At 49.5% G+C, this 283,353-nt stretch overlaps 7 protein-coding genes across 17 annotated transcripts in view; 5 read left to right on the forward strand and 2 right to left on the reverse strand.

Annotated features, from left to right (window-relative positions):
• The first annotated feature begins 6,760 nt into the window (after window positions 1-6,760).
• On the forward strand, window positions 6,761-171,307 carry CADM4 (cell adhesion molecule 4). Its single transcript, XM_077336785.1, has 9 exons — window positions 6,761-6,939; window positions 146,915-147,061; window positions 147,904-148,056; window positions 150,131-150,265; window positions 154,182-154,343; window positions 156,460-156,550; window positions 158,367-158,539; window positions 161,760-161,888; window positions 168,577-171,307. Exons 1-9 carry the CDS (start codon window positions 6,834-6,836, stop codon window positions 168,684-168,686), a joined length of 1,206 nt encoding a protein of 401 aa, XP_077192900.1. The 5' UTR covers window positions 6,761-6,833; the 3' UTR covers window positions 168,687-171,307.
• Window positions 171,308-186,085: 14,778 nt separating this feature from the next.
• Window positions 186,086-203,628, reverse strand: LOC143837205 (cell surface glycoprotein MUC18-like). Its single transcript, XM_077336786.1, has 8 exons — window positions 203,378-203,628; window positions 201,026-201,153; window positions 197,903-198,104; window positions 196,694-196,836; window positions 194,723-194,888; window positions 191,761-191,896; window positions 189,945-190,051; window positions 186,086-186,627 (listed from the first exon to the last, which is right to left on the reverse strand). Exons 1-7 carry the CDS (start codon window positions 203,448-203,450, stop codon window positions 189,958-189,960), a joined length of 942 nt encoding a protein of 313 aa, XP_077192901.1. The 5' UTR covers window positions 203,451-203,628; the 3' UTR covers window positions 186,086-186,627; window positions 189,945-189,957.
• Window positions 203,629-225,997: 22,369 nt separating this feature from the next.
• On the forward strand, window positions 225,998-232,098 carry LOC143838842 (uncharacterized). Its single transcript, XM_077340751.1, has 4 exons — window positions 225,998-226,146; window positions 226,728-226,966; window positions 229,569-229,664; window positions 230,496-232,098. The coding sequence occupies exons 1-4, from the start codon at window positions 225,998-226,000 to the stop codon at window positions 231,038-231,040; spliced, it is 1,029 nt and encodes a 342-aa protein (XP_077196866.1). The 3' UTR covers window positions 231,041-232,098.
• A 4,320-nt stretch (window positions 232,099-236,418) lies between these two features.
• On the forward strand, window positions 236,419-241,682 carry ZNF576 (zinc finger protein 576). Of its 7 annotated transcripts, none has more exons than XM_077336795.1 (3): window positions 236,419-236,673; window positions 237,867-238,085; window positions 240,145-241,682. In XM_077336795.1, exons 2-3 carry the CDS (start codon window positions 237,872-237,874, stop codon window positions 240,660-240,662), a joined length of 732 nt encoding a protein of 243 aa, XP_077192910.1. In that variant the 5' UTR covers window positions 236,419-236,673; window positions 237,867-237,871; the 3' UTR covers window positions 240,663-241,682. The 7 variants fall into 7 exon arrangements, with proteins under 7 accessions (XP_077192910.1, XP_077192908.1, XP_077192911.1 ...); XM_077336793.1 differs by having other exon boundaries at window positions 236,420-236,753; XM_077336796.1 differs by lacking the exon at window positions 236,419-236,673 and adding an exon at window positions 236,758-236,826.
• A 6,253-nt stretch (window positions 241,683-247,935) lies between these two features.
• On the reverse strand, window positions 247,936-257,769 carry LOC143837206 (interferon-inducible GTPase 5-like). Of its 2 annotated transcripts, XR_013230934.1 has the most exons (4): window positions 257,633-257,769; window positions 255,878-256,577; window positions 248,231-251,950; window positions 247,936-248,113 (listed from the first exon to the last, which is right to left on the reverse strand). XR_013230934.1 is itself a non-coding variant. In XM_077336787.1 (3 exons), the coding sequence occupies exons 2-3, from the start codon at window positions 256,567-256,569 to the stop codon at window positions 250,795-250,797; spliced, it is 1,848 nt and encodes a 615-aa protein (XP_077192902.1). In that variant the 5' UTR covers window positions 256,570-256,577; window positions 257,633-257,769; the 3' UTR covers window positions 247,936-250,794. The 2 variants fall into 2 exon arrangements, 1 of the variants encoding a protein (XP_077192902.1); XM_077336787.1 differs by having other exon boundaries at window positions 247,936-251,950.
• LOC143837207 (interferon-inducible GTPase 5-like) lies at window positions 257,668-272,212 on the forward strand. Of its 4 annotated transcripts, none has more exons than XM_077336789.1 (3): window positions 257,668-257,812; window positions 264,822-265,448; window positions 270,628-272,212. In XM_077336789.1, exons 2-3 carry the CDS (start codon window positions 264,856-264,858, stop codon window positions 271,829-271,831), a joined length of 1,797 nt encoding a protein of 598 aa, XP_077192904.1. In that variant the 5' UTR covers window positions 257,668-257,812; window positions 264,822-264,855; the 3' UTR covers window positions 271,832-272,212. The 4 variants fall into 4 exon arrangements, with proteins under 4 accessions (XP_077192904.1, XP_077192907.1, XP_077192905.1 ...); XM_077336792.1 differs by lacking the exon at window positions 257,668-257,812 and adding an exon at window positions 257,843-258,236; XM_077336790.1 differs by lacking the exon at window positions 257,668-257,812 and adding an exon at window positions 257,843-258,191.
• A 6,373-nt stretch (window positions 272,213-278,585) lies between these two features.
• Window positions 278,586-283,353, forward strand: part of LOC143837209 (urokinase plasminogen activator surface receptor-like) — a 22,621-nt gene continuing 17,853 nt past the window's right edge. Inside the window, exons 1-2 of the mRNA XM_077336802.1 lie at window positions 278,586-278,648; window positions 280,403-280,473. The gene's annotated coding sequence lies outside the window, so the exon portion shown is untranslated. The remainder of the gene's footprint in view (window positions 278,649-280,402; window positions 280,474-283,353) is intronic.

Genomic DNA, 283,353 nt, shown 5'->3' on the forward strand with positions numbered 1-283,353 from the left:
GAGGACCAGTTTGATTCCGCACTTCTCTTGTGGGGAATGTGGCTAAAGTATCATAGCCTCATTTGAGTCATTTCAGTTTCTAGGTCAGGCTTTCTCAACCAGGATTTCATGAAATCCTGGTGTTTCTTGATGGCCCTGGAAGGGTTTCCCAAATGGATGGGAGTTAATTAATTTTGTATATGTTTTTAAAACTTGTTAAACATTTATGGGGTGGTATGACCATATATGGTCACGTTAACCTGCCTTGCCCTCCCCAAATGGCCAATGACGGACCTGGAGGGGGTGGGAAGGGGAGGGGCCCTGGATGGGCCTGTCCACAGCTCTGCTTCTCAACCATATTCCGAATGATTGCACCACCTCTGGGGTTTCTCAAAGCCTAATGAATGTTTTGGGGGTTTCTCAGTGGTAAAAAGGCTGAGAAGCTGCTCTGGTCCTTAGGCTTGATTTGTTTTTGTGGCATCTATCACACTCTCCTCCACCCCACGGTTCAAATGAAAAGCCCTTTTAGCAATATTTATTTTCTTTTAAAAAAAGAAAGAAAGAAAAAAGAGATTGACAGGCTGCCTTTTCATCAAATTATTCCCAAGAGATTTTGCAGGTGATTAAAACAAAGTAGGGCAACATCGCTTCGAAAGGAACCGGGCCCTGACTCATCTCTTCAAAGTGGAGTGGGTGAGCCAGACAGAGAGGATGTGATGGGAAAGTCAGTCTGCAGTTGTCTGATCCTTTCCTTCCCACTGCTTTTGTCATCGCCCTCTTAAGGGACCCACAACAAGCCCCAGGAGGAGGACTGGTTGTCCTATGGATCTTTCTCTCAGAAAGTTGACCAAAGTCTCAACTTACCAAGAGTATTGTCCAATCTTCTTGCCTGGTCTACTGTTTGGTGGGTCGCGTTAACTTTTCAAAACCTGTTAAGTTAGGCTCGCCAACTTCGAGATGGGAAATTCCTGAAGATTTGGGAGGGGTAGGGGTGGGGGCTCCGGGAAGAACCTCAGTGATGTACAACGCCATTGAGTCAATCCTCGAGAGAAGCCGATTTACTCCAGGAGATCTGACCTCGGCAGTCTAGGGCAGCCTTTCTCAACTTTTTTTATCCCCCCGAGTACCCACGAAAACATTCTTCAGGCTTCAAGAAACCCCAGAAGTGGCACAATGGTACAGAATAGGGTCAGGAAGCATACTTGTGTACACACCCACCTGGGGATCCTTTCCTTCCCACCCCACCAGGACCATCATGGGCCATGGGAGGGGCAGGTCAACATGACCATAAAGGTAAAGGTAAAGGTATCCCCTGTGCAAGCACCGAGTCATGTCTGACCCTTGGGGTGACGCCCTCCAGCGTTTTCTTGGCAGACTCAATACGGGGTGGTTTGCCAGTGCCTTCCCCAGTCATTACCGTTTACTCCCCAGCAAGCCGGGTACTCATTTCACCGACCTCGGAAGGATGGAAGGCTGAGTCAACCTTGAGCCGGCTGCTGGGATCGAACTCCCAGCCTCATGGGCAAAGCTGTCAGAAGGCTGCCTTACCACTATATGGTCATAAAAGGTAAAGGTAAAGGTATCCCCTGTGCAAGCACTGGGTCATGTCTGACCCTTGTGGTGATGCCCTCTAGTGTTTTCATGGCTGACTCAATACGGGGTGGTTTGCCAGTGCCTTCCCCAGTCATTACCGTTTACCCCCCAGCAAGCTGGGTACTCATTTTACCAACCTCGCAAGGATGGGAGGCTGAGTCAACCTTGACCCGGCTGCTGGGATTGAACTCCCAGCCTCATGGGTAGACAGCTTCAGACAGCATGTCTGCTGCCTTACCACTCTGCGCCACAAGAGGCTCTTATATATGGTCATATCACCTGATAATTGTTTAACAAATTTTCAAAACATGTTAAAAATTAATTAACTCCCACCCTTCCAGGGCTGTCGAGAAACCCTGGGTTTTCACGAAACGCTGTTGGAGAAAGCCTGGCCTAGGGATCAGTTGCAATTCTGCAAGATCTCCAGGCCCCACCAGGAGGGTGGCAACTCTGCTTTGTGCATTCTCCTCCCGTCCTTTAACTTAGGCCTGTTTTAAGTAGGTAAGTTTTATTTGTAATGGACAGCGGTGGCTATTTTTGTGTGTGCTTCAACAGATGAGTCAGTGGCCCAAGGTCTCTGGCAGCAGGCCAAAGCATGGCATCCGTGGCCAAAGCCCCCCGCGGGACACCCCTCCCCCCTCCCCACGACCCAGCAGAAGGGAAGGCGGTGTCGCCGGACCTTGCCTCTGAGTTCATCGGCGCTTCCCAGGCCACTGTAATAACCGTTTAACAACCAAGAGGAAGCACTTTTACAGCCCGAGCATTAAATGTTTTTTCTGCCTAATGATTGAAAATAGTAAAATCCTAGCCTCTGATGGTTAAGGCCGCATTAAAGCGGGGTGTAATAACGGCGTCCGTTTAGACAGGGCCTCGCATCCCAAGAAGCACTTGCCCACAGGCACAGGCAGCAGGCGGGGGTGGGAGGGAGAAACTGTGGCTCTCCAGACGTCCATGGACTACAATTCCCATGAGCCACTGCAGAATGGCAGTGGCTCATGGGAATTGTAGTCCATGGACGTCTGGAGAGCCATCGTTTGGCCACCTCTGCTTGCTCAGTTGTTTGGACAAAGTACCGGGCCACTAGAGGGAAGCACATAACTGCACAGGAGGAAGGGAAAAGGTCTCTTTTGAGTCTCCTTCGGATTCTGAAAAGCAGGGTATAAGAAGCTAGCTCTTCTTCTTCAGTAAGCTTCTAATATGGCCTTTCTTAACTTTCTTACCGTTGAGAAAGCTCTGAAACATTCTTCAGGCTTCAAGAAACCCCAGAAGTGGCTCGATCATGCAGAATATGGTTGGGAAGCAGAGCTGTGGACACGCCCACCCAGGGCCCCTCTCCTTCCCACCCCCTCCAGGTTCATCATTTTGGGAGGGAGGGGCAGGTCGACATGACTATATATGGTCTCATCCTGCAATAAATGTTTTACGGATTTAAAAAGTTCCTTAGATACCATGTTGTGAAATGGAAGTCATCGGTTCATACTTAGAGACGAAGTGTAACAGTAAATTGACATGCAGCTTAATGAAAATGATTAACCAGTTCCAGAGATAAATAGGAAAAAACAGCAATTTGGATATGTTCGTATTCACGAAAGCTTGTGCTCTCAATAAAACTTTGTTGGTCTTGAAGGTGCCACTGGACTCAAAATTTATTCTGCTGCTTCAGGCCAACACGGCTATCCACATGGCCATGCTGCTTGTTATTCTAATAACCTGCCCTTCCGATGAAGCTCAGGGCCGGTACGTCTAGATAAAATGCAAACAAATATCATTAATAACATTAAAATCACACGTTAAGCTTAAAACATGTTACAATTAGCACAATACGTCCACCAATGAGTTCAAACTCATTCTTGGATGGTATGGCTTCTCTCAATATTTTATGGTATGTCTTCTCCCGGTTTTATGGTTTTATGATTAAGGGGATTTTTGTGACTGTTACTTGGCATGAACCTTCTTGTATGGAAGTGGCAGGCTATAAATAAAATAATAAATAATATTTCAGCAGGTTTTTCCTGCGGGGGGGGGGGGGGGGGGAGATGTTACTAGGTGTTGTGTTCCATGCCTCAACTGTAGGCTTGGTGGAATAGTTGTCTTACAGACCCAGTGAAACTAATTGAGGTCCGACAGGGCCCTGATCTCAGTTGGCAGAACATTCCACCAGGCTTATCTCCCGGAGCAAATTTTGGGATCCTGAGTAGATTTTGTTCCGCCAGCCATAGTGCTTTTTGGGTGACATAGTCCAAGAGGCAGTCCTGCAGATACACTGGTCCCAGACTGTTTAGGGTAGACTTTCTCAGCTTTTCTACCTTTGAGAAACCCCTGACACATTCTCCAGGCTTCGAGAAACCCCAGAAGTGGTGCGATCGTGCAGAATTTAGCTGGGAAGCATAGCTGTGTACATGCCCACCTGGGGCCACTCCCCACTCCCCCCAGGCCCATCACTGGCCATTTTGGGAGAGGGGAGTCAGGTTGACATGGCTATACGTGGATACCTGATAAATGTTTTACACATTTAGAAAATATATTAAAAATTATCTCCCACCCATTTGGGAAAGCCCTTCCAGGGCCACCAAGATGCTCCAGGGTTTCACAAAACCCTGACTGAGTAAGCCTGGTTTAGGGCTTTGAAGGTCAACACCAAACCTTTGAAACTTATCCAGTCTCCGATACTGGAGCTAATGCAGTTGGGTGAGCACTGGGGTCATGTGCGCCCTCCACTGGGTCCCCGTAAGCATGGGTAGTCAACCTGTGGTCCTCCAGATGTCCATGGACTACAATTCCCATGAGCCCCTGCCAGCATTTGCTGGCAGGGGCTCATGGGAATTGTAGTCCATGGACATCTGGAGGACCACAGTTCGACTACTCCTGCCCATAAGGACCCGTGCCTCTGCATTTTGGGCCAGTTGGTGTCTCTGGGCTAGCCTCAAGGGAAGCCCTGTGTAGAGCGAGTTGCAGAAGTTTAACCTGGTGGTGATTGTTTAATGAATCACGCTGGCTAGAATGGGTGCCAAGAGGTAGGGTGTTAGTTGCCATGCCTGGTGTAGGAGGAAGAATGCCAGGCACGTCATATGCGCAATCTGGGTCTCCGTGGACAAGTCCAGAATCATACCCAGGTTCTTGGCAGAAGTCAAAGATGTCAATCAGACCCCATCAAGGCCTGGAAACCTGTTGCCTTTCAACATGCTAGCCTAGTCAGAGGACCTCCACCTTAGCTGGATTCAGCTTCAGCTGACTACATACGAGCCAATCCACCACAGCCTCCAAGACAGACTGTCTGGGGGTGTTGATGGATGGCCATCAACAGAAATGGCTGGGTTTCATCTGCCACATCAGTGACAACCCAGCCTGGAATTCTGGAGCAAGTGGGCGAGGGGGTGCTTGAGGATGTTAAATAATATCATGTATTGTTTCATGTATTGTTGATATGTTTTATGTAACCCCCCCTGAGCCTCCAGGGAGGGCGGTATATAAATATAATAAAATAAATAGATAAATAAATAAATATTGGGGAGAGAATTGCTCCCTGTGGTAGTGGTTAAATATATGGCCAAATATGTTTTAACATATATGGGACACTGTTTGGATTTTCCTTCATAGCCCAACGTGGTTCTCCTGGAGATCAAAACTCTGGAGTTAAAAATTCATGGAGGATGAAACCTGGAAGGACTTTTGCCTCTTGTCAAGAGGCTTCCCAGATTCTCTGGTGGGAACAGGATCCTGGGCTGCTGAGATTTGGGGAGAAGAAGAAGAGTTGGTTCTTATATGCTGCTTTTCTCTATCTGAAGGAATCTCAAAGTGGCTTACATTCGCCTTCCCTTTCCTCTCCCCACAACAGACACCCTGTGCGGGAAGTGAGGCTGAGAGAGCCAAGATATTACTGAAGAAGAAGAAGAAGAAGAAGAAGGGTTGGTTCTTATATGCCTCTTTTCTCTACCTGGAGAGATCTCTGATGTCACTGCTCAGTCAGAACAGCTTTATCAGGGCTGTGGCAAGCCCAAGGTGACCCAGCTGGCTGCATGTGGGGGAGCGGAGAATCAAACCTAGCTCACCAGATTAGAAGTCCATGCTCCTAAGCACCACACCAAGCTGGAAAAAAACTCTTCCTGGATTCTTTTTGGCCGCCCATTGTCTTTTGCACGACTGTACACCCAAACAGGAGCGATTTCCGCTTCCTCTGTAAAGCGAGGAGTATATATAACTTTGCCCAAGCAACAAAGTCCGGGAATTTGATGAGCAAAGGACTGTTGAGAGCCGTGCAGCAAGCAATGCGTTGTGCGTGTGATTAATAGACAAAGAGGTTCTGTGCACAGAAATATACCCGATACATTTTGAATAGTTAGCATACAGCTGTGAGACGAATGCGCAAGAGGGCCATTAGATTCTCACTCTGAAACAAAAATGAATTTTTTCCATAGGTTTTTTTTTCTTTCGTAAAGACAGCTCCCCAAGAATTGCACCTCCTGCAATAATTAAAAGCCGGCGGCCTGAGCCATTTCCCCCGATCGTAATGCACATTTATGATTTTCTTTTTGTCGTGCCGGGTTCTTTCACAGCGCTTTCCAGACGGCAGGCGCGTGTATCTTCCTCGGCAGGCCGTCCATCCCAACCCGAAGTCTTTTGCTTGAGCAGCAACACAGATCACTGTTTTATTCTGATCCCCCCCCGCAATTTTTTTTGGGCTAAGAAATACGGCTGAACCATAGTTTTAAAATCAGAGCCCAGTAGCACCTTTAAGACCCACAAAGATTTATTCAGGGCGTGAGCTTTCGAGTGCAAGCACTCGAAAGCTCACGCCCTGAATAAATCTTTGTGGGTCTTAAAGGTGCCGCTGGGCTCTGATTTGATTGTGCTACTTCGGACCAACACGGCGACCCATTTGAATCCATAGTTTAAAAAGGAAAAAAATCGCAGCAGAGACGTTGGGGGAGGCTGCTGAACCGGGGACCGACCCTGGATTTGGTGGGGGGACAGCTGCAAAAGCCCCATCGCTGCTTTCCCGGGGAGGGGAGTGGGCGTGTCCCGGGGGAGACTCCGCCCCGCGCCTCGAAAGCCCCTCCCCCTCCCTCCCGCATGGGAGTTGTAAACAGCCGCCTCCCCTCGCCTTCCGCCCGCGCCCCGCCCCCTCGCCGCCGCCGGGCCCGCCCCCTTCGCTCGCATCTCATTAGCATCCATTAGCGCTGGGGGAGCTCGAGTGCAGGTGCAGAGCCCGGCGCGAGAGGCAGCGGGCGAGCGGAGAGGAAGCGCCGGAGCCTCAGCTCAGCATGCGGGCGGCGGGGAGCGGCGGGCACTCGCCTCGGGCGGCCGCAGCAGCGGTGGCGACGGCGCTAGCCGCGGCTGGGATCGCGCTGCTGTGCGCGGGCGGCGGAGGTAAGCGCGGCGGTGGTGGCGGCGGCGGTGCCGGCTGGATCCCTTCTTCCCTCCCCGCCTGCCGCTTCTGCTCCGGCAGCGCCCGCTCGTCCTCTACGGGTTGCAAAGGGAGAGAAGGGCGGGGGGCCCTGGAGGGAGGCGAGCCCCCCACTCCGCCTTCCCGCATTGGGTGACCCTAAGCGTCGCGGCGGCGGGGGCTGCAGCAGAGGGGTGTGTGTGTGCTTGTGTGTGTCGGAGGGGGGAACAATGGCCAAGCGCCCGCTCGCCCCGCGTCTTGTCACTGCGGCGACGGGCCCGCGTTCCGAGCTTTGTTCGTGCGGGGTTTTCTCTTCCCTCCCTCACTCCCTCCCTCCTGCTCCCCCACCCCACTTTGTCCTTCGACGGCCGGAGCAGCCTTGATGGGGGGGGGGAGGGAGGATGGGGGGCGTTGAGCTGCTCCTTCAACTCCCAAACTGGAGGGTCGGGCTTGTCCTTTGAGTCCTCCGCTTGATGTCTTTGGATCTGGGGGGGGGGGAGGTATTGCTGTTCCTTTCGCGGCCCCTCCTGGGCCGGCCACTTCGGGGTGCAGCCGGGGTGACAAGGAAGGCTTCCGTGTTTTATGGGGTCGGGTGGGTTTGATTGGGTTTAAGCGGTTTGAGGGCGATCTTACTCCCCCCCCAACCCTATAGTCCCAAAAAGAGAGAGCTTCGGCTCCTCTTTCTTTTCCACCTTCTCCCCCCTCCCCAATTCATCTTTGATCTCAGCTTCTGGGTTCAGTTTCGCAGAACAGCCTTATAAAGCAGCCCTGGTTCTTTTCCCGCCCGCTCTCGGAATCAAATGTGTGAATCCACATTTTTCTCCCGCCCCCCCCCTCTTCTGGATCCAAGGAAGACGGATAACTGGCCTTGTTCTCTCTCCCCCCCCCAATTTTGTTTTGATCAAAGGAGTGGGGGGAAATTATAGGAACAACCAAGTAAAAATGGCGTTCCCAAATTCTCCCTGTCCGGGGTATCCGTCAATTCCCATCTGATGCAGCTAGCTGGGGGGGGGGGGGCGCGATGTGAGCAGAAAGAGAACAAAGCATTGAGAAATATGGTTGGATCTTTGCACACAAATGCACACGTCCCGAACCCCCCCCCCCCCTTTGTTGCTCTCCCTAACTCAGTTCTGCTGGGTTTGAGCACACTGGCATCTCACGGGTTTGACACCGCAGCGTTCCGGCTTAGCTGGGTGGCGAATCCAGCTGCTTTTTTGGGCTTTCAAGGCAATGGGATGAGCTGTCCTCCCTCTCTCCCACCTTGAAAGGGACGCAGTTCCTTCTTTAAAGAAAGGTCAGCCTTCCGAGCCCTTTCCTTCCCTTTATACGCTGTGCATTGAACTTTTTCCTTTGCCGGCTGCCTGGCGTCTCCATCCGTCAGCCTGTCTTTGCAAGAGGTCAGTCCTGGTGCTCAGGCAAAAAAAGTTCCTGGCTGGTTAGGAGCCTGCAGGCCTGTCAGGTGTGTTGTCTTTGGGAGGGGGGGGGGGTTGTTTGCATGAATCTTCCCTCACAAGCTGTCCACCTCTCTGTCCTTCACTGCTCAAGGATGTGGGCATGGAAGCAGGCAGAGCACAGGTTGGAGAGGCGAGGGGTGTACAGGGTGGCGTAGTGCGGAGGACGCTTTTGTGTGTTCCAGTGAGCCTTGCTCTGCCGTTTTCTTCCTGGACTTTTTTTGAGTAGGGAAATGCCTTTTTTCAAAGCAAAGGCTTGATTTTGCTGCGGGGTTAAAAAACTAGCAAGGCAAATGCCGGTGGTGGTGATGACGATGATGATAAATAAATAATGATGAAGAAAGGGGGAGGGATCAAATGGACCCCTCCAGCCATCCTGTGCCCCAAATAACTTTTTCTCCACCGGATGGCCGTTCCTGTATCGGTCCGAAAGGACCCAGAGATGGTAACGTCGGCTAACTTGATTTGATCAACATTGAAGGTTTAGAATTGTGCAGACCTTTCTGGGCAGGTGTTGAACCATTTGGACATGGAACTCAAATCCGTAGGAATGGCAAAGGAGTTTTCTTGCGACTCAAGGAAAATGCCCTCAGGAGCCAGGGAGATGAACGCAGCCCTTTGGAGGAGGCCTAAGGAATGGCTCAGCCCTTGAGTGAGCGGAAGATCTGAGCAGCATGGGGTAAATCCGCCGTCTCAGACACCCGGAGCTCTGGCTTGACTTTTTAAAAATGCTGGTTGTTCTTCCCCGCCTAGTAGAGTTGGGGATTTCCATTCAGCACCAGGATAGTTTTCAGTTTTACTTTTGCTGCTGCCGCTTATTTGTAAGGGAAGTCCAGCCGGGAGCTGGTTTCTTGGCTGCTCTTCCAGAGCTTGCTGGCCAGCTATTTTCGCTTTTTTATTCCGTCCTGAAAAGGGGAAATGAAATTATGCACTTTCTGCTCTCTCTCTCCCTCTCTCTAATCGGATCCACAAAAAAGAAAAAGGATGCCTGAAGTGGGGTGGGGGCTGGGTGGGGGTGGGAACTGCTCTCGCAATAGGAGGAGAAGGAAAACAACTTTTGAGGGATAGAAGGACGTTTGAAAGGCAGACGCTGTGGCTGCTAAATGAAAGGGTTTTGCTCGGGCGAGATGCGTTCAGGGCTGGAAGGGAAAGATCTCGTGGGGTGAGGGGGGGGGGAGGCAGTGTTCCGCCAGCAGCAGGGGGAGGAATCGACAGAACGGATAGTGAGGTGGTTGACAGCTGGGAAGGGGGTCACAGACTGGCTGCCAAAAAAACGGGGGAGAGAAATGTGGGAGCCTGCCCGGACTTGAATTCTGGTGACTTTGCAATGAACTCTCTTCCTTATCAGAGGCAGCAGGTCTCTGCTCCGTGTAATTGCATTCCTCTTGAATCAATAGCTTTGGAGTAAAATCTACTTTCTAGGTCATCAAGGGTGTGTGTGTGTGTGTGTGTGTGTTGTCCCTGGTGCCCCCCTCCACTCATTTCTCTGCGCCTCATCGTGCAAGGGATATCTTGGTGTATGTAGAGGGGGCCAAACTGTGGCTTTCCAGGTGTCCATGGACTACAGTTCCCATGAGGCCCTGCTAGCAGCAGGCAGGGGCTCATATCTCTGCACCTCATCGTGTACGGCAGTGGTTCTCTACCTGGGGGTCAGGACTCCTTTGGGGGGGTCAAACAACCCTTTCACAGGAGTCGCAGCAGGGCAATCAGCTAGGCTGGGGGTGGGGGCGCCATCCACACAACAGCCTTGCGGGGTAGAGCGAGATAGAGCGTTTGTCTGTCTGGAGCAGTGGAAAAGAGCGAGATCGGCATGGTGGGACAGAACTGATCTCAGAAACCCCCAGGGGAAAAACAATTTATATACAATCATGAGCAATGGATCTTCACCCCATTGGTCAGTTTTGGTTTAATTTCTGTGAAAGAGCCCTTGCATAATTTTATGTTTGGGGTCACCCCAACATGAGGAACTGTATTAAAGGGTCGAGGCATTAGGAAGGTTGAGAACCACTGGTGTAAGGGGATACCTTGGCTGGCAGGGGCTCATGGGAATTGTAGTCCACGGACACCTGGAGAGCCACAGTGTGGCCAGCCCTGCATACAGGGCGACAGGCACATGGAATACAGGTTGACAGAAGTCTCAGTCAGGTCTATTAAGCTGCAGTAGAGTGTTTTTGGACAGGGTGGTGAAAGGCAGATGTTTGTCATGGCCTGCCTCTGCATAGAGACCCTGGACTTCCTTGTTGGCCTCCAATCCCAATATTAACCAGGGTTGACCTGGCTTAGATCTGACGAAATCAAGCTAGCCTGGTCAGGGTTGATTCAAAATGTTGCCAAATGTGCCTGGCTTCCATTGAGCTAGCCTAGGCAATGCAGGGCCGGACACAGGCTTTGAAAGAAGAGCTTCATTCAGTGCTTGGCTTCTTAAACAAGATAAGGTGTGCTAGGACACAAGTCCCTGGAAACATTTCCCAAGAAGCCCAGAAATGCGCTTATGAAGCCTCTGTGCACATGCTCAAAAGGTACTCTTTTCTTCTCTAGAAAATTCATATAGATTGGGCCTTGGGCTATGTCCTGGATTTTCACCTTGTTTTACAATCCTGGGATTTTTTTTTTTTTGAGAAACAAGGGGCAGTCATTTAAAATAAAAGCATTCTGCCAGTGTGCCTGTCAGATGAACATGTTTCAAAATAAAAGACCTCCGTGGAATGGTGGTGCTTTTTTGTTGTTGTTTTTGTTTTTAAATCAAAGGCAGCTGTTATTTTCTGTGAAGCTTTGATCTTGGGTCAGGGGGGAGATTAAAGCAACATGGTGCTACGTCACACAGGTGTATCTGGCTTTTGAAGGAAGGGACAGTGGCTTAAAAATGAAGGCGCTCCAGTAACAAAGGCTGATGAATAAGAAATGCTCCAGCTTAGTGGTCTTTTTTGGGGGGAGTCAAAATAATCTGTTTGGTTCTAGGGAGTTCTGAGTGTCCAAGAAGAGATGGGAGCCACCGTTATGCTCAACAGAACTTTGAACTGGCTTCAGGGATCTCTCCAAACCCGGAGGGGACCTGAGGAATCCAGCTTGGTGTAGTGGTTAGGAGTACGAACTTCTAATCTGGCAAGCCGGGTTCAGTGCCCCGCTCCCCCACATGCAACCAGCTGGGTGACCTTGGGCTCACCACAGCACTGATAAAGCTGTTCTGACCAAGCAGGAATATCAGGGCTCTCTCAGCCTCACCTCCCTAACAGGGTGTCTGCTGTGGGGAGAGGAAAGGGGAAGGCGATTGTAAGCCACTTTGAGACTCCTTCGGGTAGAGAAAAGCGACATCTAATTACCAACTCTTCTGCAATATCAGGGCTCTCTCAGCCCCATCTCCCTCACAGGGTGTCTGCTGTGGGAAGAGGAAAGGGAAGGCAAATGTAAGCCATGTTGAGACTCCTTCGGGTAGAGAAAAGTGGCATATAAGAACCAACTCTTCTTCTTTAGACTGTTTCTGAGGTTGAGGGTTATCAGGAAGGACTTAATTGCAGCTCCCTGTTACTGCAAGAGCCATGTGTGTGTAGATCAGGGATTCCCAGCCAGGGGTCCGTGAGGGTCTGCTGACGTTCCGAAGGGAATCCATGGGAACTGTGAAGTGGCATGGTATTGGGGGGGGGGGAGGGTCTGGCCTGTCTTCTCAGCTTCTATTCTTTTTCTAGCCTTAATGAGGCAGAACTGCCATAGTAGTAGCAGGGAGGGTGTAAAAGGAGGTCTAAGGTAGTGATGTTACTTCTGGGGTCATGGCACTCCCTCCAAATGGCTTATGATGAGCCTGGAGGAAGTGGGAAGGGGAGAGGCCTCAGGTGCATGGGGCCATGTTTCCCAACCATACTCTTTGTGATAGCACCGTTTTAAAGCTCTTGGTCATAATTTGGTCTCTCGGGCAGCCAAAACAGGTTGAGGGGTGGAGTCTTTTTGTCGGGAAGTTTTAAGCCATAGGTCCAACAGATGTGATCTGTTTTTAAAAAAAGAAAGGAAAAACGTTAAAACAATAAATTGAGTGTTTTGTACAGTGTTGCCAGGGATCAGTTGACCATATAAACTTCAGTAGCTGAGCAGGACATTAAGGTATGAGCAGACCATCTCATCTCCCCCAAAAGACTTGGCTGCTGTGTAGGATTCCTGACCTCCAGCTCAGGGCCCAGAATTCTGGAATTACAAGGCTGTTGAGATCAGGCCCCTGGAGGAAAAGAGGGTAGGTCTACCAGAGATCAGGGGAAGCCAAATTGTGGCTCTTCAGAATTCCGTGGGCATCTTAAGAGCCATCATTTGGCCACCCTTGTCATAGATTCTGGATGAATCACCTTGCAAACACTCTTCTCTATAGGCACTACCCTGCAAATTTCCCAGAGCTGGAGTTGGGAACCCCTCGTGGTATGTGATGGAGAAGGCTGGGCCCGTTTCCCCAGATTGCTCTTAGTTTGAATTGGTTGCCTCAAGAGGTGGGAAGCTCCCCCTCACTGGTGGTCTTCAAGCAGTGGCTGGACAGATCCTTCTCCTGAATGCTTCAGGCTGATCCTGCACTGAGCAGGGGGTGGGACTAGATGACCTGCAGGTCCCCTTCTAGGATTGGGGACCCCTTCTAGGATTGGGGACCTTCTAGGATTGGGGACCTGCAGGTCCCCTTCTAGGATTGGGGACCTCCCCCTCACTGGCAGTCTTCAAGCAGGGCTGGACAGATCCTTATCCTGGATGCTTTGCTGATCCTGTATTGAGCAGGGGGTGGGATAAGGTGACCTGAATGGCCCCTGTCAACTGTAGGACTCCATCAAGCCTGGCCTCAAATAGGTGCTACAATTTCTAATTGTTCACGTTGTCTAAGCTGCCTGGGAAGTGACAAAATTGTAAGCCAACCAGGGCCTGCCTTACCTAGCTGGGAAAAATCGCCCGTGAAACCTGTGGCTAGGGCCTGGGAGATGGCTTTTCCACCCTGCTCTGCAGATCCTGCCCCGCTGGTCTCCTTTGACCCACTTTGTTCTGGGTCTCTGTGCCGCAGTCCCCCCTGTTGACACCCACAGCGCCGTTCCCCACCCCCCTAGAAACAGGAGGTGCTTCCGATAGACTGGGCACCATTTGTTTAAAATGAATGCAATTGATTTTACTGTCGTTTTATATTATTAATATGTGTGCATTCTTAAAATTTAATAAATAATGATAGTAGACAACCTCGGGAGCTGTCCTGACCTGAGGGGAGGGCGGCATATAAATGAAATAAACAATTATTGTCAAGGTAGTGAAGGAGGGAATGGCAGCCACAAGGAGAGGCTTGTGGGTCCCTGGGGTGCCGCAAATGGTGCTGAGAGGCAAGCAGGATCCACACCTGAAACCCTTTCTGAAGAAGGACGGCCAGGAGAAAAGAACGAGTGGGCCTTTTTAATGGCCTTTTCCTGATCCAGGGCCCAGAATCCAGCCAGCGGCGGGGCTTCCAACATGCTCCCGAAAAACCAGCCGAAAATCGAGCTCTGCTTTTCTGATCCGCGCAGCCCGCCCCTCCGCAGCTCAGTTCAGCCCCGACTGCCCCTGCCTCCCGCCTGCGCCGGGGGGCGTTGGCACCGGCGCTTCAGTAGGGCCTATGGCGCTCAATTCTGCGCCGCGGTCTCCTTCCGCAACCTTGGGACGGCGGGGCGGTAGGACCCAGCGGAAGCGGCGGCGGCGGCACTCCTCTTTCAGCATGCCGCTCACTCCTCGCCTTCCATTCAGAAAAGAATGCCTCCCCTCGGAAGCGGGCGGGAGCCACGCGGGGCGCGGGCTGGTCGCTCGCTGCCGGCGCGGCCCGCTTTCCTCTGCCACTTGGGTGGCCGGCGGGGAAAGTTCGGGGCTTGCTGCAGTGGCTCCGTCCCCACGCGGCACCTCGTTGAAGACCCCCGGCCAGAATGAATCATGCACGTTAATTAAGCTTGTGCACGCGTACTTACCTTTTGCACGCGGGCGCCTCCTTCCCACGTTCTGGTTTTTCTTTAAAAAAAAAAAAAGACCCGTGTTTTGGCAGGGAAGTAATGGAGTTTGTGTGTGTGCGTGCAGAGGAGGGGCTGGTGGACAGGGAGGAGTAACACGGGGTGTGTGGCCTCTGTACGCCTAGGGGTGGGCAAACTGTGGCCCTCCAGATGTCCATGGACTACAATTCCCATGAGCCCCTGTTGGCAGGGGCTCATGGGAATTGTAGTCCATGGACATCTGGAGGGCCACAGTTTGCCCAGGCCCCTCCTTCCGCCTTGAGCTGGGCCTTGGGTTCAGGGCTGGCAACCTGTAGGCTGGAGACAGATCTCCAGGCGATGGGCTTTAGTTAGTTCACCTGGAGGGAATGGCCCCTTTGGCAGGGGGGCTGTGTGGTGCCATGCGCTGTGGGAGTCCTGCCCCTCCCCAAACGTTCCCCCCTCCCCATAACATCTCCAGATATTTCCAAACCCAGTGCTGGCAAACCCAACATAGGTTCCATTTACAATCATCAGGACTGTCAACTTGTGGGGGTGTGGTGGGTCAGTCCTGCCCAGGAGCCGACTGCGGCCTCCGCGTTCCAGAATCTGCATCAGATGCCCATTGTTCCAGCATTAACCTGTGTGCAGTGTGGAAAGGGAACTTGGGAGGGGGACAACAAACAGGCTTTGGCAGTTTGGGGCGAAAGGCCAGAGCCCAAAGTTGTTTGTGGTACAGTCCGCCAAACTGTGTTCCATCTCTCCCAGGAATGTGAGCGTCGTGCTTTCCAGGGAGATGTGATGGAGCTCTTTGAACTCTCCCCACCTGCGATTGAATGGCTTGAAAACCTTGATAATAGTTTGTAGGGGGTTGGCCCAATCTGTCTGCGTAACTGTTGCGCCTACTTGGCTACATATTTTGTATTATTATAATGTCCTAACTGTGTGTAATTCTGCCATACGATAGATAAATAAATAATTGGGCAGAGGGCTCAGTTAATAACAAAACTGAAGGCTACTTTGGCCTTAAACGATTGCGCTGTCCGGGCCTGAGGTTCGGCAGTTATATGATCAGGTTGAAAACTTGGGAGAATGGACTGTAGGCTGCCTTTCTCCAGGGGCTCAAGGTGGATTACACTGAAGCATAGCATAAGTATTCACATGACACATTAAGCGGTACAGAAATTACATAAATAGGATCCAGCCTTCCATAAACCGTGTGCGGCAGTAGAGACCACAAGACCCTCATAATTTAGCTGAGCAAATTTGCAAAAACATTTTGTGCAGTGCAGCCTTGTCATTTCTCCAGAAACTTGTGCAAACTGAGTTGTTGGGCATTACTTCTCCTTGCATGCATGTGCCTTTTTTCCAATTTCTCTCCCCCCTCCCCCTACAGTCTCCATAGCAATTTCATGGATGCTTAGCCATGATCATAGACCATGGGGCTTCTTTTCCTTAAACACAGAACCTGGGATGTTGGTTTCCTTCAAGAATCCGTGACAGCTTTCCTCCAAGAGTTTAAAATGCAGTCCAACCTGAGCGCTTTGATGTAAACCTTGGAGCGTTACCTGCCCCATACCTTCAGTGTAGGGCAGATTGAATGCCTGTCTAAATAAACCTCCTCTCGCCTCCGTTCTGTGATCCCGGACTAGAAGCCAGTTGATTAACGAATGAGGTGTGAGCAGGTGGGCATGCAGCCTCCCTCAAGCAGGGTTCCCCATTTCTTCATCCCTGAGTTGCAGCTCTGCCACCTGCCCCTAGCTGAAGTGTGAAGGTCTTGTGGGCCTTGGCAAGATGTCAGGGAACCAGAATAGCCTGGACTTCCGCTCTTGCTGCTTTGGCAGTTGTTGCCTTACCTGAGTCCCACTTAAAAAGCCAAACGAGTTCCTCTCCTCTTCTTGGTGGGAGGTAACGGGAGCAGGAGTAGAAAGCTTTTAAAATTCTCTCTTTCTGAGTGGTTTTGAAAATTCCTGACTTAGAGGACTGTTTTTGTCTTGATTTGCGAGCCAAGGAGTTCCTGTGTGGTTGCAAAGGGCTTCGGAGCTCTGTGCCTTTTTTGGTTTGCTTGGGGCATCAACCTGCCTATTGTGGTCTGTCTCCTTAGACTTAATGAAGGTGCACTGTACAATGCCTCCACATGGAATTGCACCTGATTGAGAATTGACCCTCCTGGTGGTCAAGCTGCCTTTCCAGGAAGTTGTGTTGTCTGACCTTCTTTTTAATGAAGCCCCTCGTCCTCATTAGATTGTGACCTGGATTGCTCAGGCTAGCCAGATCTCATCAGGTCTTGGAAAATAACTAGATTCAGCCCTGATCAGTATTTGGATGGGACACCAGCAAAGGATAACAGGGGCATGGCACAAAGTTAGTTTATTTCTTACAAGTCTTCGACCAGCATAAACATAATATAATACAATGAAATAAACGTAAGCAGACATAGTGTTTGCAGATGGCCCTTACACCAGATTATTATAGTAATTTTAAAAAGGCAGATGATAAAACAGACATCCCAATTCATAACTATTTGGCCAACTCTTTTTTTCGACATACCATGTTGTTTATTACAGACTTATAAAGCAGGATCTTGACACAAGGCCAGGCAATGGAAGAGGAAGAAGAGTTGGTTCTTACATGCCGCTTTTCTCTACTCAAAGGAGTCTCAAAGTGGCTTGTATTCGCCTTCCCTTTCCTTTACCCACAACAGACACCCTGTGAGGGAGGTGAGGCTGAGAGAGCCCTGAGATTACTGCTTGGTCAGAACAGCTTTTATCAGTGCTGTGGTGAATCAAACCCGGCTCGCCAGATTAGAAGCCGCTGCACTTAACCATGACACCGAGCTCGCTCTCCATCTCCGGCCACCTTCAGGACATCTCTTGCCTTGTCTAAAGCCCGATGGGGTCACCCTGTCAGCTGTGACTTGATGGCAAAGAAATAAATTGCCTTTGGAGGACCCCTAGATGAAGACTGAAAAACACGGTGCTATTTATTTAGATAGTTGTTTCTGCCCTGTTTTTCTTCCTAGCAGAATTTGAAGCATTGCTGCCCATTTTTTTGTTGATTTACTTGGTGGATACCCTATTTCCCCCCCCCCCCCACTGAGGATCCAGATGTTGCTCCTTCACGGGACTCTTACAAAGCCTTGTGAGGTAGGTGATGTTGAAAGATCATGCCTGGTCTGAAGCTACCCAATAAACCAGAGGTAGTCAACCTGTGGTCCTCCAGATGTCCATGGACTACAATTCCCATGAGCCCCTGCCAGCGTTTGCTGGCAGGGGCTCATGGGAATTGTAGTCCATGGACATCTGGAGGACCACAGGTTGACTACCCCTGCAATAAACTACTGTGGCAGAAGGCAGATTCTTTCAGATCCTAGTCGGGCATTCTAATTTTTACATCTCTGTTGGCTCTGAAACCAGTTTCTTCCCCAGCTCTCCTGACTGGATTCTTCATATCATTATTCTGTTATTTATAGTTCCCCCTTTGTCATTTGGGCTCAAGATGGATTACACAGAGTAATCCCTCCTTTCCCTAGTTTCCGTCCGTTCACTGTAATTTTATTTCATTTTAATTTTATGTTGGGATTTCTAAACTGCCCTTCTCCAAAGAAGGATCCTGGGGCGGTGTGCCACAGTATAAAAGAATACAGAGCATAAAATTCCGCAAGTGAAAATACTGCAATTCAATTTAAGACCATATCCTTAGATCTTATTAATTCACTTTGCCTTAGATTCAAGATCAGGGTTACGTAAAACCCTGTTTGTTTGGTTTTTTTCGATGGCCCTGGAAGGGTTTCCCGAATGGGTGGCAATTAATTCATTTAAAATATATTTTTAAAATTTGTTAAACATGGCCATATGGTCATTTCAGCCAGCACCTCCCCCCTTCCAAAATGGCCAATGCTGGGCCTGAAGGGGGTGGGAAGGGGGTGGGGCCCGGGGTAAGCATATACAGGGCTATGCTTCCCAAACATATTCCGCATGATTGCACCATTTCCATGGTTTCTCAAAGTCTGAAGGATGTTTCAGGGGTTTCTCAGTAGTGAAAAAGTTGAGAAAGGCTGTGAACCAGGCTAACACACGGATATGTATTTTATAAGAGGCTGTCTCAAAGGGGGGGGGGGATTATCATCCAACAATAACCTCCCAAATTGGGGTAGGCAGGGGATCCGGATAGATTGTTGAGGTGTGGCCCAGACCCTCAACCAAATGCCTGGTGGAAGAGCGCCATTTTGCAGGTCCCTTCAGAACTTCAAGAACTCAGTAAGGGCCTGTATTTCTGCTGGCAGCTCATTTTACCACGCAGGAGCCAGAGGTAATTTATTCTCCCTCCTCCTGGTAGGACCTGATTGTCCCATTCACCCATCCATTCAGCCATCCACCGGCTACCTGGGATGAGGCTGTGTGATCCAGGCAGAGTCAGAATTTCACAGCGCAAATTAGCTTTTCTCCATATGCTCTTTGTAGTATCCTTTTTTCCGTCTCGTGTACCCCCACCTCTTGGAAGACGCGGCCGTGGAATCCGCAAAAAGCGATTGCGGTCTGGGTTAGCGAGAGCAGCCCCTCTTCTCCTTGAGAGCTTCCTCCAGAGCAGGCTTTCTCAACCCAGGGTTACTTGAAAGCTCTGGAAGATTTTCCTGAATGGGTGGGAGTTAATTTATATATATATATAATTTGTTAAATATTTATCCAGTGATATGACCGAATATCAGGGGTAGTCAAACTGCGGCCCTCCAGATGTCCATGGACTACAATTCCCAGGAGCCCCTGCCAGCATTCGCTGGCAGGGGCTTCTGGGAATTGTAGTCCATGGACATCTGGAGGGCCGCAGTTTGACTACCCCTGCCGTATATGGTCAACCTGCCCACCCAACTCAAAATGGCCAAGGATGAAGGGGGGGGAAAGAGGAGGGGCCCCGGATGGGCGTGTCCACACCTCTGCTTCCCAACCGTATTCTGCACTGTCACACCACTTTCTCAAAGTCTGAAGAATGCTGCCTCAGAGTACGTGGGTGTGATCTTGGAGTGAGCACATCAGAAGAGGAGGTTGCTTGGGGCACAGGGTGGAGGTGGGAAGGTGCGGAGGTGGGAAGGTTGCGGTAAAGGAAGGCAAGGAGCCGGGACGTGGGAAGAGCGCCTGCCATGACATCCGGCATCAATACCTGCCCGAGTTCATCTCTTGCTGGCCTTGCTGGGCCTGCCAATCCATCATCACCCGCATATTAAAGGACAGCGTTAATGAAGGACCAAGCGCCAAAGAGGCTTGTTGGACTTCTGGAAATCTAACAATGTTTCCGATACAGCTCAACTCTGGGCATGGTGCCACCGTTCTGTTTTGGAACTGGAAGGCAGGAACCAAGAAGTTCTAACCTCCTGTCCGCCGCTGTGCTTTGAAGGCCAAATCAAGGCTCTGCAGAGATCTCCTAGGTTTATTTTCCCAAACATGCCAGTCGTTTTAGTGGTCTTGGAGGGCTACAGGGAGAAATTGGGAAGTTTAACCCCTTTTCCTTTGTGCTCTTCTCCGAACACAAATTGCTGCCCTTTCCTGTTGCTGCATAGGTGTAGGTGCTGTCCCTGGGAACAGGAAAGCAATTTGTACAAGTGGTAGATGCTGTCATCGCTTTGAATGCATTGACTGGAAAGCACAAATGTAGTAAATAGGTACGTGCTGCAAATAAAAATATATGTAAGCTACAAACATATGTCTCTTTCAGAGCAAGGTAGCCCTTGTTGCTCTCTTCAATGAACGTGGGAGACATTTCACGTAGTAATGATGCTGAGCACTCTTTTAAGAGACCCATGGCTCTTCTCTGCCCATGTTGGATGGTGCACTTCGAGTGTGCTTTTGCAGCTGGATTTTCCGGTACTTCAGAGTGCATTGAGAGTGCATTATCCGACGGGTATCCAATGGGGATGAAAACAAAACTGAAACCAGATTCAGGTGGGGAGCCATGTTAGTCTGAAGCAGCAGAACAAATTTTGACTCCAGGGGCGCTTTTAAGGCCGACAAAAGTTTTATTCAAAGTCTGAGCTTTTGTGTGTATGCACACATCCTCAGATAGCAATGTATTTTGCCAGTCTTGAGGGTGCCACTGGGTTCAAAATTTGTAAAACTGAAACCAGTTGCACTTTTGGGTGGCAAAATCCTCCCTTTTGAGCATTCCTTTCCTTTTTGTTGATTGTATTAGTTTGAAGATCGGGATTGCCGATCTGTAGGTGGAGCCTGGAGTGTTCCGGAATTACAATTGGATTCCAGGTTACCGAGATTACTTCCCCTAAGAGGAATAGCAGCTTCAGAGGTCAAACTCTATGGTATACCATAGATCCTAGACAAAATCCCTCTCCACACTATCTTCGCTCCATATGCTACCCTGAAAGAGCCTGGAATTTCCCAGTCTGGAGCATTTGGAACAACTTAGTGAGGAGTTCAGGTGAGAGATTTTTGTTAATCGGCTCAAGGTCATCTCTGAAGCCATGCAAGTGAGAGAAGACTCGAACCCATCTCTTCCTCATTGAAGTTCAACATTCAGCAAATTTGGCCTTAACAGAGGGCTCAGGGATGGAGAAGTGATACATGAGCTGTTTCTCCCAGCACCCTGGTGCAGCGTTGAATAAGGCAGAGCGCTTGTTCCAGAGTTCTCACTGTGAAAAGCCAAGACGAAATCCCTAAATTGCACAGTCAAGGTAGAGACTACTCTTCCTGTAGGGCAGGGGTAGTCAAACTGCGGCCCTCCAGATATCCATGGACTACAATTCCCATGAGCCCCTGCCAGCAAATGCTGGCAGGGGCTTCTGGGAATTGTAGTCCATGGACATCTGGAAGGCCGCAGTTTGACTACCCCTGCTGTAGGGATTTGGAAGAGCTTTATCCTTTAGAACCGGGGTAGTCAACGTGTGGTCCTCCAGATGTCTGTGGACTACCATTCCCATGAGCTCCTGCCAGCTGGCAGGGGCTCATGGGTATTGTAGTCCACAGACATCTGGAGGACCATAGGTTGACTACCCCTGCTTTAGAATGCAGACTGAAAACTATGTTACTGAAGGAAGTATCACTTTAGGAGAGGTCTCTATATCATTATAAGATGCTAACGGGAACCCAGCATAAGGCTAGCCTTGCTTCAGGGATGGCCAAACTGTGGCTCTCCAGATGTCCATGAACTACAATTCCCATGATGTGGTTGGGTGGATCCAGGTCAGGTGCTCCCAGGAGGAGTGAGATTATCGGGACTTCGTAGCACAGGGAGAAAAACGCAAGTGAGATCATTCACAGGATATCCTTCCAAGCCAAAAATACCTTAAAGAGCATAAAGAAGGGGGGGGGGATTAAGCTAAGTGCTAAAGATTCCCCAAAGGGTTCATTTTTAAAGCTTAATATAGGTTCCCCCTTCCCCTCCCCAGAGCCACGTAGTCAAAAGAGGTCCCGAGAACCTCCCCACTGAAGTCACCAGAGACACTCCTCTTCTTTCCCTTCATCCTTGTCTGCCTTAGGGAAGTTTATTTTGGGAGTGGGGGTGGGTGGGTTCTGGGGAGAATTTTGAGGCAACCACCCCCCCCCCTTCTCAGAAGCTTCTGACAGGTTCGCCCGCATGTAGAAAGAGATGACTCACACTGATGCCTCAAGGAAGAAATGCTGCTTCTCAGTTCAAAGAAAAGCAGGCAAGGGATAAAGGGGGGAAGGAGCAGGGAGCCTGCAGGGGGTTGTGGCTTGAAGGCCACGCTAGGCTCCGAGAGAGAGCTGGGTTCAAATCCCTGCTCCTCCCACAGAAGCTTGCTGGGGGGCGGGGAGTCCTGGGGCTGATCTCACACTCTCCACCTGATCCGCCTAACAGGAGTGTTGTGAAAGTAAAATGAGAGGTGAGGAGAACAGTCTTGCATTGAGGAGGAAGGTGAGGTGGCAAGGCGGGTCACCAACCTCCAGGGGGTAGTGGACCCCTGACCTCCAGGCAACAGATCATCAGAAAAGTAGATTTTCAGTGACATTATAGAACAGGGGTAGTCAAACTGCGCCCCTCCAGATGTCCATGGACTACAATTCCCATGAGCCCCTGCCAGCATTTGCTGGCAGGGGCTCATGGGAATTGTAGTCCATGGACATCTGGAGGGGCGCAGTTTGACTACCCCAGTTATAGAACATTGAAATACCTCCCCAGACTGTGCCCTGCTCAAACTTACCTCCCCCCCCCCCATTTTTTTTAGATGTTTCTTAGTCCAGAGCTGGCAAGGTAGTGAATAATTTTTTTAAGATCATTTTTTGGCTTTTTGGTTGGGAATGTCTTTAGGCTTTGGCCAGGGTGGCTTTTCCTTGTGGATCTGAAATGTCATTTGTTGTCAAAAGGTAGCACCGTGGGGGATTTCTCTGCATGTGAGGAGGGGAAACTGCGCTCTTGCAAGATCTCTAGGGCAGGGATGGCCAATGTGCGGCTCTCCAGATGTCCGTGGACTACAATTCCCATGAATTGTTGTCTGGAAAACCAGGAGAATTCCAGGCCTCGCCTGGAGGTTGACAACTCTAGGCTCAGTGCTGGTGTGCTGGCTTGCCTCTCTTGAATACTCTTGGTGTAGCGGTTAGGAGTGTGGACTTCTAATCTGGCGAGCTGGATTTGATTCCACGCTCCTCCTCCACATGCAACTAGCTGGGTGACTTTGGGCTCACCGCAGCACTGATAAAGCTGTTCTGACTGAGCAGGAATATCAGCACTCTCTCAGCCTCACCAACCCCACAGGGTGTCTGTTGTGGGGAGAGGAACAGGAAGGCGACTGTAAGCCACTCTGAGACTCCTTTGGGTAGAGAAAACCGGCATATAAGAACCAACTCTTCTTCTTTCATGCTCCTCTTTTTCCTTGCCTCGGTGAAGTGCTCATTCCCTCCCCCTCTTAATTCAATTTCTAATTGTTTCTCCCTTCTCCATTATCTGGACTAAATATTTCCTCCCATAGCTCACGGCCTATTGCTACCTTGATGCTTTCCTCTTGAGATTGCTTTCTTTCCTCTTGGCTACCAGCACACCAAGACAGTGACCCAGGGAGTCTGCCAGGAGAACTAATTACTGTATGTTCAGAGGGTGTTTACGGAGCCCATCCCTATGGATTCTGGTCTAGCTATACACATACACACACACACACACACACAACTTTTCTCTCTCACTCTTTTCCCAGCCTGCAGAGAGCATCTTGAGAGAGAGGAAGCTCCGGATCTAGAGTGACATCGGGTCCCACTGGGGCAGGGTTGTGTCTGCATTTAGCAGTGACAGAACAAGGGTAATTAACAGTAACAAATGCGTCCTTCCTGAAGCAGTCCACTGGCAATTTATGCCAAGAGCTCTCTCCTCTTAGCTAGATTGTGCCAATTTGGCCTCTTAGGAATGGCGACTCCTTTGGACAGAGGATCTTTACTTAGCACTGAGTTGCCTCTGGATTGTTGTAGAGCAGGGGTAGTCAAATTGCGGCCCTCCAGATGTCCGTGGACTACAATTCCCAGAAGCCCCTGCCAGCGAATGCTGGCAGGGGCTCCTGGGAATTGTCATCCACGGACATCTGGAGGGCCGCAGTTTGACTACCCCTGTTGTAGAGTGATCCGGGGGTGGGGTGGCGGTTAAAAAAAAATTTTTGTTTATCTCTGGAATGATGCGGCGTTGGCATGGTGAGATGAAAAATGTACTGTTTCACGTCGTGCCGTGGTTTAGGTGCAACAACCATCTGTGGCTTGTCATTTCTTAAAGGAATCTACAGGGCGTCCTACACCCATCTCTTTTTCCCTTCGAGCACAGAGAGCTAATTGAAGGCTTTTGTAATAAACCGTGGGTGGTTGTCATGTCTGGTGCACAACTATAGTTTACTCTACTTTTTAAAAATTAAGCCCGGGTTTCGAATCCTGTCTTGACGGGGGGGACACTAAACTGTCACTTGTGGACTGAGCACTATGACAAGAAGAACAAGAGTTGGTTCACAGATGCCGCTTTTCTCTACCTGAAGGAATCTCAAAGCGGCTTACGTTTGCCTTCCCTTTCCTCTCCCCACATCAGACACCCTGTGAGGGAGGTGAGGCTGAGGGAGCCCTGATATTACTGAAGAAGAGTTGGTTCTTATATGCCGCTTTTCTCTAACGGAAGGAGTCTCAAAGCGGCTTACATTCGCCTTCCCTTTCCTCTCCCCACAACAGACACCCTGTGAGGTGGGTCACCCAGCTGCTGCCAAGAAAGCCCTGACTGTGTTCAAGGCCAGTTGAATTTTTTAAAATTAGGTTGCAGAGCTTATGTGGGCATGGTACAGTCGCCATTTCTAGTTCAGGAAATTTCAGGTGTCTGTCTCGGTTGGCCCTGTTGAGTAGCAATACTGAGAATCAAAAACAGTTTAAATATCATGGATTCTTTCGTTGAATCATTGGGAATTTTTTTTAAATGGTATTTTTAGGGGCCCATGGCTGTCTCCTAGCATTATAATTTAGGTTTCCAAACATATTCCTTTTGATAGTGCGATGCCCTCAGATTTAGGGGTATTGTTTGATTAAAGGCAAGCCAGTTGATTGATTGGATCCATCTTAATTGAATGTGTGGATTGAATAAAACAATATTTCTGAAGGGAAGTAATGCTCATGGCTTATCGATGATGCATATGTGTTTTTGGATGATGCCCTCAATCAAATTCCCATAAACAGGAACATTTCTGGAGATTTCGGGGGCGGAGCTTGGGGAGGGCAGGGTTGTGGAGGAGAAGACCTCAGTAGGGTTAAAGAAAGATTTTCCAACAGCCAGATGGCAAATGGAGATCTGGGATTACAATTTATTTCTAGGCAACAGTTTGCTCCATTGAAATCCTCCCCCCAACCCACCCCCTCAGGGTCCATCCCCAAAATCTCCAGGTGTTTCTCAACCCAGACTTAGCATCTCTAAGTATAAAGCAATTCAAAGCCGCCATTTTCTCCTGGGCAATTGATCTCTGGAGATTAGTTGCAATTCTGAAAGGTCTCCAGGCTCTACCGCCTAGAGCAGGGGTAATCAAACTGTGGCCTTCCAGATGTCCATGGACCACAATTCCCATGAGCCCCTGCCAGCAAACGCTGGCCTAGAGGGAGGAGAGGCATTGTCTCCAGTTCAAGGCACGGTAAGATTCCTTGGGATGTTGTTTCTGTTATTTAATCGGATACAGACATAGGCCGATGTTATTTGTTTAGAGCTTATTTGTTGTTGTTATTCACACAGATGAAATGTTTCTGAAGAATGGAATATTTCTTGGAAATAGCTTTACCCGATAGCTATTCAAAGCATTATTTTGGGAGGATTCATTAATCTTGAACGTACTTGGAACATTTATGTTGAGGATTTTGGGGTCCAAATAAGCCACCTTCTTCACATTCCTTCTCATTGTTTGTCTCTCACGGGATTTTCTCCAGCTTCTGCCTGGAGGTTGGCTTCCCTCTTCATGAGATGCATTCTCATGAAAGGAGGAACTCTTGTTCTAAAAACGTCCCCTGCTTTCTGCCGATTTGCAAACACTTCCACTTGAAATGAGAACGGGGTGAAAATCCGTTTCCTGTTCAATTGCGCTCCCTTGTTAATCTATCAAACATTTACAATTGATTGATCTGGCTAATGAACTCAGCGCTTCAGTTTATCCTGTTTGGATTTTCACAGACTTCCTCGGGAGGGGGGGGGGAGGTCTGTGTATCCTCCCCTCCCTTGTTTCTCTGGATCTGGATCGGCATCCCCTCCTGCATATTCTACGCGGGAGGTCTGTGCTGGCAGCTGTCCCTGGCTGAGGAGCTGTTTCCGGAGGGAAGGACGGGAGAAAGCGTTTTAGAGAGGTGATGCTAATCTGCGTTAGTGATCTTGAGAAGACTCTGGGTTGATTTTAATCTGTAACGAAAGCTGTGGATTAAGATAGGATTGGCAGACGAGAAGCTCTATAAACATTGCAAACATGTGTGGTGTGTGTGCGGTGGAGGGAGGGAGGAATTCCTTGCAAGTATAAAGGGAGGTTTGGTTGGCGTTTCAGCAGGCCTGAGCTAGATAAAGGGGCAGTAAAAATAACTCCGTGCAGCTGGCCACATGTCGCCCCAGGGAGCGTTTAGCCTGTTGCCAGGTCTCTTTTGCCCTCCTATATTCTCCCATCATTTCCTCCTCCACTTGCCAGGCTGGCCTGGCTCAGTCATGTGAGCAGACTAAATTGCGCATAAACCCTGAGCTCATCAGCATCTTTGGGAGTCACTGGCTCCCTGCGCAAGCTAAGCTCATGCCCTCGGAACCCAGCGTGGCACGGCAAGGAATTCTCGGGGGCGGGGTGTGTGTGCAGTTCTGTGATTCAATGCAAAACCGAAAAGGGAAACCATACCAGAACCTAACCAGAGAAGTTAGGAACCCAAAGGTTGAGCTGTAAAAATAATTTTTTCAAATATTTATTACATAAAGTGCACTGGATATTACATAAAGTGCACATTAAAAACATAGTCATGAGTCCCTTGTGGCACAGAGTGGTAAGGCAGCGGACATGCAGTCTGAAGCTGTCTGTCCATGAGGTTGGGAGTTCGATCCCAGCAGCCGGCTCAAGGTTGACTCAGCCTTCCATCCTTCCAAGGTTGGTAAAATGAGTACCCAGCTTGCTGGGGGGTAAACGGTCATGACTGGGGAAGGCACTGGCAAACCACCCCGTATTGAGTCTGCCATGAAAACGCTAGAGGGCGTCACCCCAAGGGTCAGACATGACTCGGTGCTTGCACAGGGGATACCTTTACCTTTAAAAACATAGTTGTCTTAATTTAAAAATATCACATTTCTAACTACACATGGAATAGACCAACATAGAATGGACCAAAAGCGTTTCGACCCTGAGGGGTCTTCCTCTGGCCAAATTATTGTGAGGAATGCATACATGTATAAAATCTACCTCAAAAGTCTTGCCGCGTGGCAAAGAAAAATCCTGAAAAAAAAAATGTTCAAAACACATTGGAATGAGCATATATTGAAGAAGCATATAAATAAATTATATTTAATTTATATAAACTTGGTGGTAACTTACTGTTAGGTGCTGCTCGAGCTAGTCTTTCTAATGTAAAGGTATCTGATTTGGAGCCCGCCCTCTAAAATGTGCATTTCCAGAGGCCTCCACTCTGTAAATTAGATGGAGATTGAATTATACAATTCAAAGCCAAAATGCCCGTATTTCAATAAAAATTATCTCCATACATACCTCTGGGCAAAAGCAGAATATGGTTGGGAAGCATAGCTGGGGCCCCTCCCCTTCCCATACCCTCCACACCTATCACTGGCCATTTTGGGAGGGGTGGGTTGGCCAACATGACCGTATTTGGTCATATCACCCATTAAATGTTTAACAATTAAAAAAACATATAAAATTAATAACTTTTATTAGATTTTTAGCCCGTGACTCTAGAGCAGGGGTAGTCAAACTGAGGCCCTCCAGATGTCCATGGACTACAATTCCCATGAGCCCCTGCCAGCAAACGCTGGCAGGGGCTCATGGGAATTGTAGTCCATTGACATCTGGAAGGCCAGGGACACCTGTGCTGAGGTAGTAACCTGGGTCCGGCAATGGCATTCTTGATGCAAAATGGACGAGCACACCCTCATGCGATACTGGGAAACCGGCAGAAGCAAAATTAGAGTCACCCTGTTTAAAGGTGTCTGCAAATTTCACCTCTGGATTCATTCATTCATTCATTCATTCATTCATTCATTCATTCATTCATTCATTCATTCATTCATTCATTCATTCACCACTCTTGGACTAGCTTGGCTTGCGGTGGTTTACAATAGATAAAACATGATAAAATACCACCACGTTTCATCTCAGATTAAGACCCCCTGGAGAATGGCAACCATATTTTGGAATCTCCTCTCTGCAGTCCTCCCTGTTCATCTGGGGTTCTTGTTAGGGATGCCGATTCCAGGATGGAAAACAACCGACACACTGCTAGGTAGGTGAGGCTGAGAGAGCTCTGAGAGAGCCTGCTCTGTGAGAACAGCACTATCAGGACAGTGACTGGCCCAAGGTCACCCAACTGGCTGCATGTGGAAGAGCGGGGAATCAAGCCCGGTTCGCCAGATTAGAAGCTGCTGCTCCTAACCACTGCGGCCTTCCAGATGTCCATGGACTACAATTCCCAGGAGCCCCTGCCAGCGTTCGCTGGCAGGGGCTCCTGGGAATTATAGTCCATGGACATCTGGAGGGCCACAGTTTGACTACCCCTGCACTATACAATGCTGGCAAACAAAGGAGACAATGTTTAGAAATGGCCTTAGCACTGGTCTATGAACTGTGTGGCTAGTATAAGACAGGCTTAGTCTTTGTCGTCATTCCTTATAAGTACCAGTTGGGCTGAAGGCACTTCTTGCAACAGTATTTGTGATGGGATGCTGCTCCAAGGGCCTTCTCCAGGGGCCACCCTCCATGGGTAAAATCAGCTATGCCCGTACCACAGACCTCCCCCCCCTTGCGGAGTGTCCTGCCTGCAGGGGTCCGGAAGCTTCCCCTTCTGGCTATCTGCCAACCAGAACAGATTCTGGAGGGTTTTTCTAAGCAGGCGATAGGGTTCGCCCTGTACAAAATGATTCACAAAGTTCCATTGACAAATTATTAGGGACTGTGGCCTCTGCCTCTGTGTTTCACTGGCCGTAAATTGGGTCTTGCTGGGTAATTTTGCATCATTTAATGCTTATGTTTTGCTTCACTTCTCTAGATTTGTGGTTGGTTCTGCAACCAGAGTTTGAAAGGGGTAACTCTGTTTACTTTTGTACCATACCTCCATTACCCTCCGCAGTCCTAAGGATTTCTTGCTTTTTGTGTAACTTTCCCTCCTTGTTATCCATTATGTCTGGATCAACAACCCAGAGCAGCTGTGTGATGCCTTCTGCCCCTCTCTCCCCACCTCCCATGCAAATCTATCCTCAAAACCTCTCTTCTCTATGAACCTTTTTTGGGATAGCTCCTTAGATCTCCACAGGAAGCAAAGATAGAATAAATTGCTTTAATTGCATTTACCCTCTGTAGCCTCTGCTGCCTCTTGACCTGGGTAGCCCAGACTAGCTCCATCTTGTGAGAACTTGGAAGCTAAGGAGACGTCGAGTTGGTTTTTATACCCCGCTTCTCACCGCCTGAAGGAATCTCAAAGCAGCTGACAATCGCCTTCCCTTCCTCTCTCCTCAACAAACACCATGCGTGGTAGCTGGGACGCAGAGAGCTATGAGAGAAACTGCTCTGTGAGAACAGCATTATCAGGACTGTGACTCACCCAAAGTCACCCAGTTGCCAGCATATGGAGGAACGGGGAATCAAACCCAGCTCGCCAGATTAGGAGTCACTGCTGGTAACCACAGCACCAAGCTAAGCAAGGCCATCCCTTGGGAGACCACCAAGGAAACCAAGGTTGTTTTGCAGAGGTAGGCCATGGCAAACTACTTCTGCATATTTCTTGCCCTGAAAACCCTATGGGATCACCATAAATTGGATTTGACTAGATGGCACTTTCCACTACCATCCTCTGCTGTCAGTGTTTTTGATAGTAAGTTATTTGAGAGGTAGGAACCTTCCTTCCTTCCTTCCTTCCTTCCTTCCTTCCTTCCTTCCTTCCTTCCTTCCTTCCTTCCTTCCTTCCTTCCTTCCTTCCTTCCTTCCTTCCTTCCTTCCTTCCTTCCTTCCTTCCTTCCTTCCCTCCCCCCACCTTTGTACTCATTCTTCTAAAGCTCATTTTTGGTACTTCCCCCCCAAATCCTTTCTTAATCCAGATTAAAATGAGCCCAGAGCGTTCTTGAGATCACTAATACAGATTAACAGCAACTCTCCAGAGCAGAGTGTCCTGTCCCGTCCCGTTCCCCCCCCCCCCCACGCACAACGAATGACCATGGCATGCTGCAGAGAATCTCCAGTGGAATAAGAGGAAGAGGGGGATCAGACCCGGCCGAAAGGAGATCCCATTGCCCTCTTTGTTTTCAAAGTCACCCAATTGGAACCAGAAATCCCCAAAGCTATGAGAATCAGGCCTTGGTCTTGGATCAGATCTGGGATAATGGCGGGGCATTATTGTTTTTATTTTAAGATAAGAAAGAAACACTTATTCATTCTGGCCTGGACTCTTCAAAGGGACGGGGAGTCTCCTTGGCTCTTGCCGGCCCTGTTTGCTTTCATGTCATCCTTCTGGTGTCAGATTTCTTCCTCTCTGGATCTGGCCTCTTTGCCTGAACAGTAGGTCCCAAATCCCTCAGCTGTCTGGGAGCGGCTTGGTCCTTCTGTTTATGCAACTCCAGGCGGTGTGCTGTGCCCATCCCAGCTTGGCCGAATCCGTAGCCCGATGCCCTTCTGCTCTGGTTTATTCCGGGTGGGCCCTGGGGGTCTGATGGGTCACGACAGTCATCTTTTAAATGAGCTGCTTCAGTTTGGGAGGCCGGAAGAAGAGAGGCTTGTTATGGGATTCGGAGAGAAAGGTGTTGTACTTCTTGTCACAAAATTTGGGAGGAGTTATCCCAGGCTGTTAGCGGAGCTAATAGTTTAGAACAGGGGATGTTGAGAACCGAGCCTGTGTATGAAAAGAACCACTAACAAGATCAGTCTAATACCCTTTAGCCATGCACTGATTTTCCTGATTGAGGGAAAGGTTGATGATTTAAACATTCCTTTGCAGAGGAGGCCAACTGTGGCTCTCCGGATGCCCATGGACTACAATTCCCATGAGCTCCTGAAAGCGTGATGCCCCTGTCAGCATTTGGCCACCCCTGAGGCAAGTTTATGGATGATGAAGTTACTAAAATGGGACAATAGTTATTCTGAATCAACATGGCATGTTCAGGCAGGGGCTGTGTGCGGGACACAATTCTGCAAAGGCTCAGAAAAATAATGGGAGAAGATTGATTTTCTTTTCCTTTAAGAACTGTCCACCTTAACCCTGTTCTTCTAGATTCTAGACACAGGGATGGCCAAACTGTGGCTCTCCAGATGTCCACTGGAGAGCATACTGCTGGCAGGGGCTCATGGGAATTGTAGTCCATGGACATCTGGAGAAAGGGGCTGGGTTAGATTGAGTGACAGAGTAGAACAGATTATGCTGTGCATAATACAAGAGGTTGCCAGCCATCCACGTGGTTAAACCGTAATGAGTCCGTGCCAGGCAAAAGTGTAAACAGGAAATGTTATAGCTTCACTTTGAAACAAACAAGCAAAAATATATAATTATTAGGGAATGAATCCTCCTTAGTTCTCAAACAGTTTCCGGCAAATAAACGCAGACGTCTGTCGAGAGCATTTGAGCCTGTGACTTTTTGCAGCTCAATAGACACAGTATAAAAACTTAGTTCTCTAGAGATCAGTTGTGATAGTGAAAGATCGCCAGGTGCCACGTAGACCTTGACAGCACTATCAATTCCTCCGGAGAAAATGGCTGATTCGGAAGGTGTACTCTATGGAGTATACCCCACTGAAGTCCCTCCTCTCCTAATCCCAGCCTTTCAAGACTCTACCCCAAGATCTCCATGCATTTCCCAAGGCCATATATGCAGAAGGTTTCCAGGTTCAGTCCCAAGCATCTCCAGCATGAGCAGCCTTTGTGGAAGACAGTCCTCAGACATTTTCTGTAGTGCATGCTTTCTTTTTTCTCTGTGTTGGTTTCTGATGAGAAACTGTGATTTTGCTCAAGTTGTTCCTGCAGCACGGCTTTCTTTCTGCTGTATGCTTTCCGCAGTGTCTCCGAAAGGACCAGCCTCCCATGATGCACCACTCACTGTTTCACTTTAATAGTTTTTCTCCGACGCATGCGTGTTAACGCAGCAATGTAGTTTTAATTGCCTTTAAAATTCACTAAGGCTGGTGAGTAGTGTTATAAATAGCGTTGTAATGTAAAATAGAAGAAGAGTTGGGTTTTGCCCAAAGGAGTCTCAAAGCGGCTTGCAGTGGTCTTCCCTTCCTCTCCCCACAACAGACACCCTTTGAGCTAGGTCAGGAGTAGTCAAACTGCGGACCTCCAGATGTCCGTGGACTACAATTCCCAGGAGCCCCTGCCAGCATTCGCTGGCAGGGGCTCCTGGGAATTGTAGTCCACGGACATCTGGAGGGCTGCAGTTTGAGTACCCCTGAGCTAGGTGAACTGTGACAGGACTAGTCAGTCAGAACATCCCGATCAGGGCTGTGACTGGCCCAAAAGGAATCAAACCCAGCCCAGCAGATTAGAAGCCACCACTCCTAACCACTTCCCTGGCGGGCACATTGCGGAGTAGAGTCTGGCAAAGGCAGAAAGAGGTGGGTGCAGGGACGCAACACTGACAACCCCATAATGGCAGCGTGGCAGAGGGTTGAAAGCAGCCAATTCAGAATTTTTGCACTTGAAAACGGCAAATCGAGACCTGAGGCAAAATTAAAATTGCCGTAGGCTGGCATTTAGAAAACGTGGGGTAAGGGAGGAGGGACTTTGGCTCTACACCTGGAAGGGCTGATTTTGGCGAGGAAACAATATGATTATTCCAGCTTTTAGCATCACTGGGGTTTGCGCGGCTGTGGAAATGCTCTCAGCCAGGGACCACGAGGAGTCTCTGCCGCTCAGGAGAGCGAAGGCTGAAGCATCGATGGGGCAGTGGTCTGAGCCAGTCTGAAGGCCGTGTCGTCGGCGTACGTGCAGCTCGGCCTTGGCAAGGGGGCTGAAGAGGGAATGGACTTCTTCAAGCCCCCTAGCTTCAGTTGTTCTTTGGAGTGTTTCTGAGACAAAGGGGAAGCACATTTGTGGTCCTGCCAGGGGAATGCTGGACTCTCCTACAGATCTTTCCCCTTCCTGTTTGTAGTTACGGGAGGTTGGTACTGAGCTGGTAAGATCTTTATCCTGCACTTGGGCAAAGACATCACCCTCACTGCACTTGGGGTTGGGGGAGGCTGGGCAGATCATCCTGGTAGAACCAGGAAAGTGGAACTCTGCTTCCAATGTGCCTCTTTCTTCCACTCCGTAGCTTCTTTTGCACTTGAACTAACCACATCTGCCTTGGTGTTCTTTGTATTTCTGGCTCTCCCCGCCCCCCCACTGCTCCGGTAACATTTCTCTCTCCCTGCCTCCCTTCACCTACACCCTTTTAAAACGGGGCAGGGGTGGCCAAACTGTGGGTCTCCAGATGTCCCTCAGCTACCATTTCCTTCAGACCCTGCCAGCATTTAGTCCATGGATATCTGGAGAGCCACAGTTTGGCCACGCCTGCATGGAGTGATGCAGACCCAACAACAAGGGGGAAAGATTAAAGCAGGGGTCCCCAACTGGGCACCTGTGGGCCCCATAGTGCCCATTGCCACCCCTCCTGGTACCCACAGAGTGTTTTCAGAAAGCGGGCAAGGCTGGGTGCAGCTTTCGCCCATCAGGGCTACTGATTGGCTGTGCAGATTAAAAGTCCTCCTGTTAAATGGCTTTTAGTTAGGTACTAAAAGAAGAAGAAGAAGAAGAGTTGGCTTTTATATGCCACTTTTCTCTCCCCAAAGGAGTCTCACAGCCTTTCCTTTCCTCTCCCCACAACAGACACCCTGTGGGGTGGGTGAGGCTGAGAGAGCCCTGGTATTCTTGCTTGGTCAGAACAGCTTTATCAGCGCCATGGCGAGCCCAAGGTCACCCAGCTGGCTGCATGTGGTGGAGTGCGGAATCGAACCCGGCTCACCGGATTAGAAGTCGCACTCCTAACCACTACACCAAACTGTGCTGCCTAACATTTTGTTTGGCTCTGCCTTCTTTGAACACCCTGTGCCAGAATCCCAAAGGAGCCTGCAGGCTTAAAAAAGTTGGGAGAGCCTGGGATTAAAGGGTTGAGAAACAGCATGGAGAAACGAGGCATTGAGGTTCCGTTCCCAAGAAATGGGAGGAAGGTGCAGTGGTTACAGGCAGAAGGGCACTGGAGCCAGTGGAGGGAGCGTGTGGTTTGCCCAGGTTCTGTTTTTAGTTTCAGGAGTAGGAAAGGCTCCTGGTTCTATTTTCTGCCTTTTGAGTGGGAAGCTGCGTCTAGTGACTGCAGCCGTTAGCGATGCGTTTGGCAAAACGGGTGGGCGAGGAAGGAGGAGGGTGTTTGTGGAGTGTTTGTGTGCGAGTGTGTCAGAGTTTAAATTCGCAAACAGGGGTAAAGCACCAGGCTGCCTAAAAGAAGAAAACAGAAGCAAACCTTGAATAGAAGGAGGATGTTGAACTGGTCTGTTCTGTAAAGTGGGTAGCCGTGTTGGTTTGAAATAGCGTAACAAAAATACAGTCCAATAGCACCTTTAAGACCAACAAAGATTTATTCAAGGCATGAGCTTTCCAGTGCAAGCACTCGAAAGCTCATGCCTTGAATAAATCTTTGTTGGCCTTAAAGGTGCCATTGGACTGTGTTTTTGTTGTTCTATTGTGTCTGTTCAGGGGACAAGCAGGGAGGAAGGGTGCTCAAAGGAGCAGGAAATCTCCATCCATCCATCCATCTATCCATCCATCCATCCATCCCCCCTCCCATCACTGCTGGATCAGGGCAGCTTCCAACATAAGATAACACAGTACAATAAAGAAGATATAAACAATTGTTAAAATCATTAGAAACATCTTAAAACAATCCAACATAACAGCTGTGTGGATGAACTAGAACAGAGCCTCTTGGCCTTTCCGGGGGGGGGGGGGTATATATGGAGGTCTCAGTGTTTGAAAAATTTCGGGATGTCCATGGCCTCAATATCCTAATTACACATCTCCAATGCCCCCTGCAGGGCATTCCCCATATTCAATTCAATCATGCATGCTAAAGATCTTGCTATAGTTCAACTCCCCATGGAGTGACTTGGCCCCACAGAGGGGAGTTGTGAGGTCTCCTGGGCTTTCTTTCTGGTTCCCCTGGGCCAGCAGAAGAGGTGTAGGTGTTAAGGTATGCCCCTAAAAGAGATAGCTGAGTATCAGGTGAACCTAAGGCTCAGGGGTGACAATGCTCTAACAGCAGGGGAATTGGGCTGCCTCCAGAAGCTACTTGGGTATTTCAAGCAAGAAGGCAGGAATCCTTGAAAGGCACCTTTTCCCCTGCAAGTGATTCCCCCCTCTAACCAAGGGGATGTTGATTGGGTTGAAGGGCCAGTAGCTAAGGGCAGGGGTAGTCAACCTGTGGTCCTCCGGATGTTCATGGACCACAATTCCCATGAGCCCCTGCCAGCAATGCTGGCAGGGGCTCATGGGAATTGTGGTCCATGAACATCCGGAGGACCACAGGTTGACTACCCCTGCATCCCCCCCACCCCCGCCACCTCTGCAGCAACTTCTGCAGCCACCGTTCACTAATCTGCCGTGGGGAGAAGGCAGGGCAAATTTGAGGAGGGGCATCGTCCTTGCCCCTCCTTGTGGCTGCGGCCTAGACAGTTCCGCTAGATAAAATAAAATCAGAGGCCAGTAGCACCTTTAAGACCAACAAAGATCTATTCAGGGTGCGAGCTTTCGAGTGCAAGCACTCTTCCTCAGACTGTGAACTCCTTACATGACAGGGAATATATAGCAAAAACCAATTCTGTGACATCAGCAGACTGTGTCACACAACCAAATGCGGCCAATGATAATTCTTTGTCAAAACAGCCAATCAATCCCCTGGAATTCAGTTGCAGTTTACAAAAACACAAGGAGAAACCAAACTGCCTGTGTCAGTGATCAAAGGCTGTCACCTCACCATATGCTGCTTGCCCCATCTGTCTCCATAGATGAAATGACTGCCTTTGAGGCTTGTATCCCTTGCATTATGCCCCACTGTGGTCCCTCCCCTCCCCAGACCCCTCCCTCTACAGGCTCCACTCCTGGATCTGGTTTGGGAAATTCATAGTGATTTGTGCGTGGAGTGTTGGGTATGCTCTAGAGCAGGGGTAGTCAAACTGCGGCCCTCCAGATGTCCATGGACTACAATTCCCAGGAGCCCTTGCTAGCATTCGCCAGCGAATGCTGGCAAGGGCTCCTGGGAATTGTAGTCCATGGACATCTGGAGGGCCGCAGTTTGACTACCCCTGCTCTAGAGAGGGCTCTGGGTTCATATGGATTAATGACAAGGCCACGCAGACTTGGCCAGCATTGCAGTGAATAAAACACAAGAACCAGTGTGGTGTTGTGGTTAGAAATGGTAGGCTTCTAATCTGGCGAGTTGGCTTTGATTCCCCACTCCTCCACGTGCAGCCTGGAGCTTGTTACAGCCCTGATAGAGCTGTTCTCAAAGAACAATAATGTCAGGGCTCTCTCAGCCCCACCTACCTCACAGAGTACCTGTTGTGGAGAGAGGAAGGGGAGGTGACTGTAAGCTGCTTTGAGACCCCTTCTGGTAGTTAAAAGCATGGTATAAAAAACAACATTCTGTAATGTGACCTAGAGCCCCCTGTAATGCGCCTGGTAAACCAGGCGATCGGAAAAGGTGATCGGCAAACTCCACTGGTCTAGAAAGACTTGTTTTCTTCCTGCCCTCTGATACCTGAATGACTTGCGGGAGACAGTGAAGGGGTCGGTGTCTGGAATGGAAAACAAGGATGTGAGGAAGAGCTTCTCTGATTTCCCTTTGTCTGTGCCCGTTTGCTGTTAAGTCTTGGGGGATACGGCTGCTAGCCTCCAAGCAGGGATGGGAATTCTCCTGGAAATTGCCAACAATCTCAGGACTACAGAGATCGGTTCTCCTGGAGGCAGCAGTGGCTTTGGAGGGCCGAATCTATTATTTTAGGTACCTGTGGATGTTTCTCCTTCCCTTGACTCCGCCCTCCGTAGGAACTGCGCCCAAATCTCCAGGAATTTCCCAAGCTGGAGTTGGTAACTGCAGGGTACAGGCAGGGAGCTTTTGATAAATTCAACACATGATTTCTGTATTTGCTCACTGTTCTTTTCCCTGCTCTCTGAGACCTGATAGGAGTCCAAGTAAACAGACAGTCCCCCTCCCCAAAAAAAAGACAGAGGAGAGGGAACCATCAAGAGACGGCAAGCGATGAGTTGATTACGCTACACCCAATGCCTGACAGAGCAGGGAATCCTTCTTCAGGGGCGACTCTCATATAATTCTTGCGCGGAAGGGTGCCTCTTGTGTTCTCTCCAGGGTCCAAACTAGATATAGCAAGGAAAATAGATATAAGAAAGAAAAATAGCTACACTGAATGCAGCGTGCACGCTTCCTGACTTCACCGTGCAATTCCCCTCCCTCCCAATGCAGTTTTCACGTCCCATCTGGGGTACCGATCAGTTAAGAGGCACAAGTGGAGGCCAATTGTGTGTGATCTCCTTTTATATAATGAGCATCTGGCCCACATGGAAAATAGGATGCTGCGTTAATCCCATTCATAATACGGTCCAGATGCTCTCTATAAAAGGAGATAACATGCAATTGGCACCCACTGATGCCTCCTTGCAGATGTGGCCACACTTGCTCATGCGTTCATCCCCCCACATAGACACACATACAAAGCAGCAGGTAGATTGGGGGGGGGGCTGGTTTCTATGACGCCAGATCATAGGAGATGTGCTCTGCCCATCCCCCCCCCCCATGTTCCATTTCCAAGAATCAGGAGGAGGCATGGTTCAAGTCCCCTTGCCTGCGTGAACCTTGTCTTGCCGAACAACATGCCAATAGGTAGGTAGAATTGTAGATGAGCCATCGGAGAGGCCGAAGCTGGGAGTGAGCTGAGACCGGCCAGGGAAGCCCACTAGAACAAGAAAAGCTTCTTCAGATGTGTTAAGAGTAAACGTAAGGTGAATGAGGCCATAGGCCTCATGTTGGGTGAAGATGGAGAAACTGAGAGAAAGCAGAAAGGCTCAGTAGCTATTTTGCCTCTGTTTTTTCCTGGACGGATATGGACACATCTAGGGATGGTAGTAGGCAGGTTGACATGGATGGAGAGGTTATTGAGAGGCACCTGGCTGCTCTGGATGAGTTGAAATCCCTTTGGCTGGATGGTGTGCATCCAAGAGTGCTCAAAGAGCTTTCTGGAGAACTTGCAGAGCCTTTGTCTATCATCTGTAGGACCTCTTGGAGGACTGGAGATGTGCCAGAAGACAGGAAGAGAGCAAATGCTATTCCGATCTTGAGAAAAGGCAAGAGAGAAGACCTGGGAAACTCCAGGCAGTGATTCTGATCACTGTCAAAGGGAAAATAATGGAGCAGACTTTAAGGGGGGTGATCTGCAAACATCTGAAGGACAATTTGTTAAGCTGGGGAAGTCAGCACAGATTTGTCTTCTGCCAGACCAGTCTGATTTCCTGCTTTGACCTTGTGGTTTACCAGATCATAAAAACTCGGTTGATGTTGTTTACCTGGATTTCAGTAAGGCTTTTGACAAGGTTCCTCAGGATTTTCAGATGGTTAGGTCGATAGGGAATGGGTTAGAAAACCATACCCAAAGAGTCAAGGGTATTTCGTGAGATTGGAAGGAGGTAAACTGGGGGGCGGGGGATACCACAGAGCTCGGTACTGGTTCTGACACTTTTCAACATACTTATCAGTGATCTGGATGAGGGAATGGAAGGACTCCTCGTTAAATTTGCGGATGACACCAAATTGGGAGGAATAGCGAACAGCTCAGAAGATAGAATTTAATAAGATCTGAACATGCTGGAAAAGTGGACAAAGGAGAGCAAGATGCAATTAAGGAGAAGTGCAGAGGTCTACATCTGGGTCACAAAAATGAGAAGCATGCATACTGGATGGGAGATACACTTCTGGGTAGCTGTGTGTGTGAACAAGAACTTCCTGTACTTGTGGACTGTAGCTTGATATGAGCAGGCAGTGATTTGGTGGTAAAGAAGACAAATGCAATCTTGGGCTGAATCAAGAAAAATAATTGGTTCTTATATGCCGCTTTTCCCTACCAGAAGGCGTCTCAAAGAGGCTTCCAATCGCCTTCCCTTCCTCTCCCAAAACCAGACACCCTGTGAGGTAGGTGAGTCTACGAGAGTCCTGATATTACTGCTCTCAAAACTAGCAGTGCTGTGGTCATCCAGTTGGCTGCATGTGGAGGCATCCAACCTGGCTCACCAGATCAGAAGTCCACGCTCCTAACCACTACACCAAGCTGGCTCTCAGCAGAGGCATCACATCAAAATCACAAGATGTCCTAGTCTTGTTGTATATAGTCAGACCCCACCTGGAGTAATGTGTGAAGTTCTGGAGGCCTCAGAGAAGAACAAGGATGATCCAGGGCCTGGGGACCAAATCCTATGAAGATAGGTTGAGGGACTTGGGAATGTTCAGCCTGCAGAAGAGGAGGTTGAGAGGGGACATGATTGCTGCCTTTAAGTATTTGAAAGGTTGTCACCTGGAGGATGGCAGGGAGTGGTCCCTGCTGGTAGCAGAATATAAACCTGCACTAATGGCTTTAAAACTATGTGTAGAATGGTACTGGCTAGATACCAGGGGAATAAATGTTCACAGCCAGAGTAATTCAGCAGCGGAATCAGCTGTGATTGAAGATGGTGAGCTCCCCCTCTCTGGCTGATTTTAAACAGTGGCTGGACAGATACTTATCATGGACTAGAGGCAAAGCACTAGAGGCAACAGGCATTAGCAGCAGCCCTGCCAGTCAGTGGTCCCCGCAGCCCGGTCCGGGACCAGTATCGGTCCGTAGATCAGTCGGTACCGGGCTGCGGTGCCTCCTCGTCCTCCTCCCTGGCTGCTCCTTGGGGGGCTGCCCTGCCACTCTGCTCACTTTTGGTGCTTTCCAGCGGCCAACATGGCTGGGGCTTCCCCTCAGTGTGGCACTGCGCAACTGCTGCTGGCAGCGCCCCCCAGCGGGCAGCGGGAAGTCAGGGGTGCCAGCGGGAAAGCAAGTGGAGCAGGGGCTCAGGCAGCGGCAACGTCCCTTGGCAAAAGACTACCCCCCCTCCGGGCCTCAGTAAAATTGTCCAGCATTGACTGGTCCCCAGTGATAAAAAGGTTGGGGACCAGTGTTGCCAGTGAGCAGGGCCAGCTCCTGTGGTGCCCTGGAGTAGGTCTGACCCTCCTTTCCCCACTCCCTTGGGGGCAGGAGGCCTGGAGCAGAGTGGAGATCTCGGTTGCCGTCGCAGGGCTGGCAAGCAGCTCAGCTCTCTTTTGCTCCAACCCCCTGGTCTTGAGCAGGAGGGCTCACAGATGCCGCACTCGCTACCACGGGGCAGATGAGTGGGCCTAGTCTCCTTCTTCCCCTCTCCAGTTTCAAGTAGGAAGGTGGGAGGCAGAGCACAGAGGCCATGTCCGCCACTGCAGGGTGGGTGAGTGGGCCAGGTACCCCCCCCCCGCCCAGTCTTAGGCAGGGCACAGAGACTGTGTTCGCCATCGTGGGATGGGCTAGTGGGCTGGCTGTCTTTCCTCCCCCCCCATTCTTGGGCAGGAGGAAGGGCTGAGACAGAATGGGGTGGCCTGGCCAGGTGAGCCGGGCTGTCAAGACCATCACAGCACCGTAGAGTGCAGCTGGCCTCCTCCTCCCTCCCAGACTTACCTGCTGCTGTCCCCTCCTTCTCCCAAGTGTCTGCAAGTGGCAGCAAGGAGGAAGAGGATGATTTCCTGCTTTGACCTTGGGCTGGGAAGACCTGTGATTGGCCCTCAGTGGGAGAATGGCCGCTCCTATTTGGGGCAGAACCCCACTGAGCGCCAATCTGGTAGGGTGCGTGTCGTCTGCACATCACCTGACAATTATTATGGCTAAAGTTGCTTTAGGCTGGTCCTGCATTGAGCAGGGGGCTGGATTAGATGGCCTGTGTGGCCCCTACCAACTCTGTGATTCTTTCATAGTCCATCTTTTCTATTCTGACTGATATCAGCCCACCGGTGGCCACAGGCAGTGTTCGGCCAGGAATTGAACTTGGGACCAGTTGCATGCAAAGGGGAGGCTCAGGCTCTTTCACTGAGCCATGGTCCCTTCCTTAAAGATGAGACCCCTGTAGCTCGATTCCTAGCTTAGTTCCTACGTAGCCAGTAAATCATAGAATCATAGACTAATAGAGTTGGAAGGGACCTCCTGGGTCATCTAGTCCAACCCCCCACACTATGCAGGACACTCACAATCCTCTCACTCATCCCCTGTAACCTGCCACCCCCTTAAGCCTTCACAGAATCAGCCTCTCCGTCAGATGGCTATCTAGCCTCTGTTTAAAAATTTCCAAAAATGGAGAACCCACCACCTCCAGAGAAAGCCCGTTCCACTGAGAAACCTCTCTGACTGTAAGGAACTTCTTCCTGATGTTTAGATGGAATTTCTTTTGCATTAATCTCATCCCATTGGTTCTGGTCCGCCCCTCCGGGGCAAGAGTGTTCTGTGCGAGATGCAGCTGCCTCTTCTCCCTAAGGCTTCTTGCAGAGGTGCATGCTCAGAAAACTAGTCCAGGCTGCTGCATGCTTTTCCAAGAGCCTGGGCATGGGGCCGGCCAGCCAACCAGAATCTCCCAGTGCCCAGTTGGCTATTTGTATCCATTAATCTTTAATGATACTTAATCCAGTTCAATTTCTCCTGGGGAGAAACAACGGGGAATGTCCCAGGCTGCGATCTTCTTTGCTCAGTAAAGGGAGGGGGGATTGGATTGCATTCTGGACTCTCTCTCTCCTCTGCCCACGTTCCCCTCTGCCGCCTCTTATCTTCAGATTCAGCTCCTCACACTTCCAGCCCATTGATTTCCCCCTCAATAATTCATCGGGGCTACAGAGTAAAGAAGGGATCCCTTCCCACCGGATGCTAGCTGGGTAGAATTCCGCTCCCGGTCAAAGCAGAGCAGAAAGCGAAATGATGGGAGAGCGTCGGTTTTTTCTCCTCTTTGGATTCCTTCCCTCTTCCCTCTCCCTTTGCAGTGTTCTTTTTTAAACATTGGAATTAATTGCATTTTAGCGCTGAACAATGGAGAGTTTGCGGACGGATCAGGGGGAGCTTGTGGCTTTAAGTAGGGACTTAATTTTTAAGGCCGAGTTCATGCTAAAGCTAAGCCTTGTGGCCTCGGCTCCACATGTCTCCGTGCTGGCATTTAGGAAGCAGGAATACAGGAAAGAGGACCTGTAAACATGTGAAGAGTTCCTTGCTGCTAGGGACGCCAGCTTCTAGGTGGGACCTGGGGAGCTCGTGGAATTGCAGCTCACCACCAGACGATGGAGATTAATTCCCAGGGAGTAAATGGATGCTTTAGCAGGGTGGACTCTGTGGCATTGTACCCCACTGAGGTCTGGGTCCAGCCCCAAATCTCCAGGACTTTCCCAGCTTAGATCTGGTAATCCTGCTGGTCCCATACCCAGCCCATATCCTGTTGTGGCCAGAGGGGTCCTGACAACTCTACATGCTGCGAGTTCTTCTGCTTCCATTCTGTGGTCCCATAGATGGACCAGGATGCCTTAGATGGGGATTGTGGCTTCCTGGCCATGTGGAGATCTGGTCCAGACTGAATAAACGTGCATGGATGGTCTCAGACTGATCTCCCAACCTTTCCTTCTTTGCTGAGAGCCCATAGCTGAGCTTAGAGGTCAGAGCTTCCAGATGAAAGCTCTTCTTGGGCTGCATACAAAGCAAGACTTCTGGTTAGGGTTGCCAGTTCTGGTTTGGGAAATACCTGGAGGTTTGGGGGCTGGAACCTGGGGAGGGCAGGGTTTGGGGGAGAGATACAATGCCAAACAGTGGCTTTCCAAATGTCCTTGGACTACAATTCCCATGAGCCCTGCCAGCAGGGCTCATGGGAATTGTAGTCCATGAACTTCTGGAGTGCTGGTTTGGTCAACCCTGCCATAGACAATATGGATATGATGCCATAGAGTCCGCTGTCCAAAGCAGCCATTTTCCCTAAGTGAATTGATCTCTGTTGCGCTTGTAATCTCAGGAGATCTGCAGCAGCCACCTGGAAGCTTGTTGCCATCCCCCTCCTCCCAGAAAGCCCATAGGACCATAAGACAAACGTATTGGCCAGTGATTCACCCGCGGTTTAGTTGCTTGCTGTGTTTTTCTTTGCCCTGATTCAAGTGGTCTTTAAAAGCACTGTATGTACATTTATTCAATTATTCAATTAAGTCATTTTTTTCTGTTGTCCTCAATTAAAACTCAATCGGTATCAAACTAGGGATTGGGGATGTGTTGGGTTGCTGGGTCAGTCTTTCTCAGCTTTTTTTTGTACCATTAAAAAACGTGTGAAACATTCTTCAGGCTTCAAGAAATCCAAGAAGTGAAGCAATTGTGCGGAATATGGTTGGGAAGCAGAACTGTGGACACGCCCACCCGGGCCCCCACCCCTTCGCACCCCCTCCAGGCCCAGCATTGGCCATTTTGGGAAGTGGGGTGGGTGGGGTCAACATGACCATATATGGTCATATCATGCATTTGGGAAACCCCTCTAGGGCCATCAAGAAACACCAGGGTTTCACGAAACCCTGTTTGCGAAAGCCTGCGCTCGATTCATGAATTCATGATGTCACTGACTCTGACCAATCAGTGCAGTGCACAGCCAACACACCCACCCACCCCTATTCTCCCACTCGGCTTGTTTATTATAACCTGTGTGTCACGTAGTATGAAGTTACATCTTGATAGGATTTACTTCGGGGTTTTGCTTGGGATGCGGGTGCTTGTAATTAGGACCAAAGAGGACTCCCCCCCCCCCAATGGGCTGAGGCATGACCCTATGGATTTTTATTGCTTCTCCTAATCATTTTTGTTTTGGTCTGGCTTGCCTTGCCTACTTAAGCTGAACAGAATGCGGGCAGCTCTTCAAGGGTGCCCACATGCTCGGTATGCGCACAGGGGATTTGGATTGTGGCAGCGGAGCAGGGAGAGAGCGGGCTGGATGAGCCACCCAGTGGGTGGGCTGCTTGCAGGAAGCAGGCTCCATGTGGAAAGATCCTTGTGCCGTAAATATAACTGCACCTCATCCTTGCTCCTATCTGGCCAGGGATACATTCCCAGCCCTTGTATGCCAAGGAGCCTGGTGCAGTGATTAAGAGCGCTGGACCAGGGTTTGAATCCTTAATTGTGCCACTGAAAGCTAACTGGGTGACCTTGGGCCAGTCACATGCCCTCAGCCCAAGCAGTGGTGTGGTGAGACGAAAAAGGAGAAATTATGTAAGTTCTCAACTCTATCAGGCAGAAGAGGAGGGGGTGGGGAGGCGAATGAATGAATTAAATAAATAAATCCTTTCTCCAAATCCCTCCAAACCAATGTTATTTTGACTGACAAATGGCAGAACTTGACTCATTAGCCCATATTTTCTTGCCCAAACTATGAAGCAGAAAAAAATTGTGTCGTGGTTAAGAGCGGCAGCTTCTAAACGGGTGAGCTGGGTTTGATTCCCTGCTCCTCCACACGCAGCCAGCTGGATGTCCTTGGGCTAGTCACAGCCCTGGTAGTTCTGTTCGCATGGAGCAATTTCCCTCAGCCTCACAGCGGGTCTGTTGTGGAGAAAGGAAGGGAAGGCGATTGTGAGCCGCTTCGAGACTCCTTTGGGCAGGGGAAAACGGGGTATAAAGACCAACTCTTCCTCTTCTATTTCTTTTTAAGAAAATGCATGCTGAAATAGTCATCTTTTTCTGATGCTGTAATATTCAGACTGTTTTGAGCCGTTTATGTCATAACAGTGTTGTGGATGTGACAGACTGTTGTTTTACTGTTTTTCTAAATTCCTGAATGTTTAGGTGCACGGCTTAGGAGCTATTTAACCTTGACACATGGGACTAAGTGAATAAACTAACAGTACAAGGCGTTCTCAAGTGCCACTCTGCCTTTTGGTGTGCCGTTCTCCAGCTTGTGGGCCTGGAGATCTCCTGGAATTGCTGCTGATCTCCAGAGATTACAGAGATCAGCTTCCTTGGGAGTAAATGGGCTGCTTTGTAAGGTAGACTCGGTGGCTTCATGCCGGGCTCCACCTGCAAATCTTTACAAATTTCCTAGTCCGGAGCCGACAATCCTACCTCCAGCGCAGAACCATTTAGCGGTTTAATTTGGGATCTCTGGCTGAAGGGAATCCAGTCCATTAAACAAAGTCACGCAGCATGGACTATGGGGAAGTGGGGTGGTCCCAGGTAAGCCAGTAAGAGCTCTTGCATCTTACAGAGAATCTCTCAGGATCTTGCAGTTCTGGTGGCTCGACGACTTGTCCTTTCATTCAGGGGTAGTCAACCTGGGGTCCTCCAGATGTCCATGGACGACAATTCCCATGAGCCCCTGCCAGCGTTGCTGGCAGGGGCTCATGGGAATTGTCGTCCATGGACATCTGGAGGACCCCAGGTTGACTACCCCTGCTTTCATTGCCCTTTGTGGCGTGAAGCAGCGACAACAAGAAAAATCCAGCGCGTTGTGCGTTTGAAAGTTGTAGACATTTTGGGCAGCCGACATGAAAATCACTCGCTGATCGTGAAACTGTTGTTCATCGCCATAGTGGTAGGAAGGGAATATTTTGATTTTTCTTTTCTTTTTTTTGTATTCCTCCCTCCTTGCCTTTCCCCCCCCCACTGCCAAGAGGTGGAATTAAATTTTGCAGGTCTTTCTTCTCTACCCTGTAAGGAATAGAAATTGGAGCATTATGGCTACACTGCTCCCCCTGCAATCTTTCTGCACCCCTCTTGAAACCTACATGAAAGCGGCACTTTGGAGCGTTGCTTCGAACTGCCAAGCCAAAAAAAAAAATCCAGATTCTGACGTTCAATGTTCAAGATCTCTTAACATCAATCCACTGATAACCCTGACTGTGCTTTTAACTATCCTTTTATATGCAAAATCAGGATAGCTGTGGCTTGTTTTTTTGGCAAATGCAGGTGGGGAGGGGGAGGCAAGAACCAAGAGCAGCAGCTATCGGATCCTTGTTTATCACGGTATTTATCCTATGCCTTATCGACCTCTCAGGACCTTATTACTAAAAGTATTTCATGAAATGAAATATTAGGATAGTGAAGAAAGCAAAACAAGCCCCATCAGCACACTGCATCAGCCACACAGATCTGCAGGGAGTCTGTTTCGGCCACGTCTGGATTTTAGCTAAAGGTGAAAGGTCTACCTGGGTGGGGGTGGGGGTCTGGCAGCCTCCTTTGCAAGGAGTGGTGGCTTCCCCAGTGTGGGTGGGTGAGCCTATAAGTGCAGAGTTTCCTGGAGGCAGAGCTGGGTCCAGGTGTCTGGCTGAGAGATAAGAAATTAACCTCCTAGCCAGAGATGCCGCAGCTCAGGGAAAAAGCCTCTGCTTGACAGGCGGAAGGTCCCAGCTTCATCCACCACAACCCCCAGCTCAAAGGTGGTGATGGAAAAGGCCTCGGCCCGAGACCCAAGGGAGCCACTGAAAGTCTTGTGCAATACTGACTATGATAGATCAGTAACTGGATTCAGTATAAGACAGACTCCTGTCTTCATTTGTAAGGGGAGGGCCGTGGCTCAGTGGTGGAGCTGCTGCTTGGCGTTCAGAAAGTCCCAGGTTCAATCCCCGGCATCTGAAGTTCAAAGGAGCAGGTGGTAGTTGATGCAAAAAACCTCAACCTGAGAGCGGCTGGAAATCTGAGTAGACAATACTGACCTTGACTGACCAAGGGTGTTAGGCAGTTTTGTGTGCTCATTTGTTAGGCTTGGCATGCAGAAGGTCCCAGGTTTGTCAGTCCGGGGGAATGGGCCTATCGGCATCCTTCCTTATCCCGGACAGGGCCTGCCTTCGGGGCCCTTACTGTTTTATTGGAGCGGTTAAAGATTAGTAGAACCTCAAACTTAAATAGACAAATCTAGCAGTCTTAGATACAGATAGCTTGAGGAGGGGGAGTGGGTTAGACCAGGAAGCAAAGGAGGGAAGGGGGCCACCGCCAACCATAAGCCTGGCCGAGTAACTCGGTTTTAAAGGCCCTGCAGAACTATAATAAGCCCCACAGGGCCCAGATCTCAGCTGGCACAGTGTTCCCTGCCAGGTTGGGGTCAGGACTGAGAAGGCTGTGGCCCTGGCTGATGAAGGGTGTACTTGTTTTGGACAATAAACCATCAGGAGGTTCTCTGTTTGAGAGTGTAAAGCTCTAATTGGGTGTATTGGGAGTGGCAGTCTCCTGCTATACCCTAGTTAAGTTGGGGAACACCTGGGCCCATTCCGCACACGTTAGATAATGCGCTTTCAGTGCACTTTAGAAGCAGATTTTCCTGTTCTGCACAGGAAAATGTAGCTGCAAAAGCACACTGAAAGTGCATTATCGAACGTGTGCAGAATGGGCCCTGGAGATTTGGGAGTGGAGCCAGGGAGGACAGGGACCTTGATGGGGTCTGCCATAGAGCCCCCCCCCCCCCCCCCGTTTGCCCGCCGAGCATCCATTTCTTCAGGAGAAATTATCTTTATAGTCTGGAGATGAGCTGTAATTCTGGGAGACCCTAGGCCCCTCTGGGAGGCTGGAATCGGCAGCAAAAAACCTGCGGAGGCCCCCAAGAGTGTTCTCCCAGATGCTTGCATAGCAGCGTACTCCATCGAGGGCTTGGCTTCAGCGGGTGCTTCAGATAGCCCTGGCCCTAGCCTTGACCATTTCTGGCTCCGGCCATGAGTGTGAAAGATTAAGCCATGAGTGTGAAAGATTAAGCGGTGGATTTTTCGGCACTAATTCAGCTGCTCCTGATGGATTGGGTGGAGATGTTAATTTGAGCACTTGATGGAAGCTAATGCAATTTCCTGTCCAGCAAACAGGAGCGATCATATTGCTGTCTTGATTCTTCAGGGCCAGGCCGTAAGGAGTGCTGGAGGTGCAGGATTTCAGGCCCCAGAATTTCATATATTAACATTTCAGAATCATCTCCTAGGTCTAGACCAGGGGTAGTCAAACTGCGGCCCTCCAGATGTCCATGGACCACAATTCCCAGAAGCCCCTGCCAGCGAATGCTGGCAGGGGCTTCTGGGAATTGTAGTCCATGGACATCTGGAGGGCCGCAGTTTGACTACCCCTGGTCTAGGATATCCGTCGTTGGCAAGTCACTGTGCTCTAGCCTCACTGACTTTTCAAAGCACTGCACAGTTTTTTTGGGGGGGACGAGGAAGGCATAAATAAATCATGCTCAATGTTGTTGGTTATTTTTTTTTTTTTTGCAAGCAGATCTGCAAACCATGGAACGAAACAGGACATGGAGGGGTTGGTAGCGGTAAGAAAAACCAGTAGACTGCTTAGAAAGAGTGACTCTTGATTCTTCTGTGCTTGGATATTGGGCAGTTGTCGCCAGGTATCTTTGCCCTACTTTAGCTCTGCTCGGAGCTGTGTGCAGAACCCTACCTGGTGCTCTCAGCTGCTCACCTGCATTGCCTCGTTTTCGTGACCTTCCTCCAGAATCGCCGTGCTGCTTTTTGCTTCTGCCGGCAGAGACTTCCTCTGGTTATTAAGAAACCTGCAAATTGAGTTGCCACTCTCCCTGCCCTGATGGACGTGTGGCCTACCTTTACATCTGCATGGTTGGTAGGCCTGCCAAACTCCAGGTGGGAGCTCCTGGAATTAGGAACGGCTGATCTGGAAGGTGGATTCCATGGCTTTTATGCCCCACTGAGGTACCTCCCCTCCCCCAATGCCATCTTCCCAGGATCCATGCCCTAAACCTCCAGAAATTTCCCAGCCTGAATCTGGTAGGCTGAGAGCCAGCTGCGTAGCTTTCCCCTAGCATGGTGATGAGTACAAACTTAACCTGCTGGATTTCTACCTGGCAGGCAGGAGTCAGCAGCACAGGGCTAAAGGGATCTACCATCTTGTTGGCAGAGCCTGAATATGTGGAGAGGGTGAAGCACCGGGCTGCTTAAAGAATAAAACAGTTTTATTTATGAAAAGAAACAACGGTGTATAGAAAGAGAGAGCGAGACCTCACTATTTCGCTACCTGCTGTCATGCTTCTGTTCAGTTGCTGCTCTGGAGGCAATCAGGGAAGGAAGCGTACTCAAAAAAGCCGGAAGAGCCAACCAGGATACTGGAGGAGCCCGTTTGAAAATAATCAGAAAATTCCTAATCTCATTATGCTAAATATATATCTCCTCTGATGCCCCCTGCAGGACACTCTCCATATTCTGCTCAATCGTGCCCAGTGCAGATCTTGCATATTCCCAACCATTTAACGAGCAGACTGGGAGAAGAGCAGGGGCAATGTATTCTTTCTGCATCCCTCGGCAATTCCTTTCCCCTCCATTCTTATTCTGAAGTGCAGTTGTTTGCCGGCTCAATCCCCCTGGGGCAAGCGAGCTTAGCAGAGGGATCTAGGTTTGGGTCCCAGAGACCCTGCCTGCGTCAGGCTGTGGGTTTGATCTGGAAAGAGCGTGAGGAATTGGGATCCCAGAGGGCAGCCTGACGAAAGGGAAGGCCGGACTAGCGCCCGCGGCAAGTGAGCGTAATTCATTCCCGTTTGTCAAGATTTAATGAAACTCTTTCTCTCCCCGGGGATGCGTGCGTGCGGAGAAGCTGGGATTGGCATTTTGTGTTGGAGGATGGAGGGGAGCCCTTGTCTGGCTTTCGCCCAAAAAACCTCCCTAGTGAGAGGGGAGCCAACTGTGGGGCAGAATCCATGGGGCTTTTTGTGTAGATAATCTCCCTGCTGTTTTCCTGCTGTCTAGAAGGGGAGGGCCAGTTTGGTGTAGCGGTTAGGAGTGCGGATTTCTAATCTGGTGAGCCGGGTTTGATTCTGCGCTCCTCCCCCACATGCAGCCAGCTGGGTGACCCTGGGCTCGCCACAGCACTGCTAAAGCTGTTGTGACCGAGCAGGAATATCTGGGCTCTCTCAACCTCACCTCCCTCACAGGGTGTCTGTTGTGGGGAGAGGAATGGGAAGGCGACTGTAAGCCACTTTGAGCCTCCTTCGGGTAGAGAAAAGTGGCATATAAGAACCAATTCTCTTCTTTTTCTTTTTCAGTAATATCAGGGCTCTCTCAGCCTCACCTACATCTCAGGGTATCTGGTGTGAGGAGAGGAAAGGGAAGGCAAATGTAAGCCGCTTTGAGACCCCTTTGTGTAAAGAAAAGCGGCATATAAGAACCAATTCTCTTCTTCAGTAATATCAGAGCTCTCTCAGCCTCGCCTACCTCACAGGGTGTTTGTTGTGGGGAGAGGAAAGGGAAGCCAATGTAAGCCACTTTGAGACTTCTTCGGGTGGAGAAAAGCAGCATCTAAGAACCAACTCTTCTTCCCTCTTCTACCATCAAGCCCTTTCAAATTTTTTCCTGGGGCCCTTTTTGCACATCCTTTGCCAGCTCCACCCTCCATCTAGGGTCCCTCCAAACGAGTTCTGGAGGAAGTAGAAACCCACTATAATTCTTCATGAATGCGGGTTTCCACTGGGTACGGGTCTACAGTAGCAGAACGAAGTTCAAGTCCAACAGAACCTTAGAGGTCAGCAGAATATTTGTCGTGAGCTTTTGTGCTTCAGCGCTCGCTTCGTTAGATGCAAATTGGAATGATGATCTATCCACTCTTTCGTCCAGGTCAGAAAGTGGGAAGGGTGCTACCATGAAGGACCAGTTGGCGTCAGGAGGCTGAGGTACAGTGCAAAAGGTAATTGGCTAGAGTGAGAAGTGCAGAAAAATTAGCACCTGAAATGTGATGAGAATCAAGGGTGTATATGTGTGTGTTTGAGGGGGTTACGTTGTCCTGCATTTCTAAATGCATTCTGCTTCCGCCGTCTCCCATTGTAATCTCTCTTTAAAGCAGGGGTAGTCAAACTGCGGCCCTCCAGATGTCCATGGACTACAATTCCCATGAGCCCCTGCCAGCAAATGCCGCAGTTTGACTACCCTGGTGAAGTGCCACTAATCAGCAATGGAATGCCCCGTAAGATTTCAGTGTTCCCTCCGATTTCTGGACACTGTGATTTTTAACCATAGAGTTATGTGTTGGAGATGCCTATGGCTCTGTGTGGCATGACATTCACCTTTGATTTCTTTTCTTTTTTTTAAAGGTAGTTTCCAGTCTTCAAGGTTGCTGTGATTTCCCTCTCCTTGCTGCCTTTCCTTTACGTTGTTACTGCCCTTACTAAAGAGGCCTGGGTTGGTTGTCTTGTGTTCTCACCCCAGAGTCTTTTGTTCATTCCAGGGGTAGTCAAACTGCGGCCCTCCAGATGTCCATGGACTACAATTCCCATGAGCCCCTGCCAGCATTCGCTGGCAGGGGCTCATGGGAATTCTAGTCCATGGACATCTGGAGGGCCGCAGTTTGACTACCCCTGGTTCATTCTCATGGCCTTTTTCCCGTGTCCCCCTCCTCTGCGAGTACGTCTGCTGCTGAAAGAAAGCCAGGGAAGTCAGCACGGTGCCCCTTGAAACATGTTTGTGCTGTTCAGTTTAATGGAAAGCCAAAGGCAATCTGTCGAGCAGCTCCAGGAAAAACAGCGGCTGCTTCAGAGGCAGAGCAAAATAAGGGTGCAAAAAAGCCCGGAAGCACCTTCAGGTGTGCGATCCCTCCTCTCCTCCCGTCCCTCGACTTCATCGGTTATTTCCTCCGTGCTTGCGGCAAACCATAGTTTGTCCTCGACGTCAGTATCGGCAAACTGCAAAACCCAGGGTTGTAAACTGGGGAAGAAATGAAGGCTTGGCTGTAATGGAGAAACCGCGGGGAGAGCGTCTGCTTCGTGTTACGGATCAGGTCGCGGGTAATGAAAGACCTCGGCCTACGACTCTGCCTGCTGCTAGTCTGAGTAGAAAAATACTTATTTATTTATTGGATTTCGAGCCCGCCCTTCCCTGGAGGCTCAGGGCAGATTACAACGTTTTAAAAATATATAGATTTAAACTAATTTGCAGCAATTTTAAGAACTAGTTCCCCGGTGCCATATCCTTTAATGAGAAGAAAAAAAAAGGGGGGGGGGGAGAGGACAATAGATGAAATATAGTCCCCAAGATGTAAATTGATAAGGTAGCTCGGGGGGGGGGGGGGAAATCGCAAAGCCCATTTATTATATATGTGCTTTCAACCTACTTTATCAATATTGTTCCGGGAACTCAAACTCTGGAACAACACTGTTTTAAAGGCCCTGCAGGGCCCTGATGTCATTGGGCAGAGTGTTCCACCAGAATGGGGCCAAGGCTGAAAAGGTCCCGCCCCTGGTCGAACCAATTTTATTTCTTGGGGGCCAGGGATTGTGAGCAGATTTTGTCCACTCGATCTTGGAGTTCATTGGGGGACCGAGTGGGAGAGGCGGTCCCGTAGATACAATGGTCCCAGACCATTTAGGGCTTTGAAATTCAAAACTAAAACCTTGAAATACCTCTCCTTGAGACCTTGCAAAGCAGCTGCCTGTTTGAGTAGACAATGCTTGATGGACCATGGGCCCCAGTACAGAAACATGGAAACGTAGATTTGGAAGGGACCTCATGGTCATCTAGTCCAACCCCCTGCAAACTGCAGGAAATTCACAACTACCTGCCCACACTCAGTGACCCCAATTCCATGCCCAGGTTATGCCTTCCCTCCCAAAAAAAGAAACAGAATCCCTGGCCAGTCTGACCTGGATGAAATTTGCCTCCCAATCCCAAATTGTGATCAGCATTTTCCTGGGCATGCCAGAAAGGGCCACAAGAGCCAAGCTCAGACACAATCCCTTCTGCTCACCCACTTATAATCTGCCTAAATTCACAGAATCAGCATTTCTGTCAGATGACTCTCTAGCCTCTACTTAAAAGCCTCTAAAGAAGAAGAACCCACCACCTCCCGAGGAAGCCTGTTCCACTGAGGAACTCCTCTAACTGTCCAGAACTTCTTCCGGAGGTTTAGCCGAAAATTCTTTTGAATGAATCCATTGTTTCTGATCCGCCCCTCCGGGGCAACAGAAAACAGCTCTGCTCCATCTTCTCTATGACAGCCCTTCGAGTACTTGAAGATCACGTCTTACTTGTCTTCTCTCCAGGCTAAAAAGTGAGGCAGCTACATATGGAAATGGTGATTGACTTCCTACCAAGATGTTATTACATATTGGGAGAAGTTGTATGAGAAAGTCCGGAATGCCTTCAGAGCTCCTTCTCTGTAATGCTGGTTTCTGATTGATCGAGGCCGTGTTGGAAGGGCACGTGCACAGAGTCGATTTGATGTGGCTCAGGGCTAAAAGGCAGAGTCATCTCGGCTTTCTGACATGGTAGATAATGCACTTTCAGGGCACTTGAGCGACCATTGGTGGGAGAGTTCTCCTGTTTCACGTAGGGAAATCTAGTTGCAAATGATTGCCAAAGGGCATTACTGATGTATTATCCGACACATGTGAAACTGTCCTGCTTGCTGTTGACCTGTGCGATCCAGCCTATAGTCCAGAATCAGTGGATGGCAGGAAACCTTCATTTTCGGGGGGTTCAGGCCAGACATCTGTTCACATACCAAAAGAGAATGCCAAAAAGCTCTTATCTAGTTTTTCTTTCTTTCTTTCTTTCTTTCTTTCTTTCTTTCTTTCTTTCTTTCTTTCTTTCTTTCTTTCTTTCTTTCTTTCTTTCTTTCTTTCTTTCTTTCTTTCTGTCTGTCTGTCTGTCTGTCTGTCTGTCTGTCTGTCTGTCTGTCTGTCTGTCTGTCTGTCTGTCTGTCTGTCTGTCTGTCTGTCTGTCTGTCTGTCTGTCTGTCTGTCTGTCTGTCTCTCCTTCCCTCCCTCCCTCCCTCTCTTTCCCTCTCACCTCCCTTCCTTTTTCACACCTACTTCTGAAGGTCCCAAGGAGGGTGGCAATGATCCAGGATAAAAAGAAGATAGAATAATCTAAAATTGCATAAAACAATTTAAAATATAACCCCCCTCCCTCCCACACTGGTGGGACAGCATCCAGATGAAATGAGATGTCAGAAGCCTGGGTGAAAAGAGATATTTTCACCAGACGTCGAAAACCATATAACGTGGTCACCTTGTGAATCACCAGAGGGAGGCTCGGCCAAAGTTTGGGGCCCACCACTGTTATTATCAGTTAGTAATATTAATATTATAGTTATTTATATATATGGATCGTTTCTGGTATAGTTCTATGGAAACCGCACTGAGCCTTCGGGGAGGGCGGGATATAAATATGAAAAATAAAAACAAATACATAAATAATTTAAAAGGCCCTCCTGCAGTTCTACACCCCTTCCACCCTTGAGTAAAGTGCCCATTTTGGTGCATAAATTAGTGACCATCCTGACATCGCGCATGATCCAAACTCCGCGTTATTTTATTCACATGCCGTGCCTGTTTGTGATGCGCATTGGAGCTCACGACAACCCTGCCCTGGCAGAAGGGAATGTTTCAGACCGAGTGGGAAGGTTCCGACCCCGGAATCTTCCACGGTGGGTCCTCCGTGGGTCCAGTTGGATTCGCTGAACTCTCCTGGTCCGGAAGCGTGCCACAGGTTCCCTCCGGGCCTCGCGTAAAGCCGATTGCTGGCTTCCTCCAGAGGACTCAATTATAAGCTTTAATGAAATAATCCTTGGGCCGGTGCCCAGTGAGTTGCGTGTGCCACCCCTCCACCTGCGTGCCTCCTCCCTCTGTGAGGCGGATCCTTCTTCTCCTGCATCGTTGCCCTCCCTCCGCTGCCCTCCTCTCACGGAACTGGCTGGGAGGAAGTGGGGAGGGGGGAGCCCTTGACTCTCCCCCCCTTGCGTTCCGGATGAATTGTAGCCTTGGAAGGAGGCCTTAATAGACGGCTGGTATTGGTGCCAACTGCCGGGGAGGAGAGGAGGTAGCAAGACTTAATGGTGATAATGTTAGCCGGTCAATCGTGTCCGACTTTTGCCGATCCCGAGGCTCAGCTGTCGCCACAATTTCCGATCTTGCGCCGCTACTTTTAGTTGAATAACATTTTGATCGTATCCAGCCGCCGTACTCTTGGTCGGCCTGGTTTCCCTTAACCACTGACCCATCCCAGCTTAATTGATCTTGCCATTGAGTTGGATTGCGGGATACGGCCAAAGTAAGTGAGCTGATTTTGCCTTCCAGAGATATATGGCTTTACATTCTCTAATATTTCTTTATTCATAACTTTTGCTGTCCACGAAATCCGCAGAAGCTTTTCCTGGCGCCAGCTAGGCTCAGTGGCAATCTTATCTCCCATATCATAGCAAGGGTGTTGGTCAATAGCAGCGGTGGCCAAACTGTGGCTCTCCAGATGTCTACAGCTGGCAAGGGCTCATGGGAATTGTAGTCCATAGACATATGCAGCACTACAGTTTGGCTAGCCCTGCCTCTCTAGACCAGGGGTAGTCAACCTGTGGTCCTCCAGATGTCCATGGACTACAATTCCCATGAGCCCCTGCCAGCAAATGCTGGCAGGGGCTCATGGGAATTGTAGTCCATGGACATCTGGAGGACCATAGGTTGACTACCCCTGCTCTAGATGCTTGATGGGACCTTTAGAATAGGGTCCCCTTGTTGGGAACAGGGATCTAGGAGGGATTAGTGGCCATCCCGGGGTGATTGTGCACCAGTTGCTGTAGATATCACTTTTTTATTGCTGTGGGGAGTTGGATAGGGGTGTCAAGGGCAAAGATGGGAAAGGGGTGGAGTGGGGGCCCTGGTTAGAAAGAGGAATTGCCAGGGATTACCCCAGACCTCGGTTCAAGGCCACAGTCGGTTTGTTGAGATATCGTTTGCTGTTTATTTATATTAGATTTATATCCCGCCCCTCCTAAAAATATCGTCTTGGGGTGGCTTACAGCTAAAATAGGGAACAACCCCATAAAACCACAAAACAGTAAAATCAACAGTCCCATCAAGCCCACTATTTAAAATTAACAATTTAACAACACAACAACAAGATGGCGGTGTCATGGTGAAGAAGAGGAAGAAGAGGAAGAAGAAGAAGAAGAGTTGGTTCTTATATGCGCTTTTCTCTACCTGAAGGAGTCTCAAAGCAGCTTACATTCGCCTTCCCTTTCCTCTCCCCACAACAGACACCCTGTGAGGTGGGTGAGGCTGAGAGAGCCCTGATATCCCTACTCGGTCATAACAGCTTCATCAGTGCTGTGTCTAGCCCAAGGTCACCCAGCTGGATGCATGGGGGGAAGTGCAGAATCCAATCTGGCATGCCAGATTAGAAGTCCACACTCCTAACCACGACACCAAACTGGCTCCAAGGAGTCTCAAAGCGGCTTACAGTCGCCTATTTGGTAGATTGTAGATGGGTGGGCAAGAGACTTCTTATTCAGAAACGTTCGTATGGAAATATGGTTTTCTGAGACTGCCGCGGTGGGCCTGGAGGAGACGAGGGGCGGCATCGAGCCTCTGCAGCAGCAGGACGATGCTCGAGAAACGGGAGACGCAGGGGGTGGCGAAGGAGCAGGCTAGGGTTTCGCCGAGCGGGTCCCATGAGGATCCCTCCTCCTCACCCCACAAAGGCCTCTCCAGTGACTGCAGTGGAGTCAGGAGAGCGGGGTTCTCAGAATGCGGGACCGGCGCAAGGGGCTCTGGTTTTGTGGGCGCACAATAGCCCATTCTCCGCTCCCTGCCCGGGATAAGGGGCCCCCTGTGTGGCCACGGCAAGCGCACAGAGCCGCCTCTCAGCCCTTTGTTCCCATCCTGCAGGCCTGTTTGTTTACCCCTCTGCTCCCTCCACCCCATGGGCTGCCTCTTTGCAACCAGATGAGCCTGCAGCTCTCATCTCCTCCTGGCACTGGATAAATGGGGAGGGGCTGGCCGGACAACCTCGCAGCCAGCAGAAAAGGGTGGCCTGTGGGAAGGGCTTGGCTTATTCATATAGAGCAGGGATCCCCAGCCAAGAGTCCACGGACCTCCAGGGGTCCGGGAGAGCTCCGGAGGGGGCCCACGGCCTTCCCCCTCCTGCCTAAATGGATTTGGCCACAAGCTAGGGAACTGAGCCCCTCTGCCCAGGGGGCTCGGTGGGTAGGCCACGGTGTAAGGGGGGGGGAAAGTCAGTTGTGGCGTGGTATGGGGGGGTCTTTCCAGTGGTGCCACTGTAGTAGTAGTAAAGGCAGGGGGAAGAAGGGAAAGAAGGGCAAAGGGTGTGGGTGGTTATGCCACTTCCAGGGGACGTGGCGGGGAGCCGTGGCCAGCTTACATCACTTGTGGCGATCCTCGAAGCCTGAACATTTATATCAGGGCCAAAAGGTTGAAAAATACTGCTATGGAGGGATCTGTCGGAGAGAGCTTTCCGTGCCGATGGGAGCTATGCCTGAATATTTGGTAGTGGGGAGAAGAGGGAGCCAGCCTGGTGTAGCGGTTACAGTGTTGGACTAGCAGCTGAGAAAGCTGGGTTCGAATCCCCACTCGGCCATGGAAGCTTGCCGAGTCACCTCGGGCCAGTCACCTGCTCTCAGCTTAGCCTACCTAGCAGGGTTGTCACGTGGGCTCAATGGAGGAGGGGAGGATGAGGTAAACTGCTTTGGGTTTGAGGACAAGGGAAGGATATAGAGAAAGAAAATAAGTAAAATAGCTGCTCCTCTCATGGTGTGGTTTCTTTTTATGGTTTGTGGGGTGTTTGGCTGCCCATTATTGGGAACAGAATCCTGGGGGCTGTTTTCCAGGGGTGGCCAAACTGTGGCTCTCCAGATGTCCATGGACTACAATTCCCATGAGCCCCTCCCGGGGCTCATGGGAATTGTAGTCCATGGACATCTGGAGAGCCACAGTTCGGCTAACCCTGCACTACATTGTATTCTTTGTATTTTTTTTCTTTGTATTCTTTCAAGGCACCAAGGTGGTTTCAGAGAGGAGACCGGAGAGAGAATGAGTGGGTGGTGCGTTTTTAAACTCTTATCATCTCACCTTCCCAGAATTCTGGGGGGAGAGGACTCAGGGGTCCATTTTCTTGGGTAGCGCAGGGTTGCAATCGTTGGACCCTTTTGCCAGACGTTAACAATACTCTCCGGTCCCCCAGGTTGGAGCAGGCCGTGCTGCTCCAGAGAACATTTGCCACCCCGCAGTAGTAAACCTAAGAAGAACGTCATTAAAGGCAAGCAGAAAACAGATGGGTTGGAGAAGGGGGAATATGAAACAAAGTCATACAGTGAAACAAAACATAAACGCAGTTCCCAGTTTACATTTGTACTCCCGGCCGGTTGCCTTTCTGCATGGCCAGCTCCGGAAGGGTGGCGGGGGGACGGGAGGACGCTCCCTTTGAGCCCTGCAAGGAAAGTGACGTTTGCTCTTCTTGGCCCGCTGGTTTCCCTCTGGAACCCACTGGTGGTTGCCCAGAGAACTCTGCGGAGAGCAGACTGGAGATCTAATGAGTTGTCCTGGGAAGATCTTGGGGGGGGGGGGGAAACGACACGACACACGTGCTCTCCCTCTCTCTGTCTCCACTCACTGGAAAAGATTATTCGTGCCACTCTCATCAGGTGCACACACAATAGTCTGCCAGGAGCCCGCTGCAAAGGGTTGGCGGTTTGCTTTGCTGCTCGTCTCAAAGGCTCTCTGGAATGCCGTGAGGGGAGGGGTCATGGTGGCGTCATGGCTCAGTGGCAGAGGTGCAGTGGTTAAGAGTGGCAGGTTCTAATCTGACGAGCCAGGTTTGATTCCCCGCTCATCTGCATGCAGCCAGGTGGGTGACCTTGGGCTCGTCACAGCCCTGATAGAGCCTGTCTCACAGAGCAGCGTGTCAGTTTTCTCACCGCCCCACCTACCTCACAGGGTGCCTGTTGTGTGGAAAGGAAGGGAAGGTGATTGTAGGCCACTTTAAGACTCCTTTGGGCAGGGAAAAGCAGGCTATAAAGACCAACTCCTCCTCCTCCTCTTTTTCTTCATCTTCATCATCATTATTATTTGGCGTGCAGAAGGCCCCAGGTTCCAATCCTTGGCATTTTCAGTCAAAAAGGAAGTGAAAGACCTCTGCCTTGGAGCCCCTACCGGTCTCAGTAGACTGGGGGTCCGCTACCATTGGAAGCTAGTGAGCATCTTTGGATTTTTGAGCATTATCGTAAGCGTCAATGCAAAATGGCTGCCACAGGAGGTGGGGCTGAACCCAGAACGGTTGCCGCAGGCAGAGAGCCAAGCAGAAGACATCCTGTCTTCACACCTCCTAAGTGGAAGGAAATCCTGAAGGACTAGAACCACTTAGTGATTATGGCAAGGGTGGCCCAACTGTGGCTCTCCAGGTGTCCATGGACTGCAATTTCCATGAGCCCCCGGGGCTCATGGAAATTGTAGCCCATGGACAACTGGAGAGCCACAGTTGGGCCAAACTTGGGCTACAGGAAACCTATCAGCCCTCCTCATCTTCCACTGGGAAACCCCTGCAGTTGAACGAGGTCAGCCAATAACGGGCCCCACCTGACCTGGCTCCACCCACTTTACTGACAGCTCGGTGGGCACCAGGGGAAGTACTGGCGGGCACTGTGCTGGCAAACCACTGAAGTAGACAGTGCCGACCTCACTAGGCCCACTGCGTGATTCCACGTGAGGCAGCGGCATGGCTTCATGTGGGCGAATCCCCCCACCCATCTCTGTGCCAAGCAGAAAATTGCACGAGGGATGAAGCCATTCAGCAACGGCTTCACCTCCTGTCCAGCTGCACAGCCTCTGTGACCTGCCCGTTGGCTTGCGTGGGCTCGTAACGTGGCTCATTCGGACAACCACCAACCAGGTTATCACGCTGGCCTCGCTTGCAGCTTCAGCGCATCAGTAGCAGCCAGGTTTCAGTCCTAAAAGCTGGAGCTTCCAAGGGAGCCCGTGTATTCTGTTGTAGCTCTGGCGTTTCCCGGAAGCATCTTCTCCAAGAAGATTCCTAGAATCTGCCCGAGAACTGAGAATAGATTGATGTCACCGCATTGTGCAGGCTCCTTCCAAGCGGCCTAGCTTGGCCTTGAAACGTCTCAGAGCAAGGCTTTTTAAATTTCGTTTCCTCCCGGCTTTAAAGCCAGCTCCATCTTCTCTCCCCTGAATCCGAGCCTCCCGAAAGCAGAGAGCCCTGTGTCTTTTTCTGCCTGCTCCCCGTGTTTACCTGACGTTCTGACAAATAAATAACCTCTTTTTAGCATAGGAGGCTGTAAAATGCTGATAATTCCAGATGGAGCAAGAGACATTGTTAAAATATAGCAGGCACTTAAATTTCACTGGAGGGAATATAAAAAAAAAAAACATCTCCCGTTTCCACATTATGGGATTTCGGAGGAAATGGGGAAGTACGCTAGCTCCTTGCATAAGCCGCAGCTCCTCTGCTGGGAGCCGGGATTTCGGGGGCGGAGGAGGTGTTGCTAGGGATGGAGCGGAGAATTTAGGACTGAGCCAGGCACCAGGATCCCTGGGCCCTCTTAAAAACGCTTCTTCGGCAAGGCGTTTCCAAAAGCAGCCTTACGTACACCAGAGGCAGGCATCGTTAAAGGAGTGATGTGGATCGGCCCTGGTTCTTATTTGGATGGGAGAGTCCCAAGGGGTTCCAGGGCCGCTGTGTGGAGGAAGGCAATGGCAAACCATCCCTCTGTCTGTCTCTTGCCTAGTAGACCCTCTGTGGTCGCCAGAAGTGAGCGGCAATGCGATGGTCTTTGGAGAAGAAGATCTGATTTTTTTGTTCCCCGCTTATTACTGCCCCGAGGAGTCTCAAAGCGGCTTACACTCGCCTACTTAGGTAGATTGTAGGTGGGTGGGCAAAGAGACTTCTTATTCAGAAACGTTTGTATAGAAATATGGTTTTCTGAGAATTCAGGAGGCCTCATTCCTCATGCTTCCTAGCATGGCTCTTAGCCCATAAGGCACGGCTGCCCAAACTGTGGCTCTCCAGATGTCCTTGGACTACAGTTCCCATGAGCCCCAGTAGGGGCTCATGGGAACTGTAGTCCATGGACATCTGGAGAGCCACAGTTTGGCCATGTGCTGGCAGGGGCTCATGGGAATTGTAGTCCATGGACATCTGGAGAGCCACAGTTTGGCCACGTGCTGGCAGGGGCTCATGGGAGCTGTAGTCCATGGACATCTGGAGAGCCACAGTTTGGCCAGCCCTGCCTTATGGGCTGGAAACTTGGTTGTTTTTTTTAAAAAAGGAGACGAAACTCGAGATTTTGAAGAAGCAGCGGTCCGATATCTTGTGCCACATGCTTCCCTGTTTCCCCCTGTAGTTCTGCAGCGTCGACTGTCCTGTTTATAGGTCAAAGCCGGCATAATCAGGGGAATCAAAAGGTCTGGAATTAAAGTTGTTGCCAGAGGCTTAGAAAGCCAGCGACAGGACATCTGAGAAGAGAAATTTGCTCAAAACGGAGGACTTTCAAAGCCAGGATTACAGAGGCCTGCGGAATTGCCTCCAGCCCCTAGACTGCGGCTTCTGAGCCAGGTCGAAGAGGGGTTTTAGGCAAATTACGTCCCCATCCTGGGTCCGTTTCCTTTTCTCTTCCGCCTAGTGCTGTACCAGCAAGAATCCCTGATGCCTGCCTCAGCTGCAGCCGGAGATAAGAGGGGGAATTAATCCCGGCTGTGCAGAAGGATGCAACACTGTGATCTGGTAACTAGTTCCCTTGGGATGCACCGGCAGGTTAATCCCTTATCTCAGCCTCTGCAGGCTAGATCTTCCCAGCGGCTGCCACTGATACCTGGGGCCGGCCTCTCTCTGGCTCTCCGTTTAGGATTGGCGCTCGGACGCCTTCCTTCGTCACAAAGGCGGAGTGGACAAGGGGACAAGCAGGGGAGAGAGCGCAGGGCCGGTTTGGCGAGCGGGCCAAACAGTGAAAAATTGGGAGGAGGAGAGAAACGCCGAGCCGGCGGGACCATCTGTCTCCATCCTGCAAGGATCTATCCTCCTTTCTTTTAATTTGCAACCTACCTAATCCTCTGGCGTTTGAGGTAGATTAACAGCCTGAAACTAACCAGATTAGAATCGGGGCTAAACGGTTATATGCTAAACGCCACAATCCCTTTTAAAACCGAGGAGGGTCGTGCAGTTAAGGGAGCTTGCCGGAGACGCAGCCTGGAGAGCCGTCACCAACCCACGGGCGAGTACCCGGAGCCGGCTCCGTCTTCTGAATCTCTCTCGCTGATTCTCTCTAGGCCAACTAATCTACGCCGTTCGTCGCGACAAGATTGGTGATAGCCACAAAGGCTGCGAAAATCCACTGGCAAGAATCCACGATGGTAGAGCCCCCTTGAAGTTTACCTCTGAACATGAAAGGCCAGTCCAAGGAGGGGGGGGGAGCGAGGCAAACAACAGTGGCAGGCCCACATCTTCATCCCCCCCCCCCGGCATGCATGCGTCTCCCAGGCATCTGGCTGCCCGCCGTTGGAAACAGAATGCTGGACGCGATGGACGGTGCTGTGATCCAGCAAGGCAGCGCTCATATTTATCGTTGCGCGTTCGTTGCCTCGTGACAGATGGGCCGTGCAGCGCAATGCCAAGTCTGGCTTTTTCGCTCTTCTAGCGCCAAGCACCGTGGCAGAAGGGGTAGTGTCATTGGTACAGCTTAATTTCTAAAAAGAGAGCGCCAGGCATGGTCCTGAGGGGGGGGAGGTCGGGAGGGGGGCATATTCTCCCGTAACTGATGCCACGTGGCCAAGGTGTGTGGGCGTGCTGGGCGGGGGGGGGGGGGAGGGAGGCTTGAATTCCTCCACTTCTTTGCCAGCATCCTGCTTGCAGAAAGCCTTGCTTGCCCTGAAGGTTTCATTCCTGTCAACTGGGTCCTTGCACATGTACAGAATGTGACTGCGGGTCACACGTGTTGGCGCATGCACAGGGATCTACCCCTGTCCTGTTGGTTCATATTAAGCTTTGCCGGTCGACTTGCTGTGGGGCGTTAACTTAGTCTTTGCGCATGCACAGCATGCGACAGGATTTTGGACACGTTGTTGACTGTTGGCGCATGCACTGAGATCCATCTCTTTTGTATTGGCTCAGGTTGCTGGTTGACTTGCTCTGGGGTGCTGACTGGGTCGTTGTATTTGCATGGCATGTGACCGTTCATCACACGTATTGTTGGAGCATGCACAAGTTAAATCGTGCTAATTGGCCTTTTCCTGACTGTTAACCGATCCTCCAGTATACACAGTATGTGAGCGTCCATTGTGCATGTGGTGGCTGCATGCACAGTGATCTGCCACTTTCCCATTGGCTTGTGTTAAGCTCTGCTGGTTGACCTGCTTCAGGAAACTGGGTTATGGCACATGCGCAGTAGGTGAGCATCTATCACACATGTTGTTGATGCATGCACAGACATCTACTTGTTTTCCTGTTGGCTCACATTTAACTCTGCTGGTTGACCTGGGGTGTTAACTGGGACTTTGCACATGCATGACATTTGAACATTATTGGCGCATGCGCAGGCGATCTATTGCTTTCCTGTTGGCTTGGATTAAACTTTCCAGTTGGCTTGCTCTGGGATGTTAAGTGAGGCTTTGTACATGCTTAGCATGTGACCTTCTCTGGGGTGCTAACCGGATCTTTGCACATGCATAACATGTAACTGTTATTGGCGCATGCACAGAGATATGTGTTGGCTCAGGTTAAGCCTGCTGGTTGGCCTGCTGTGGGATGTTAAATGGGTCTTTGCACATGCATACCATGTGACTCTGATTAGCGCATGAACAGAGATCTATTGCTTTCCTGATGGCTCAGGTTAGCCCTGTTGGTTGACCTGTTTTGGGGCATTGACTGGGTCATTGCATAAGCATGGCATGTGACCACTCATTGCACACATTGTTGTTGCATGCACAGGTTAAATCCTGCCAGTTTACCTATTCCCAGCTGTCAACTGGTCTTTCAATGCGCACAGTATGTGAGCGTCCATTACGCATGTTGTTGGCGCATGCACAGAGAACTTTTGCTTTCCTGCGTGTGACTGTTATTGGCACATGCACAGAGAGCCGTGGCCTTCCTATTGGCTTAAGTTAAGCCCTACGGGTTAACTTCCTTGCATGGATGCGTGACCTCGTGCTGAGGTCTTGGTGCCTCTGGACACAGGGAAGGTGTTGCCGCAGAGATCCCTCAGTAGGGAAAGGAATGTAAGGAAAGGAAAGGAACAGGTAAGATTGGCAAGTGCGTGTGAGAGAAGTCGAGGCCTAGAGAATAAGGTGACCACATTTTAACATTGGTAAAGCGGGACACCATTGACTGGGGGGGGTTCTTGATTAAAAATGTGGTCTATATCAGTGGTCCCCAACCTGCGGGCCGCGGCCCGGTGCTGGGCTGTGAAGGCCATGGCGCCGGGCCGCGGCTCCCTCTCCCCGCCCCCCCCCCCAGTAAAAAACTTCTCAGGCCGCAAGCTTGCGGCCCGGGAAGCTTCTTACTGCGGGAGGGCGGGGAGAGGGAATCAGGGCCGGGCTGCGCGGCCTGTGGGGGCGCGGCCCGATGCGCGGGCGTGGCCCGATGCGCAGGCATGGCCCGCGGGGGCGTGGCCCACGGGCGCGGCTCGATGAGCGGGCGCGGTCCGCGGGGGCGTGGCCCGATGCCCTACCGGTCCCCAGACTCAGAAAGGTTGGGGACCACTGGTCTATATGGAGCAACAAAAAGTTTAATAGAACGCATAAGTACAATTTGCCAGGTGCCCCCAGATGTCACTCCAAAAGTGGGACAATCTTGTCACCTTACTACTTGTCACCCTAGGATGCAGCAAGCAGAGATGTAACTTAATGGTTCCAGCATGTTAAGTTTGCTTCACCAGCAAAGCAGGGAAGGGACAGATCCTGTCCTTCTGCATTGCTCCGAGGAAGCTGGGAATTATGGCTCAGCCTGGTCAAGAGGGGTGAGTCAGCAGCCGAACAAAGAGCCCCCTATCCACGCTCCGTGGGTTGCTTTGACGTTACTAGGCTTGCGGCTCGTGGCCTGCGAAGAATGCCGGGTCATGCTACCCGTCCTGGGGGGTGCCACTGAGTTACTGGCATCTGCTTCCCACTGTCCTTGACTACCCCCCCTCGCCGATTCTTCATCTCGCCACTGAAGAATCTGACCCCCCCTTGCCAAGATGGAAATTCCAGCCTTGCAGGCTTTGTCTCAACAAAGCAAAACTGGAACGTCCCAACGGAGCAGGGATCTCCACCTTCTTTCCTCCCCACAAACCTTGCAAAGAGAAATCTTGGCGTTTGTGTGAGTTTCATCCCTGGTGGCATTAGGATGCAGAGGTGTACAGCTGTGCTGAGCTCCAAAATGCTCCTCCTGGCAGTGACCAGGCCTCCAATCCATGTGTGGAACTGCAGATGCTGCCTGGGTTCGTCTGCCTTCTAAAGGAAGGGGGTGTTGTCCCTGGGGGAAGCTCTGGCGCTTGGTGATGATATCTCATGGCAGCTGTCGTGCTGCCAGGTGGGACAGCTGGTGATTGGCCGAGGGCCGGGAACCGCTATATTACGGGATGGACGGAAATGCTTAACAACACGCAAATTACATTGTCACCTTATTAATCTACTGCTTACAGGGACTGGCAGGCAGAATTGGTGGAGGCCAGAGCAGAGATGGATGGCCTTGCATGGAAGCCTGTCAAAAATGGCCAAAACTTGGCCAAAATCCCTCTTGCCAGCCACTTGCAGAGCTCTGTGGAAGGTCTCCTGTGTGCCACAGTTCCAGAGTGTGGGGCTGGGCTGGGCTGGGGGCTCAGAGGAAGAGTCAGTGCTCAGTATGCATAAGGTTCCTAGTTCGATCCCCAGCATCGCCAGTTAAAAAGGGCCCGGCAGTAGACAATTTGAAAGATCTGAGACACATTGACCGTTTACGCACTGGGAACTTCACTGCCCCAGCTCCCATGGAAGTGCACAAATTGGGGGTGGATGAGGTGCACCAGGCCAAATGCTCCCCTAGGTGGGGCAACCTGCCACGACTAAAACTCCAGCCTGCAGCTCCATATGAAATCTTCAGTGCATAAATGGTCATTGTGAGCCACTGCCATTCAGAGTAGTGACTATGATAGATCAGCCTTCTGATTTAGTATGAGGCAGCTTCATTCATTCATTCATTCATTCATTCATTCATTCATTCATTCATTCATTCATTCATTCATTCATTCATTCATTCATTCAATTTCTATACTGCCCTCCCCGAAGGCTCAGGGTGGTTCACATAAAAATGAAACAATACAGATAACTCAGTTTAACAAAAATACTGTGATAACAGCAACATAGTAGAACAATAAAATAATATGGAGGACATTACATTAACGCCTACTGATAGCCCAGTGGGTTGGGCAGAACTGTAGTGGGTGCTAGAGGAGGGAGGCTCAGGGGGAGGGCCCGTGGGAAGTGTTGGTTCAGGTCGACCTCAACCAAATGCCTGGCAGAGGAGCTCCCTTTTGCAGTCCCTGCGGAACTGTACAGGTTCCATTAGAGCCCTGATCTCCTCTGAGAGCTCGTTCTACCAGGTGGGGGCCAGAACGGAGAAAGCTCTGTCCCTGGTTGAGGTCAAGTGAGCTTCCCTGGGGCCAGGGATCACCAGAAAGTTGGAGGTGATGGACCATAAGGCTCTTTGGGGTTGTAAACAGAGAGGCGATCCCTCAGGTACACTGGGCCCAGACTGCATATAGCCTTAAAGGTGATAACCAGAACCTTGATCCATTCATTTGTTAGGAAGGGGCTGTGGCTTACTGGCAGAGCAGCTTCTCGACATGCAGAGGTCCAGGGTTCAAACCCCAGCACTTCCAGTTTAGAAAGGACGAGGCAGCAGGCGATGTAAAAGACCAATCTGCTTGAGACTGTGGGGTGCTGCGTCCCATCTGGGCCTGCAGCATCGACCCTGGTGGACTGATTCAGTATGACAATATCCTCAAACAACAGGAGCACACAAAGAAGATATCAGTGAAAAACATATATACAATAAGCTGTAAAAAAAAATTCTCTTGTTTATTGTCCAAGGAGGACCAGTAGCACTAGGAAAATACCTCCCAGTTACTCAGTTAAGAGGTGAGACACAAAGTCATGGTCAGCCAGGCGCCACTGATGTCCTGACATTTGGTTAATGCTGCTGAAGAAAGTCATGAAACAGGCTGTGTACCGGAATCCTGTTCAGCATGCAGTATGGAGAATATCTCCTTTGGCTTCCACGGGCTGGCCAATAAACAGAATCTTTGATTGACATATTATTGTATACATCTATGAACACACAAACTATTTTATTTTATTTTATTTTATTTTATTTTATTTTATTTTATTTTATTTTATTTTATTTTATTTTATTTTATTTTATTTTATTTTATTTTATTTTATTTTATTTTATTTTATTTTATTTTATTTTATTTCTAATTCAGTGTAAAGCAGCTGCAAGCGTGTACCCACATCGGGATCATAGAATCATAGAGTTGGAAGGGGCCATACAGGCCATCTAGTCCAACCCCCTGCTCAACGCAGGATCAGCCCTAAGCATCCTAAAGCAATTTTGCTCTGTGAGCCATTTTGGGGTCAAAGTTGACTTTCCTCCTTGTATTCTGGAAACTATGCAGAGAAAGAGGATGAAACCAGCGATGTCAGAACAAAAGAAGTCTGTTAGCATTGCTGTCTGAGACAAGTCCCTTCTTGCCTTGAAACGTAGTCTCCGCCTCTCTCTTTTTCAGTGGCGTTTGCATCTTCATTGGCAAAAAGATTAAGCTGTGCGGGATGAATATCTAGAACTGCCTAGAACTGTTAAGTTCAGTCCTGTCTACTCTCACCGGCCGTGGTTCTGCAGAGCCTCAGAGAGAGGTCTTTGGCTTCACCCAACACCCCCTTTCCACTGGGGCAGGGTTAGTCAACCTGTGGTCCTCCAGATGTCCATGGACTACAATTCCCATGAGCCCTTGCCAGCAACGCTGGCAAGGGCTCATGGGAATTGTAGTCCATGGACATCTGGAGGACCACAGGTTGACTACCCCTGATCTACACAACAGCCTTGCAGGGTAGATTGAGATAGAGTTCGTCTGTCTGGAGCAGCGGAATAGAGCGAGATGGGCATGGTGGGACAAGGGGCAGAACTGAACTGAGAAACCCCAGGAAAAAAAACAATTTATGTACCATCATGAACAATTGATCTTCACGCCACTGGTCAGTTTTGGTTTAATTTCTGTGAAAGAACGCTTGTGTAATTTAATGGTTGGGGGTCACCACAACATGAGGAACTGTATTAAAAGGGTCGCTGCATTAGGAAGGTTGAGAACCCCACTGGCTTAAAACGTCCCCTTGGACTGCACCCACACATCGTAGAGGCAGGGGAAATGCCACCCTTTGACCGCTTCAGCCATACTGAACGAGGCAAGGTGCTGAAAAGAGCATCCGAGGGGCAGCCGGACCCAGCTTCAGGGGCCTTCCGTGCCTCCCGGTTGCCCCACATGGCAGCATTTCGCTCCAGCATCTGGCTTGGCTGCAAGTGACAAAGTGGGCCATTTCCACTGCTTCAGAGGCTCGCCCACCCACGCACTCGCATCCCCTCCTGACTTTTTCAGATCTATGCTCGCTTTGCCTTGCAGATTTTCACACAGGTCCCCCCCCCCCCAACACACACACACACAAACAGCCAAGCTGTTACCTTGACAGCTGAACCGGCGTGAGGTCCGGACACAACCGCCTTCAATATTCTGCCCTATTATCTCGGCAGGGTCTTTTGCTTTCTGAACCAGACACTGGCTGGCCAGGCTCGGGTGTATATATTGTGTGTGTGTGTTGCATGGGGGTGATGCGCTGAGCACAAGGCAGTCCCAATAGAAGCTCTTGCTGTTTTTCTGATGATGCCCAGCCTATTTCCCCCATGTAGCCATTCTACTAATAGTCAGTTGTTGCTTGTTTGCGAAAAAAAAGAAATAACTGAGGTGGAGGAGATGAAACCCAAGATTTCCGCTTCAGTTTTGGAAGGAGGGTGGCTGGGGAAAATGCGAAGCAGCTTCAGAGACTTCTGGAATTGGAGGAGACCAAGAGGACATCTAGTCCAGCCCTGCTCCTCAGAGGGACAGCCGCCCATCTCCAGAGATACCATTTAGGCCGCGGCGCGTGACTAGGGCAGGCAACATGCGCAACGATGGATGGGTTTTAAAAAATAAATCCCTGCGAACATGGATTTGGGTGCAACCTGACCTGGGCAGGTGACTCTTCTTGATCTTCTGGTCGGGCGTTCGACCAGACTAGTCTCTGAACAAATGCACAGTTGTGTGAAGCCGTACCAAGGGGGATTTAATTGACCAGCGGCCCTGTCCGTGTGTTTTAACATGTCACCGCTTTCATTTGTCAGGCAGTGGTGTTGCCCTTTCCTACCACCCCACCCCCACCCCCCGAAGATGATGTATGCAGTTTGCTGAACCCTTCCAGCACTCTGTAGTCTGCTGCGGAGGAATAAGCAAATGAGAATCCGGTGTGTGTAAATTTAGGTTCCCGGCTCTCTCCGGTTCCCTCTCCCTCACCCAAAGCTGCAGAGAGAGAGAGAGAGAGAGAGAGAGAGAGAGAGAGAGAGAGAGAGAGAGAAATTTTTTTATGGTTATGGCATCGCCCCTGCCCTTTGTGGTATTTCATCCTCCCCGTCCCCCCCACCCTCCCCCAGCCATTATGGGACAGTTGCCACCGGTGTTAATCATGCGCGGACTTTGCGGGTTTTATCTTTTTTGTTTGAACCGCTAAGACGTTTTTAATCTTTCCTTCTTCTATCTGGCTTTTTAATCGGCTCTCCTTTTTGTGCGCGCACGCCTGTGAAAGATTGATAGTGTTTTTATTATGTATATGCATTCGGAGGCCTTTGGGCGTCGGTGTGCATTTTTAGAAACCTAAATAATGATGATCTCATTATCAAATTGGGGCAGGCTTGCCGACTGGAATTCATGCAGGGCGAACGGGAGGATCAGAAGGCATTTTGGAATGGGGGTGGGATGGGGGCGAAACGGGGAAGATAAACTCAAGACAAGCATTTTGTACTTTTTTTTTTTTTTAAAGGAACTCTTTTGCTTTGTCAGGTTTCCATAGAAGATCTGGGCAGGGGGGGAAAGGAGAACGAGTGGCTGGAGACTGTGCCTAGCTCGTTGCCAACTCCCACTTGAGAAATATCTGGAGATATGGAAGTGGAGCCCAGAAAGGGCGAGGTTTGGCGCATAATGCTGCAGAGCCCCCCTTCCCAAGCAGCCATTTTCTTTAGGGTAACTGATCCCTGTCATCTGGAGAGCAGGAGTGAGCACGAGAGATCTCCAGCCCCCACCTGGAGGTTGGCCACCTTATTTTCTCCTCCCTTTCTCCTCAATGCAAGACTTTTTATTTAATAAATGCGTCTGAGCAGCTATAGGCAGCGTGGTACAGCAGTTAAAAGCAGGGGATTCTGATCTGGTTCAGTTCCCCGCTCCTCCACATGCAGCCAGCTGGGTGACCCTGGGCCAGTCACAGTTCTCTCAGAGCTCTCTCAGACCCATCTACCTTGCAGGGTGTCTGTTGTGGGGAGAGGAAGGAAAGGCGATTGTAAGCTGTGTGCGGTGGTGTCCGAATCGGCTGTTCATCGGCCTGGAACGGCCGATTCAGATGCTGCCCCGCACAACCCTATTTCAGACTCCTTTGGGTAGTGAAAAGCGAGGTAAACAAACCAGTTCTTCTTGTGCCCCTTTGGGTTTTGGTATCCTATCCAATTGCAGAGTCTGTATGATGAGGATGAAGCGCTCCAAATAAAGACGCATAAGGGAGAATTTCTGCAGATATACTGCCTTTTCTTTGCCTAGCATGACAACTTGCAATTGCCCCAATCCCTCCAGGGTTCCATCTTTTGGACAGGTTCGTATGTGACGGGATGTTGGGCAAGTGGAACACCCTATTTGGAGCAGGCTTAGTTAACAGTAGGGATGCCAGATCCTCCCAGGTCAGCCGCAGGGGCATGAGGGTGAGATAGGGTTGTCATTTCTAAGTGGAGAAACTTCTGGAGATTCGGGGATGGAGCCTGGGGAGGACAGGGACCTCAGAGGGGTATAATGGCCAGCCTCTAAAGCAGCCATTTTATTCAGGGAAACTAATCTCTGTGGTCTCTAGGGGAACTGATCTCTGTTGTCTGGGGATCTGATCTCTGTGGTCTAAGACTCTTAAGGGAACTGATCTCTGTGGTCCGGGGGATCTGATCTCTGAGGTCTGGGGGAACTGGTGTCTGTGGTCCGGGGGAACTGATCTCTGTGGTCAGGGGAACTGGTTTCTAGTCTGAAAATGAACTGTAATTCTGAGAGGTATCTAGTTAAAAGTAACTTCAGACCATTGTGCTACATGCTAGTGCAAGCAGGAATCTGAACCTAGGATGACTGGATTGTGGGGAAGGGATATAGATTACTAAAATGATCCAGGCACCATTTCCCCCCCAATGTAACTAGATGGGGGATGGGGAAGGGAGAATGAAATGAGGCTGATTGACAAAGCGGCCTGGATCCAACCCATGGTAACTGGCTGGATCCTGGGGCAGAGAACGCATTTCCAGCTCTTCTGCTAAAGCAGGTAGGATGGCCAGCTCTAGATTGTGAGCTACCTGGGGATTTCTGGGTGGAGCTTGTGGAGGGTGGAGTTCAGGGAGAGGACGGGCCTTAGTAAGGCATACAGCAGCCATTTTCTCCAGAGGAATTGATCTTGGTCGTCTGGAGATCAGTTCTTTTAGTGGGAGATTTGCAGGCGGGACAATCGTCATTCTGTGACATCACTTCCAGGGCAAAGCCAGATATGACGTCATCATGTTGGCTTGATGCTCTAGGATTAATCCAAAACTCTATGGTCAAAACCACCAAGTTTAGAGTGAATCAGCACACCAACAAGTCTGGCTTTGGCCTGGAAGTTATGTCACTGCATTGTTGAAAAACATGTTCCCCCCCACCCCTAGTCTCGTAGGGCACTCCGGTCTTCTGGTAAAATGTACTCTCCCAGCCCTACTAAAGGCACAGGAACGCTTGCATTTGGTTCTCTTCCTTACTCTATTTCATCCTTCCCTCCATAGCTTGCTGCATTTTTCTGAGGAAGGAGTAGGAGCCGACATGGTGTACTGCAGGGGTAGTCATCCTGTGGTCCTCCCAGATGTTCATGGACTACAGTTCCCATGAGCCCCTGCCAGCATTTGCTGGCAGGGGCTCATGGGAATTGTAGTCCATGAACATCTGGAGGACCACAGGTTGACTACCCCTGGCAATGGGTTTTATTCCCCACTTCCTCCACATGGCTCCACACAGCTGTGTGACCTCAGGCCAATCAAAGTTCTCTTAGAGCTGTTGTTGCAGAGCAGTTCTCTTAGAGCTCTCTATGCCCCACCAATCTCATAGGTTGTCTTCTTTCGGGGAAGGAAGGGAAAGGTGTTTGCAAGCTGTTTTGGGACTCTTTGGGGTAGTGAAAAGCAGGGTATTAAAAATCTTCTTCTTCTTCCACAAGCCACTTTGCCCAGAATGTTATTCTTCAGAAAGCTTCCGCAGGGGATGCTGGGGCAGGGAATGCTGGGATTGGGCCTTTCTTCTGCTGTTCTATTTTGGTGGGGGTCGATGCTAAGAATTCTCAGTTCCCCCACTGCATAACTTCCTGAAGGTGCTTAATGCAGTATAGAAAGCAGTGGCACCATGTTTTAAGAATTGAGCGTGCTTTCTAATCAATGGGACTCTTTCAATTTGCAGGCATGAGAAATTCAAATGCCATTTGCAGCGCCATTTGTGAAAGCGCTCTGTTTATGGAGCGCATATATCTGGACAGACAATGGCGGGTGGGGGGGGCATTTTTTTCCGGCAAAGGGAGCTGAAAGCAGCTTTGAAAGAGCGATCACTGGCATCCCATGGTGTGAACGTTTGTGCATGCCTCGTCCACTTCCGATAAATAGGCAGGACAGCTTTTGTATTCTTTTAAAACAAATCCTTGCACATCCTGTTGGGCAAGAACTGTGGAATCCCCTCCCTGAAGAAGAGCTGTTCTTTTTTGTACCCCACTTTTTACGACCTGAGGGATTCTCAGAGGGGCTTACAATGGCCTTCCCTTCCTCTCTCTGCACATCGGACACCCTGTGAGATAGGTGGGGCTGAGAGAGCTCGGAGAGAACTGTGACTGACCCAAAGTCAAAGCTGGCTGCATGTGGAGAGTGGGGCATCAAACCCAGTTCTCCAGGTGAGGGGCCGCCGCTCTTAACCATGAAACCAAGCTGGCTCTCAACTAACTGTGTTAAAAGCCTTCCGTCCTGGCTTGGGGATGGAGAGGGCTCTGGTCGCCTTCACAGATCATCTCCAAAGGCTCTAGGCGGGTTGGTGGTGATGCTCTTGCTAAACCTGACAGCGGCGTTTGACAGGGCAGACCACGGGCTATTAGCCCAAAGCCTAGCTGATTGAGGCTTATCCTTAAAACGGCGACCGTCTTTCCTCCAAGGTCGTATGGGAGAGAATATCCAGCAGCCAGCCCTAATATGCGGAGTCCCGCAGGGAGCTATCCTCTCCCCAATATTCTTCAATATCTACATGTGCCCCCTTGCCCAACCGGTCTGTGATTTTGGGCTGTATCTGTGGTTGGGTGCTCCCTCCCCCCCCATCAGCACCCCCAGGGCAGAATAGCAGGCTCCTTTGTGAGCACTGAATTGCCAAAGGGTAGAATTGTGCAAGCACTGTCTGGGAAATGCATGGCATCCCGACCTTCCACCTCTCCAGAATTCATAGAGGCAGAGTCTTCCTCCGGGGAAAATTAGATGGTTGACCTTCAGGGCCCCTCCCCGCCCACCGAGCGTGTTTGGGGACCGGTCAGAGAACCAACTCATCTGTTCCCACACAACTCCAAGACTGTATGTTGCTCAGGCCTCGTCAACGTATGGAATGCACCGCCAGGAGATGCGGCGGGGGAGGGAAAGGATTCCAGAACTGTGCTCGGCAGCCATAAGCCGCGATGGTTAAATTGAGCCTCCATGTGCCAAGGCAGTGTGGCACTTAACGACAGGGGCTGGATTTGGCGGGGAGGACTTTTGCCTTCATTTCCTGCTCACAGGTTTATTTTTGTTTTTATTTATTTAGATTTCTATACCGCCCTTCCCTACGGCTCTGGGCGGTTTACATAAAATGTTGTAGAACATTTACATAGAACAATATCAATATAACAAATAACACATCAACTAGGACAGCATTCAACAACAATAACAGTGACAATCCCTAGGTAGGTTCGGCCTCTTAGTCTGAGGGGGGCAGGGACGGGACCTGTAGATGCTATGGGTCAGTCGGCCCCACCAAATGCCTGGTGGAAGAGCTCCCTTTTGCAGGCCCTGCAGAATTGTGGAAGTTCCGGCAGGGCCCTGATCTCATCAGGGAGCTCATTCCACCAGGTGGGGGCCAGGACTAAAAAGGCCCTGGCCCTTATTGAGGTCCGACTTGCCTCTTTCGCTTCCTGGACATTTTTGGCTGACTGCTCTGGGAAAGGAGATGTTGGTTTGAGCCTGATAATTTCTTTTTTCTTTTCTTTTCTTTTCTTTTCCTTTTCTTTTCCTTTCCTTTCCTTTCTTTATTTTTCTTTGCCCTCTTTTGAGGAAGTAGTCAGTGGGTGCAGCTTCCCACTTCTTCCAAGTCGCTCTCCTGCAGATCTTAAAAACGGTTCCTTCTTTTAGTCTCACAATTGGGTAGGAATTGCTGTATTGAGCCAGACCAAAAGTCTCCTTTTGCCTGCCGTTTACCTCTCACCTTTTTGTTTTTATTTTTTTTTGGCCATTAAGTTGTAGCCGATTTATGGTGACCTCATAGGGCAGGGATAGCTAAAGAGTGGCTTGCAAGCTGGCAGAGGCTCATGGGAATTGTAGCCCATGGACACCTGGAGAGCCACAGTTTGGCTACCCTTGCCATGGGGTTTCCAAGGCAAGAGACATGCAGAGGTGGTCAGGTCAGCCATTGCTTTCCTCTGCATCATGACCTTGGCGTTCCTTGGTGGTCTCCCATCCAAATGCTAACCAGGGCTAACCCAGTTTAGCTTCTGAGATCTGACAAGATCAGCCTTGCCTGGGCCATCCTGGTTGGGGGTCACTCATGGCAGCTATCCAGAAATGCCAAGGGAGCTCTGTAGGCAAGGCATGGGGCTGCCATCCACCAGCTGGGGATGGAGTTCTTTTGGGATTCCAGCCAGTCTTTGGGCTACAGAGATCAATTCCCTTGGTAGAAATGGCAGCTTCAGAGGGCTTTGGATTGCTGAGCCCCCCCCCCCCCAAAAAAAACAAACAAACCTCTGCTCTCCTTAGGTGCTGCCCCCAAATCTACAGCAATTTCCCAAGCCAAAAGTAGAAAAGTAGAAACCTAGGGTATGAAAAGCCTTCCCTTTTGAGAGCCAATGTGGTGTAGTGGTTAAGAGGGGTGGACTCAAATTCGGAGAATTGAGTTTAATTCCCCGCTTCTCCACGTGCAGTCAGCTGAGTGATCTTAGACCAGTCCCAGTGCTCTCAGAACTGCTTTCGTAGAGCAGTTCTCTTAGAGCTCCCTCAACTCTGCCTTCCCTCCCTCTGATGTGGGGAGAGGAAGGGGAAAGGCGATCGTAAGCCACTTTGGGTCTCCTTCGGGGAGTGGAAAGCAGAGTATGAAACCCAGATCATCTTCTTCTCGTTTATCCCTAGCCCTTTCTGTTCAAGGGACACTGGCTGTGCTGGGGGGGGGGGGGTCCTTTCCCACCTGTTCTCGCTAACAGCAATTGATGCCTTCCGGGGAGGTATCTATGCCACTTTTGAAAAAGCTGCTTATGCAACACGCGCCACTCCAAGGCCCTTCGGTGATGAATTCCGCAGGCTAGTTCCGCGCCGCCTGGAGAAATAACTTCACCGTGTGCGTCCTGAAATCACCGTCAATCAGGATGATTGGACGAACTTGAATTCCGGTCTTTTCTCTCTCTTTTTTTTCCCGAAAGGGAATGAATAACCTCTCCTTGTTTGCTGTTCCCTGCGGGCTTCCATATCGCAGGCTCTTTTTTATTGTGCTGACCATGGTAGACTGGCAGTAGGGTGGCCACTCTGGCTCGAAGGAGGCCCCCGGCTGAGAAACACCCCCCCCCCCCCGGGGAAGAGCCTGCACCCTTTGTGCTTCCTTGGGGCGAGAGCCATCACATTTCTGTTTAAGGAGATGTGCAAAAAGCACATTTCCTGCACCTAGTTCAAGCAGTGGAATCCCTGCTGGTCTTCAAGCAGTGGCCGGACAGCTACAAATCATGGATGCATTACCAGGAGGAGTAAACTGCGGCCCTCCAGATGTCCATGGACTACAATTCCCATGAGCCCCTGCCAGCATTTGCTGGCAAGGGCTCATGGGAATTGTAGTCCATGGGCATCTGGAGGGCCGCAGTTTGACTACCCCTGCGTTAGGCTAATCCTGCATTGAGCAGGGGGCTGGCCCAGGAGTCCTGTATGCCCCCCCCCCGGCAACTCTATGATGGGGATCGGCGTAACTATATCGGCTTAAGAGCCTCTGCAGAGCTGTCTTCTCCGATGGCTGGTTGACCTTGGCGGGGGGGGAAGTCCGACCTTGGCAGTTTACAGCCGGCTGCTGCAGCAGGTACCATGGAGACCCTCCAGCTGGGGGTGGGTGGGGGCTGGGAGGAGAGGAACGAGCTGACACAGCAATAAAACCCCACCTCCCCATGCCACAGAATCAGAACTAGAGTACCTAGCGACGGTCGATGGGGGTGTTGCTAAGGCAACCAGGCCGGGGGACGGTGACGCGGCAGCTGCTTTTGACAGAAGCCGGGAAGGAGGCTGCCGGGCAACCCTGGGGGTCAGATCTCCTCTGGGCCCCTTCCCCTCTCCGTCTCCGGAACGGACGCCGGGGCAAAAGGGGGCGCGACGGCAGCCCGGTCCTTGTAGCAGTTCCCGAGGCCAGGGATGGTCGGCTGCCGGTTGGAACCGTGTTTGCCCAGGGGGCACGTTTCCAGCCAGGCACAGCTGCTACATTACCGGGGAGTGTTTGTGTGTGGGGCAGGCCTGGAGATGTTCCCAGAAACCCGAGCAACCACAGTGCCGCTCTGCCGCCTGATCCCTGTGCATACTTTCCCAGAAGGAAGTCCCCATTGTATTCAGGAGGGCTTTCTTACGTACGCAACAGGGCTGGAGCAAAGCAAACTGGCCCAGAAGGACGCTTTAGTAAAGGGACGGGGAACATGGATGGTGCTGCCTCTCAGACTGCATCCTCTCACTACGGAGTGCGATCCTCCTATGTAATTTCTGCATCATTTAACATGTCATGTTAATGCTTCGGGCTTTGTTCCAGCTCCGTTTCAGATCTCCGCTTGGTCGGAGATTTCTGCCACGCAGATCCTGTTGCGCTGTCTGTTGGGTGTCCCATCTTGTTGATTGCGCTGAAGTGATCCGGTTCAGCATCCTCTTGGAGAAGGGAGACAGGTGGAGTGCCTCAGGGATCTGTCCTGGGGCCTGTGTTGTCCAACATATATTTATAAATGATTTGGATGAAGGATTAGAACTTACTTATTTTATTTTATTTAAATTACTTATTAAATTTGCAGGCATTACTAAACTGGGAGGGGTAGTAAACACAACAAAAGTCAGAATCAGAATACAGGGTGATCTTGATAGGCTCGAGAAGTGGGCTAAACTGAATAAAATGAAATTCAATAGGGACAAATGTAAAGTTCTGCATTTAGGCAGGAAAAACCAAATACACCAATATAGGATGGGGGAGACTTGTCTTGGAAGTAGAATGTGCAAAAAGGATCTAGGAGTCTTAGTAGACCATAAATTGAACATGAGTCAGCAGTATGACTTGGTGGCTAAAAAGGCAAATGGGATTTTGGGCTGTATCAAATGGAGTATCGTGTCCAGATCACGGGAGGTGATGGTACCGCTTTGCTCTGGTTCAGCCTCACGTGGAGTACTGTGTTCAGTTTTGGGCACCCCAGTTGAAGAGAGATGTAGACAAACTGGAGTGTATCCAGAAGAGGGCAACAAAGATGGTGAGGGGTTTGGAGACCAAGACGTATGAAGAAAAGGTTGGGGGAGTTTGGTCTGTTTAGCCTGGAGAGGAGACGACTGAGAGGGGATCTGATAGCCATCTTCAAGTATTTAAAAGGGTGCCATGATGGAGCAGAGTTGTTCTCTCTTGCCCCGGAGGGACGGACCAGAACCAATGGGATGAAATTAATGGAAAAGAAATTCCGTCTAAACATCTGGAAGAAGTTCCTGCCAGTTAGAGCAGTTTCTCAGTGGAACAGGCTTCCTTGGGAGGTGGTGGGTTCTCCATCTTCGGAAATTTTTAAACAGAGGCTGGAGAGCCATCTGAACCTGTCTGATTCTGTGACGGCAAAGGGGTGGCAGGTTACAGTGGATGAGCGATTGGGATGTGAGTGTCCTGCATAGTGCAGTTAGACTAGGTGACTCAGGAGGTCCCTTCCAACTCTATGATTCTATGACCTGCCTTGAGTCTCATTGACAAAGGAGGGCTATACATGATGCTGATAAAATAAATAAAAATACTGCCATTGATGGACTAGCTTTCTATAGAGTGGCAGTTCTTTAATAGAGATAGATGTGCTAAAGATCACATTTGTCTAGAAAGATTGCGCATTGTCTGGCATGCAAACTGTTAGGTCAGCAATAAAAACAACAATAAGAGGCACAGTTTAAAATCTTATCACGTATCACTTTGGGGATATCTCTGTTTCTTTTTCTTTTTTCTGTTTCGTCTTCTTCTTCATTAAATTTCTCTCCCGCCCACCCAATATGGAAGAAGAAGAGTTGGTTCTTATATGCCGCTTTTCTCTACCCAAAGGAGTCTCAAAGCGGCTTACAATCCCCTTCCCTTTCCTCTCCCCACAACAGACACCCTGTGAGGGAGGTGAGGCTGAGAGAACCCTAATATTACTGCTTGGTCACAACAGCTTTATTGGGGCTCTGGCAAGCCCAAGGTCACCCAGGTGGCTGCATGTAGGGGAGTGCAGAATCAAACCCGGCTCTTCTGACACTTCTTGGAGTGGTGATGGGTGACAGGACTTGAGTGCGGGGGACCTTCTGCCTGCAGGGGCTGGTAAACCTATCAAGGAGGGACCTTGCTTCTGTTCCTGTAGTATCCTGTTCTGAAAGTCCCCAGCTGTATAATAATAATATAACAATCGTCTTTATTTTTATAGGCCACCCTTCTGGTTGGTTCAAGGCGGGTCATAACATTAAAAACAAACAAATTAGCATTACATAATTAATTATATATATATAAAACATAATAAGATTCTTTAAAAGCTACTTCTCTTGACATTCTGTTGTTTGTTCACACTAGGGCAGGGGTGGTCAAACTGTGGCCCTCCAGATGTCCATGAACTACAATTCCCATGAGCCCCGGCAGGGGCTCATGGGAATTGTAGTCCATGGACATCTGGAGGGCCACAGTTTGTGACCACCCCTGCAGTAGAGTTCCCAGAATGCCAGGAACTGGCCCTTATACAGAGAGAGGAGATGCACCCTTTGAATGGCTATCATTTCAGGATGGAATCAGATCTCCGGAGAATCGTGGCCTAAGTTAACCTCTCCACCGAAAGAAGTCATTTTCTCTCCCTGCCATCCCCACCAGCGTTTCATTTCCCCCACAGGACGTCTCCCCCAAACTTGTAGCTGTCAAACCTTTGGAATTCTGTGCCCAAGGAAGCTGAGACTCAAAAGAATTTGTACGGGTCTGTGAAATATATGCAAAGTTTGCTGCTTGCATAATCATGCTTTGTTGGCTAGCTGCATATCTGAGCCTACTGCCTGCTTGTTTGCCTGCTGAGTTTTAGTTTCTTTTTATTTTCCTCCGTGACAGCCGTGCCTCTGCCAGTAAGGCAGGGAAATAAAACTAGGGTAGATAGGGGAGCCGGATGGGAGGCTGTGGGTTAGAGGCTGGTACAGGCTGTTTGTCAAACTCTTTGGAGTTTAGAAAGCTCCCCTTTTCTAGGTTTGTTTTGCTGACCCCCAAGCCCTCCCAGCAATCCCCGGGTTAAACAGCATTTCCCCAACCCACATCTTCACTAGGAAGGGGGAAAGACCTCTCTGCATCAGGGTGCTCCTCTTCCCTTGGAGTCCCCCTTTCACATGTTCTGCCCGTGCCCCCTGCCCTGCCTCCTGAAGGGGCTCACGTTTCAGTGTGAGAACCAATGAAATAACAAAGGAGTGGAGCAGACTCATTTACTGGATGCCAATACGGGTGTGTCATCTTCTTGGTGCCACCTGGAGTTCTCCTGGAATTATAGCTCTGTACTACAGGGATTCTTGTTTCTTCTTCTCTTTTTCTTATATGCCGCTTATCACAAACAAATTAGCATTACATAATTAATTATATATATAAAACATAATAAGATTATTTAATAAGATTATTACCATCCGTTGGCGATGGCATCATCTTTTTCTTTTTCTTTTGTGGGAGGTATCACCTGGGTCACTGTGGTGAGCAAGTAGTTGTGAATTTCCTGCATTCTTCAGGGGGTTGGACTAGATGACTCCAGAGATCCCTTCCAACTCTGTGATTCTATGAAATAGATCTCTGCAGCTTCACAAGGTGAGCTGTAGGGCATCACTTCCTAGCTCGGCTCTCCCCCCCCCAAAAAAGAAAATCTCCAGGAATTCCCCAACCCAGAGTTGGCAACCCCCAGACATGAAGCCAAAGCTGCCACCCCTTTGACCACCCGTGGTCCCTTGGAGAGGGAGGTGGTGGCTCCTGGCCTTGGCGGCCTCCATCCGTCCGGGCGTTCTGCTTGCGGTGCCTGGAAGGGTATCTGGCTCAGCGCAGGCATCGGCCTCTGGGGAGGTGCTAGTTGAGCGGCGTGGCTTAATTAAAGGGCAAGTGAGGGAGGGGAAAGAATTTTGTGCCGAAGCAAAGGTTTGCTAATGAAGAGCAGGTGTCTCCTAATCAGGGTTAGAATTATGGAGCCAGTTCCAATTATCGGGGAAGGGGAATTAATTGCGTGCAGGAGAAACACGCTGGCGGCCACCTAGAAGAGAATCCCCTTTTCCTTCCAGAGTTTCCTGTGCCTGGAAAGAGGAAGTTTAGCCATCTCCCTGAGGGTTTGGGCTTCACATTTAGAATAAGAGGAGCTGTTTTTTTATGCCCCACTTTTCTCTACCTGAAGGAGGCCCAAAGTGGCTTGCAGACACTGTTACCATCCTCTCCCCGCAACAGACACCCCGCGTGGTAGATGTGGCATAGAGCCCTGGGAGAACTGCTTTGCAAGAACAGTTCTAAGAGAACCGCGACTGGCCTAAGGTCACCCAACTGGCTGTATGTGAAGGAGCCCTTCGCCATGCTGGCTCTTACTTAGATGTGGGATGTGAGCTACCTTTCCCCACATTTTTCACCGTGTTGGTAGCTTTTGCCCCACGTCAGTTTGATTGCCCCTTCCAACCTCCTCTGTAACCACATTTTCCTTAAAGTAATCCCTGCAATCCGTTGGCAATGTTTAGAAGAAGAAGAGTTGGTTTTTATACCCTGCTTTCCCCTCCCCGAAGGAGTCTCAAAGTGGCTTACAAACACCTATTCCTTCCTCTCCCCACAACAGACACCCTATGAGGTAGGTGGGGCTGAGAGAGCTCTACAGGAGCTGCTCTGTGAGAACAGCAGTTATCAGGGCTGTGACTGGCCCAAGGACACCCAGCTGGCAGCATGTGGAGGAGGAGTGGGGAATCCACCTGGCTCTCCAGATTAGAAGCTGCTGCTCTTAACCATGACACCTGTGTCTCCATCCTCCCTTTGGGTCATGATGATTTAAAAAAAAAACACTAAAAATTCCTGTGACATTACACTGAGATCCTGTCAAAGATGACCCGGCTGCTCTTCTTGCAGTGCAGTCTTGAGAGCTATAGGATTGGTCAGTCGGTGAGTCACACAGTCATGCACCTGGCAAAGAGTCCTTGTAGTTGAGTCTACATCTGTTGCCTGCACAGTCCTTTTGGACAGTTACAAAAATCCCCCCCATTCTCTCTGTGGATTAAGGGAGCCAGCCTCCAGGTGGGATCTGGGGATCCCCTGGAATGACAGCTTCCAACGACAGAGAACTTGGTTGCTTTGGAGGCTAGCCTCTCTGGCACTGTAACCCACTGAGATCCTGATAGCCAAGCGGCTATTATTTCACCCCCTTATCCATCAATCCCTGTAACTCCTCAGCCTTCATCTCAAAATCTCCATGAGCTTCCCATCCCATCTGACAATCCTGACCTCCACTCCCGGTCACTGGCCCAGGGGATCTGGCAACACTTGTCCAGCTCATAAAATCCAGAAGAACAGGACAGAGTTAGGCCTAAAACATCTTCTCAACTTTGCCTTCTGGTTAATATGAACGGATCAATCATTATAGATCGGCCTGGAGTGACGCCTGATAGGGACTGGAGGGGGGCTTTGATCACAAAGAACGTCCTTTAATGGCTGCAGAGGTTTCCTTGAAGGGAGCTAATTCAAGACCTCGGAGAAGGTGACCCCCTCCTTGGTGCGTCTGTGTGCATGTGCGCGAAAAGAACAGCCGCTTTGGAGAAGGGGAGGCGGTGCGGCATTGGCAAGAGATGAATCGCCTTTTGGGGTCTTGGATCTCTTCGTCTCTCTGGGGATGCGGAGGGGAGGGAGGTAGCCGATCTGCTACCTTGTAGGCTTGCCTCTGCCTCCGTTTGTAGAGAAAGCAGATGCTATAAAGGCACCTTTAAGCCCGCAGTCTCTTCCATCCGAAGGGGAGTCAAATCCAGGAGGCATTTCTTCACGCTGCCTGGTGCTCAGGGAAGCGTGTAGGTCAGGAATGGACGGACGTCCATCTCGTAACAGGGCGAAAATTGGTTGGCTCAAATGAGACTTTTAAATAGCTTTCTTTGCAGCCTGTCCTGGCCTCCTGTTATTACCTCCCAGGCCCAATTTGGCTTCAGTGTACATGCGCCACGCTGGCTTTAGTGAGGATGTTCATCCACACACTATGTCAGGGGTAGTCAAACTGCGGCCCTCCAGATGTCCATGGACTTCAATTCCCAGGAGCCCCCTGCCAGCGAATGCTGGCAGGGGGCTCCTGGGAATTGTAGTCCATGGACATCTGGAGGGCCGCAGTTTGACTACCCCTGCAGTATGTTGTGAAAGCATAAAGAGGCCCCTAGGGAGCTCATGGGGAGAGACAGCATGTCCAACTTTTGCCTTGTGTGACGGAAGGGGAAAAAGTTTCGGCTCTGGTTTAGTTTTCACCTGGTGATGATAATAATAATATTTTAAAATTTCTATCCTGCCCTTCCACATCACTCAGGGTGAGTAACAATATTTAAAAACACACAAAGTTAAAATGTAAAAACGTTACGGTTTTCCTAATGCCCTCTGCTAAAATTTCCCAGACAGGAGATTTTGTAAGGAGACAATCTTCCCACCCTCCTCCAGCGTGAGGCCAGCTTTTATTGGCGATGTTAGGCCTTGTCCATAAGTCCGGTGGAGCAGCTCCCTCTTGCAGGCCCTGGGGTCTCTTTTAGGCCCTGCAGGCTCCTCTCTCTCTGGAGCGCATTCCACCAAGCTGGGACCCACTTCTTTTGGGTCAGGGACCTTGAGCGGATTTTGGTCCGGAGACCATAGTGCTCTTGGGGGGTTATGAGGGAAAAGGCGGTCCTGTAGGTATGCTGGTCCCCGATTGTTTAGGGCAGGGTTGGCCAAACTGTGGCTCTCCAGATGGCCATGGACTACAATTCCCATGAACCCTTGGAGAACCACAGTTTGGCTAACCCTGGTTTAGGGCTTTATAGGTAAAGGTATCCCCTGTGCAAGCACCAGGTCATGTCTGACCCTTGGGGTGACGCCCTCTAGCGTTTTCATGGCAGATTCAATACGGGGTGGTTTGCCAGTGCCTTCCCCAGTCATTACCGTTTACCCCCCAGCAAGCTGGGTACTCATTTTACTGACCTCGGAAGGATGGAAGGCTGAGTCAACCTTGAGCCGGCTGCTGGGATTGAACTCCCAGCCTCATGGGCAAAGTGTTCAGACAGCATGTCTGCTGCCTTACCACACTGCGCCACAAGAGGCTCATTCAGGGCTTTAAAGACCAAGAATTCAGTGATGAGAGCCAGCTTGGTGTAGTGGTTAGGAGTGTGGACTTCTAATCTGGCAACCCGGGTTTGATTCCGCACTCCCCCACATGCAGCCAGCTGGGTGACCTTGGGCTCGCCACAGCACTGATGAAGCTGTTCTGACTGAGCAGTGATATCAGGGCTCTCTCAGCCTCACCCACCCCACAGGGTGTCTGTTGTGGGGAGAGGAAGGGAAGGCAACTGTAAGCCACTTTGAGACTTCTTCGGGTAGAGAAAAGCAGCATATAAGAGGGACAGCCCTTGTTTATGTCCTGTCCTTTGTGTCCTCTCTGCCTGTGGAAAAGAAGATGGTGACCAGAGGCAGAGCCTTTTTGGTGGTGGTGTGGAGTGCCCTCCCCCTTGAGACTCATCAGGCGTCCATCCTATTAGCTTCTAGGCTCCAGGTTACTACATTTGTTTTCCCCAAGGCTTTCAGCTAAAGGGTTTTTCCTCTCGTTTATGGGTTACGTCTGGCCTGAGGACAGTCTATGGCAATAGCATTTTTAGGGTACTCAGCATTTATTTTATGTTGTTCTAATGCCCTGCCTTGTTTTAAATGACTTTCTTCTGTTTTTAATGGCTGAGTTTTATGGCTTTAGTTGTAAGCCACCTTGCGCCGGTTTCTGGAGAGGAAGCATATAAATTTGCCAAATAAATAAAAAAAGATTTAAGAGCCCAAGGAATGCTTTGCTGGATCAGAATAAAACCCACCTCTTCCAGCGTACTTGGAAAGAATCAGGTAACCAACCTGGATAGGCATAGGTTGGGAGGGCTCTCCATAGCCACCATTTTGAAAGCCCCCAAACCACAGTACCATTGAGGGGACTTCATTGAGAGCCAGCTTGGTGTACTGGTTCGGAGTGTGGACTTCTAATCTGGCGAGCCGGGTTTGATTCCCTGCTCCCCCACTTACAGCCGGCTGGGTGACCTTGGGCTCGCCACAGCACTGAGAAAACTGTTCTGTCTGAGCAGTAATAACCGGGCTCTCTCTGTCCCACCTCCCTTGCAGGGTATCTGTTGTGGGGAGAGGAAAGGGAAGGCGACTTCCCTTTTGAGACTCCTTCGAGTAGAGAAAAGAGGCATATAAGAACCAACTCTTCTTCTTCTTCCTCTTCCTCTTCCTCTTCCTCTTCCTCCTCCTCCTCTTCCTCTTCCTCTTCCTCTTCTTCTTCTTCTTCTTCTTCTTCTTCTTCTTCTTCTTCTTCTTCTTCACGTGACTGTATGTCACGACCCTGGGGTGCAGTCCTGGTTCAAACCCTCAAAGACACCCACACAAGAGTCCCAGGCACTAAGGGAGTTTTATTTAGGCAAGGCAGCATCGACAGGTATTCAGCATCACAGACAGGCACTGTCAAAGACAAGGAACTATAGAAAAACCCAGGGAGATATACACTTTGACCCCCACCCACTGAACCCAGATTGAGGCGCCCATTCGCCTTCCCCACAGTTGACTCGTTTCATCCCCAATACCATGTGCAAACATGAGACAGTCAACTGTTCTCACATCCAGGTGCGAGAACGGAAATGAGATTTGCTTAGCATTCCAGGAAGGGACGAGATAAGAGCATTTTTGCGCTACAAATTTTCTCTGAAGTGGAAAGCGAGGGAGAGCTGAGGGCTGGGAGGACGGGCAGCTACAAGAGGCCTCGGGACGGCCAGTTCTACTCCAGGAGAGGAGAAATACCTACATTGGCATGGACCAGGCATAGCCCTTGACATACCATCGTTGGAAATAGGGATGTGTGCTTTGGTGCACCTCGGCCACTTCAGCGATCACCGAAACCGAGGCAGCGCATAGGAGGCCAGCGCCACGGCTTCTGAGCCGTGGCGATGGCCTCCTGCACACTGCCTCGGGCTTTGATGATCACCAAGGCGACCGAGGCGTGCCAAAACGCGCATCCCTAGTTGGGAAGCCCTACAGCAGGGAGTGGCTGGAGCTCTCCCCGTATTACGACTGCTTACCAGGTTACAAAGATCAGTTCCCCTGGAGACGATATCTTCTTTGGAAATTGGACTCTATGGCATTATACCCCATTGAGGTCCCTCCCCACCCTCTTGTTCCCCAGGTTCCCAGGTATTTCACTTCCTCTCACCACTGCTTCAGATGACAAAAAAAGTGGCTTCTCTCTGGAGATAGCGCTCTCGGGGGATACGGACTCCGGAGCCTCTTCTAGCCTTCTGCCAGTCCCTGGGATCACACGTTGAGTTCTGGGGGCAGAGATAGATTGGCAGATGGGAGAAAGCGGGAGAGGAGTCACAGCATTGATGTATACGCCACCGCAAGGCACTTTGGGAGAGATTTACGGAGCTGGAGGCTGGGGCTGCTGTTCGGGGCCGTGCTGGCACAGCAGGGCGTGACACGGTATGCTCGTTCATGCGCGGGTTTACAGGCACCACCTTCCGTTCTTGCTGGCATGTTGCCGCAGGATTTATAGCTCCATGCAGGTGTGTTATGCCTGGGTATCTGTAAAGGCGTGTCCTGCTGGAGAGGAGGAGCACAGATTGAGGCCTTCTGATGCCTGCAGCGGTTCTGGATTTTATCCCGAATGGTTCATGCAGCCAACGGGGGACTACGGAGGACTCTGTGTAGGTTCTGCAGTGAGCAAAATTCTCTCCCAGGCCTGACCAAGCTGGTTGGGTTTTTTTTTTTTTTTGGAGTGGGGATGGGATTGGTGCTCATGTCTTCTGGGGAACTGCACTTTTCATAGAATTGAGAGAGACTTCATGGGGCCCCTAGTCCAGGGGTAGTCAACCTGTGGTCCTCCAGATGGTCATGGACTACAATTCCCATGAGCCCCTGCCAGCAGATGCTGGCAGGGGCTCATGGGAATTGTAGTCCATGAACATCTGGAGGACCACAGGTTGACTACCCCTGCTCTAGTCCAACCCCCTGCACTATGCAGGACACTCACATCCCTATTCTTTGTAGGGTCCAGTTCAGTAGGACCCTTAGCATGAAGGGTCCAGTTCAGCATCTCTCTCCTCCCAGTGCAGTCTGACTTTTAGTGATAGGCCAGGCTAGCTAGCTTGGTTTAGAGCGGGGGAAAGTTCCGATGAGGCCAGGAAAGAGAATGTGGGAGTGGCTCAGAAGTATCTGGAAGGATGGTGGCATGACAGGACACGCCCCCCCAGAGAAGAGAGAGTCTTCTGACCTTTGCCTGGTTTCCAGGGCGGTCCGCAAGAATGGCTCATTGATCCCTCCGAGGACTGTGTTCCAAAGAGGAGCCAGAGAATTGGCACACTTCAGTCTGCAAAGTTCCACGGGCACAATAAGCCATTCAGTTTTTCCAGAGGATACGGGGAACATAGATTGCTTCCCGAGAATCGTGCCCTTTCTGAAGTTGCCGAAACCCTGTATTTATTGTCTCCGTTCTCTCGTGGCTTTTAAAAATGCATTCTTCTTGTACCTTTTCTTCTTTTGCATCTCCTCAACGAACCTTGTGAGGCAGGGGAGGGGCTGTAGCTCAGTGGCCAGAGCTCTGCTATGGATGCAGAAAACCCCTGGTTCAAACCCCACCGTCTCCAGTTAAAAGAATCAGGCAGTGGGTGATGTGAAATGCCATGACCTGAACAGCTGCCGGTCAGAGTACACAAATTGGACTTTGGACTGACAGTGGACTGACTCAGTAATAGGTAGCTCCGTGTCTTCAGGTTAACAGAATCATAGATTTGGAAGGGGCCATGCAGGCCATCAAGCCTAACCCCCTGCATAGTGCAGGATCCACCTAAAGCATCCACAATGAGTATCTGACCAGCCGCTGCTTGAAGACCGCCAGTGAGGGGGAGCTCACCGCCTCCTTGGGCAGTCGATTCCACTGCTGAACTACTCTGTGAATATTTTTTTTCCTGATATCTAGCCAATATTGTTCTGCATGTAGTTTAAATCCATTATTGAGGGTCCTGGCCTCTGCCGCCAACAGGGACCTTTCCCTGCCCTCCTCGAAGTGAGAGCCTTTCAAATACTTAAAGAGAGCAATCTTGTCCGCTCTCGACCTCCTCTTCTCCAGGCTGAACATCCCCAAGGTCCGCAGCCTTTCCTCATAGGGCTTGGTCTTCAGGCCCTGGATTATCTTCATCACTCTCCTTTGAATCCCCTCAATTTTGTCCATGTCCTTTTTGAAGTGAAGCTTCCAGAACTGCACACAGTATTCCAGGCGGGGTCTGACTAATGCAGTATGCAGCAGGACTATGACATCTTGTGGTTTTGATGTGCTGCCTCTGTTGATAAAGCATTTGCCTCCTTCACCACCGCATCACACTGTCTGCTCATCTTTAGCTTACAGTCCACAAGTACCCCAAGATCTTGTTCACACACACTGCTACCCAGCAGTGTATCTTCCAGATGTAGAACTCTACACTTTTTGTTATTGGACTGCATTTTGTTTTCCTTTGCCAGAGTTTTCCAGAGTGTTCCAATATTGGTGAACTCTATATCTCCTGGGGAGTTCACTACTCCTCACAATTTGGTATCATCTGCAAATTTAAGGAAGAGTCCCTCCACCCCCTCCTCTGGGCTGAATCTGCACGGAGCTTTTATTCCAATCCCAGGTCGATTCAGTCCCTGCTGTCTACACTGAATGCGATTTCCATTTTGATTTTGGTGATTTAAATTTTTCATCTGCAGCAAGCTGGATTGATCTGGAGTTACCCTACCTTACCCTTGTGATATCCTGGAGTGGATATAGCCTTCGATATTTGAAAAATCTGAATGAGTAAAGGTGCAGCTCTCTGCTTTTCCCGAACTAACTTGCTGCCTCGAGCCTCCAATGCTGTAGAAAAGCCCTGATTGGCGAGGGCGTCAGTTCAAAGGCTTCCTTGTTCCCATGTTGCAAGGCTTCCCTTAAAGGGGAAGCCCTAACTTCTCTCAGCAGAAGCTCCAGAAGCCCAAACTTCTCTCAGCAGAGATTTTCTTCTTGGATTTATTCCCCCTCCTCTGCTGTCTCCAATCCTCTCCCTCCCCCCACCCTGTTAAAGAGAAGAAATAAAAAGGCTCCTGCTGCGCTTGGCTTCCCCCCCTTCTGAGCTTCCCTAATTACGTGCAGAACACTTTTCTGTTTCAATGGGGGGGATAGAGGAAGAACCGAGTTCAAATCAATCTGAATTCATCAGGATCCACAATGGAATAAACAAAGTAAGTGCAGAATCAGCCCTAGATATAATTAATAAAAATGTTGAAAAATACCAGACCCTGTGGCACCCTACTGCTCACCTCCCTTCCAGTCCGATGAAATACCATTGACAATTACTCCTTGGTTTTCTAACCAGATCCATATCCACCTAATCATCCAATAACCCAGTCTGCAGTCCTCCAGTTTACACATCATGGGGAACCTAGTCAAAAAGCCTTACTGAAATTCAGGTAAACATCATCAACTCAGTTTCCACAATCTGGTAAGCTTATCACTTGGTCAAAGAAAGAAACCATGTTGGTCTGGCATGACCTGTTGCAAACAAATCTGTGCTGACTTACCAGATCACCCAGTTCTTCTTCAGATGTTTGTAGATCGCCCCCGTTGAAATCTGTTCCATTATCATCCCTGTGACAGAGGTCTAGCACATCTCCAGTTTTCCAAGAGGTCATGAAGATCATGGGCAAAGGTTCTGCAAGCTCTCCAGAAAGTTCTTCGATCACTCTCAGGTGCACACAATCCGGCCTGGGGGATTAGAATTCATCCAGTGCTGCTAAGTGCCCCTCTCAGTTCATGTCAACTTACCACCCAGATACTAAAGGTAAAGGTATCCCCTGTGCAAGCACCGAGTCATGTCTGACTCTTGGGGTGACGCCCTCTAGTGTTTTCATGGCAGACTCAATACGGGGTGGTTTGCCAGTGCCTTCCCCAGTCATTACCGTTTACCCCCCAGCAAGCTGGGTACTCATTTTACCGACCTCGGAAGGATGGAAGGCTGGGTCAACCTTGAGCCGGCTGCTGGGATTGAACTCCCAGCCTCATGGTCAAAGCTTTCAGACTGCATATCTGCTGCCTTACCACTCTGCGCCACAAGAGGCTCTTACCCAGATACTATACCTTGACTAATACCACCCCTAGATGTGTCCATATTCTTCCGCCAGCCTTAATTCAGCATTTCTAACCACTGCAGAGCTTTATTCATTTTTTTTTTGGGTGGACTCCTGCCCTGTAAGCACCTGCCTTCAAATCTTTTGCGACCCTCATGCTTTCCAGAAGAAGCCTAAGGAAGAGTCAAATTCTCAAATGTCTAGGGCTTTTCCAGGTTTCCTGAAGAAGTTGGCTGCTTGACCCAACCAAGTGTCCAAAATGTTTGATTCTTTATTTACTTTATTTACATCCCACCTTTTAGTGTAATGTGAGAACCCAAACTGCCTTACATCATCTTCTGCTCCTCAGTTTTATCCTCACAACAACACTGAGAGTGGGATAGAAAGTTTCTGTGGCGGAAGTGAGGATTCAAACTTGGGTTTCCCGGATCCCAGTCTGACACTAAGTCTTGCACCATACTGGCTTAAGAAATCACAAGCTGCTTCTGCTTCAGGTTTTCAAATAAGGGACTGATGTATAACCTGCACTGAAGAGTCCAGTAGAAAAGAGCACGAGACCAGAATCGCCTGATTGTATCTGAAGAAGTGATCAGTGACTCATGGATGTCCTTTCCCTGCCACCAATTTTATTAGTCTTCAACAGCCTTCTTAAACCCTTTTGACCATGGAGGATCCCCTGAAATTATTGTTCAGGCTTTGAAGAGCCCAGGAAGTAATGTCAGCTGTCCACCCTCCCTGCTTTACCCCACTGGAAGGTACATGTCATCAGAAGCTACAGGCAGGCTGGAGGAGGACCAGGAGGAGGTTTAAGGCAGAAGTAGACATGCAGGTTCCTCCCCCTTCCAGGCTCAGAGGCCACCAGAGAACTCTCTCACATTTGGGAGGGGGAGCGATGGAAGCATCCGGTTCCCTAACTTTGTGCTGAGTGGATTAAGGCAGGAGAAGAAATGCAGCAGACTCCCTGGTTGGGAGTCCCAAGGTGCGCCAGGACTCTTGTTCTTTTCTAGCTACCAACAGAGTAGCATGGCTACCCGTCTTGATCTATCTCCACGGACGTTTCGGACGCCCGAAGATTATGCATTCAGTACGCTTGCTCGTAAGAGTCAGAGAACTGCTGTATTAACAGAGAAATAAATAATGGTGCGCAGCCAAAGTGTTAGCACAAGATGGATTGACTCAGTAACCGAAACCACAGGCCTGCCATTTTGAGACCTGAGCAAGGCTCTCTGTGATAGGCCATTTGGGAGGTCATTAATTCATAGGGTCGCCATAAGTCAGGAGCAACTTGCCGGCGCATGATGCTCACAACTGAAATCTGGACATAAGTAGGCAGGAAGAACGGGGCACTGTGAACGTGCAGACCGGAGGCCACTTTTAAACACGATGCTGGTGGGGCAGAGGCATCGATCTGAAGAGCTTCCCACACCCAGAGCAGCCTCTCATTTAATTCACGCAATCACACTGCATGTGAAATTTTAGCCATTCTTATGCAGTGTCCTCCTAGGCTGGCATGCTTCCATTTGGGGAGGGGCAATGGCTCAGAGGCATGCAGATGGTCCCAAGTTCAAACCCCTGGCATCTCCAGGTAAAAGGGTTAGGTAGGAGGTGATGTGAAAGCCCGAGACGCCGGTGAACCGCTGTCAGTCTGAATAGGCCAGACTTTCCCAGCCAGGTTTTTGTGAAACTGAGGTTTCTTGACAGCCCTGGAAGAGTTTCCTGAATGGGTGGGAGTAAATACATTTTAAATTTTTTGTATTAATTAATCCATTGTGGGGTAGAGAAAATAAGAGGGAAGGGGGAGAATAATCAATTCTACACATTTTAATCATGCGCTCTGTACTTACACTCACACATCCTTATCCGTTTCCTCTATATATTTGTGAAATAGCCTGGGGGGGTGGAACGTGTCCAGCTGTCTGAGTTGGAATAGGACCAATCAGCCAGCGTTGCTGGCTGCACCCTGATTGGCCCTGCCCCTACAGCTCCCGCCCTCCCTCCCCAGAGGCTAGCTACGTTCCTCTCAGATGTGCCAGAGACAGAAAGAGAGACACAGAGCCCTGCCAGACTAAACACAAGCCCTCATTCCCTCCTCTCGCTCCTGCTGCAAGGGTGGCAGAGAAAGACACAGAGAGAGCTGCCCCATGCTGCTGACCAGCCCTGCTTCCCTCCTAAGAACGAGCCCTAATTACCTGCTATGGCTCCTGCTGTCATTGAGAGAGAGACACAGAGAGAGCTGCCCCTGCTGCAACAGAGGGAGAGAGAAGCAGAGAACTACCCCAGACTGCACACCAGTCCTGTTTCCCTCTTACAAACCAGCCCTGATTACCTGCTATGCCTCCTGCTGCGAGGCACACCAAGAGACAGGCAGCGAGAGAGAGACAGAGAGAGATCTGCTCCTCCCGGTGTCCCCTGGGTCCTAGCGCCCATTGTATTCCTGCTTGCAATGGGCTTTCTTGCCAGTTGTTCTATAAGTCTCAAACTGGCTACAAGTCCTAGGCATAACTTAGTCTTACCATTACTAATTATTACCACCTTGTAATCCAGAAGGCATTCCCAACGCTCTCGAAAGTTTCCCAGTGGTTCTTTTCACAGTAGACCTGTTAGCTTTGCTATTGATACAAATTCCCCTAGTTTCTTTGTTCACATCTCTATTTCTGGCAACAGTGGTTGTTTCCATCTCCGTTTGCTGCTGTTGTGTTAAAAAAAACAATTATTTTAACTTTTGGTAGATCAGGTGGGAGGAAACAGAGGAATATAAATTTGGCGCAGGGAGTAAATACATTTTTAATCAATTTCTAAAAAATTGTTAAACATTTATTGGGTGCTATGACCAGATGCGGTCATGTCAACCCATCGGCCCCTCCCAAAATGGCCAGTGATGAGCCTAGGGTATGCTCTGCTTCCCAACCATATTCTGCACGATCGTGCCACTTCCGGAGTTTCTCGCAGGCTGAAGACTGTTTCAAAGATTTCTCAAAGATTAAAAAATGGAGATAGGCTGAAGTAGACAATGCCAGCTGTGACGTCAGCCTCCAGCTGGGGCTGAGAGTTCTCCCAGAATTCCAACTGATCTCCAGACAATAGAGAACCCCCCCCCCCCGAGGAAACGGCTGCTTTTGAGGATGGGCTGCTTGGCATATTCTGTTGAAGTCTCCCTCCTCCCAAAGCTTGACCCCTAAATCTCCAGGTATGTCTCAACTTAGAGCTGGCAACCCTATAAGGTTCTGGTCCAGTGCTACTGGACTTGTAGCTGATCTCTGAGTGACAGATCTGTTTTGGATGGTCGAAGGGTAGACTGGTAGAAGGATAGACGATAACACTCCACCCTGGGGGGGAAGGGAGAGGTCCAGCTGCTCCTGCCCTTTCAAGGATGCACCCCGAAGTCTCCTGGAATTTACCAACCTGGAGGTGGCAACCCTACAGACCAAGGATCTAGTCTTCAGGATAAGACAACTTCATCTGTGTTCATCCATAGCAGTTAAGGCTCAGTTTAAGACCGATGCTGTGTGCCTGAAGCACTGCACTGGTTAGTTTTTGCATTGTGTTTTAAGGATTTTTAAAAGGGTTGAAGGCAGAAAGCATTAAAGAGAGAGAGAAAGAGAGAGAAGTGGACAAGGTAACAAAGACAGCTAAGCACCAAACAGCCCTCGGCCGACTGGTGCCAGATCGAAAGCCAAGCTTGACTTTCACAGCCCTTTGTCTTAGATCATTATCCAAAATGGCTCCAGCCACATGGGCTTCTTCCAACTGGAAAGGAAGCAGGACATTCAGCCATGTTGGCCAGACTCCCTGAAGAGCTCAGGGGCCAGTTTCCAATCTGCTCCGTCCTCGCTACCAACCACTGAGCCGCTCCCAGGAAACCTCTTTTCCAAACCCTTGTGGCTTCCCACCGGGAAGCGTAATTTTGTTTGTTTGCTTAATGATTCCGAGAGGTTTGCTAAGGCTGCCAGCCAAACAAGACAGCCGTGATGCAAGGAGGAGGAAAGAAAGGGTGAACACCCAAGCTACACTTTTAGCTTCAATACCTGAGATCCGCGGAGCCCTTAAGAAGGCGAATGGTCCTTTTACACCCACTGTGGGCTCATTTGGCCGCCTGGAAGAAGCAGTTAAGAACACTTAACTTGCAATCTGTAAATAAGGAAGAAATTTAGCCGCGAGACACCGAATGCAGGAAATCTGTATTCACGGAGCGGTAGACAAGTTAGCTGGCTTTAGTCCTAGAAAAGACAGGGACCGGTGAGGAAGCCTGATCCCAAAATCGTGCAACTCAGCCAGACTTGAAATGACAGCTAATAAAGGTTGCAGTTGTGCGGTTGCCAAACTCCAGGTGGACTTACGACTCACAACTGTTCTCTGGATTGCAAAGATCAGTTGCCCTGGAGAAAATGCCTGCTTTTGAAGGTGTATGTTCTACACCAGGGGTAGTCAAACTGCGGCCCTCCAGATGTCCATGGACTACAATTCCCAGGAGCCCCTGCCAGCATTTGCTCGCAGGGGCTTCTGGGAATTGTAGTCCATGGACATCTGGAGGGCCGCAGTTTGACTACCCCTGTTCTACACCTTGCAGAGATCCCACCCCTTCTGAAACCCACCCTCCCTATGGGCCACCCCTGAACACCAAGGAATTTCCAACATAAAGTTGTCCTCTGTAGACACTGCTGTTATATTTCTTCACCCAATGCAAGTGTGACCTAATGTTCTTCCGTGCAAAAGACCCATTCTGTATAGAAGGCTAGCATTCTAGGAGGAGGGTGCAAGGCAAGCCGGGAATGGCCTTAGTTGGAGGAAGGAGCGGTCAGTCATCAGAGCACCAAGATAAACTGGATGCTTGAGAGGCTGAATCGTTTTTTTAATTTGTAGAGGTGGTGTTGGGGTGAAAGGATATCAGTTTGGCCCCCAAAGGGCAACCGGATCTTAGCGATAGGGTTGTGAGTGCCCTGCATAGTGCAGGGGGCTGGACTAGATGACTATCCCTCTCAATTCTATGGTTCAGTGGAAATAATTTTTCCCCTTCCCCCACTGTGGTTTGTACTTCCTGTTTTTGACCCCTGGATTGTGATTGCTGGCTTGGTGAGAGTCTGCTGCATCTTTGCACATTTTACTGTTGAGTAGTGTGCCAATCAAGTGTTCCTGTTCACGCACCTCCGGCAGGCCAGCCCGCTGCCACCCAGTCTTTTTGGTGAGTTGCGCGTTGTTCTGGTATCTCTTGATCCAGCGGCTTGAACGTGTCCCTATGGTTATTATTTCCTTGCTTCGCCGGCCGTAGGGTATTTAACCTCTGCGATGATAATACAGTCATGGATTGTGTCAACACTTGAATTAAACCTTTGGTTCTCTAGTGCTTTCAGAGGAAGGGATCACGGTGCTTTGATTGAGGTGGCACTAGAAACTGCAGTTTCTAGTGCATGTTAAGTAACAAAGGCTTTTAAAGTGTCTCCGCTCTGTTCTTATAGCCATTGTAGTTGGCGGCCCATAGATCTGGAAGACTTCCTTGCAAACCTGCAGGGGTAGAGGGATCAGAGACTATGCACACCGCATGCCTGAAGCAAATAGTCCAGGTTCTGTGGTAAGAAAACCTAGATAATGACATCTGAAAATACTGGCAAACTTAAGCAGACATTTGCAGATTGGCTCAGTGTCCATAATGTCGTCTGCTTTCTCTTGGTTGGAGAGAGGCAAAGATCTGTACCATCTGACTACAGTTTTACTTAGTGGCCCTTGCAGGGATGCTAGGTCTGGAATTAACTGTGGTTTGTATAACAAAAACTGGTTACCCGTCTGCCGGATGGTAAGTCAAAAATCCTGGTGGATGTATAAACCTCGATTTGTCTCTTCCTTGTCTCTCTTCCCCCTCCCAGGAGGGAGGCCAACTCTCTACGCTGCCATGTCTGTGGCCAACCTGTCACAAGGGATTTATTTATTTATTTATTTATTTATTTATTTATTTATTTATTTATTTATTTATTTATTTATATACCGCCCTCCCCCGAGGCTCAGTGCAGTTTACATGTAACATATGAACAATACATGAAACAATCTATATTAATAACCGTACAATAATATTAATAACAATGGCTGTAACAGTATAACAATATAACAGTACTAGAATTTAAGCCCGCTGTAAGAAAAATACAGCGGGCCTAGCGGGCAGGGATGTAAGGCGGCCCCAGGAATAGCCTGGCTGCGTCTGCTTCGCGGCTCCTGATTGGGCCCTCCAAGTTTTTATCCCGGACAGGGCCTGCCCTTCTCCTACATTGCCCTTAGCATTTTATTACTACCGCCAGGAGCGGTTTACAGATAATGGTACCAACAATGCAACAGTGTAACAGCCAACAGGATAAACAGCGCAACAGGATAAAGCCTCTTGACCAACTGCGGTTTGGACATCCGCGCATCACAACATTGGGAACTCAGAAACCCGATTTGGGAATTCAGACTTCCTGATAATTGACAAAGACTTGTTAACACGCCTGTTTGAAACCCTGGTTTGGAGTGAGATAACAATCTGTGGCCTGGGAGTTCAGACGTCCTGATGAACCATGATTAATACTAGTTCTCAGTCACAAACCGGCTCGAATCCAAGTTCAAACTCTGGGCTTGGTGTCAAGCGACGACATCCCAGTTTGCCAAACAGACATCACTGCTGGTTGACTAGTCTTTCAAGCCCCTGTTTATAAGCCCTTGGTGATCATGAATAAATTGCAGCGTGAATCTTGACCAGCAAGTGATGATACATTTTCAAGCCTAGCTTGCAAGGATTAGAAGCTTCTTTTGGATTCTTTCAAATGGAAAACAAGATAAAAGCTCCCCCTCCCCCCAAAAAAAACCCCAAGATGTTCAGGATGCTACATAGCTGATGAGAAATCTTGCATCTGGTATGAGCTGTAAGAACCAACTAGAACAAAACACGCATTTATCTTCCTACTTATGTGTCCGTCATTACAATCAGGATGTCTAAAGAGTGGTAGGAGGGATTTTCTCCACCCTTTTCATGCTTGCATATCCAGTGTTAGAAAACGGAAAATGACTTCTTTCTGTTTACGCAGTAGTTATCACACTATCTGAGCTGTCAGCCAGGGCCCATCCATCCTGACTCCGCAGGAATGGTCTGGGCCCTTTCCCCTGAGACCAGAGGAGGCAAGAGAGGCGAGTTGGGGGTCTGTGAGGGATTACTACACCTCGGGTCCACAGGGAGGACGGCACACTGAAGCCATGGCCCAGGCCAAGCCAGCAGGCCCAGATTCCTCAAGAGAAGACCAGATTGGGGCATGAGGACCTGCCTGTGGGCTTCCAGTCCCAACACTCTTCCAACCCAAGCAGGCCATGGAGGCCAGCAATGACAAGGGCAACCAGGAAAGGAGGAACTGCCAGTCTCGGCCAACCGATGGTGTGAGGGCACATCAGAGCAAGAACAGAGCAGGGCTGCGGAGTAGTGCTTCGCAGGCTGGCAGCACCCACCCCGGGGAAAGAGCTTTAAAGATAGAAGGCAGCTGGGCCAGGGGGATGGAGCTGTGGAAGCGCTATGACTGCAATGGGGAGGAGCAAAGGAAGGGGAGGGGCAAAGGAAGGGGAGGGGCAAAGGAAGGGAGTGCTGGCGTATAGAAGGAGGCTCCAAACCAAAAGCCTGGGAGGCAGGGAGTGGAGTGCTAGGGAGGTGTCTGTCTGGCTAACCCCCATTCAGAGGCCTCTGAGAGCATCTCAGTCAAGGAGGACATAACAGTGGAAAGTGGCATTGACCCAGGTGGTGCCGACGGACCTGACGCTATCCACGTAGGGCAGCCTTTCTCAACTTTTTTACCATCGAGAAACCCTCGAAGCAGGGGTAGTCAAACTGCGGCCCTCCAGATGTCCATGGACCACAATTCCCAGAAGCCCCTGCCAGCGAACGCTGGCAGGGGCTTCTGGGAATTGTAGTCCATGGACATCTGGAGGGCCGCAGTTTGACTACCCCTGCCTTGGAGTATTCTCCAGGGTTTGAGAATCCCCAGAAGTGGTGCGGTGGTATATATATATTTGTTTATTTATTTATTTGTTTATTTATAAATGTATTAACTTCCACAAATTTGGGAAATTCTTCCAGGAGCGTCAAGAAAGCCTTGAGAAAGCCTGTTGCAGGGTGACCATATCCATCTGTTTGAACCAATTCTGCGCCTTTCTCTCAGCCCAAACGCGCCTGAGTCGGCTTCCAAAAGGCAATTAGGAACCGTATGAAGGACCGTTCGAACTTCCGGCATTAAAATAATTAAAAACCACAGCAGCAATAAAAGCATAACAGTAACGGCAGCTAATTAACCGTAGCGTAAGCGGCAGCGAACGAAAAGCAGGAACACGGTAAGAGCCTCCTATAAATAGCAGCGGCAATTGAAAAGATTTCCTTTAAAAAAATCCCATCCATTTAAAATAGCGCTGAAAGACCGGCCGATAAAAAAAAAAAAAAAAAAATCTACCGACTCAATTAAAAGCCCGAGTAAATAGAAGCCTTGAGGTGGTGCCGAAATCTTATCAGACTTGGCATCGGCTGGATGGTTGCGGGGTGGTAAATGGAAGACGACGGTTTTCTATCATAGTTTAAGAACGTTTAATTTCGCTGCGGATCTGTTGTGTTTATAAGAGGTTGGTGGGCAGCGCAAAAACACATGGGGAGGCATTTTGTATTTTGACAGGCGGGTCGGCGGGAGGGACGTGACTGTGTTTTAGAGCAGTGATGCCCAACCTTTTTGGACCCACAAGTCCAAATTTACTTGGTACGGTGACCCACCCGGGACTGGCCTAGGCCTATGATGACTTTGGCACCCATCCATTTTCTACCTTGGCCAACCAGGTGTTTTTTAGAGATTCAGCAGGGTAGCTGTGTTGCTGAAGCAAAAGAACAATGTTTGAGCCCACTGGCACCTTTAAGACCAATCAAGATTTATTCTGAGCTTCTGTCAAGGTGTGTGAGCACACAAACACTTATCTGTTCCACATAATATATTTCTAGTAAGGCCTAGGAGGAGGAGCTGGTCTCATGGCTTAAGTGCCACTCAGTGCTTAACACCCACTCAGGGTGGCTGTCTTGTCCCTGAGTGCCTCCTTCCCCAGCCGGCTTGTCTGTCAGTTCAGCAGCCAGCCAATCACCTTCCGCCCCCCACCCCTGACCAGTATGCTTCAGTCTTAGCAAGGAATTGGAGAAGTCCTGTTTTACTTGTTGTGGAATCAAGAGATTTCTTCTACTAAAAGAGCAATAGGGAATATCGATGGGAGCCTCACAGGATTGTCCTCAGCATTGTGGGCCGGATGGGGTTTGGTTGTAATCCAGGGTTGCAGCGTACAGCTCCCTCTCCCACAAGGGGAGAAATCTGGATTCACGAATCCTTCCTCACCCACCGAAAACCAGGATGTATTCCCGTTCTGAGGGGCGACGGGAAGACAATTTTAAACAGTAAACAGTAACTGCGTCTTCAAACGGGTATCCAGTCGTAGCAGCTGGACATCCAGGGGAGATGACATTCAAATGCTGAAGTGAAAGCACATAAATTTATATTGGAAGACATTGAAAGTTTAAGCGCTTGCAGGAGTGACATTTTAATGAAACTCAGTCGAAACAGCGGAATGGAGCGAGGCATATCACACAATCGTTTTTTTCGGCTTCTCAGAAAGCCAGGGGCTTTTCCCCAGACAAAATTTCCGCGTGCCCTGGGGAGGTTTGGCTCTGGGTGTGCAGAGCCAGGCAGAGCGCACTGTGCCTCCAAAGTGCAGGCCACCTGCCCAAGCCACTGAGTCCGCACTTCCCCAGCTGCCACATTTGGAGTCTCAGAAGGGTGGCAGCAGAGGAGAACACAGATCCATTAATTGCTGCAGTGGCCCAATTTCTTGGAATTGTTTTTGTTCCCCTTTCCTTTAGGGGAGAGGGGGCAGCCCCTGCAACAGAGGAACTTCCTTAGGGGGGGTTAAAATCACAACTGCACAGGTCACAGTGACATGCAAAATGGCAACAATGAATGAACGTCCACTAGAATCATGTCCCCGGGTGACTGTTACGATTTTGGAGCTTTCCCCCTCCCCTTGGGAAAGGGGCCCTGACTCAGTGGCAGAGCATCTGCTTAGCCTCTGGAAGACCTCAGGTTGTGTCCTCATCCTCTCTACTTTAAAGGATCAGGTAGCAGATGATGGAAAGCCTCTTGCCTGCAACCTTGGAAAGCCACCACCAATCCAAGCCGGCAAGGCTGACCTCCGTAGACCCAGGGGCTGACTCGGGATTAGGCGGCTTTGTACATTCAGAGGGAACGGGCGCAGACAAGAGCCTGTGCCTTTAAGAGATGCATCACAGGGGATGTCAACACAGCAGGGCTGCCAACTCCAGGTTGGGAAATTCCAGGAGCTATGAGGCTGGCATTTGGGAAAGGGGAGGGACCCCAGCAGGATGGCATGCCATACGGAGCAGGGGTGGCCAAACTGCGTCTCTCCAGATGTCCACGGACTCCAATTTCCACGATCCCCTTTAGTCCAGTTTAGCCTCCCCTGTTATAGAGCCCCTAAAGCTGGGGTAGTCAAACTGCGGCCCTCCAGATGCCCATGGAGTACAATTCCCACGAGCCCCTACCGGGGCTCGTGGGAATTGTAGTCCATGGACATCTGGAGGGCCGCAGTTTGACTACCCCCTAAAGAGTCCATTTCCTCTTGCGGAAGCTGATCTCTGTCAATCAGTTGCCACTCCAGGAAATCTCCAGGTTCTCCCTGGAAGCTGGCAACTTTCCACACCCTGGTGCTGCCGGGCCCAAAGAAACCGCACCGACCGGAACTATCCCGACTGCAGAAAGAGCTCTGCCCCCCCCCTCTCCTTTCGGGTTTCTCCTTCTGCCCTCCCCGTCTCCGGCTGGCTTGGGAGGCCCGAGGCGCAGGTTTCCCTGGCTGCTTCTCTCCCGAGGCTGGCCTGGCACAGGCAGGGAAAGACGCCTGGAATACCAATCAGGCCCCAGCACAGAGGTCAGAGCGGTGGGGATGGGGGATGAGGGGGGGGGGTTCGTTCCAAGGCCGAGCTGTGCAGCGGCAGTGGCGTTTCATGCTCCCTGCCTTCCCTTTGTCGAATATCTGCAGCCGTCGTGAGCTGCATCCTTGATGCGCCCTCTGCCTCGCAGCGGAGTCTCGGTGCAGCAGGCGCAAGGATCAAGGGGGGGGGGAGGCCAGGGGAGCCTATTTTGAACTCTCCTCGGCGCAGTTTGGATTACGGCAGGTGAGCACAAGGCAGGCGGAAGCACGCCAGGGCTTCACAAAGACCCCCTTTGCTTTCTTCATCAGGAGCTGTTCAGGTGTGGGGCTGGTGCCCCTTTTCCCATCCAAGGGGAAGATGGGGGGAGAAGGAGCTTCTGCCCAAATGCTTCTGTTAAGGAAAAGAGCAGCCATGTTGATCAGCCAGCAGCCTCGATTGCCGTGGCATCGCCGCCTCAACCTAGTTCCCGGGCTTCTTAGACTTGTGCGAGCCGCTTCCGAGCACAAAGAAGCGGGGAATAGCTTCACGAAATGTTTCTGTTTTCAGACGGCTGTCTTTTTTATTTAAAGAACAACAACTCGATCCACTCCCGAGCTTTCGACAGCAATCCCATCTGTTTTCTCATTCATTGGATCTATTCTGATGATTCACACTTTTTTCACCCTTAAAAAAAAAAAGTCCTCACCATTGCTTCTTTTTCTTTGGCTCGGTTCCTCTAGTTTCCCGCGACTCTCTTCCTTTTCTTCCAGGCTTGCTCTTTTTTTCCCGTCCATTTGTTTCTCTCTGTTCTGGCCCCCTTCTCCACAGGGAACTAATTGTTAGCGGGTCTTTAAAAAATTAATTTCTTGGGTGCCCCACCTAGAGTGAAGACGTTGTGCGGAACGCAGTGTGGACGGAGAGCTATGAGAACCTTCTCTTTGGCGGACGAGTTTGCTTTTCTGGCTCCACGCTCTGTGTCCCAAGGTCTGCCGATGAAACCGTTTTGACATTTGGATGGCGAACGGCCAGGGCTCCTGCCCCTCCCCTCTTGCTGAGATGAGATTGCGTCTTTCCGTGTTCTGGCTGGAGCTGATGAACTGTGATCTCAACATGTCAGCCACCGGTTGGCACGGTCACAAAACCAATTTCCGTGCCGAAAACGGCAGCTCATAATGGCTCTGCTATGCCAAAGGGTCATGGATTCAGCCTCAAGAAATGGTGGGGCTGGGGCAGGATCGCTCCCCAGGCCAGTTGGGCCAGTCTCCGTTGGCTTGTTCTTCACCGACTTCTGTAATGTCGCATCCCAAAGAACGAATGTTCTCTTTAAAACTGCATCCCAAATTTATCACAGCTGAAGTGCATACATGATGCTTCTAGGGTTACCAACCTCCAAGTGAGGCCTGGAAATATCCTGGAATTACAACTAACCTCTAGGCCAGGGGTAGTCAACCTGTGGTGCTCCAGATTTTCATGGACTACAATTCCCATGAGCCCCTGCCAGCAAACACTGGGCCAGCAGTCCTTTTCAAATGTTCTGCCCTTTCCATCCTTTGCTTGGGTAGATCAGGGTTAGTCAACCTGTGGTCCTCCAGATGTCCCTGGACTACAATTCCCATGAGCCCCTGCCAGCGAACGCTGGCAGGGGCTCATGGGAGTTGTAGTCCATTGACATCTGGAGGACCACAGGTTGACTACCCCTGCTCTAGGCTACAGAGTTCAGCTCCCCTGGAGAAAATGGCTGCATCGGAGGGGGGATGTCTTTTGCAGTATGCTCCTTGAGGTCCCTTCCCTTCCCAAACCCCACCCCCACTTTCAAATCACTAGGAATTCCTCAACCCAAAGATGGCATCCCAAGCACATTGTCAGAGCCCTCAAGGCCATAAACATACTGCGTTTCTTCCCGAGCTGGTGTCGAAGGGTGCTGTCTGGTTACTGACTCATGCAGGGATACAACGGGCACCCTACTCTGAAAAGCATATACAGTCTGCTGCATCTCTGCACAGGCAGAGGAGAACCCGCAACCTTCAGAGGCGCCCTGGTAGCTAACTCGTGCACAAATCATTCTCAGCAGGCGCACGCCACGTGCGGAGAAGATCCCACTGCTTCTCATGGCGCACTCTTGCTCCTCCAGCGCATACTGCTACGGGTTGGCAGGGGCCTCAGCATCCAGTGATTGAAGCGTGGGAGATAGACAGCCACTACAGCTTCCCTTCCTCCACTCCATTTTGGGATCTTTTGTCCGCCTGCCTGCCTGCCTGCCTGTCTCCAGTCCTCGCTGTCAGACGCGTCTGGAGGTCTGTTCCTTAAAGCCGGCAGGGGATGGGGCGGAACAAAAGGGATGAGCAGGAGCAAATCTTCAGGCGGCAACCTGGAAGCCGTCTCTGGGTTGTGAGAGTATACTCCGGCATCCAATTATAGGCAGCCGTCGGGGGTAGCTTAGTCCTTGACCTGCCGCTTTAGAGGTTGACGTCCCTGGCCTTTCTGCCGGCAGCCTTTTCCAGTGCCCTAGACTGGTGACGAGCAAGGGGGGGGGGGGAGGCAGCATCTCAGCAAGTTGTCTGTGTGGAGGGAAAGGACCTGACATAGGATCCTGCCCATTCAAGGAGCTGGTCCCTTGATGTGCTGGGAGTTCAGGCTTGTAAGATGTCACTATGCTGAAGACGCTCAATGCGGTTTGAATGACAAGGCTTAGTCTGTCGCAGGGGTAGTCAAACTGCAGCCTTCCAGATGTCCATGGACTACAATTCCCATGAGCATTTGCTGGCAGGGACTCATGGGAATTGTAGTCTGTGGACATCTGGAGGGCCGCAGTTTGACTACCCCTGGTCTATCGTCTGGTTGCTATCCTATCCCTTACAGAAATTTAGCAGGGGAGATGTTTCTGGGCATGGAGCAGGGCTTCCCCAACATGGGGCCCCTGAGCACCATGGCGTCTGCCGGTACTTCCCTGGGTGCCCACTTCCATAAAGTAGGTGTGGCCCTTGTTATGCAGGACTTGTTGTTGACTGCCCTGTTTCAACCGAAGGGGTATTCCAGTACAGTGGTTCTCAACCTGGGGGTCAGGACCCCTTTGGGGGTTGAATGACCCTTTCACAGATGGCGCGGCAGGGTAAGCATGTTGGCTGGGGCGGGTGCCATCCACACAACAGCCTTGCGGGGTGGATCGAGATAGAGTGTTCGTCTCTCTGGAGCAGCAGAAAAGAGCAAGATTGGGACAAGAGGCAGAACTACAATCATGAACAATGGATCTTCACGCCATTGGCCAGTTTTGGTTTAATTTCTTTGGAAGAACACTTGCATAATTTTATGGTTGGGGGTCACCAAAGTATTAGGAACTGTATTAAGGGGTCGTGGCATTAGGAAGGTTGAGAACTACTGCAGTAGAGGATGTGGAGGGTAGATAAGCATCAGGGCTTCCCTTAGTCAGTATGTGGTTCTGTTCCCCTTCAAGATTTCCTTCTTCCTCGGAAGTGTGAGGAGGGACATATTCCATTTGGCTCTGCCTCCTGAGGTGGCCATTTTCTTTTTGGCCCCACCTCCTGCGGCAGCCATTTTGGTTTTGGCCTCGCCACCTCGCCATTTTGGTTTTGGCAGACATTTTGGGGTGATGCTCACCACCATTTCTCAAAATCCCACAGGCTTTAATAGATGAAGGACCCCTGACATAGAGGTTTGCCATTATCCAGGTTATGGGCTCAGGATCACCCCTGTGACAACCTGTTTTAAGGCACAGAGTTGACACTATATTATATTACGAGCACACAGAGTTGCTTCTTCATTTGGCCCTTCTTCCTTTGTTTGTATTTTATTTTTCTCGGCTTATGATAGTTTCTCAAGTATCTTTGCTTAATTACCTTGCTGGGAGTAGGGGGGGGGGAGGAGTTAATTAAGGATGAAAGCTATGGTGTCTGGAAGTAATAAAGAAATCTGTTCCCTCCACAGACTTTTCCTTGGTACAGAACGCCGAGTTGAAGTGTGTGATGTTCCAACACGGAACCGAAACCCCTGCCGTGTGAGACAGACACACGCACACACAACATATGCACAACTACGCATCCTTTTGTTTTGCGTTAATTAATACAGGATACAACCACCTCCCGTTTCTGTTCTCGCAATCGCTGAAGTTGCTTACAGTCTGCCTTGCTCATATGCGGTTGGGGGTGTGGGGGGAAGTTTGTCCCTTAACATCTTGGTCCGTAGTACAGGGAGGAGGCGAAGGGGAAGCCGAATTAGCCTGTTCGTCTAAAACAGCAGTTCCCAACTCCCGTCCCAGGGACCGGTCCTGGTCCGTGGATCAGACGGTACCGGGCCGCAGCTCCTCTTCATCCTCCTCCCCGGCTGCTGCCTCGGGGGCTGCCCTGCCACTCTGCTGCTGGCTCACCTTTGGTGCTCTCCAGCGGCTGCCATGGCTGGGGCTCCCCCTCGGCCTGGCACTGCGCACCTGCTGTTGGCAGCGCCCCCCAGTGGGCTGCAGGAAGTCAGGGATGCCAGCGGGAAAGCAAGTGGAGCAGGGGCTCAGGCGGCGACATCCCTCAGCAAAAGCCTATTCCCCCCCCCCCCCGGGCCTCAGTAAAATTGTCAAGTGTTGACCGGTTCCTGGTGATAAAAAGGTTGGGGACCACTGCTCTAAAAGACCAAAGAAGAGTCTCCTGGCACAAAATTGAGGGCAGGAGTATTTGCGATGTTGGAGATCTGTGACTGGACGCTCTAATGCAGCGGTGGCCAAACTGTGGCTCTCCAGTGGTCCATGGACTATAATTCCCACGAGCCCCTGCCAGCAGCATGCCACCCCTGCTTTAATGCGTTGTGACAGTTAAAATAAAAGTTTGGGGGTGAAGCAATATACGTTGGGGCTACATCTACCAGAAAGATAAGGTTGGTTCCAGCTTCCATTCATTGACTGGAAAGGCCATTGGGCAGCTACTTTACTCTCAGTAGAAGGAAAAGGAGGATATTTTCTGCTGGTTTTTTCTCCCCTTGCAGGCTGGGATGTGGTGGGCTTTCCAAATAGGAAGCTGGATTTGCAAGGCAAGGGGGGGTTGGAGTTAATCTCCCCTTCCCCAAGGCCATAACCCTAATCCATTTCTGCCCCTCACCCCCCACCCTGCTGCTGCTTTCAGTGGATAAATCGCCCATTATTACACATTTCTTGTCAGTCTTGGCTTTCCTGGGTGAACATTTGCATGTCAGATGAGGTGGTCCACATCCTCCCATAAATCCAAGCCAACTTAAGCGGTCTTCAGAGTTGCTAATTTTATTAATATCTCCCTTGTCCAAGCACTCGGTGCATGACTCGCAAGTGAAATTCTGGACACATGGAATTGCTCCTGGCAGTGATCTTCCCCTGTTGGAGTTAGCAAAGGCAGAGCGGTCCTAGCAGGGTTATGCACTTCGGCCCGGGTCGGACGCCTCGGCAGTCACCGAGGTGGTGCATAGGAGGCCAGCCCCACAGCACGGAAAGAGGGGCGGCGGTGGTGCTCAGGCCGCACGCAGGCGCAGAGTTCTGCGCCTGCGTGCAGCTGCCGGCTGGTACACCGCTGCAACACCTGTTCGGTGATCGCCGAGCCGGCCGAACCGAACCGTACACCTGTAATCCCAAGGCTTGCTGGGAGGAGTGGGGAACAGCCTCGAGCCTCAGCAAAGGCCCCTGTTCCTCAGGACTATTAAGATCTGAGTATGGAAGTCAGCACGGAAACAACTTACAGACAGCTCATCTCCAGTCTGTGACACACAGTCCCCTCCCTCACCATCCCCACCCCCACCCCCCAGTCTTCGCGGGTCCCTTTGGAAGAGGAGCCTCGGTTGGCACGGTGCCAGGGGTATGCAAATGACGGTGGCCGGTCACCATGACGACGCGTGATTAGCACAACCGAATGGAGCAGGCAGGGTACCGGGGTCCACCAGGGAGCGTGGAGATTGGTGCTCTTTTCCCTCATCCAGGCTCGCATGCAGAACGTCTTCCGAAGGTTACCTGGGCAGGCCGATCTCTTGAGGGAGTGAGATGCTGGGATTCCAGCTTGTCTCCAGACTAAAGAGATCATTCCCCCTAAAGAACATGGGTTCTTTAGAGCATGGGTAGTCAAACTGCGGCCCTCCAGATGTCCATGAACTACAATTCCCAGAAGCCCCCTGCCAGCATTCGCTGGCAGGGGCTTCTGGGAATTGTAGTCCATGGACATCTGGAGGGCCGCAGTTTGACTACCCCTGCTTTAGAGGGTGGACTCCAGAGCATTATACTCCCTGTCTCAAACCCAGGCCAATCCTGGCTCCACACCCAAAGTCTCTAGTTATTTGCCAACCCAGAGCTGGCAACCCCATGAGGGAGGAAAGGGGCGTTCAGGGACAATGGCATCACCACTTTTTCCTTAAAGTGTCCCCCCACCAGCTGTCACCAGAGGTTCTTCTCCTCAACCAGAGTGCCTCTACATTATAAACCAGTGCGGATACTCATTCCCTTTCCCCAAGGAAACCTGGGAATTGTAGTTTTAAGGAACTCCTAGCAGAGAATTTCTACATTTGTGTGTGTTAAGAGGTGCCAGGTCGGTTCTCGTTAATGACCTCCAAAACAACCTTTTGTTAACCATCTTGCTCAGGTTTCTCTCGACCATCAGCAGGGGATGAGGGTTGGGTTGCCAGATCCAGGTTTGGAAACGCCTGGAGATTTGGGGATGAAGCCTGGGAAGGACAGGGACCTCAGTGCGACACACCACCATAGAGTTGACCCTCCAAAACATTCATTTCCTCCCGGGGACCGGATCTCTGTAGTCTGGCGGTGAGCTGTAATTCCAGGGGATCCCCAGGTCCTGCTTGGAGGCTGGCATCCCGATGCTCAGGTCTTTCAAACTGAGCCATTCCATCTCAAGTTAGGTTGGTGTAGTGGTTAAGAGTGTGGACTTCTAATCTGGTGAGCCGGGTTTGATTCCCCTTTCCTCCCCCACATGCAGCCAGCTGGGTGACCCTGGGCTCGCCATGGCACTGATAAAGCTGATCTGACTGAGCAGGAATATCTGGGCTCTCTCAGCCTCACCCACCCCACAGGGTGTTTGTTGTGGGGAGAGGAAGGGAAGGTGAATGTAAGCCACGTTGAGACTTCTTCGGGTAGAGAAAGCGGCATAATAAGAACCGACTCCTGCTCCTCCTGCTCCTGCTCCTGCTCTTCTTCTCCTCCTCCTCCTCCTCCTCCTCCTCCTCCTCCTCCTCCTCCTCCTGCCACCTAATACTATTGTCTTTTCCAGTAAGTCTGATCTTCTCATTGTATGACCAGAAACGATTATTATATGGTATAGCCTTGCTTCTGTCATTTTAGCTTTTAGTGAGAGTTCATGGCTTGACTTGACCTGGAACCCTCTTATTTGTCTTTTTACTGTTGCCAAACTACAATTGCTCCCCTCTGGAGTTGCCTTTTTCCTTCAGGTCTCTGTAGGGTTAGATTTGGAACGTCGACATATGTTCCTGGACTACTGCCCCCTCACAACAGTTGTGTGTGTCTCTCTCGCACCCATGTTGAGTTAACTGATTACCCTTTTGTTGTAAACCAAGCTTTTCTTTGTAAGACCACTTTTACACCTACCTTTCTGTTGTTATGTATAAATCAAGGCCGATGGATTTACTCCTCCTGTGCATCTGAAGAACCGTGAGCTCTCTGACTCACAAAAGCTTACCTGGAATAAATTTTCCTAGTCTACTCTGTCTTTGGAATTCCTGCTTTTGTTTTGCTGCCACTGTGCAATTTGGGCTGTGATTATTACTACTGGTCCTCGCGATTTAATCTGCAGGCCATTAGCAGGTGGATCATGTTTAATTGAGAAGAGCTCGTCTTGTTTGCTCCGTTTCCTCTTCCTCTCCCCATGACAGACACCGTTGAATGGAAACCTACTTTTAATGGTGGACAGGACACAACTGTGCTCCTATTTAAGGGCGCAAGAACAAGGCCAACCAGTTCTCAGCTGATCAGCTCGAGTTGCCAACTCTGGCTTGGGAAAATCCAGGAGATATGGCGGTTGTGCTTCTAGGAGCTCCCCAGAACCTAACTGGAGGCTGGCAACCCTAGCTAGCAAACCTAATTCTGGGGTTTTGCTCAGGTTTGAACCCTAAAAAGCCAGCGTGGTATAGCGGTTAAGAGTTATGGCTTCTCATCTGGCAAGCCAGATTTGATGCCCCGCTCCTCCTTTGCCTGCGGGCAGTTGGGTGACCTTGGACTTGTCGCAGCCCAGATCATGCCATTCTGACTAAGCAGTTCTGTTGGAGCTCTCTCAGCCTCACCTACCTCACAGAGTGTCTGTTGTGGGGAGAGGAGGAGAAGGTAAGTTGCTTTGAAACTCCTTCGGGCATTGAAAAGTGGGTATAAAAACTAACTCTTCTTCTAAAAATGTATTTGATTGCCCGGATAGGGTCTCCATCTTTTCTACCATCATGGCTACTATATATTGAGCAGCTGCAAGGCAGCCATCCAATAGGTCAAGCTCTCCCCTCCACTGCTTGGTCACATTGTTAAAGGCTGAACCTGTTTAATTCCCTTCTCCCCTCCCGCTGCGCAATCTATTTATTTTAAGTACTGCTTTTCAGCCAGGGCCCCTGGCCCATCAAAACCACTGTTATAAAAGCATAAGTATTGGCCAGGTTCTTTGTTTGGTAGGTTTTATTCTGTCTATCAGTTGGCCACCCTGGCTCTTATAAAGCGCAGGAGCCCTGCTAAGAGAGAAAAGACAGCAAGACATTTTGCAAGCAGGGTTTGGGGACTGCTCCTAGCCATGGAGAGAAAAGTAGATCTATGATGGCAAACACAGCTCGTTCCAGTGGGTTAAATGTACAAAAATCAATTGCCTTGGTGGCACAGGATCTTTATGCAGTATTCCCCATTTCTCTCCGTTTCCCGGTTAAGGGGGAAACGCTGTTCAAACAACTTACAAAGATGACCTGACTCCCCTGGTCACAAGAGAAAGAAATTTTTGCCTGCAAACATAGGAGCAGGTCTTAAGTGACAATATTCTTGCAAGGTACATTTAACTTATGAACTGATCCACTTGCGACAGCTCCCAGCCCGGGTAAGAGAGAAGAAAAAGAGAGGCCCTAGATGAGATGAAATACAAAAAGCAGTCAAGAGCCAAAGAGGCACAACTTGTGAATGCCAAGTGTACCCGAGAGAGAATTCTCTTAACCCCTTCCCTCTCAGATCCTCTTGGCATGCAGAGGTACATTACCCAACATGTTCTTGGCAGGTACTTGTGGATTCATTTACAACTGTGTGCACAGGCCAAGTTGCCTGCTGCTCAGGCACTCAAATTAAGATATAATTTTAAACAGGCTAGTTAATGGGGGGGGGGGGGAACGCACAGTTCGGTATTGCCTAAAGTCCTAGGTTGGGAGGGTCCCTTGTCATAGGAGGAATCTGGGGTTTGCGTGGGAAGGTTTCTCCGAGTGGACCATCTGAGTGACCTGCAGAGGCTAAGCCTGTGTTTCCAACAATGTGAAAGGCAGTTATTTCGAGAAGCGCAGGTGTGGTTTACAGAATGGTTGTTATCTGGTCTGGTTCAAAAGCTGTCCTCTTGGGCTTTTATTTGGAGGCATAACGGGAACCAAAATATTTGCAAATGAATGAGTGGCAACCTCTAATCTGAAGAACCGGGTTTGATTCCCCACTCCTCCTCCTCCACGTGAAACCTTGGACCAGGCCCTGTTCTCCCACCTACCTTGCAGGGTGTTTGTTGTGGGAAGAGGAAAGGTAGGCGATCGTAAGCCGCTTTGAGGCTCCTTCAGGTTGTAAAAAGAGGGGTACAAAGAACCCGTCTTGTCGTCTTCTAGCAACTCTTGAAGGAGATGGTTGCTGTATTAAATGGCTTTTTAAAAAGGTGAGTTCTTAATGCCTGGAATAGCTTAGGCTAGCTGGATCTTGCCAGATCTTGGAAGCTAAGCGAGGTTGGCCCTGGTTGGTGCTTAGCTGGGAGACCACCAGGAAGTCCAGGGTACAGAGGCAGAAGCACAGAGGCAGACGATGGCAAACCACCTCTGAAGATCTCTTGCTTTGAAATCCCTCTGAGGTCTCCATCAGTCAACTGCGACTCATAGAATCATAGAGTTGGAAGGGACCGCCTGGGCCATCTAGTCCAACCCCTGCACTATGCAGGACACTCACAACCCTCTCGCTCATCCACTCTAACCTGCCATCCCCTTGAACCTTCGAAGACTCGACTGCTTTACACACTCAGAGTTAATAACAGCTAAATGGAACCTCCATGTTCAGAGGCAGAATGGCCCTGAGGGCCAAAGACTGAGGCAGGCAACAGAAAGAGGGCCCTTGTGGCACTTCTGACCTTCGGGACGCAAAAGCATAGGAAGCTGCCTTTCACGGAGTCGAATCCGAGGAGGTTCCTTCTCAGTATCGCTGACTCTGACCAGCCGTGGTTCTCCAAGGATTGAAACGGGGACAAAGTGGATGCCCTGCCATTGGACCGAGGGCTGTTTGGACAAGCAAGGCAGTCATGTTTCCAAGAATTTTTGTTCTGAGGCCAATCTCTGGATAAGTCTGTGGGAAGTGTTAATTATTTCATTCAGCACGTCCAGCAAGCAGTTGGCTTAAAATTCTTCAGAAAGGGAAGGCAACAAAGTTTGGCCTTGTGTTTGGGAGCAAGTGCAGCTGGCCGTTACGTTACAGCAGGGGTAGTCAAACTGCGGCCCTCCAGATGTCCATGGACTACAATTCCCAGGAGCCCCTGCCAGCGAATGCTGGCAGGGGCTTCTGGGAATTGTAGTCCATGGACACCTGGAGGGCTGCAGTTTGACTACCCCTGCGTTACAGAGTGGTAGCAGGGAGCTTTTCCTTACTTGGGTGGTTTCACTGGTAGAGATCCTAAAACTGAAATAGGCGGCATATATTATTCTGATCCTGATCCATAATCTGTCTACATTTGGACAGTGTAAAAACGTGGTTTTGATTTGAAATCTGGAGGAAGACAGACAGGTAACCTCTCATAGAATCATAGAATCATAGAGTTGGAAGGGACCTCATGGGTCATCTAGTCCAACTCCCTGCACTATGCAGGACACTCACATCCCAATCGCTCATCTACTGTAACCTGCCACCCCTTTGCCTTCACAGAATCAGCTTTGCCTTCACAGAATCAGATGACTATCTAGTCTCTGTTTAAAAAATTCCAAAGGTGGAGAACCCACCACCTTTTAGACCTTTTGGCAGAGAAGCAAATAGCAGGATTCTCCAAGGTCCAGGAGAGGAATAAGAAATTCTCGCTGGCTGAGGATTCTGCCAATATGAACAATGTTCAGGATCAGAACCACCATAATAGATCAAAAGATGTTTTTCACACCCCTTTTGAAAATTGTAAAAAGCTGTTTTAAACAACTGTGCGTGTCTGTGTATTGACCTGTGATGAAGATCAGTACGATCGAAACACGTTAGTCTGAACTTGCTGGCATCTCTGGTGCGCTCATTGAGATGTTTTATGGGTGCTAAATAGATATTCTTTTATGGTTGTTAAACATTTTTGAGCTCTTATAATGAATTGCTTATATTGTTCTGCATTTGGTTTTATCCCTAACCTTTTTGATTCTCACCTGGTCTCCAGGCTGGGTTTCTGTTTTGCCATAGCACTGATGAAGCTGTTCTGACCGAGCAGTAATATCAGACCTCTCTCAGCTCCACCTCCCTCACAGGGGTCTGTTGTGGGGAGAGGAAAAGGAAGGCAAATGTAAGCCGCTTGGAGACTCCTTCAGGTAGAGAAAAGCGGCGTATAAGAACCAACTCTTCTTCTTCTTTATGTAATTTGTGGACAGCCAGATAAACCAAGGTTTTTTTGATTGATGCAAAAGCTGGGGTTTCAGACAAGAGCCTCTAGCTCAGTGGTCCCCAACCCCCGGTCCGAGGACCGGTACTGGTACGAAGATCAGTCAGTACCAGGCTGCAGCTCGCCCTCGGCTTCCTCCCCGGCTGGTGCCTCGGGGGTTGTCCTGCCACTCTGCCGCCGGCTCACTTTTGGTGCTCTCCGGCGGCCGCCATAGCTGGGCTCCCCCTTGGTGTGGCACTGCGCAGTTGTTGCTATAAGCACCACCAGTGGGCGGCGGGAAGTCAGGAACGCTGGCGGGAAAGCAAGTGGAGCAGGGGCTCAGGCGGCGGTGGCGTCCCTTGGCAAAAGACTCCCCCCCCCCCCCGGGCCTCAGTAAAATTGTCAAGCGTTGACCCGTCCCCGGTGATAAAAAGGTTGGGGACCACTGTTCTAGCTGGTTTGTACAGTTATTAGTCAATTGCGGTTTGTCGACTTTGAGATTGGAACTCTCAGACTGTAGTTTGCAGAGCAGCACCGCCTCGACCAATGACCTGGCCACCAAAACAGTGGTTAAAAAGTCTGCTTTCCAGGAGGGTAGCAAAGAGCAAGAAACAAGGCAGTGCTCAATGTAGTGCTCATGGGTGTCATAAGGCTGCTGGTACCCACCTGAGGCAAGGTGAAGCTCTCGCCCAGCAGGTCCTTTGATTGGTCGCTGCAGATCAGATCGGCTGTGCAGGATAAAATAACATTGTTGCTGTGCTATTATATTGCTATCACTCCTCTTTCCCACTGTATTTTTAAATGACTCCTCTCCTGCACTTTAGCCTCCTCCCTGGGCCCAGCTCCACCTCCTGTGGCAGCCATTTTGTAATTGCACCCACCACCCTGTGTGAGAATTCTAATGGTTCCTGTACGCTCAAAAAGATTGGGGACCCCCGAAACAGGATTTATACACATTCTGAGGCCATTTCCGCACAGGAACAAAGCCCCCAATTGGTGTCCTTAAAGAATTGAACAATGCACAAGATTTCGTCTTTCCGGGAGTAGATCTGTATTTCGCTGCCCCTTACCCTGTGGTTTCCAAACCTTTTTTTACAGTGATGTTTTTCTTCCTTCGCATTTTAACTCCAGTGAGGAGTTCCCTGATTTGAATTTGGTTTCCCAGTGTGCTGCCATTTTGTGTTGTCGGTGTCGTGTGTTCATCCTGCCTACTGCCTCCCCTCAGGTTGTCCCCAGAGCAATGGGTAATGTTGATTACATTATGATGTGATTCTCTCCCCCCCCCCATTATAATAGATCAATGTTATATGATGTTAGCCATTCAATTGTGTCTGATTCTTGGCGATCCTATGGGTCAACTGTCACCACATTTTTTCATCTTATACCACTTTTTTTAGTTGTATAATGCGCTTGCCAGTGTCCATTTTCATGGTATCTAGCTACTGTGTTCTTTGTCGGCCTGGTTTCCTTTTACCACTGACTAGTCCTAGCATAATTGTTCTCTCCATTGAGGTGGATCGCATGATACGATCAAAGCAAATGAGCCGGAGTTTTGTGGTTTTGCTTTCCAGGGATATATCAGGCTTTAGGCCCGCTAGTGTTTCCTTGTTTGTGACTTTTGCTGTCCATAGAATCCGCAGAAGCCTTCTCCAGCACCAGAGTTCAAACAAATCGATTCTCCTGTCCAATTTCTTCATCGTCCAACTTTCACAGCCATAAGTGGCTATTGGAAATATGATAGATCGAACTAATCTACATGTGGTAATCAGGCTTATGTCTTTGCTTTTCCATGTTCAGTTCAAGCTTATAATTGCTGAGCGACCCAGAGCAATTTGGCGTTTAATTTCCATACTGCACCTACCGCTCTGATCCGTCTGCGATCCAAGAAAAATGAATTCTTGAGTGCGTTTGATCTGTTCACCCTCAGTTGCTATTGTGACATTTTGCAGGACAAAACCAAACAAGGAAACAAAACCCAACCTAACTAGACAAGTTAGGAATATAAAGGTTGAGCTATAAGGAAAGTTTAAAATACGAGTGTTTATTATAATAAAGTGCACGAGTGTTTATTATAGTAAAGTGCACATATTAAAGATTAAAAACATCCATAAATCATGATTATATACTGTATTATTTTACAATAACACATGGAACTGAGACCAACTGGGTTTCAACCCAAAGGGTGAAGTTATTACAAAATACAGTAATACAGTAAAATTTGGGGCCTGCTGAGTGGTAAAGAATGTCAGTATGGTGCTGGTCCAACTAATCTATGTAATATGTAAAAAAAATTCTGGTACGGAACCCACATTTTAAAAGATAATTCCAAGGACCACCACTCTCTGTATTTGCCCAGCTCACGATCAACAGTGCATTCTCATGTGTCGTGCCAGAAAAAGCTCTTGGGATTATGCTGGCAGAGGCTCATGGGAATTGTAGTCCATGCACATCTGGAGAGCCATAGTTTGGACTTCCCTCCCACAGGGTTTTGAATGCAGGAGACAAACAGATGTGGCTTGCTATTCATTGCCTGCCTCTACAAAACAACCTTGGACTTCCTTGGTGGTCTCCCACCCAGGTACTAACCAAGAGAAAGTTAATGCTCCTAAATTGTGGCTTCACGTCCCCCAACACTAATCCTTTTCCCTTACAGATTCAGGTGGGGAGCCAAGTGGCAGAACAACATATGAGTCCAGTGGAAGCTTTAAGACCAGGGGTAGTCAAACTGCGGCCCTCCAGATGTCCATGGACTACAATTCCCAGGAGCCCCTGCCAGCATTCGCTGGCAGGGGCTCCTGGGAATTGTAGTCTATGGACATCTGGAGGGCCGCAGTTTGACTACCCTTGTTTAAGACCAACACAGTTTTATTCTAGGCGTGAGCTTTCATGTACATTCACATTTCCTCATACAATGAAATAGGAATCATCAGGATAACAAATATAAAGAGAGAGTACCTAAGCGGTAAACCAGTAAACAGCATCATGAAGATACCGAACAAATATGCAGCATAATGAAGATGTTTATCACAATCAAAGAATGCCTTGCTAGAATAACAAACTGAATTCAGCAGTCCTTTGGGTTCAGTTGCTGTCCACAAAAACCGAAGGGGAATAAAAATGTTAAGGTTAGTGATTAATGGCAGTCCCTTTCCAAGTTGTGAAAAGAAGTAATTAAAAGAGTTACTAGCCTCATCCATCTCCACCCAGGCCTTTTTCCTTGGGGTACTGAGCACAAGTACAGAATAGATGAGTTGGGAGAGCAGCTGAGGGTGGGGGTCTTCATTCTTTCTACTGAGACATTTCTAGGGCAGGCTTTCTCAAACTGGGTTTCAAGAAGCCCCAGGGCAGGGGTAGTCAAACTGCAGCCCTCCAGATATCCATGGACTACAATTCCCATGAGCCCCTGCCAGCGAATGCTGGCAGGGGCTCATGGGAATTAGGATCATAGAATCATAGAGTTGGAAGGGGCCATACAGGCCATCTAGTCCAACCCCCTGCTCAACGCAGGATCAGCCCAAAGCATCCTAAAGCATCCAAGAAAAGTGTGTATCCAACCTTTGCTTGAAGACTGCCAGTGAGGGGGAGCTCACCACCTTCTTAGGCAGCCTATTCCACTGCTGAACTACTCTGTGAAATTTTTCCCCCTGATATCTAGCCTATATCATTGTACTTGAAGTTTAAACCCATTACTGCGTGTCCTCTCCTCTGCAGCCAACGGAAACAGCATCCTGCCCTCCTCCAAGTGACAACCTTTCAAATACTTAAAGAGGGCTATCATGTCCCCTCTCAACCACCTTTTCTCCAGGTTGAACATTCCCAAGTCCCTCAACCTATCTTCATAGGGCTTGGTCCCTTGGCCCCAGATCATCTTCGTCGCTCTCCTCTGTGCCCTTTCAATTTTATCTACGTCCTTCTTGAAGTGAGGCCTCCAGAATTGAACACAGTACTCCAAGTGTGGTCTGACCAGTGCCGTATACAATGGGACTATGACATCTTGTGAATTGTAGTCCATGGACATCTGGAGGGCCGTAGTTTGACTACCCCTGCCCTGGGGTTTCCTGAATGGGTGGGAGCTAATTAATTTTTCATACACTTTTAAAATTTGTTTGATATTTATCAGGTGATATGATCATATATGGCAGGGGTAGCCGAGCCGTGGCTCCCCAGATGTTTATGGACTACAGTTCCCATGAGCCACTAGCTTCATGACCAAGGTGCAAGGAATCATGGGAGTTGTAGTCCATGAACATTTGGAGAGCCATAGCTGGTCATGTTGACCCGCCTCCCCTTCCCAAAACGTCCAGTGAGGAGCCTGGAGGGGGTGGGAAGGGCAAGTGTGCGCGCTTCCCAACCAGATTCTGCACGATTGTGTAACTTCTGGAGTTTTTAGAAGCCTGAAGAATGTTTCAGGGGCTTCTCAGTTTGAAAAAGTTGAGAAAGGCTGTTCTAGGATATATTGGGGGGTCATTATTTGTGAAAGCAGCCTTAATTTCACATGCTGTCTAGAGACAGATGATGAATCTGAGCCACACAATCTAGGGGAGGAGGGATAAACTGGGGTTCTAAGTCAGGTCATGGTCTTGCCTTTTGAACCCGGGTCCATCCACGCGACCTTCAGCTGCGACCTGACCTGACCCGACCGAAGAAAGGCAAGCAGGTTGGCAATGTTTGGGCCTCCTTCCAGGAGGGAACCAAGGAAGGGTAAAAGGAAGGCTGCCAGATAACAAGGGAGGCAAGAACAGCAGGGGGGTGTGGGGGGAAAGTTCGCGAGCGAGATTGTAATTGCTATGGGGAAGGGGGGGGAGAGCTGTTCTCTCTCTGCCACCCACTTTCTCCGTCCCTACGGAGGAAACGGCTGCCGCTTTCTGCCACCTCAGCACATTCCAGTCTGGCTGCTGAGATGGAGGGGAAAATTGCAGTGTAATTCTTAATGTTAAATGCAGGGGTGGCAAGGAGAAGCAATCGCCGCCCGTCTCCGGTTAAACGGAAGATGGAGCAGGTGAAGCGGAAGGCCTTTCCCAGAGACCTCGGCGGGCTGCCGCTGGACCGAGGAGCCAATTTTGGCTTTTGATGGGCCAGTGAGCTCGCTTCCTCGAAACCAGCTTCATGTTCCCAAGGGTGAATTCACTGCAGGGTTGCAGTGGAGGTTAGGACTGGGTAAGGTTTTGGCTACATAGGAAGTGAAGGGAAGGGTTTGAAGTGACTTGGGTTATTTAGGAGCCCAGGAGAGTATTGCTTTGTCCCTGGAGGCTTTGCTGACATCATCTTTGGATTTCTGTTGTTTCTGGTTTGCGCATCCTATTTGGCCTGCGGAATTCCATGTTTGGCAGGAAATACAACCGGATGGATCCTTTCAGGCCCCAACAGATTCCCCAAGCCAAATCACTGGGCTCTTTCTCTTTTACCGTCAAGGGGACCCCTTTACTCCAGAGCAAAGGGATTGGTTCATCTTTGAATCCACCTGATCACCCCTCTTTCTCCCCTCCCCGTCATCCAGTCCTCATGCTTATTGGAGCAACGGTTACTGCCTTCTTTCCATATCTGCCGTGGCACCATCGATTCAGTCCGTAAACATGGCTCTCGGGAGTAAGACGTGCTTAATCTAGTCGGAATTAATTCTTGTGATTTAAAAGAATATCACAAAAGTCATTTCCATGGACAAGAAGGGAGGGCTGTGTCACGTACCGAGCTGTGATTTGTTTTTGAGGCACATAGTAGGAAAATAGGCCACAGCATGTGTGAGCCAGACAAACACAGGACTGGTTACATATGTTGGCAAAAAAATACAGTTTGCGTGTACATAAATGCATATACATGCACATAAATGCATGTAAATCGTTCCAAATCCTGTTTATTGTCCAGTCCTTGGAAGCCAAAGGAGAAATTCTCTATAATGCATGCTGAACAGGACTCTGGTATAACAAAGCTTGTTTCATGACTTTCTTCTGTAGCATTAACCAAATGTCAGGACATCAGCTCTCAGCTGCACCTGGCTCAGAGTAGCTTGCATCTTCCCTTTTAACTGAGTGACTTCAAGAGGTATTTTTCTAGTATCTGCTGATCCTCCATGTCAGGGGTGGGGAACTGTGGCCCTCCAGATGTCCATGGACTACGATTCCCATGAGCCCCTGCCAGCACTGGCAGGGGCTCATCGGAATTGTAGTTCATGGGTATGTGGAAAGCCACAGTTTGCTGGCAGGGGCTCATGGGAATTGTAGTCCATGGATATCTGGAGGGCCACAGTTTGCCCACCCATGCTCCATGTCATATAAGTGAGACAGACACAGGTTTAGTTACATGGTTGTCATCCGGAGAGATCCGAGAGATGAGGAGGACGTACTGTCCAGTATACCTGCAGTAGCAAATCTAGGCTTGCTTATACACAACGCCTAGAACTTAGCAGATATGATGGAGGGGGTCTGGCCTGTTGTTTGTTTCCTTAAAAGGGGGCAGAATGACAAGGGGAGCTGAATCCGGCTGCATCAATGATCTGACCCCTTCCCCTGGCTGTGTTGCTACAGGCATTTCTCTCCCAGGTGAATTCCTGTCAGGTGTGTAGCTGTTCAGCCATCGGAGGCACTGTTCCCTGGCAGCCAGCTCAGCCTCTTTGGGCACTGGACAAAATGTTCTGTCCCAAAATGTACGAGGGCTGCTTCCAGGGGTGTGTGTGGGTGAAAATATGCCAGGGCTTCAACAAAAATGAGGAAAGCCCTTTAAAAGGGGGGCCGGAGTGGGAGATGAATATGAGCCACCCTACCCCGTTCTGAAAACAAAGCTTAGCTATGTCCCCCTCCCCGTGGTGCTTATGGGGAGGGGCTGTAGCTCAGCGCCTCTGATCGGCATGGAGAAGGTCCTGAGTTCAATCCCTGGAGCCAGTTTGGTATAGTGGTTAAGAGTGCGGACTTCTAATCTGGCATGCCGGGTTCGATTCCGCGCTCCCCCACATGCAGCCGCTGGGTGACCTTGGGATCGCCACAGCACTGATAAAGCTGTTCTGACCGAGCAGTGATATCAGCGCTCTCTCAGCCTCACCCACCCCACAGGGTGTCTGTTGTGGGGAAAGGGAAGGGAAGGCGACTATGAGCCTTCTTTGGGTAGGGAAAAGCGGCATATAAGAACCAACTCTTCTTCTTCTTCTTCTAAGATGGGTAGCCATGTTAGTCTGTCTGTAGCAACCTAACAAAATTTGCGGCACAGTCGATGCTTGTATGAGTCACAGCTCGCTTCTTCAGGTATCAGTGATTCACGAAAGCTGCAAATTTTGTTAGGCTTCACACTCTTTTCTCCAGGAGAACTGATCTTTCTTTCCCGGAGATCAGTTCTAACTAGGGGTGTTGCTTTGGCTCGGCCCGGCCGCCTCGGCGATCACCGAAGCCCGAGGCCGCGCGTAGGAGGCCAGGCCTCCTACGCGCGGCCTCGGGCTTCGGTGATCGCCGAAGCGGCCGGGCCGAGCCAAAGCAGCACCCCTAGTTCTAACTCCAAATCTCCAGGCCCCGTCTGGAAGGTGGGAACCCTAATGATGGAGGATCAGTGACACGCTTGAAAATAATAACTGTGGCCTTATTTTTCGAGAGAGGTCCTTGCCCCGAGCCACTTGCAGGCAGAGATTTGACATACGGCAGACAACAGGAAGCGGCAAGGTGAAGCCGGGGACTGAAAACAGAGTCTAATGAATGTAGGCTGCCTGCCGCCCGGACCGTAACGGGCTTGGAAGACGTCCTTGCCAGCCCGTGAAATCAGCAACGCATCCTGGCACACGGTCCCTGGCGCTCACGGCTCCTGGGAGGTTCACATGTTACGGAGAGAGAGAATTCTAGGGCAAGAACAGTCTCCTTTGAACAGGTTGGAATGAAAGAAGGTGCAGCGGATCGAAGTCTGCTTCTGCATGCAGAGGACCCCAGCCCCCCCCATCCTGTCCTGCAAGGTGCCTTGCAGGGGGCACGTGCCAGATCCCAACAGCCCCTTCCCCGTTTTTTTAATCACTCGGGTCCAAAACCTGCCTTCCCCACCCCCCCACTCCTTCCCCCAGACCACACAGACCGACTTTCAAGCTCATCAGCGCTATTCCCATGGCAACCCATTATGATGTCAAAGGAGGGAGGGACAAATTATCAAGGGATTTAAAGGGACAAAGTGTTCCGCCTGCCCTCGCTGCTGTAGCCCCCCCCCCTTCCCCAATCTTTCCCCTCCCTTCTGATTAAAAGCTCGGCTCTGCTGCAGGGTATCCTGGTACTCCTCATCTTCCCTTAAGTTCTTGATTAATTGCTTCCTATTTTACTCCCGGAGAACTTCTGTTCCCTATGCTAATGCAGATTACAATTATTGTCATGTAGACGTCCACGGCACGGGGAGGGGGGGAGCAAAGAGCGGGTTGAGGGGGGAATCGGCCCTAACAAGCATTACTGCAATGAAATAGATGATTTATCTGTGCTTGGTTACATTCTGTCCTTTTTTCGATTCTGTCTTTAACACCCATTCTGTCTTTTAACAGTAGCCCAATAAGCCAAAGTTAACCAGGGGAAGCTTTTTGGTCGATCCCAGGAAAAGTCTACATTTTCCTCCCTACTGCTGAGTTTGATGCGTGCGCTGGCCAGCAAAGGGGCAAGTCCAAAAGAGCCGGCTTGGTGTGGTTAAGAGCGGCGGCTTCTAATCTGGCGAGCCAGGTTTGATTCCCGGCTTCCCCACGTGCCGCCAGCTGGGTGACCTTGGGCTCGCCGCAGTCCTGATAGTGCTGATCTCAAAGCAATCCATTCACAGCTCTCTCTCTGCCTCGCCTACCTCCCAGGGTGTCTGTTGTGGGGAGAGGAAGGGAAGGCGATTGGAAGCCGTTTTGAGACTTCTTAGAGTAGAAAAAAGCGGGTTATAAAACCCAACTCTTCTTCTTTTTAAATGTCAATGATGTTAGTCTCCGGAATGCAAATCCCGATACAAAATGCATAAGTTCTTGGGCTCTTTCGCCTTTCCCCCCCCTCACCTTGCCACTTTGACGTCTTGTTCTCAGCTCCAGCTTCCAAGGGCTTCCTGCCAAGGGAGAGAAGGGATTGCCAAATAGCCGGAGAAAGCCTGGCCCGCTCCCGTGCCTTTAAACAGAACAGGGAATATTTTTCACGGGAGGAAATGGAATACCCCGGGCTGCCATTAAAGGGGCAGCCACACTGGACGCCTTTAAAGCTGACAACTGTAAATCGGAGAGGGCCTAAACAAGACCATGAGATGGGGAACCTGGTACTGGCTTGTCTGACTTCTTGCTTTCTGACACTCCTCCACGTTTGATGGATCCAAAGGGAGAAACGAGAAACAGTTTTGTTTGCGGGATGTTTAAAGCAGGGGTAGTCAACCTGTGGTCCTCCAGATGTTCATGGACTACAATTCCCATGAGCCCCTTGCAGGGGCTCATGGGAATTGTAGTCCATGAACATCTGGAGGACCACAGGTTGACTACCCCTGGTTTAAGGCATTTCAGGGCAAAGTTTACAGCCCCACTGTGGGGCTAACTTCTGAGTCAACACTCGGAGGGTTTGCATGCCAAAGGAAGTCTGCACAGTATACACAGCTTCTCATCCGCGCTGCCTTTTCTAGCTCCCCTTGTGTGTTTTGGTGGCTTTCAAGTCGGTGATGTAATGTTTGCTTTAATTGTTGGTGAACCGGGCTTCTGTATGGATGATGCGTCTTCATGTAAATAGCACCGAACCACAGGCAGTGGGCTATAATTGTTTAAAAAAAAAATAAGTGCAGGGTACTTGTTTGTTTTGTAATCTGCTGAAGGAAGTGCAAAGGCAATTTATGGTTGAATTAAGACAAGCGGCAGCTCTTTGTTGCAAGAATCTTTTGCTGTTGTATTTTGATTCCCTGTAGGTTGACGCAAAGCACCCAAAGTAGCCTCAAATGAACGCAGTCCAGCTAGATTACACAGTCTCCATGCAGCCCCTTTTCATAATCTTAAAGAAAATGAAAAGCAGCCATAGGAGGCTGTCAGCTGGAGCCGAGAAACCCTTTCTCTTCCTCCTGCTTATCTGCTAAAGCAGAGGTCCCAACATGATGCCCTTGGGCACCTGCCAACACCTTTTTGGGTGCCTGCCCAACTATTTTTACGAAGTGGGTGGGACTAGGTACGGCTTTTGCCCAGCAGGGCTTCTGATTGGCTCTTGGAGATCTGATTGGCTTGCAGAGTCTTGAAGTGGCCTTTACCGCAGCACAAGGAACTATACAATGTGACTAAAGTTATCTGAGGCAATCATTTTGTGGCTGGCTCCGCCTCCTGTGGCAGCCATTTTGTCCTGTGCCCAGCATACCATGTCAAAATTCGGAATGTGCACACAGGGTCGAAAAGGTTTTGGGACACGAGTGCTAAAGAAACACTTCCCCTTTTTCATCCTTTTTTAAAATTATTATTATTATTATTATTATTATTATTATTATTATTTAATTTTTTAGGCCGCCCTTCTCCAAATAGGTCTCAGGGCGGTTTACAACATAAATAGTTAAAACACAATAAAATCCCCATAAAAACCCCAATTAACATCAACAAAAGCTACATATAAGCGGCGGTGGTCACAATTCTGATATTAGTTACCTGAGTTCCCCCCAAGTTCAGCCTGGTGGGGAGAATAATATTCAGAAGAGGGTGGCACCAATACAATAGATCTAACAATGATCTCAATGTTAGAGATCTCAATATTGGAGGGGATCCCCTGATGGATTAGTGGGAGAGCTGCCGTGGCCTCAACCATATGCCTGGTGGAAGAGCTCCGTCTTACAGGCCCTGCGGAAAGCTGGTAGATCCCGCAGGGCCCTTAGCTCTTCTGGGAGCTCGTTCCACCAGGTTGGGGCCAGGACTGAAAAGGCCCTGGCCCGGGTCGAGGCCAGGCGAACATCCCGTGGGCCCGGGACAACCAGTAAATTCATACCCGCAGAGCGGAGTGCCCTGCAAGGGGCATAAGCAACCAAGCGGTCCCGCAGGTAGACGGGACCCAGGCCGCATATAGGGGATGGAAGATTCCTGGAGATTTGTTTGGGGGGGTGGAGCCTGGGATGCGTGGGGTTTGGGAGGAAGAAGGGGAACTATCTCAGTGGGGTAGATTGCTGTAAGGTCCACCCTCCAAAGTGGCCATTTTCCCAAGGGAAACTGATCTCTCTGGTCCAGAGATAGGGTTGCCACCTCCAGGTTGGGAAATTGCTGGAGTTTTGAAGGATGGGACCTTTGGAGGTCAAGGTTTGGAGAGGGGAGGGTGCCAAACAGGGCACAGTAACATATTGACCACCGTCTATAGCAGCAGTCTTCGTTAGGGGGACCCATCTCTGTCCTATGGATATCAGTTGCAATTCCAGGAGATCTCCAGGCCCTACCTGAAGGTTGCCAACCCTGTTGCATAGAAGACTCCCATCTACTCACTCCTCACTCCCTTGGACAGCAGCAGTTTGAAGTGGGCAGGAAAGAAGCCACGGACGCATACCTCCCCTTCCCCTTGGTCAATTCCTGCAATTGCTTCATATCCTTAACCCCGGGCTTTCTCAAACAAGGTTTCCTGAAACCCTGGGGTTTCTTGACGGCCCTGGAAGAGTTTTCTGAATAGATGGGAATTAATTAATGGTTTAATATATTTTTAAAATGTATCAAACATTTATTGGATGATATGACCATATATGGTTGTGTGGACCCACCCTACCTTCCCAAAATGACCAATGATGGGCCTGAAGGAAGCAGGAAGGAGAGGGGCCTCAGGTAGGCGTGTCCTCAGCTCTGTTTCCCACCCATGTCCTGCACAATCACGCCACTTCTGGGGTTTCTCAAAGCCTGAAGAATGTTTCAAGAGTTTCTCAGTGGTAAGAAACTTGAGAAAGGCTTCCTTAACCTGAAGTGGGGCCTATTAATATCTGCCCCCTTCCCCAGGAGCTGTATAATCAGCCTAAGCTTTCATTCATCTCCTAGTTAAACCAATTAACGCTTACCTGTTGCTGGACCTCTCTGCTCTGGAAGTCGGCTTATTCCATCTGTGCGCCTTCCGGGTGGGATGGGGTGGGGATTACTTGCCCGACGCTTCCCGTACAGCGCCCTTCTCCTCATGCCCTCTCCCCAGGCTCTCAAGAGCTCAGCCAGCCCCGTTCCCTTCTGCCCTCCCTCTTTCCCTCCCTGCATGTCTCTGTCTCACTTCCACCCTTCACAGGCTGCGCCGGAGGTAATGAGCCAGCAAATGCAGACTCCTGTTAAGCAGTTTGGCGTATCCAAGAGTTTTCTGCTGTATTAAATCCCAAGCATAGGTACGTGGGCAGGAGGGGATGGGGACGGCGGAATGTGCTCTCCACTGACCGGCCACTGAATCCCCACCCAGGCTTGTTATCCCCTGTCCAACAAAGGCTGCTTTAGTGTCTAATCAGGGCGGGCTGGATTCATACGCACATTCCCGCAAAGAGCTGGTTTTGATACAGGAGGACCCATGGCAGACAAGCTGTGTAACGCAAGGGTGGCCAAACTGTGGCTCTCCAGATGACCACGGACTACAGTTCCCATGAGCAGGGAACTATAGTCCGTGGTCATCTGGAGAGCCACACTTTGGCCACCCCTGCTGTAAGGTGTCTCCGGCCAAATAGAGAGGGAGGGACAGTAAATGAACAAAGGCCAGAATTTGACCAGGTGCTCCACTGTAATATTACAAGGTTGTGGAGAACAGGCCAAAGGGCTTGCAGTCCTGAAGCCAGAAAGAGACCCAATGGGATGGAGGGAAAGCCAAGAAGTCGGCCCAGGCCCATCGAACTGGTTACCGGCACGGCACTCTGCTGCTGACACCTGTGCTTCCCGCCACAGCTCTTCCGCTGAAAGAGAGGATGGGAAATACAATTGTCCTAATTCCCAATGGAAGTGCAAAAGAACAGAACAGCTGCTGCCATCCGGAGAAAAAACAGCAGGGTGGGGAGGCAAAGAGATCTTGCCGAAGAACACGCAGTGGAATAGAGCCTACACACGCCTGAGGAATAAGCAGAGGATCTCTTGCATGCAAACAGGTCATCTGGCCCAGGGGTGGTGTGGGACTCCATGCCTGCTTTATTAATATCCGGGCACGGGGAGATCTTGCATGGGCTCAGCCACACCGGCTGCCCATTAGCCTGCGGGCCCAATTGAAAGCATTTAGGATCGATTTAAAGCCCTCCATGACCCGAGCCCACTGTTACAGGAGATGCACATCCTGTTACCTCTGAAGCTGCTTGTGCTGTTTCTAGTTCGGCCGGAGCTAAAGTTGCCAGCTCCAAGTTGGGAAATACTGTGAGATGTTAGTGGGTGAAGTTTGGGGAGGGGAGGGATTTCATTCAATGCCCTAGAGCAGGGGTAGTCAACCTGTGGTCCTCCAGATGTCCATGGACTACAATTCCATGAGCCCCTGCCAGCGAATGCTGGCAGGGGCTCATGGAAATTGTAGTCCATGGACATCTGGAGGACCACAGGTTGACTACCCCTGCCCTAGAGTTCATCTTCCAAAGTGACCCATTTTCTCCAGGTCAGCTGATCTTTTCCAGGGATCCCAGGAGAACTCCAGCCGCAACCTGGAGACTGGCAACCCTAGCCAGAGCAAAGGGCGGAGGCTGTTCTGCTATTCCACAGTGTAACGGGCCCACAAACATCTGCTCCCCCTCCCTGCCTCCTTGGCTGCCTTTGTCAGCTGCTACCTTCTTGTTTCAGATGCACATTTTTTGGAAGGACTTCTGTTTCTGCTTGGAGCAAGGTTGCCCGCTCCGGGTTGCGAAATACATTATACCAGCATGGTGAAATGCCAGATAAGCCACCCTCCAAAGCAGTCATTTTAGGGGAACTCTGAAGTCTGGAGATCAACCTTAAAAGCGGGGCATCTCCAGACCCCACCTGGATGTTGGCAACCCCAAGGCTGTTGGCAGGCTTTTATGGTTTTATTTATTTATTTTATTGTATTTAGTATATTTGTGTACCGCCCTTCCTGAAGGCTCAGGGCGGTTCACATAAAGCAGAACAGAAACAATACAGATAACTTAGATTAACTATAATGAATGAAGTGAAACAACAGGCAACATGGAGCCGTGGAAAAATTAGACGTTAACGTAGATCCTACTGGTAGCCCAGTGGGGTGGGCGGAGTTATGGTGGGTGCCACCGGAGGGAGGCTCAGGGGGAGGGCCTTCTGGAAGCCGTGGTTCAGGTCGACCTCAAGCAAATGCCTGGTGGAGGAGCTCCTTTTTGCAGGCCCTGTTCCAGGCCCTGTTCAAGTATTCATAGTATAAGGTTTTCGTTTCACACTTGGCCCCATGGTCACGCAGCTGGCTTTTCACGGCAGAATGGGGATTCGAGCCTGGGTGCCACCACACCTGACCATAGCGAAACCCGTCTGTTAATCAGAACAACAAAATCAGAGTCCAGTAGCACCTTTAAGACCAACCAAGATGTATTCAAGGCGTGAGCTTTCGAGTGCTTGCACTCGAAAGCTCACGCCTTGAATACATCTTGGTTGGTCTTAAACGTGCTACTGGACTCTGATTTTGTTGTGCTACTTCAGACCAACACAGAGGCCCACTTGAATCTATCCTGTTAATAAGAACAGTCAATATCGTACCCATTCCTTACCACTTGGGCCCTCAAGATTGTGCCCAAACCTAGGTGCTGCGTCCCCAGAGGCCATGGGAGGAGGCAGAAGAGGAAGGATAACCGTGTTCTAGGCCCTAACATAGCGAAACGAAGAGATCTTGGTTTGAGAGCCGACTCCCCTGACGCCGTGCCAAGCGGAAGACATCGTAACTGGCATCCTCTCTTCATTGTGAACTCCTGGGAATTGGTATAGGCGTGTACTTAAAATAGTAGCAGTCTGAAGAGATCTCCGTGCGTCAGTTTATTATGCTGCAAAAACAGCTCTGCGAAAACGTTTTGGTGGTTACTTGTCTCCTTCTGCCTGCTGCATTTCTTCTTGGGGATGGCTTGGGGCGGCACAACTTGTGTTTGGCCAGGCTGAAATGCAGCCTGTGTGCTGTGGCTCAGTGGTAGAGCATCTGCTTGGCGTGCAGAAGGACCCAGGTTCGATCCCGAGTGTCTCCGGTTAAAAGAACAAAGAAGAAGGGTGTTTTTTTATATGCCGCTTTTCTCTACCAGGAGTCTCTAAGCAGCTTCCAATCGCCTTCCTTTCCCTCTCCCCAAAACAGAAACCGTGTGAGGTAGGTGAGGCTGAGAGAGCTCTGGCAGGACTGATCGGTGAGGGCAGCTCTATAAAGGCTGTCATGAGCCTTAGGTCACCCAGCTGGCTGCATGTGGGGGAGCGGGAATCAAGCCCGGCTCACTAGATTAGAATCATAGAATCATAGAGTTGGAAGGGACCTCATGGGTCATCTAGTCCAACCCCCGTCACTATGCAGGACACTCACAGCCCTATCGCTCATCCCCTGTAACCTGCCACCCCCTTGAGCCTTCACAGAATCAGCCTCTCCGTCACATGGCTATCCAGCCTATGTTTTAAAATTTCCATCTCCCGAGGAAGCCTGTTCCACTGAGAAACTGCCTAACTGTCAGGAACGTCTTCCTGATGTTTAGACGGAATTTCTTTTGTAATAATTCCATCCCATTGGTTCTGGTCTGTCCCTCTGGGGCAAGAGAGAACAACTCTGCTCCAGCCACCGCTCTTAACCTTGATACCAAGCTGGCTCCCTACACCAAGCTGAAGCAGTAGATGATAGGAAAGACCTTAACCGGAGACCGGGAGAGCCACTGCCAAGTCTGACCTTGGACCATGGTCTGATTCAGCATAATGCAGCATAATATGTCCATGACATGTGTGTCACTGGCCTTGTGGCTTCTTGGAGTTTGAGTGAGCTTTCCTCCTCTTCTTGGGTCTTGCCTGGCCTTTCACACATGGCTGGCAGGTCATTTTCACAGGTCAGATGTTGGATAACTCTGTTTCCTCTTACTGGGTGGTGGCTACTCTCTCAGTGAGAAGCATGGTCTACAGATGAAGTTGTTAATAATGTAATAAGCATGAGCCTGTGTTTCTGTGCAGTGATTCTAATGCTGTGCAGACCGTGGAGAGGGAATTTGAATGTGCAAATTCTGCCCAGTTATCCCAAGAATACAATGGATAGCAATGTCTATGAACACGATCTTGGGATACTTGTAGACTGTAAGCTAAATATTGATGATGAAACTCAAATACTTTGGCCACCTCATGAGAAGGAAGGACTCCCTGGAGAAGAGCCTAATGCTGGGAGCGATCGAGGGCAAAAGAAGAAGGGGATGACAGAGAATGAGGTGGCTGGATGGAGTCGCTGAAGCAGTCGGTGCAAACTTAAATGGACTCCGGGGAATGGTAGAGGACAGGAAGGCCTGGAGGATCATTGTCCATGTGATGGGTCGGAAATGACTTCGCAACTAAAAACAACATAGCAAAATATGAACAGAGACATCATGTCATAGTCCGGTTATATACTGCATTGGTGAGACCTCATCTGGAGTCTGGTGTGCAGTTCTAGAGGCCTCTTTTCAAAAAGGATGTGCACCAAATTGAGAGAGTGCAGAGGAGAGTGAGGAGGACGATCCGGGACCTGGGGACCAACCCTACAAAGAAAGGCTGAGGTATTTGGGAGTGTGCAGCCTGGAGAAGAGATTGAGAGAGGACATGATTGCTGTCTTTAAGTATTTGAAAGGTTGTCCCTTAGAGGAGGGCAGGGAAAGGTTCCTGTTGGTAGCAGAGGATAGGACCCACAGTAATGGGTTTAAACTACATGTAGAACGGTATCAGATAGATATCAGGGAAACAATTTTCACAGAGTAGTTCAGCACTAGAATCAACTGCCTAAGAAGAGAGAGCCAGTTTGGTGTAGTGGTTAGGAGTGCGGACTTCTAATCTGGCATGCCAGGTTCAATTCTGCGCTCCCCCACATGCAACCAGCTGGGTGACCTTGGGCTCCTCACGGCACTGATAAAACTGTTCTGACCGAGCAGTGATATCAGGGCTCTCTCAGCCTCACCCACCCCACAGGGTGTCTGTTGTGGGGAGAGGAATGGGAAGGCGACTGTAAGCCGCTCTGAGCCTCCTTCGGGTAGGGAAAAGCGGCATATAAGAACCAACTCTTCTTCTTCTTCTTCTTCTTCTTCTTCTTCTTCTTCTTCTTCTTCTAAGAAGGTGGTGAGCTCCCCCTCCCTGGCAGTCCTCAAGCAACCGCTGAACAGATACGCATCAAACTGCGGCCCTCCAGATGTCCATGGACTACAATTCCCACGAGCCCCTGCCAGCATTTGCTCATGGGAATTGTAGTCCGTGGACATCTGGAGGGCCGCAGTTTGAATACCCCTGGGATTGTCTGTATGGCCCCCTTCCAAAGGTAGCATTCTGTGTATCTTAGCAAGTCTTGATTTGAGCCTGGCCCATACTTTTTATTCAGCAGGATTCGTTGCAAACGTTATAATAAACTCCCTCTGAACATGCACAAAGGGCTTCCCCTTTATGCGTAACTGCAGCTGGTCCTTGCACCCCGGTAGGAATTGATCAGTATGCATGGATGGGGCACATGTTCTAAACAAGAGCAGAGAAGCAGCATTTAGCGCCAGGGTAATGTTTTGGCTTGTGTAGTGAGGAGATCCCATGCAATGCAGGCATGTTGGAAGAACAGAGAGCGTTGTGGAGACTCCTCCCTTTCCTTATTCCCCTCCCTGCCCCCACTACCCATTGCAACGGGTGCAGCTGGGATAATGGTGGCTTCCCCTGATGCCTGCTGAATGCCAGCTGGGCTAGTCAAGGGCAGCAGATGGTCTTAATCCATGGAGGTTTCCAGTGCGTGCTCAGGGTGAGGAATGTCTGCCCAGGGGCTTTGTGAGCGGAGCGTGGCCATGGCAAAGAGCAGGGGTAGTCAAACTGCGGCCCTCCAGATGTCCATGGACTACAATTCCCATGAGCCCCCTGCCAGCGAATGCTGGCAGGGGGCTCATGGGAATTGTAGTCCATGGACATCTGGAGGGCCGCAGTTTGACTACCCATGGCAAAGAGCATAGCCATGAGTTCCCACCAGCCAGGGATGGGGTTTGACATTTTAGTGCCAGCATCAAAAATCTCACGTCCTTTGCCTTGGACTCGCTTCTTCCGTAACTGGAATGTGAACCTCCAAGTGCTGAGATGATTGGGTGCTTTCACCAGCCACCGCTGCTGCTTCTTTCCTGTCAGTATAATACTGCAACAGAAGCCCTGCTCATTGACAAGGGATGTCCTAGGTGGTCACCCAGGATGGCTCCTGGTCTAGGGCTCTCCAGCCTTTTTTGAATCTGTGGGAACCTTTGGAAATTTTATACAACATCATGGGTGCAGTAAAGATAGTGTAAAAAGTAAAGGTATCCCCTGTGCAAGCACCGGGTCATGTCTGACCCTTGGGGTGACACCTTCTAGTGTTTTCATAGCAGACTCAATACGGGGTGGTTTGCCAGTGCCTTCCCCAGTCATTACCGTTTACCCCCCAGCAAGCTGAGTACTCATTTTACCGACCTTGGAAAGATGGAAGGCTGAGACAACCTTGAGCTGGCTGCTGGGATCGAACTCCCAGCCTCATGGGCAGAGCTTTCAGACTGCATGTCTGCTGCCTTACCACCCTGCACCACAAGAGGCTCATTGCAGTAAGGATACCAGTCCACAAATGGGACCTGGGGATCCACTGGATGTATCACTCATCTCCAGGTGACATAAATCAGTTCTGGAGAGAATGGCTGGTTGGGAGGATGGATTTGGTAGCCTCCCTGCCCCATATCCCACTCCCTCCTGGCTCCATCCCAAGTCTCCAGATATTTACCAGTCTGGAGTTGATAACCCTAAGATTCATCCACAAATTGGTTTCCACAGGAGGCTAAGCCAGGTAAAGGAAGTCTTGAATGAAAAGGAAGCTGATGAACTGGCTATGTGCAAACCAAGAATCTTCTTTATTCTTAAACTGGGCCTGGCCACGCTGATCCCTCACTAAAAACACTTGAACTTATGGTCAACTAGATACTCTGTAGAATTGAATACTCACTGAGACTGATCTAGAATACCCTGTTGAAACACTGGAACGGGAGATACATAAGCCACTGAGGAAGGACTTTCTCCTTGGAAACGAGTTTAATACCAGATCTCGTTTGGATGCTGTCATTGCTACTTAAGAATAAAGAAGATTCTTGGTTTGCACATAGCCAGTTTGTTAGCTTCCTTTTCGTTTGAGGCATAAAATGGTGGCAGTATCTTTTGTCACTCAGGTCCTTGACCTATGGTGGCAGCTACTAGCAAAGCAGTGTCTTTAAAAACTCTACACAGCCAATCAATTGTTCCTGCCTACCTGGCCACACCCGCTTTCTGAAAACCCTTGGTGTGCACCAGGAAAGGTATTGATGGGCTTCATAGCATCCCAAGGGCCCCAGTCGTAGGCCTAAACCTGACTTCGTTGCTTACGGTGATGCATGAAATGAGTGGAGCTTGACAGGAAAGGACCAGCGTTAGTATGATAGAAAGGATCTCTCGTTCCAGACAGAACGGGGAGAATAATTTTGGTCTCCTTGGCTGTTGGCTCGCGTTGTGGGCTATAAATACATCTGCAAGTTCAGAGTTTGGAAAGTGGTGCCAGGATGTGCCCCAGTGGTAAGTGTTATGCCAGCTGCCCAACAAAACGCTCCCAGTGATATATCGAGCAGAGGCCAGGACAGAACAAGACCCATTGTTCCCTTTTACAGTCAGACGGAGGGACAGCTGCAGGGCTCCCCCCTCCCACAATTCCCTTAATGTATTTATTTTGGTTGTTTTGCTGTCTGGCCAGTCCTAACCCTGGAGCTTTGGATGGGAATGGATTATCTCAAAGAGCCGGGTGGGGTAAAGGTCGAGTCCTAATTTCTCCAGCCCCTCTCCGGGAGCTCTGTGCTTGCTTTTACTACCTCGGCATGAAGCGATCATAAAACAAACAAGGGAGAAAGCTTCTGTTCCCAGGAGGCCTGTGTTTGAATGGCACGGATGACCTTCCCCACTCCTGTGTGCCACAGCTGGGAGACGGCATGTGTGATTTTTGAGATGGAGCGTGGGCAGAGGAAGGATGCCAGGTGCCGCATCCTAGATCCCTCTTTTCGCGGACTCTTTCCCAACCTCTGTTCCTGTCTTGTACAAAACCCCTGAAGAGGGGTGTTGGATCCAATGGCACCTCTCTTTACTGATATGTATAGTGCCCCAAACTCTGTGAGCCTTCAGGCGCATTTGGAGCTTTTAAGAGGGGCTGCCACAGGTGACAGAGATGAATGGAATACCTCCCTAGTCACATGAGAAGAGGGGAAGCCTGAAGGGAAAATGGGACCACACTGTGACTAAGGAAAGACCAGGTGCTTAGCCGTTCTCCCTGTCCACCAGTGGGAACTCTTTTCAGCAGGATGAGGGCAGCCCATACCAAGTCCTTCCTTACAATGGGCCCACCTACTTTTCAAAAAGCTCAACTTACACCAAGGGAATTATTGGCAGGCGCCATGTCTCCTGTGGGCACCATGCTGGGGAACCACCATACAGGGGTGCAGACCAGCTGGGAGTTCTCCTTTATGGGACCGATGGAAACAAGACAAGAGCTGGACCACAGCATAGTAGTCCCTTCTGGAAGACTCAAGTGCAAGCAAGCTTTGTCCTGAATGTGTCCCATTTGCTAGCTTTTTCCGGCACCACCTATAAGCCCTTGGCGCAGGAGTCTCCCTTGGTTCCTTGTGGTTGAGTTTGCTCGCCTCTGTTTTCGGAAATTTACATTTGGTATGAAAATGCAAATCAAGTGAGAAAGAGGTTTCTTAAAGAAGTGGTTGAAAAACCGATCCCTTGGAGGCGTTTCCAAATCAAGTAGAGATCCATTTTTATTTGGGTGATTACATCTACACAAATAAGATTAGCCTTCTTCGTTAGCTGACTTGTTTACCTCAGAAGCTGAGGTTAACCTACTGAGGAACAGCCTGCTGTCTACAGAGCTTGGAGAGGCATCTTCAGGCTATCACAGTTTTGATTATCATGATAGCCATTCAGTCATGTCTGACTCTTGGCGATCCTTTGGCTCAACTGTCTCTCTGTGTCAACCTCGCACTGCTTCCTTTTGTTGTAGGATGCTCTAGCCCAGGGATAGTCAAACTGCGGTCCTCCAGATGTCCATGGACCACAATTCCCATGAGCCCCTGCCAGCGAATGCTGGCAGGGGCTCATGGGGATGGTAGTCCATGGACATCTGGAGGGCCGCAGTTTGACTACCCCTGCTCTAGCCAGTGCCCATTTTGCTTTGCTGGCCAGGTTTCCTTCTACCACTGACCAGTCCTAGCATAATTGCTCACTCCATTCAGTTGGATTGCATGCTATGGCCAAACTAAGTGAGCTGGCTTCGTGGTTTTGCTTTCCCGTAATATATCAGACTTTATGTGCTGTAGTGTTTCTTTGTTTGTGAATTTTGCTGTCCAAGAAATCCGCAGAAGCCTTCTCCAACACCAGAATTCAAACGAATCAGCTCTCCTCCTGTCTGGTTTCTTCATCGTCCAGTTTTCACAGCCATAAGTGGCTATTGGAAATATGATAGATTGAACTAATCTATTTATGGCTTATGTCTCTGCTTTTCCATCACAGTTTTAGTCTTTCTTGACACTTCAGCAAAGCAAGTGGCTTTATAGAACCGGGCAGATCTCTATCAGCTCCTCATATCACCTGGCTGCAGTGGTAAGACCACCCTCTGGACATCAGAGATTGTGGCACTGAAGCATAATGGCTAAGAAAACCCTTATTTATTTGAAATTTCCTTATGCTGCCTTAGATGATGGGACCACCCAACGCAGAGTCTCTGAAGATGACCCTAGTTGGGAGGTAGAATCATAGAGTTCAAAGGGATCGCCAGGGTAATCTAGTCCAACCCCCTGCACAATGCAGGAAATTTTGCAACTACCTGCCCACCCATGATGACCCCAATTCCATGCACAGATGATGCCACCACAACCCCAGAACCATTGGCCAGTCTGGCATGGAAGAAATTTGACTTCTGATCCCAAATTGGCAATTGGAATTTCTTTGGGTATGCAGGAAAGGGCCACAAGAGCCAAGCACTGACAGAATCCCTTCTGTCCACCCACCCGCAATCTGCCTAAATTCACAGAATTAGCATTTCCAAAGAAGGAGAAGCCTGTTCCATGGAGGAATCGCTCTAACTCTCTGGAACTTCTTCCAGATGTTTAGGCATAAATTCTTTTGGAATTTCATCCCATTGGTTCTGTTACATTCATAAAGTCTTAAGTTCTGCCAGCCCTGAGCCATATAGGGGTTTAAAGGTCAATAACCTGCACCTTGAACTGGTCCCAGAAGCAAGCTGGGAGCCACTGGAGGCGGAACAGTGCCACCTCTTTAGTGGGAATGCAAAACAGGAGGCACCTCAACTCCTAGGTCAATCCTTCTCCCCACCAGTAGCTCCTCTGTTTTGTCAGGACTGAGTTTCAGTTTGTTTGCCCTCACCCATCCCAAAACCGCCTACAGGCATCAGCTCGCTGGTTTCCACAGCTGCCTAGAGAATGCTAATTTCTCGTGCTCCCTTCTTGAGCCATTGTTTTGGGAAATAAAACTTCCCTTCCTTTTGGGATGTTACCAGAAAGGATTCTTGAGGCTGTGTTGGAGGGAACCTAGATGCTGTGTGCTTCTGGAGGAGCTTTGACCAAGCCCTTCCTCCCTTTGCTATGTTAAGAGCCTTGACCCTCTTTCAACTCTGGAAAGAAGGAATGCATTCTTCCTGCCACCGAGGGACTGCGCTTGAATCTAATGAATACAGAGGAGTGGGGTGGCATTTTCAAAGCTCAATCTTTCCCATTGGCTGGCATTGGACTATGGCCGGCTGCCAGCCAGTTCTGCCCTGTCGCTTTCAGCACACAGGGTCCTTGTGGCAGATGTGTCCCTATCAATCAGCTGTGACGGAAAGAGGGGCTTTTTTTTTGGGGGGGGGTCTGAAACTGCAGGTAGAAGTATAGTTTTGTAAAATGACTAGGAATTGTCCAGACTTTTCCTCTCAGGTGGATGCCACATTGTCAAGAGGCAGCCATATTGGTATGAATGGAGGCCATTAAAAAAAAATCAGAATTGTTTAGCTGTGGCTCACAGCTATGAGCTCACTGTAAAAAAAAAGACTAAAAGTTTAGCCCTCTTTATTGGCTAGTTTTTTCGGCCCTGGTCCCAGCCTGTTGGAATGAGCTCCCGGAAAAACTAAGGGCCCTGTTGGACTTACCAGTTTTCCGCAGGGCCTATAAGACGGAGCTTTTCCGCCAGGCGTATGGTTGAGGCTGGGTTGAGGTCCCGGAATTACCACCTGGGGATCCCCTAGAGTGGGTGAGATCAGGTCCCCCTCACCTAAGGAAGGAGCTCCGGACTGCTAGCTGGACAGGGGTGGGGGGAGGAGATGGATTTCACTCCAACTAATAGCCATCTTAATGTATTTTAATGTGTGGGGGTTTTAAGGGTTTTTTTTTGTTTTACCATTTTATTGTAAACCGCTGCGAGTCTGAGAGTGGCGGTATATAAATCAAAGAAGGAAGGAAGGAAGGAAGGAAGGAAGGAAGGAAGGAAGGAAGGAAGGAAGGAAGGAAGGAAGGAAGGAAGGAAGGAAGGAAGGAAGGAAGGAAGGAAGGAAGGAAGAAAGAAAAGGTTCCTTTTGGTGATGTCCGGGAGGTGGCTCAGATGTAAAAAAATATTTTTATTTTGATAAAATATTTTTATTGCTTGTAAAACATCTTAAGAGATTAGACCTCTTCACTGGCTGACTTGTCTACCGCAAAAGCTGGGGCAAACTGGTTCCTTTGGGTGAAGACCGGAAGGTGGCTGCCATTTTGTTTTCCTTTTGCGTCACAGAGTTCCTGTTTCTCATTTTGTTGAAGTGCTGTGTTGAAGTGGCTGGCTTTTTTGCTCAGATGAAGAGAATGAAATGGCGGCTTGAGTTTTTGTTTTTGCGTTTGTTGCCATGGAGAAGGGAAGAGTCAGGGCAGCCAGATTGTAGATAGCAAGTTGGCCATTTATTTTTGAAGAATGGACTCATCAGTTAAAATAACTAGCTGACCCGTTCTCTTCCTCCCTCAGCCCATTCATAACAGGAGCTCTGTTCATAATATGTGGAAATGAAGGCTAGAACAAATCCTGGCTTAACAACAACAAAAAATACGCCCTCAAAAAAGTTAGCCAAATGACAGTCCTAAATCAGAGAGACCAGTGGCTATTTCAATTGACAGAGAAGAAGGGAAAAGAAATTATTCCTTTATATCATTCCTATACAGGGGTGTGTATGAAAAACAAGATAGTTTTCGTGGGCATCTGGATCAAAAGCATGCAACATTACATCTTCTGTCTTCTTTAAACAGCAACAAAAAAGGATCCTGCATACAAACCTGTAACGATTTTATTGCCATGGACACTGGCTCATGAAAGGGATTTCTATTCCAAACAAGTTATACCCAGCTGGAACGATGTAGAATTTGTCCAGTTTGTTGAAATCGGTGGACTTCGTCTAAGGATAAATCTGCATGGCATCGCCCTGTTAGGCCAGGGCATTGAAGTAGGCTTGTAGTCCTTATGGAGGATAACTTAAATAGGAGAAAGCTGGCACTAGGAGGAAAGGCCTGGTAAAGCTGTTGTAATAAATAGGGCTTGTGATTAAGGGTGGCCAGCTCCAGGTGGATAAATACCTGGAGATTGGGGAATTGAACCTGGGGGGAACTTAAGCAGGGTATAATGGCATATGGTCCATGCCCCAAAGCAGCCATTTCTCTAGGGCAGGGGTGGCCAAACCGTGGCTCTCCAGATGTCCATGGACTACAATTACCACGAGCCCCTGCTGGCATGTGCTGGCCTGGGGATTGTAGTTCGTGGACATCTGGAGAGCCACAGTTGGGTCACCTCTGCTCTAGGGGGGACTGAACTTTGTTGTCTGGTGCTCAGTTAGGGTTGCCAGCTCTGGAATTTGAGATGGGGCTATCATCTAAACACTATGGTATACCATAGAGCTGGGTTGGCCAGACTGTGACTCTCCAGATGTTCGTGTACAATTCTTACGAGCCCCTGCTATAGAGTTTGCCCTCTGACGCTGCCATTTTCTCTATGGGAATGAATCTCTTTAACCTGGAGATCCATTGTAATTCTGGAAGAATGTCAGGTCCCACCTGGGGACTGGCAACCGACTTAGTGGCTTGCAGCCTTTGTCTTAGTCTCCATGAAATCCTCTCATTCTAGCCTTACTATCTCACCAGCTTCATTGTGCCTCTGTAGCTATGCCAGGTATTTCTCCGTCTCTTGGTAAAACAAAGGAGCAGGGGAGAAGGACAGAGAGAGGATGCAACGCCTTTTGTTCATCTCTGCCTGGTCCCTTGGATTCAGTTTCAGCTCTCCCTAGGTGAGGAGGTGACTAGCTGTCTACAAGCCAGAGCGAAGACAGTGTGGTTCGCACACGTCGCCTTGGATGGAGCTGCCTTGAATGAATTGTTCCCCATGCGCTCCTGAAGCTGAATGGAGTGTGTGAGCCCACCATCTCTTAAAATCAATCTGAGAAATATGATAGATTTATTAGTTAGAGTAATGGAGTAATACTTCCTTGATGTATTCGCCTTGTGGTGAACATCACGAAACAAGCCTTGCGGATTGTGGTATTTCGGTTTCCCCCCCCCCCTAGTTTTGCAGCAAAACAGATTGCTCACCCCTTTTTTAGATCATTTAGGCCAGGGGTAGTCAAACTGCGGCCCTCCAGATGTCCATGGACTACAATTCCCAGGAGCCCTTGCCAGCATTCGCTGGCGAATGCTGGCAAGGGCTCCTGGGAATTGTAGTCCATGGACATCTGGAGGGCCGCAGTTTGACTACCCCTGATTTAGGCCCATGATTTCCGTGCGGCCTCTGCCTCAAGCTCTCTGAACCTCTGCCCATCCATTCACGCTACAGTCTCTCTTGGCCTTACGCAAGGATCGGTTTCCCAAGGGTCACAATCTGTGGGATGTTCTCCTTTGCAAGCCCTGTCAAAATGGATTTGTGCACCCGGCTGTGGTTAAGCTAAGCAGAGCTTTTGGGGGGATAGAGGATGGGATATACGTAAAGGGGCCCGGCTTTTTCAGTGCAAAGCGTGAAATGCAAAAGAGAAATCTCTTGGAAGAGGCAGTGCAGGGGACCGAATGATGTTGGGGCTGTTTTGACATGCAGCTCCCTTTTGTCTTCATCTTTGTTAAAGGTTGCAAATCACCAGGTGAGGATATTCCTGGATATCTCCTAGAATTGCAGCTGATCTCCAAACAACCAAGGGATGTTCCTCTGGAGAAAATAGCTGCTTTATGGGGTGGACTATAATGGCATTATACCAGCGTGGTATAGTGGTTAAGAGCAGCAGTTCCTAATCTGGCGAACAGGGTTTGATTCCCCGTTCCTCCACAGGCAGCCAACTGGGTGATCTTGGGCTTGTCACAGCCCTGAGAGTGCTGTTTTCACAGAGTAGTCCTGTCAGAGCTCTCTCAGCCCCACCTCCCTCACAGGGTGTCTGCTGTGGGGAGAGGAAGGGAACGAGATTGGAAGCCCCTTTGAGACTCCTTCGGGATATGAAAAGCGAACTCTTCTTCTTCTCCTCTTCCTCCTTATGAGCTTCTCCAGGAACTGGGGTTGGTCACCTTGCTTCCGATCCTCCTCATCTACCATTTGGGTGGCAGAAGTACTGTAACAGTGGGGTTAATTCCTCAGACGATGGCACCATGGCCTGATGAATGGGCCCACGTTTCCAGTCATGACCTTTCGAGAGAAGCATATGGTTGGAATGTATCCCTGGGAATATAAAGCCACTTGGGACTCCGTGCGTAGGATGTGGCGGGGCAGGGGAGAAGGAGAGGGAAATTCTGGTACTGAGGGAGAAACGTATCCATGAGCAGAACAGACAGCCACTCTGCTTGACTATGCGTGTAAATGCCACATCTGCCCATCACTGACTTGCTCTGGCTTCCTTAGAAACTGGGTCCACCTTTCTATTCCTGTGGCTTCTTGGTTAGGCGCACAATCCTGTATCCATTGGACAACGGCACAGGATCAAATGAACTACAGTATCAAGATTAGCTTGGATTGAATCTCCTCCAGGCTGTAGGGGAAGGAGACCCTTGGACCCCACCCCCGCCCATCAGAAGTGATCAGTTCTGCTATGTACCCTTTCAGCTGTGGTGTATTCCTTTCTGCATTTGTTTATGCTTGGCTAGTCAACGCCGTTGTCTTCCCCATAACACCCTATGGATGCGAAAGCTGGAAACTGAAGAAGGAAAAGAGGAGAATAGATGCTTTCGAATGATGGTGTTGGAGATGAATGCTGCGAATACCATGGACAGCCAAAGTTACCAACAAGTTAGCTTTAAAGGTAAAGGTATCCCCTGTGCAAGCACCGAGTCATGTCTGACCCTTGGGGTGACGCCCTCCAGCGTTTTCATGGCAGACTCAATACGGGGTGGTTTGCCAGTGCCTTCCCCAGTCATTACTGTTTACCCCCCAGCTAACGTTAGCTTTAGAGAGGAGCAAACCAACTATGTCATTAGAAGGGAAGATATTATGGCTAAAGAGGGGACATGATAGCCCTCTTTAAGTATGTGAAAGGTTGTCACTTAGAGGAGGGCAGGATGCTGTTCCCATTGGCTGCAGAGGAAAGGACACGCAGTAATGGGTTTAAACTAAAAGTACAATGATATAGGCTAGATATCAGGAAGATGTTTTTCACACTCAGACTAGTTCAGCAGTGGAATAGGCTGCCTAAGGAGGTGGTGAGCTCCCCCTCACTGTCAGTCTTCAAGCAAAGGTTGGATACACACTTTTCTTGGATGCTTTGGGCTGAACCTGCGTTGAGCAGGGGGTTGGACTAGATGGACTGTATGGCCCCTTTCTATGAACCAACTAAAACAGGGGTAGTCAAACTGCGCTGGCAGGGGCTCATGGGAATTGTAGTCCATGGACATCTGGAGGGTCGCAGTTTGACTACCCGTGAAGTAAAAGAAGCAGTCAGAGACAGGGGCACATGGCAAAGACTTTCCTATAGAATCGCCAAGGGTCGGACACGACTGAACGGATAACATCATCATCATTATGGTTCCCTTTCCTTTGATAAGTTTCTGACCTTTTGGTTGTGCCTGGCTAGCTGGACCCTTTGATCTGGCCCTGTCCAAGTTCCATAGTGTCTTGCTAAGTGTTACTGGTGTACAGCTGGGGTGACACGGGCAGGGCTATGTGTCCTTGATGTGCCACTCTCTGCCTTTTTTGTTTGTTTGTTTCATAGGGAGTAATTATGACTTTCATCCTGCAGAGCAGGGGTAGTCAAACTGCGGCCCTCCAGATGTCCATGGACTACAATTCCCAGGAGCCCCCTGCCAGCATTTGCTGGCAGGGGGCTCCTGGGAATTGTAGTCCATGGACATCTGGAGGGCCGCAGTTTGACTACCCCTGCTGCAGAGCCTGATTCCTGCCAAAAACTGGAACTAAGGGGCGGGCGGGTCTGGGGAAAACTGACCTAAGCACTCGGTTGCTATTGTTTCTTAGTCTTGGGAACGTATCGATCAGGTTTGCTTGCATCCTTCCAATAAATACATCTTTGCACCAAGTCAAAGTCTGTCACTGTGGCAATCGGTAGAAAACCTCATACCTCCCACCATGTTAAAGTCCCCGAGAACGAGAGGGAGAAAGTAGCATATGCTTTCCGCTTCAACTTGCAGTGTGGAAATGGTCCTATCCGGATTTCGGGGAGGGGGGGGGGGCTTGAGGGAGCTTTATGCCTGGAGTCTCTGAGCTGCAACTGTCTCACGTCCACGTTGCAAAGATCCACATTTTGTGCCTGTTTCAGATCTCCTTCGGTGTGGTCTTTGTTCAGAATGTTCCCTGGGAAAAGTAAATGTCAGAAGTGGACTCTAATTTGTGGATCCGGGCCCAGGAAGAGGCCTGTGAATTAATTGCTTTTACAGCACCTGGGTTCTTTGGCCTCTGGCATGTATGTGTCAGGTCATTTGTGGCACAGGTGCTTCCAGCAGTCCAGGTTCAGTGATTTACCACTCCTCCAAAAAAACGCAGGCAGCAAGGGTCTGCATCGTCCCTCCGGTGAGAGCCTCTTTCCATGCCCCTTCTGACTCTCCATATCTGCCATATGCCTAAGTGCCAGGCAGCTTTCAAGAATCTCAAGAGATCTGGATGAAACTCTCCTGCGACCATGCTCAAGGGAAGGATGAGGGAATCAGTGCTTGTACGTTTATGGATGTGCATTTTCTGGAGCCATTTTCTATGCGCCTCGGCATATGCTTCTATGATCTTTTGTCCCCGCACCTGTGAGAATTTGCTCACATCTCCGCACGTCCCTCCACCGCTTTGAAACTTCTCTTAAAAATGCAGTAAAAGCATTGCTAGGCTGGAACAGTGCCGCGATTACACCAAAGCTTTTATCCTCCCGTGTTGGGGCTGTGACCGTCGCTGTTGTGCTTCAGGGAAGCACATGAGTCAGAGAGGTCAGCGGCAGAACTGAAGGGTGGAAGTATGGGGGGGGGTGGGGGAATATCCCTGTGCAAAATAATACTTTTAAAAGCAGAAATATTGCGATTTCATTTTAACGAGCACCATTCATTATATAGGCTGCAGAATCCAAGTTTCTTGGACATGGATTCAGGGGGTGCAGGTTTCAGGGGCAAAGGCGGTGAAGTTCAGCAGAGAGAACGTGCAGCTGTCAAATATCTTTATTTTATTAATTTACTGCCTTTCTCCCCATGGAGACCCCAAGCTGCTCATTATGTTCTCCTCCCCTCCTTTTTTATCATGACAACAACCCTGTGAGGCAGGTTAGGCTGAGAGTTCATGCCTGGCCTGAGGTCAGCCAGCAAACTTCCATGGTAGATGGGGAGAGGTAGACTAGGATTGTGCGGTTCGGTGCGGTTCGGCTACCTCAACGATCACTGAAGCCCAAAGTGATGTGTAGGAGGCCAGTGGCACGGTGCAGAGAGGAGGGGTGGTGGCACAGAGCTCCTGCTAGTGGCTGCTGTCTGCTGCGTCACCACCACCCCTTCTCCCCGCACTGCGCCGCTGGCCACCCCGGAGTTCGGTGATTGCCGAGGCAGCCGAACTGCGCCGAACCGCACAACCTAGGACCCTTGTAACCCCTGGACCGAGACCTGAGTGTAGCAGACCCAATTACAAAACAGCTGCCCCTGGAGACAGAGCCTTCCACCAAATGTCAGGGAGTCAGGTCACATCAAACTCTGATAGTCCCTCTTTGACACTTCAGGCAGAAGCGCTTTCTAGCAGGATGCCTTTTAAGCTGTACAGCCAATCAGACACCCTTATGGGCTACCTTTCTCTGTCCACTTTCTAAAAGCACTTGGCAGGCATCAGGAAAGGTGTTGGCAGGCAGTTTTGGCAGCACGGCAACACATTAGGGACCTATGTACTATACTGTGCTGGATCTCCTCTTGGCCAGGATCAAAATTAATATAATGGCAGCCAGGAACCAACTCAAAACAACAGTCTGGATCTCGGCTATAATTTCGTAGAATCCTAGAGTGGGAAGGGGCCATCCAGGCCATCTAGTCCCACCCCTGCTCAATGCAGGATTAGCTTGAAGCATCCAGGATAAGGATCTATGCAGCCACTGCTTGAAGATTGCCAGTGAGGGGGAGCTGACCACCTCCTTAGGCAGCCCATCCCACTGCTGAACTAGACTCTTAGAATCCTAGAGTGGGAAGGAGCCATCCAGGCCATCTAGTCCACTCCCTGCTCAATGCAGGAGCAACCTAGAGCAGTGGTCCGCAACCTTCTTCAGGCTGCGGACCAGCAGCGGCAGGGAGGGTGATAGCCTGGCGTTTGCGCCATGCACAGCCCAGAAACATGCATGCACGGCTAGAAACGCGCATGGCGCAAATGTGCATGCGCGGCCCAGCCGCGTTTGCAGCCGCAAGTAGCACAAACGCGCATGCGCGGCCCGGCGCGGCCCTGCGGGGAGAGGGAGCTGCAGCCCAGTGCCAGGGCCTTCGCGGTGGTTGGGGACCCAGTGGTTGGGAACCCCAGTGGTTGGGGACCACCGACGTAGAGTATCCAGGATAAGGATCTGTCCAGCTGCTGCTTGAAGACTGCCAGTGAGGGGGGAGCTGACCACCTACTTAAGCAGCCCATTCCACTGCTGGACTAGACTCCTAAAATGCTAGAGTGGGAAGGGGCCATGAAGGCCATCTAGTCCCACCCCCTGGTCAATGCAGGATCAGCCCCAAGCATCCAGGATAAGTATTCCGCTCTCACCCTAAGTATGGTTGTCAGCGAAGCAGACCGTTACTTCCTCCCCATCCCACAGATCTCTCCAGGATGCTGTGGGATGCTCAGGAATTGATTGATGAGAGATAAATCAGCAGCAGGAAGTGGGAATTATGCCACCCTTTCCATTAGTGTAAAATGTAGTCTTGGCCAACCCTCTGTTGTGGCCAAGGTGGGAAATCCCCTTTCACACAAAACACACCTGCTTCTGTGCCATTTCCATTCATTTCCACGCAGCTCAAGCAAGAGAATTTCCTGGCAGGTTGCCCCACGTGGGTCACACCCTCCCCTCTCGCTGTTCCTTTATTGGCCTCCACTTGCCTTTGCCTCTGATGCTCACCTGCGGCAGGGAGAGCAGAGATGTCCTAAAAGCATTCCAGTCCTGTGACATAAGCCAGTGGCTGCAGACCACAAGGCGGCAACAAGCGGCGTGAAGGACAGTGCGATAAAGGTACGGAACGCGCACTTCTATTAGAACGCCGTGCGTGCTGACAAGCCGGAGTTTACGCACCGTCAAAGCCAACGTGAGGGTCTTTTGTCTGGGAGGGGAGGACACAAACAGGCCAGGTGGCTGCAATTCTCGAGCTGGCTGGTCTGATGGGCAACGTCATCTCAGTGGGACCGATTCGTCCCCCCCGGACCATGATGCCCTTCGGGCCGGCAATAATTACGCTCATGTTTTCTAATAAGAAAGGGAAACTACGTGGCGTTAACGCCTCGGATAAGTGTCAAACGTAAAGCTAAATTTATGTAAAGCTTGCATTGTGCGGGGTTGTACATAGCCGCGTTGGCTGCAGCTCTTGGCATTTTGCAGCTTGGATTGATACTTACAAAGCTTTGAGCCTTATTAGAACTATTATCGCTCTCCTCCTCTTGTCTGGCATAGCCGTAATCGTGCCACATTGCAGGCGGTGCGCAGGCCAGAGGCATGACGCCCGCTCTGCCTAGAGGGCTCTGTTTTATCTGCACATGATGTATCTACAACACGTGGCATTCAAAACCAGGTTCCCTATTCTTTGTGAGTTTCCATGAGCACCTTTCGGGCTGGGAAGGAGACTGGCCAGGGCTTTCAATAAATAACCAAACTACTCTGCACGGGGGAGTAGCTCTAGATCTCTAAGACAGTCAAAGAAATGTCTAAGGGAAGACAAGACCGGCAGATTTATAACTCAGTGCAAATAGTGTGATCTTTCCCAGGCCTTGCTGTTTTGTACATCGCTAATACCCTTCTTTTAAAAAGGACATTTCCCCTGTAGGCCCTTCCTTTACTGCTCCTATCTGCTTTATTAGCTTTCCCGTTACTGCAGTATCCCCCCTGGAGTACAGCCGTGTGGGTCTCTGTTTGGCAGGGAGGGCGGTGGTGCTCTTGCGATCCCGTTGGTTTTTGTGATTCAGGAGAGGTAACCCACAAAGTCATCTAGTCTAGCCCGTAGCCACTTGGCAGGGGGAGCTGCCCACCAGCTGTCCGACCACGCCGTCTCTTTCCCAAGCTGCGCCACGGGCGGCGAACCATTTAATCAGTAGAGCGGGAGCGCCGGATGACTCATCCTCTGCTAAATTGCAAAACAGTGTAACAGCAACAGAGGCGCAATAATGAGGGACAGCACTTTGCAACGCGTTACAGAAATCTGTAGGGGCTGTGTGGCCTCGGGCTGTGCGATTGGCCGGGCTGTGCTGATGTCACGGAGGGTGTGGCTGAGCCGGTGGAAGGATTTCTGGCTGCCGTCAGGCGGAAGGCAGAGAGGGTCACGACCGGCAAAAGGAAGCTGGAATGGATGCGTCGCTGGAAGAGATAATAGGGTGGAGGATTATAGGGAGGAAGGAAGCATCGAGAGGGAACCTGGGCAAGATGCAGGTGGCCAAGAGCTGGGACCGTCAGAAGGATTGGAATGTTCACGTTGATTTCAAATAGCCGGTCTCATTTGTAGTGTAGGCCAGGGATTGCCAGCCAGGGGTCCAGAGGAGATCCAGAGCCCCTCCCGCCTTAATGGACTGAGCCACAAGCTAGGGACCTAAAAGGTAAAGGTAAAGGTATCCCCTGTGCAAGCACCGAGTCATGTCTGACCCTTGGGGTGACGCCCTCTGGCGTTTTCATGGCTGACTCAATACGGGGTGGTTTGCCAGTGCCTTCCACAGTCATTACCGTTTTACCCCCCAGCAGCAAGCTGGGTACTCATTTTACCGACCTCGGAAGGATGGAAGGCTGAGTCAACCCTGAGCCGGCTGCTGGGATTGAACTCCCAGCCTCATGGGCAGAGCTTTCAGACAACCTTTCTGCTGCCTTACCACCCTGTGCCACAAGAGGCTCTGCTAGGGACCTAGTCACCTCCATTGCTCCCCTTCCCCTCTCCCAAGCATGAATGAGTTCTCTTGCGGTTTCTGTGCCTACTCCAGCCTCAAACTGCCTGCGGTCCCCTGCCCCCACTGTCCCCCTTGAGCCTGCCTGCTGACATGGGTGATTATGTCACTTCCGGCCAATTGGCATCACTTCCGCGGTTCCTCCTGGCCTGAAAAGTTATTTCAGGGACTCCTCCATGGTCAAAAGTGTGAAAAGGGTTGATGTAGGCCTATTGCAGAAGAAGGCCTTGTGTTCAATGTTTGTTTCCGTGCCAAGTTACTAGTCCTTTGTGGTGCTGAATTCCTCGAAGGGTCCAACGTCCCTGGCAGCTATGCTTGCTTCTTGGCTATCGTCATTTGTAAGAGCCCCGTTACAGTATGTGTTAACGGAAGCGGGAGTCTGCACATGCTCAGGAGCAATCGTGCCCTCAGCAGCATCAGAGCCTGACATTCAGCTTTGACATTCTCTGGGTGGATAATGTCAGTGCTCAAAGAGCGCCCTTCTTATTTTATTACTGTGCCCATTGTAAACAGGAGCGCGGGTGCTGGTGTTCGGCTCTGGGAAATCCCAGTGCGGCCCCCCCGGTCTCTTCTCCTCGCCTCCTTTCTTGAGTTTGCTGCGACAGTCACCGGTTATTTTGTCTCCCTTCTCTGCACTAGCCAGAGCTCAGGAGGTCCAAGCCGAAAACGTGACGGTGGCGGAAGGGGGCCAGGCTGAGATCAACTGCAGACTGCACCAGTACGACGGCTCCATCGTGGTGATCCAGAACCCGTCCCGCCAGACGCTTTTCTTCAACGGCACACGGGGTAACTGGCCTGGAGGCAGGGGGCTCATGGGTGGGGCCGGGCCAAGTGAATGACTCGGGGGCCACCGAGATGGGAAGGGGCAAACCGGCAGGGAGTCGATGCCCCACCCACCAGCTGAATCCACCGCTCAACAGCTCCCCCTAAAGGTCAGCTTGATATGCAGTCCATGCCACGATATGTCACAGGGAGAGAGCAGGTGCCTTGTAAGAGATGCTGACCGAACAAACAGCTTCAGCCAAAGCAGCAGGATGGGCCACATGCATCAAGAGATGGGCCACTGCTGCTTCACCCAGCAGCATGCCCAAGAAATGGCCAGTTACTCCATGAACGTGAGAATAAGTCCATTCAATGTGTCCAGAGGTGGCCCCAAGATAATTTCTTGCTTGTGGAGGAAGGTGCCCAAAGTGCTTCCTACTGGGGGAAATACAAAATAGCAGACAACGCACCTGGTTTTGTGACATTTCTCCATAGGAACCTAGACCCTTAGCATCTTTAGTTGGCCTTAACGGCAGGGCTGCTTTTAACTCGGGAGAGGCCACTGGGTGTGACTCCACATGACCAGCATCCTGTAGCTCAGGGGTAGTCAAACTGTGGCCATCCAGATGTCCATGGACTACAATTCCCATGAGCCCCTGCCAGCGAATGCTGGCAGGGGCTCATGGGAATTGTAGTCCATGGACATCTGGACAGCCACAGTTTGACTACCCCTGCTGTAGCTAGTGGTGATAGATTGGGCTTGAGAAGAGAACCTTCCCCCCCCCCCAAGATCCTGGGGGAGGAAGAAGGACCCCTGTTCTGATCCCCACAGCCCATAACTGGATTATTTCCCCCTGTCTTCCCAGCCCTGAAAGATGAGCGCTTCCAGCTGGTGGAATTTACCCAAAAGCAAGTCCGCATCGTGCTATCGAACGCCCGCCTGGAAGATGAAGGCGGCTACTTCTGTCAGCTGTACACAGACGACACCCACCATCAGATCGCCATCCTGACCGTGCTCGGTAAGTCTCCTCTACTCTCGCCTCCACCGTCATTAGGCCTTTGAGTTGGGGAAGGGAGGCGAAGGGTCAGGAGGTGACGGTGCCCATTATGCACAGAGCCGGAACGGGATCGGGGATGTCTGGTTTTATCCTCTGATGCAGCAGGAAAGGACTTATTCACCCACCCGCCCAGATTATGAGCTGCCTGGAGAAGAAAAGAGCACACTGCAAAGGAGGAAAAATCGCAGCTGAATCTGGCAAATCAGTTGAGCTGCAGGTACAGCGTTTCAGGGATGGAGAAAGCCACACTCTGAAACCGACTCAACAGCTATTATGCAAACGCCTCCTTCTATGGCCTTGGTTCGCAGCCTTCCTAATGCCGCGACCCTTGAATACAGTTCCTCATGTTATGGCTACCCCCAACCATAAAATCATGCAAGTGTTCTTTTACAGAAATTAAACCGAAACAGACCAGTGGCGTGAAGATCCATTGTTCATGATTGTACATAAATTGGTTTTTTGGGGGGGTTCTCAGTTCAGTTCTGCCTCTTGCCCCACCGTGCCGATTTTGCTGTTTTCTGCTGCTCCAAACAGACAAACACTCTATCTCGATCTACCCTGCAAGGCCGTTGCGTGGATGGCGTCCCCCCGGCCAAGCTGTTTGCCCTGCCACGGCACCTGTGAAAGGGTCATTCGACCCCCAAAGCGGTCCCGACCCCCAGGTTGAGAAACACTGTTCTAGGGCAGCCTTTTTCAACCTTCTGACCGTGGCGGTATCATGGAAATATTTGAGCTGGCCAGACCTCCCTGCCACACTCCCCCACCCACCCCTGGAGTGTGAGGATCCTCAGCCAGAAGTTTAAATGGCTGCTGGCCCTCCCCTCCTCACCCCCTCTGGCGGGTCAACCTGCCCAAATAATGGTAGTCTACCAGAACAGAATCCTCTTTGCTCAGTGCCAGAAATGGCAGGCACAGAGTGGGAAGGTTCTCCCCAGCTGGCATTTTGAAACCCTTCAGGCTGCAGTACCATTGAGGGGCCTTCTCCTAGGGCAAGGGGTGGGCAAGCCCCAGTCTAACACGTGCTGTAGAGCAGGGGTAGTCAACCTGTGATCCTCCAGATGTCCATGGACTACAATTCCCATGAGCCCCTGCCAGCATTTGCTGGCAGGGGCTCATGGGAATTGTAGTCCATGGACATCTGGAGGACCACAGGTTGACTTCCCCTGCTATAGAGTGCTGGGGGGGGGGGAAGTAGGGAGAATCCAAATTCTGCTTGAATTAAAGTGAATGAAGGCACTTGGGATTAATTATAAAAATGAAGCCACTGTGTCCATGACAATCTTTTGGGTGGAATGAGCGAACAACTGTTAGAATATGCAAGATTTGCACTGTGCATGACAGAGCAGACTATAAGAATGTCCTGCAGGGGGCATCAGAGGAGATGTGTATTTAGCATAGTTAAAATAGAAACTTTCTGGTGATTTTCAAATATTCTCCTCCTGTGCCCTGGAGACTTCCTGCTCCTTTGAGCATACTTCCTCCCAGCTTGCCTCCAAAAAAGCGGTTGAACAGAAGAATGTCTGTAGGCAACAGTTAGGACAGTTAGTTGGGTCTCCCTTTCTCTCTCTTTGTATACATGGTTATTTCTCTTCACAATCAAACTATTTTATTCTTTAAGCAGCTCGGTGCTGTGCCCCTTTGCATATTTAAACTCTGCCTATGCAACAACGTGCTGAGCTGTGCTGGGGTGTGCTGAGCCCTGAAACCCCAATCCCTGCCCTTATATTCCACCTGAAGTTTCTATCTTTTCAGCCTGTCCTGCCAACTTGAGAGCTAGAATTATTTAAAAACAACAACAAAAGCCCCCCCCCCTCCCCAGGAATTCCCAGTATGTGTTTCAGCACCAGTACTGCAGAAACACAGGTCACAGAGAGAGCTGTACCTAAACACCTCTCTGCCAATGATTGATCAGTTCCTCTATCAGAGAATTAGGACAGCTGATTTGGGGGTCTGAATGGGTGAATGATGCCACCCTGCATATTACAGAGAAACAAGCGAGTTGCCTGTACTATAACCCGACTGCTGTTCCTTACAGTGCCACCGGAGAACCCCTTGGTGGAGGTGAAGGAGCAGGCTGTGGAAGGAGGAGAAGTGGAACTCACCTGCATCGTCCCAAGGTCGCGTCCTGCTGCCACTCTGCGCTGGTACCGCGACCGAGCGTTGATTCCAGGTATAACTCAGGAGCAGGGGGGATCTGAGGATGCCTCTCCCTGGGAGAGTCTAGGCCAGATGGGCATTTGTTAGCTCAGTAGCTGAGTACTCCAAAATACATTTATTTGCCTGCTTCTGCACTTAAGTTCCCCGCCCCCGCCCTGCTATCCAAACTGATGTGCTTCTTTATTTTCTTTTTTCCATACAATACCGTTTTGTAAGCGTCCCATCTCCAGGTTTTCCCCAGCTTCATTTTTTGGGGGGAAGAATGCCGTCCAAGCATGTTAGCACGCCATCTGGACAGAACGGTTTGCGTTTTCCTGACCCGCAGATGTCTCACCTTTCCTAGTCTCTTCTTAATGGGCTGGACCAGGCGGAGCTTTTACCCAGCAAGGCTTCTGATTGGCCACCAGAGTTTTGGCTGTGCAGATTATTTAAAAAAAATGGTTTTGCTAGCATCTTCCAGTACAGCACAAAGATCTTCAGTGTGTGACTGAAGGAAAACTGTAGAAACAATTTTGTGTCTGGCTCTGCCTCCTGTGGCAACCACTTTGCGGTTGTTGCACCCACCGTGCTGTGTCTAAATTCCAAAGAGGCACCAGCAGGTTCAAAAAGATCGGGGGCTCCTGGACTCAACCATCTAGGGCAGGGGTAGTCAAACTGCGGCCCTCCAGATGTCCATGGACTACAATTCCCAGGAGCCCCTGCCAGCGAATGCTGGCAGGGGCTTCTGGGAATTGTAGTCCATGGACATCTGGAGGGCCGCAGTTTGACTACCCCTGATCTAGGGCCACTTTCCTTGCACTCAGAAGAGAAGAAGAATTGCCGCTTTTCACAGCCCAAAGGAGTCTCAAAGCGGCTTCCAATCGCTTTCAGACAACCTGTGAGGGAGGTGGGGCTGAGAGAGACTACTCTGCGAAAACAGCACTATCAGGGCTGTGATGAGCCCAAGGTCACCAAGCTGGCTGCAAATGGGTGTCTTGTGTGGGTGCCGTTTTCCCAGCTTTTTTCTCCCTGCCGTACCACTGGAGGCCTTTCTGAAGGCCTTTAAAAATACCCTGTAGGTTGCTATAGCCCTGCAATGCTCCACTGCCACACCTATTTTAAAATTTTCATACAATTGTTACGGTGCTATAACGCAGTCACCCCAAAAGGAACCAAAAAGAGGGGGTGGCCACAATGAGTTCACCCTCCACAGAGCACAGTCACTGCAAAGCAGATATGGGAGGGAAATTTGGTATGAAAAGGGGGAAAAATGAGTGGGAGCGCCATTGCTAATGTGCATAACTCCACATGCACAGTGACGTCGGGAGGTGGAAGGGCTGTGGCTTGGTGGGGGAACACGTGCTGGGCTAACAGCAGGTTCAACCATCGTCCCCCCCCCCCTAGTTTATGGATAGGTAGCAGGCTTGCCCAGGTTCCCCGAAAGCTGCTGCTAGAAGAAGAGAAGAGCTGGGTTTTTATGTACCGCCTTTCACCACCAGAAGAAGTTGCAAAGGAGCTTCCAGTTGCACCCTGTGAGGTAGGTGAGGCTGAGAGAGCTCGGACAGGATTGCTCGGTCAGAACAGCACTATCAGGCCTGTGACTAGCCCAAGGTCACCCAGCTAGCTGCATATGGAGGAGTGAGGAATCACTCCTCCATATGCTTTTAACTGCCGCCGCTTTTAACCACAATACAGGGGTGTGTGCTTCGGCATGGTTCGGGTGGCTAGGCAATCAATGAAGCCCGAGGCAGCCAGTGGCGCCAAGAGGAGGAGCGGTGTCGGCATGCCAGCTGGCGGCTGCACACAGGCGCATAGCTCTGTGCCTGCATGCGGGTGCCGGCTGGTGCACCACCACTGGCGCTGCTCCTACTCTCCGCACTGTGCCGGTTTCAGTGATCACCGAGGCAGCCTAACTGTGCCAAAGCGCTCCCCCATGCACGACACCATACTGGCTGCCGCAGGGGTAGTCAACCTGTGGTCCTCCAGATGTCCATGGACTACAATTCCCACGAGCCCCTGCCAGCGTTTGCTGGCAGGGGCTCATGGGAATTGTAGTCCATGAACATCTGGAGGACCACAGGTTGACTACCCCTGAGTTAGAGGAAGGATGCCGATGGGTCAAATTGAGGGCCAGACTTTGTATAAGCTGGCTTCACGTGTTTTTAGTGGGGCACCAGGGAATGCTCACCGGGAAGAGCTGCTGCCATCTCCAAAAGCGTAGGAGGATTGAAGCTGCGTCCATAGTCCTCTTTGCATTTTACACAAGGTGCTTTATTAGCTCTCACTCCTACTCCTTTGCTCTCTCCACCCCCCCTCCTTAAAATAGAAAGTTTGCATCAGTTCACCTTAAAGCAGCTGCTCCTTTTAGGAGCCTGAAGCCCAGAAGGTAGTTTTGGACTGCAAGCATCAGGAACTTAAACTAGAAGAGCTGTTTTAGAAGAGCAGCTGCTTCTAATCTGATGAGCCAGCTCTTTCCCATGCAGCCAGCTGGGTGATGTTGGGCTCATCACCGCCCTGATAGGGCTGTTCTCACACAGCAGTCCTGTCCGAGTTCTCTCAGCCTCACCTACCCCACAGGGTGTCTGTTGGTGGGAGAGGAAGGGAAGGTGATTGTATGCTGCTTTGAGACTCCTTTGGGCATGAAAAGCGGGGAATAAAAACCAACTCTGCTGCTTCTTCTTTTTTTTTACCCCTATTTTACTGCCCAAAGGAGTCTCAAAACAGTTTACAATCACTTTTCCTTCCTCTCCCCACAACAGAAACCCTGCAAGGTTGGAGGGCTCTGAGAGAACTGTGACTGTCCTGAGGTCATCCAGTTGGCCGCATATGGAGGAGTGGGGAATCAAATCCAGTTCTGCAGATCTGAGGCCAATGCTATTTACATAGAATCATAGAGTTGGAAAGGGCTGTAAAGGCCATCTAGTCCAACCTCCTGCTCAGTGCAGGATCAGCCTAAAGCATCCAGGATAAGTATCTGTTCAGACCACCAGTGAGGGGGAGCTCTCCAACTCCTTAGGCAGCCCATTCCACTGCTGAACTACTCAGATTTGAATTTCCCCCCCCCCCTGATATCTTGCCAATATCATTCTACACGTAGTTTAAACCATTTACTGTGGGTCCCTTCCTCGGCTACCAACAGGAACCTTTCCCTGCTCTCCTCGAAGTGAGAGCCTTTCAAAGACTTAAAGAGAGCCATCCTGTCCTCTCTCAACCTCCTCTTCTCCAGGCTGAACATTCCCAAATCCCTCCACCTGTCCTCATAGGTCTTGGTCCCCTGGATCATTCTCATTGTTCTAGTCTGAACCCGTGTTGGCTCTAGTGTGGGAAGGAAGTGTGTGCAACCATCTATTCCAGAGCCAGCCTGGTGTAATGGTTAGGAGTGCGGACTTCTAATCTGGTGAGCCAAGTTTGATTCTGCACTCCCCCACATGCAACCAGTTGGGTGACTCTGGGCTCTCCACAGCACTGATAAGCTATTCTGACCGAACAGGAATCCCAGGGCTCTCTCAGCCTTGCCCTACCTCACAGGGTGTCTGTTGTGGGGAGAGGAAAGGGAAGGCGACTGTAAGCCACTTTGAGCCTCCTTCAGGTAGACAAAAGTGGCATAGAAGAACCAACTCTTCTTCTTCTTCTTCTTCTTCTTCTTCTTCTTCTTCTTCTTCTTCTTCTTCTTCTTCTTCTTCTTCTTCTTCTTCTTCTTCTTCTTCTTCTTCTTCTCCTTCTTCTCCTTCTTCTCCTTCTTCTCCTTCTTCTCCTTCTCCTCCTTCATACATTGTGTGCTCTATTTATGGTCGTGTGTCATTTGCCAGATGGAAATAAAAAACCCAAACGACCACAATCACACCACCATCGCCTACGTTTCTGCACTCTGTTTTCATAGGGGGTGCTCGCAAACCCTTGCTTCGATTGACCGGCGTTCGTGTTTGTGTGTTTGTGTGTTTCTTTCCTAGGTATCAGCAGCAAACAAGAAAACGGGAAAGTGTTCAGCATTACAAACGTGTTGCGTTTTCGGGTGGAGCGTAAGGACCACGGCAGCATTGTGACCTGTGAGGCCACCCACCCTGCGCTGCGAGGGCAGCAGAAGCAGACGCAGTACGTGCTAGATGTGCAGTGTAAGTGACAGCAGGGGTCGGGCTGTTTGGGCAGGAGCTGGATGGTGGGGACAGAGAAGTGGCCACAGGTTATATCGCAGGCTGTGCTGAATGTTTTTCTCCACTCTAGATAGGCACATAGAAATTGGCAGCTGGAGTCTGCTGTCTAGCCCGGGGGTGGCCAAACCGTGGCTCTCCAGATGTCCATGGACTACCATTCCCACGAGCCCAAGGGCTCGTGGGAATGGTAGTCCTTGGACATCTGGAGAGCCACGGTTTGGCCACCCCCGGCCTAGGCCTTTAAGTTAAATCCAGTTCCCTGGAGAGGGGTGCTAATTGGGGAGCCCAAGTTCTGATCCGGAAGCAAAAAAGGAGAGTGAATAGACCTGGTCAATGGGGCCACTTGACAGGGCTTAGAGGAGCTCGTTCATCACCCCTTCCTAGCCCTCCACAGAGTGGTTCTCCCTCAAGTCTGTAGTGGCCCAGAAGGAAAGTTGCTGCTAGACTGCTTCCAGCAAGAAAATTCCTCTCGGAGACCACGATCCTCACCATGAGACATCATCTGGACGACCGACAACAAGGCAAAGAGACCAATGCCTTCCTAAGAACCTCAGAAGAGCCCTGCTGGGTCAGACCAGGGGTCCCTCTAGTCCAGCATCCTGTCTCACACAGGGGCCAGCCAGTTCCTCTGGAGGGCCAGCAACAGGGCAGAGAGGCTGAGGCCTTCCCCTAATGTTGCCTTCTGGCTCTGGGATTCAGAGGAATTGGCTCTGACCATGGAGGGTCCCCTCAAGTTCCCCATGTACACATACTAGGAAGATAGGTTTTACCTCGGTCTTCTCCATAAGTTTTTTTATCGTTTTTTTGTAGCATAGAGTTTCATTCACAAATGTGATCATGAACTTGAGTTCCTAAGTGGTTATTAGTAGGGATAAGCACGAACTGATGAATCCTGGTTCGGTTTAGGAGTCTGGGTGTTCCCAAACTGAACCCCGGAGTCCAGACAACCCAAGTCCTCCCCACCACCACCACAAACCAATCTGGTTCAGGCCAGTCCTTTTCACTTCTGTCTGCTTAAAAGTAGGGGAGGGCTGTAATGGCTTGCAGCCATTTTGGTCTGACAGTAGGGTGCGCATGCTTCTCAGCTGTCAGCCTGAAAGGGCTGGAAGCCTTTTCAATGTGTCAGTCTGCTTCCCCCCCTTCCAAAGGGAGAGACACAATCCGGTGCCCCCCAAATGGCTTGGATCTCTTTCAGCCTGACAGTGTGGCCTGCAGTCCTCTCAGCTGTCAGAACAAAATGGTTGGAAGCCATTTCAGTGCTCCAGTCGCTTTCTCCACCCCTTCCAAATGGAGAGAAACAATCCAGAATTTGGGCTGACAATGGGGCACATGAACATATTTGCTGTCTGCCTAATATGGCTGCCAGCCAACCTCCCAAACCAAACTGAGGCATGTGAAATGCCGAACCTAGGTTCAGGAGGCATGAACCAGGGCATTTTCATGGGGAAATTTGGTTTGTGCCTTGGAGCCCGCCCATCCCTAGTTATTAAGGGCCATTTTGTTGCCTGTTTTGGACAAGGCAAGACAAGCAAAAAGGATTGAATACTGGGCACCATCACAGGGTCCCTGTCTATTGGTGGACGCACAGAGACCCCTTAGTAACTTTCCAATTCATATAGCAAGAGAGGAGTCTACTACATCAGTCAAAATGTTTGGCAGTTGCGATTCACAGCAATACCTGCTGAAATTACCTACCCCACCCCCAGCATTTACTACCTCGAGGGCTCTTTTTGAAATACAGCATTTATTTAAATGCCATTTTGTTTAATGTGGGTTAAAAAATATGTAAGTAGGCCCTTCGGTCCTTTGCAAATATGCTTCCCCTTTTTCGCAAGGCCCCCCCTTAGAAATGAAAAGACAGAGCAGAGGGAAATTTGGCATCAGATCTAAGTAGAACACTCCTATCTGAAGTTGGCGGTAGTTCACAGATTGCAAAGAAGTGTTCTATTTTTTTTTCCAAAGGTGCTTAGCATAACAAAGTGCCTGCCCCTGCACGGAATGCAGAAAGTTTGTGTTCAGGCTGCTCGACGGTCCTCTTGTTTACCTTTGTGTCTCTTTCCACCCTCTTCCTCCCCAGATTCACCAACAGTGAGGATCCGCCCTCCCCAAGGGGTGATGCGGGAAGGAGACACCTTAGTCCTGACGTGTGCTGTCAATGGCAACCCACCGTGAGTACTTTCCCAGGAAGCCGAAATTTATAAAGAAAACACAGGATCAGGATCTTATGCCTGCCTGCTCACACTGTGAGAGTAGGGTTGGGCGCTTTGGCATCCGAAGCGGCCGGCAGGAACGGTCGCTTCGGATGCCAAAGCGCCCAACCCTAGTGGAGAATGTCGGACAAGGGCTTTCCCGGCGTCATCGATTTTGGTAGTGGAGTGTGTTGGAACTGAGTGGGACTCGGTGGAAGACTTGGACATCTGGTTGGTGTGCCGCTCGCCCAACGCCCCTCCGGCTGCCCTGTTGAGCCTCCTATAGGCAGTGACGACCTGGGCATTGTAACACCCAAGACTTATTGCTTCTCAGGTGTGCAAACGTCCATTCATTCATTCATTCATTCATTCATTCATTCATTCATTCATTCATTCATATATACTGCCCCTCACTGTGAGGAAGTCCACGGAGAGGTTAGGGGGCTGAAACCCAGGTCCATGTCCGAGCAGTTACTGGAAAATGCATTTCTCTGCAATACCCCCTTCTCTCAATCCACTGAGGGTAAGAAATGCTAAAATTCCCAAGGGAGCGAAAACTAGGGTGGGGCACAGGATGCACATAGGGTGGCCAGGCACAGCTGCACTGTTGGCAGGGGAGAAGAGAGCTCCCCCCTCGCACTTACCCAAAACCAGAAGAACATACAGCATGCTTGGATCACCCGGAAGTGATGTCAGAGGTAACACTGTGGCTTTTGAGAAAACTTTGTGGTAAAAGAACAAAAATTGGCCTCAAATCGTAGAGTTTTGCCCAAAACCCAGAGCGTCACCTCCTCACAACCCCAGCGTGCTCACAACACTTCCGGAAGAGTTCAGCTCATTGGGACATTCTTCCTGGTGCCTATGAGTGTGTGTGTGTGTGTGTGTGTGTGTGTGTGTGTGTGTGTGGGAAGTGGGGCAGGTGGGATTGCCATAATTTCCCCTCACTTTCTGAAGCCCCCAATGCAGGGGTCTGGCCTCCCTAGATACACGTGGACAGAGTTTGGGGTCTCAGAACAGCATTTATCTGGGAGGCAGAAGAGGGAGACAGGGATCAGCCTCTTTTTGCCAAAGGGAAACTACAGCTCATGCCGTGTCCTATTGTCCCCTTCTTCTCTGATAAATGGACTGGGCCCGTTTTTGTGTGTGCGGGGGGTTTGCATTGGTTCAAAAACTCTCTGTCTCTGTTGGAGCCAAAACAACCCGGGGCAGGGGACAGGAATAGGGCCGGGGGGGGGGGGGGCAAAAGAAATGTACTCCTAGTTCAGAGAAAGCAGCTTAACTCTCAGAAGCTCCCCAGTGGGTTTCTTAGGGCCGGTGTGGTAGCAGGCCTGCTTGCCTGCCCTTATGAGGGTTGCACCGCAAAGGGAATGTCAGCCGGTCTGGTTTTCCTCGGCCCTGCACTGCCGGACACGCCAAAAGTGCCCCTGCTGAAATTTCCTAGGCTGCACGACTCCAGAAGATGCAGTCGCACTGTTCATTGCAGCTGTTCTACGCCTGGCAAAACTTGTCCTTGCCCCTCTTTGTAGCTCTCTCCCTGGCTGGTCTGACTGATGGATACAATTCCCGACTGGAGTTATTACTCCAGCGCCCCTTGATCCAGCCGCTCCGCTCTGTCTCCCATCCATCACTGGACCTGGCAGCCTTAGCTGCAAATAACCTTGAAGGGAAAGGAAGAAAGCACAGTGGGGAGGCGAGCAGGGACGGTTGGGGAGCCACGGAGAGGAGGAGTCGGCCCCCGGAGGGGCGGGGAGAGGCCAAAGGCTTAACCTGCGGCTGCTCTGCCTTTCCTTGCCAGCCCCACGAGGATCAATTGGAACCGAGCAAACGACTCCTTGCCAGAACGGGCCCTGCTCGAGGGCGATACGTTGACCATCCCCAGTCTGAGCATGCTGGATAACGGCACCTACTCCTGCCAAGTGGAGAACAAGCATGGCCGCTCGTCGGACCAGTATGTGCTGGTGGTTTACGGTAAGCAACGTAGGCGCTCGGGCTGCCCACCGCTCCGGCTGTTTTGACCCTTCACAGTGCCGGCAGCTACCCTCCCAGCCTGGCTCGCTGTAGCCGAGAACTCCACTGCCCACTCAGTGGCGCCTGATCCAAGCCCTTGTTTTCAGGGAGGGCAAAGCCCTTGCACCTGGGCTCTTCCTCATCAGGCTGCTGGTCAAGGTTCAACCATCCTCAGCTAGAAAATCGGCATGCCTGAAAGGAAGGTTCTGGCACAGCTCTCTAGGCAACTGCAGTCACTGTCAACAGAGGTATTGCATCGAAATCACAGGATGTCACAGTCCCTCTGTACACCCAGGCTGCACATGGAGCACGATGTGCAGTTCTGGTGGCCTTACTTTGGAAAGGACAGAACTGAACAAAATTGAGGGGGTTCATAGAATAATAGAGTTGGAAGGGACCTCATGGGTCATCTAGTCCAACCCCCTGCACTATGCAGGACACTTACAACCCTATCGCTCATAGACTGTAACCTGCCACCTCCTTAAGTTTCACAGAATCAGACTTTCTGTCAGATGGCTCTCCAGCCTCTGTTTTAAAATTTCCAAAGTTGGAGAACCCACCACCTACCGAGGAAGCCTGTTCCACTGAGGAACTGCGCTAACTGTCAGGAACTTCTTCCGGATGTTTAGACGGAATTTCTTTTGGAAATTCATGAGGATGATCTGGGACTTAGGAACAAGCCCTGTGAGGAAAGGCCGAGGGACTTGGGGATGTTCAGCCAGGAGAAGAGGAAGTTGAGAGTGGACAAGATTGCTCTCTTTAAATATTTGAAAGGCTGGAGGAGGGCAGGGAGTTGTTCCTGTTGGCAGCAGAGGACAGGTCCCGCAGTATGGGCTTTAAAATACATGTAGAATGGTACCAACTAGATATCATGGCAGAAAATGTTCACAGTCTGAGTAGTTCAGCAATGGAATCAGCTGCCTAGGGCCGTCTGCAAACAGCGGCTGGACAGATCCTTATCCTGGATGCTTGAGGCTGATCCTGCACTGAGCAGGGGTTGGGACTAGAGGGCCTACTGTATGGCCCCTTTCCATTCTATGATTCTATGATTCTATGACGTGTTGTGCTCATAGGATTCCCCCCTCCCCCCTTTATATATGGAGGAGCATTCAGGTCTGTGAGACCCCATCTGCATTCTACTATACATGAGTTTGAAGAAGTCAGGCAAGTCCCTATTAATAAAAGATTTGGCCCCCGTCCACACCTTCCCTGGCACCCGCCAAGCATTTCTAGAAAGTGGGCGGGGCCAGATGGGGGGCCTTTCCCCAACAGGGCTTCTGAATGGCTGGGCAGGGTATTAGAAATTCGCTTCGTCGGCAGCTGCCCCCACAACACAAGGACTGTCGCTGCGCAGCTGAAAGGAAGCGGCATGTGTGCAGGGGAAATATTTTTAAACAATATGTTCATTTGAAAAAGCGTCCTGCTAAACAGAGCATCTGTTTGAAATTCCGAAGAGTTACGGATAAGCCGAAGAGGTATGCATTGCCTCGCCCCCCCCGATGTTTTGCGGAGGACTCCGCCTCCTGCGGCCGCCATTTTCTGGTTGCAACCGTCACCCTGGAGGCTTAAGATCTTAGTGGTTGCTGGATAAAGCAGTTGATGGTCTACCCTGCTGGTTGCTGGCAGGCAAGAGACTAGATAGGACAGGGGTGGCCAAACTGTGGCTCTCCAGATATCCATGGGTCACAATTCCCATGAGCCGTTGCCAGGACTGGCAGGGGCTCATGGGAATTGTTGTTCAGGGGTATGTGAAAAGCCACAGTTTGCTGGTAGGGGCTCGTGGGAATTGTAGTCCATGGACATCTAGAGAGCCACAGTTTGGCCACCCCTGAGACAGGCTGAACCACTGGCCTCTCTGTCCAGCTGAAACCTTCCTGGGAACTCCCCTCTATGACCACCCTCTCTCCATATGAGAGAAGATACTAGGAGCAATTTTATTGGCTAATATTTTAATGTTTAATTGGATGCTGTAATGTTTTAACAGAGCCTCTTGTGGCGCAAAGTGGTAAGGCAGCAGTCTGAAAGCTCTGCCCATGAGGCTGGGAGTTCAATCCCAGCAGCCGGCTCAAGGTTGACTCAGCCTTCCATCCTTCCGAGGTTGGTAAAATGAGTACCCAGCTTGCTGTGGGGTAAACGGTAATGACTGGGGAAGGCACTGGCAAACCACCCCGTATTGAGTCTGCCATGAAAACGCTAGAGGGCATCACCCCAAGGGTCAGACATGACCTGGTGCTTGCACAGGGGATACCTTTACCTTTAAATGTTTTAACACTTAATTCAATGTTTATTTTGTATTTATGGAATGTACATTTTTATATTTATATTTATATTTATATTTATATTTATATTTATATTTATATTTATATTTATATTTATATTTATATTTATATTTATATTTATATTTATATTTATATTTATATTTATATTTATATTTATATTTATATTTATATTTATATTTATATTTATATTTATATTTATATACCGCCCTCCCCCGAAGGCTCAGGGCGGTTTACAGGGAACAAGAAACAGGTACAGATAACATAAGGAAACATATGTGACAACAGCAATAACAATACAGCAATAATAACTCCAACATGATAGTAGCAGTAATAATAAGATAGAACTGCAAAGGAGCCTCAGAATAGAAAACATGTGTTTTCTATTACTGTAATCCACCCTGAGCTTTCAAAGACAGGGTGGAATGTCAATCCCAGAATTAGAAACAAACAAACGACTCTTTCACTTTCCCCTAGCAAAGAAGGAAGCTCATGGAGAGCAGTCTTCTTTCCACACCCCGACTGTGTAGACCAGGCTGTCTCAACCAGGTTTTCATGAAACCCTGGGGTTTCCTGACAGCCCTGGAAGGGTGTCCTGAATTGGTGGGAGTTAATTAATTTTTAATATATTTTAAAATTTGTTTCACATTTATCAGGTGATATAACCATATATGGTCATTTCAGCTCACCCACCCCCCAAAATAGCCAGTGATTGGCCTGGAGAGGGTAGGAAGGGGAGGGGCCCCAGGTGGGCATGTTCACAGCTCTGCTTCCCAACCATATTCTGCACGATTGGGCCACTTCTGGGGTTTTTCAGAGCCTGAAGAATGTTTCAGGGGGTTTTCAACGATAATAAAGTTGAGAAAGGCTGGTATAGACCATTAACCTTTTCCTATCTTCTCCAGACCCTGGGGCTATTGTGGAAGCCCAGACGTCAGTACCCTACGCCATAGTCGGGGGTATCTTGGCTCTCCTCGTCTTCCTGGTCATCTGTGTCCTTATAGTCATGGTCTGGTGTTCCATCCGGCAGAAAGGTCAGCGTGATTCTATTTTTAAAATGTATTGACGTGATTCATACCCTGCTTTTCTTCCCAGTTGCATGTTTCCCCCCTCCTCTCTTTTATGCTCCCAGCAACCCTGCAAGGCCAGTGAGGCCAAGAGTGTGTGACTAGCCTAAAGTCACCCAGTAAAGCCTCTATGGCAGGCCAGGGATTCGAACCTGGATCCCCGGATCCCAGCCCAACACTACACCACAAACTTGGAGGCAAGGACAAGAAAGGGCTGGGAGAGTCTGGCTATAAACAGGAAAGTCCGTCGATTATGAGTTTCCCACCACCAGTCAAGGAAACTGACATTCTTCCCGACACAGAATTCTTCCCGCTCCTTAAAAGCCTGGCTTGCTTTCTTTTATTCTGCATTTCCCCCCTTTTGTAGCAAGCATGCTTCTCATCTTCAAGATGGGGAAGGGAAACTGGCAATGTTGAGAGTTTAGTGGAGCTATTTGGGGCAGGGCTTCCTTGAGGGAAGGGGAGAAGCCTTGTTTTCAAACCAGATCTTTGGGAAAGATGGAGGGAGGGCATCACCTTGCACAGTAATGGCATCACCTTGCACAGAGTTATGGTCAGGCTTTCTTGGGGCACTCCTTGAAGACTACTTAATTTGGATTTGGGTTGTGTGTAGCACCCTCCGAATCGGCCACTCTGGGCGCCGCAGCCAGGGCCTCACCGCAGGGGGGCGAGGGAGGGTATGCAGCCGCGCACCCTCCCTCCCCCCGCTGCGGTGAGGCCCTGGCTGCGGCGGCCCGGAGCGGCTGATTCAGAGGACGCCGCGCACAACCCTAGTTTGGATGTTGCTCCTTAACCCTCATGTCATCAGAGCGGTTACAGACAGAATTTCTTTCCTTCTAAGATGGAGCAGGAAATTCTGGTCCTTGCCGATGATGGTGAACCGGTTGTTGTTTAATTTTTCCTTATCTGTGGAGCACAAGGGGAATGCCATCCAGGCCGTATTTACGGATATTGGATAAGGTCTCCAGCGTCCTTGAACGTAACATTATTGGCAGAAGCCTTTGTCAAATGTGATGAGTGGAAAAGGGCTCCCGTCACTTCCCCCCCTCCAGACCTCTGCTTCTCCTCCTTAGCCTCCCCCCCCCCATCCATCAGTTGGGCTATGGAGTGGACAGAGGCGGTTCCCCCTCCCTTTTTTCCTAACTCAAGGTCAGCTGATGACAATGATTGACAGTTGATTCAGGAAAGATGATAGAAAGTACTTCTCCACACAATGTGCAATTTAATTTGTGGCGTTCGCTGAGTGCAAAGATGTGGGGGGGGGGGGAGTGATCGCTTTCATGACCGATAGGTCCACCCACTACGGTTAGCCTTGATGGCTCAGTGGAGCCTCCATGTACACAGGTGATGTATCATCTGTATATCGAATAGCGAAATCTGGCAGCCATCTGTGGATGTCTAAATCCACAGATCAGGGCCACGTTGATGCTAAAGAGATTTTTCTGCTAAACTGGAGGATGCCCCAGGTGGGAAGAAAAATCTGAAATGTTCCAAAAAAACATAAGGGGAGGGTTAAATTCCCCCCAATTTAAATTCCAATTCCCTCCAAATTAAAAAGGTGTTGTCTTGCATGTGTAGTCAATGCAGTCACGTGTCAGCAGAGGATGTTGGGAATGGCTCTACGCATGGGCACAGCAGCAAAGGATGCTGGGAGCAGCTCAAGGCCTGGCTCCAGTGCCTACAGATGCCAGCGACTGCTCCAAGTTCAAAGACAGATGGCAGAGCCACCCAGGTTCGGCAATGGGGAAGGGAACTGGATCCTCACTGTGAATCGCACAGACACCCACCCCCCTTGTTGAACACTAATTTAGTCCTGGTATTTTCCCAGGCCCCCTTCAAGGATCGCTGCCTTGTTGTGGCAAGGGGGCTTGCGTAGTTCAGTGAAGCTATGAGCTATGCCGTGCAGGGCCACCCAAGACGGACAGGTCATAGCTGAGAGCTCTGACAAAAGGTGATCCACTGGAGAAGGAAATGGCAAACCACTCCAGTATCTTTGCCATGAAAACTCTATGGACAGTTCCAATAGGCATAACGATATGACGCCGGAAGATGAGCCCCTCAGGTCGGAAGGTGTCCAATATGCTACTGGGGATGAGCAGACGGCTAGTACGAGTAGCGCCAGAATGAATGAAGCGGCTGGGCCAAAGCCGAAAGGACGCTCAGTTGTGGAAGTAACTGGTGGCGAAAAGACAGTCCGATGCTGTAAAGATTTTTATTCCATAGGAACCTGGAACGTCAGATCCATGAATCAAGGCAAGCTGGACGTGGTTAAACAAGAAATGAGAAGACTGAACATCGACATTTTAGGAATCAGTGAACTAAAATGGACAGGAATGGGTGAATTTAATTCAGATGACCATCAGGTATACTACTGTGGACAAGAATCTCGCAGAAGAAATGGAGTAGCCTTCATAATCAATAAGAGAGTAGGAAAAGCAGTCTTGGGATACAATCCCCAAAATGACAGAATGATCTCAGTTCGAATCCAAGGCAAACCATTCAACATCACAGTGATCCAGGTCTACGCCCCAACCACTGCTGCTGAAGAGGATGAAGTTGATCAGTTCTATGAAGCCCTACAATACCTTCTAGAAGCAACGCCCAAAAATGATGTGCTTATCATCATGGGGGATTGGAATGCTAAAGTAGGAAGCCAAAAGATAACCGGGATAACAGGCAAGTTTGGCCTTGGAGTACAAAATGAAGCAGGGCACAGGCTGGTAGAATTTTGTCAAGAGAATACAATGGTCATAGCAAACACTCTTTTCCAGCAACCCAAGAGACGACTCTACACATGGACATCACCAGACGGTCAACACAGAAATCAGATTGACTATGTGCTCTGCAGCCAAAGATGGAAAAGTTCTATCCAGTCAATAAAAACAAGACCAGGAGCTGATTGTGGTTCAGATCATGAGCTTCTTGTTGCAAAATTTAGGCTTAAATTGAAGAAAGTAGGGAAAAGCACTAGGCCACTCAGGTATGAACTAAATCATATCCCCGACGAATACACAGTGGAGGTGACAAATAGATTTAAGGAATTAGATCTGATAGACAGAGTGCCTGAAGAACTATGGACGGAGGTTCGCAACATTGTACAAGAGGTAGCAACTAAAACCATCCCAAAGAAAAAGAAATGCAAGAAATCAAAATGGCTGTCTGAGGAAGCTTTACAAATAGCTAAGGAGAGAAGGGAAGTGAAAGGCAAGGGAGAAAGAGAAAGATACACCCAATTGAATGCAGAATTCCAGAGAAAAGCTAGAAGAGATAAGAATGCCTTCTTAAATGAACAGTGCAAACAAATAGAAGAAAACAATAGAATGGGGAGGACCAGAGATCTTTTCAAGAAAATTGGAGATATGAAGAGAACGTTTCATGCAAAGATGGGTATGATAAGGGACCAAAATGGTAGGGACCTCACAGAAGCAGAAGAGATTAAACAAAGGTGGCAAAATTATACAGAAGAACTATACAAGAGCGAGCTTAACATCCCTGATGACCACAATGGGGTAGTTACTGACCTGGAGCCAGACATCCTGGAATGTGAAGTCAAATGGGCCTTAGAAAGTCTGAGCGACAATAAAGGTAGTGGTAGTGACAGCATTCCAGTTGAACTATTCAAAATCTTAAAGGACGATGCAGTAAAAGTGCTACACTCAATATGCCAGCAAATTTGGAAAACTCAACAATGGCCACAGGATTGGAAAAGGTCAGTTTACATTCCAATCCCAAAGAAGGGCAATGCCAAAGAATGTTCAAACTACCGCACCATTGCACTAATTTCTCATGCTAGCAAAGTTATGCTCAAAATCCTACAAGCTAGGCTCCAGCAATATGTGGACCGAGAACTTCCAGAAGTACAGGCAGGATTTCGAAGAGGCAGAGGAACTAGAGATCAAATTGCCAACATACGCTGGATCATGGAGAAAGCTAGGGAGTACCAGAAGAACGTCTACTTCTGCTTCATTGACTATGCTAAAGCCTTTGATTGTGTGGAGCACAACAAATTGTGGCAAGTTCTTAAAGAGATGGGAATACCAGAGCATCTTATTTGTCTCTTGAGAAATTTATATGCAGGTCAAGAAGCAACAGTGAGAACTGAACATGGAATCACTGACTGGTTCAAAATTGAGAAAGGAGTTCGGCAAGGCTGTATACTGTCGCCTTGCCTATTTAACTTGTATGCAGAGCACATCATGAGAAATGCGGGATTAGAGGAGTCACAAATTGGGATCAAGATTGCAGGGAGAAATATCAACAACCTCAGATATGCAGATGATACCACTCTAATGGCAGAAAGTGAAGAGGAACTAAAGAGCCTGTTGATGCGGGTGAAGGAGGAGAGTGCAAAAGTTGGCTTGAAACTCAACATCAAGAAAACAAAGATCATGGCATCCGGCCCTCTCAATTCCTGGCAAATAGAAGGGGAAGAAATGGAGATAGTGACAGATTTTATTTTCCTGGGCTCCAAGATCACTGCAGATGGGGACTGCAGCAAAGAAATTAAAAGACGCTTGCTCCTGGGGAGGAAAGCTATGGCAAATCTAGACAGCATCCTAAAAAGCAGAGACATCACCCTGCCAACAAAAGTGCGTTTAGTCAAGGCTATGGTCTTCCCAGTTGCAATGTATGGCTGCGAAAGTTGGACCATAAGGAAGGCCGAGCGTCAAAGAATTGAGGCTTTTGAACTCTGGTGCTGGAGAAGACTCTTGCGAGTCCCTTGGACTGCAAGGCGAACAAACCGGTCAGTCCTAGAGGAGATCAGCCCTGACTGCTCTTTAGAAGGCCAGATCCTGAAGATGAAACTCAAATATTTTGGCCACCTCATGAGAAGGAAGGACTCCCTGGAGAAGAGCCTTATGCTGGGAGAGATCGAGGGCAAAAGAAGAAGGGGACGACAGAGAATGAGGTGGCTGGATGGAGTCACTGAAGCAGTAGGTGCAAACTTAAATGGACTCCGGGGAATGGTAGAGGACAGGAAGGCCTGGAGGATCATTGTCCATGGGGTCGCGATGGGTCGGACACGACTTCGCACATAACAACAACAACAAATTTTCCCAGGGGCAACTGTGAACCAGTATGGGAAATAGGCTAGGCCTAGATCAGGGATTCACAACAGGGGTCCATGGGAACTCCAGAGGGGGTCCGCAGCATTTCCCCTTCTGTCTTATTGAACTCAGCCACAAACTAGGGAACCGGCTGTTTCCGTTGCTCACTCCTCCAATAGTGAGTTCTCTCGTCATTTCTGTGCCCGAGAGGGTGTGGAGCCTTCAGACGTTCTCTCGCTTTAAACTGCCTCCTCTCTTTCCTTTCCCCAGTCCTCCTCGGGGCTGCCTGTTAATATAAGTGTTGATCTCGCTTCTGGTGAGATGTAACTTCTGGGGTGTGTGGCAGTGAGGCATGGCCAGCTGACATAACTTCCCGGGCTCCCTGAAGCTTCCAAAATTATTTCAGGAGCTCCTCTGTGGTCAGTAGGTTGAAAAAGGCTGGCTTAGATAGACCATGGATCTGATCCAGCATGGCTCTTCTTACGTCATTCTCTTCTGGTCAAGCAAGGGGTAATGCCAGGTTAATTGTCCCAAGCTGCTTGGGATCCCGGGTGCAATCTCCAGGTAAAAGAATCAGGGAGTAGATGGTATGATAATACCTCTGCCAGAGCCTCTGGAAAGCCCTTGCCAGTCTGAGTAGACTGTTCTGACTAGGGTGGGGTGGGCACTTCGGCTCAGTTTGGCTGCTTTGGCGATCACCAAGGTCAGGGGTAGTCAAACTGCGGCCCTCCAGATGTCCATGGACTACAATTCCCAGGAGCCCTTGCCAGCATTCGCTGGCGAATGCTGGCAAGGGCTCCTGGGAATTGTAGTCCATGGACATCTGGAGGGCCACAGTTTGATTACCCCTGGCCAAGGTGGCCGAACTGAGCTGAAGTGCCATGGTCCTGGATGGTTCAGTGCTCTGATACAGTATAAGGTAGCAGGTTCTTGCACATTCTCTTGCCCCATAACAATGCTGGCCTACTTTATCAGAAGTTTTTCAGCTAGCTAACATTTGTGAAGCTCAATAAAAATCAGAGTCCAGTAGCACCTTTAAGACCAACAAAGATTTATTTAAGGCGTGAGCTTTCGAATTGCAAGCACTCTTCGTCAGACTAAGAACTGCCCATCGTAACAGTAGGAATATATAAGCAAAAGTTAATCCTGTTACATTAGTAAACTGTGTCACAGCATCCAAACACAGCCACATGATAACTCCCTGCCAAACCAGCCAATCAGACCCCTCAAACCCATTTGTAGTTCACAAAGACATATCAGAAATAAAGCTGTCAAAGCCAGTGATCCACGGCTCATACCCTACTATTTACTGTCTTCATACCAGTGTGAAACTTTCTTACAAGTAGAAGCTAAGCTGGCCGCTATCTTGTCCTGGGACCAGAAAGTAGAATTCAAAATTACATTATATATTACTAACAGTCACATAATCCCAATTAAAATAAATTGTGCGGAACGCGGATACACAAGTTACATAAGGTTAGCATGCATAGTGAGATAAAAAAAACCTTTGTCTTTGTTGAGTCCAGGGTGAAGCTGTTTGAGCGCTGGCAGCGCTATATAAATGTTAAGTGATATTGTCCTCACCCTTCTTCTCCTTTTAAAAACAGGCTCTTACCTGACCCACGAGGCAAGCGGTTTGGATGAGCACGGAGAAGCCCGCGAGGCCTTCCTCAACGGCGGCGATGGGCATAAACGCAAGGAAGAATTCTTCATCTAAGCCGGGCGTGTGGGAGGGGGGGGCGAGGGGGGCTTTGGAAGGGTCGCCAGGGACAGAAGGTTGTGGGAAGCGGCCGAAAAGGGGGGCGGGATTCCGGAAGCTCGAGGTTTATAGGGAAGACGCCGCTCTTGATGGAGGGGATGGGTTGGGTGGGGAAGGGTTGGATTTAAGAAGAAATGGGGTGGGAGGGGGGGAGAAACAAACAAACAAACAAAAAAACGCTGAAAAAAAATCTATTGTGTAAAAAACAAACATGTGGCCACCACTTTTTTCGGTTTTATTTTTGAAACCGAGGACTTTAGCCCCACCCCCAGCCATGAAGCTCCACCTCCTTCTGCCATTGGCTGTCCCATGCGCTCCAAACAGGAAGTGACGTCCTTTACTTCCGGAGAGAGGTGTGAGTGCGGACAAGTGTGCGTGCGTGCGTGTGTGTGGCTCTGCTCCCGTAAAACAGAGCATGGGGATACCCACGCCCCTTTCCCCTTGGGGCGGGGAAGCAAAGCTATAGGGGAGGGCCCTGTTCCTTTGTAAATAGCTCAAAAGTTAATCCTGCGGGAGGTCGGAGGATAGAAGGCGCAAAGGGAGACCAGGATGCCGAGATTTCGAGGGCTGGCAAAGCGGGGGTCTCGTAACAAGGACCCGATCCCCTAGGGGGTCTGTGGTTCATTAGCTCTGATTTTTTTTCAGATATTAGCACTGAGTTTCAAAATATCTTTTTTGGGGGGGAGGGAGGTGAGGGGGGTATTAACATATTTGCTCCGGGGCATCTCCAGTAGCCCCGGAGAGAACTTCTCTACCCTGGAGGAGAGCTGATCTGTGAGTTAGGACCCCTCAGGTCTATTTTACTATAGAGGCGGGGCAGGGGGTCCGGTATTTGGGGAGCCAGCATGCAGGAGAGCGCAAGGCTGGGAGGGGGGGGAGGGTGTTCTGAATTTTCTTTGGGACAACCCGGTTTTGAGTCCCTCTCGTCCTGCAGGCTTTCCCTTTTAATGCCAGGCCGCGGTGGCTGCATTGGGCCTTAAGCAGAAGGTTGGACTCCTTGTTTTTCTTCAAAGCCATGATAGTTTAGGGAAGGGGAGGGAGGGGGAGAGGAAGGTGGGGATGTTCTCTGTCTGTCTCTGTCATCCTTGTTATGTGCTGTGCCCATTCGGGAGCAGGGGAGGGGACCCCCGGTGCCTAGTGGTGTGTCGTGTGAAGCCACCCAATACCGAGCTAGACTTTGAGTCCCTTTCTGCTCAGCATCATCTTCTTCTGGCAGTGACCCTCCAAGGCCCCAGGCTCACAGAAGTCTTCCCATCACACGTGCTCTCTGAGACCTTTGGGTTGGAAACGCCAAGGATTGGAATCCTTTGCCTGCCGAACATCTGCTCTGCCACTGAGCCATGGCCCCACCACGGAGCTCTGGTGATTCACCCTGTATCAGCTGGCAATGGTGTGGCCACCGAGATCTGCGGGCCCGTCTTCGAGAGTGGGAGGAGAAAGAAAGAGATCTTTTTTGGGGGGGGAAATTGCATTTAACGACATTGCTGTGTGCGGGTTCACCGTGGCCGGTTTAAACCTTTCCTTCTGGCCACGCATACCGGTGGGATCACACCAGGGGTGGTCCAACTGCGGCCCTCCAGATGTCAATGGACTACAATTCCCATGAGCCCCTGCCAGCGAATGCTGGCAGGGGCTCATGGAAATTGTAGTCCATGGACATCTGGGAATTGTAGTCTGTGGACGTCTGGAGGGCCGCCGTTGGACTACCCCTGCACTAGACCATCTCGTCCCCAGACCCGACTAGGAAGTCCCCAGTGTAGCTCATAAACCCCTCCCCTCCTCCCTCTCTGCTCCCTCTCCTAGAAAGCAGCTGGAAGGGCAGTTATGAAAGAAAAAAGAGCTAGGGAGGGGTCAGCAATAGGCCCTTTCCCCTTCTTCCTTGGTGTCCATTTTGATCCCGTTTCGATGGTTTTGACCACCCCAGGTGCAGCTCTCTATCGGTGCAAAAGGGACCATTTTTACAAACAAGCTACTCCAGCTACTTCAGAAGTAGCTCCGGTCGACCGCTGGGAAGACAATACGTGGGGGGTGGGGGTCAAGCAGCAGTCTCCACCACTTCACCCCGGGTCGGCCATGTAGTTACCGTACCTTGCCACAAAATGAGTTGCCGCTACCGGTCGCTCTCCCAACTCCTTTCTGGGGACCTGCCCCCCCCCCCAGTTCTTTCCTCCCTCCGTGAGTTTTCTCATTTGTGCCAGTAGCTGTCCACCCACCCCCGTGCCAACCCTGCCCCTCCAGGCCCTTCCCCCCTGAAATCCTCCCACCCACTTTCCCTCTTGTTGTTTTGTCTGGGGGGGGGGGGGGGAGAGACGAAGAAACTGGCGTGTGATTCTGTGTCTGTCTCTGGCTCGCGGTTTTTATTTTATATTGTTTGTGTCTTGGAAGGGGAGATTTAAAAAAAAAAGAAGAAAATATAATAATTAATATATAACTGGGGGTCGGGAGTGCACGGGGCTTATTCCGCTGCAGCCCAAGACTGTTTCCCCCCGTGCCTAAAAGTTAATATATATGTAAATATCTATGTCTGCCTTTTAACCACCTTTGATACTTCAATAAATCTCCCTGATTAATTCTTTTAACACCAGTGGTTGTGGGAATCCTTGTTCATGAGCATGTGTCGGACCACAAGAGCAGGTCTGTTGCTGGGATGGGGAGGGGGTCTCTCTGGGAGAGGGGGCTTCCCCGAATGATGAAAACCAAAATTATTTCACACCACCTCCAACTTCTCCAGGGTGAGATTTGCACGACGAAATTGGAGGAGCTGGTCTTTTGTCAGGTGCTGGCCACAGTGACAACCCAGCCATGATGTCCTGTGAAATTAGCCTTGAATGCAAAAGCAAAGTGCCTGGGGCTTTATCAAATTTCTGCATTTTGCCTTTTACAACATCCCTGCAATGCAGTGGCGAAAGCGAGCGTGGAAATCAGACAGTTGCAAAGGGCCGGCAAAACATTCTGGAATTGGCCTGCATCAGGGAGAAAGCTGTTACAGACTCCTATCCATTGAAACACTGAGGGCATTGCACGTGGGTAAAAATAGCGTAATGCTACATATAATCATGCCTCCCAGCTCCTCCTCACCTTTTTTTGCTGTCTTGTTCTTCTCTACCGCCATTTTGTGCTTCTCCCCCTCCACAAGTGCTGCTGGTAATGGCGGAAGAGAGCAACGAGATTTACACAGAACTCTCTTCCGCCTGTCACTCAAACCAGGCAGACAATCCCCTCCAGGCTTTGAAGGGGCCCCACGATGCTCGCTAATTTTTTTTAAAGCAGTAGTTCTCCGTTGAAATGACTATGCATCTAATTTTAGATGCATCTAATTTTAGATGCATAGTGCTTCTTTATTGCCACTGCTTATGGAATGATGAGGCTTGCTTCTTTTAAAAATAAATCTCATTCCTGATTGACGGGAGAGCTTAGAGAGGTATGCTTTGTGCTATGACTTTGGGGAATTTTTTTTTTTGCCTTTGCCTGTACAATTGAACGACTATTCGTTGCTCCAGGCAGTTCAATTGAAAAAAAAAACCCTCCACTCTGCTGCTGTTGCCTCTCCGCTCGCCCGTGCACTCACACATGCTCCCCCATGTGATCCAACAGGGAGGCTTCTTCAAAGGAGAGGCGTTTGGAGAAAAATTCTTTCTGCCATCGCCTGCATGCTTGTCCACTGGAAGAGTGGGGCAGGACAAGGCAGGCGCTCTGCGCATTTGAGCCTCCAGACCTTTCTTTGGCTGGTGGCCTGATGGCTGCTCTCCATTAGGTAGCGCTACAAATGTTGGTGAATCAACTTTTTCGGAATTCACCAGTTAGCTCTTTAAAATGGAGGATGTAGCCGGCCAGATGCTGCCCAGAAACTGGATGTTGGCGACATCATGTGGAGGGGCCAGAGTATACTTAAGGTAAGTGTTACCCTTTATTTAAATGGTGCGAAAATGCTCTTAATCTGTTTTTGGCACTAGAAGGTAGAAAGCTTCTCTTCTCACATCACTGGATAGGCAGTTGAGGCTTGGAAAGGGCAGCAAGCCTAGCACCACATCACAAAACTTGTGAGAGGCTGGATTTGAATTCCTGTTTCCAAGAGTTGGGGCAGAAGGCTTCCCACCCCACCCTTGTTTTATCCTCAGCTAGTCTGTGTGGTTGAAGATGAACCCAAGATCATTCGGGTTCTACAATGATTAGGGATTGGGACCCTGGACTGCTACATCCTTGTCCAACATACACCAAACTGACTCTCGTATGCGCAGTCTGTGTGATTCCTAAAGTTATATTGGTACCCTCCAAATTGCTCCAGCCCTGGATGGCCATCACAGCTATTTTCTTCATTCTTGCTGAACTGTCTTGCCCCATTCACAGACGCCAAATTATCCTCCTGCTTTCCAGTGTCGTGGCTCAGAGCAGCAGCCTCTAATCTGGAGAACTGGGTCTGATCCCCCACTCCTCCCCATGCAGCCAGCTGGGTGACCTTGGGCCAGTCACTGTTCTCTCAGAGCTCTCTCAGCCTCACCCACCTTGCAGGCAGTCTGTTGCAGGGAGAGATGGTAGGCTGGTTGTAAGCTGGTAGTAAAAGTCGGTAGTAAAAAGCAGGGTACGAAAAAAACCAGCTCTTCCACGCCATCTTCTGCAGAGTCTGTTTTCACACAAATTCCCCGCTTCCGTTTTTCTCTTTCTCGCTTTCTCTTTTTTATTACCCCACTGGGCTTCCCGCCGCCACCCTCATCTGTCATTCTGTACGAAACTCTTCTCACTGAAAAGATCGCAACTGGGAGCAACCGGGAAAAATATTTTAAAACAATTGCAGGAGTGGGGGGAATTTAATGTTCAACCAAATATCATAAATTCTGGCTTTGTGACTTAAAAAAAAACCCGCTCCTCATCCAAGTAGCCAGAGCTTTGATCCAGGGGAAGGTAATAGAACCGGTATTTCTGGTCTTGGATCAAACTTGGCTGGGTTGGATTCTGTGGATTTGTTACGCTAACAGCAGGGATTTGTTTTCGAGAAAGAATGCTTCTGTGAAATCCCAAGACATGACCTGGACTATCACAGAAACCTGATCACCCCTTCCCTGGTCAAGACCAGGCCAACAAACCCATCTAGTTAGTTGTTTTATGTTGTCGTTCTCATGCATAATTCCAGTTATAATTGGATCTCCCATTCAAGATTCCTGTGGTAATCTTCTATTCCTGCCTTTCTCTACCTTTTTCACCACTGAGAAACCCCCAAAACATTCTTCAGGCTTCAAGAAACCCCAGAAGTGGCGCAATTGTGCCGAATATGGTAGGGAAGCAGAGCTGTGGACATGCCCACCCAGGGCCCCTCCCCTTCCCACCCACCCCAGGCCCATTGTTGGCCATTTGGGGGGGGGGCGTTGGAAACCAGTCGACATGACCATATATGGTCATATCACCTGATATATGTCTAACACATTATAAAAATATATTTTAAAATTCATTAATTTACACCCCTTTGGGAAACCCTTCCAGGGCCGTCAAGAAATCCCAGGGCTTCACAAACAGACTGAGAATCCTGTTCTTTTTGATATCATGGTTTGGAATGAAGACTGCATCCAAATGAATGAATGAATGAATGAATGAATGAATGAATGAATGAATGAATGAATGAATGAATGAATGAATGAATGAATGAATGAAACTCATTCATTGCATTGAATTCATTGCATTTCACGGGATTGGTCTTTCTGAGCAGAGAACCAGTATACAAATAAGATCAATTGGGAAATTCCTGGGGATCTGGAGCAGAGCCTGGGGAGAGCAAGTTTTGGCCATCTGTGGTACCTCTGCAGGACAGAAAGTCAGGGGCTGGCAGGGGCTCATGGGAATTGTAGTCCATGGACATCTGGAGGGCCGCAGTTTGACTACCCCTGATTTAAACTATTCCCCGATTCTGGATCCAGACAGCCATGTATGTGTGTTCCCCCCCCCCCTCATTTATGGAGTGCATACATGGATGGGGTCCTTTCCAGCTGCCCCCCCTTTCCTGATCGGATCCATGCAGCCTGGTGTTCTCCATTCTGGATCCTGCTCCTAATCCCGTTTGGCCTGGAAACTCCCAGTCTTGACCCCCCCCCCCCAATGAGCAGTCCTAGATGGGACCATAAAGGAGCCCCTGAAATAAATGTCCAGGCTTTGAGGATCCCTAACTCTGATGTCAGCTGTTCATGTCTCCCTGCATATACTCTGGAAGGGACACGTCACTGGAAGGGACATTACCATCCACACACTTAAACCTTTTGTTCCCTCCCCCTGCCTTTAATACTATTGTGGCAGCAGTGCCTCATGCAGGCCAGAAAGAAGGGCAGGACCTGAGCATCATAGAATCATAGAGTTGGAAGGGACCTCCTGGATCATCTAGTCCAACCCCCTGGACTATGCAGGACACTCACACAACCCTATTGCTCATCCACTGTAACCTGGCACCTCCTTGAGCCTTCACAGAATCAGCCTCTGTTTAAAAATCTCCAAAGATGGAGAACCCACCACCTCCCAAGAAGAAGAAGAAGAAGAAGGAGAAAGAAGAAGAGTTAGTTCTTATATGCCTCTTTCCTCTACCCGAAGGAGTCTCAAAGCGGCTTACCTTTCCTCTCCCCACAACAGAAAACCTGTGAGGTGGGTGAGGCGGAGAGAGCCCTGATATCACTGCTCAGTCAGAACAGTTCTATCAGCGCTGTGGGGAGCCCAAGGTCACCCAACTGGCTGCATGTGGGGGAGTGCAGAATTGAACCCGGCATGCTAGATTAGAAGTCCGCACTCCTAACCACTACACCAGGCTGGCTCTCAGGGAAGCCTGTTCCACTGAGAAACGCTCTAACTGTCAGGAACTTCTTCCAGACGTTTAGACGTAATTTCTTTTGAATTAATTTAATCCCATTGGTTCTGGTCTGTCCCTCCGGAGCAAGAGAGAACAACTCTGCTCCATCCTCTTCATGGCACCCTTTTAAATACTTGAAGATGGTGATCAGATCCCCTCTCCATCGTCTCCTCTCCAGGCTGAACACACCAAGCTCCCCCAACCTTTCATCATACGTCTTGGTCTCCAAATCCCTCACCATCTTTGTTGCCCTCCTCTGGACATGCCAGAGCCGTAGGGAAGGGCGGTATAAAAATATAAATAAATAAATGCTCCAGTTTGTCTATATGAGAAGACAGGCTGGACACCCCCCCCCCCCCATAACACACCACAACCAATCCCCCCCTTTCGATTTTTACAACCCAGGCAGCCTGTTCTCTAACTTGTGACAAAGTCCCTTAAGGCAGGAGGGAAAAGATTGCGTCCCCCTTCTTGAGCGCCCGTGAACCCCAAGGATCTGTGGACCCCTGTTTGGAAATCCCTGATCCAGAACGCCGATGATATTATTGTTGACCCTGGCCATGTGTGAACCTACCAGATGAGACTGACCAACCCGGTCGCAGAGTTTTTGTAACCTGTGCAACAGGTTTGCTTCCTGGTCTCCAATTTGTCCCCTGGATTGTCATCGCAGCCTATCCTTCCTGTTCCAAATCACACCTGCGGGCCCATCTGTCCCTGAATCCTAAACGCGACGGCCACGGGCAGAACGATGACGGATGGCACCTGCTTGGCGGGGCAGCACGCTCAGCGCAGAACCAAATTGTTCCTAACGAGTCTCATTCCGCTCATTAAGAGGTGAGTGTCTTCCTAGCCTTCAGGTCCCCGGCTTCATTGGGCACCTAATAGGATCAGCCGGCTCTTCCTGGCCCCAGCCATTGTCAGGGCATTAAGGGAACAGCCAGTTAAATAGAGAGATGGATGGGAAAGGCAGGAGGATCCTGAGAGGGCGGCAGGAAGAGGCTGTTTCTGAAAAGGAGGAGTAAACAGGGGGGGGGGAGGTATGAATGGCACCTAGGGGGAGAGCTGAACCACCAAGCTTCTTGGAAGAGCAGCCAAGGTGGGTGGGCGTAGGGATGCTCCCGGCTTGAGAGCCAGCGTGGTGTCGTGGTTAAGGAGAAGCACCCTCTAATCTGGAAACACCAGGTTTGATTCCCCCCTCCTCCACATGCAGCCAGCTGGGGGACCTTGAGCTAGTCACAGTTCTCTTGAGCTGTTCTCGCAGAGCAGTTCTCTTAGGGCTCTCTCAGCCCCACCTAACTCACAGGGTGTCTGTTGTGAGGAGAGGAAGGGAAAGGTGTCTGTGAGTCATTGGGGACTCCTTCAGGCGGTGAAAAAAAGATATAAAAGAAAAAGCTGCTTTTCCAGTATGTATCTTGTTCGGGCCAGGTTTTGAATGTTGACTGGTTTTCTGGTGTGGGATTGTTGTTGTTTTTTTTTAACTTTAGAAACAGTTCCATCAGGGTGTGGGTTCGCGCCCCGAGCTGGTACGCTGGGAGGGGCAGGGTATCAATCAAAAAATAAACTAATAAATTAACTAAGACTGGTGCAAGAGAGGCAGGTTGAACAAAAAGAAGAGCGAGTGGCATTTTCGTGTCTCCGTGCCTTTGGGTATTGCAAACTGAAGGCAACAGGAAGGGAGGGGTCTCGGAGAGGGAAGGTTTCCCATCCATGAGAACACACCCTCAAGCCTCAGAGCTCCTTTTATTCTTATCCGCTGTGAAGGTCAGACAAAATGCCTTAAGGTTGCCAACCTCCAGGGGGTGGCTGGAGTTTTTCCAGAATTACAACAGACCTCCCAAGTTTCCCCTGGAGGAGATGGTTGCTTTGGAAGCTGGGCTCTGTTGAGGTCCCTCCTCTTTCCAGGCCCGCCCTCTCCAGGCGCCACGCCGCGATGCTCCAGGAATTTGGCACGCCTAATGAGCATGCTCTGGCTTTGATGGCCCAGGCTAGTCTGGTCTTGTTAGACCTAAGCAGCGTCAGGCCTGCTTAATATGTGGATAGGAGGCCAGCAAGAAAGCCCAGGGTGGCTATGCAGAGGCAGGCAACAACAAACCACATCTGAATGTCTCTGTAAGGCAGGGGTGGCCAAACTGCGGCTCTCCAGATGTCCATGGACTACAGTTCCCACGAGCCCCAGTAGGGGCTCGTGGGAATTGTAGTCCATGGACATCTGGAGAGCCGCAGTTTGGCTACATGCTGGCAGGGGCTCATGGGAACTGTAGTCCATGGGCATCTGGAGAGCCACAGTTTGGCCACATGCTGGCAGGGGCTCATGGGAACTGTAGTCCATGGGCATCTGGAGAGCCGCAGTTTGGCCACATGCTGGCAGAAGCTCATGGGAATTGTAGTCCATGGACATCTGGAGAGCCGCAGTTTGGCCACATGCTGGCAGGAGCTCATGGGAACTGTAGTCCATGGATATCTGGAGAGCCGCAGTTTGGCCACATGCTGGCAGAAGCTCATGGGAACTGTAGTCCATGGGCATCTGGAGAGCCACATTTTGGCCACATGCTGGCAGGGACTCATGGGAATTGTGGTCCATGAACATTTGGAGAGCCGCAGTTTGGCCATCCCTGCTGTATGGGTTCACTTGCCCTTTCCAGCACCCCAGACAGTAGAGCAGAGATGGGCCTGGAGAGGCTGCAGAAAGGCAGGAGAGAGCTTCCTTTAGGCCTGAACATTTCCTTGTCCTCTTTGGATCTCAAGCACTTTGTTGACATGAACCTGGGAACCATGGTCCCAAGTGGGGAAACAGAGGCACTGTTGTTGTTGTTATTATTATTGGACTTATTACCCGCCACTCTCATGTCTGACTCGTGGTGGGTTACAGATTCGTCCAAAGTTAAAACCCCATTAAAAACCATACCGGACATAACAATGTACATAGCAGACGCCAACAATAAAAACCGTAGTGGAGGAACTCCTCCAACCCCTTCAAGAACTAATAAAGGAGCGGGAAGAAGAATCCAGATCTCCAGTGAGTGTATGCTCTTAACACTGGGTTGGGGGGAGGGAGCCTATCAGATCTTCCTTGCCACGCTGACCTCATCCATAGACCTAGTGGAAGAGATCCATTTTGCAGGCCCTGCGGAAAGCCGAAAGCCCCCACGGGGCCCACAGCTGTGGGCGGTGACCCCTGGTGGGCGCAGTTGCCCTTTTAAAAACTGCCTGATCGCTGCACCCCGAATGCACGGGTGTTGGGGGCGGAAATTTGCAGCCACTGCTGTGTCACTTCCCCCGAGAGCAGAAAACGCAGCCTGGAGCAGAGAACAGAACGGTGGCACCTGCAGTTTGCAATCAAACCTCAGTACCATGAGAAGCCTGCTCCCTGCCAGCCATTCTGACAGGCTTTTTTAGGGGAAGGGGTGGGGGAGCAGAAAAACCCTCCCCCAAGTTTGAGACAGCATGCAGGTCTTCAGGAGCTGCCTTGTTTGCTTGCAAATGAAGAAACTGTGGCCCACGCTCTTAGAATGATACAGAGCAGTTTTTGCTGTCTCATCTTGCGCTGCTCCCAAGAGCGCCGGGATCAATTCCCCCACTCTTGCCTCCGGTTAGCTGAAGTAATGCCCCTGGGGAGACCACGAAGGGGAGGGGGGAGACGGAATGGGGTGGTGTTGAATGTCAGAACGGAAAGCATCTGCATCAAACTCAGAAAGCTGCCTGCTGAATCCCTGCAGAAGTGGAATTCTTCCGGGCTGTCTAGCCGGAGGGCCCAAGTCCGTTCCATTTTCCGCCTCCAAATTCTTATTCCTGCAGACTGGATCTGCCCAAGCCGGTGATGCTGACCCTTTTTGTGGGAGTGCTGCTCAGACGCCTGGTTTCACGGTGCCTATCAAATCCTGGCAGCTCATAAGGCTGCACAGCTCACATTATGCCCTGCATTAATTTTTAGTGCTCTTTCCACAGACAGCTCCCCAGCGAGGACTGTGAGTGGAGAAGGAGGCTGCCCATGGGGGAGTTCTAAGGGGGGGGGTCCCCACAGAGCCCCGCAGTAGAAATGGGTTGCTCGGGGCAAATGGGAGAAGTGTCCTGAGGATTGGGGGGCATTATGTAATTCCGGAAGGGGTGGCCTATCTGTGGCCCTCCAGATGTCTATGGACTACAATTCCCAGGAGCTCCTGCTAGTACCATGCTGGCAGGGGCTCATGGGAATGGTAGTCCATGGACATCTGGAGAGCCACAGTTTGGCCATCCCCCTGATCTGGATAACCAAGGCTAGCCCGATCTCAGGTCTCAGAAGCTAAGCAGGGTCAACCCTGGCTCATATTTGGATGGGAGACCACTAATTAATACCAGCTACCTCTGACCATCTTGTGTCTTGAAAACCCACTGGGGCAGCTGTGACTTGATGCCAAAGCAAACAAACAAAGAAAGAAATCTAGTTATGGGAAGAGATGGATAGCAAACTTTGGCATCTTTTACGCTATCCTGGTTGAGTCAGTGATGATCTGTGGATCTGCGGCCTGGAAAGCTACCTAATCTGAATTGCAGTGTCGATTCATCAAGCTTGGTGCTGTTTCTTCTGGCTGGCAAGCGCTCTCCAGAGATTTGGGTAAAGGAGTTACCTTACTGCTAAGCCAGCCTCTCTCGACTTTTTTTACTGTTGAGAAACCCCTGAAACAGGGGTAGTCAAACTGCGGCCCTCCAGATGTCCATGGACTACAACTCCCATGAGCCCCTGCCAGCGTTCGCAGGAGGGCCGCAGTTTGACTACTCCTGCCCTGAAACATCCTTCAGGCTTCGAGGAACCCCAGAAGTGGCACAATCATGCAGAAAGCCTGCCAGTGATTGCCAACAGGGTGCTGCTTCTGCCAAGCAAAGAATCTTATGTGTTTCTGCCCACCTTACTGGAGTCAAAGGCATTAATGCGGGAATTATTATGATTTATTAATTTGTATCCTGCCCCACTGGAATGCAGGAAGCCCCCATTCTCAAGCAGAAGTGCTAAGCCACAAACCCCCTAACACAGGGGTACCGGGCACCTTGGGAATTATGCTGTAGCATTGTGGGCACCGCCACAAAGCAGCTGCCACGGCTTACCTATGGAGGGGTGGCCAGATTGTGGTTCTCCAGAGTCCATGGACCACAATTCCCATGAGCCCCTGCCATGAACCCTTACGCCTTACCTCCGAGGCACCCGAAAATGTGTTGGCTGCTGCCATGGGCATCAAGTTGCGGGTCCCTGCCTTAACAAAGAGTTGCCGTTCATTCCATTGAATCCACCCTGCTTTGAAGCTCTGCCCTGAACCAGGCTTTGGAGAAGGGGGAAAACATGTCTTCTCCTTTTTGACCTTTGAGAGAGAACAGATGAGTCCAGCCTTCCTGTCCCGGAGGAGTCTGTCTGCTGCTGACGTTCTCCCTTCCTTACAGTCTTTAATATGCTCAGGAGTTGTCACTCAGCAATTATTATCATCACCATAAACATAATTATTATCATCATCAATAACAATTATTATTATTTACTAGCAAGAAAGCCCATTGCAACCAGGAATGCAATGGGCGCTAGGACCCAGGGGACACCAGGAGGTGTTTTTTTTTCTGCTGCGTGGAGCTGTGAAAGGCTCCGACAGGGTTTTTTTGTTTTCTGCTGCTTGGAGCTGGGAAAGGCTCCTGCAGGGTTTTGTTTTCTGCTGCTTGGATCTGCGAAAGGCTCCTTCCGGGGTTTTTTTTCTGCTGCTTGGATCTGTGAAAGGCTCCTGCAGGGTTTTTTTTTTCTGCTAGCTCTCGTGGGCGTGCCGGCTTGGAGCTCCTACAGGGAGCTGCTGCTTGGAGCTGGGAAAGGCTCCTTCAGGGTTTTGTTTTCTGCTGCTTGGATCTGCGAAAGGCTCCTACAGGGTTTTTTGTTCTGCTGCTTGGATCTGTGAAAGGCTCCTGCAGGGTTTTTTTTTTCTGCTAGCTCTCGTGGGCGTGCCGGCTTGGAGCTCCTACAGGGGTTTTTTTTCCTGCTGCTTGGAGCTGGGAAAGGCTCCTTCAGGGTTTTTTTTTCTGCTGCTTGGATCTGCGAAAGGCTCCTACAGGGTTTTTTTTTCTGCTGCTTGGAGCTGTGAAAGGCTCCTTCCGGGGTTTTTTTTCTGCTGCTTGGAGCTGTGAAAGGCTCCTGCAGGGTTTTTTTTTTCTGCTAGCTCTCGTCGGCGCGGCGGCTTGGAGCTCCTGCAGGGGTTTTTTTTTCTGCTGCCTCTCGTCGCGCTAGCGGCGAAAGGCTCCTCCGGGGGTGTTTTTTTTTTTTCTGCAGCTTCTCGGCGGCTGGAGTCTTGTGTTGTGTTTGCGGCGGGGGCTTCCTTGGTGCCGGCCTGACGCGGTGAGAGACGCTTCGCGCCTCTCACCACGTCAGGCCGGGAGCAACTGCGAGCCGCGCTGAGCGCGGCTCGCAGTTGCTGGGGCTGGGAATCGGAGGGACCAATCGGCAGGCGCTTCGCGCCTGCCGTTTGGTCCCTCCGGTTGTCTGTCATGAGGAAGGGTCCAATCCGGACCCTTCCTCATCCCGGACACATCCCGCCCCAGAACCCCTTACTGTTTTATTTAGTCCGTGGCGCCCGCGGCGCCACGGGCGGTGTACAGATGGTGGTGATTATTATTGTTCTTGTTGTTAGCTGCTTCTCCCAGGCCAGCTGGCTCAGGGCCATTTGCCTCACAATTTAAAATACAACCCCACAATACCCACCAACCCTCAACCCACGCACCCTTCTCCCCTCCTGTCAAACTCAAACTCATGGTCCGCCCCATACCATGGGGGAGGGTTGTTCGGAGGAAGGACCCAGCAGATGTTCCTCGTCCTGGCCTCAACTGAATGTCTGGTGGAAAAGCTCCATCTTACAGGTCCTGTGGAACTGTGATAACTCTGACAGGGCCCTTAGGTCATCTGGGAGCTCATTCCAGCAGGTCGGGGCCAGGACCAGAAAGGCCCTGGCCCTGGTTGAGGCCAGGCCTACCTCCCTTGGGCCAGGGATTACCAACCTATTCAGATTCGCAGAGCAAAGCACTTTACATGAGGCATAAGGAGTGCGATGGTCCCTCAGCTATGCCGGGAAACTCATTAGGACCTGAATATTATATGGAGGCCTCCGGGCACTTGTGCAGTAAAGTTTTCGTTGGGGTCCACAGAGGAAGCTTCCAGGAGCCAAATGCAGGATCTGCCAGCTCCTCATTTGAATTTGGAATTGCCAGTGGCAATCCCGAAGCTTCCGAATATCTTTGCCGTATTCCTATGATTCGTTTGTGCTTTCAAAGCATTGGCTCAAGCTTTTCTTCATATTGCACCGATTGTGATCGCGTGGCCTTTCCTCAATGGATGTTTTGCCTTTTGTACAACTGCTATACACGGTGTATCCCGCTTTGTATTTCTGGAAGATCCAGCGGGGCTGTGAGCATCGGCCACTATTCCAGCAAGACACTCTAGGCATCTGCAGCCGTCTCGCTGGTTATCACCCTCCCCCTCTTTCCCGCAGTCCTGCACGAGAACGAGCACCGCACTGGAATCTGAGTGTTAGTTTAAGCATTGTTGAAAGCTAAGGGATGAGACCCCCTCAGGAGAACTGTTAATCTGTCGGACAGAGGGGGTTTCTGTGCCAACCGGGGCAAGGGCGTAAGTGCTCCTGTGGCACCAACTCGGCAGAAACTTTCAGCGCCTGGGGACACGTCAACACCCCCAAGGAAGGCCTTGCATAGATCTGACACGGTTGGCTGGAGAAGCAGCCGTGGCAGGAACAGAAGTAGCGGCGTTAAGCACTGCTGTAGCAACAAGAACATGGTTCGCTTGGTCCCTGGGCTGCATCATGTGCCTTTGCTGTTTCCCAAACGACCTTGACGTCTTTTTACGTTTCCCATTCATCGCAGAAGATGTTCTCGGAGGGTTGCTAGTGAATGCTGTAGCACAGGAATAGTCAACCTGTGGTCCCCCAGATGTGCATGCACTACAATTCCCATGAGCCCCTGCCAGCAAATGCTGGCAGGGGCTCATGGGAATTGTAGTCCATGAACATCTGGGGGACCACAGGTTGACTACCCCTGCTGTAGCACACAAAACAGCCTTCGCGATGGCACGGGCCCCCTGTGCATTTGCCCAGCCTAAAAGCGAATTCCCCCTCCCCAACCTGGATGGTCCGGGTGAGGCCAATCTTGTTAAATCTTGGAAGCTAAGCAGGGACAAGCCTGGTCTATCTTCAGAGGGGGGACCCAAGGAATGCCACGGTCACAATGCAGAGGCAGACAAGGCCAAACCATCTCTTCACATCTCTTGTTCTGAAAGACCCCACAGGGGTCAGCTGTGACTCAATGGCAAAAAAAGAAAGAAAAAAAATTGAATCTGGGCCTAATAAGGTCATGAAGATTCTCATGTTCTCCAGTCAAGTACTGCAGGCAGGAATGAAGCCTTGTCCAAAGGCAGAAGGGCTGGTTTCTTGTACCCCGCTTTTTATGCCAGGTGGCTGACGATCCTCTACCCTTCCTCTCCCCACAACGGACACCCTGTGAGGTAGGTGAGGCTGAGAGAGCTCTGAGAGAACTGTTACTGACCCAAGGTCATCCAGCAAGCCTCAGGTGTCTCCAAGTGACTCACAAACCCCTTTCCCTTCCTCTCCCCACAACAGGCACCCTGTGAAATAGGTGAGGCTGAGAGAGCTCTGAGAGAACTGACTGGCCCTAGGTTATCCAGCTGGCCACATGGGGAAGAGGAGTGGGGAATCAAGCCCAGTTTTCCAGATTAAAAGTTGCCGCTCTTAACCTTTACACCACGCTGGCTCTCAAAGGACCTGGTTCTGGTGGGGTACCTGGGAATCTGTCTCCCCTGTAGGTGAGCCATTCTGGGCTAGGCAGGGCAGTGCTGAAACCACGAAATGTCACATAGAGAAAACGCTGCTTTTTACATTGGGTTCAGCTCAGTTGGTAGAGCATCTGACTGCAAAACACTGCCTATAGTTGACACAGACTGACACCAGCTCTCCAGGGTCTCAGTCAAAGGGCCTCCCCATCACCTCCTACCCGATCCTTTAATTGGAAATGCCAGGGATTGAACCTGGGACCTTCTGCAGGCCAAGCAGAGCCTCTGCCACTGAGTCACAGCCCCTTACCACTCACTCACAGTGAAAGCCCAGTGACCACATGCCTGAAAAGGGCACAGGCTGCTAACTAGTTTGCAACAACGGAGGGCTGGCATGGCTAACTGAACCCACCGTGAGTTCCCCCAGCCCTGGGCTACGGAGTTGCCCTCTGGTCCTCTCCCCATAATTTGTTCCGGAAGGCAACGCAGGGAGGCCAAGGCACAGCCCTGGATGGACCGGTACATCGTGAAAAGGGGATGATAAAGAGGTTTTACAAGGGGCTTAATTTCCAGGAGAGGGCTTTTACGGCTCTGGTTTCGGCAGAAGTGGGGAGCACGCCTGCGTGCCCGTCGTTGGCTTGGGCTGCTTTATCGCCCCCTTGGGTCCCCGGGAGAAGGGCTGGTGATAAAAAGAAAGACACTCGATGCTGTGTGCTCCAAGCAGCCACCGTGGCAGGATTCTGTTGTTTTTTATTTTGATGGAGGAGAAGTGCTGGATTTGGGGGTGGAGGGAGGGAGCCATTTAAGCTCAGTGCTGCAGAGACAAGCGTCACCTCCTTCCGCCCTTCCTCCCCTCCCGCACCTCCGATGCAAATAACGGCAAAGCGAAACTAGAATTCGAGGCACATCCTTTGGCGCCGGCCTGGGAGGGAGCACAGAACTCCAGCAGGAGGGCTCTGGGGTTTGGAGTAGGGCCGGGACGAGGCCCGAGGAAAAGTGCCCCGAACGTACCAGCAAGGGAGACGAAGAGGGCCGAGACTGTTTTGCAGCAGGGCACGGATCCCAAGCGTGGGGAAACAAACAGCAAGTTTATTATCGACACGCCTCCCGCCGCCTCCCACCCCAGTTTTGTGACTTTGGGTCACATCAGGATGACAATTTGGTGGTGTGGGACGATCTGCAGATGCTAGGGGTGAAGGTGGTGGTGGGCAGAGATGAGGGAGAAGGCGGAAAACTGGGGAGGGGTCACTTTTGAATCCAGGACTCTGTGCAGTTTGGGGGCAGGGGAGGAAGATGCGAGAACCGTAACAGGTCCATATGCTAAGCCAGGGGTAGTCAAACTGCGGCCCTCCAAATGTCCATGGACTACAATTCCCAGGAGCCCCCTGCCAGCGTTCGCTGGCAGGGGGCTCCTGGGAATTGTAGTCCATGGACATCTGGAGGGCCGCAGTTTGACTACCCCTGTGCTAAGCTGTCCTCTGAGCCTCCCCACTCAGAGACACACACACAGGTACTTGATTAGAACCGCTATATTGCTAGCACCCCCCCCCCATGACACTTCACTTGCTCCCCAGGGTGGTCCAGGACCCCAGAACGCTGTAAGTTTAGCTCTCCTGCCAGAGATATCCCACCTATCTCATGCCTTTTTGTCTACTCACCCTTTCTCCTTGGGGGAATTTTACAGAACTGCCACCACCCTGAATAAAATGGGACGATTCTCTCCTGGGAAAAAAAAAAGGAACCTTTGGAAAGTTTCAAAATCTTTAATAACAATTTTCCTCGTACGCCAGGCAAATAAAAATACAGTAAGAATGCGTTCCAGTGTGAAGATATTCCTTTTTTTCTTTTCTCTAACACTCTACTGAAGCGCTCTCTCTCTCTCTCTCTCTTTGAGCTTTGGTCCTGTGCCGCCACGTTCCACAAGTAAAACACTAGAAAATATAGCCATCTTGATCTGAACAGGAAAGGGTTAAGGCTTGGAAGGAGAGGTCCTGTCTAAAGGAAGACCCCCTGTGCAGAAAATCATTTGGTGTCTTTTGTCACCCTCGCAAAGTGAAGCTGCTAAACAGCAGGCAAATAGCATCTAATACCCCCAAGAAACCTCACCACCCCCTCTCCCCCCTCCCCCCCACCTTTGACCCATTCTTTTCTAACCCAACTGTACACGTGAAAAGAAGGAGTCACACTTATGTGTATTGATGATGCCGCCATCCCAGCATTTCAGGAGAACCCGGATCTTAAAAGTGACACAAAGAGAAAAAAAACAACAACATCTTCCATTTCACCTTGAAGCGGAAAGGAGGAGGGAAAAAACAAAACAAAACAGATTGTTAACATCCTCATTAGAAAAGGTGTTTGTACATGTGGCTAGTCCAAGCCCCCCCCCCCCCCCCCGACTATTTTATCACAACAACGTTGTGAGGCAAGTTCTTCTAAGAAACGGAGCTGGGATCCAGATCATTTGCGGAGCTCTCTGCTGGCACAGCCGGCCACCCCTCTACAGGGCACCCAAAGGGTCCCAAATGCAGTTGGGTGGGTGCTTTCTGTTTCCAAGTGAAGGTGGTCATTTGGGTGGAGAAACAAGCCCAGACTCTGGCCACAGAGAGAAGAGCAGGCTGGCTAAACTGTGGCTCTCCAGATGTCCGTGGACTACAATTCCCATGCACAAGAGGGTCAGCGAGCTCACCTGCTGTTTGCTATTTGCTTCACCACCTAACTAGAGAACTTTGAGCGCAAACAGGAAGTGGGGGGATACCCTCTAGCCTCCCCTGTCTCTATGGTATCATCCTTACTCTCTTCAGCAGTTTTTTTTTATTAATAACCTCGTGAAGGTCCTGGGATTTGCTGTGTCAGACTTATCAGAAGTGTGCGCACGCGTGTGTATGTATGGGGCGTTGGAAAAAGGGAAGGTCTTCAGCATTTGGGATGGAGCACCCAGGAAGCTGCCTTATCCTGAATCAGATCCTTGTTGCATCGAAATTAGTACTGACTAAGACTGGTGGTGGCTCTCCAGGGTCTCAGGTGGAAGTCTTTCCCATCATCTGTCTTAACCTTTTGACTGGAGATGCTGGGGATTGAACCGGGGACCTTCTGCATGCCAAGCAGAGGCTCTTCCACCAAACCAAGCAGTGGCTCTTCCACTAAGGTATGTCCCAGAAGTCCCCTTAGGCTTCACCACCTGTATTAATCTTTGGGGAGTTTTGCTTGTGGGTTTTTCCCCATCAAGTTGCAGTCAACCTATGGTGACCTTGTGGGGTCTTCGGGGCAAGAGGCGTTCAGGGGTGGTCTACCATGGCTTGACTCCGGGTAACAACACCTGTGTCCCCCAGAGGCCTCCCATCCAAATAGTAGGAGGGTTAATAATAATAATGATGAAGATGAGGATGATGAGGATATTTTTACAACCTGCCCTTCCTGGTTGGCTCAGGGTGGGTAACAACAGGAATTCATAGGATTAACAATACATTAATAAATGGTTGATAACAGCCCTTAACAGCTAAACCAAATTAACTGAATTATGTTAATTACATTATATTTATGACCCACCTTCTAGAGCAGGGATAGGCAAACTGTGGCCCTCCAAATGTCCATGGACTACAATTCCCATGAGCATTTGCTGGCACGGGCTCATGGGAATTGTAGTCCATGGACATCTGGAGAGCCACAGTTTGCCTACCCCTGTTCCAGAGGGAGCCCGGTTGTGTCCGGCAGTTGGTGGGTTTTTGTGCCTTGTTTTGTAGGTAGGGAAGCCAGCATCCTGGATGTCAGTTTTTCTGGCCTCAACCGCTGGCGGACCCTGATTTGCTTCCAAATTCTGAAGCAATCGGGCTAGATTGGGCTATCCAGGTCAGGGTGGTCAACTCAGTTGTGGAAGAAGAACAGGCCTTTTGGTCCTTTCAATAACCGTGCTGAAGTAGGAATTGGGTCTGCATAGCTCTCAGGTCAGGATCGCTGCCTTGTTGTGGCGAAGAGGCTTGCGTAGCTCAGTGAAGCTATGAGCTATGTCGTGCAGGGCCACCCAAGACGGACAGGTCATGGCAGAGAGCTCTGACAAAAGTTGATCCACTGGAGAAGGAAATGGCAAACCACTCCAGTATCTTTGCCAAGAAAACTCTATGGACAGTACCAAAAGGCAAAATGATATGATGAGCCCCTCAGGTCGGAAGGTGTCCAATAAGGCCTGGAGGATCATTGTCCATCGCAGAGGTAGTCAAACTGTAGCCCTCCAGATGTCCATGGACTACAATTTCAATGAGCCCCTGCCAGATTCGCTGGCAGGGCCTCCTGGGAATTGTAGTCCATGGACATCTGGAGGGCTGCAATTTGGCTACCCTTGGTCCATGGACATCTGGAGGGCTGCAGTTTGTCTACCCCTGGTCCATAGGGTCGCAATGAGTCAGACAACAAGCTCTCAGGGCAGGGTTCGGACAGCCCTGGGATCAGCTCAGATGACCTCAGATAGGTCATCTGGGATTAGCTCAGTTTACCTCGCACAGCAGATTTGGGTGTGCCATTAATGGAGGCAAGGTGAGGTGGCAATCTGATTTCCTCTCCTCCTCTGGGCACAGTCTACCTCCACAAGCCCCATTACAATCAGTGGGAGCCACAGGAAGGGGTGAGATTAGAAGAACAAGGAAGGGACTGAAAAGGGCCAAGCTCCTTCCCATGCCCCGTCCCCCACTCAGCATGCTTGGTGTGTGAATGCGCTTTTTCGAGGGAGCTGCCAAGTCCTAGCTGACTTACGATGACCACTGATGGGGCTCTAAAAGCAAGAGATGTTCAGAGGTGGTTTGCCATTGCTTGCCTCTGCGTCGTGACCCTGGTAACCCACAGAGGTCTCCCATCCAAAAACTAACCAGGGCAGACCCTGCTTAGCTTCCAAGATATGACATGACTGGAGCAGGCTGGTCTATTCACGTCAGGACAAGAAAACATGTACTTGTCTGATCCAGCAGGGCACTTTGTGAACAGCTTTTCAGTGGTTCTCAGCCTTCCTAATGCCACGACCCTTTCATACAGTCCTCCTTGCTGGATGCGCCTAGAATTCTGAATGTGGGGAGGCTGCGGAGATGAAACGGGCCCTGTCCCTCAGACCTCACAGAGGGCAAAAAGAGGAAGGAAGATCTTTGTACTTATTTTCTTCATTTATGGCCCGCTTTCAACTCAGTGGGGACCCAAAATGGCTCACAACACTGTCCTGTTCTCCATTTTAGCCTGTGCCGACCCCCCTCCGGCTGGGGCAAGGCCCTCAAGTAGGGTTGCTATCCTCCAGGTGGTAGCTGGAGATCTCCTGGGATGACTTTTGAGGTTTAGGGAGCAAATCTAGGACCTGGAGGGCTCAATGCAGAATCAGAATTTTACGGTCTGGGAGTCATACCATGGATAGGGTTGCCAACCTCCAGGTGGTACCTGGAGATCCCCCCCAATTTTATAACTGCTTTCCAGACAACCAGGATCAGTTCACCTGGAGAAAATGGCAGGGAGGACTCAATGGCATGTTGAAGAACTTCTGCCTCCAGATCTCCAGGAATTTCCTTACCTGGAGCTGGCAACCCTATCCCCTGCCAAGGTTCCCTGTCTGGATGCGCTGTTTTCCACCTACCTGCAGACCCCGATTACATCACCAGGGGGTGTGTATCCCCCACCATTATGGAAGGCACAGATTCCAGGCTGCCTTTGTAGATGGGAGTGCGCTGGCCAGAATCTTCCCTGCAAGGGGATGCCGAACGGAGAAAGAGGCAGGTCGTTAGTGCCAGACCAACAATGCTCCGGTTTGATTTTTTCCCCCCAAAGGTGGCTTGCACATTTGCGGTTTATCGCTTTGGTTGCTTCGCTGGACGTGTGGAGCATCTCCTTTAGCAAAGGACCGGGTGGGAGGATGCTAAGCTAGCTCGAAGACACGGAAGATTAATCGTCCGTTCCCCGCTTCCTGCATGTGGTTTACCCAGCGGCTGGAAAGAGGATGTGGGAACTGGCCTCCTGGAAGGTAATTACACCCCAGGGCTCGAGTCAGGCCTCGGACATACAACAGTTGGCTCACGGCTGGCATCAAGGAGGGCGGAAAGCGCCTCACCCACCTCTCTCTTAAAAAACAAGAGAAGAAAAGTCAGGCTCCTCTACAGATTTTGTTGGTAGGGCTGCGAAGAAATCCAGCCGGCCAATCACTTTGGGCCTACCTCTCCAGGACTGAACACCAGAATTGTAAAGGGAGGGAAAAAACACCTGGGAAAAGCTCATCACTCTCCCAGGAAGGAGGAAGGGAGTGCTGCCCAGTGAAGCCGGCTCATCCACCCCTACGGAGGGGCTGGAGCCAGAGGGAATTCTGACGTAGCACAATGGGCCCAGCAGCCAACTGATCGCCCCAACATGGCTGCTGCAGTGGGTGAAGCCAGCCACTAAGTGACTGCCACAGCACAATTATAAAAAGTTTACACAGTCAATCTGATCTCCAATAGCCAATCAGAAATCTAGGTGGGCAAAGGCCCTACCTGGACACACACACTTTCTAAAAATACTGGGCAGGCACCAAAAATGCTCTTGGCAGAGGCCAGGGCAGCCATGGGCACCATGTTAGGACACCTGATTTGTGGCAAGGCTACACTGTGCATGTCCTTCACAGGGCACCGCATGGGCTGCCCCTCAACTGGAGTGTCCACAAGAACCAGGGATGGAAATAAACTAGCTGACAAATTAAAGCTCATCATGAATTTTGGCCAGTTCATGGTTCGCAAAGCAATGCTCGCAAACTGAAGAATCGCCACGAGCTTGGATTAATTTTGGTGACGTTTGGGGAGGTCTGTGAAGAGCAGAAAGCAGGTGTTTCCAACGAAGGGCAGAGAGCAGCGGTTCCCTCATGGAAAGCTGCTGGGAGCAGAAAGGTGTGCTGCTGCTCAGCTCTTTGAAAGGTGTTTCCTATAAAGAGCAAACAGCAGGCGTTTCCCCATGAAAAGCTGCAGGGAACAGAAAGCTCCCAGCTCTTTGACAACATCTCCTTTCTGCTCCCCAGGAAAAGCTGCAGGGAGCAGAAAGCAGCGGTTTAAACTTTAAATGGCTGGTGAAGAGCAGAAATAGGTGCTTCCCCAGGAAAAGCTCCAGGGAGAAGAAAGCAGTGGCTTGAACTTTAAATAGCTCAAGCCAACCAGCCTCCTGGTTCCGTTTGTTGTTCAGCCGCAAATCACAAGCCCCACTGCAAAATTCCAGTTTGTTCCCATCCCTAACCAGAACGTCTCCCCTGAATAGGCTCCTACAAAACACAAACCAGGCTAGATCTGACCACTTGGTTCTGCCGGCCAGAAGCGCTTCCCTCTCATGCCTTGAGGAGAAAACAGCTCTGCTAACGGAACAGGGACCTGTGGGATCCAACCTGCTGCTCCCGACACCTGCAAAGGTGAACGTGAAGATCCAAACCAAGTACTTACGGGACTGCTTTCTTCTTAGTGGCTGCTCGATGGCGGCGGATCAAGATGGCAAATACCAGGACCACCAGGAGGAGGAGCACTGCCGGCACGGCCACGGCCAGCGCCAACACTGAGGAGCTTTGCATCAGCACAGACTCTGCCAAGAGGAAGTGAGAGTCAACGAAGGGGGATGGTCCCTGGGGTCGCAACCCAGCCTGCAATCTCCATGCCCTCCAGCAGAGGGCAGAAGGTATCCACTCATGCCCGCTCAGGATCTCATGGCACCCAGAAGGTCATTCTCAACCACATCATTTTTTTTTTCTGCAAGGGTGGTAACTTGGTTGAAAGATTACCAGGGAAGGAGGCAGAGGAAAAAAAGAGGACGAGGACTTGGGTTTTATACCCCGCTTTTCGCTACCCAAAGGAGTCTCAAAGCAGCTTACAATTGCCTTCCCTTCTTCTCCCCACAACAGATGCCTTGGGAGGTAGGTGTGGTGGAGAGAGCTCTAAGAGAAACTGCTCTGTGAGAACAGCTCTAACTGGACTGTGACTGGCTCAAGTGGAGGAGGGGGGAATCACATCCGGCTTGCCAGATTAGAAGCCACCGTTCTTAACCACTACACCATACTGCCTCATTTTTATACCCTGCTTTTTCATTGCTCAAAGGGGTCTCAAAGTGGTTTACAAGCTCGCCAGGGGTTACGTGACCTTTCCCAGAAGTTCAGATAGCCGCTGACATCACTAGACATCACTGGAGCCCACTAACCCCGTGGCGCTACAAACCTGATCTCTTTTTTCACAATGGAAACATTAAATGAGCAACTGATTGCTGATTCCTGTATTTTAATTCTGCACCCACTTCTCTGAAGGTCACTTCTAGGGTTCCTCAAAGCCCAGAAAATATTTCAGGGATTCCTCCATGACCAAAAGGTTTCATCGCAGATATAAGGGGAACTGGGCCAGCAGTCTGTCTGGATTTGCCAGGACAGAATGTGAGCAGGGAAGCTGCAAGATGGCAGAAGCTCAGCCATGAAACAGCTGATGGCATTCCTTTTCAAATCTTCTGCCCTTTCCATCCTTTGCTTGGGTAGATCATGGGCAGTCAACCTGTGGTCCTCCAGATGTCCATGGACTACAATTCCCATGAGCCCCTGCCAGCGAATGCTGGCAGGGGCTCATGGGAATTGTAGCCCATGGACATCTGGAGGACCACAGGTTGACCACCCCTGGGGTAGATGACTGACTACATAAATTGTACAGAGCAAGACCAGGATGCTTTTGGGCCTAGATGGATGAGAACCGGGCAAAGTTTTAGCTAAGTGTTTAATTTCCCTCTCCTTCCAGTTGTCTGCTTTGGATTTGCCAGTATTGTTAAAAATGAAGTTAGCGTGGAGTTAGCAGAAGGGGGCAGGGAGGGTATTGCATTGGGCAGGGGGTTGGACTAGATGATCCCGGAGGTCCCTTCCAACTCCTATGATTCTATGTTCTCATTTGATGTTTGCAGTGACAAATTGAGAATGCGAGACAGAAAACTACAGGAAGACAAATGCTCACTTTGGAGCAGGTTCCTCTGTTTGCAGCAGAAAGCCTGCCTCAGGAGCTGGTGGATGGGAAGAACAGAATAAAACAAATCCCCTGAGCGTTCAGCTGGATATCTGGTTTTAATTGTTACATGAAAACCAACTTTCTGTAACTTGCCTCTGGGCACGTGCAAAATGCCTTTCACTCCCCAGCTCCTGATCCATGTAAATTGCAGAGGGGAGGCAATCTTAGGCACTAAAAACTTAATGGCATTTCACATTTAGCACACAGTTGTTCTCCGTGTTGCTTTTGTTATTTGGTATTTTTTCCCCCTTGTCTGGCCATTTGCCCAGCTTTTCAAAGACTGTGACTACATACCGATACCATCTGCTGCAGACCTAGTGCTATGATGGATCCACCAGGCCCTGCACCACGAATCACTGGACTCATCCAGCATGACAGCCATGCTGGTGAAGTGGTTAAGAGCGGTGACCTCTGATCTAGAGAACTGGGTTGGATCCCCCACCCTGTCTCCACATGCAGTCAGCTGGGTGGATCCTGGGCCAGTCATAGTTGTTTCAGAGCTGTTCTCACAGAGCAGTTCTCACAGAGCTCTCTCAATCCCACTTACCTCATAGGGTGTCTGTCTTTTTTTTGGGGGGGGGGGTGTTTGTAAGCCACTTTGGAACTCCTTCTAGTAGTGAAAAGCGGGATATTAAAAAAACAACTTCTTTATTCCACGACAGCATCAAGCCCTATACAATCAGGATCAGAGTTTAGGATGATGGAAACTTGGCTCCCAAGCACTTCCCCTCCCCCCACACGCACCATGTACTTATGACCCCTCACCAAAACTTTTCAGGTTATGGGCCCTCCATTTGAACACTGTGACTGCCGATGAACCTAAAGTCTAATCAGGGAGATGTTTGTGCTGATGAAGGAAAAATGTAGACAGAGAAAAGAATCAGTGACCTGACCCAGTGGGAAAGGGGGCAAAGAGCAAAAGGCCTGCCTAAGGGGCTTCCGGGCTTAAACCAGAGGTCCCTAACTTTTTTTTTTGCCTGTGGGCAAAATTCTGGAATTCTGATATAGAGTGGTGAGCACATGGGAAATGGAGCCAGATACACACAGATACACAGAGGACACCCAAGTGCACGGCAGAAGGATAATCTAAAAAAAAACCACACACACACACACAGGAAGAAGAGCTAGAAATAAAACCTACACTGTGGGGGCAGTTGCCACTGAAAAAATTCTGCATAGCCAATTAAGATCTCCAATGGCTGATCAGATGGCCTGCTAGGCAAACGCCCCCCCCCCCCCACTTTCTAAAAATATTTGGCCTCCAGGAAAGGTGTCAGCCAGTACCATGGTGCCCACGGGCGCTATGTTGGGGACCCTTGGCCTAAACTTTGACCCCCCCCCCGCAAAAAACACAACATGTTGGTTGCAGGGTACTCACCAAGTGTAAAGCTGCGCTCGCTGCCTTCCACAAAGACCTGCACTGACTTGCTTTTGGTCAGCTGGGGCAAACTGGGGTGCTGGGCCCGGCAAGTGTAGGTGCCCGCTTTCTCCCGGTTCACTTTGGGGAGGGTCAAGGAGCTGGACACCACGACCCAATCGTCCCCCTGTGGGAGGAAAGATCGGTCAGATTCAAGTATGAGATCCAGGCATGAACAGGACCCTGTTGACATCACCTGGAAGTGACAGCAGCATGCCAGGGTCATTCGGGGGGGATGCTCTGGTTTGGGAGCAGAACCCTATGGTCTGAAGCAAATTCTACCATAGATTTTTGCCCAAATGTCAGAGCATTGCCCCTGTGTCATCTCTGATGTGCCTCTGGGTGTCGTCAGCACGTCCAAAAGCTCTCAGAAAGCGTCCCCTCATCCCCCACAACAGCGTGGATGGACCTGGCAACCCAAATAGGAAAGCTTCACCAGTGTTGGGGCACTGGCCAATCACAGTCCAGGGCCTCTGCAATTGGCAGCTTGGATCCTGTGATAAACTTCCGCTAAAGGCAGGAGGGACAGTTTTTACCTTCTTCCCTCTCTCTGCTGCAGACCTCTGATTTGGCCTCCATGTTGTTCTTGGGGGGCCCTTAGAATAGCAGCTGGGGAGGGGAGGCCAAGAAATCCCGTTCAGCAAGCAGAAATGCCTTTTGTTCACAGAGATTTACCTCCCGATCCAAACTATTGGCAGGACTTTGAGGGGCTGAGGACATTTTTTTTAACTGCTTAGAAAGTGTTCCATTAGTCTCCCTTTTCTCCATTAAAAAGATTAACGAAAACAGGCTGGAAATTCAGGGCAGCGAGTGACGAATTCACTCCAGAAGCAGGCCTCCCCAGGCCTTCCTAGATCTGGGGAAGGGGCTGAGTGAAACTTTAAGATGGACTACTGTGGATGTTCCGCCAAGAGGAGAAGAGTTTGTGCGGATTTGGAAATCCGCCTCTCAGTCCTGCCAGCCTCCAGGTGGTCCAACCAACAAAAACTCGGGTACACAGTCAATAGGAAATACCAGGAAAAAAAAGAGGGGGCTAACCAACATTACAGTAAATTTGGGTGAAGGTGAAGGTATCCTCTGTGCAAAGCACCAGATCATGTCTGACCCTTGGGGTGACGCCCTCTAGCGTTTTCATGGCAGACTCAATACGGGGTGGTTTGCCAGTGCCTTCCCCAGTCATTACCGCTTACCGACCTCAGAAGGATGGAAGGCTGAGTCAACCTTGAGCCGGCTGCTGGGATCGAACTCCCAGCCTCATGGGCAAAGCTTTCAGACTGCATGTCTGCTGCCTTACCACTCTGCGCCACAAGAGGCTCTTAAATTTGTGTACAACAATACAAATGTAACACAAAAAAAATAGTTCAACAATACAAGCGTAATAATAATAAATAACAAATTGACTTAGAATACTCTAAAAGGTGAACTATTTATTCTGTTGGGTAAGAACAGAGTTTAGGTACATCATCACTATTTTAAAATGATAGATTGCCAATTTTTGAGACTTTGTATTATCACATTATTTCGCCTCAATCATTTAGGTCCACTGTAGAAGCCACCCTGTGAAACAGGGGGCTGCCAGATCCTCGTTTGGACTTCAGTTGGAACTAACCAGTTGAACTGCTGCCTGAACTATTGCTTGTATTACACTTGTATACAAATTTAGAGTATTATTTGGTTATTACTTGATGATACATTATAAATGACTATTTTGCACTCTTGAAGGTATTTCCAAAAGGAATTTCTTGAAGTAATTTCCAAAAACCGAGCACTCAATCCTGTAAAAGAAACACTGGCAGGACACAGACAGCTGAACAAACAAGGAGGGAATATATCCACCCCCCCCATACTTGAAAGCTCTGCTTACGAAACGCCAGAGAAAGTAATATTCTGCACAGCCCTTGACGTAGCTTCGCAGAACTCTTTGGATCTCACCTCCCGGTTCCACTCGTAGATCGGTTCTTTGGAGGCATCTGCAGAACAGTGAAGCTCCAGGTCGGAACCTTCAACCACCGTGACGGTCGATCCGATGGCCCCACACCAGGTATTCGAACGAGTCAGGAAGACGCTGCGGAGATCTGTGGCAGGGGGAGATGATTGGTGCTGAGATTGGTCCTGAGATTCTGTTGGCTGTCCAAGGAACCCAAACGCAGGCCAGCACTTCAGATGTATATTGTTTTTGGACAAGGCTCACAGTCATGGCTTCCCTCCTGCTCCACCCCCACCAAATTATGGAAAGGGATGTCTGCTTAGGGAACAAAATGTACTGTTAGAGATCCTGAACTGCATTCTCAGAACTACAATTCCCAGGCAAAGATGAAATGAAGAAGAGTTGGTTTTTGTATGCCGCTTTTCCCTCCCAGGAGTCTCAAAGTGGCTTACAATCACAACACATTAAATCATGTAAAAGCCAGTGTGGGGAAGTGGTTACTATGTTGAACTAGGGTCTGGGATCCAAGTTCAAATCCCCATTCAGCTATGAGGTGCACAGAGTGTTGTCGGGCCAGTTATGTTCTCTGAATCTAGCCTACTTTGCAGGGTTACTGTGAGGATCAAAATGGAGGAGGGGGAAAATAAACTAAATTTTTAATCTGTCATGCGTTTTGTTGCACAGGCTAAGCTTGACCGGGAAACCTTTGCAAACGTTTTGCCATTGCTCCCACCCTGGAAAAGAGCCATTTGGGCTCCCTGTTCCAAGGTTTCCCAACACAGTGCATGACAAACATTTTTCGGAAGTGGGGCTTTTCCTGCAAGACTTCTGATTGGCTACTAAAGATTTAATTGGTTGTGGATGTGTTTTTCCCCCCAGTGCTTTATCAGCAGCTGCCACCACAGTGTAAGAATCTTCAATTGGCCACTTCAATTGGTAAGCTGCAGTTGCCATTTTGCAGCTGGCTCCGCCTCCTGTGGCAGCCATCTTGTTTCTCTGCCGACCACTCTCTCAGAATTCTAAAGCTGCCCGTGAGCCCAAAAAGGCTGGATATCCCTGCCCTATTCTAACCTTACCCACACAGCCTATTACAGAATACTGGAATGAGTTTTCACTCCGCTAAGACCCGGAGCCAGAGTCAGCAACTCCCCGAGGGGCTGGTTTTCCCCCACTTCTCTGCTGCCCCCCAGTGGCAGGCAGGAACTCCCACGCACATTCCACTTGCAGGTCCTGAGCTTCGGAGACGGAAGCATTGCCAGTGGAGTTGGAGGTGGCACAGCGGTAGGGCCCGGCGTGCCAAGACTGTAGGTTGCTGATGCTCAGGAGGGCATGCCCGTCTTCGTGGCTCACGGTTACATCATAAAACCAGCAGCGCATCTGGCTGTTGGAGTTCAGAGAGATCCACGTGCGGAGCCACTGCGAAGGGAGAGGAATGAGATGTTAAGGTTTTCCCCACTGCTCCATGCATGGTTAAGTCCCCTGTGACAACAATTGCCAGCTCTGGGTTATCAGCTCTGGAAGGGACCTCCTGGGTCATCTAGTCCAACCCCCTGCACCATGCAGGACATTCACAACCCTAGCACTCATCCACTGTAACCTGCCAGCCCCTTTAAGCCTTCACAGAATCAGGGGTTGGGAAACCCCACGAGATTCCTGGGCATTGGGGAGGAAGATAATCCCCTAAAGCAGGGGTAGGCAAACTGTGGCCCTCCAGATGTCCATGGACTACAATTCCCATGAGCATTTGCTGGCAGGGGCTCATGGGAATTGTAGTCCATGGACATCTGGAGGGCCACAGTTTGCCCACCGCTGCCCTAGAGGCATCAAAGCAGCCATTTCCCCCAGAAAAAATGGATTTCTGTGGACAGAATACCCATTGGAATTCCAGGCAAGCTCCAAGCCCTCATTGGACTTTGGCAACCCAGCTTGTTGCCTGCCTGCAATTTTGACCAAACTGGCTCCAGAAGCATCAACCTGCACGTGACAGAAGTGCAGCCAGAGCATCGCAGGCATGAGATTGCTTAAGGGATGTTCTGCTACTTTCAATAGGCGTCTGAGCGAATCCCCGGCAATTACCGGCAGCCCGGCACTGTCTCCGGAGTCTTCCTTTACAACGGCAGAAGAGGTTCAAATAGCAATTAAGTGGCCTGAAATAACTTCACCATCGGCGCTGATACTCGGGGAGGAAGGGGGATGTGCCAAAATAAGGGCCCTTTAATTGGCACGGGTGTCCTGTGCGGCGCTGGAGACTGCTTGTTACTGCCTTTCAAAGGCCCTGCTTCTCGGTCCTGCTGCACAGAGAGGGATCGGAGAAAAACAGAAGAGCACTCAGGCTGCATCTACATGTGGGGCAGGCTGGCAAAGCGCTAGAGACGCCAACTCTGGGAAATCAAATTCCTGGAGATGGGAGGGTGGAGACCGGGGAGGGCAGGGTCCAGGGATTTGAGACTTCAGGGGGTATAATGTCATAGGGCAGGGGTGGCCAAACTGTGGTTCTCTGGATGTCAAAGGGCTACAATTCCCACGAGCCCTTGTTAGCATGTCAGGCTGACAGGGGATCATGGGAATTGTAGTCCACGGACAACTGGGAAGCCATAGTTTGGCCACCCCTGGCATAGGGTACATTCCAGACTTTCTCAGCCAATGTTTCATGAAACCTTAACAGCCCTGGAAGGGCTTCCCAAACTAATGTTTTATGTATTTTTAAAATTTGTTTAACATTTATCGGGTGTTAGGACCATATATGGTCATATCGGTCCCCTCAGAATGACCAATGATGGGCCTGGAGCGGGTGGGAAGGGGAGGGGCCCCAGGTGGGTGTGTCCACAGCTCTGCTTCCCAGCCATACTTTGCATGATTGCACCACTTCTGGGGTTTCTCGAAGCCTGAAGAATGTCTCAGGGATTTCTCAATGATAACAAAGTTGAGAAAGGCTGGTATGTACCAATGGGGTACAATGCCAAAGCAGCCACTTCCTGCAACAAAACAGCTATCTGCAGCCTGGAGATTAATGGTAGTTCTGATCCCACTGGGAAGCTGGCACCCTACAGTTTGCTGAGCATTTGGTCCAGGGGTTCTGGGCTAGCCTTGGCCACACACATGGTCTTCCTTGTGTCTCTGGGCTTGGAAGCATATTGCTGTGGCCATGCAGGGAGCACAGAGCGTGGACCCAAATGGCATCTTTCCAAAGCTAAGAACTTTCCCCTTGCAGAAGGGAAGAGCACTAGAGGCTGGGTAGCCAACTCTAGCTTGGGGATTTCCCGAAGATTTTGAGGCATTGCCTGCAGAGGGTGAAACCTGGGGTAGGATTTAACCCAGGATCTCTAGTCTACCACAGAATTTATCCTTGGAAGCTGCCAATTCTCTCCTTTCGAATTGTAGCCTATGGACATCTGGAGAGCCCCAGTTTGGCCATCCCTGTCCTAGAGAAAACAGCCACTCTGGAGGGTAGATCCTTCAGCACTATAACCAACAGAGGTCCTTCCCCTTAGGTCTATAGGTCTTGTGGGGTTTGTGTTGTCCGCCCAATGAAGTGTTGCCACTAAAACACCAGGAGACATAAAAGTGGCTCCTTTGTTGAACAATCAAACCTTCTGAACTCTGGGAGATCTTTGGGCCCGATCTGGAGGTTGGCAGCTCTGAAGCTCTCCCAAGTTAGATACTCTCATTGAGAGATTGCTGCACCATATAAGCCAGCCTTTTATAACCTTTAGAATCCAGGGGTGGCCAAACTGTAGCTCTCAAGATGTTCATGGACTACTATTCCCATGAGCCCCTACAATCAATCACACTGGCAAAGGTTCATGGGAATTGTAGTCCATGAACACCCAGAGGGCCAATTGGGCCACACCTGCTTTACACCATGGAGGAGCCCCTGAAAAAAAAAATAGTAGGCTTCAAGGAGCCCAGGAAGTGATGTCAACTGGCCATGCCTCCTTGCCACATCTCAAGAAGGTGCAGAAGCCATGAGAGAACTCACCTCGGGTGAGAGAAGGAGCAATGGCTAGCTTGTGGCCAAGTCCATTAAAGCAGGAGAGAAAAGGCTATGATCCCTCTCTAGAGCTCTCACGGAATCCCCGAGGATCCGCAGACCCCTGGTTGGGAATCCCTGATATAGGCGGGGAGCCAGTTTGGTCCAGGAGTTAAGAGTGGCAGACTCTAATCTGGAGTTTGATTCCTCACTCACAGTCTTCTCAGAGCTCTCTTAGCCTCACCTCACAGAACGGTGTGGGGAGAGGAAAGGAAGGTGACTAGAAGCTGCTTTGGGACTCCTTCAGGTGGTAAAAAAGCTGAGTAGACCCCCCACCCCACCCCCAGCTCTTTTGTTGACGACTGACCTTGCTGTATTTCTGGAAAAAGAGCCCACTTAAGTCTTCGCCTTCTTCATCTGTCAGGCACTCCAGAGTCACATTGCTGCCCTCAAGGAGAGGACCATTCTGGGTACTGAGGTGGATGATGGGTACCCCTAAAAGTATAAAGGGGTGCATGTGAGCAAAAGATGCCTTCTGCCATTCTTCAAGCCCCCCTCCCCACGAGCTACTTGATCTCTCAACCCTGGACTGTATTGGCCCATTTCACTGATTTCAATTTGCTTCTTTCCAACCTGATGCCCCTTTCTTGTGAGTCTTACATATTTTTCTAACGCAAACCTCTCAGGGCAGGGAGTGTCTTTAGCTGCTTTGATTTGCCTTGTTTCCCGTTCTCCGTGCTTTAATTTAATAACCTTGAGAGCTCTTGTTTTAAAGCAGGGGTAGTCAAACTGCGGCCCTCCAGATGTCCATGGACTACAATTCCCAGAAGCCCCTGCCAGTATTCGCTGGCAAGGGCTTCTGGGAATTGTGGTCCACGGACATCTGGAGGGCCGCAGTTTGACTACCCCTGTTTTAAAGCCCCAGATCAAACCCCACACAGAAAGTCTCTAATCTGGGTAGAGGGCATGAAGCACCACCAACTGGCAACGGGATGGAAGGCAGGAGTACAGGGGCAGGCCTGTGGCCTAGACTCCCTTTCAGAAATAATAAGCCTGCCTCATTCCATCAGTAAATAAGTCAAGCCACAGGGGAAAAAAACAGTGTCCAACTGAAATGGTGACATAATTCTTCAGGCAGTGGCTTTCACAACACCAGTGTGCTGCAGTGGTTGAGTCACAGACTGGGTACTGGGAAACCCAGGTTCGAATCTTTGTTCTGCCACGGTGACCTTGGCCCACCCACATATTCTCAGCTTAGCCTACCTCACAGGTTGGGTGTCCTGAGGATAAAATGGAGGACAGCAATATAAACTGCCTTTGGGTATAAAGAAGGGTATAAATCATCAAGTTAATTTAAAAAAAATGTAGATCCAGCGTCTAAAAGTGCCAGCACCAGCCACCATCTTAGAAGAGGAATTCCCCGATGGTGAGAAAACAGGCTGGAATGCTTCTCCTTAGGACAATAGTTAAGAATTGCAAGTATTTTCTTGCAGTTCTTAACTATGCTGTGTTGTTTTTCCTCTTATGCAAATCGATGCCGAAGGAATCAGGTCACTCACCAGATAATTAATCAGCCCAAATTAACTTAATTAACTGACAGAGGTTCCTTTAATTGGGCAACAAATTCTAGCAACTGTAAGAACCTGCATTTCTCTAGCACGTCTTACACTTTGTATACAACTGAGGCAGGGCTGGCCAGAAAGGGAAGCTCAAAGTCCGCTTGGTTAATTTGCGTGTTTTGTTTTGCCCTGTCGCTTCCTTCCCCACAGAGACGCCAAACAGTTTCTCTTTCGACACTAATAACCCCTTTGTCACGCTGGTCTGTTCAGGTTGCCAACTCTGGGTTGGGGAATTCCTGGAGACTCAATGGGATATGCTAGAGCAGTGGTTCTCAACCTTCCTAATGCCGCGACCCTTTAATACAGTTCCTCATGTTGTGGTGACCCACAACCATAAAGTTATGGAAGGGTTCTTTCACAGAAATGAAGCCGAAACTGACCAATGGCGTGAAGATCCATTGTTCAGGATTGTCTATAAATTGTTTTCCCCCCCAGGGTTTCCCAGTTCAGTTCTGCCTCTTCTCCCACCATGTCGATCTCGCTCTTTTCCGCTGATCCAGACAGACAAACGCTCTATCTCGATCTACCCCGCAAGGCTGTTGTGTGGATGGCGCTCGACTAGGAATTGTGCCTGTGGGGCAGGGAACCTGGCGGGGGGGGGGGGCTTTCACCTGCAGGTATCCCATGCAGGGGTGGCCAAACTGCAGAGGCCCAATGGACTACAATTCCCACGAGCCCCCGCCCGCACGTGCTGACAGCGGCTCATGGTCACTGTAGTCCACGAAGATCCGGAGAGCCCCACTTTGGCCACCTCGGCGCCTAGAGTTTGCCCTCCCAAGCTAAACTCTCCTCCAGGGGAGCCCATCTCTGCCTCCTGGCTGCAATGCCAGGCGACCACCAGGCCCCACGTGGAGACGTCGACCCTAGATGCGACCCCAACCCCCTGGTCTCAGCCCCACAGAAGCGGCTCTAAGCGCCGGGAGAGAAGGCTGCCTCTATTAGCCCAGCTCCTGCGGCTACCAGCCCCGCCGAGCTGCAACCGGGGTCCCGGTGCCGAGGCCATCGCGCCTTGCGCCCGGTACGCAACGCGGCGGGACCCCAGACCCGGGACCCCCGAAGCGACCCGCTGGCTCCCGAGAGGCCGGATCGGCGCGACTTACCGGCCCGGGCGGCGCGGAGGGTCACGGCTAAGGCTGCGGAGAGGAGCCACACGCTCCGCGGGAAGTGCGCCATCGCCGAGCGGCTCCGTTTGGGTCCCGCGAAAGTTTCCTCCTTCTCTTCCGGCTTAAGTCTGGGAGGGCGGCGGAGAGCAGGAAATCACCGACGCGGCCGCCGACGCCCCCCAAGAGCGCCTCGCTCGCCCCCCAGACCCACCGCCGCCTCCGCCTCCCGCGCCCTCCTGTGCCCCCCGCCCCAACTGCTGCCGGCGGCGAAGAGTCTCCAGCAGCGCCCGCGAAGGGGTGGAGGAGAGGTTAATGGCAAACTAAACCGGAGCGGCCAGTTGGCGAGCCGAGCGAGGCGCCTCGCATCCCCGGGCCAAACAGGCGGAGGAGGAGGAGGGAGGCTCCGGGGACGGAGGTCAGGCGCAGCAGCCCAGGAGGGGAAGGATCTCCGGTCTTCGGGAAGGTTTTTTGGGGGGAGACATAACCATTCAGATGTGGAGTGAGCTGAACAAAATGGGAGTCCAAGGACACCTTGGAAGACCAACCCAGTTCTGTTCTAGGTGTGAGCTTTGGGGTGCCGGCCCGCAAAAGTTCACACCTGGAATAAAATCTGGTCGTTTTTCAAGTTCAGGAACAGAACCAAAAAGCCAGCCTTAACAAAGCCAGGAACTCAAAAGTTGAGCTATGAAACAATATAAAACTGAAACAATTATTTATTAAAGTGCGCCAATATTAGGTTGAAAAACAAAGTAAAAACCATATTTGAAAAACTATATAGATCTAACTGCACACGAATAGACCAAACGCTACTGGGTCTTCCTCAGTGGTCAATATTATTGAATAATGCTCTTTCAAGGTGCTGTTGGATTCCCATTTTGTCCTGCTACTTCAGACCAACATGGCTTCACACCTGAATCCGGGAATTACGGGCAGGTAGGCAGTGGATGTGATTTGAATCACAGGAAATATTTTCCTGTGGCTCAAGGTAACCGAGACCAGTGGTAGTCAACCTGTGGTCCTCCAGATATTCATGGACTACTGGCAGGGGCTCGTGGGAATTGTAGTCCATGAACATCTGGAGGGCCACAGGTTGACTACCCCTGCCCGAGACCATGGGAAATTTCTGGCTACCAGAGTCTAGCCAAGACTGTCCAGATGCCTGACTCAGCATACAGCAGCTTTGTGTAGGGTCAGTTCACAGCAAACCCCAGGGGAGTCTGGTGACACGGCCTAACAAATTTATTGGAGCGTCAACTGGACCAGACCAGGCAAATAACTTCAGGAGGGCCTTCCAGACATAATGAGGCCTTTCTCCAAGTCCAAGGGAAAGGGGTGATCCTGAGGCGCCTAACACAGGCCGAATAGCCCTGAAGGACTTGAGACCAAATTGGAGCACAGAGTTGTTGATGCTCCAGAGGAACTGATCAGATGCTGCATGAGACAGGATGCTGGATTTGATGGACCGCTGGCCTGACCTGGCAGTGCTCTTCTGGCGTTCGTGAAAAAGGATCACAGCAGAGAAGGGGTTGGAATTAAAGTCTCTCTCTGAACATATTTGTAGCAGTTTTTGCACAGGGGAGGGATATTTTTAAATGGATGCTCAAAGACTGACCACTTCAGGATCCTCTCCTATTTGCTGAATATATAGAGTAGATGTGACCTTTTGTGTACCAGGCAGTGGGAGGGGAATGTTTAATGGAGTGAGGGGGCAGCCACTGAGTATAGCTGTAGCAGAGGTAGCCAAACTGTGGCTCTCCAGAAACCCATGGACTACAGCTCCCATGAGCCCATGCCAGCATCCAGCATGCTAGGGGCTCATGGTAATTGTAGTCTGAACAACTGGAAAGCCACAGTGTCAACACTGCTGTGTAGAGCTACATTCCCTATAAATATCAACAATGACCTGTTTATTTGGCGGTAAGATTGTTTCACAAATGAGATCTCCCCCTCCCGCCCCAACACCATCCCTTTAACTTATCCTACTTTGCTGTGCTTCTTCTCAAATATCAAAGATTTGCTTCATTTTGGCTTTTGGCCTCCTCTTTCTCCAAGAACTCACAACAACCTTGCAAGGTAGGTTAGAATGAACGATAAGGACAGGCTTCAAGGATGTGGCTCCTGAGACTGCAGCCAGGGTCCCGAAATAACACATAGTTGGCGAGTGAGCATATTGCCTTGGACTTAAAGAGGAAGCCAAATAGTGGCAGGGGAATCTCTCAGATGTGTCGTGTCAATCCAGAGTTTGAGAGGGAAAGTGTTTTACACAGATTCTGAGAGGGAAAGTGTTTTACACAGATTCTGGGGTGATAGGAGGATCAGGTTTCCTGCTTGTATGGGAATTTCCACTAGACGTTTGTTGTAGACCGTTGCAGGGAAGTTACCTTGTGTTGCCCAACCTTCCCATTAAGGAAGCTAATTTGGCTTTTCTTCAAAACCTTAAGTATTACGAAGACAGGGGTGGAGCAGAAGCAAAACTAAAACTGCTTCTGGCCTCCTTAGTCAAATTCGTGAGAGTTTTCTGCTCTCTCTTCCCCCTTTCGTTACCCTGAGCTTCTGATTCTTTTACCATCTTGTGTGACAGGCAGAAACCCGGCGGGCAGTTTATTTCTCAAAATGGATACACAATGGCTGGCAACCAATTTTCCTGTGGGATATCTGCCTGTCACATGGGCTAGAAGCCCAGAAGAAAGCCAAAGAAAAACAGAAGAAAATAGGTGGAGATAGGATGGGAGAGGGGAGACTCGAAAATGCACAAACATCTTTTTTTTTTTATCATGCTGAAAAGCCCAGGCAAAATGGCATTCACACAAACAAAAAACCAAGCACCAGCTGCTTCAAGGAGGTTTTGTCAGGAGCAAACTCTCAGCGACTGGTTTGGGCCTGGATCTTTTCCTTGTATGTAAATTAGTGCCTCGCCTTTCCCACACAAAGACCTTGTTTACTAAAGTCATGGGAGGCCAGAGAGAGAGAGAGAGAGAGACCTTGGATTTTCTTGCTTGCTCAACTTCTGTCTGTAGATTAGGACGCCTGTTTCACAAATGAGATTCCCCCAAAAGGGTTGGGAGAGGGGGGAGGACGGTGGAATTACACACACCTCCATGCAGGAGGCAGATGGTCATGACCACTTTGAAGCCCCGTGGGGTCGACTTGGCCATGCCTAAAATTAAAACAAATAAACACTCTCCTTTCACCCAAAGTGGAGGAGGTGGGAATGCAACTTGGTTGATTTTATTGGACATCCCGGGAGGATGGCTAAGTCCTTCTGGGCCAACAGAAGGGGCTGGGGCTGGGTGGGGGATCCAGAGTTGGAAACTCCTGGAGATTTGGAGACAGAGCCTGGGGAGGACAGAGACCTCAGGCAGTACAATCCCATACAGCAGGGGTGGCCAAACTATGGCTCTCCAGATGTCCTTGGACTACAATTCCCATGAGCCCCTGCCAGCATGTAGTCCATAGTCATCTGGAGAGCTACAGTTTGACCACCCTACCATAGAGTCCACATCCAGTGATATCTATAATTTGGAGATAATTCTGGGGGTCTTAAGGTCCCCCCTGGAGGCTGGCTTCCCTTGGGGAGTAGGGTTTCCGGATCCAGATTAGTTAACTCTTGGGGAGTGGAGCCTGGTGAGGCCAGGGATCTCAGTGGGGCGCAATGTCATAGAGTCTACCCTCCAAAGCATTGACTTTCACCCATACTGTAAGTGAGCTGTAATTCCAGCGGATCCCTAGATCCCACCTGGAGGCTGGCCTCTTTACTATCTCAGTGACTCTGCATAGAAACAGCCAGGATTTACTGCTGGACCACCTGTCCAGGTGAGGAGTGGGAAGGTCAGCAGCAGCTGCTGCCTAAAAAGTCAAATTGCCAACCTCCAGGTGGGCCCTGGAGCCGCCACCTCCCCTAGAATTACAACTGATCTCCAGACCACAAATTTCAGTCTGCCTGGCAGCTTTGGAGAGTGAACTATATGGCATTATACCCCCACAGGGATGCTTCCCTAAACTCCACCCTCCCTAATCTCCTAACTCTAGGCTTGAGGCAGAAGAATGAACAGTGTGTAGGCCTCAGGAAAGACTCTTTTCCACAAAAGCCTCAGGCCTTTGTTTCAGATTTCCAATAAGCCTACCATTCCCGGATGCCCTTAAGCTTTTTGATTGGCCTAGGGGAAAATGGAGGGAAAAGCAGAAGCCAATGACTGTTGAGGAGGCGGAGCTTTGACAGAGTGCATATAAGGCCTTGCACTGTCTGCAAGAGACGGAGTTCGCTCCCTGAAGGTGGAGGGGGAGGGTTGTTTCGGAGGGGCTAGGCCCCTCACCCTGATAGGGGGATTCTGGTTGACTGGGATCAGATGATGAAGTAGGAATGGGAACTAAGGAAGGCGGTAACACTAGGATGTTTTGTTGTCTAGTAAGCTGCTTTTCTCTGTGAGTTTCAGCCTATGTGGCCGTAGTGACTCTCAATTCCAGGGGTAGTCAAACTGCAGCTCTCCAGATGTCCATGGACTACAATTCCCAGGAGCCCTTGCCAGCATTCGCTGGCAGGGGCTCCTGGGAATTGTAGTCCATGGACATCTGGAGGGCCGCAGTTTGACTACCCCTGCTCTATTCATTCCCATTTTCATAGCTCTTTGCTGATTTACTGGTTACAGTATTTCCTCAATACACCTTTTCACACCTCATGTACATAGGAACACTGGGGCACACCCTGATTAACAAGGGTGTTACCTGGGAGCAGGGAGTTTGCTCTAGGCCCTCTCTATAAACCAGCTCCAGATTGGGAAATACATGAAGATGTGGGGGTGGAGCCTGGGGGGGTTGGGGTTTGGGGAGGGGAGGGGAGGGACTTCAGTAGGGTAGAATGTTATAGAGTCCACCTTCCAAGGTAGCCATTTTCTCGGGGTGAACTATTTGCTGTTGGCTGGAGAGCAGTTTAATCCCATGAAATCTCCAGCCACCACCTGGAGGTTGGCAATCCTACCTAGAACCAGAGTGGTGGTAATTATTTAAGGCCCCTGCATGCTCCAGGTCTGAAGGGGGCAGGGGGAAAGAAGGGAGAGATCCCGGAAGAGGCATCCTATCGGTGTTGAAACTTGCATGATACTGCCCCTTTTGGTGACAGCTTGATGGCTCAACCTGGCAGGTAGATTCTATTGGGGGGGGGGGGGCAGCAGCTCTGCCCTGTAATATTTTTACTTATTGAAGAGACTCATCCCTCCCGAGTGAGAATCCCATAAGGGTGGTGGCCTCACGGATGTTTTGATCTTTGTACCTTCCTGTCTGACCCATGAATAGTTCAAGGAAGTTCAGACTTTCAGGCTGTACAGTATCTTTCTGTGTCATCGGCTGGTCAGAAGAAAAGAATCCCGTCAGCCTTCAGACAGAGCTATGACATGGGTCAAAGGACCATTAAACACAGCTACAGGTGCCAGTTCAAATGTTTTCAGCTGTACTAACAGGAAACGGAACCAGCCATTTAGTTCCAAGATCAGGGCATGGAAATTCAAGACTGTCACTGGAAGGAGATGTACCTAAGCGTCCTTGGATTTCAGTCTGAATAATTTTGCTTGCCCACACAGTTCATGGAAAAGCCCTTACTTTGCAGAAGTGGTGATGGTTTGATGGGAAGCATTTGCACACGCAGGGACTTTTAGCTACTTCTGTGATGAGCAGCAATCTCTAAAGCATGGCTGATAACACAGGGAAGATTCTGATCACTGAAATCAGCTACTAGCTCAGAGATAACTGGATATTTAAAAAAAATTACCAGTATTAATGTGCGGTCAACCACCATGTGCAAAGACAGCAGCCTGGTTGGCTTATCAGTGGACTTAGTTAATAAAAATGAAGCATTGTGTGCTACCAAACAATGGTATGGCCAGAATCCATATCATCCATTCTTGCCCTTAAATGTCCTATGTTTGAAAATCATAGAATCATATTGGAAGGGACCTCATGGGTCATCTAGTTCAACCCCCTGCACTATGCAGGACACTCACATCCCTATCGCTCATCCACTGTAACCTGCCACCTCCTTGAATCTTCACAGAATCAGACTTTCTGTCAGATGGCTATCCAGCCTCTGTTTAAAAATCTCCAACTGCCACCTCCTGAGGAAGCCTGTTCCACTGAGAAACCACTCTAACTGTCAGGAACTTCTTCCGGATGTTTAAATGGAATTTCTTTTACATTAATTTCATCCCTTTGGTTCTGCTCCATCCCTTTGGTGCTACTCCCTACTGAGTTCACTCTTTGGTCTGTCATGGTCAGTATTGTTCACTCTGGCTTGCATTCAAAATCTCATGTGGAAGTATTTCCCATCACCTACAATCTGCTCCTGTTAACTGGAGATTTTAGGGACTGAATCTGGGACCTTCTCCCTGCAAAACAGCCACTACCACTGAGTCATGGCCTCTCTCCGGCTCATCCTTAGAATCATTTTTAAAACCAAAACTCGGAATCCGGAAAGTATATGGGGACCAAGAGTGTGCTGATGCATGTGCGAAGTGTATTTCTCACACAGCTGCAGATCCAGAGCTAACACCATCTGGCATTGAGGATCAATAGGTTTCCAGTTCTAGTGGGAAAGGGATTTCTCACTTGAGATCATCAGATAAAACAATGAACCACTGACAACCTTCATGACTGCCCACCAACAGCAAGAGAGGAACTGACCAGTTATGAAGGGCAGAAGTCCACCTAGATGTTTGTCCATCTATCTGATGACGCGGCAGCATAATTGAGTGTTATGCCCACCATCCCAACTGGGCAGCTCAGCTGCTGATGCAAACCATGTTCACAAATTATTAGTCACTATGATGTCACAGAGCACTGTGGGAGGGGCTGACACTAGGCTTTTGTGATGAGTTTTTGGCTTGGAAATTCTGGCCAAGTGTGCTGCGTTACACAAAGTTTTGAGTTGGTTCATATTTTGTCTAAGGGTGCCAGGAGTGGTCTCTTCAGGTTGAAACAGGGATGTGAATCTGCCTCAGTCACCAGAAACCTTTATGTGGAACTCTGGCAGCTGGTTTCTTGTGAATGGCTCAACTCTCATGTATATCCTTATCCATTGTTCCTCTTAATATTTGTGAAACAGCCTGGGGGTGGAACGTGTCCAGGGTGTCCGAGTTGGAATAAGGCCAATCAGGTTGCCAAGCTGGCCGCACGCTGATTGGCCCTGCCCCTACAGCTCCCGCCCTCCGTTCCTGAATGCTAGCCACTTTGCTCTCAGAAGTGCCTTGCTGCCGGAGCCAGCAGCAGGTTGGGGGAGAGGGCCCTGGGCGAAGGGTGGTGGTGGAGGGGGCAAGCCCTCCAGGCTGCTAACGACGACCTCTGTCTGTCGCCCTGTGCTCACCAGCTCCGTCCTGCCCTGCTAACAAGCTCTGTCCCAGGCCAGCTGAGGAGCCTGTGTCATTTGATCTGGCTGCGAGCTGCTCCAGAGTCTGAGCAGCCCAAAGCCAAGTTAAGCGGCATGGGGGTGGGGTGGGGGCTTTCAAAGCTCTATCATAGGAAGGGGCTTTGAAGCTAGTTTGGGATAATTTGTAAATAACCAGGCTACCAAATGGGGGTGGGGGCTGGGGAGGAATCAATCACACGGCCCATTTCTCTCCAGACTGATACAAATGTGTAAGGTGACCTCTCTCATCCCAAAGATACACTCTTATGAGCCGTGAAAGAAATACATATATATACATTTTATTTCTGAAACGACATAAAGTAGACTATATATAAGCATCTGGCATAAACTCCGACACGTTTTGGCACCAGGTTGAAAAAAGCACACGCTGGTCACAAAATGACAAGGATAAGAAACGGAAGCCTTGGGAGAAAAGCAGTACGCAGAGCAAAATTTGGGTACACTGTGCATAAGATTGGTCTGCTTTTTCACCTCTGAAAAGCAACATGCATACATTTGGATGATGAAGGCCCAGCATGTTATAGCAAGTATAGATTTGGACTAGGGAGACCCTGTGTTAGAAAACTAGCTTGCTGGGTAACGGGATCCAGTATTAACCTACCTCACATCATGGTCAAGAGGATCACCTGATAACCCTCTTCAAGTATTTAAAAGGGTGCCATATGGAGGATGGAGCAGACTTGGTCTCTTTTGCTCCAGAGGGACAGACCAGAATGAATGGGATGAAATTAATTCAACAGAAATTCCATCTAAACATCTGTAAGAAGTTCCTGACAGTTAGAGTGGTTTCTCAGTGGAACAGACTTCCTCGGGAGGTGGTGGGTTCTCCATCTTTGGAAATTTTAAAACAGAGGCTAGATAGCCATTTGACGGAGAGGCTGATTCTGTGAAGGCTCAAGGGGGTGGCAAGTTACAGTAGATGAGCGATTGGGATGTGAGTGTCCTGCATAGTGCAGGGGGTTGGACTAGATGACCCATGAGGTCCCTTCCAACTCTATTATTCTATGATTCTATGGGCAAAGAGGAGTACGAATAGGCTTGCCTACTGTTACAGTGGCTCTGTTCCGGGGCCACTTGAAGCTCTTTTCACATTGTTTTATTGGGGTCAGCATGGGAGCGGAGCCTGCAAAGAACTCAGCAACTGTATGCAAACTTCAAAGGGCAGAATTGTGAGCCATGTAACCTGGCATGGAAAAACTCATCAGACGGAACACACAGAGAGCTCCCTGAACAGATCCAGGTCCTCGGGAAGGCAAAGCGTCTGTGAAGCGGCGGGGTACTCCCTGCCCTCAGGGTGAGCACTGTTTGCTCTCAACCCACTGTGCTGGAGATTAAGTGTGTGGAAACTCCCCTGGAGGTGCACAGAAGACATGTTCCAACAGGGACGAGCTTGGGGGAGTGAAGATGAAAAGGCATCACACATGGCTAAGAGCGGCGCGCTCCACAGGAAGTGCGACATCGGGTCCGAGTATGCTGTGAGCTTTCAGGCTTTCATCTAAGACGAGCATGCGCCAGAGGGCTTGACCTCCAAATCCCTGCTCAGCCAGGTTGCAAGTTGGACAAGACGCTCCGGTTGCCCTCGTCCTTTCTTCTTTTCTTCCCAGCAGGGCGACGTGTGTCTTCTGCAAGCTGAAACTAATCTCTCTCATTTGGAAACATGGATTATTAACTTCTGCGTAGCACAGATGAAAGTCATCGACAGGCATTTGATTGGTTCATCTTAGATGCCTTTTGAAAAGGTCTAGGGAGCTTCATGGAGGCAAGTGACCAGGAAATAGAACATCTGGGTACCTCTAAGTACCAGGTTCTGGGGATGTAAGAGAGAGGATGAGCCAGAATTGCCCTGAGGCTCACTTATTTTGGACACATGATGCGATCAAACTCGCTAGAAAAATCATTAATGCTCGGCATGGTCAGTGGCAAAAGAAAACGTGGTCGCCAAAGGATCTGTTGGCTCGACCCGATCAAAACTAACACAGGGATGACCGTGAAACAACTAACAGAAGCAGTCAGAGACAGGGGCACACGCCGGAGACTTTCCTATAGAATGTCTGAGGGTTGGACACGACTGAACGGATAACAACAACAACAATTATTATTCTGCGTAGCACAGATGAAAGTCATCGACAGGCATTTGATTGGTTCATCTTAGATGCCTTCTGAAAAGGCCTAGGGAGCTTCATGGAGGCAAGTGACCAGGAAATAGAACCTCTGGGTACCTCTGAGTATCAAATACTGGGGATGTAAGAGAGGATGAGCCAGACACCTTGCTCTGCTCAGGCACCTTGAGAGGCATGAGGCTAGAAGTGGTCAAGAACCCGGACTTGATCAAATCCTACAGTGTAGTTTGTGCAACAGGCCATGATGCCCCCTTATTGCAGACAAGAGGGGAGGCAGAAATTAAGATCACCCAAATGAGTCTGGAATAAGAGACATCCCAAATGGGTTTGCAACCCAAATGAGTTTGGAATAAGAGAAATCCCAAATGGGTTTGCAGCTCAAATGAGTTTGGAATAAGAGACATCCAAACTCATTTTTTTCAGAGCCACTTTGCATTCCTTAGCACTGCCTACATAAAAGGCAGAGGAACGGGCTATCAGTGAGAATGCCGGCATCCTCAAATAACAAAAGGCAGGAGTCTAGATTCAGTTCTTGCTGCCTGAAGATTTTACTACCACTCAGCCCTAAGGTTCATTGGAGGTCTTATTATAAAAGTGACCCTTTCACAGGTGCTTCAGCAAAATGTTCTTTACCGCCACAACCTGAAAAACTTCAGCTTCCACTTTCTGCAAATGAAGCTTCTATGAAAAGAAGAAAAAGTGTTGGTTCTTATATGTCGCTTTTCTCGACCAGAAGGAGTCTTAAATGGATGGGTGAGTTCTCCCTAGACTGCCTGTTGGCATCCCTGGGTGAAGGGTGAATATGATCATGACGGGAACTCATTTTTAAATTAAAGATACAATTTAAAAGTTGCAGCTGACTTCTGGTGACCCTGCAGGGTGTTGGAGGCAAAACCCCCCAGAACAAATGACATGGCCATGAACGCAATTGCAGGTATTAAGGCTGACTATGAAGATCTTGGGAGGCAGCTGAAGCAAATGGAGGCCCAGGTAGTTTACTCTTCGATCCTGCCTGTCAGGGGAAGAACAACAAGTCGGGAGCTGAATTATTGGTTGGGTTGGTGGTGGGGACAAGTGGGACAGGGGGGATTTGGATTCTGGGACCATGGGATAAGCTTTCTAGAAGAAGGCCTACTAGCACAAGTTGGACCTCACTTCTCTGAGTTGGGGAAGAATGTTTTTGGCAGGTACCTGGGGAAATTCATTAGGAGAGCTTTAAAATGAAGTCCCAAGGGGTAAGGGATTATAATGTAGGAGAGCAAATAACAATGGCTTACCTGGGAAGGCCAGGTCAAATGGAACCAAGGGTAGGAGACTTCAGGTGCCTATATGCCAATGCCTAAAGGATGGGCAAGGAAGAGCTTGAGCCTCTCATGCAGACAGAGAGATGATTTAGAGACCATTACAGAGACTCGGTGGCATGATTCCCATGACTGGAATGCAGTAGGGGAAATATATAAGTGTTTAATATCAACAACCACCACCAAAAAACGTCAAAGTGGAGGTTAAGTGGTTCTGTATGTGAGGAGAGGGCTTGCATGTTAAGAAAGACTAGAGCTGGAGAGTGACATTCCAGTGGAAGTATCCGGGTGAAGATAAGGCAGGGAAAAGGAAAGAGTTTAGTGGTTGGTGTCTGCTATAGACTGCCTGACCTGGGTGAGGACATGAAAATTGCCCTGATTGAGAAGTTTGATCGAATATCCGGGCAACAGGACCTTGCCGTTATGGGTGACTTCAATTTCCCAGATGGGTGCTGGGAAACAAATTCTGCTGTCCAGGGTCGTGCAACTTTCTGACCTGCCTGGTTAGACTTTTGTAGGGCAGACTGTAATAAACTCAGAGACACGATGAGAGTCATTCCAAGGACAAGAATGCAGGAAGTGAAAGTAGCAAGTGACGTGTGGGCTCTCCTTAAACCAGAACTATTCCATGCTCAAGCCATGACTATTCTAGCAAGATGGAAACATAGTAGAGGATCTAAGAACCCTATTTGGATGAAGAGCGAACTTTAGGAGGAACTAAGGAAGAAAAGGAGAGTGCAAAAGTTGGCTTGAAACTCAACATCAAGAAAACAAAGATCATGGCATCCGGCCCTCTCAATTCCTGGCAAATAGATGGGGAAGACATGGAGATAGTGACAGATTTTATTTTCCTGGGCTCCAAGGTCACTGCAGATGGGGACTGCAGCAAAGAAATTAAAAGACGCTTGCTCCTGGGGAGGAAAGCTATGGCAAATCTAGACAGCATCCTAAAAAGCAGAGACATCACCCTGCCAACAAAAGTGCGTCTAGTCAAGGCTATGGTCTTCCCAGTTGCAATGTATGGCTGTGAAAGTTGGACCATAAGGAAGGCCGAGCATCAAAGAATTGAGGCTTTTGAACTCTGGTGCTGGAGAAGACTCTTGTGCGTCCCTTGGACTGCAAGGCGAACAAACCGGTCAGTCCTAGAGGAGATCAGCCCTGACTGCTCCTTTGAAGGCCAGATCCTGAAGATGAAACACAAATACTTTGGCCACCTCATGAGAAGGAAGGACTCCCTGGAGAAGAGCCAAATGCTGGGAGCGATCGAGGGCAAAAGAAGAAGGGGACGACAGAGAATGAGGTGGCTGGATGGAGTAACTGAAGCAGTAGGTGCAAACTTAAATGGACTCCAGGGAATGGTAGAGGACAGGAAGGCCTGGAGGATCATTGTCCATGGGGTCACGATGGGTCGGACATGACTTTGCACCTAACAACAAGGAAGAAAAAGGAAGGACAGACCTCTAAAGAACAGTATCTGCAGGATACAAGGCACTGAGGTCAGGGACCTCTAACACAGGGGTAGTCAACTTGTGGTCCTCCAGATGTTCATGGACTACAATTCCCATGAGTCCATGGACATCTGGAGGACCACAGGTTGACTACCCCTGCTCTAACAGATTAGTACCTGTTGATCGAAGAGCCTGGCAGGGGGCATAAGGAGACAAGCAGTCCCTCCGATAGGGCTGGGCCCAAGCTGCGAATGGCCTTAAAGGTCAAAGACAAGACCTTGAATCTGACCCAGGCCATAACTGGTCACCACTGCAGCTGCCTTAGCACTGGCTGCATATAGGCCCTCCAAGGTGTACCAGTGACAACCCTAGCAGATGCATTCTGGACCAGCTGGAGTTTCCAGATTAAAGACAAGGGTAGGCCAGCCTACAGCGAGAAGTCCTGTCTAGAGATGAATGTTGCATGGATCACGGTGGCCAGACAGTCCAGAGGCAGATAGGGCACTAGTAACCTTGCTTGGTGAAGATGATAAAATGCCCTGTAACCTGTGCCTCCATCGAAAGGGAAGCATCCAGAATCACTGCAGGATTTCTTGCTTTGGGCGAGATGTTGTGCCCTGCAAAGGTGGGGAGACACTCTTCCCTCCTGCCTCTTTCCTGCTCAGCCACAGGACCTCCGTCTTGGAGGGGTTGAGTTTCAGGCGGCTCTGCTCTAACCATCCAGCTACAGCTTCCAAACATCTGGTGAATGTATGGGGGGCGGAGGAGTCCGGGTGGCCGTCCATGAGGAGATAGAGCTGTCTTTAAATGTTTGAGACAGGACGTTTTTCACCTGGCCAGTTGGCAGCCCTGCTACTTTGCGAACAAAACTTGCATCGGGCTGTTTTTAAACCAGCAAATAGCAGCCACAAAAATCCTCCAGTTTGGATCAAGGCCACCAGGGGGCAGTGGCGAGAGGTTATTTTTGCCTTCTCGGTTCCTCTCAGCAGGGTGACCTTGGGCTGGGCACAGTTCTTTCAGAGCTCACTCAGCCTCACCTTCACAGGGTGTCTGTTGTGGGGAGAGGAATGGAAGGCGATTACAAGCCACACTGAGACTCCTTTGGGTAGTATAAAAACCGACTCTTTCTCCAAGGACTACTTGCCCAGAGGAAAAAATACATATATCCTAGTAACATACCTGTGCATTGTGCCTCTGGAGAGACTAAAATCATAAAAGTGGAGAAGTGGGGCTGTAGGGTAGGGATTGAGCGTCCTTCCCCAGCCTGTCACCCCAGTCCCAACCAAGAAGCCCCTGCAGCTCCTGTTTGCAATTTTAAAAAGCCCAAGGACTGTTCTGTAAGGCCAGCTCCCCTCTGACACCATTCAGCCCCCAAGCTGCCATACGGGGAGGGTAACGCACTGTGGCCTACCTTGTAGGGCTGTTGTCAGGGCTTCAAAGGTGGCATCTGTGAAACACTTTGAAATGTAAAAGGCAATGAAATGTAAAAGGCTAATCCCAAGAGGTATTAAGGCAAGCTAGAATGAGAAATCCCCCTGACTACGGACCAGGGTGTGAGGCTCTTGAAGGCCACCCACAACAGTGAGGGGAGAGTAAAGCAGGCATTTTCTAGATCAGGGGTGGTCAAACTGCGGCCCTCCAGATGTCCATGGACTACAATTCCCATGAGCCCCTGCCAGCGTTCGCTGGCAGGGGCTCATGGGAACTGTAGTCCATGGACATCTGGAGGGCCGCAGTTTGACTACCCCTGTTCTAGATCATTCTGTGAAGAACTCTCTTCCATCGGCTCCCGTCAGCCCATGAAGCCTTTGTTCGCCTCGGTGCTACTTGGGGAGACACGCGAGAGGTCCGTGCCGGCCACCCCTGGCACAACAGAGTGGCCAGTCAACATCTTTCGGCCACCGGGGATCGCCCTTCTGCTGTTTTCACGTCCAGCACAGCTTGTTCCCAGGCCTGGTTCTAAAGCGCCTACCAGCCTGTGGCCAGGAAAACAATCCTGAAGGAATGGCTGTCGGGCAGGCAGGTGCCAGCTCCCCCCCAGGCTCCGAGCGAGCGTGTTCCCCCGTAGCTGTCGCTCAGATGCCAGTGGCGCTGCCTGTGGTCATCTGCAGAGCTCCTCTTCCCCCGAGAGCAGCCAGGATTTCCCTTCTTGCGATGGCGAATGTTGCTCGAGCCCCAACTGAGTTCTAAAAAAATATCAGCAATGTTGCCACGGTGCTGCTGGCCTATACATTTGTGTGTGAATATAAAATCCAATCTGACTTCATTGTAGCAGTCAGGAGCCCCATGTGACCCCCTGGAGAATGACATCATCCTCATTCCAAGCACACCCCCCCTCTCCCCTCCTTTGCTCTCTTAAAGAAGCAGTGGGGAATTTACTGCTCAGTTTTTGCTCCATTTTTGAGCTTCTTTGTTTTCATTCTCGTCGCTAAGGTTTAGGAAGGCATCCCATTAATCTGAGAGAGCTTTACTTCTGAGAAAGCATGCTTTAAAAAAGAAAAAAGGGCACAGAGGAAGGAGAAATGGAACCGGCCTCTCACCTGCATTTCAGAGATAGTGAGACTAGTCCACCTTGCAGGGCCGTTGTATGGAATACAAGATAATACATAGTGTGCGAAGACAGAAGGACGGAATCCCCTGCTTTCCTTCTGGGATGTGTATTTGAGTTATCACAGAACTGTGGCATGCTTTCTAGGATTCTCTGCTCCTGGACCTCCACCCTTTCCTTGTTTGGGGTCATAGAATCAGAGTTGGAAGGGACCTCTAGAGTCATCTAGTCCAACCCCCTGCACAATGCAGAATCTCACAACTACCTGCCTACTCACAGTGACACTAATTTCAGGCCCAAGTGATCCCACCCACCAAAAATCTCGAGAATCCAGCCTGGCCTGGAGGGAATACGCCGACCATTCCATAGTGACGATCAGCAGTTCCCTGGGTATGTAAGGAAGGGCCACAAGAGACAAACACTGGCACATCCTTCCCTGCCCACCCACCTACGATCTGCCTAAGTTTACAATTCAGCATTTCTGTCAGATGACTATCTACCCTCTGCTTAGAAACTTCCAAAGAAGGAGAACCCACCACCTCCCGAGGAAGCCTGTTCCACTGAGGAACCTCTCTGTCAGGAACTTCTTCCGAATATTTATCTGAAAATTCTTTTGAATTAATTTAAAACCATTGGGGCAACAGAAAACAATTCTGCTCCATCTTCTATAGGACAGCCCTTCAAGTATTTGAAGATGGTTACGGCCTTTAGGGAGGGCAGTATATCATTAAATAAATAAAATATCACCTCTTAGTCACCTTTTCTCCAGGCTAAACCAACCAAGCTCCCTCATCAGCTGGGGACCTTACCGCATCTATCAAATTCCTCTCCAGCCCTTCCTCCAAGAAGCTCCAAACTATACACACAGCTCTCCCTCCATGTTATCCTCACAACAACCTTTTGAGGTAGGCAAGGCGGACCGTGACCGGGCCAAGAGGGAGCTTTGCAGTAAGATCTGAACCCAGGTCTCCCAGTCATCATTTGACTCTGCTGCACCATGCGGAATGCTTTGGGTCGTCTTAACAGGTCACTTCTTGCTGCGGAGGAATGCTGGAAGCTGGCTGCCTAGTGAGCAGTTAGGGCAGTGTTTCTTGCGTGTGGTCCAGGACTCATAGAACAAGATTCTGCCCATTCTACGGGTGTCGGCGACAGCGGTAGCTCAAGGGAGGGTGAGGGTCATTCAGTAGAATAGCGCTGTTCAGATTCACGACAGCTTGGCAAATAGCGACACGTTAAAGTGATTCAGGAACCTGTTTCAATGCAGTCGTGTTGGGCATTTACACTCCCTCCCAAGCCTTTTGCAAACCCTTCTACTTGAATCGCTTCGAAGCAAACTTTCTTCACCATAGGCGACTAGGGGGGTGCTGATGTGCATAACTTTGCATAGCTTGGGTTGGGGGGCCAAGCACATGCAGAAGGGGACATCTCAGACCATATCCTAGAGCAGGGGTGGCCAAACTGTGGCTCTCCAGATGTCTATGGACTACACTTCCCATGAGCCCCTGCCGGGGCTCATGGGAAGTATAGTCCATGGACATCTGGAGAGCCACACAGAGAAAGTGTCTCTTCCTGATCCTCCTCCATCTGCCAGGTTGTAATTGATGGTGCATAAGTGGGATAGAATCATAAAAAGTTGGAGGGGGCCATACAGGCCATCTAGTCCAACCCCCTGCTCAATGTAGGGTCAGCCCTAAGCATCCAAGAAAAGTGTGCATCCAACTTTTGCTTGAAGACTGCCAGTGAGGGGGAGCTCACCACCTCCTTAGGCAGCCTATTCCACTGCGGAACTACTTTGACTGTGAAAATTTTTTTCCTGATATCTAGCCTATATCGTTGTACTTGAAGTTTAAACCCATTACTGTGTGTCCTCTCCTCTGCAGCCAACAGAAACAGCATCCTGCCCTCCTCCAAGGGACAACCTTTCAAATACTTAAAGAAGGCTATCATGTCCCTTCTCAACCTCCTTTTCTCCAGGCTGAACATTTCCAAGTCCCTCAACCTATCTTCACAGGGCTTGGTCCCTTAGCCCCAGATCATCTTCGTCACTCTCCTCTGTACCCTTTCAATTTTATCTATGTCCTTCTTGAAGTGAGGCCTCCAGAACTGCACACAGTACTCCAGGTGTGGTCTGACCAGTGCCGTATACAATGGGACTATGACATCTTGGGATTTTGATGTGATGCCCCTGTTGATACAGCCCAAAATGGCATTTGCCTTTTTTACCGCTGCATCACACTGCCTGCTCATGTTTAGTTTACAATCCACAAGTACCCCAAGGTCTCGTTCACACACAGTGTTACCTAGAAGGGATGTAGCCTTTCCCTTTCCACAAAGTCCACCGTAGATGCAGATCCTCTGGCATCAGGTACGCTTAATCCATTGGGTCTTCAGCAGAGAGTGTGTCTTCTCTTCATGCCGCTACTACTGACTTTGGACAATTTCGTGGCAATTTTTGCAACGTTGTAAATCCCCAAAAGTGCTCCTCTATCGCTTTCGGGCAGGTTCCAGTGACTCCGCAAGCATTTCAGAGACACGGGAAGGAGCTAAGTCCAAAGATAAACGGAGGAGTTGATTATTTGACCGCACAAGCCTTCCACTTAGCTCCTAATCCTCCCGATATCCCGATATCCGTTTACAGAGACTTAATTTCTAGTTAAGCACAGCAGGGTCTCCAGCCAAGTCTGCTGATGCCCAAATAACATGTCCTCAGCCTGGTTTCTGAAAGGGTCGGGGAGGAAGGCAGGACCCTCCATTTCCCTGGATCTCCATGGAAGGGTTTGTGTTTCAAAGGTCCAAGGAGGGTTGGGAATGAGAGGGCCAGCATGGAGTAGTGCAGAGTCTCACACAGGAGCAGACCCTATGGGAGAGGCAGGCCAGACTGGGCTTTCTGCATACCAGGCTCACCCACTTCTGTCTCAAGGTGCTGCAGATACCTGCTTCTTGCCACTGAAGGAATGAGGGTCCCGAAGCTATCAAGAAGCAGGCTGCAATGAGATGCATGTTGCAGTATCTTTTACCCTTTGGCCAGTCTGTCATTGAATACAGGCTTCCAAACCACACCAGAGAGCAGTGTGGTGCAGTGCTTCAAGTTCTGGCTTGGGAGGCTGGTTGTCAACTGCGGGTTGGGAAATTCCTGGAGATTTGGGAGCAAAGGCCAGGAGGGTGTAGTTTGTCCCTGGAGCTTTGTAGGGATTCATTGCAGAGCAGGGAGTCCTGAACCTTTTGGAGCCAGCGCCCACCTTTGGAATTGGGACACAGGGTGGTGGGTGCAAGCACAAAATGGCTGCTGCAGGAGGCAGAGCCAGTCACAAAACATTGTGGAGAGAGAACATGCTCCAGACTGATTAGCCCTTCAAGCAGAAGTTCTGTTTAATAGGATGCTGTTTGGATGAACATATTGTTTAAAAACATTTCTTGCATACACACCAGTGCAGTGGTGGCCAAACTGTGGCTATCCAGATGTCCATGGACTACAGTTCCCATGAGCCCCTCCCAGCATACTGGCAGGGGCTCATGGGAATTGTAGTCCATGGACATTTGGAGAGCCACAGTTTGGCCACCCCTGTGACCAGAGTATATATGTGGGGGGGGGGGGAGAAGAAACACTCATCCAGAAAATCTCCAATGGCCATTCAAAAGCTCTGCTGGCCTCACCCACTTTCCAAAACCACCTGGCCATTGCCAAGGAAGGCATCAGTAGGCGCTCATGGGCACCATGTTGGGGATCCCTGCTACAGAGTACACCTTCAGATGCTACCCCATTTCTGCAGAGAAAGGGGTTTCTGTGGACATTTGTAGTACTATGCGAATCCCAGCCTACACCTGGACCATTACAAGCAAGTAAAAAACCCATATTGCTCAATCTTACAGTTAACAGAAGAATTCTTGTGTTCCTACTAGCAAGTTCTTGTCTTTAATATCATCAGACTTGATTCTCAGGTCTAGTTTCGTTGTGAAACTTCTTCAGCTTTGTAATAATTGCTGTAAATTACAAAGAATGATATGTCATTCAGGTGCTGTAATAAAAGTTTAAAAACAAGTTTGAAAACAAATGGACTTGCCATGCAATCAAAAATTCAAACAGAATAGATCTTGCCGGTAAGTAACAAGGCAACGGGAAATTTATAACTATAAATTAGAAACAGGTGGATATGAAGTGAATATAGACAGATTGTAAGTGGGTGGGTGGGAAGGATTGTGTTAGTGCTAGGCTCTTGTGGCCCTTTCTTGTGTGCCCAGGGAAATACTGATCACCACTTTGGGGTCGGAAGGTGAATTTCTTCCAGACCAGACTGGCCAGGGACTCTGGCTTGGAGGGGCATCATCTGGGCATGGAACTGAGGTCACTGTGGGTGAGCAGGTAGTTGTGAGTTTCCTGCATTATGCAGAGGGGACTAGATGATCCCGAAGGTACCTTCCAGATCTATGATTCTCCAAGTATAATGACTGAAATTGGCTGAACCAACTGCTAGATGGTGCCATAACATCAACCGCAATTAAGCACAGATGACAAATCCTTTACTGGTGCAAAGCTCATATCTTACCAGCAAACACCACAAGCGAGAAGTGACACCTGCCTATCTCAGTCTTTCTAACTTTTTAATCGCTGAGGAACCCTTAAAACCTTCTTCAGGCTTCCAGAAACCCCAGAACTGGTGCAATTGTGCAGAATATAGTTGGGAGGTCTGAATGTTGCAGATGCTTCTTTTTCTCAGTACAGCCATTGGAATGTCCGCCTGACATTGGGGTGTGTGGAGTCTATCACATCAAGAACAAAGAATCAAATATCTTGTTCAGTATGACTCGCTCTAGTCCAGGGTAGAACTAGGGGTGCCTCTAGAATGTGGTTCCTTATTTGTGATGAATGTTCTGCTGTCCTGACTTTTATAGATCTAATTCGGGGGTTGTCAAACTGCGGCCCTCCAGATGTCCATGGACTACAATTCCCATGAGCCCCTGCCAGCATTTGCTGGCAGGGGCTCATGGGAATTGTAGTCCATGGACATCTAGAGGACCACAGGTTGACTACCCCTGGTCTAACGGATTCCCCTACAGAATGTTTTCCAGAAGGGCATGGAACTATATCTACAGTTTTTTGTTTTGCAGTTAGTAAACCTGGTAAGTTGTTTTCTGAACCTAAGATATAGTACTTTGCCTACTCCGTTTCTATTACCAAAGGGCAAACACAGCAGTCTGAACATTTATGATTCCCACTAGAACTCATAATGGGAATAGTAAGGCTAAGTTTGTATGGACTCAATTATCTCTTAATGATCACATTCTCTTTAGGGCTATTAGAGGTTCAGATTGGCAGCCTGGAAGATTATGCACAGTATTTATTTATTTTTGTCACATTGATTGACCACTACTCTCGGGCCAGCCAGCTCACTGTGGTTTGTAAGTAAAATAAAATATGATAATACAATAATCCAACACAATAAAACTTCTAACAACAGAAAAGCAAACCATTCTTCCTAGAATTCTTGGCTCCACAGGCCCATATCAACCCAATACCTCAAGACAGGTGCTTGCAAATTGTAATACTTTAAGAGGTAGCCTTGGTCAATAAATTGGGTGGTCAAATTAGATCCAGCATGTATACAATCAATTAGTGGAGTTCCTTTTACATCTAATATATATTATCCATAGGGCAAATTATTTTTATGATGCATTGGATGGTAAGATCTATAATGGAGGTAGGTATTCATATGTCTTTGTTTCTGATAAAATCTGACCTTAATCAGATGACAGGTCTACTGTTGGGAATGAACACTGGAGCTGAATCTCAAATTAGGATCTTGCGTATTTAACCGTTCTGCGAAAATAAATAATCTATGTTTCTTTTATAACAGGTAATATTATTGAAAAAAGGATTGCTAATGGTGTTCAAAATTGTTCTGGTTTCAAAAGGAATCATGTAAATATTTGTTACCAAAGGAGCACAAGCAGAATCCATGGAAACGCCTTTGACCACCAAATAAAAAGAATCCTGAAATCAATAGAATTTTTTTTTCAAAATACAGGTCTAACAAATCTAGGAAAAAGCATGTTGGAAGCAAGCAAATCTCTCCTTTGTTTAATATTTGTTGCATAATAGCCTGAGCCCCATTGTAGGGGATGTTTGTGTATAATGCTGTTACATCCATTGTTAACAGAAGTTTCTGTGGGTACCTCAGTGCCTTCCAATTTCTGTATGAAGTCAGTAGAGGTCTTTATATTTGATGGGGCATTGAAAGTCATTGGTTTTACATGGCAACCCACATATTGGGAAATCGGTTCTAATAATGAGTTGTTCCCTGATACTATGGGACAGATGGCAGACGGGTGGATGGTCAGGCTTGTGGATTTTTGGCAAAAACAAAAAAATTGGAATGCGTGGATATTTATTGTGTAGTTCTGCACAAGGGTTGTAGCTTCCTGTACAACTGTAGTACAGGCAGCATGATGGCTAGAATCTTTGAGAAGTGGTTGCTAGTATGTAGGATCAGATAATTGACATTGCACCTCCATCATACAATCACCTTTATGGGTTTCTTTGAAAAGCAAGGCTTCATCAGAAGCCAAGTTCTCCAGTATTTGGACAGCTTTGTTGGAAAAATTAACCTCCTTGAGAGGCACTTTGCTTTCAAGTTGCTCCATTTCCTTAAGCCAGGGATTCCCAGCCAGGGGTCCATAGACCCCTGGATGTCCATGAGAGCTCTGAAGTGTGGTATGGGACAGGGGGCCCGGGATGTCTTCTGAGCTCCTACTCTTTTTTCTGGCCTACATAACACAGAGCCGAGGCAGGGAGGGAGCAAAAGGAGGGCTAAGTGTGGGGGCAGTGATGTCACTTCCGGGGCGGGGCCAGATGACATCACTTCTGGCACACCTTGAAGTCTGAGCCATTATTTCAGGGGTTCCTCCAAGGTCAAAAGGTCGAAAAAGGATACATTAAGCACTAAAGGATGAAAACCATTCATGTTTGATTCAAGTGGATAGCCGTGTTGGTCTGAAGAAGCACAACATAAATAAGAGTCCAATGGCACCTTTAAGGCCCACAAAGATTTATTCAAGGCGTGAGCTTTTGAGCGCATGCGCTTTTCCTCAGACTAAATGAACAACCGTCATAACTGGGGGGATATAAGGCAAAAAGCAAATTAATTTGTTCATTCAGTCTGCGGAAGAGTGCCTGCACTCCAAAGCTCACGCCTTGAATAAATCTTTGCGGGTCTTAAAGGTGCTATCGGACTTTATTTTTTGTTGTTGCGTTCATGCTTTGAGTTACCCAAAACAGAGGGAGGGAGGGAAGCCACGCAAGCCACCCTGAGCTCTTTGGAGGTGGAGGAGAAACTCAGACCCAGGTGTAGTCAAACTGCGGCCCTCCAGATGTCCATGGACTACAATTCCCATGAGCCCCTGCCAGCTGGCAGGGGCTCATGGGAATTGTAGTCCATGGACATCTGGAGGGCTGCAGTTTGACTACCCCCGCTCAAACCCAAACTCCTCCTGCTCAACAGGTCCCCATCCAGCCGGCTGCCCTCGCAGTTTCTCTGGCCAGGGGTGCATGGTGCGCATCGTGTGCCCGCAGCGGCCCCACCCGGCCCACTCCTCATTGCACCGCGCAGCTAGCTCCCCAAAGCGGCGCAAGGGAACCGACAGGCCGACATCCAATCTAAGCCTCGCACTCCCTCTGCTGGTCACAGGTCTGCAGGGCCCGATCCCCTCCTCCTTGCAATTGGCCACCCGGGGTCGGCGAGCGGCTCGTTCAGCTGCCGCTTGAATGCAAACAGTTGCCCGTCCGTGCTCCGCAATGCTCCGAGGGGAGCGGTGCCAGGCGGCGTGCAAAGCTTCTGCGCCGTCCTGGAGGGGAGCGAGGGCGAGGAAAGCGCAGTTCTCTCTGAGCATTTCTCTTCCGCAGCCTTTTGCTGGATGCTCGCGGAGAGCGCGCCTGCAGGGCGGGTTGGGCCTCCGGCAGTTGCCTAATTTTTTTTTCCAGATTCTTCAATTGTGAACTACAACTGAATTCCAGCGGATTGATGGGCTGTTTTGGCAAAGAATTATCATATGGCTGTATTTGGATGTGTGACACAGTTTACTAATGTGACAGAATTAATCTCTGATATATATTCCCACTGTCATGATGGGAGTTCATAGTCCGAGGAAGAGTGCCTGCACTCGAAAGCTCACGGCCTGAATAAATCTTTGTTGGCCTTTAAAGGTGCCACTGGACTCTGTGCAACTTCAGACCCACACTACCCATTTGAATCTTTCCAAATTCTTGAATTTGATGCTTCTTCTTGTTCCTGCTTGGAAGGAGAATGAACAAAGAACCAAGGCTCCAGGTCTGTGCATATTGACTCCGGAGTAGTCCCCTTGGAACAAACCGGGAGTTACCTCCGAGTAAAGCACGCGCTACCTAAAGAACCGCTTGGCTCCCCTCATCCTGATCCGCCGCATCCCGTCCGCGCACGCGCACAACCATCTGCCAGCAAGCCGGCGACCACGCTTTGCCAGTCCTTTTTTTTATGGCGCACGCGCAGCATCGCTCCACGACCGTCGGACGATACGCATGCGCCGAATGCCCAGTCTCCTCGGAGCCGCTCGCCCGCTGATTGCGCAGACCCCGCCGAACTGTTGTTTTCGCCCGCTCTTCAGGCGCACGCGCAAAACATCAACCTTGCTGAGAGAACCCCGCCTCCTTTCTCCGTCTGCGCCTGCGCAGCTAAGATCTTGTGGGTAGACGGGACCGGGCTGCCCCTCCCCAAATCCGGAGGAACCGGTGAGTGTTAGGGCGCGCAATGCATTGTGGGGGCAGGTTTTTTTTAGCACCCTTCCCCCCCTAGTCCGTTACCCCCCACCAATAGTTGCAGAGCATTATGGGATAGGGTCCCCCCACAATCTTGTGGTTCAGACAGCTGCAGAAGATTATGGGATGGCATTCCCCCCCAGTCCATATTGGTGCCAGTGCATAGTGGGCACTTGGGCTGCAGCCACATCTTCCCCAGTGCATTATGGTACTGGTCCATATACTGTCAGCCTTAGTGCATTATGGGTCAGGGTCCCTTTCCCTATCTTTTCTGCCTCTTTTTGCACTCTCTCTTCCCTCCCCCCTTCCTCCATGGAGAGCATTGCAGAGAACAGAGGAGTGGGCTTGGATGCCAGCAGCAATGGGTAAATCAGTTGACAGGTCCTGATCTGAACTCTTGCAGGTTGGGCTGCTAGCATCCAGGGGTTATGTCTGCAGTTCCTAAACATGCAGAAGTTGGGAGCCCGGAGGAGGAGGAGGCTGGGAGCTCAACCAGTGAGCCAAGTGTAGCAGGCGGGGAGGGACATGGGGACGGTTGGCTGAGCTCCCTTTCCTCCCACCGATAGGCCCCTCAGAGTCAGAGAGGAGCCAGGAGAAAGGCCTTGCTTGATTTGAACTTTGCTGGAAAATGTATAGATGCTAAAATATTGAAGAAAGGATGCATTTGTCCACCCAGGTAGTTTTGAAGTGGTGCATTTGTCTACCCAGGTAGTTTTTTCAGCCAAGCCTCAAACCTACAGGCGTGCAAAAGTGGAAGAAGGTGGATTTCTCACTTGCCTGTGAAAAGAACTGGATGACAGCATTTATAGCCTGAAAGGTGTTTGTGTCACCGTTAACTTTTGGCAGGCGCTGTGCTTGCTGCACCTGGGCACTAGGGGGCGCTGCATCACAGAGGAAGATGCAGGTAGCTTGAGAAATGCCTCCGCTGGCCATGTCTTTATTCACCACGCAGAAGGGGACCAAGCATTGCTTGGTTTTCATAGTGGGGTTCCTTCCACCCTCTTTGGGACTCCCTTTCTATTGGCTGTTCCTTTGGAGACTCACCGAAGTGGGAGTATAATTCAGGACCGAATGACTTTTGTGAAACTTTGGGAAGGTTTAAGTTAAAAAAATCACAAAAATATCTAATGTTATAAGCTTTGAGGGTGCTGAGTCTGTATGAGGACAGAAAAAGTGACACTCAGTGCAGACTTCAAAGTGCTGAGAAACTTTGTTTAAACTTTCCCACCATCAAGTTTCTAGTCCTTATGATTGTGAAAAGTGTGTGGAAACTGTGAAGAGTCCTGAATTAATACTACAGCTCACTGTCTGGCCTCTTGATCTCATCTGTAACATAGGAATATGCGCAGTCTCTCTTGAAAAGGGTTTTTGAGGCTGCATGGGTTAAAGGGATGTTCCTTGACCCTGGCTAATCATTTATTTAGACTAGGGGTTCCCAAAGTGGGGGGCCAGAGGAAGGATCCAGGGAACAGCAAGGAATTTGGGGGCAGTAGGGAGGCAGCAGTCTGACTTTTCCTCCTGCAGCTGCATTTTCCTAGCAAGAGAAGTTCCATTGTGGTTTACCACTGCCTGGACTTCCTTGGTGGTCTCCCATCCCTGTGCTGACCAGGGCCAACTCTGCTTAGCTTCCTGAAGTCAATGACAGCTTCAGAAGGTGGGCTGGAGGAGATAATATTCTTTCTGAGGTCCTCCCACTCCTCAGACTCTATCCTTCCTAGGCTCCACCCTAAATATACAGAAATTTCTTGACCCAGGGTTTGCAACCCTTCCCCAAAAGTCTCCATCTTCGTGAGGTTGGAAGAGCCCTCTTCTGCTTGCTCTTGGCCATGGGATTCTCCATTGCTCACCCCTCTCCCTCCCTCCCCTTCTCCCCCCCTCAATGAGGACCCAAAGTGGCTTTTACAAAGGACTTTTTCAAAGAATTTACATATTTTTCTCCAGACTGAAATACGGCCATTGCACAACAACCAAAAGCCATTGGGTGAGGGGGTTGACATGACCATCTATGGTCATATCACCTGATAAATGCTAAACGAGTTTAAAAAATATATCTCCCACCCATTCAGGAAACCCTACCAAGGCTGTCAAGAAACCCCAGGAATTCACAAATCACTGATTGAGAAAGCTTGGCCTAAGGAAAGGAGTTTATTTATTTTAGTTATAATGAAAAGGCTGTACCACCCCTCCCGGTATATACCCAATCGAGTCGCTTTACATAATTAAAAACAATAATACTGTAAATATCATGCCATTAAAACAAATTAACATCACTTCGACCCACATCAGCTAAAAAACTTAGTTTCTGTATCTCCCCCTCTCCAGGGGTGGGTTAATCTGGGGTGGGGGGTGGGCATTTGATGGTATTGTTAGTTGTTTACTGACCCCAACCATAAGCCTAGTAGAAGAGCTCCATTTTACAGGGCCCTTTGGAATGAAGGGAATTTGGTCTCTTGGAAGCTTCTACCCCAACATCTTGTTGGTTTCTAAGGTGCTTGTGTGTGTGTATATTCATAGATTAAATAGGCAGCAAATGTCCAGCATTTGACGTTGGCCAGCCATGCTCTGCATCTTCCAGGTGTCTCCACCATGCAAGAAGAGGATGACTCTGAAGCAACCTCTGTATCGTCCGGAGACAGTGGCCCCCCAACGCCGTCGGCAAATGGCTATCCAGGTACCAGGATTAGAATGGGCATAGCCAGGGGCCAGTCCCCAAAGCTCTGGGTAGCAAAAGGCTGCTTGATATAAAGGAATCTGGGTGGAGTTGGATTTGGGGAGCCAGCCTGAACAAGGGCTTTGTGGAGAACCTTGACGTAAGGCCAGCATTCCAACTCTCCGGCTGTCAAGGTGGTCACAGTCACAAAGAAAGCACCTTTGCTGTGCATTTCCCATCCCATACTTGAAAATTACACAGCCCGGCTTCCGGATTGGAAAGTTGCATCTCCCAGGTAGGAAGCGGTGGTGGAATTCCCCTCCTCCGCTCCTAAGTAGAAAAATCTAGATCGAATCAAGCCTGAACTCTCCCCAGAAGTTAACATGACCAGACTGAGGCGATGATAATTTGGTCACATTCTGAGAAGACAAGCACCACTGGAAAAGACAAATAATGCGAGGGAAAGTTGAAGGCCAGAGGAAAAAAGGAAGACCCAACAGGAGATGGATTAACTCTATCGAGGGAGCCCGGCCTCCAGCCTGCAAGACCGGAGCAAGGCTGGAAAGGATAGGATGCTTAGGAGGTTATGAATTCATTGGGTCGCCTTAATTGGGGGGGGGGGGGGTGACTTGACAGCACTGAACACACACACACACACCAGTATGGGAGGCGGAAAGCTTCCAACCACTCACCGGACCTGTAACATTTGGCATTCTCAAACTGCAATGTGCAGTGGGGTTGGCAGATGGGTTTCCCACATGGCTGCCTGAGCGGTTGCACAGGGGCTGATGGTGAGGGAGGTCCATGGCTGTGTCTTGCTTCACTGTGTTTTCCCTCTGGCTGTCTCATTAGGTCCCCAAATCAAAGAGTCACAAGGAGCCGTAGGCGAGCTGGTGGACGAAGGAGGTGAGATCGGGCAAGATCGGCTGAGCTCTTCGCAGGTGCCCAGCCCTGAGTGGCATGAATGTCCCGAGTGCGGGCGTGGCTTTGGCACGTCCCGAGCCCTGAAGGTGCACCGCAGCTATCACGTGGGGCGCAAGCGGCCACACAGTGGCTCGTCCTCCTCCAAGCCTTCTCCCCTCGAGAGCCGGGAAGGGCGAACGGCTCCGCTTCCAACCTGGAGTGGGGCTTTCCACTACATCTGCGCCGAGTGCGGCCTAGGCTTTGCTTCTCCTTCCACGCTGGAAGCACACCGCTGCGAACACGGCTGGCGCCGCAGCCCTCCAGCCCCGCCCTGCAACAAACCCCCTCCTTCCCCTGCCCCGAGGGAGGCCAACGGCGAGCACGACACAGACGGGGCTGATGGACCGTACCACTGCACCGAGTGCCCTGGGGAGTTTGGCCTCGTGTCGGAACTGCATGAGCACTACATGCGCCATGCGCGCGGAGAGCTGTAGATCGCCCACCCTCTGTGGCCCTGCCCCCACTGTCTAACATGACACCTGTCAAGGGATTGGTCTGGCTAGGACTCTTAAGAAGTGAATCAGAAACCCTGACATCCCTTACTTTGTTATTATTTTTTAGTTCCTTTTTAGGTTTTCATCTCTATATTTCTTTTTTCTTTCTTTCTTGCTGGCGGGGAGGGGAATAGGGTGCTTCTCACCGCTCGGAACAATCTCTCTTGTGTGTCCTGCCCCTGCCAAGTGGCTGCAGTCACCATGAGAGCCAGTTTGGTGTAGTGGTTAGGAGTGCGGACTTCTAACCTGGCATGCCGGGTTCGATTCTGCGCTCCCCCACATGCAGCCAGCTGGGTGACCCTGGGCTCACCACGGCACTGATAAAGCTGTTCTGACTGAGCAGTGATATCAGGGCTCTCTCAGCCTCACCCACCTCACAGGGTGTCTGTTGTGGGGAGAGGAAGGGAAGGTGCCTTTAAGCCGCTTTGAGACTCCTTCAGGTAGAGAAAAGCAGCATATAAGAACCAACTCTTCTTCATGGAGATCCCATACGGCTCACCGATAGGGAAGAGGGGTGCTGCCTCCCTCCTTCCCCTGAACGTAGGAGGACCCCCACTTCTAAATCTAGCGCTTTCAGGTCCTTGGCATTGTTGCCACCCCTACGCTGGGTCTCTTGTGTTGGCCTTTTGGCTCCCATTCTCAGTACTGGAACTGGGCAAGACTGCGGGGCTGTCCCGAGGCTAGAGGAGAAGGGGATGGATTGGGAACGCTCATTGTGAACCCAAGGTCTGGCTCTCCCCTCTCTTCCTCACGCCCACCGCCCTTTTACTCTTAGACTGCCCCTTCCCCACTTGGGTGCCCGGTCTGTCTGTCACCCTGCTTGGTACCCGGGGTGGGGCATGCTCCATACCGAATCAGAGCCGTGTTCTGTCTGTCCGTGCGTGTTTGCCTTTTTTAAGGGAGCAGCTTTTAGAGACGGCATCCAATCAGTATAAATCATGAATATTAACGGTCTCCAAGGTAGCTGGGAGATTTGTCTTAATAAAAGTGATTCTGTACGTGTGACTCCTCATTTGTGCCAATTTCTCTGTATTCCTGACCGGACTGGGAGCAACTTGCAGGTGGATGTGCTTATGAAAAACCAAGGGATTGGACTGTACTTTATAAACACACACACACACACACACTGCCCGAAACCCTGGAGAGTCACTGGTTTTATTCATACTTTGATGCTGGTCAGTGAGCATAAATAAATAATCTAATCTAATATGGAGAGTCATGGTCTGAGTAGAAAATTGTGGCCTCCACGGATCAATTCAGTATAAAGTGCATGTGGCTCTTCCCCAAGTTCTACCCCCAAATCTCCAGGAAGCTGGAAAATTTCCCTTCCTTCCATGCAGTGTCAATCAAAGGCAGGGAGAATGTGGGTTTAACCTTGCAGAGGAAACAGGAGACATCTGAACTCTGATACAGGTTGGGCCCTGCATTGTGCACTGAATCAAACCTCAGGGAAAAGCCAACGGGTTTATGTGTACTCTGGGATGGCTATACATCACGGCAAGCACTTGACATATTAAACAGCAGGTATTGTGCAATTATGTTTCGGTGTGCAAATCAGTGGTGCCGCCCTGGCGCAATTCCCAGCTGCCTCTTAACGCAGAATGCATGATTTCCCCTCTTGTGCGTATGTTCATTTTCATTTTGCTGGATCTGTTGAAAGGCATACATTCTGGCAGGTGAGGGTTTCCTTCCCCTCCCTTCTATTACTGTTGTCGCTTATCTGTATTTCCCAGGCAGCAAACCAACCTGAATGCCATGAGTGCTTCTAGTAAGTGTGTGAATGACTGCAGCTTTAATGTAACATTCTGTACTCCGGGGCTGTAGTCTCATCTTCACAAGCCTCTTTCAGACAGTACTGTGGATTTCCTACTTCAAAGCTTTGAAGCATCCAGAGGTTAAAATAGGAAGTTGCCCTCAATTTTAGCTTTCGGACTGCAGTTTGTCCAGTTGTGCATTGCGTGTCTATAAAATAGCTTATTTCCCCCCTTGTAAGCTGGCTTGCCGCTTTTAGCAGTCTTCCTCCTCCCGTTAAAACAAAACACTATATCCAGAAATAATTCCAAGTAGGTCAAGTCATACAAATCTGCCTTTGCAAAAACAGACCGAGATCAATTTGTTACAAATTCCTGAGGTGTACAACTGTCTGTTTGTGGTGGCCAAAACTGCAGAATCTTGTGACCACGTAAAAAGCTTGGCTGAAGTTTAAAAAAAAAGAAGTAAAATATTTTATTTAAAAAATAGGAATAAAGATATAAAAGAGGGGGTTATACAGAACCAAATGATTATTCATTATTTACTATGCACTTTATATTATACTAGCTTCAAAGCCTGTTCCTAAGAACGGGCCCTGAAAGGGTCCCCTCCCCTGGCCAGGCAGCTTAAGGTGGCTTTGGGGTGCAGCTCGCAACCAAATCAAGTGGTGTGGGTGGGGGCTGGGCAGCTCGTTAGCAGTCCCAAGACAGAGCTCCTTAGCAGGCCCAGCCTAGCAGGCCAAGGGGCCCTCATTAGGAGGCCCTCCACCACGACCCTTTGTCCAGGGCCCTCTCACCTGCTGCTGGCTCCAGGCACTGAGGCATCTGAGAGCAAAGAGGCTAGAGTCCAGGGCCGGAGGGCGGGAGCCGCAGGGGCAGGGCCAATCAGGACAAAGCTGGCTGCACTCTGATTGGCCCTATTTCAATTTGGACAGCTGGACACGCCCCATCCCCTAGGCTGTTTCAGAAATATATAGAGGAACAACAATGGATAAGGATGAAACAAGCAAAAGAAAGGTTTTCCCCATCATCCTCCTTTACAATAATCCTGATAATAATTAATCTGTGTTGCCGCTATATTATTTTCATTACTGTATATCATGTAACACACCTCATCAGATATTAAATATGACTAATAATAGATCAAAATGCAGAAAGATCCATGAGGTATCTCACATTAGAGAGGCAAGTTAAAATCAAATGTGTTTTAAGAATTAATTTTTATTGGATCACAAACTGATCAGAGGTTTGATTGCACTATAGAAATGTCACATTGGTATCTCACATTAGAGAGGCAAGTTAAAATCAAATGTGTTTTAAGAATTAATTTTTATTGGATCACAAACTGATCAGAGGTTTGATTGCACTATAGAAATGTCACATTGGTATCTCACATTAGAGAGGCAAGTTAAAATCAAATGTGTTTTAAGAATTAATTTTTATTGGATCACAAACTGATCAGAGGTTTGATTGCACAATAGAAATGTCACATTGCTCTGGGTCATTCAGCAATGATGAGCTTGAGCCAAACATGGAAAAGCAAGGACATAAGCCTGACTACCAACTGTAGATTAGTTTGATCTATCACATTTCCAATAGCCACTTACGGCTGTGAAAGTTGGAAGATGGAAAAATCGGACAAGAGAAGAATTTATGAATTTGAACTCTGGTGTTGGAGAAGACTTAATCGGGTTCCATTGACAGCAAAAGTCACAAACAAGGAAATACTACACCACACAAAGCGCATTCAGCAAAAATTCTAAAACATGCCCTCTACAAAGCCAAAAATACAACAAGAGACTCCCTTCTGAAACCCAAGATACGAAATCAAGATTCAGATAGGATGGTTGCTGTTTTTACATACAACAGGTCTTATAATTTTGTCAGAGCCACCATCCAGAAACATTGGCATCTTTTATCAACCATCCCTAGATGTAGAGCTCCACCTTTATTTTCTTACAGGAGATCAAAAAAAATTCGAGACATGTTAGCTAAAAGTAAAATTAACAACAATAACAAAACAGCAATTACTACAATAGATGGAAAGGATATTCCTCAAGGTTTTTTTCCCCTGCGGCCACTGTTCGGTATGTGCTCTGGCATGCAAGAAAAACACATTCCAGAATCAGGCTGGTGATAGAACGTACCACATAAGACAAATTATAAATTGTTCAAGCAGTTATGTCATATATGGGATTGAATGTCCTTGCAGTAAATTTTATGTAGGTTGTACATCTAGGAACCTAAGAACAAGAATGTGTGAACATAGGAGCAATATTAGATGTAAGAAACTAACAGCTCCCTTGGCAAAACACTTTGTGGAAGCTGGACACACAGAGAGGCAGCTGCGATTCTGGGCCATCGAACAGGTGTCTACATCAGCAGATATATCATCCAAACCAGGGGTAGTCAAACTGCGGCCCTCCAGATGTCCATGGACTACAATTCCCAGGAGCCCCCTGCCAGCAAACGCTGGCAGGGGGCTCCTGGGAATTGTAGTCCATGGACATCTGGAGGGCCGCAGTTTGACTACCCCTGATCCAAACTCTTGAGGAAAAGAGTGTTGGATATACCAACTGAACTCTTTTACACATGGCCTAAATGAGGAAATGGACTGGATGTCGGCATTTTAATACAATGTTGTATAATTGCATTTTGCAGCTGGTACAGCGGTAAAAGGAAACCAGGCTGACAATGTGGTCGTTAGATACAATCAAAATGGACGCTGTGCAGAGCAAGATCGGAAGACACAGAGACAGATGAGCCACAGGATCACCTAACATCATCAAAAATCAAAGATATATAAATATATATTTGCTATTCTCATTCTTCTTTCGCAGAGTACATTTACTATATATTTTAAAAATTGCTTCTCGTTCTGTATCTCCCGCTTTCACAATCAGGTTCTCCACAAACTTCGAAAGTGATCTGTTTGTTTCAAGTATGACCACTACCCATTACTGCATACTATCCCATTCTTCTAGACTTGGACAGAATGGAGTCCCCGCCCTGCAGCAAACTCTATCTGGCAGTTTCCTCTTGCCTGCTATGGCTCCCAACTTCTAGGTGGTGCCTGGAGATTTGGAATCACAACTAGAGAGGTCAGTTTACTGAGAGAAAATGGCTGGTTGGGAAGGTGGGCTGTGTGGCATTATACCCTGCTGAGATCCTTCCCCAAGTTCCGCCCCCAAATTTCCAGGAAGCTGGAAAATATCCCTTCCTCCCCTGCTGTTTCAATTAAGGCAGGGAGAATGTTTGCAGAGCAAACGAAGAGGGACATCTGCCTTGTACATTAATGAGTTTCCTTTCCTTGCTTGCATTTGAACGTGAGGAAGGGCTAGGTAATTCTTCAAAGTGTAAAGCTCCCTCAGGCTTCACCTGTTGAATTTCTTTCCGTCATGCCGTCATTGCAAGTCAGGGACAAGTGTAAACACCCGAACGCACGCCTCTTGCATGAAGGCGCATGTGCAGAGCCCCTCCGTTCAAGCGTCCCTGCATTGCTGGGGCAAACGCCGTACGGCGCATGCGCCCCGCGTTCTTATAACCCGGAGCGCTGCTGATGAACTCTGGCCGAACCAGGCGCATCAACGACTTATAGGCACGCATGCGCTGTTGTCCTGCCTAGAGGGGAACTTGTGCGCTGCCAGAAAAAAAAATCAACATTTCTGAAACTCGCCCCCTTCAGATAATACCCGAAAGTCTTCCTCTCCCTTTCATACAGAAGGGCGACCACCGCAATCAACGAGTGTCAACCCGACGGAAAGATCTTGCTGTGGTTTTCTTGAATTCAGGCACTACCGTGGACGGCTTTACAGGAAACAGGTCAAGGGGCCTTCGTGGAAGGGAGTGAATGGACCCGGAAGCAGGAAAAAGCCCAGGGGGGTAGAAAAACGCAGAGCGAGGTAGATGGGGGGCTTGGAAGGAGGCGAGGCTGGGGCTTGGTCGGGTGTCCCGTTGGCTGCAGGCAGGCAGGATGTGAGAGGGCGTCGGTGAAACCAATGGGGGGCAGCCCCCTTGTGGGGAGCGGCATGGGGTAATTGGTCAGGGGGTATTGACGATGTTTGGGCTGCCAGCCTCTCAGTGAGGCCTGGAAACGCAGCTGATCTTCAGAGGACAGAGTATTTATCCTGGAAAACATGGCAGTTTCACAAGGCAGAGCTGCCAGGGTATACCATAGATTCGAGGTGAAGTTCCTCCCCAAGTTCTTCCCTTACAGGGACATCCTCCAGATCTCCAGCAGTTTCCACAGGCTGGAGTTGGCATCCCGACATGCCATGATTGCCACTGGGTGCTCACACCAGGCGTGTTGTTCTTTTCAGGGTGCCCTGAGAAAAGGACCCCCATACACATACATTAAACTGCCTTCTAATCAGTCAGGCCATTGGTCTGTCGAGATCAGTGTGGCCCCTGGCTGGCTCTGGCCCTCTGGTCTTATGCATCATCTACTATGTATCATTTGCTATGATCTTATGTATCATCTACTAGCTGGCCCTTTGAACTGGAGGTGCTGATGATTGGTGCTGGGGTTTTCTGCGTGCAAAGTGTGTGTGTGGCTGCTAGGTTGCAGACCCGTCCCAGAAGAGAAAGATAAGCCAGGGAGCATTTTCTTTGTGAGGGATCCTTTGGATATGGCAGGGTGGCTATTTTTGGAAGAAACGGCCCTGCCGGTTTCTCCTGATTATTGGTCTGTACATAGCAGCTTTGTGAAATTCTGTAAGTTACTAGCCAACTTGTTGTGTTGAGCCCCCGGGGAGGTATATAAATATCATAAATAAATAAATAATTGCCTGCTGGCCCACAAGAGTGTGGTAGTAGAGAAAAATGTAATACACTGTTTTCTTGTCTACAAAGGCCTTTCCAGATTATTGGGCATACTAGCCTGTTGCAGTTGCTATTTAGCATGTGCAGGCTGTGGTGGAAGGCTCAGGAAAAGTAGTACATTGTGGCTGGGTCTACAGCAGAATTTAAAAAGATGGCTCTTTTGCTCACTATCCCTGTTGGCTTCATTTCTGTAGAAGGAATGGGTGAATCTGCTACGGTAAACAAGCTGCCATTGGCTGAACATCTTACAAAGGTGCCAAATCATGATGGGCAGAGTGATGTACCAACCCAGGAGCCACTGCCAACTTGTAAACTAGAACCTGTCTGCACAGAAGAAGAGGAAAGCCCAACAGCAGTGTTACCAGTCTGCCCAAGCACACGTAGCAAGGACAAAGAATCCTCTAGCACAATCTGTGAGTATTGCAATCTGTCGTTGATGCTAGGGATTTCCCCTTTTTGTTATCACCTTGGTAAAGAAGAGTACATGCTAAATAACAAAAACAGAAGTCTTAACAATTTTGCTAGGTGTCTTGTTCTGTCTGTTTGTGAGGAGGGGTGGTTGTACAGTTTTTAGGAATTTGATGTATTTGCACCCCAGACAGCCATTCATTGGCTCATTGCATGCTAAGCAGGGTCATGAAAACGCTGGTTCTCATTTCAGGTTTTCATGACTGTACTGGAAAAATGTTAACCAGCCATCTAATGTTATTTATTTATTAACCAGCCGGCTAATGTTATTCATTTATTTAGTTAATAATTAATTTAATTAATTATACTTATATCCTACCCTTCCTTGAGGCTCAGGGCAATGAAAAAGTTAAAAATGGAGGTATAATACAAATTTGTGGTGCAATACATAGCGTTCATAAACTTGTAACATATATAACTTGTAACTTATAACTATCTAACATTAAAGGACGTTGTAACTTTACAGCTTCTGCTGTTAACTATTCACTTCAATAACTGTGGTTTTTGAGTTCCTTAGGAGTATTCTTCAGGTTCTGGAGACTCTCTGTGTCTCTGTTGTGCATGAGGGGAAGGGCCCCTGGGTCCCTAGATGGTGATATTTTTTATTGGCCCTGATTGAAGAATTGTGTGCTTAGTTACATTGAGTAGGAGTTGGCTTGGCAGTAGCTTTGCCCTCTCCTGCTATGTCTTCCTCATGCCACACAGTGCTTGTTAGGGCATACATGGGCTCATTCTCCTAATTCAGTATTTATTATTTCCTTTCTCCTCTCATATTGGAGGGTTCATGTATGTTGTGAGCACATGCATCTGCCTAAATCTGAATCAGATCCTTGATCAAAGTCAGTAGTGTCCACTCTGAATGGCAGTGGCTCTCCAGCATCTCAGGGCCAAGGTCTTTCCCATTACCTACTGCCTGGATCTTTTGACTGGAGGTGCTGAGGACTGAACCTGGGACCTTCTGCATGTCAAGCAAATACTCTGCCATTGATCCACAGTTCTTGTGCATGTCAGCGGGTCCCTAGGAGGGGGAAGGCACAGGCTCCTGTGGTAATTGGATTCGGTCCCTTCTATTAGAATAAGAGTTGGTTTTTATACCCCACTTTTCACTGCGCAAGGGAATCTCAAGACAGCTTACAATCACTTCCCCTTCCTCTCCCCATAACAAACACCCTGTGAGGTAGGTAAGGATGAGAGAGCTGCTGACAGGATTGCCTGGTCAGAACAGCACTATCAGGCCTGTGATGAGCCCAGGGTCACCCAGCTGGCTGCACGTGGCAAACCAGGGAATCAAATCCAGCTCTTCAGATTAGCTGCTACCAGTCTTAACTACTACAACATTTTAGCTCCTTTGGCTATGGAGGCTGCATGTACTAGATGAAATGCTTCTTTTTTTTTGCAGCAGCATCAGATAAAAGAACAGAGACCTCCGACTGTTCCTTCCAGTAGTTGTATATATGACTGACTTAAAAGTAGAAAATCTAAAAAAAATTGGTGCTTACAGAGAAAGAGTTTTTCATATTTGTGAAACCTGATGGCATTTTGTGTCAAGCTTCTTCAGGGGGATATTACAAAAGGGAAAGTAACATTCTGCTGAGAATTTGAAGTAATATCCCCTTGAAGAAATCTGACACAAAACACGTTGGAGTTCCACAAATATGAATCCCCCCCTTATTATCTTTGTTGGATTTAATGTGGCCCTTTTCTTCTTTCAGTCATTTAAAAGTAGCCAATTGTCTGAAGTCTGAGAGACTATTGCAGGGGTAGTCAAACTGCGGCCCTCCATTCGCTGGCAGGGGCTCCTGGGAATTGTAGTCCATGGACATCTGGAGGGCCGCAGTTTGACTACCCCTGAACTATTGTGTGTCCAAACGAGACGCAGATGATCAGGAGAGCGAATCATTTCCCAGCGCTCTAACCAGCCCATTTCCACAGAGGTGACTCTGCAGATTAGACTGCTGGTTCTGTCAGGCCCTCTTTGACTCTTTCTTTATTCCCCTACTCCAGACAGCTTGGGTGCAAACCAGTGCTTTCACTGCCTGATCACGTTCCCAGATGAGAAATTCAAAGAACGGCATATGAAGAGAGAACACCCAGAGGAATTTGTTCAGGCCAACTTGCGCGACACCCTCTTTGTCTGCTTTATTTGCAACAAGGCCTTTGAGAGCTCCCGGGCACTTATCTGCCACCAGCGGGGCCATGCACCCACCCCGCCCTCTGACTGCACGGACTGCTTGCAATCTACTTTTGACTGCCCTGACTGTGGCCGCCGTTTTGACCAGCTGGCCAACTACCAGCGTCACCGCCTGGGCCACGCTGCTGGCTACAGCCTGCCGCATCAGTGCCCGGACTGCGGCAAGAGCTTCCGCCAGCTTTCCAACCTGCGTCGGCACCAAGCCTTCCACCAGCAGACACGGGAGTTGCTGCCTTCCCGTCCCTATTACTGCATGGAATGCGGAGAGAGCTTTAATCAAGAGGCAGGGCTGCATGAACACTACATCCGCCATGCCCGGGGGGAGCTCTAGCAGAAGTTGTGGCTACGGGCCGCGGCATCCTGGAACTGGGTGGAGGCGGGAAGACAATGCACATGGCTTTGTGAGGAGCCGATGCCAGAGGGAGACAAGGAATGGCACAGAAACGGATCTTTCCTGATAAGGAGGGGAAGGTGCCCCAAGGACAGGAATGCCAGAACTGGTTGTCCCTTGGGGCTGAAGGGTGGCTGGTTCAGGGGAGTATGTGAAACAGGCATTTCCCCCAGTAGGAAATGTCGCCTCTGTAGCCTGAGCAGGAAGTAGAAAATGGGTGATGGAAGGGTGTGAACCATCTCTCCTTTCTTTGAGAAACAGTCTGCATTCCATGCATTTAAGGCAGTTTGGCCAAGGAGTTGGAAAGCTTTCTCCTGGCATTTTGCCTTTTGGATGACCATCTACACCCGCCATACCTATTCAGCAACGAAAATGCAAACAGTGCAGCAGTTAATGCGTTAACATGCACTAATAAACTATGGCAATAACCAAGAGTCATTTTTCCAAACAACGTTGTTTCCAGTCGTACAAAATGCAGCTGTTTCAAACCAATAACAACTGCTAGAAAACACACAGAAGTGTAAGTAACTCAAAAAAGCTGCTGTTTTCAAACTGTTTTTCAGCCACAGCCTTCTTCAGCACTTCTGAAACATAGAAAATAACACCATAGAAACCCTGTTACTTGGTGCATATGATCTAAAAGTCAAGCCAACAAATATCATGCAAAGAAATCAAGCACATCCGATCTCCAGATGACTGTTGTGACTCTTGACCGGCTCCAAGTCTTGAGAACAAAATAACAGTTAAAACTCTCTTAACTTATGACCCCTCAATGTACTTCTCCGATCTCATAAGATGTACTAAGGCACCCAAATTCAGCTAGTAATGCGTTTGGTTGCTTCTCTGCATGTCCTGGCTGTTACCTACGATCACTGTATTAATTTGAAGCTGATGCAGCCAGCTGGCTTCAACCTGCTTGTGTTCTCAGTAAAGACACAGTAACAGTTTTTACAAATGGCAGCTCATGTCTGTATTCTGGTTCGTCCCATACGGAATTAGGCTATGCCACCTCCCGCCGAGGCTGAAGCCCGTCTGTATGCCACGACAAGGGTCTCCCCTGCTGCCTGACACAGACCTGGCTCCCCCCCCCCCCCCGGCCCATGATCACCCCATCTGCCATCCTTCATGCCTCCTGGCCCCTCCCACACTCCTACTCCACACCTTGCCAGGCCCCCACCAGCAGCACCCTGCCCACCACTGGACCTCGCCACCCAGTGAGGCCGACAAAGCCGCCCCGCCTCCTCAGCTCCAGTGCGGCATGCGACCAACAATGCACTATATACAAGCCTGACCCTGGCAGCTGCAGTGCACGCCAGCCTCAAAGTAGCCTGTATGTTGCCCTCTGCTGAGCAGGTCGAGGGGCCTCACATTCCGCCCGCTTGCCCCTGCCCCCAGTTGCTCTCTCCAGCCAGCCCTGCTCTTGTGGACACGAGCAGCAGCATCCATCACCGTTGCTGTTCCCCCGACTCGCCTGCTGTCAAAGGGTAACACACACACTTCCTCACCTTCCCCCCTCTCCATCCACCCCCTTCCTCTGAGAAAACTCAGCTCCTGCTTACCTCCCCCCCCTTTAATCTGCCCCACCCAAGCTCTCCTGCAATGTCACTACTGCGCCCAGGCACTCAACCCTTTCCTCCAACCCTGCGGCCATGGCCTCTAAGACGAGCACCTTGCCAGATGTACGCTGCCCTGCTGCCCCCTCCCTGCGAAAGCCCTCCCCACCACCCTCTGCCACCCAGTAACCCTCTTCCCCCAAACACCTCTTCTTCCCTATGCCCTTGCACACAGGACATCCTTCCCCTTCCTCTTCCCACCCACAACGGGCTGAGTCAACCTTGAGCCGGCTGCTGGGATCGAACTCCCAGCCTCATGGGCAGAGCTTCAGACTGCATGTCTGCTGCCTTACCACTCTGCGCCACAAGAGGCTATACAACGGGCTTTACCCCTAGTATATATATATTTCTGTAGATCTAGGTTTCTAGCCCTCATGAGCACAGATGTTGGTTTGAAAATTGTTATAGCACTTGCGTTAGGGGAGGCAAGTTCAGTTCAGTATTGCCTATTTTTATACACTCTGGGAAGTTTAGCATTTTCAAGATGATTGTCCTGCAGGTCCAGTGTGATGAGTGGCTCACCTGTCTTTGTGACATTGGTGTGTGAGTCACCTTGGCAGTGTGTCTTGCAGATGTATTGCCTCCTCCATAAGCACATGAAGCATTTGCAAAACCGGCATTGTACTCTGCAACTTTTTCAAGTTTCTTTTTGCAGTGTTGAAGGATGTGTAATATCTGGTTTGCTGTCACTGCATTGTGGATTTCTGCACGGCTCTCTGGGAACTAGTTTTTGGGAGGGGGTTGTTCTGTACTGTTCTGTGACCCATCTGGACAAAAGACGACTACAGCTGCTGGTTTGTAAAGCTGGTGCAGCCTCTGTGGCCGTTTGTTTTGCCACCAAGTCAGAGCTGAAAACCATGTGGTTTTCAAGGCAAGAGACTTAATTTGCCATTGCCTGCCTTTCTGCAGCAACCCTGGTATTCCTTGGAAGGGGGGGGGTCTCCCATCCAAATGCTAACCAGGACTGGCCCTGCTTAGCTTCCAAGATTTGATGAGATGTATATCCTCAAACCTAATATGGGAAAGTAAGCAGTACTTAAGAAATTTCTTTAAATCAAGATTTCTGCCTTGTTATCAGTATTTATTAAATTTCTGGACCACCCTTCAGAGACCAGCTCAGGGTGATGTACACGCATAATTATCCATACTGTTAAAACAAGAAAACCATTAATTATTAACAATAAAGTAACAATTCAAGCCAATTAATAAATTTGAAGTACTAGTAAAAGCAGCAATGTATCATTCAGTCAGAAGGTTTTATCCCGGCCGATAAAATTATCCTAGGCTGCATATTATGATACAGGGGTGTTTTTTGTTGGGGGAGGAGAGGGGATTATATTACCGGATCATTGGCCCCAATCAAAAGCTTGGTAGAAGAGCTCCGTTTTACAGGCCCTGTGGAATTGTGCCAGCTCCAGTCTTTGTGAATATATATACAGATTCTCCATGAGGCAATGAAAGGATGGCCTGCTTTACCCATTGAACTTCAGGGCTGAATCTTAGTGTCTTCCAGCTAAACCTAAAGCTCTGAAGGATATATGGAACTGCTGGATCATTTAACCTAATATTATCTACTTGAGTTATCACAGGGAAGAGCCCCAGAGGGACGGTCCATAACCAATGGGGTGACATTCAAAAGAAATTCCGTCTAAACATCCGAAAGAAGTTCCTGATAATTAGAGTGGTTTCTCAGTGGAACAGGCTTCCTTGGGAGGTGGTGGGTTCTCCATTTTTGGACATTTTTAATCAGAGGCTGGATAGTCATCTGACAAGCTGATTCTGTAAAGGTTCAAGGAGGTGGCAGGTTACAGTGGATGAGCGATAGGGTTGTGAGTGTCCTGCATAGTGCAGAAGGTAGGACTAGAAGACCCAGGAGGTCACTTCCAACTCTATTGATTCTAGCTGTTTTTTTGTGACCCTCAGGGCCACTGCACGTGGAAGAGTGGGGAATCCAACTTGGTTTTCCAGATTAGATGCTGCTGTTCCTAACCACGACAACACGCCGGTTCGCAGGGAGGGTTTTCCCAGCTCTGAGTTCCTCTTTAACTGGGTTTGCCAAAGATTGGTATAGAAGGCTTTCCGCATGCAAAGCGTATGCTCAGTCCCCATCCTCCTTTGCGATATACCAGTTGATGTTGTGCACTGCGTTCGGTCTTCATTGGGCAGAGGAGCAGACTGTAAGGAAATAAAATACCCTTGGCAGTTTAAAACCAGTATTCTTTATTTAGTTAACGAGCAGTACTCCAGAGGCGAAGCAGCACACCAGAAAGTGTAGGTTCTGAGCCCAGTTAATCAGTGAAAAATGATGCTGTGGTGCATGAGTGAAATTTGGACCGGCGAGTTGGCCATTGGGCCAGTAGGGGTCAGCCGTGTTCTCACAACCATATTCCTCAATGTGTGTTGAGGTCAGGAGAAAACATTTCCTCTGTGTGAAAGCTCTGAAAGCTAGAGAAACACAGCATCCATGTACCAGAAGGGCTGGCTTGAGCAGAAAAGTTTGCCTGGGTTCACTACAATGAGCCAAACTCACAGGAAACAATCTGAAGCCCATCCTATTTAGATTTAGTGATTTCGCCACCCCCCTGCCCAGAAAACATAGGCTGGTCTTTCCTCCAATAAATGTTTCCTCCAGGTCAGACTGACCAGGGATTCTGGTTTTTTTTTGGGGGGGGGGGCATGATCTGGGCATGGAATTGGGGTCACTGTGTGTAGGCAGGTCGTGAAGACCTAAGAATCCTCAGGTCCTCCAGGAGGACTGCTTATTCTGCACTTTTGAGCCACGTCTGGGGTTTCTCGGAACCTGAAGAATGTTTCACGGGTTTCTCGATGGTTAAAAAAGCTGGGAACAGTCAGCATTCAGTATATTGTATATCAGGCTCGGCTTATCGGGGTCCCCAGAAGGGTCCCTCTAGTCCCACTTTCTGCTTCTCATAGCAGCTGCTCAGGTGCTGTTGGGAACAGGTGCCGCTGATCCCTGCACCCACTTCAATCCAATGTTAAGTGTGCGGTCTCCTGAAAAACACTGCCCCATCTGTAGTCATGTAGAAGAAGAAGAAGAATTGATTCTTATATGCCGCTTTTCTCTACCCGAAGGAAATGGCTTACAGTCACCTTCCCTTTCCTCTCCCCACAACAGACACCCTGTGGGGTGGGTGAGGCTGAGAGAGTCCTGATATCACTGCCTGGTCAGAACAGCTTTATCAGTGCCATGACAAGCCCAAGGTCACCCAGCTGGTTGCATGTGGGGGAGTGCAGAATCGAACCCGGCATGCCAAATTAGAAGTCCACATTCCTAACCACTACAACAAACTGGCTCTCAGTTTATAGCAGTGAGTTCCACAAGTGCAATATGTTTTTGCCTATTCTTGAGCCTGATAGACTTCAAGGGGCTAGTTTTAATTCTGATTTAGGGTTTTCTCACATTCCCATGTTCCTCACTCATGTGTTCTTGTTGCGTGGGGGGAAAAGTCTGTTCTGCAGTATGCTGCTCCCTCTTGTGGCCAATTCGGTATCTTAGGTGATGCATTCTACATGGGGTTGGACTAGATGACCCTCAAGATACCTTCAGAGACAGTCTGAGGAAGAGTGCTTGCACTCTAAAGCTCACACCTTGAATAAATCTTTGTTTTTGGTCTTAAAGGTGCTACTGGACTCTGAATTTGTTGTGCTACTTCAGACCAACACGGCTACCTACTTGAATCTATCCTACAGGTAGGATGAACCTGGAGATCCCTCCCAACTCTTTCTGTCTAGTACGGGGGTCGGCAATTGTGGCCTTCCAGTGTCCATGGACTACAATTCCCATGAGACCCCAGGGCTCATGGGAACTGTAGTCCATGGCCAGCTGGAGGGCCACAATTGCTCACTTCTAGTCTAGTTTAGTATATCAGACATAAAACAATTTAAAGTGATGAAATATCAAACTGACCACGAGAGGGAGCCAATGAAAACAAAACCACAAAGAAACGAAAGATAAATTCCCCTTGCTGAAGCTGCACACAAAACATGTAGGGGTTGTTCAATTAGAATCATAGAGTTGGAAGGGACCTCATGGGCCATCTAGTCCAACCCCCTGCACTATGCAGGGCACTCACAACCCTCTGGCTCATCCACTGTAACCTGCCGCCCCCTTGAGCCTTCGCAGAATCAGCCTCTCCGTCAGATGGCTATCTAGCCTCTATTTAAAAATTTCCAAAGATGGAGAACCCACCATCTACTGAGGAAGCCTGTTCAACTGTTAGGAACTTCTTCCGGATGTTTAGATGGAATTTCTTTTGAATTAATTTCATCCCATTCGTTCTGGTCTGTCCCTCGGGCAAGAGAGAACAATTCTGCTCCATCCTCCATAAGGCACCCTCGAAGATGGTTATCAGATCCCCTCTCAGTCATCTCCTCTGAATGCTGGCAGAGGCTCATGAAAACTGTAGTCCATGGGCATCTGGAGGGCTGCAGTTTGACTACCCCTGGTTTAAATATACTACTACTAGGCAGAGGTTTAAAATCTAAGATTACAAATTCTTCTCAGCCTGCCAGAAAGATATAAAACACTTTCAACCACTATTGTCACATCCTTTTAGTTAACTACACTGATTACTTTTAGTTCTTATATTGTCTAAAAGTTTTCAAGCTTCATCAGGCTTGATGATCTCTGCGTTCTGTTCTGGGAATGTATAAACTTGTACTTGAATTATTCTCTTCTCCATCCTGCTATATATATTTGTAAATGTCACCCTCTCTCCATCCAAAGAAGTTTCTTTATTTTAGCTTCCCCATCGACTAATGTAGGGCTTTCCTTGTCGAGGTTAGAGTGGTTATATAGAACGGTGGTCCCCAACCACCGGGCCACGGCCCTGTGTCGGGCCGCAAAGGCGCTGGCACCGGGCCTTGGCTCACCCCGCAGTAAGAAACTTCCCAGGCCGCAAGCTTGCAGCCCGGCATGCTTCTTACTGGGGGAGGGGGGGAGAGGGAATCAGGGCCACGCATGCGCGCATGCCGAAAACGTGCACGCGCGGCACTTTCGCACATGTGCGTTTTCGGCCGCACATGCGCATTGCAATCTTCCTCCCTGCTGCCGCCGGTCCCCAGCCTGAAAAAGGTTGGGGACCACTGATTTAGAAGCCTAGACACATTAGAGCAGTGGTTCTCAATCTGGAGGTTGGGACCCCTTTGGGGGCCCAACAACACTTTCACAGGGTCATGGCAGGGCAAGCAGCTTGGCCGGGGGGGGAGGGGGTGCCATCCACACAACAGCCTTGCGGTGTAGATCAAGATAGAGTGTTTGTCTGTCTGGAGCTGTGGAAAAGAGCGAGATCGGCATGGTGGGGCAAGAGGCAGAACAGAACTGAGAAACCTCAGGGAAACAAACAATTTATATGCAATCCCGAACAATGGATCTTCACGCCATTGGTCAGTTTCGGTTTGATTTCTGTGAAAGAACCCTTGCATAGTTTTATGGTTGGGGGTCACCACAACTTGAGGACCTGTATTAAAGGGCTGCTGCATTAGGAAGGTCGAGAACCACCACCTTAGAACATAACCCTGCAATGTTTACAACAGCTAGTTCCCATGTGGCGCGAAAGAGAAGTCACATCACCCAATCGTGGTATGTAAACGGTAAGTTTATGTAATGTTTACAAACCCCAAGACTAAAGTGCGTTTGGCGGCAATGAAAAAATAAACACAGCATGTTAAGCCGAGATGAGACTCTCCCCCCTTCTCCATCCATGTTTCTCCCCCGTTTTACATTGCTCCTTGCTGCTTATACCAGGGGTAGTCAACCTGTGGTCCTCCAGATGTTCATGGACTACAATTCCCACGAACCCCTGCCAGCGTTCGCTGGCAGGGGTTCATGGGAATTGTAGTCCACGAACATCTGGAGGACCACAGGTTGACTACCCCTGGCTCATACGACAGAGAACTCTCGGGTAGCACAGATCACCATTCAGGTGTGGCATCGCTGCCAACCTGCGGAAAACTGCCCCGTTGATCCCTGCATCAGTGCTCCCGACAGGGGGTCTCCTCAGCTGACAGCTGTTGTGGTTCCCCCTCAGAGGGAGCTGCCTACAAAGCTAATCATCTGGAAGTGCGGGGAAGAAAAAGGCATGCAGGCGGCAGCTGCTGAGAGTGCTAACTGTAATTAACTAACAAGCCAAAGCCCAGGAACGACTCTCTCTTGCATCCCCAAACTACATCAGCTGCAGGTCTCCTCTCTTCTTTAGCGATGCGTTGAAGAACTTGAGGGCTACGAGCATTCCCATCCGGGCGCTGATGGAGTGGCCCGTTGGGGGCATTTCTCCCCGTGCCCAGGCTCGCACCAGAGAGAAGAGGACAAGCAATGTCACATCTGGATTATACTGCTCCTGTTCCAGTGGTGGCTTTCAGGCATATCATTTTTATTTAGGTCTGCCCCCACGGCTTCTGCTCCGGTAGGGTCTCGGACAGCTGAACGTTTCCTCGTGGGATTCGTGCACAAAACCCGATTGCTGTGAGCAGTCTTAGTGGGGGACAGACGCACCAGGTCGTGGTTACCTCCCACTGGTCTTGCAAGCTGGGCAGAGGCAATACAGACTCCCTTGTAAAAACCTCAGGATGTGCCACTGTTAGCATGCAAGATAAATCAGAGGGCTCACCCTGGCTTCTAAAGACGTTCAAGTGTGACTGTAATATTCCAACCTAGCTTGATGTTTGACCGTCTTTAGAGAATGTTTGTGCGCAACCTTTCCTGCAGCTTTGACGGACATGGTAAGATTTAAGCTGTCAACATTTTTGTATTTAATCCTTTATATTACGAGACAAGACGATGGTGCAGCTCCTCATTTTTACATTCTTTATCTTCTAGACAAAAACCTTTGAGTCCTGCGAGATCAAGATCGACAAAAACAATATTGACTAGAAATGGTTTGAGAATAAAGACTCGAGGAGTCGTTCCCTAGCTGACAACCTGTTTTGTTTGCATTGCAGCAGGATCTATCGGATTACACTAGTCAAATGTCTTATCTATATTTTATATTTTTCGCCTGGCATGGACTCATTTTTCCACTTCACTTATTTCCATCGGCTTCTCCAAAGGTCAGAATGTCATTTGCAACGGCCCAAACTTTCTGTAAATTAAGTGCGCGTTTTTCTGTCATTGTAGGCGGTGACCCAAAGATGACCCAGCCAGTTCTGTGGGTATGAGAAGGATCCGGGCACCTGTGAACACCCATCTACCATGCTGAAAAGCAAGCTGAGATTTACTTTTTTAACGAAAAGATCCAACTAAGACAATTGCCAAAAGGAGATTATACACGTGTGCGTGCTCTGCTCTCTCTCACTGGTCAAACCGTCGATGCGAAGCTTTGGTGCTTCCCGGAACGAACGCTTTGTCTTCCAGCACGGAAGAAAACTTTCCCTGCCTCCGTTGTTTTGTTTTTGAGTGAAACCAGAACCACCCTGCAAACAGGAAGCCACAACTATGCGAAATATTCATGAGTGAGACAACAGAAAACACAAACGGACTTTCCCGCACCCTTTTCTCCCAGCAAGGGTTAGAACGTGCAGAATTTCCGTCTGCTGGGCTGAACAAAATTGCTGGCAGGAAGAGCTTGTGCGACTGTGTACCTCCTAAAACAATACTGAGCCGCTCTTGTGTGCGCGCATGGTTTGGGCTGCACATTGACTCTAAATGGCATCCATCGCCAGATAATTAGCCGGCCAAGCCCCTCCCTCAAGCAGATTAAGGTCAGTGTTCAATGGGAGGTTTCCTTAGAAGCAGTGCTTCAGATTGCAGCCCTGGGGTTGGTGCTCACAAACAGCAGAACAAATGGCGCTAGGAGGTGTGTCATTTCAGAATGCTGTGATGGAGGTAGCACACAGGTCTGATTGTATACCGCAGGGCCAAGGAGGTGGCTTCCAGCCTGGCTTTCTCACTGCACTCTTGTTCTGTACGTGAAGGCGACTTTTTTTTTAATACAGAGGAGCGTTCACGTGAGCCCCCATTAGAAGGACGAAGTGATACAGCCCAGACACGTTTTGGGAAGTGACTTAACCTCTCTTTCTTCATCCAAGTTCTGTTCTGCCAACATGGGAGTTGGGATCTAAGCATCCCTTTTTACGCTTTTCAGAGTCGAGACCGCTGTAGTGTATAAACAATTTTGGCCTTTAAAATCCCATTTTTTGATCAAGAGGTTGGGTCCGCTGTATCCATTCCACCAGCCGAGGAGCTTTCCTCCAGCGGAAAGAGATCCGATGGAAGAGATCCTTTCAAGCTGGACCTTGCCTTCCACCAGAGAAAAACTTCCGCTAGTGGATCAGATCTGTGTGATCCAGCCCGTTGTGTGGCATTGTGCTTGGAACCATGGATCTTGCCTCATCCAAACTGTTCCAAAAATGGTTCCATTCCAGTTTTCAAACCACAGCTGTCATTAAGGTAGAGGGCTGCTACTTCACCTCCCCCCCTGCCCCCAAATTCCTGCTCAGCTCTACTCTTCCGCAAGCGCGGCGTTTAGCACCCGCTCCGCATCCCCCGTCAACTCCACCACGACTTGCTTCAACATCCCATAAGTGGACTCAAAGGAGATCTTGGGTTCCAGGGAGGTCCCACGGCCCACGTACGGCACGTAGCTCCACGCCCAGCTGGCCAGTGAGACTGGCTTGGTGGTAAGACTCAGCAGATATTGGGAGTCCAGTGGCTTAGTGAAGGTGCTCCGGATTTGCCCCTGAAGCAGCTTGAGGGGTTTGCTAGTGACCTGTGCGGTGACCTCCAAGGACTTTTTGTCCAGGCCAAGGTCTATGCAGAAACTGGTGATGTTGGTCATGAGGTTCTTGGTCACTTCCAGGTTCGGCTTCTCCACACAGTACAGGCAGATCTGCAGGGCCTTCACCCACACGTCCTTCATCAGCACATTGGACTTCCGCCTTACCAGTCGGGACAGGACCGTCGGTACGGCTCTCCTCAGAGCTTTCCTCTTCAGGTCATCGGCGTCACGGCCCAGGGCTTCCTGGAGAAGGGGCAGATCGTAGGCTTTGGGCCCGAGGCTGGAGACCAGGAAGACTTGTGGGGAGAGGATGCCGTCCTTCTTCAGTGCCTCCACGCATCTCTCCCGCACCTGCTGTTGAAGCTCTTCTTCAGGGATGGGCTGGGTCTCCATGTCAACATCTATCTTGCTTCTTACGAAGAAAGTCTCCTTCCCGGCTGCAGCAATGGCCCTGGCCAAGCAGCTGTGGGCATGTTTGTAGCGCTCAGAGGCCACCAGGAGAAAGAAGTCGTAGCGGCTGAGGGCCAGATGCCTCACGTCCTCCTCCTTCACGCCAACTCCTGGCAGATCCCAGAGGTACAGGCAGGGGACCAAAGGAAGTGGGTAGACGGCGGCTTTCCTCGTTGTCCCTGTCACCCCAGTGGGGGCTGCACCCGACTCTCCAGCAGCCAGGCCTCTCAGGGCGTTGACTAGCGAGGACTTCCCGCAGCCGGCTTCTCCGATCACGGCAACATCCAGACGGATCTCAGAGGGCTCCCTCAAGGCACTGAAGATCACGGCTGGGACTTCCCTCAAGCTGCCGTTCTGGCAGATGTTATACAGCTCTTCGATCTTCTTTGAGCTCATGGCTTTCAAGTCTTCCAGATCCCCGTCGTGACTTCTAGGGAGAGAAAATGGAGAAGGGGAGTAACAAAGAGCTTAACGCAACCTTTCTCATTTTTTGACCATTGAGAAACCTCCTGAAACGTTCTTCAGGCTTTGAGAAACCCCAGAATCATGCAGTGATGTGTGATCATGCAGAATATGGTTGGGAATTGCAGCTGTGGACACACCCACCCACGGCCCCTCCCCTTCCAGGCCCATCACTGGATATTTTGGGAGGAGAGGCAAGTCATATATGGTCATATCACCCGATAAATGGTTAACAAATCTGGGAGAAGTTCCTGACAGAGTGGTTCCTCAGTGGAACAGGCTTCCTCGGGAGGTGGTGGGTTCTCCTTCCTTGGAAGTTTTTCAGCACAGGCTAGAAAGTCACCCCACAAAAATGCTGATTCTATTAATTTAGGCAGATTGCAGGTGGCCGGGCAGAAGGGATTGTGTCAGTGCTTGGCTCCTGTGGCCCTTTCTTGCATGCCCAGGGAAATGCCAATGGCCACTTTGGGGTCAGAAGGCAAATTTCTTCCAACCCAGACTAGCCAATGATTCTGGTTGATTTTTTTTTTTGGGGGGGGGGGGACATCTGGCCATGGAATTGGGATCACTGTGGGTGAGCAGGTAGTTGTGAATTTCCTACATTCTGCAGGGCGTTGGACTAGATGACCTTGGAGTTCACTTCCAACTCTATGATTCTATGATTGTGTGAAAATTTAAAAGTATATACAAAATTAATTAACCTCCTCCACATTTAGGAACCTCCCAGGGCCATCAGGAAACGCTGATTGAGAAAGCCTGGCTTAACATCTCTTCAAGCTTTAGCCCAAGGCCAGAAACCAATGAAGTCTGACACTAGGTAAAGTACATTCCAAAGTCAGAGTGCCTCCATGAAGAAGTCCCTTCCTTGTTCAACTACACACTTCACTTCTAACAAAGGGGAATCTGAGAAAGGGCCTCTGATAAAGACGTTAATTCTCAATGAAATTTGGGAGAGGGGCTGGAAGAGCCTCTGCTTGGCCATGCAGATGGTCCCAGGTTCAGTCCCTGGTATCACCCGTTCACAGGATCAGGTCATGACTAATTCACCTCTAGACTGGACTTCTACAACTTGCTCTATGCAGGCCTGCCCTTAACCCGGAAACTACAGCTGGTCCAGAATGCTGCGGCCAGGGTTCTCACAGCAACACCACGGAGGTCCCACATTCAGCCCATTCTCCAACAACTGCACTGGTTACCAGTCGAATTCCGGATCAGACTTAAGGTTCTGGTAATCACCTTTAAGGCCATATGTGGTCTGGGTCCAGTGTACCTGAGAGACTGCTTTTCTGACTACACTTTACGTTCCGCCAAATCCAACTGCCCGGTGATCCCTGGCCCCAGGGAAGCTCGCTTGACCTCAACCAGGGCCAGAGCTTTCTCCATGCTAGCCCCCACCTGGTGGAACGAGCTCCCAGAGGAGATCAGGGTCCTAACAGAACTAGAACAATTCCATAGGCCTTGGAAAAGGGAGCTCCTCTGCCAGGCATCTGGTTGAGGTTGACCAGAATCCAACATTTCCCATGAAATTAACACCCTAAAAGGACTAATCATGGGTCCATCTACATGTTGCAGTTAAGAATTTACTATTCACACTGTTATTATTGTTCTATTGTTATGGTTACCAATTTCCTCTGTATTGTTCCTGTTCTTTGTTCCATGTGAACTGCCTTGAGCCTAAGGGGAGGGCGGCATACAGATGTGACAAACAAATACATTTACTGGATTTCTATCCCGTCACTCCTGGCAGCAGCTCACAACCATAAAGCCAGCAGTTCCAATAAAATGTCAATTTACGTCAACAAGAAAAGCATTAGTTGCTATATCGACCTCTCCTCTTTCGAATTGGTAGTTAGGCTAACAGAATGGAGCCAGGTGAGGGGGGGTAAGTGGAGTGTTACCTGTAGCTCAATCTGGGCTGCTGAAATTGACACCTTGGGTGTAATTGGACTGCTTGTTCTCTTGGAAAGATCTGAACCCGCCTTTTCTAAACTGGGGCGTATTAGTATGCCATTAGGGTGTGTGTGGAACAACTGGGGAACATATTGATCTGAATGTTTCTAACAAATCAGTTTGAGCAAGAAGTATCATGTACTCTAGTGCAGGGGTCATCAACCCCCGGGCTGCGGCCTGGTGCCGGGCCGCAAAGGCCACGGTACCGGGCTGCCAGCAGCCGTGCCTGCCCCCCCCCCCCCGCCTACAGCAAGAAGGGAAGAGGCAGGTGCAGCCGGCGGTGACGCAAAAGCGCAGGTGCTGCGCATGCTCGTTAGCGCCCCCTGGTGGCGGAAATGCGCACGAGCAGCAATTGTGTGCATGCACGTTAGCGCCACCTGGTGGCAAAAACGCACATGTGCGGCAATTGCGCGTGCGCGTTTTCGCAGCACCCGGCCGTCGGCTCTCTCCTCACTCCGGAGGCGGTCCCTAACCTGAGAAAGGCTGGGGACTGCTACTCTAGTGTACTTTAGCGATAAACCACCTTTGCTGCTAGGCCAAGCTCGGTTCATTGAGGAGCTGAGGGGGGCGTGACATAAGACATCATGTGTTAATCTTTTTAGGGAGAAGCCACAGCTCAGTAGCAGAGCCTCACCTTGGCATGCAGAATGTCCCAGGTTCAATCCCTGGAATCCTCAGTTCAAAGGACCAAGAAGCAGATGACGTGAAAGATGTCAGTCTGATATCCTAGAGCAGCTGCCAGTCTGAGAATACTGGCCTTGATGGATCACTGGTCAGATGCTGTTTAAGATGGCTGTCAGTCCCCCTATTGGCTCCATGTAATCCTGGGGCGGGCAAACTGTGGCCCTCCAGATGTCCATGGACTACAATTCCCATGAGCCCCTGCCAGCATGGGAATTGTAGTTCATGGACATCAGGAAGGCCAGTTTGCCCACACTTGATGTAATCAGAATGTTCAGAAATCAGTTGCTAAATCTTGAGTTGCTTTCACTTTGGGGATGAAACAGATTTTCTTTGGGAAAGGCTTTTGGCACAATCAGGTTTGGGCTGAAACCGATATATATTCTGACCATATGTTTGTACTTTCAGCCCTGGCCCTTGCCTGGTGGAACAAGCTCCCGGAAGAGCTAGGGGCCGTAACGGAAGTCACACAGTTCTGCAGGGCCTGCAAGAAGGAGCTTTTCTGCTAGGCATTTCGTTGAGGCCAGGCCAAGGAGATCTTGGGTCCCTCCTCCAATACTCGGGAAAAATGGTACCTGGGGAGGGGAGCAGACTAGGTGTCAGGGTGGTGGCTGTGCTGGTTTTAGTATTGGATGTCATGGTAATTTTTTAACATCGTGTTTTATATCTGTTGTTAGTCGTCGTGAGTTGGCTTGACCAGGAGCGGTCACCTATAAATCTCATAGATAAATAGATAGATTAAATCAATAGATACTCTGTCTTTAGTCATGATTGTGTGCTGTGATGGGTTACCCACATTTGGTCTCCTAGACTAATAAAAGCTCCTTATGGATATTCTAAGAGCCTCTTGTGGCGCAGAGTGGTAAGGCAGTGACATGCTGTCTGAGGTTGGGAATTCGATCCCAGCAGCCAGTTCAAGGTTGACTCAGCCTTCCATCCTTCTGAGGTCGGTAAAATGAGGACCCAGCTTGCTGGGGGGTAAATGGTAATGACTGGGGAAGGGAATGGCAAACCACCCTGTATTGAGTCTGCCATGAAAACCCTAGAGGGCGTCACCCCAAGGGTCAGACATGACCCGGTGCTTGCACAGGGGATACCTTTATCTTTACCTTTATGGATATTCTGCCAAGAACTGCCTAAGGTTGCTTTCAATATCGTTCTGTGGGGTGGTGACATATATATGTTCAGGTTAGTTTTGGTATAATTGGTGCCATACTCATCAAAATCCCAGACACCTCAGTACCCTCGGCCTGTCCTTCCTCACCTCTTCAAGCTAAGCACCTCTCCTTCCAAGCTGTCCTCAAAGCGGCTGAACTCGTATTTCTCCGTCTCCAGCCCTGACACCAGGAAGACCCTCTTGGCGTCCATCTGGTTCTTGGCCAACATCTCCATCAGCTCCTTCCGGATGAGCCCCAGTTGCTCACTGGGGTTGTATCTGAAGCGGAGCCGCCTCTCAGCTGTGTGCAGATCCAAATCCACTTTGGTGCGCGCGAGGAAGAAGGTCTTTCCCTTCTGCTTGAAGGCCTTCAGGACCTGCAGGTGGGTCTCTCCCAGGCTCCCACTCACCACCACCACGAAGCAGCTGTACTTGCTCAGGTCGCCCAAGCGCTTGAGGTACGCGGCCGGCTTCTCAGATGCTTCAAAACCGGGGAGATCGCACAGGGTGAGGTTGGGGTAGGTTGGGTGGATGTGCTCCACGAGCTGCTTGGTGGGCTCCGGAGTCTTCCGGAAGTAAGCCCAGGGATTGTTCACCCTGCGAGGCTGATCCAACAGTGCCTGGATCAGCGTGCTCACCCCTGTCCCGCGCCCACCCAAGACGCCCACCTTAATCTTGAGGGTGTTAACGCAATCCACCAGTTCCTGGATTTGGGAGGCAGCACCCTTGGCATTCTGGGCCTCATACTGGGCCTTGAGGCTTCTCAGCTGCTCTTCGTCGAACCAAGAAGAACTGGCCATGATGGAAACTGCAAGGTGAATGAAGAAAGAGCATATTATGAGGTGCAGAGGATTTGGGGGGGGGGGAAGGGAAGGGAGAGAGATCCCACCTTAGGGAGCCCCAGATCGTTGTTTATCAGCTCTCCCCTATTTTGCTGCCTGCTTTCCTGTTCATCTTCCTATATCACTGAGAGAGGAATTCGCACTATGCGTACTTGACCTGTTGGATTCCCGCCTGATGGTCTGCTAAAAAGCAGAATCGGGTAAACCACCTCTTCTGCAGTCAAGAGAGGTGGGTTCTTTGGTTTAAACATCCGGAAGGAAGGCTAAGTCAAACCTGCAGTCTCAAAGACAGCAAAACCCCATTTCTGCTTGATCTGGTTCCATTTCTGGAAACTGCATGACAGAGAGCCTCGGTTGCTAGTCCTTCCGGTCAACCTTGGAAGCCAGTGTGTATCCTAGATACAGTCATAGACAAAGACACTGGGGGACCCAGGTTCAAATCCCCAGTTCTACCAAGGTAACCTTGGGCCAGTCACAAACTCTCCCCCTGGCCTACCCTGCAGGGTTATTGCTGCAGGCGGAGAACTGGAGAAAGGGGGGAGAACGACCTTCTGAGCTGCTTGAGTCGCAACCGGCGAGAAAAGGGGGCCAGAAAGGAGCTGTCAACACTGGCAGCCCACTTCCCAACAGAGCCCAAAGGCCAGGGGACGCCTAAAGGGAAGAGAGAGGGAAAAAAGAAAAAGGCGAGTGGGGATTTTACAATTCGCCTTTTGCGCAGAAGTGAAACCACCCACGCCAAAAAACCCGAAAAGAATCGGGCTATTTCCTAAAAAGGATCCCCTTTGCCTCTCCCCACCAGCAAATCTGAGAACCCAGCAGCCCGCCCACCCCCTTCTCCCAAAGGACCCCGGCTCTGCCGCCCCTTTCCCAGCCAGCCCCGCCGTCGGCCGGCCTTCTGAGCGTTGCCAAGGCCGGGCCGGGAGGTTCCTGGAGAGCCGGGGAGGGCCAGATTCGGGCAGAGGCGTGCTCCTCCCCCCATCCCATCCCCTTTCCCGAGAGGCTGGAGAGTTCCAGCCCCTACCTTGGCCGGCCGGCCGAGCGCTGCGCCGCGGATCCCCCTTGCCTGCCTGCCTGCCTGGGGCGGCGCGCCAGAGACGCTCTCCGAGCGGCGCCGGGAAACAGAAACCTACGGAGGCAGAAGGACGCCGCTCCTCCCCTTCCTCCGGAGCCGCCGCCTCCTGACGTCTCCGCGCGCCGGACGGTAAGCCGGGGCCGACGGGTGGGTAGGTGGGTCGGGGGTCTCTGCGCCCTGGAGCGGCGCCCGCCCGTGCGCCCTGGCCCGAAGAGCCGCCTAGCCAGTCGCCTCCGCCGGTCTCTCCACCTGCGTAGGGGCCAGAATTGCCATTGGCACCTGCAAATGCGGGGAGGGGGCGAGAGACGAAATTGCGCCGGCCTTGGACCGCGGCTGTCTGTTGCTTAGGATCAGCCATGGACGCTGGGCTTTGCTTGCCCTTTCTGTTGAGGCTGCCCACGGATGGCCCTAACGTACAAAACACCCCCGCAGAGAGAGATCTAGCCTGGTGATTGATGGGCAGGGAGGATGAATCTGGAGGCTGCTGTTGTTTCCATGCTGCCCAATGGTTAATTATTATTATTTTTTATCGTGTTGTATGTATACTGCTAAGGTTTGTATACTGCTAATGTTTATGTAACACGTTGGTTCTAATCCACAGTTCATTTTAATGGTATTATGTACACTGCCCTCCGTCCGTCCATCCATCCATCCTCTGTCTGTCATCTGTCTTATTCTATTCTATTCTATTCTATTCTATTCTATTCTATTCTATTCTATTCTATTCTATTCTATTCTCTCTCCCAAAAGCTCAAGGCGCAAACAGGAACAACACAAATAACTCCATTTATAATAATACAATAATAGCTATAACATTATGAACAATAGAACATTGGGGAGAACAATAAATCAACGCTTACTGATGGCCCAGTGGGTGGGCGAGTCTGCGGTGATGGTTATAGGAGGGCGACTGGGGGGGCCAATTGGAAGTGGTGGCTCTGGTCAACCTCAACCACATGCCTGGCGGAGGAGCTCCCTTTTGCAGGCCCTTTGGAACTGTTTGGGTTCTGTCAGGGCCCTGATCTCCTCTGGGAGCTTGTTCCATCAGGTGGGGGCCAGGATGGAGAAAGCTCTGGCCCTGGTTGAAGTCAAGTGGGCTTCCTTGGGGCCAGGGACCACCAGGAAGTTGGAACTGGTGGAGCATAAGGCTGTTTCAGGGGTGTAGGCCGAGAGGCGATCCCTTAGGTACACTGGGCCCAGACCACGTATGGCCTTAAAGGGGATAACCAGAACCTTAAGGCAGGGAGGTATAGAAATTTAACAACAATATCATGCTGCCCTTCTAAACGGATTAAGTTTGCCAGCTCAAGGTTGGATCATTTCTGGAGATTTGGGAATGGAAACAAAGGAGGAGATGAGGTTTGGGGGAAGCCTTAGCTTGGTATAATGCCATAGAGCAGGAGTGGCCAGACTGTGGCACTTCAGATGTCCATGGACTACAATTCCAATGAGTCCCTATCAGCACTGGCAGGGGCTCATGGGAATTGTAGTCCATGGACATCTGGAGGGCCGCAGTTTGACTACCCCTGTGTTAGGAGATTAGTTCCCCTGTCCTATTTTGGGAATGTATATGCCATACCTTCACCCAAGGGCCCCCATGCCATGACCATGCAGATTAAAATACAGAATCGTTCAGTTTATTACAGCCATCTAGCTAGTTTGTCTAGGAAGCCAGTAAAATTTGTTCACCACAGTATAATGAAGACTGGAAATAGTTTCAAGAAATTATAATCCGATCACCCTTCATAAACAGAGGGGGAAAGAATAACCCTGAAAATAAATAGGACTAAACCTTTGAACAGTTTAAGAAAGAAAATTGTTTAAAAACAGCTTAACAAATTGTGAATCACCTGACTGGAGAATAAAATTAATAGAAAATTTAATACAATTAATAGAAAAAACTTAAATTTGTTTAAATTCATTTAAGATTTTGTATTTTTTTTAATGTTGTTTAATTGTTGTTGCACAGAATTTTGCAGCCGTTTTAGCACGTTGGAGGTTATTCCCAGAGAGAAATTTCTGAATCAAAAATAGATTCCTCCAGAAGAGGAACAATAAACCTTTGGCAGACAGGTTTAAAGATAACTTGATCTGTTCTTTCATTCTCCCCTGACTTGCAGGGACAAAGTCTCTCTCCCTAGGTGTCTTAAATTTACCTTTTAACACCGCAGATGGCAAAGTGGGACAAAGACCCTAGGGATTCCCAGGAGGAAGAGATAAGCAGCAGGCGTTGGAATACACCTGGAAACAGGAGATGCAGAAAACTCAGGGGATCTTGAGAGATCCATTTGTCTCTCATTGTCCAGAATTCTCTGGCTAATGGCTTGCTTAGCATGATTGAACCCTTTGGATTTAAAGTACTCCCAGAGAATTAAGGGAAGCCAGCCTGTAGGGTTGAGAGAAGAAAACTCTAGCTTTTACCTTCAACATGCCGCTCTCCAGCTTTACCAATGAATTCGAAACAGATTTAGGGACTTGGAAGGCTGCTAGGAGAAATTTAGCCTGCACCAATTCCAAGAGTGCTAGGCAGGAAATTTGAGGTTCAAGAAAAGGCCCATAGAGCAATCGAGGTAAGGTTTTTGCCAAGTAGACCCTAAGAGCAGCAAGTAGTTCTGAGAATTTTGACTATGTTAAAAGCAGATCTCAGTTTAGCCATGTAGGAGCTGTGGGCCGTCTTGGAGCCTGACGCTTGAAGGACCATGCCAAAATACCTAAATCGGTTGACCTGCTCAATCTTAAATGTCCACTAGTACTCCAGTTTCTACATTTTGGATGTATACCAGGGGTAGTCAAACTGCGGCCCTCCAGATGTCCATGGACTACAATTCCCAGCGAATGCTGGCAGGGGCTCCTGGGAATTGTAGTCCATGGACATCTGGAGGGCCGCAGTTTGACTACCCCTGATGTAGACCAAAGGACATGGCTTTCGTCTTTTGGTAATTTATTTCTGATCTTCCTTTCTTGCAAAATTCAGCAAATCTGGCAAGAATTTTCCTTAGTCCAACAGGGGTTCTAGAAATTAGGCCAGCCAATGCTGCATAAAATAATCTTTTCATTAAAAACACTGTCCCTCCTTCCCTCCCATCCTGGCAGGACAGCACCCAGTGGAAACTAGACATCAAAGGCTTGGGTGAAGCATGTTTTCACCAGGTGCTAAAAAACATGACACAGTCATTTGCAATTCTTCATAGGTGAAACAGCCTCTCCAAAGCTCCCACTGAAACAGAGGCAGTGATACATTTGTGGGGAGGTTAATTGTCGCCCCCCCCCCCCCCGGTACAATTTACCTTCCCACTGCCTGTTAGCCCCAGAAAGGGAAATGTGCTTGCATTTACTAGTTTCTGAGCAGCAAAGGGGTAGGGAGAGATAAACCACATCTGCTGGCTCACGCTGTGGTACCAGTTTGAACTGTGGCCACGTGCAGAAACACAAACAGGCAGAGATCCAAGGCAAAAGGCCCGCTTTGCAAGCCAAGGTGAACTGTTCTTAAGAATAAGGGCTTCTTGGGTAATGCTGTCTGAAGAAGTGTATGTGCACATGAAAGTTTATACCCAGAATAAAATCTTGTTGGTCTTAAAGACTCTACTGCAGGATTTCTCAACCATTTTGTTGACAGCCCTGGAAGGCTCTCCCGAATGGGTGAGAATTAATTTTTAATATATTTTAAATATCTGTTAAACATTTATTGGGTGATATTTATTTATTGATTTGATTTATTGCCTGCCACTCCCATACGATGGCTCGTGGTGGGTTACAATGTCCTTATTAAAAATCCCATTAAAACCCCCATGAAAGGGACAGATTGATACAATACAAAATACACAATATAAAAAATAAAATATGGCCATATATGATCGTGTTGACATGCCCCCGCATCCCAAAATAGGGGTGGGAAGGGGAGGGGCTATGCTTTCCAAGCATATTCTGCCCCTCTGTGGTTTTTTGAAGCCTGGGCCTATTCTGCACACAAAAGATAATGCAGTTTCAATGCACTTTAGAAGTAGATTTTCCTGTTCTGCACAGGAAAATCCAGCTGCCAAAGCACATTGAAAGTGCGTTATCCAGTGTGTGCAGAATGGGCCCTGGAGGATGTTTCAGGGGTTTCTCAGAGATAAAAAAGGTGAGGCAGTCTGTTCTGTTGCTTCAGACCAAGATGGCGTCCCACCTGAAACTGTTAGGAAAGACCGATAAATGCTTGAGAGAGAGCTCCAAGGGAATAATATTCACGCCAGTTTCGGCTGTTATTAGAATTCTGCGTGGTTGGCAGGAGCAGCCCTGACCTTGGAGGAGTTACTTTCTGCTGAGGCCTCTGGTAGGAAGTTGGAGTTCATTGTCATTTGTCAAGAAGGCCCACACAACAGAAGCATTCCCGATTACCCAAAGTTCTTCCTGTTTGCCTCGCCGTTAGCCGAACAATTTAATCTCCGAAAAGCTCTTGTACCTGTCATTGTGTGGTAGCCAATCTTGCTGAATTATGGGCTCCTGTTTTGCTGATTTGTTGTGTCAGAGCTTTTCAATTATGCCTCCTTAGCAGCCATTTAACATGGCGCAGCGATATTAATCCTGGGCCCTTCTGCGGGCACAGCTTAATTTAGATTTCCCACAGAATTGAAGGTGGTCTTTTAACTCACATCCAGTGTGCATTCTGTACCTGTGCTCTGCACAGATTTTCTTTCTCAGGTTGTTTTCTCATCCGAATCGCGGAGTTTAGCTCTGCATACTAATGAGAAAAAATGGATTGCCGAGGTTTTTCCCTTAACTTTCCCCCCTTTTGTGCTCTTGGTTGGTCTCTGCTCATTGGTCAGTTTGAAGGAGGGGGGGGGGGCTTTTGGAATTGTCTTAAAGCTTATTTCACTTCCAGGTTTCCATTTTAATTTTAAAACAGGGCTTGGTAAGCCAGGGCTTCATAGCAGCTAGAAATTCCATCGTGGCACCTAAGTAAGTTCGACAGTCATTTATTATAGTAAATGCCTCTTGCTCTAGTCCAGGGGTAGTCAAACTGCAGCCCTCCAGATGTCCATGGACTACAGTTCCCAGGAGCCCCTGCCAGCGAATGCTGGCAGGGGCTCCTGGAAATTGTAGTCCATGGACATCTGGAGGGCCGCAGTTTGACTACCCCTGCTCTAGTCAGTAGAAATACAATGCATTATTAGGTGAGAGGTAGAGGTTAGCTCTCTCTCTCTCTCTCTCTCTCTCTCTCTCCCTCTCTCTCTCCCTCTCTCTCTCCCTCTCTCTCTCCCTCTCCCTCCCTCCCTCTCTCTCCCTCCCTCCCTCCCTCCCTCCCTCCCTCTCTCTCTCCCTCTCTCCCTCTCTCTCTCTCTCTCTCTCTCTCTCTCCCTCTCTCTCTCTCTCACAGTCGACCTATGGTGACCTTGTAGGGCAAGGGTGGCCAAACTGGCACTCCAGATGTCCATGGACTACAATTCCCATGAGCCCTTGCCAGCACTTAGTTTGGATACCCCTGCTTGTAGGGTTTTCAAGACAGGGGATGTTCAGAGTATTGGCCTATGCAAGAACTGTTGTGTGCATGATTGAACCTGCATAGTGCAGGGGGTTGGACTAGTTGACCCAGGAGGTCCCTTCCAACTCTATGATTCTATGAACAGAAAATGAACAATATCCTACAGGGAGCATCGGAGGAGATGTTCATGTAGCTAATTTAGATGAGGAACTTCCTGGTATTTTTCAAATAATCTCCTCCTCATTGGGAGACTTGTTGCTCCTTTGAGCATACTTCCTTCCTGCTTGTCTCCAGAACCGACAAAATAAGGACAACAGAACACTATAAGGTAGTTTGAAATCTCTCTCTTCTCATCCTATCCAAAATTTGTTCCTTTTCTTAATAAAACTATATTCTTCCTCTAAGCAGCTTGGTGCTTCGCCCGCTTTGTATCTTGAAACTCTGCCAACAAAGAGGTGGCTTGCTTTCCCCTTCCTCTGTTTTGTGACCCTGGGCTTCCTTGCTTGTTCCATCCAAGGACTAACCAAGTTTAACGCTGTTTAGCTTCTGAGATCCGAGGATAATGGGCACTACACTTTCATTTACACGCTCGAGAACCTTTTATGCATACTCTTGACCGAAGAATGGTACACTCCTTCTATCTGGGATGGTCGTCCTCTTCCACCAAGCGCGCAGCTTCGGGAGGGATGCACATGGAGCGGTGAGGGAGGTAGAGGACACCCGCCTAGCCAGCCAGATCAGCCGAATCAACCCTGGCGATCAATGGGGTGACAGATGTCGCAGCCAGATCACCCTTACATCCAACCTTTTATGTGTGTGTGTGAAGTTCTCTCCGACTTATGGTGACCCTATGATTTAATGGCCTCCAAAATGTCACTTCGTCATGCATTCCTTGATGGAGTCAATGCATCTCACGTTGGATCTTCTTTCCCTGTGGCCTTCAGCTTTTCATAACAAGATTGTCATTTCCATTGACTCTTGTCTTCACATGACATGACCAAAGTACAATAGCCTTAGTTCAGTCATTTTAGCTTCTGCAGAGAGTTCCGGTTTGATTGGATCTAAACCCCATGGGTTTGTCTTTTTGGTGGTCCTCAGTATCGGCAAAACCCGCCCCCAACGCCACTTGCGATAACTTTTTAAACTAACAAGAAACGATGTTTAGAATTTTGTGGTCGCCATAGTTACAACCTGTGGTCATGAAAATATAAAACCCGGAAGGCTGAAAAATAAATCTGGGTCCTGAATCATTCTTGAAGACAATGAAAATGAAGTCAAGGTTTGTTTATAAAGATTAACAGTGCTGAGAGAGCCACTGAGTGATTTATTGGAAGGCCCTGCCTCCATCAAGGGCGTATGCTTTCCTTCCTTTTTGATCCCTTTGCTCTTTGTTTAGTCTGATGCCTGGAGGAGACAGTGTGGCGCTTTGTTTGCTGTAGCTGGGTGTGTGTGTGTGCGGTGGATATGTCTCATCTTCAGTAGCAAGCGGAGATCTTAGTAGAACTTATTAGAGCAGCGTGCTTGTGACTGGAGGCTAGCTAGTTCCGTTTTGGCAGCCGGCGTGATAGAAATTTGGCATAGAATGTAATCTGACAAAGTTCATGACGCTTGATGCTAAACTCTGGGCAAAAACATCCGTTCCTGCTTCATGTTTTTCTTTCTCTGATGTTTCCACAGCATCCTTTGAGGAAACCCTTTTCCTGCGCCCAGAATGCCTCTCGGGACGCCTCCAAGCTCCACCCCCGGTTCCCCCGAGCAGGGGGATGTCTCCGTGGTTCTTGTGGGCAAGCCCGGGGTGGGCAAGTCCGCCTTCCTGAACGCTGTGCGAGGGATGACAGAAGGAGATGTTGGAGCTGCACCCGTGGGGGCCCCACCTAAATCGGGGTCTCCTGTCATGTACCCCGATCCCTCCCACCCCAACTTACTGATTTGGGAGTTGGAACTGGAGGGCGAAGGACAAGCGGAGCGATGGCTGGGCGAGGCAGACGTGTTTGTCATGGTGACGGACGGCAAGTTTGATGAGGTCCACGCCCACCTTGCAAGGGAGGTCCAAGTGGCTGGGAAGACTGTCTATTTTGCTCGCACCAAGGCTGACCTGGAGGTGCACACCCTCAAGCGGCTGATGGGCGAACGCTATGACCGGTCGGAGGTGCTCAAGGCTCTGCGGGGGGTCTGCGCCGAATCGCTGGGGGGCCACCACCTCAGGGAGCCCTTTGTGTTCCTGATCTCGGCCTTTGAGCCCGAAGCGCTGGACTGCCCCCAATTGCGACAAGCCCTGCTGAAAGATGTACAAATGTATGAGAGGTCAGTAAAAAGGCTGGGTTGCCACCAGAACATCCTGGAGGGCATTGTGGGGCCTGCTTTTGGAGAAAACAGGATGGGACTGTGATAAGGAGAAGGGGAACTGGGGTTCGTATCTGCATGGTTCTAGTTACGGGCGTGTGGCCTTAAGGGATTAGAAGAAGAAGAAGGGTTGGTTCTTATATGCCACTTTTCTCTACCCAAAGGAGTCTCAGAGCGGCTTACCTTTCCTTCCCTTTCCTCTCTCCACAACAGATAACCTATTGGGTAGGTGAGGCTGAGAGAGCCCTGATATTCCTGCTTGGTCACAACAGCTTTATCAGTGCTGTGGCGAGCCCAAGGTCACCCAGCTAGCTGCATGTGGGGGAGTGCAGAATCAAACCCGATTAGACGTCCAAACTCCTAACTACTACACCAAACCGGTTCAGATAAGCAAAACCACACAGAAGAGTTAGCCTTCTTCCTACGTGGCTTTTATTTTTAATTTGTTAAATTTGTTTTTTAATTTATTGACCGCCACTCCTGGGCCACGCTGGCTTGTGGCGATTTGCAGTAAAACCTGATACAAACACCAATAAAATTACAATCTCTAAGCAGCATAATCCAATCTGTTCCCTCCCCACTTCACCAGTCCACTCCCAGTACACACTGCCCACCAACCTCAGGGTGAGGCATCTCCTGCCCTAGATGGTCAGGGCATCTAGAGGGCCTCTGGAGAAGGGGCTGTCCTGTGCCTGACCATAGGGTCCCAGCACTGGGTTGAGAAATTCCTGGCGATTTGGCAGGAGACGTTAATTTTTTTTTATGGCATTCATAGTCTGCCTTTCCCACTTGGACTCAGGTCAGATAACACAGAGTGAGACAATACAATCAGCAGGATAGGGCATTCAGTAAACAATACAGTAGGTTTAAGGTTGTAAAACGAATCAGAAATCTAAAAAGGGAACTGAAGCAAAGCATAGACACGTTTTATGACACATTAGATTAGATGACACAAAAAATACAGCAGGATGCTAATTTCAGTGAGCTAAACACAGTTAGACTACAGTCCTAAGGTGTATCTAAGTAACCTTGTGAATCGTTCCGTAGAGCGTAACTCGATTGCCTTTAAAGAAAAGCTTATGTCTGGGGAAGGTGAGGTTTGGGGAGGGACATCAGAGGGGTATGAGCCCACCCTCCAAAGTTGCCGTTTTTCTCCATGCGGACTGTTCTCTGTTGAATGGAGATCAGATGCAATTTCTGGAGATCTCCAAGCTATACCTGGATGCTGGCAACCGTAGCAGATCTTCATGTTTAAAAATTGCTAAGAGGTGGGGGGAAGTCTATTCATGAACCTTCCTGCAACTTTAGAAAAGAGGAAAAGTCCAGTAGCACCTTAAAGGTGAACAAAATTTGTGGCAGGGTATGAGGTTTCATGAGTCATTGCTCCATTCTTTAGATACGATAAAATCAGAGCCCAGTAGGATCTTTAAGACCAAAAATGATTTGGTCTTCAAGGTGCTACTGGGCTCTGATTTTATTGTGCTACTTCAGACCAACATGGCTACCCATTTGAATCTATTCTTTAGATACAGCTAGAGTGGAGTGCTTTCAGATGGCAAATGACAGTAGCAGGTGTGATATGTAGACAGGTGGTCGGCCTAGAGAAATCAACATTGGGATGGGACAGGAAACCTACGTCCTGTATGAGTCCAGGTGGCTGGATTGTCTTGAGCATCATTACTTGCAATTCATTTTGAGCCTGAGGTGGGTCAAAGTGCATCCTCCCAAGGTAAACAGTGTTTACTGCAAAAGAGCTACTCAGGGATGATGCTCACATTGCAGCCACTTGGGCTGATCCGGATCAACAACATTTTTACATGGTTATTGCAACACGACGTCACCTGAAAAGTATTCCCCTTGGAGATTGCTCAGAGCTGTCTGACTGTGGCAGCTAAAAGTGTAGAAATGTCAAAGTCCACTTTCCTCAAGCCATCGGATTAGTTCCTGCAAAGTCCTTCCCATACGTCTTCTGCCAACATTAGAAGACTTCTTTCAACAAAGAAGGACTTCTATTGGAGAAATCCCTTTCTCCCTCAGGAAAAGTCATTCTCCAGTGGAGAATGTCTTTCTCTCATCATATTAATAACTGTGAGGGAACAGGCCCATTTTTGCTTTGCAAGCCCTGTTTCCCCCTTGCCCACGCCCTTTTACAGCTGGTTTTCAACTCCAGGAGGGCCACAAAAAGGTCTCTGGGTAACTCACTGCTGCCACCTGGTCATTGTACAGGGCTGCCTGCTGGGAGGACCAGGACTCCAGTTTCCCCTTCCACTTCTGAAGCCTCACCTCTGTGTCCTCCATGGCCCAGCATGTGAGCACCGTGGGGACGATTTACTGCAGGGAATACCTTCCTTCCGTCCAGGGGAGTAACTGCTTGCCTAACTTCCTCCCCTGACCCTGTGTCTTTCTCTTGCACTGACTCATAGAATCATAGAATCGTAGAGTTGGAAAGGGACCTCATGGGTCATCTAGTCCAACCCCCTGCACTACGTAGGACACTCACATCCCTATTGCTCATCTACTGTAACCTGCCACCCCCTTGAGCCTTTGAGCGTTTCCAAGACGGGGGAGCTCAAGGTAGTCAGAGAGCCGCTGCAAGCTTCTTAATAAAGGATGTATTACGAGAACAAGGTTGATCAGCATATCTTTAACATAGCACACAGTTAAGTAAAAGAGTCAAAAGAAATTGGGTGAGAAATAATCCTTCTGTCCCTCTACTAAAACATATCCATAGAATAGGCCCCTTTGCTTAAGGGGTTCCAGGTTCTTATGGCATGGTCAGCTTACTTGGCAGCCACACAGTCCAAGATGGATGCTCACCTCTTCTACTCAGAGCAACCACCTACTTCAGTGGTCAGCAGGCGAAAGAGCCCCACTTCCTGTGGTCAGCAGCAGATATACCTCTCTGTCCGCTATCACCTGGATTACCCCCAGGTCCTGCGGAAAACAAGAATTTCCAGCCCCATCCACAGAAAACTCCTTTGTTTCCCAGGGAAATACAGGAAGAAGAAATCTCCCCCACCCTTCCAGGTACCTGCTTCTTGTCTAGACCAATTAGCATTTGAGAGGAGGTGAGCACAGAGGGAAAAAACCCTGGCAATTTTACTACAATTACAATTTGTTGTTCTTTCAATCACAAGAAAAGAGCTTATATCTCAGATAGCAATTGTTAACAAATAATAGTTAATAACAAATGCCAGTTGATTCAGTTAAGCCACTTGACCCAAATAGACACAACAATCCATCCAGATAGACACAATATTTAAATCAAGAAATCTACAGAAGGTATTCAGTGTTGACTCCAAGTTTGACTTTAAATTTGCAATTTAAAAAATGATCCTGTAGGTGGCGATGTTGGTCTTTCCAATTTCCGATTTTTCTGAACTGGATGCCACGTAGGAATCATAGAATCATAGAGTTGGAAGGTACCTCCAGGGTCATCTAGTCCCAACCCCCTACAGAATGCAGGAAATTCACAACTACCTGCCCATGCACAATGACCCGAATTCCACAGCCAGATGATGCCCCTCAACACCCCCCCCCCCCCCGGTAAATCCCTAGGCAGGAAATTCACCTCCTGGTCATAAAGTGGTGATCGGCATTTTCCTGGCCATGCAAGGAAGGGCCACAAGAGCCAAGCATGGACACAATCCCTTCTGCCCAGCCATTTACAATCTGCCTAAACTCACAGAACCAGCATTTCTGTCTGATGGCTCGCTAGCCTCTGCTTAAAAACTTCCAAGGAAGGAGAGCCCACCACCTCCTCTGGAAGCCGGGAAATGTGTTGGGATCTTGCCAAATTCAACTGATGCAATTCACAATGCAGTAGGCCAGTCTTTCTCAGCCTTCTTACCATTCAGGTCTTTCAGATCAGCATTCATGACCTGGGCAGAGTCTGCACTTACTTTGTTTATTCCATTGTCAATCCTGTTGAATTCAGATTGCTTTGAACTCGGGTCTTCCTCTCCCCCCCTCCTCCCCATTGAAACAGGAAAGTCTTCTGCATGTGGTTAGGGTAGTTCAGAAGGTGGTGGTGGGGGAGCCAAGCCTCTTTCTTTCTTTTCTTGAAGGGGGGGGGGAGAGGAGCCAGGCAGGGAGCCTCTTTCTTTTCTTGGAGGGGAGGGGGAGAGGATCGAAAAAGGCAGAGGAGGGAGAAAAAATCCAGGACCGACAGAAGTTGAGAGAAATTAGGGGCTTCTCCTTTAAGGCAGGCTTATCACATGACCACCTGTAGCCAATCACGGGTCCTCTACCACGGAGGGGAGCCCAGATTCAAAACAGCCTTTAAATATTGAGGCTTAAAAGCACTCTAAGATATTGCACAATAAAGGTAGGGTCACTCCGGATCAATCCTTCTTGCTGTAGAAGGAAAATTTAAATCGCCCAAAATCCAAACGGAAATCGCATTCTGTGTAGAGGGCAGGGACTGAATCGATATGGGGTTGGAATAAAAGCTCCGTGCAGTTTACACCCTGGTCTTTTTATTTGGAGATTCTGCGGATTGAACCTAGGATCTTCTGCATGCTAATCAGATGCTCTTCTGTTAAGCCATGGCCCCTTTGCCCAGTTCCAATTTATTATCACGGTCCTCAGTCAACATATTCACAATCATCACAATCTGGTATTTAAAACAGAAAGGGAAAAATAAACCTCATTAAATTTGTCTTTATGATATGTTGAAAACAGAAAAGAAATGTGAGATTTAAATTTTCATCCCATCTCAATCTCAGGGTGCAATTTTTTGGGCACAAAATCTGGTTACTAGACATGTCATCTGATGGTGGTCCCTTTGTCTAAAGTTGCCAGGGCTCTTGTGCTACAAATCAATCATATTAGATGGGCTAGATGTGGGCTCTCAAATATGGGCAAACCCCAATGCTGCTTTGTGGATTGTCCAAGTTTGTACATGGTGGATATATATCTCATTTTGCTGTCATTTTTAAAATATCTATATTATTTGGTTAAATTTGAGTCATCAGACACACATCACTGAATGTAGCCATGTGATAACTACCTTGGCCTCCAGTCATAGAATCATAGAGTTGGAAGGGGCCATACAGGCCATCTAGTCCAACCACCTGCTCAACGCAGGATCAGCCCAAAGTATCCTAAAGCAGTCCATTCATGTCTTTTCCCCCCACAGGGTCCTGAAACCTGCCCGCCTAGGCTTTGAACTGATTACCGAAAAGGAGATTGCAGAGATCCAGGAGGCTTATGAGCTGGGAGGACTTTCTGAGGTGGTGACACGTATCCAGTGCAGCCTGGAGGCCATCTGGAACGCACAGCTTGACATCGCCATCACTGGAGAGTCTGGTGCCGGCAAATCTACATTTGTCAATGCCTTGAGGGGCTTGAATGATGACAATGAAGGGGCGGCTGCGACCGGTGTGACCGAGACCACAACCCAACCCACACCCTACTCCCACCCTAGTTACCCCAACGTCATCCTGTGGGACCTCCCAGGCATTGGCACCCCCAACTTTCAAGCAGATCACTACTTGGAAGCCGTAGAGTTCTCTCACTATGATTTCTTCATCATCCTTGCCTCAGAGAGGTTCAAGGAGAACCACATCCGTTTGGCCAAGGCCATTGTAGGAGCAGGCAAGAGGTTTTACTTTGTGCGCACCAAGGTGGACAACGATCTGGAGTCCATGGCGAGGAGGAAGAATCCGCCCACCAAAGAGGAGGTCTTGGAGGTGATCAGGAATGACTGCCACGAGAAGCTTGCCAAGGCTGGGCTTGGAGATACCAAGGTCTTCCTGCTCAGTAGCTTTGAGATCGACAAGTTTGACTTCCAGGCCTTTGAGGAGACTTTGGAGCAAGAGCTGCCGAGCCACAAACGCCATGCTTTCCTGTTGTCCCTGCCCAACGTCTCCTTGGGCATCATTGAGAAGAAGAGACAGCTCCTTCACCAGGAGGTTTGGAAGGTCGCCTTGGTCTCCTGCTTGGTGGCCGCTGTCCCCTTGCCGGGCTTGGCCTTCACCTGTGACGTCTCCATCTTGCTGAGGAAGCTCACCACCTACCGCCAGGACTTCGGCCTAGATGCAGCATCCCTGACGCGGCTGTCGGAGCGCTCGGGGAAACCTTTGGAGGTTCTACGGGCTGAAGTACATAGCATCCTAGGCCGCACCATCAGCAGGGATGTGGTGGTAGGGTTGTTGGGGAGGGCCGCCAGCACGGGCCTGATGGTGGCTGATTTCCTTCTCCACCGTATCCCAATTTACGGAGCCCTGGCTGCTGGGGGTATTTCCTTCCACTCTACGTACTCCATGTTGAGTCATTGCTTGGAAGAGCTTGCGAGTGATTCGCAGAGGGTCCTCATGAAAGCCTTTGACAGCGACGTCTGAGGCTGCTAGATTAAGCCGCTCCTCCTCAGCAGGGGTAGTCAACCTGTGGTCCTCCAGATGTTCATGTACTACAATTCCCATGAGCTCCTGCCAGCAAACGTTGGCAGGGGCTCATGGGAATTGTAGTACATGAACATCTGGAGGACCACAGGTTGACTACCCCTGCTCCTCAGGACTCTTTGCAACTGTTCAACTTAGCTTTATCTCAGCTGACCTGCATGTCACCGCTTCAGGAGTCCAAAATGAATCCGTACCGTTGCTGCAGGACATTACGTAACTGAATGCTTCTTTTATTTATTTTATTTTTTCCACCTGCATGCTGCCCTTTTCTGGGGGCTCAGCAATAATAAATAAGTATAACAATAAAAACAATTAAAACAACATATACATCCTAAATTGGGTCAATATAAAATTAAAATCTCTCAATCTCAGAAGGGCTGCCTCCTGTCTAGAGCAGGCTTTCTCAACCAGAGTTTCTTGATGACCCTGGAAGGGTTTCCTGAATGGTTGGGAGTTATTTATTATTCTTACATATATTAACAATTTGTCGGGTGCTAAACACTTGTCGGGTGCTATGACATCTATGAAGCAGAAGAAGACGAAGACAAGAAGACGAAGAAGAAGAGTTGGTTCTTATATGCCACTTTTCTCTACCAGAAGGAGTCTCAAAGCGGCTTACAGTCGCCTTCCCTTCCTCTCCCCACAACAGACACCCTGTGAGGCAGGTGAGGCTGAGAGAGCCCTGATATTACTGAAGAAGAAGAGTTGGTTCTTATATGCCACTTTTCTCTACCCGAAGGAGTCACAAAGCGGCTTACATTCGCCTTCCCTTCCTCTCCCCACAACAGACACCCTGTGAGGCAGGTGAGGCTGAGAGAGCCCTGAGATTACTGAAGAAGAAGAGTTGGTTCTTATATGCCGCTTTTCTCTACCCGAAGGAGGCTCAAAGTGGCTTACAGTTGTCTTTCCTCTCCCCACAACAGACACCCTGTGGGGTGGGTGAGGCTGAGAGAGCCCTGATATTACTGCTGGGTCAGAACAGTTTTATCAGTGCTGTGACGAGCCCAAGGTCACCCAGCTGGCTGCCTGTGGGGGAGTGCAGAACTGAACCCGGCTCGCCAGATTAGAAGTCCACACTCCTAACCACTACACCAAACTGGCCATGTCCACCTACCCACCCTTCCCAAAATGGCCAATGATGGGTCTGGAGGGGTTGGGAAGGGGAAGGGGCTCCCAATGGGCGTATCCACAGCTCTGCTTCCCAACCACATTCCTAACCACATATCGCGCCACTTCTGGGATTTCTTGAAGCCTAAAGAACATTTCAGGGGTTTCTCAGTGGTAAAAAAGTTGAGAAAGGCTGCTCTAGAGAGAGAGAGGGGAACATAAAGTGCATAAAGGGCTCTTGTACAAGTTTTGCTCACTAGATCTTAAACTCGGTGGGTGGCTGTTTTCTACATGCAATTTTCTTTCTAGTAAACGGCCCGGAAGGTTCCCTGCAATACGATGAAGGGGGAAAAGAAGAAGCAGAGCCCCAGAGCATAGCTCCCTGGCCTGGTGAAGATTCTTGTTCACTTTGGGCCACCAGATAGATGGCACAACCCATTTTGAACTTTGTGGTTTCTTAGAATTTACAGGACAGTTCTAAACACTGCGAGGAGGCGGCGTGCGTTTTCTTTATTTGTGTGTGTTCTCTTTATTTGTTCAAATGCGTCATCCCTTAAGGCCATGAACCTGGGGTTGGTATTGGGATAGGAACCCGAGCTGCTCCTTCAGTGGGGGAAGTCCTCCAAGACTGGTCAGGTCGGGCCGCTACCTGCTCCATTGAAGAAAAGATGCCCCGTTGATTCCACAGTATCGGTACTGAGTCCAAAGTCGAAATCAGAAGGCCAAAGTTATAAATCTCTCATTCCTCTTTTATTGGATATATTAATCAACTTCTTGGCAACCCGGTAAGTTCCTCCCGTTTTCTTATTCTTCCTCAGCAATTGCAAATCCAATATCTGCAAGTAGGCTGTATCAAAATAATCAACCAAATAAAATAAATGTGTACATAATATATAAACCAATATAAACCAACCTGGATCCATCTGCCAACATACCTATGTTCCCTTTGGCAGTTATCATAAATCAAGTAAGGCGTATCTCTTGGCTGTAAGCTCTGCTGGGCACGTACGTTTTCTCGTACGTGCCCAGCTACTGTTATCTCCAGTGGTTTAAACCAGTGGTTCTCAACCTGGGGGTCGAAAGACCCTTTCACAGGAGTTGCGGCTGGGCAAACAGCTTGGCCAGGCGGGGGGCACCATCCACACAACAGCTTTGCGGGGTAGATTGAGATATAGCATTCGTCTGTCTGGAGCAACGGAAAAGAGCGAGATTGGCATGGTGGGACAAAAGGCAGAACTGAGAAACCCTGGAAAAAAAACCAACCCTTATCCATGGTTCCTCTATATATTTGTGAAACAGCCTGGGGGATGGAACGTGTCTGGCTATCCGAGTTGGAATAGGGCCAATTAGGGTGCAGCCCCTACAGTTCCCACCCTCCCTCCCTGGATGCTAGCCACATTCCTCTCAGACGCGCCAGAGACAGATACATACGGAGCCCTGCCAGACCGAACATAAGCCCTCATTCCCTCCTGTCGCTCCTGCTGCGACGGAGGCAGAGAGATACAGAGAGAGCTGCCCCAAGCTGCTGACCAGCCCTGCTTCCCTTCTAAGAAGGAGCCATAATTACCTGCTATGCCTCTTGCTGCGAGGCAGACAGTGAGAGGGACACACACGCACATACATCCTAGCGCCCATTGCATTCCTGGTTGCAATGGGCTTTCTTGCTAGTTTATATGCAATCATAAACAATGGATCCTCATGTCATTGGTCAGGCTTGGTTTAATTTCTGTGATAGAACACTTGCATCATTTTATGGTTGGGGGGTCACCACAACATGAACTGTATTAAAGCATTAGGAAAGTTGAGAACCACAGGTTTAAACCAACACTAAATTGCACAGGTGTTACCGATTAGTGTTGATTAAAGGGCAAGTCAGTGGGCAAACATATATACATTCTTACAGAAAGCAAGTAAAGTCCATATTCAGGTTCAGACCATTCAGGGTTCTTGTATCCAAACTAAAAATAAAGACAGTTTCTCTTTGTTGAAGATGTGTTTGCATGCCCATTCCATCAGTCACTCCCGATTTTAAGCTTTCCAGTCCAAAAACTCTGAAGTCATCCACATTGTGCTGCTGTTCTACCCATTGCTGGACAAGGTTTCTGATATGGCACCAGTGTTCCTGTATTCTGATTTTGAAGGCTCTTGTAGAAATGCCAACATATGCTAGACCACATTTACATAGAATGACATAAACAACATTTTTTGGTATCATCACTTGTAATAAAGCTATTAATGTCAACTCCAAAACCATTTGTGTGAGTATAATAATGAATCTCCTCTAAGTATCTACTGCTTTGCTCTGCTCTGGTTTGGCCTCCCTTGGAGGACTGTGTTCAGTTTTGGGCACCCCAGTTGAAGAGGGATGTACACAAACTGGAGCGTGTCCAGAGGGTGGCAACAAAGATGGTGAGGGGTTTGGAGACCAAGACATATGAAGAAAGGTTGGGGGAGCTTGGTCTGTTTAGCCTGGAGAGGAGACGACTGAGAGGGGATCTGATAACCACCTTCAAGCTTTTTAAAAGCTGCCATGTAGGCTGAGAGAGCCCTGATATTACTGAAGAAGAAGAGTTAGTTCTTATATACCGCTTTTCTCTACCTGAAGGAGTCTCAAAGTGGCTTACATTTGCCTTCCCTTTCCTCTTCCCACAACAGACACCCTGAGAGGGAGGTGAGGCTGAGAGAGCCCTGATATTATTGAAGAAGAAGAGTTGGTTCTTAGATGCCGCTTTTCTCTACCTGAAGGAGTGTCAAAGTGGCTTACATTTCCTTCCCTTTCCTCTTCCCACAACAGACACCCTGTGAGGCTGAGAGAGCCCTGATATTACTCCAACCATTTGAACTTTTGGGGACAGTTGAATTAAATTATCTGACCTGGAAGGTGGCCTTCCTTATAGCCATCTCAACAGCGAGGAGACTTTCCTAACTGGGAGCTCTAGAAGAAAAGAGTTGTGTACATATACAAAGGCTTCTGTTACTTTACGTACAGATCCTTCCTTTATTCCAAAAGTGAATTCCAGTTTTCATTGGGACCAACAGACAGTTCCCTCTTTTTATCCCAAAGACAGAAAAGACAGAAAAGAGATGGCATAAGTTGTCTGTAGGGTGCTGAAAATAATATAAAACACAAACATTTAGATACTTTATTTGTGTCACATAGTACAGCAAATATGGCAGTAGCATGTGCGAAAAGGATCTAGGAGGCTTAGTAGACCATACATTGAGCATGAGTCAGCAGTGTGACTCCGTGGCTAAGAAGGCAAATGGGATTTTGGGCTGTATCAAACGGAGTATCATGTCCAGATCACAAGAGGTGAGGGTATCGCTGTACTCTGCTCCGGTTCAGCCTCACTTGGAGTACTGTGTTCAGTTTTGGGCACCCCAGTTGAAGAGGGATGTAGACAAACTGGAGCGTGTCCAGAGGAGGGCAACAAAGATGGTGAGGGGTTTGGAGACCAAGACGTATGAAGAAAGATTGAGAGAGCTTGATCTGTTTAGCCTAGAGAGGAGACGACTGAGAGGGGATCTGATAACCATCTACAAGTATTTAAAAGGCTGCCATATAGAGGATGGAGCAGAGTTGCTCCAGAGGGATGGACCAGAACCAATGGGATGAAATGAATTCAAAAGAAATTCCATCTAAACATCAGGAAGAAGTTCCTGACAGTTAGAACATTTCTCAGTGGAACAGGCTTCCCTGGGAGGTGGTGGGTTCTCCATCTTTGGAAATTTTTAAACAGAGGCTGGATAGCCGTCTGATGGAGAGGATGATTCTGTGAAGGCTCAAGGGGGGTAGCAGGTTACAGTAGATAGGGATGTGAGTGTCCTGCATAGTGCAGGGGGTTGGACTAGACGACCCATGAGGTACCTCCCAACTCTATGATTCTACTAGTAAAGGTAAAGGTAAAGGTATCCCCTGTGCAAGCACCGAGTCATGTCTGACCCTTGGGGTGACGCCCTCCAGCGTTTTCATGGCAGACTCAATACGGGGTGGTTTGCCAGTGCCTTCCCCAGTCATTACCGTTTACCCCCCAGCAAGCTGGGTACTCATTTTACCGACCTCGGAAGGATGGAAGGCTGAGTCAACCTTGAGCCGGCTGCTGGGGTTGAACTCCCAGCCTTATGGGCAAAGCTTTCAGACGGCTGCCTTACCACTCTGCGCCACAAGAGATTCTACTAGTAGAAAAGCCTATTTATAAAAAATGGGCTTTTCCAGGTCCACGGAGAAGGCTTGGCAGCACCCCGCACTCACAGGTGGCGGCAGCATGGCCCAGGAGAAGGCCAGGGCCGCCGCCGGGCGCGCAGGTGGCCCCTGCCTCCCCGGCCAAGGTGGGCGCGGAGGCAGTGGGCCTGCTTGTTTTGTGGCAGCCAACCCTCGCAGGGCAAGGCCCCCCAGTCGGTGGTGGGAAAGGAGTGGGGCTACCGCGTCTTTGACGTGGCGCCGCTGCTCCATTGCCAGCATGCGGACCTTGGCAGCCACCCGTCGTCCTTGGCGTCAGTCCTTCGGTTGGCAGCGGGAAAGAAGTGGGGCCACCGGGTTGAATACGTGGCGGCCCCACTCCTTTCCTGTTGCTCGCAGCCCTTTGTGGCCATCCCCTCCCCTGCCCAAGGTTCCTGGGTGGCTGGCGGGAAAGGAGCAGGGCCGCCGCGTCTTTGATGCGCCGACTCTGCTCCTTTTCCACCAGCAAGGCCTGTTCCCCCAGGGCAACTTACCTTTGTGGCAGCGCAGAGGTGAGGACGGCCGACTTGGCGAATGGCTGACTCGCCAGAGCGCTCAGCTGAGGACGGGCCAAGTAGCCAATGGGGAGATGCGCTTGTGCACGGCTCCCTATTGGCCACTTGGCCTCTCCGAGTTTTTATCACAGACTTGGCCCGCCCCTTTCTCCTCCCCTTTAGCCCTTACTCTTTTATTTATACCGCTCCTCGGGAGCAGTTTAAAGATTAAAGATGATTCTACGAAATATGGGAAGCAAAGCTTCAAAATCTACTTTTGGAAGTTGGATCAAATTATGTATCAAGCAAACATACGTGTCCCAAGGTTTAGGACAGCCCAAAGCTATTACAGCCCCTCTACCAGATCTTCAGTCACGTCAGCTGCATTTAACACTAGAGTCTTTATTGAGGAAATCTGTAGAATTGCTATGTGGTATTCCCTTACAAGCTTTGTAAAGCATTATAAAATTGGTTCTCAGGAGGAAGTGGTAGCCTTTGATAGATGACTATTGCTACAGGTGTTGGGATGAATACTGTAAAAAAAAAAAGATTCCCATCCTGATTTAACCGGGTAACATAATCAGTCTTGGAGGACTTCCTCCACTCAAGGTGAATGAAACATTGGCTTCTTTAGTGGAACGGTCCTCAAACATACTCACCCACCTTGACTGCTTTGGAAAGGTTTATTTTAGAGCTATATGATGTTTGAAGTTGAAACTGTTGTTAGCCATTCTGGTTATTAAAAAAAATTATTAAAAACTTTATGACGTAAAGTTCTGTTTACTCAGTATGGAACTTGGCTATTCTATGCCTGATGGGGACAGCCTATAACAATCCCAGAAAGGCATATAAATCTGCATTGCCCTGCCTAAAGCAGCTGAAGGCGTGACCTGACCAGAGGAAGGACTTCGCCCCACTGAAAAGAAGCAGCCTTCAGGTAGGCTAATGCTTTGTCCTCCAGGGTGCCCCTAGATTTCTCTTATTCTGTGCCTCCTTCCTCTTCCCCAATTCCCTCCCTTCTGCAGTGTTCTGCCTGCTATTTATTTTGGGTAGGGAAGAAGGGGGCTTCCTGTAGACTCCATCTTACTGTTTTTTTCACTTATGCGGAGGACTGCTGCGGCCATGAGGGTGCAGAGAATGCCACTCCAGTGTCACCCTAACACATCTGGATCAGGCATTGGGTCAGTGGCCCAGCTCAGTTCCATATGAATGCCCTTGTATCTCTGTTTTGATGATTTCAGGTAGCTGGGCTGGGGAAATCTCTCTGCCCAAGACTGTGAAGAAGAGAGTGTCAGGCTCTATAATCAACCATCCACTCCCCCCATATTTCTGCAGCTGTACTCACCAGTACTCAGTGCTGGGCCTAGTCTGCATACAATAGATAATGCACTTTCAATGTGCTTTCGCGGCTGGATTTTCCTGTGCAGAACTGGAAAATCTACTTCTAAAGTGCACTGAAAGTGCATTATCTCTTGTGTGCAGACTAGGCCCTGGTGATTCTGTTCTGATTTTGGCCCATAACCTGTCTCTTCCAAATCACTGCTTCAGGCTAGCTAAGGTACAAAGAAGAGGAGAACATGATTTTTGAAAACCCCGCCCTTGTGGCAATTAATCTTTGCCTGAATGGAAAAGTCCCGCATGACTCCTCCTCCTAGTGCAGGGGTAGTCAAACTGCGGCCCTCCAGATGTCCATGGACTACAATTCCCAGGAGCCCCCTGCCAGCATATTACTCCTAATTTCAATGCATTCGCTGGCAGGGGGCTCCTGGGAATTGTAGTCCATGGACATCTGGAAGGCCGCAGTTTGACTACCCCTGTCCTAGTGGTAAACCAAAAAAGGAACAAAACCCAACCTTAACAGGTAGGAACTCAAAAGTTGAGCTGAACAATAAAAATAATGTAAAACTTGTTAATTATTTATTATGGTGCACAATTAAAAACAGAATAAAAACTTCTTAAAAACTATACCGAACTAACAGCACATAGAACCAAGGACCAAACGCGTTTCGACCCTTCCGGGTCTTCCTCAGTGGTCAAGATTATGATAATACACTCTATATAGAAATATACCTATATAGAACTCTCTATAATGTGTAGCTGAATGGTTGAGTGGGATCTGTAATGTGTAAATTTTATCCTTTTTGGAGACCAATTCCTACGTTATGTCCCTAAAGTCACCACTCTTCGCTATCATTAAGTTCTGTACTCAGAGTGTAATCTCATGTGCGTCAGAAAAAGCTTTGAAGATCAAAGCTCCCTTTGTCTTTAGGGTAATCCTGCTTTAAGCCGATCCTGCACTTAGCAGAGGACTGGACTAGATGGCCTGTATGTCCCCTTCAAACTCTATAATCCTAGAAAACTTTTTCTTTAAAAAGTGCTACTGAACTCAAATCTAGCAGTTCTACATATTGACCTTCTTAAACTCTCATGTGCTTCTGCTTGCCATGCTTTAGAACAGGGGTAGTCAAACTGTGGACCTCCAGATGTCCATGGACTACAATTCCCATGAGCCCCTGCCAGCATTCGCTCATGGGAATTGCAGTCCATGGACATCTGGAGGGCCGCAGTTTGACTACTCCTGCTTTAGAGTGCCACTAGAAGGCAGTGTCTTGCATTTTACTTGACGGGGGCAGGAAGGGGGGACGTTGCTGGGAGTGCAGAAATGCAGATGTTGTAACCTGTTTGTAGCAGGTCAAAAGGGGAAACAGAAATGTGAGTTCCTGAAAAACTGCTGGCCAAGAAAGTGATCCAGTCACCAATCTGTAAGGATACATCCCTCCCTTCCATCATTCTCACCTGCAGTGTAACCCTGTCTTTGTTAATAAAGATACTTGTTATGGAGAAGTCCTTTGTTTGGATTCACAAAGATCTGGGCAGACTCTCCTCTGTTGCAGAGCAGGGTAGGAGCTGTGGAACCAAAAGGTGGGGGTGGGGGAAAGAGAATGGGGAAGCAAAGTAGGGCAAAGGAAGCAGAAGAACTTAAGAGCCTCTTTGCCTGTCCCAAAGAACATACGTAGTCTCATTTCTGTATTGGAAGAAGTTTCCAGGAGAAAATTTACACAAAATGCCTGGGAGCAAGGAAATCTCTTTTATACCCTAGAAACTGATGCCTTTTCTGCCAATGAGTGGGAAACTGAAATTTGAGTCCAATGGCAGCTGTAAGACCAACAAAGTTTTATTCAAGGTGTGAGCTTTCGTGTGCATGCACACTTCCTCAGACAATGGAGCAGGAATCATAAGAGTACAGCTATAAGGCTAGAGTAAATTAGTAGTAAATTAGTAAACAGCCTCATGTCGATGCTCAACAAATCTGTAGCATGATAATGAAGATCAGATAATTCTTTTCTAGAATAACAAATCAGTTATTTAGGTTCAGTTGTTGTTCACAAAAACATGGGGGGAATAAAAATGTTAAGGTTAGTGATTAATGGCAGACGCTTTTCCTCTTGTGAAAAGAAGCAATTAAAAGCATCCCCACCAGTGACAAGCCGTACCAGGTTCGTTACAAGAGAGTTAGATTCTAAATTACATTACATTGCAGTCCCATTGTCTCAAATGAAATAAACTGAAGAGGGATTGTAAGGAATGTAGATATAAGAGTTGAATGAGGTTAGCATATGTATAGATTCAGGTGGGTAGCTGTGTTAGTCCGAAGTAATAGAACAAAATTTGAGTCCAAAGGCACCTTTCAGACCAACAAAGTTTTATTCAATGTGTAAGCTTTTGTCCCTTACAGGAGATATTCTGCATGGAGCCAAATAAAACAGTTTAAAAAACAACCAGTTTAGACCGCCTTATTATATTACAATCATTGTTCTGCATTGAATATAGTCTGTTGAAAAACTACACTGCAATGCTCTCTGCATGAAACAATTCATAGCCCTGCCCCCTGTAGTTTTGCCAACTCTGCTTTGTTCTCTAATGCAGTCACTAATCTGCATAACTAAAGAATTTCTCTGCATGGCTAATAGTTCGTCACAGGCAGGCAGGAGAGAAATGAATCGGTGAAAAGCATCTTTCAGAAACAACGCTTAAAAGACGCTTAAAGCACCGAAGAGGCAGTTCACCATGCAGAGCAAAAGAGTTTTGCAGAATAAATTAACTCTTCTGTGCAGAGATCAGAAAAACAACGGTATATTTAGTGAATTTTCATCAGCTTATCCATCATGCAGAAGAGGCCCAGGATATTCAATCAGGATCTCAAAGTAGCTGTTTTATAGCAAAGAAACTTAAAGAACAGACCAGAAAGGGAGATTGCAGAAAAGCAAGTTATTACAACACATAAAACAATGGAATCCCCAGGACTCAACAAGGATATTGGTTTCTTATCTCACTACATATGCTAACCTTATTCAGTTTTTGTATCTATATTCCTTACAATCCCCTCTTTACTTCATTTGGGACAAATGTGATATAAGTATGTATGTAATGTAATTTAGAATCTAACTCTGGTCTTTAGGCAGGAAAACAAACAGCAGGACTTCTCACTTGTAGGGATGCTTCCATGCTTTGGTGGAGACAGATGAGACTAGCAACAAGTCCCAATTACTTCTTTCTGCAACTGGGAAAACATCTGCCATTAATAACTATCCTTAACGTTTTATGCCCCCTATGTGTTTGTGAACAACTATTGAATCCAAATAATTGATTTTGTTATTTTAGTAAGGAACTATCCAATCTTCATTATTATGCTGCAAATTTGTTGTGATGCTGTTTACTCCTAATTTTTTCTCTTATATCTGTACTCTTATTATTCCAGTTCCATTGTCTGAGGAAGTGTGCAAGCACACAAAGGCACACACCTTGAATAAAACTTTGTTGGCCTTAAAGGTGCCATTGGACTCAAAGTTAACATATGTGGTGAGATAAGAAATCAATATCCCTGTTGCGTCCTGGGGATTCCGTTGTTTTGAGTGTTGTAATAAATTGCATTTCAGAGATTGTGGGGATAGTAATGAAACAGGAGATGAGTTTATCCTACAGATTAAGGGCTTTATTAAGTTACTGGCTGTTGTTTCTCTGGTGAAGGTGATCCCAAGTGTCTCCAGCATCTTTTTAACTGGAGACGCTGGGGATTGAACTTGGGACCTTCTGCATGCCAAGCTGATGCCTTATGACGTGAAAGGATATACCCAAGTGGAGTGGAGGACAACATTCTTAAAAGGACAAACACACATACACAAAGGCTGAATCAGACCAGTGGTCCAACAAGGTTAGGATTGTTTGTTCAAACCAGCTCTCCGGAGTCTCGGACAGAGCTCTTTTGCATTGCTTCCTACCTGATCTTTTAAAACTGGAGATGCTGAGGGTCTTTCCGCACAAGGACCAATGTTGCTAAATGTTTGCAGTATGCAGAAACGCCAGAGCCCCTCCCCTCTTGTCTGGTGAACACCAGGCTTTTATTCTGTCATCTAGAGATCCAGAGAAAGAACTCGCTACTAGGGTGTGACGGTTTTCCCATGGGAATTTAGCTGTCTCATCAGGAGTTGTATGTGATTTGCACACAGTCATAATTCAGTGGTTTGATATAGGATAGGTCTCCGGCTGCATAGATCCCTGGAATGAAGGGATCTATGCAGTTCATAGTTCCTGGCCGGGAGGGATCTTGGTATAACACCCTGGATTCTGATCTGGTAGGGGGT

This window comes from Paroedura picta, chromosome 5 (genome assembly GCF_049243985.1).
Source record: "Paroedura picta isolate Pp20150507F chromosome 5, Ppicta_v3.0, whole genome shotgun sequence".
Lineage (NCBI taxonomy): Eukaryota > Metazoa > Chordata > Lepidosauria > Squamata > Gekkonidae > Paroedura > Paroedura picta.

What these genes read in the sequence shown, in the direction of transcription:
- LOC143837206 (XM_077336787.1), bottom strand. Translation starts at nt 256,569, where the DNA reads ATGGCCAGTTCTTCTTGGTTCGACGAAGAGCAGCTGAGAAGCCTCAAG. An exon ending in GAGGTGCTTAGCTTGAAGAG is followed by an intron (nt 251,951 to 255,877) that starts GTGAGGAAGGAC and finishes TTCTCTCCCTAG; the next exon opens with AAGTCACGACGGGGATCTGG.
- CADM4 (XM_077336785.1), top strand. Translation starts at nt 6,834, where the DNA reads ATGCGGGCGGCGGGGAGCGGCGGGCACTCGCCTCGGGCGGCCGCAGCA. An exon ending in CGCCATCCTGACCGTGCTCG is followed by an intron (nt 148,057 to 150,130) that starts GTAAGTCTCCTC and finishes TGTTCCTTACAG; the next exon opens with TGCCACCGGAGAACCCCTTG. An exon ending in GCTGTCAATGGCAACCCACC is followed by an intron (nt 156,551 to 158,366) that starts GTGAGTACTTTC and finishes TTTCCTTGCCAG; the next exon opens with CCCCACGAGGATCAATTGGA.
- LOC143838842 (XM_077340751.1), top strand. Translation starts at nt 225,998, where the DNA reads ATGCTCCGAGGGGAGCGGTGCCAGGCGGCGTGCAAAGCTTCTGCGCCG. An exon ending in AGAGCGCGCCTGCAGGGCGG is followed by an intron (nt 226,147 to 226,727) that starts GTTGGGCCTCCG and finishes GCGCACGCGCAG; the next exon opens with CATCGCTCCACGACCGTCGG. An exon ending in GTCGGCAAATGGCTATCCAG is followed by an intron (nt 229,665 to 230,495) that starts GTACCAGGATTA and finishes CTGTCTCATTAG; the next exon opens with GTCCCCAAATCAAAGAGTCA.
- LOC143837205 (XM_077336786.1), bottom strand. Translation starts at nt 203,450, where the DNA reads ATGGCGCACTTCCCGCGGAGCGTGTGGCTCCTCTCCGCAGCCTTAGCC. An exon ending in TTTTCCAGAAATACAGCAAG is followed by an intron (nt 198,105 to 201,025) that starts GTCAGTCGTCAA and finishes CTCCCTTCGCAG; the next exon opens with TGGCTCCGCACGTGGATCTC. An exon ending in ACTAAGAAGAAAGCAGTCCC is followed by an intron (nt 190,052 to 191,760) that starts GTAAGTACTTGG and finishes ATCCCCTTGCAG; the next exon opens with GGAAGATTCTGGCCAGCGCA.
- ZNF576 (XM_077336795.1), top strand. Translation starts at nt 237,872, where the DNA reads ATGGGTGAATCTGCTACGGTAAACAAGCTGCCATTGGCTGAACATCTT. An exon ending in AGAATCCTCTAGCACAATCT is followed by an intron (nt 238,086 to 240,144) that starts GTGAGTATTGCA and finishes CCCCTACTCCAG; the next exon opens with ACAGCTTGGGTGCAAACCAG.
- LOC143837207 (XM_077336789.1), top strand. Translation starts at nt 264,856, where the DNA reads ATGCCTCTCGGGACGCCTCCAAGCTCCACCCCCGGTTCCCCCGAGCAG. An exon ending in GATGTACAAATGTATGAGAG is followed by an intron (nt 265,449 to 270,627) that starts GTCAGTAAAAAG and finishes TTCCCCCCACAG; the next exon opens with GGTCCTGAAACCTGCCCGCC.